Source organism: Mya arenaria, chromosome 4, assembly GCF_026914265.1.
Source record: "Mya arenaria isolate MELC-2E11 chromosome 4, ASM2691426v1".
NCBI classification, from domain to species: domain Eukaryota; kingdom Metazoa; phylum Mollusca; class Bivalvia; order Myida; family Myidae; genus Mya; species Mya arenaria.
This window is the reverse complement of record NC_069125.1, coordinates 556,247-844,604: the sequence shown is the minus strand read 5'-3', so window position 1 is coordinate 844,604 and position 288,358 is coordinate 556,247. Positions and strand designations below refer to the sequence as shown.

The 288,358-nt window shown below is 34.7% G+C and overlaps 9 protein-coding genes, 1 long non-coding RNA gene and 1 pseudogene across 12 annotated transcripts; 8 read left to right on the top strand and 3 right to left on the bottom strand.

The window, feature by feature from the left end:
- Window positions 1-1,450, top strand: part of LOC128232695 (fatty acid-binding protein, brain-like) — a 16,528-nt pseudogene extending 15,078 nt beyond the window's left edge.
- A 2,932-nt stretch (window positions 1,451-4,382) lies between these two features.
- On the top strand, window positions 4,383-11,563 carry LOC128232689 (fatty acid-binding protein, liver-like). Its single transcript, XM_052946390.1, has 4 exons — window positions 4,383-4,412; window positions 9,555-9,782; window positions 10,195-10,296; window positions 11,513-11,563. Exons 1-4 carry the CDS (start codon window positions 4,383-4,385, stop codon window positions 11,561-11,563), a joined length of 411 nt encoding a protein of 136 aa, XP_052802350.1.
- Window positions 11,564-20,966: 9,403 nt separating this feature from the next.
- Window positions 20,967-23,799, top strand: LOC128232687 (fatty acid-binding protein, heart-like). The gene is made up of 4 exons (XM_052946387.1): window positions 20,967-21,045; window positions 21,540-21,711; window positions 22,154-22,256; window positions 23,749-23,799. The coding sequence occupies exons 1-4, from the start codon at window positions 20,967-20,969 to the stop codon at window positions 23,797-23,799; spliced, it is 405 nt and encodes a 134-aa protein (XP_052802347.1).
- A 10,013-nt stretch (window positions 23,800-33,812) lies between these two features.
- LOC128232352 (sodium/calcium exchanger regulatory protein 1-like) lies at window positions 33,813-40,085 on the top strand. Its single transcript, XM_052945861.1, has 4 exons — window positions 33,813-34,059; window positions 37,627-37,814; window positions 38,252-38,353; window positions 39,708-40,085. The coding sequence occupies exons 1-4, from the start codon at window positions 33,990-33,992 to the stop codon at window positions 39,756-39,758; spliced, it is 411 nt and encodes a 136-aa protein (XP_052801821.1). The 5' UTR covers window positions 33,813-33,989; the 3' UTR covers window positions 39,759-40,085.
- A 38,062-nt stretch (window positions 40,086-78,147) lies between these two features.
- LOC128232041 (uncharacterized) lies at window positions 78,148-80,761 on the top strand. Its single transcript, XR_008260475.1, has 4 exons — window positions 78,148-78,268; window positions 78,742-78,902; window positions 79,159-79,302; window positions 79,749-80,761. It is a non-coding gene; the product is annotated as an uncharacterized LOC128232041 (long non-coding RNA).
- A 4,381-nt stretch (window positions 80,762-85,142) lies between these two features.
- LOC128229696 (E3 ubiquitin-protein ligase RFWD3-like) lies at window positions 85,143-106,771 on the top strand. 2 transcript variants are annotated; one of them, XM_052941490.1, is made up of 17 exons: window positions 85,143-85,195; window positions 89,031-89,293; window positions 89,785-89,842; window positions 90,752-90,821; window positions 91,188-91,274; window positions 93,162-93,219; window positions 93,781-94,025; window positions 95,209-95,364; window positions 95,820-95,905; window positions 97,795-97,897; window positions 98,474-98,652; window positions 98,885-98,996; window positions 99,360-99,461; window positions 100,307-100,470; window positions 102,169-102,372; window positions 103,288-103,663; window positions 104,244-106,771. In XM_052941490.1, exons 2-17 carry the CDS (start codon window positions 89,050-89,052, stop codon window positions 104,394-104,396), a joined length of 2,397 nt encoding a protein of 798 aa, XP_052797450.1. In that variant the 5' UTR covers window positions 85,143-85,195; window positions 89,031-89,049; the 3' UTR covers window positions 104,397-106,771. The 2 variants fall into 2 exon arrangements, with proteins under 2 accessions (XP_052797450.1, XP_052797449.1); XM_052941489.1 differs by having other exon boundaries at window positions 93,159-93,219; window positions 104,244-106,770.
- Window positions 106,772-111,431: 4,660 nt separating this feature from the next.
- On the bottom strand, window positions 111,432-125,375 carry LOC128231675 (xylosyl- and glucuronyltransferase LARGE2s-like). Its single transcript, XM_052944734.1, has 18 exons — window positions 125,244-125,375; window positions 124,445-124,628; window positions 124,199-124,310; window positions 123,923-124,052; window positions 123,058-123,229; window positions 121,898-122,028; window positions 121,370-121,450; window positions 121,141-121,218; window positions 120,084-120,215; window positions 119,349-119,474; window positions 118,330-118,491; window positions 117,721-117,873; window positions 116,893-117,048; window positions 116,299-116,454; window positions 114,939-115,045; window positions 113,408-113,605; window positions 112,445-112,543; window positions 111,432-111,833 (listed from the first exon to the last, which is right to left on the bottom strand). The coding sequence occupies exons 2-18, from the start codon at window positions 124,575-124,577 to the stop codon at window positions 111,746-111,748; spliced, it is 2,214 nt and encodes a 737-aa protein (XP_052800694.1). The 5' UTR covers window positions 124,578-124,628; window positions 125,244-125,375; the 3' UTR covers window positions 111,432-111,745.
- Window positions 125,376-125,523: 148 nt separating this feature from the next.
- LOC128229640 (peroxisomal membrane protein PEX16-like) lies at window positions 125,524-142,390 on the top strand. The gene is made up of 10 exons (XM_052941410.1): window positions 125,524-125,673; window positions 130,193-130,305; window positions 131,038-131,171; window positions 131,512-131,620; window positions 134,799-134,898; window positions 136,650-136,817; window positions 137,709-137,781; window positions 138,350-138,469; window positions 139,270-139,334; window positions 140,806-142,390. Exons 1-10 carry the CDS (start codon window positions 125,529-125,531, stop codon window positions 140,865-140,867), a joined length of 1,089 nt encoding a protein of 362 aa, XP_052797370.1. The 5' UTR covers window positions 125,524-125,528; the 3' UTR covers window positions 140,868-142,390.
- A 2,715-nt stretch (window positions 142,391-145,105) lies between these two features.
- Window positions 145,106-203,682, bottom strand: LOC128229639 (uncharacterized). Of its 2 annotated transcripts, XM_052941408.1 has the most exons (7): window positions 202,932-203,682; window positions 166,473-167,169; window positions 165,873-165,940; window positions 160,452-160,595; window positions 158,390-158,594; window positions 156,486-156,554; window positions 145,106-150,088 (listed from the first exon to the last, which is right to left on the bottom strand). In XM_052941408.1, the coding sequence occupies exons 1-7, from the start codon at window positions 202,977-202,979 to the stop codon at window positions 149,832-149,834; spliced, it is 1,488 nt and encodes a 495-aa protein (XP_052797368.1). In that variant the 5' UTR covers window positions 202,980-203,682; the 3' UTR covers window positions 145,106-149,831. The 2 variants fall into 2 exon arrangements, with proteins under 2 accessions (XP_052797368.1, XP_052797369.1); XM_052941409.1 differs by lacking the exon at window positions 156,486-156,554 and having other exon boundaries at window positions 202,932-203,633.
- A 3,821-nt stretch (window positions 203,683-207,503) lies between these two features.
- Window positions 207,504-209,228, bottom strand: LOC128229637 (monocarboxylate transporter 12-like). The gene has a single exon (XM_052941406.1). The coding sequence runs from the start codon at window positions 208,961-208,963 to the stop codon at window positions 207,803-207,805; it is 1,161 nt and encodes a 386-aa protein (XP_052797366.1). The 5' UTR covers window positions 208,964-209,228; the 3' UTR covers window positions 207,504-207,802.
- Window positions 209,229-212,915: 3,687 nt separating this feature from the next.
- Window positions 212,916-214,346, top strand: LOC128232683 (monocarboxylate transporter 4-like). Its single transcript, XM_052946382.1, has one exon. It carries the CDS (start codon window positions 212,916-212,918, stop codon window positions 214,344-214,346), a length of 1,431 nt encoding a protein of 476 aa, XP_052802342.1.
- The last annotated feature ends 74,012 nt before the right edge of the window (window positions 214,347-288,358 follow it).

The following is a 288,358-nucleotide window of genomic DNA, read 5'->3' as shown; positions in this document are numbered from 1 at the left end:
TTGAAACAGAAATGTTATAATTGCAATAAATAATCGATCTAGATTGTTCAGAAGGCTTAGATTCCATAACAACTTTTTTCATGTTTGATACAACAATATAAGCTGCAATATCAATTATAGCACCATCTCCACATGATCAAATTATTTAGATTGAATTACAGTCTGTGATAAGTCATACGTTATCCTCTGATTTCCATCAAAATTTACATTCTATCTGCATGTCAAACGCTCTTAATATACGCGAAAAACATGCACAACCAGTATGTTTTTATGTTATAATGATTTATGCTCAAAGTTATCATTTTCCGGATCGAACGGTTCATTACAATGACAATGGCGTGTGATTACACCTTTTTTACTTTTAGTAAACTGGGTTTATATGCGTTTTTAAATTAAAAGTGACAATACAGCTGTGCAATTTAAACGCAACTCATGCAATATATGATGCTGTAAACAGTCCTTATTGGTATGGCGAACTGCATTACTTTTGAACTTTTGAACGATATTCGTTGCTTGATATTTCAACACAACAAATAGAGTTCAGCATATATTTTCATTAAATGCTATTTTTATCATTTATCATACTTGATCATATGGCTTAATTGTGATCGCATATTTTCCATGTATCTTAATCGCATCAAATTAATTATGATATCCATGTGGCACTTGCTACGAGCTGCGGCAAGTTCAAAAGACGCTTCATATTCTGGGGGAAGTTAAAGATATGTCGCCATGACGTCGTATTTAAAAAATCAAACTGATGTAATTGCCCGCATATAATCAGGAAAGGTTTTCAAGAATGTTCAATTTGCCGTCCTGAAATCATAGGGTACGAATCTCGCAATTCATCATTGCATTGCTGAAAATATTCTTAACACATTATGGCATGTCACTGATACTTTATTCATTTCGCGCCGCTTATTAACAACTGCCTATCGAGTTTTAACGACAAAGAATGACACAATGCTAATAACACACGACTTGTTTTGACACATGTTTTCTTTTCTTAAATAATGCCTAAAAAGGATAACGGATTTCGGAAACGATGTTGATCAAATACTGCCTGAGATTTGTGCATGCTGACGTTTGATTTGTGGACGGCAGAGTGGGTTATATTGTCATTTTTATTTGACGATTTAAGGCATTAAGGAGGCAAAACAAAACAAATTGAAAAAAAATCAGAAAAGGAAGCGTTACGCCATTTCGGAAACGTCGTCGTTCAAATCATGCCGAAGACTTGTGCATGCCGAAGTTTGATTTGGACAGGAGAGTGGGTTATAACGTCACTTTTATCTCACAATTTCAAACATTAACAAGGCCTGGTGGAAATTCGCCCATTTTCGATCGATAAAAACAAATTGTGAAAATGGTTTTCTGACTCTTTCTCTTTCTCTTTCAGATCCTGACTGGAGGCGGCCAGACATGTATACGGACATTTGTGAAATCGTGACCAATTAAAGCCATTCCTTTTCTAAATCATTTTGACGGCCTGCAAATGCTTTAAATACCTTATAAAAACAGTTCTAGGAAAAACAATACCTTCTACAACTTAAGGTGACAATTATATATAACTGCTAAATGCAACGCAATGCTTTTAAACTGAATTTTAACGTGCTGGTTGATCAAACTAAAAAACCTTTACATAAATTCATGTGTTAATTTGTATACAGTGTACAGTGTTTAAATGTACTTGTTAGCATTGCTTTGTTATGCATTATGTATTAATGTGATTTGTAATGTAAGATTAATGAATAAAACTACAAAAATATTTTATATAGTTTACACTATATTTATCATGCAACAATTGTAGATAATTTATATTAACCTATGCTAAGCCACTCTCGTTTGACAGCGAGAGAGTTGTCTTGTTTGGTGTAGGGGAATCGGAAAACCCGGAAAAAACCATTTGCGCGGTTGGTTATCGCACGTGAGGTTCATTTGAATCTAACAATCAGGAACCACGTGATGACCAATGTGTTTGATGTCGTCACACTGTCATGTATGTCTTCCTGTATATTTTTTTTCAATAATAACAACTATTATTTAAACGACAAGTTCGATTGCCAGCCATCGTGCAATTTTGCTTTATAGCTTTTTCCTGGTCTGCTCTTTTTCTTTGGGTATTTTGTTCAATATTTACAGGAGCGGTCCAGGATTTGACGTTAGAGGGGGCATTACTCAGGGGCATTACCTTAAGGCTTAAGGTCCCTCCCTCAGAACCGATATTGCTTTTGTTTAAAGTGTTGACAGTGAGGTTTGGGGTTATTTCCCCAAGGCAATTCTAAAATACTAAAATTCAGAAAATGTGCATTCTGGGCGTATTTTATTACCTTTGTTCACCTGTATTCATATAAAAAGGGAACTTGAACACATTTAGGAGGCAGGGGGGGGGGGGGCGCAGGGTGCGCTTGTGATTTACAATGCTTTTTAACATTGAGTTTGGCTTAATACCTACACCACCGCGGGAAATAGTCAGATGGCACATTTTACTTCGATGGTATGGCTCTAGGATTGTCAGAGTTTGACAAAAGTCACGTTGTTCATTTTTCATGTCCAATCTTTATAAGCCAATATGTTAAAACCGCACTATACTGCCTATGACATGGTCCTTAAAAGTTCATAGTTCGACAGTATGATATTGATCATACCATTTTAAATACCATGGAACTTCTTGCTCTAATAAATGTCAAAATCTGAAACTACTCTACAGATAATTAAGAAATAAAAAATGGTTTTATCGTTTTACAGAGATATAAATTCACGCTGTAATAAAACAACATGACGAATAACAATTTAGGAGAAACGTGACTGCTAATCTTAACAAATTAGTTTATGAAAAAAACAGTACCTAGCCTTCGTTAGAAATATGGGTTGCTGATTGATTTAATTGACAGGCATATACATCATACCTGACTGCATGTAGCTATGTAGCTGTATATTGATGGAATGTGTGTAAGTCTTACATAATCTTCGCGTTTGTCTGTCGTCTTTAATCGTGGCGTTTATCCCTTTTCTTCACTTATTTTTATCTGGTTTAATAATAATACAATGAAAACTACAGGGTTAAACCCAGTCACCAATCATTTAACGGGGATTACTCTGTTAAGAAGAACAACTTATAAGCCTAACAAACACAAAACGAAAGAAACACCGCCACTAATACAGACGACACCTCCATCAAAATATCTTTCTTGGAACGGTCAGAAAAAAGGTCTTTACTATGGCTTTATGTTCTATGTCTTTGGCGTTTACCCAGTGCCATTATACGGAGTTCATATTTAAACTGTTGGCTACTGAGCTTGTTTCTGTAGTTTTCACATAAGTATTTGAAGCAGTATAGGAGTACTCGATCCCAACCAATAAATGTTTTATGCCTTTCACGCCTTCCCTCTGTCGTGTCTTGTTAGTTTGCCCGTCCATTTTCAGTTCCTCTATTTCGCCTTCTCAGTTCACTATTCATAGTCTGGTTAGAAATTTCACAGCGTTGTAATTTTTGCGTGCTGAAAAGACATTCATGGCAAAACGAGAAGTAATAAATGTTCAGATAAGAGGTTTCAGTTTATGTTTCTAAATAGAACTTAATACACCATAAATCGTTTATAATTATGATCCATTTTGTGAAACATTTCTGCTTTATTCTTTGCCTTATTAGTTTATTAGTTAAAATCCGTTTTTATGCCTCTAATAAATACTGTATTTTGTTCTGTAAACCGTTTTGGAGCGCCTTTCAATTAATAAACGTTCAGGACGAATCGTAAATCGCACATGTGAAGAGGCCTTTATTTAGTAGGCACTTAAAAGATGCAGTTAAGAAGAACTGACTGATGTTTTGCATATTTTAAATTGTAGCATTGCATGAAAAAATATATAAGATACCTGTATGAATTGAGAAATTGTTGCAACAATTAACGACAGCGCATAATGTTTTAAGTGGAAAATGATTTGTTCATGCCTATAAACACTATTTTTGTGTTGTAAACAGTTTTAGGGTACTTTGCAATTAATAAATGTTCAGAACGGATCGTAAATCGCACGTGTGAAGAGGTTTTCATTTGTTCAGCCACTTAGAAGAAACAGTCCAAAAGAACTGTCTAATGTTTTGTTTTGTGTTGTTTTGTTGCGTTGAGTGAAAAATATATATGAGATACCAATAGGAATTGAGAAAGTGTTGCAACAATAAACAACAGCAGCTTCTTATCAAAGTCAGCGAAATAAATACGTTTCGAGTATAATGTATTGCCATGGTAGAGGAAATCTCATTGCAGTTTCATATACCTATTATGTGCCAGACGATATTAGATTGAACACCACAAACAATGCAGTGAAACAAGGTGTTTGTTTCGTTTATTGGTAGCCACTCAAGGTGCATTGTACCACGTAAAATGCCAGGTGGCGATAAATACGTTGTCAAAGTATGAGGCTGGTACATATTCATAGTCAAGTTTTGCAAAACTTATCAAAACTGATAATGTTCACAGAACCATACATTCTAACCCCTACCCCTCTATTTCCATATTGATTTGTGACATTTCTGACCAATGATGATCTACATGTGTAGCGGTCAAGGAACATATTTTCACGGTATTATTTCCTTTGCTACCACCTCAAGGTGAGTCTGAAGGTAAGCGAACGGACACTCATACCTATCAGTCCGACGAATCCGTGATGACCCATAAGTTCTAATCTAATGACAGTTTAGCTTTCACTGGCCGATACGTCAAATTTGATGCGTTTAGATATGCAACTGCTCATCCCAAATTTATTTAGTTATTTTGTTAATGTTTATTTTATGTTCTCTGCAAGGACAAATTAACAAGCTCATCAACAATATTCATGCTTGGTACTACAAAGTAAGCTGCACTATTTTAATATAACCATCAACATCATTCAACATGGTAAGGAATATATAGATGATATTACAGTCCATGTTAAGTCGTGCTTGATATTCTGATTTCCATCAAATATTGCATTATGTCAAACGTTCTTTACAAACACGAAGACAATTGAAATGAAACATCAAAGACCTGTAAAACATGAGGAATCAAGCTGTGTTTTCATAAAAAGCGTGGTTGGTAGTGAACATCAGTTTTATTAAAGTCATATTGAACAGATATTCCTTGATTTTCTCTATGTAGATCGTCAAAACCCACATTATTATTTTCATTACCCTACAGACAATTCAATGTAGTTATGTTTTTACGTTATGAATAATCTCTTTACCGAGAATGTCTAGATATAGCGATAAAATGTCGAAGAACCATGTACACTTCGTTAATTAGTTTTTGATCGTTGATCACGTTTTGTCACATCGTCTTTTTATGACCATAGCTTGAAAAAAGTTTTAATCACAAGGCAATAAATTTTGTTTTGACCATGTGATACTGTCATGCATTTTTCTACGAGTTGCAGCAAGTCTTAAACTCGCTTCGAGAAGTCGAAGATATGTCGCCATGACGTCTTATTGATAAAGTCTAACTAATGTCTTCCCTCTCATTTTTTGGAGAAATCCCAACAACTATTTCAAGTCTCTGTGCAGAAACTCGAATCTCGCAAGGTAACAACGCATTGCCGTACATCTTCCGTACAAATTGTCATATAGCAGTGCAACTTTTTGAACTCACATTGCTTATTAAACTAACATTGACTGCTTGCCTGTGTAGCTTATAAAAATATTTCTATGTAAAACAAAACCTTATATACCTTTACGTAACAATTGCTTTTGAAAAGAAATCTATGTTTACCAGTTTTCAACATTATGTCTGATGTATCAAAGGCTTTACATTTATTTTATGAGGTTTTTACCGCTGTGAACTGTATTTAATAGCATTGCCTTATTAAGAATTGTGTTTTAGTGTGACCTATTATGTACGATAAATCAATACAATTACAAAATAAAAATGCACATATATGATTGGTAATTTTATAGAATAACAGACAAAAGTTGATCACGTGACCACCATTGGGTCTTGCAGTGTCGTTCAAGTCGTTATGCTTTCTTGTCCGCTCCAACTAAATAATTGCTTACCAAATAATTACAGTGATTATTGGCAAAATAAGCCAAAGTGCACTTTTAAATCAATCCCTGGAACATTCAAAAGTTGCCCACCTTTACATTATCTGTTCTTTCATACGCATTATTGTTCAATAGTTATCTAACTTGTTAGCACTGGTTGTGGACATAATACCTTGACCATTGCGAGAAACAGCAATATTGCTATTTCGCCATAGTGTTATGGCTCTAGGATTCTATGAGTTTGAACATCTTCACGTCATCAACTTTTTTGTCAATTGCTTTTACAGATTGTTTTTTACCAAAGAAATGATTTCAGCTTTTCTGAAAAAAATACTCTTAAGAAATTTAGATATTAAGTTAACCTGGCTTTCAATACCTCGGCACTTCCTGCATCAACAATATCAATCTGAAACTACTCTATAAAATAAACACGGAATACTAAACACTCTTCATCTATTTAGAAGGGTATACATTTGAACATAATGAATAACAATTAAGAAGAACGTGACTGCTAATATTTAACGTCGCATTCGATATGTGTCATATATGTTCGTTAACCTTACCTCCATCAGACGGATTGATTGCTAGTTAATTTAATTGACAAGCATAAAGACAATGCCTGATTGGGTCTATCAGTATATTTATGAAATGTGTGTAGCCAAAAGATAAGCATGTTTTAACAGATAATTGGTGAAGACAACTTGGAGACAACACTTATCAGCATGGCGGATATGCGGCGTTTCACAAAGGCCAATGAGTTAAATTGATGATCATAATATTTAGGCTAATTGTTGAATATCGTTGCCTGGTTAGAATTTTTGCCTGGATGTTTTAAAATATCATTGTGATGGCGGATTAAGAACATTTAAGATCAGTTTTCTTTTAGAGTTACTTTTCATACATCAAACCAATGCCGTTAGCTAGCTGAATCAGGGTGGCAATTTAAAATTACTTCTGATAATGAAAAATATTTTATTTGTTTCACAAAATAAAACAATTTATTTCTTCTTCTTCAGAATGTTTCATATGACTTATAGTAGGAGTAAAACACTCTTCTTTCTACTCACCTTCTTAGTGAATATTTGTTTAATTTTACTCTCGAGCTTTTGCTTAACTTATATCGAAATTGTTTTAATAAACATATCTTAGATAAGTCTGCATTAATGTTGTTTAAGTCAATATATAATAAACCTAGCCAAACGCATATGTGTAATAAACTGCACAATAAGTGCCAAATTCCAGCCATACCTCAGAGAGAAAATTTGCTACAATTCTAGACATACTGACTGCATGCTATTGCTTGATCATCAAAATGTGAGCGTATCCAGTTTCAATATAAAAGGTCAATAGACTAACATGATATCAAATCAATTATACATGTATGCAACATTGTTTATATATTTCCACTAGGACCCATAATAAATAAAAGAGATATGAATATGTAATGACCAAGTGACTACGGTTCGTGACAGACCATTAAACGCGTGTGGAAAGTACATTAGCACAACCATAAGGGCATTGTTAGCTGAAATAAAAAAAACTATATTCACCAAACAAGGCGTATGTGGAACAAATTCCAATTCTCTGGAGGGTTTAAATGTAGAGATCTTAAGAAATCTGAAGAGCATTGTCATTCGCTAGCTATGTTGTTGTTGATAACATAACAATGCACTATATACTAGGTGGAACCTTCCATTTTAAAGATTCCTTCCTCGCTTCTACCTGCCGTCTTTTATCATATCGTTTGACCTTACTTTCTTCTGTTTAAGAGTCATTTGTTTCGTTATTGTTCTTTTGCACCTCCCCCTTCGTTCCTTATCATTATTTCATTTTGTCGTCACCGTCTGGATAGATTTTTAAAAGATGATGAGGGGGATCTAGTGGTATAGAGGTTGTGTGCTTCATCCCGTTATCATTGCCTCTCCAAAAGGACGTCAGTACTGGTGTCTGCCCTGTAAATGGACATGAAATTGATTTATATTAGCATTCAACGGTCTTAGTTATCGAGCTAAAATAAATCAGTATAAAGCCTTGTTGCGACCTGAATTGGCATTCTTGGGTATAAAAATACAATTTCGTTGAGACATTTCTAAAGTTATCATTTTTTACATCTACTCAATAACCGAACTTAATTGATAGTGGTTACTAAAATCAAGGATGATCTTAATTACTAATCAAGGAAATTAATCCCTTGGCAACTGAGAAGGAGAAGAATTTGATTTTGGAAGCATGTTCCAAACACGCTGAGTTTATAGTTCTCAATTAAACTTAATACACCTTAATTGGTTAGTGTCTAGATCCAATTTGTGAATCATTTCTGTTTTATTATTCGCATATGTTTTTAGCTGAAGCTCATTTATTTAGTTTTCTCTAACAAAAACCTATTTGTATTCAGTAAAAGGTTTGGGAGTGCCTAAGAACTTATGAACGTTCAGGAAAAATAGTAAAGCGCACGTGCGAAGCAGTTTTCCTTTGGAGAAACTTAGAGAGAAGAGAGAATTTGTTTTAGGGGGACAGCCCATAGATCTGTTTCAACATTTAATAATAAACAAATACGTTGCAAATACGACAAATTATTTTTACAAATATCTTAAATAGATTGATTTTTTTTATAAACGCCAACGGAATTAATAGGTTACTAGTATAATGTATTGCCATGGTAGAGGTTATAGTCGTTTAGTTTCATTAAGCTATTAGGTTGTGTTCACTAGCGAAATTCTTTCCGGTGCTGTACATTCTTAGATATGTGTCAGGATATCATAACGCACACAAGCAATATAAAGATAGAGTACATTTTAATTTGCCTTATGTTTCCTGCACGAAACGTTAGCGACCCCATACAAAAATTATTTCCGCTGCGATTCGTTCAGGGTGCATTTAACGGCATGATCGGCATATCGACGCTCAGAACGTGGCATTTAAACGATGAAAACAACATCATACTCAAGTTTTGGAAAACTGATTATCAAATTTCATAATATAATTCTACTCCACCAGCACCCATGTTTCTGATCGGGTGTGAACCCCATTTACCAGTAAAGCAATATATTAAAGATCAAGAAAAAATATTCTTCAGGTATTATTTCCTTTTCTTTCCGCTTAAAGTGCCTTATGATATTTTACAAGATTGTAGCCGTGTATTTAATAGCAGAAAGCGTAAAAATATTAAATGATTGATAAACGCTAAAAAAATTACCTCGATCGACTATAGTCTCATTAGGTAGAAATGCCGTGTTTTATGCCCATATTGTTCAAATGTATTTCGGTATCCTTCATAAAAACCATTGTTTTTGACATTTGTTCATTCTTTTTGGAATATTAAAACAATATTATAAATTGTGGTAATCTTATTTGGTATAAAGAGTGCATTCTTTAGGTGTGTAACCAAGCTTACACCAATTAGTGTAGTTGTTCGAGCCATAGTGGAAAGCAAACAATACAAGCATCATATTAAAATATAATGTTTCAGATGTCCTGTGTTTCCTTCAGGTAAATTAGGTGACAAGGAAAGGTATTGGGATAGCAACTTATTAAATATAAGGCATTAAAGTACAACGGTGTTATTCTCCATGCTTTCTCTTTAGGTGTTGGTGACGATAAACGGGCGGACGCTCACAATTATCTGTCAGACGGTTCCGGAATGACCCAGGAGTTCCTGGCGGACGGTGAAACGTTGATGATGACGTCGTCAACCGTGATGGGCGCCAAGTCGCTGTCCTTCAAACTAGGAGAGGCTATTGACTCCATCACGCTTGAACGAAAAGTGAAAGTATGAACTGACTGTTATTTAGAAGTGGTTTGCATGGCCATAAGGGCAAAATAGCGAGCAGTAATTTGAGAGGATTGGACTGACTAAAAACTCTGTCTAAACTAAAGACAAGTTTCTTTAATAAAACAAAAACAAGATTAATAGCAAGTAATAAATGAATTAAACTTTACCATGTGAAAATGCGTTTATTATATTATTGAGATACTTTAAAATCAAGTTTAGTTCCTTATATAGATATTAGTATATGAAATAGGATGAGCATTTCATATTTGCAAGTCCAAATGTAAGATGCATCACCATATATTGATATCACAGGTTTCCATTGAAAAAATGTCTTAAGTCATTGTATATAATCAACGCCTTTGTTAGTATTTAAGATTTGTATTTTTAACCATTATTTGAAATACTACAGGTGACGTTTTCGGTTGACGGGGAAAAATTGGTAGAGAAGCAGTCCGGAGATGGCTTCGAGTGTCAGCACGTGCGCCAGGGGTCTGGAAACACACTCACAATGGTATAAAGTAAGTACATGTACTTGATTATAATGACAGAGTGATATTAATTGAATGTCCAACAGAAACGTGTATAATTCTAAAAGACTATATTGATATTAAAAGCTGGCTTTCATCAACGAATAGTAGCAGAAACGTTCTAATTGCTTCCCATTTAAATAGTTTCAATCAGTAATCGATTTAGACTGCCCATGAGGCTCTGATTCCTTAACAACTGTTATCATGTTCGATATGACAATATTAGCTGCAATATTATTAATCGCAACCTTAACATGAGAGGATTAAATAGATTAAATTACAGTTTGTGATAAGTCATGCGTAATCGTCTGATTTGAATCAAAAGTTACATTCTCTCTGCATGTCAAACGCGCTTATTATTCGCGAAAAACATGCTCAATCAGTCCGTTCTACTGTTATAATGATTAACGCTCGAAGTGATCATTCTCCAGATTGAACGGTTCATTACAGAGACAATGGTGTGTGATTCAACATCGTTACGGTGTTTGTAAACTGGGTTTATATGGTAGCATAGTGTTTTTTTTAATACGAATGTATAATAAATCTGTGCAATTAAAATGCAACTGAATCACACTATGATGTTGTAAACAGTCTTAATTAGTTTGTCGGGACTGCATGACTTTTGAACGATATTCGGAATTTGATATTTTAACACAATAAGTAGAGGTCAACGTAGATTTTCGTAAACTACTTTGTTAATTCATTACGCTCAGTTATGATCACATACTTTCCATGTATCTTAGTCATAATGAATCAATAATTTTACCCAATTGTCACTCTATAGCACGACGTTTGCTACGAGCTGCGGCAAGTTTAAAACAAGTTTTTTATCTTTTGGGAAGTCAAAGATATGTCGCCATGACGTCGTAATTATAAAGTCAAACTAATGTCATTGCTCGCATGCCAGGGAAGGTTATCAAGAATGTTAAATTCGCTGTCGAGGACCTTTCGTACGAATCTCACAACTCAACATTGCAGTGCTGTAAACATTTCTTACACCTTATAGCATATCAGTGTAACTGTAATTGTTGCATTTCTCGCCGCCTAATAAACACTGCCTATCGAATCGTTACGATAAAGTATGACACAATTCTGATAACACACTACTGGCTTTCAAATTCAAGCATCATCAAGACATTCGGCATTTAAAAAAATAAAATGAAAAAATTGTTTTCTGACTTATTTCCGTTTCTCTTTCAGACACTGACTGGGGGCGGACATACTTGTATACGGACATTTGTGAAATTGTGACCAATTAAAGCCATTCTTTATCTAAATAACTTTGACGGCCTGTCGGTGTTTTAAATACCTTATTAAAACCAGCTCTTAGAGAACCAATACCTGATTCAACATAACGTAACAATTGTACAAAGCTACCACATGCATCGAAATGCTTTTGAACCAATATTGAATGTGACTGGATGATTAAACTACAAAGGCTTTAGATACATTAATGTGTTATTTTTGATACTGTGTTCAGTGTTTTAAATGTATTTATTAGCAATGCTTTGTTATGCACTATGTTATAATGTAATTATTTTTGTGAGCTAAAGCAATAAAATTACAAAAACATAATATTTAATTTAGTTAAGACTATATTTATCTTACATCAACTGTGAATAATTTGTACCAACTGATGCTAAGCCACTCTCGTTTGAAAGAGAGAGTTGTCTTTTTGTTTGTTGGGAATCAGAGAAACCGGAAAAAAACTTGCTCGGCTTGATGACCACAAGCCAGAGTCATTTTAAGACCCGATGGAATAGCTAACAAATTGGACCCACGTGATCAAACATGTGTTTGATGTCATCACACTTTCATATTTGTCTATACATTTGTATTCACTAATTACAATGATTTTCAAGACATAATCGATAACCAGCCTTCGTTTACTTTCAGTTTTTACGTAGCCTGCTCTTTTTCTTTGAGCGTTTTATTTAATAGTTACCTTACTTCTTTGCATTGAGTTTGGCTTTATACCTTGACCATTTACGTAAAATAGCCTGATCGCGCATTTCACTTTGCAGGCATGGCTCTAGAATTGTCCTTGTTTGAAAATATTCATGTTGTTCACTTTTCATTTCCAGTCTTAGCATACTGTTTTACCTATTTTATGGTCCTTAAATTTTTCTAGTTCGACAGAGTGGTATTTACCTTTATAAACTGTATATCAAGCATGATTGCGCCACCTCAAGTCCCTTCTACAATATATTTGTTTACCATTTTTGTATTTGCCAAAGAACAAAAGTAAGATAAACTTAAATGTTTTGTAAACTCGGCTTTAAAATACCATGGAACTTCTTGCGCTAACAATGTTGAAATTTGAAAGTACTCTATAGATAATAAAGGAATAAAACAATGATTAGATCTTTTTACAGAGATATATTTGCACGCTGATATAAAACAACATGACGAATAACAATTTAGGAGAAACATGACTGTTAATTTTAACAAATTAGTTCATTAACAATCCAGTACATAGCCTTCGTAAGAAATATATGTTGCTAATTTATTTAATTGACAGACATACATACAATGCATTACTGCGTGTTCCTGTAGATTTATGGCATGCATGTAAGCCGAACGAAATCCTCGCGCTTGTTTGTCGTTTTTATCGTGTCGTTTAACTCTTTTTTTCATTTCTTTTTATCTGGTTTTACAATAATACAATAACAAGTATAGGGACAATCCCAGTCAACAATCAATTAACCGTGAATATTCTGTTTAGAGGATCAATGTTAAGTCCTAACAGACACAATGCCACAAAAATGCAAAGACAGAAGTCGCCTAGGAACGGTCAGACAAACAGGTGGGACTTTAAACCAGTAAACGAGTACTCGATCCCAGCCAATAAGTCATTTTATGCCTTTTATGCCTTCCCTCTATCGTTTCTTGTTATTTTCCATTCCTTAATTGTGTCTTCTCCGTTCGCTATCTACACGTGTGGTTAAAATATTTCACAGGATTGTTATTGTTGCATGCTGAAAAGGCATTCATGGCAAAACGAGATGTAAGAACAATTCAGATAAGCTTTTCATGTGTTACTTTACATACATCTAATCAATAACCTTAGTTTATTTAAACAGGTTATTAAACCCGTTGATGACACTAATTGCTAATCTATGGAGGATATTCCTTTGGCAACCGAGAAGAAAAAAGACTATAAATTTGAAAACATATTACACCGACGCTGAGTTTGTTTTTCTCAATTAAACTTAATATACTGTAAATAGTTTAGTATTATGATCCATATTGTGAAACATGTCTGCTTTTTTCCTCGCTTTATTAGTTGTTAAATGGGAACCTATTTGTTCATGCCTCTAATAAATACTACTTTCTTGTTTTGTAAACCTTTTTGGAGTGCCATGCAATTAATAAACGTACAGGACGAATCGTAAATCGCACGTGTGAAGAGCCTTTCATTTTTGTAACCACTTAGACAATACAGTCTAGAAGAATTGTCGTATGTTTTGTATTGTGTTGTTTTGCAGCATTGGATGAAAAGCATATATGCGATACCTAGGAATTTAGAAATTGCTGCACCAATAAACAACAGCGGTTTTTTATATAAGGGAACGAAATAACTACTTTTCAAGTATGATGTATTGCAATGTAGAGGAAATCGTCATTACAGTTTCATATACCAATAACGTTGTGTCAAACATAATATTAAACGATATTCTTTCCACTATCCATTTTTTTTCAGATTTGTGCCAAAATAGTTGGTATGAGAACGCACACAAGCAATCCAAAACATTTACCAATTAATGATACAATTCCAGTTTGCTTTTGGGGATTCGAGCGATAAGCGAGCGTTCAGTCACAAGTGATTTGAATGTTGGAGATGTTTGTGTTATTGCTAGCGACCAAAGGTGCACCGTACGACATGATACGCCAGGTGGCGATAAATACGTTTTCGAAGCATGAGGCTGGTACACATTCATAGTCAAGTTTGCAAAACTGATCAAAACTGATAATGTTCACCGAACCATACCTTCTGACCTCTACCCCTCCAAGGGGTTTGTGACATTTCTGATCGAAGAGGATCTACATGTGTACAGGTCAAGCAACAATTAAGTAAACATATTTTCACGGTATCATTTAGTTTTTTAATGCCTCAAGCTGAGTCTGGTGTTTAGCGAGCGGTCGTTAAATATCCGACGTGTCCAGGAGTTCTCGGAGGACGGTGATATTTGGACACTGTCGACGTAAATCGTAATGAGGGCCATGTCGCTGACCTTTAAACTCGGAGAGGCTATTGAATCCGTCACACTTGATGGCCGGAAAGTGAACCTATTAATACCACTTATTCGTGATTATAATGTTATTAACCTTTTTTATGGGAGAATAATCAATGGGGAGTCTAAGAGGCTTGTATTAACTGATACATACTGTCTTAGCTGAAGGCAACTTTTGTACTAGAAGTAGACGTTAAGAACTGAAAGAAAAATTGATATACATTATAAAAAATATAACTGAAATTCAAGTACAACAAACTCAGCTAAATTACTATAAACAATGCGAAAAACAACAAACCTTTGAATAAAATTAACTCATGTAAAATTAAATATTAGTCTATGTAATGAACAATGCTTCGTGAATTATAATAATGGAAATCAAAATACAAGCAAACAAACGTCAAGCGTTATAAATACGTACTGCACCGATGTAGCTGTAATGTTTCCTATGTGTGTACGACAAGCGTTTTTATCGAGTTTTTACTATAAACAATGCGATATATTTTTCTCGTATATTTATGTTTGTTGCGGTTATGCTCTTTTTCTATCATTATTTCAATAACTAAACGAAGAGTATTCGGTTGACGGCGACAAACTGCAGGAGAAGCAGTCCGGAGACGGGTTTAAACCATGGGTCTTAGAGACATTCACACAATGGTATGACGTTACATCTATGTAATAATTCCCTCAATAATGCAGTATGTACAATTCTATTAAGTTTGTTTATGGGATGATCTAAATTCTTGATGAAAGCGAATAAATTTAAAGCGTCTTTTAATTATATAATGACAACTAAACCTTCAATTGCTCGATACTTCAAATTTGATGCGTTTAGATGTTCAACTGCGCATCCTCAATTAATATAGTTGTTTTGTTAATTTGATGTCCACTGCAAAGACTAGTTAACCAGCGCTTCAACAATCTTCATGTTTGTTACGACAATGTAACCTGCACTGTTATTAATACCAACATCAACATCATTCAATATCGTAAGAATCTATAGATTGAATAACAGTACATGTTAAGCCGTGTTTACTGTGCTGTAAATTGGTTGAAGAAATTTCTTGAAAATGAAACGCGAGTGTTAGGTAAAACACTTTTACACAGACATTTGGGATATCGTGACCAGTTAAAGTCATTCCCTTTTTAACTCATATTGACGGCCTGCTTGTTTTTGAATAGCCAATTTAAACCATATTTAAGCAATATGTATGCAAAAAGCTACAGAAACAAGCTCAGTAGCAAAAAGTTTAAACATAAACCCGGTTTAGTGGCACTGGGTAAACGCCAAAGACATAGAACATAAAATCACAAAAAAACATAGAAGAACAGCACAAAACTCCACAAACATCACAGTGCACACATACTATATATATATAAAAAATAGGTATGTTTATCAAGAATTGTTAGGTTAGCAAACCTAAACCTGATTAAACTTACGTCAAAATTTTGCCTTTGAACAACAATCTATATTTACCCGTGTTCATCAAGTCTTTTGCAGCAGATTTCAATGGATACACTAATGTGCATTTTACCACTGTGTTTAGTATTTCAACTGTAGTTAATAAAATTTCTTTGTGATGTTTTGTGTTTTAATGTGACTTATTATGTACGTTAAATAAATAAAATTACAAAGCATATTCACATATTTTGTTTAATGACCGCATAGAATATCAGATTAAAAGGGATCATACGGCCACCATTGTGTCCTGTGGCGTCGTTCAAGTCGTCATACTTTCTTGTCCGCTCATACTAGAAATGCCCGATAATTACAAAGATTATAGGCAAAATAAATCAACTCAAGCCCTGGAATATTCAAAATGTGCCCACCTTTACCCACTCTTCTTTTTTTATAAGCATCTGTTTGTTATTACTGGTAAGCACTGGTTCTTGACGTTTGCGAGAATGAGCCAGATGACAAATTTCGCTCTAGAATTCTAAACATTTGGCCATTTTTACGTTCTCCACTCTTTATATTCAGTCAATTGCTTTCAAAGATTGTTGTATTTGCCAGAGAAACGTGTTCAGCTTCTTTGAAAAAAAAAGACCTGACGAAGCTTTAGTATTTAGTCTTTAAATACCGTGGCACTTATTGCATCAACCATGTCAAATGTTAAACTTCTCCTTCAGATAAACACGGATAACCAGACATTATTTATCTATAAAAAGGGGTATATATGCGAACAAGATGAATAACAATTAAAAAGAAACGTGACTGTTACTTTATAACGTCGAATACGATATATGTCATGTATGTTTGTTAACTTCGCCTACATCAGAATCATTGTTTTCTAATAAGTTTAATTGACAGTCATGATGGCAATGCCTGAATGGGTTTATCAGTACCTTTATAATACGCGTGTTGCCAAGACATTCTAGTAGGTTTTTATCAGACATAATGCTTAGAATATTTTGAGACAGCACGTATAAACACGGCGGATGTGCGGCGTTTCACAAAGGCCAATGAGTTCACTTGATTGTCGTAATAGTTAGGATTATAGAATGTACGCTTTGCATAGATCAAGAAGATAATACTCATGTAGATTTAGTATTATAAAAGGTCTGACCCAGATTAAATAAAGTGTACATGACTTGACTTTACTATAAAGTTATTTCAGTCATAAGTTTGACGTTAACGATCTTTTTGACTCACGACATGACATTAATGATGCGGTTGTTGCTGTGTGTATTGCCTTGTTCACAAACAGTTTCACATTGGCAAGAGCTGAAAGTTGTCACAGTGAATTATCAAGTCAATACCTGACTTTTCCTATGGATTTGGTAGAACAAATGTATCCATAACATGCGAAAGGGTACAGTCAATATTTTCAGAATAATTCAACTAATTTCATTTAATAACTAATGTAATCTTTGTTTTCACGTGTTCTTTTTTTTCAATTTTATTTTCTGAAATATACATGTACATCATACATATATTCATAAAGTATACAAAAGTCGTGTTCCAAATTCAATCATGAAGAAAATATTTGTTGTTTTTTTCTGTTTTTTGGGTGTTAGTTAAGAAAGTAAAAAATGTTAGATAGAAGAAGGCAAGAAAGCAATGTGGATGAAATTTACATTCTTACATTGGTGTAAACTTGCGGTATTCAAGAATTAAGCTTGTTAAGAACTAGGATCCATCTACCAAGAAACGTATGCAATTTATTTTTGGCCATAGCTATTATCTTTTCAGATTGCAGTCTCTTTGAGAAATATGGAACAAAAGCCTCGAAGAAAGGCGTACTTCCTTCTCACTTTGATTTAAAAATAAAGTATTTTGCAAGAAGAATAACGAAGTTAATTGCATATTCATAATTTCCATTTAAAGACTTAAAGTTACAAAAAGTGACCTCACTGTAATTTATTGTCGAAATATCAACCTCAAATATGCTTGTAAGAAAGCTTGTTATTTTGTTCCAGAATATTTAGGTGGAATGGCATTCCCAAAACATATTTTTGTTCGAATCTATATACATTGAGCAAAAATCACATAGACTGCAAGAACTAATATTGTATCGATAAAGTTTACTATTATCAGGCAGTATTATAAGAAGAAATTTGTACTGAAATGCTCTTAATTTGGTATCAATGCAAAGTTTGAATTATTGGGTATGAATATTTTTCCAATTTAGATCATTTACGCTTAGTTCTGCCTCCCATATTCCTTCTTTCCCATTTTGCACTGGTTTTTGGTTTAAAATGAGTTTCGGGTATACCAGCTTGCATATTTTAGTATTTTCAGTCACCTTATTTAAAAGAAAACGTAGGTACATTGTAATTCATTTCCTCTAATTTTACTTTTGATTTCCAATTTTGAGGAATACACTTCAAAAGCGTGTAATATTTCATGTAATCATGTTGGTTAATATCGTATAGTCTGTGTAGATCCTCAAAATTGTAAAACTGTTTTTGTTGAAAGTTATACAGATGCTCAATGTATTGTACACCTTTGCTGTACCAATTCTTATAAAAAAAATGTGTCATCGTTTTGTTGTCTAATGTACCTATTGTTCAAAATAGTTTCTTTCGCTATAAAGTTTACTTCTTTTCTAAATGTTACACTTGCCCATGATTTAATTATATCACGAAGAAATTTCGATTTTATTTCAAGCCTATCAATTTTGTTTGGGACTAGATTACATTTGAAAATAAAATCTTTTCCAAATCTAACCATAATATTTTCATATATTTTTACCCATTTTGAATCTTTTTGAAACAGCATTCGTGTAACCCAACTTGATTTTATTGCACATTCGAATTTTAATATGTCTAGCATTTTTTAACCTCCATTTTCATAAGTTTGTATAATCTGATTTCTTGAAACTTTATCAGGTTTATTGTCCCATAAATATTTAAACAGTTTTTGTTCAATATTATTTAAAAATGTATGTGAGGGTGATTCAAGTACAATGACTTTGGAATTGCAAACGTTTTCAGAACTGTTATTTTTCCTAAGAGCGAAAGATTCCATTTTTTCCATTTTTCTAAACAGGCTTCGAATTCCAGCATTTTATCTTTGAAATTCAATTCATTTAGGATTTTTGAATTGTTACTGAATATAATTCCTAGTGCCTGCGCTGTGTTCATGTTACATTCGAAATTGCTATCGCAGAATCTTGTTTTGTTATCTTTCAGTGATCCTAGCCTTAAAATTGAGGACTTCGATTTGTTAAGAGTTAATCCTGATATTCTTCCGTAATTATCTAAAGTTTTAATAAGAGTGTCGAAGGATTTTTTTGATCCATCTAAAATGAAACTAGCATCGTCCGCAAATAGAGTTTGTTTTAGGCCAATATTGTTTACCTTTATACCTTTAATATTCTCATTTTTACTGATTTTAATAGACAATAATTCGATGCAACAAATGAATAAATACGGGGAAAGAGGGCATCCTTGTCTCACACCTTTACGTATATTTAAGAACTCGGAAAAAAACCGTTATTCGTAACACAACCTTTGGCATCTGAAAGTGTTCTTACATAATGAAAACTTATTGTTATTTCTTAAAATGAAAAATGTGATATCACATTATAAAACAATAAATTTATTCTTTTTCGGCATGTTTCATTTCATTGATATTGGTAGTAAAATACTTGTTTATACTTAGTAAATGTGTGCTAAATTATACTCACTAGCTTTCGCTTTATATTGAAAAAGTTTTAATAAATGTTAAGGATTTATAAGATAATTCTGCATTAATGTTGTTTAAGTGAATATATCATGAACCTAGCTAACACGCCTTTAAGTAATAAATTGCACAGCTAATGCCACATTCCAGCCATACCTCAGAATCATATTTCCTGCAATTCGTGAAATATTTTCTGCATGCTATTACTTGGTCATTAAATTGTAAACGTAACAACATTCGATTCAATAACCCAATAGCTTTACATGATATCAAATCAATTATACATGTATGCAACATCGCTTATATATTTCCATTAGGATCAACACTAAATAAAAGAGATATGAATATGTAATGACCAAGTGACTACGCTTAGTGACAGACCATTGTACGAGTACATTACGAATACATTATCACAACCGCACAGGTATTGACAGCTGAAATAATGGGCATAGAAGCCCGCTTGTCATTACTGTTATAGTGCAAATTAATATAAATGTACATCATGATGAGTTGATTGTGTAGGTAGTTATTGTTAGTGATTCCATTTGAAAGGTGCACAATATAGGTCGAGGCATGTTTTATTTGCATTTTTGTGTTTAACTCATTTGACATTAATGATCAAAACAAACAAAAATGCATATGATTTAGATACAGATTCAAATATTAGCGATATTTTGGGGCTTTTTAACTAGTAAATTTGTGGTCACGTAACAATTAATAAAAATATCTTCTGTTAAAGGCTTGGATTTGATTATCGGTACCTAAATAATATCTTTTATTTTGGTGTTTATGATTAAAGTAAAATGATTTTAACATGATAATGCTTTAAATTAAAAAAGCATCGATCTATAGTGTGCCCCTTTAAAATGTATAAAAATAATGTATAAATGAACAAGGACAGGTGCATGTCAGGATGGAATGCAATTGTAGCCCTCTGTTTTGACGTTGTTTTTAAAGGCATCTCAGCCTTTTCATTGTGGCAAAACGTTGTCGTAATCGGCGCGCCGATGCCCTAGTCGTGTAGACCATAACTCGAGAATCGTTAAACACATTTGCAAGAAAAATATTCCCCCAAAAAATATAAAAGGCATGTATAGTGGAACAATCCGTGTTAAACATTCCTTCCTCGCTTCTGCCTATCGTCTTTATGATTCCGTTCTTCTTATCTTGTTTCAAATTCTTTTGTTTCTCTCTTGTGTTTCTTTGCCCGTTCCATTTGATTCCTTATCAGTATTTAATGTTATCATCAATGTCGGGTTAGATGTTAAACCGTATTGTAATGCGCTTTAAGATGATCAGAAGGTCTAGTGGTATTGAAGTTGTCGGTTTCATGGCCTCTCCAAAAAGACGCCAGTACTGGTGTCTGCCTTGTAAATGGACTCGAAATTGGTTCATATCAGCATTCAGTTATCGAGCTAAAATAAATCAGTATAAACTAACAACAGAATAGGCATTCTGGCAGTACTAGAAAAATTTCGAAAAGGCATTTCTTGAATAATCATTTTTACATCTACTCAATAACCGAAGCTAATTGAAACTAGTTACTAAAACCAAGGGTGATACTAATTGCTAATCAAGGAAACCATTCCCTTGGCAACCGAAAAGAAGAATTTGAGTTTGTAAACATATTCCACAGACGCTGAGTTTATTTATCTCAACTAATATTAATACACTTTCATTGTTTCGTATAATGATCCATTTTGAGAATCATTTCTGCTTTTATTGCTATTATTCGCAAATGTTATTAGTTAGGGGACAACTAGACAAGCATCATATTGAATATAATGTCCTGTGTTTCCCTTAAGGTGTATTAGGCGATAAGTGAGCGCACATCCACACGTTATTCTCCGTTCTTTCTCTTTAGGTGTAGGTGACGATAAACGGGCGGATGCTCACAAGCATCTGTCCGACGGTTCCGGAATGACCCAGGAGTTCTCGGCAGACGAGACTTCGACAACAGTGATGGGCGCAAAGTCTCTGACCTTCAAACTAGGAGAGGCCATTGACTCAATCACGCTTGATGGACGAAAAGTGAAAGTATGAACTGACTGTTACGTGCCTAGTCGTGGTTTGCTTGGTCATGAATGCATAATAACGAATGGTAGTCTAACAAGGTTGGACTAACTGACAACTTCTGTATTAAGTAAAGACAACATTTTTATTTGCTGTTGGAGTTAAAAACAAATAATAACAAGATCAATAGCCTTTAATTAAAGTGATAAATAAATTATACTTCACCATGTGAATCAATGGTCATGTCTTGAGAGACTTATTTGCCAAGTTTAGTTTCTTTGTATATAACATAATAGAAGAAGTTCATATCTACAAGCCAAAATGTCAGATGCAGAACACTTTATCGATAGAACAGCTTTGCATTGCATATATTTCCTATATCATTGTAAATAATCAATGTCTTTGTTAGTTTTTTTTTTTAAATAATAATTGTTTGTCTGTTTAACCATTATTTGAAAAAACTACGGTGGTGTTTTCGGTTGACGGGGAAAAACTGGTTGAGAAGCAGTCCGAAGATGGCTTCGAATGTCAGCATGTGCGACAGGGCTCTGGAGACACGCTCACAATGGTATGACGTTACATCTATTTGATTATCATGTGACAGGAGTTAATATTAATGGAATGCCAAACAGAAAGTAATGTCTATTTTGGTGTTAAAAGCTGGCTTTTATGAACGAATTAAAGCAGAAATGTTATAATTGCAATCAACAATCGATTTAGACTTTTCAGAAGGCTTAGAATCCATAACAACTTTTATCATAATTGATACAACAATATGAGCTGCAATATCATTCATCGCACCATCTCAATGGGCAGATTATTTAGATTGAATAACAGTCTGTGATAAGTCATGCGTAATCCTCTGATTTCCATCAAACGTTACATTCTATCTGCAAGTCAAACGCTTTTAATATACGCGAAAAACATGCACAACCAGTACGTTCTTATGTTATTATGATTTATGCTCAAAGTTATCATTTTCCGGATCGAACGGTTCATAACAATGACAATGGCGTGTGATTACACCTTGTTTACTGTTAGTAAACTGGGTTTATATGCCTACATAGGCTTTTTTTAAATAAAAAGTGACAATACAGCTGTGCCATTTAAACGCAACTCATGCAATATATGATGTTTTAAACAGTCCTAATTAGTATGGCGAACTGCATGACTTTTGAACGATATTCTTTGCTTGATATTTCAACACAAAAAAATAGAGTTCAGCATATATTTTCGTAAAATACTATTTTTATCATGTATCATACTTGATCATATGGCTTAATTGTGATCACATATTTTCCATGTATCGTAATCGCATCAAATTAATTATGATACCCATGTGGCACTTTCTTTCATAACGTCTGTTACGAGCTGTGGCAGGTTCAAAAGACGCTTCATATCTTTGGGGAAGTTAAAGATATGTCGCCATGACGTCGTATTTATAAAGTCAAACTAATGTCATTGCCCACATATAATCAGGATAGGTTTTCAAGAATGTTCAATTTGCCGTCCAAAAATCATAGAGTACGAATCTCGCAATTCATCATTGCATTGCTGAAAATATTCCTTACACATTATGGCATTTCACTGTTACTTTATTCATTTCGCGCCGCTTAATAACAGCTGCCTATCGAGTTTTAACGACAAAGAATGACACAATGCTAATAGCACACTACTTGTTTAGACACATGTTTTCTTTTCTTTTTAAATAATGCCTAAAAAGGATAACGGATTTCGGAAAGGAAGTTGATCAAATACTGCCTGAGATTTGTGCATGCTGACGTTTAATTTGTGGACGGGAGAGTGGGTTATATTGTCATTTTTATTTCACGATTTAAGGCAAAACAAAACAAATTGAAAAGATTTTCAGAAAAGGGAGCGTTACGCCATTTCGGAAACGCCGTCGTTCAAATCATGCCAAAGGCTTGTGCATGCTGAAGTTTGATTTGGACAGGAGAGCGGGTTATAACGTCACTTTTATTTCACAATTTCGAACATTAACAAGTCGATAAAAACAAATTGTGAAAATTGTTTTCTGACTTTTTCTGTTTCTCTTTCAGATCCTGACTGGAGGCGGCCAGACATGTATACGGACATTTGTGAAATCGTGACCAATTAAAGCCATTTCTTTTCTTAATTTTGACGGCCAACAAATGGTTTAAATACCTTATAAAAAACAGTTCTAGGAAAGACAATACCTGCTACAACTTAACGTGACAATTATATATAACTGCCACACGCAACGCAATGCTTTTAAACTGAATTTTAACGTGTCTGGTTGATCAAACTAAAAAGCCTTTACATAAATTTATGTGTTAATTTGTATACTGTGTAATGTGTTTTAACTGTACTTGTTAGCATTGCTTTGTTATGCATTATGTGTTAATGTGATTTGTAATGTACGCTTAATGAATAAAACTACAAAAAAATAATATTTTATATAGTTGACACTATATTTATCATGCAACAATTGTAAATAATTTATATTAACCTATGCTAAGCCACTCTCGTTTGACCGCGAGAGATTTGTCTTGTTTGGTGTAGGGGAATCGGAAAACCCGGAGAAAACCAATTTGCGCGGTTGGTTATCGCACGTGAGGTTCATTTGATTCTAACAATCAGGAACCACGTGATCACCAATGTGTTTGATGTCGTCACACTGTCATGTCTGTCTTCCTGTATATTTTTTTCAATAATAACAACTATTATTTAAACGACAAGTTCGATAGCCAGCCATCGTGCAATTTTGTTCATTTTTCATTTCCAATCTTTATGAGCCAATATGTTAAAACTGCACTATACTGCCTATGACATGGTCCTTAAAAGTTCATAGTTCGACAGTATGATATTGATCTGGATATATTGTAGATAAAACATGTTTGCGCCACCTCGGGGCGCTGCTACAATATAGTTGTTAACCATTTTGCTTGATTTGTCAAAAAAAAACACTTAATTGTTTAGTAAACTGGGCTTTTAAATACCATGGAACTTCTTGCTCAAATAAATGTCAAAATCTGAAACTACTCTACAGATTACTAAGAAATAAAGAATGGTTTTATCGTTTTACAGAGATAAAAATTCACGCTGTAATAAAACAACATGACGAATAACAATTTAGGAGAAACGTGACTGCTAACGTTTTATGAACAAACCAGTACCTAGCCTTCGTTAGAAATATGGATTGCTGTTTGGTTTAATTGACAGGCATACAGATCATGCCTGACTGCATGTAGCTATGTAGCTGTATATTGATGGAATGTGTGTAAGCCAAACAAAATCCTCGCGTTTGTCTGTCGTCTTTAATCGTGGCGTTTATCTCTTTCCTTCATTTATTCTTATCTGGTTTAATAATAATACAATGAAAACTACAAGGACAAACCCAGTCACCAATCGTTTAACGGGGAATACTCTGTTAAGAGAAACAACGTAAAAGCCTAACAAACACAAAACGAAAGAAACAACGCCACAAATACAGACGACACCTCCATCAAAATATCAGTATTAGTATCTGTTAAGGTTATCGTCTTGGAACGGTCACAAAAAAAGGACTTTCTATGGTTTTATGTTCTATGTCTTTGCCGTTTACCCAGTGCCATTATACGGAGCTCATGTTTAAACTTTTGGCTACTGAGCTTGTTTCTGTAGTTTTCACATAAGTATTTGAAGCAGTATAGGAGTACTCGATCCCAACCAATAAATGTTTTATGCCTTTCATGCCTTCCCTCTGTCGTGTCTTGCCTTCCCGTTCACTATTCATAGTCTGGTTAGAAATTTTACAGCGTTGTAATTTTTGCGTGCTGAAAAGACATTCATGGCAACACGAGAAGTAATAAAAGTTCAGATTAGCGGTTTCAGGTGTTCCTTTTTATACATCTAATCAGTACCCTAAACTAATTGAAACAGGTTATTAAACCCGATGATGACACTAATTGCTAATCTATGAAAAATATTCCCTTGGCAACCGATAAGAAAAAAGAATATGAGTTTGAAAACATTACACCGACGATGCGTTTATTTTTTTTCTCAATAAAACTTAATACACCGTAAATCGTTAAGAATTATGATCCATATTGTGAACCATTTCTGCTTTATTCTTCGCATAATGTTTTTAGTGGAAAATGATTTGTTCATGCCTATAAATACTATTTTTGTTTTGTAAACAGTTTTAGGGTACTTTGCAATTAATAAACGTTCAGAACGGATCGTAAATCGCACGTGTGAAGAGGTTTTCATTTGTTCAGCCACTTAGAAGAAGCAGTCCAAAAGAACTGTCTGATGTTTTGTATTGTGTTGTTTTGTTGCATTGATTGAAAAACACATATGAGATACCAATAGGAATTGAGAAGATGTTGCACCAATAAACAACAGCGGCTTCTTATCAAAGTCAACGAAATAAATACGTTTCGAGTATACTGTATTGCCATTGTATAGGAAATCGTCATTACAGTTTCATATACCTATTATGTGCTAGACAATATTAGATTGAACCCCACAAACAATGCAGTGAAACAATACATTAAAGTGCAAAATAAATAGCTAGTATTTAACGCTAACGCATTAAGGTTGTCGGACGATAAAGAGCGTTCAATTACGAGTAAGTTGAATGTTCAAGGTGTTTGTGTCGTTTGTTGGTAGCCACTTAAGGTGCATTGTACCACGTAAATTGCCAGGTGGCGATAAATACGTTTTTGAAGCATGAGGCTGGTACACATTCATAGTCAAGTTTTGCAAAACATATTAAAACTGATAATGTTCACAGAACCAAGCATTCTAACCCCTACCCCTCTATTTCCACATTGATTTGTGACATTTCTGACCAATGATGATCTACATGTGTAGCGGTCAAGCAACAATTTTGTAAACATATTTTCACGGTATTATTTCCTTTGCTACCACCTCAAGGTGATTCTGATGGTAAGCGAACGGACACTCATACCTATCAGTCCGACGAATCCGTGATTTCGGAGGAAGGTGATACGTAGACAGTGTCGACGTCAATCGTAATGAGGGCCAAGTCGTTGACGTTTAAACTAGGAGAAGCTAATCATCCGTCACACTTGATGGCCGGAAAGTGAGCCTGTTATTACCACTTATTCGTGACTATCATGTTATTTACCATTTATGACAGAATAATTAATTGGAAGTCTAAGAGGCTTGAACTAACTGATACATACTGTCTTAGCTGATGGCAACATGTGTACTTGAAGAAGACGATACGAGATGAAACAACATTTTGCACATCATATATGCCTTACATTTCAGTGCATTCAACTCAGAATACTTATAAATTATTATAAGCAATGCGAAACATTTGACCTGCATTCACTTATGTATAATTCAATTTTATCCTATGAAATGAAAACTATATTTCATGAATAATAGAAATCAAAATACCAGGAAATAAACGTCAAGCGTTATAAGATTTAAAAACGCAATGCACCGATGTAGTTGTAATGCTTCATATGTGTGTAGATTTGTGTTTTTATCATGATTTCAATCTTACACGAAGAGTATTCGGCTGACCGACGAGGAGTATTCGGTTGACCGAAACAAACATCTAGATAAGCAGTCCGGAGACGATTTCGAACCAGAGCTTTGGAGACACTCTCACAATAGTATGACGTCACATCTATTTCCGAACAAATGTAATTTGTATAATTCTACATGTCTAGTTTGTCGATGCGATGATCTGAAATCTGATTGAAAGCCAATAAGTTTTAAATGCATCTTTTCATTATCTAATGACAGTTTCGCTTTAACTGGCCGATACGTCAAATTTGATGCGTTTAGATATGCAACTGCTCATCCCAAAATTATATAGTTATTTTGTAAGTGTGTATTTGATGTTCTCTGCAAAGACAAATTAACAAGCTCATCAACAATATTCGTGCTTGGTACTACAAAGTAAGCTGCACTAGTTTTTAATAAAATTATCAACATCATTCAACATTGACAGAATTTATAGATGGAATTACTGTCCATGTTAAGCCGAGCTTGATATTCTGATTTCCATCAAATATTGCATTATGTCAAACGTTCTTCACATACACGAAGACATTTGAAATGAAACATAAAAGACCTGTAAAACATGAGGAATCAAGCTGTGTTTGCAAAATAATGCGTGGTTGGTAGTGTACATCAGTTATATTAAAGTCATAATGAACAAGACATCTATTTTCTCTATGTAGATCGTCAAAACCCACATTATTATTTTCATTACCCTACAGACTATTCAATGTAGTTATGTTGTTACGTTATGAATAATCTCTTTACCGAGAATGTCTAGATATAGCGATACAATGTCAGAAGAACCATGTACACTTCGTTAATTACGTTTTTGATCGTTCATCACGTTTGGTCTTAATCACAAGGCAATTAATTTTGTTCTGACCCTGTGATACTGTTATGCATTTGCTACGAGCTGCAGCAAGTCTTAATAAGATTTACCTTTTGCGTTTTATCTTTATTAAGGATTGTTGGGATAAGAGTGAGGTTTGTGCACATAACCTGGTTTAAACCCCCAGTAAATTTACATTTTACTGACCGTTCCAAGGCGGTACCTAACAATTCTTGATAAACATACCAATTATTTTTATATATGTATGGTATTTATGCACTGTGCTGTTTGTAGAGTTTTGTGCTGTTCTATGTTTCTTGTTTGTGATTTTGTGTTCCATGTCTTTGGCGTTTGCCCATTGCCACTAAACCGGGTTTATGTTTAAACTTTTTGCTACTGAGCATGTTTCTGTAGCTTTTTGCATAAATATCAAACTCGCTTCGAGAAGTCGAAGATATGTCGCCATGACGTCTTATTGATAAAGTCTAACTAATGTCTTCCCTCGCATTTTTTGGAGAAATCCCAACAACTATTTCATGTCTCTGTCCAGAAACTCGAATCTCGCAAGGTAACAACGCATTACCGTACATCTCCCGTACAAGTTGTCACATAGCATTTCAACTTTTTGAACTTACATTGCCTATTAAACTAATATTGACTGCTTGCCTGTGTAGCTTATAAAAATATTTCTATGTAAAAAAACCTTATATACCTTTACGTAACAATTGCTTTTGAAAAGAAATCTATGTATCAAAAACTGTATCAAAGGCTTTACATTTATTTATTGAGGCTTTTACCGCTGTGAACTGTATGTAATAGCATTGCCTTATTATGAAATGTGGTTTAGTATGACCTATTATGTACGATCAATCAATATAATTACAAAAATAAATTTACAGATATGATTGATAATTCCATAAAATAAAAGACAAAATGAGATCACGTGACCATCATTGGGTCTTGCAGAATCGTTCAAGTCGTCAAACTTTCGTCATACTTTCTTGTCCGCTCCAACTAGATAATTGTTTACCAAATAATTACAATGATTATTGGCAAAATAAAAGTGCGCTTTAAAGCTGCACTCTCACTTATTGAACGTTTTGACAAGTTTTTTTTTTATTTTTTGTCTTGGGAAGAGCAATTGTTTGCGTGAATATGTGTAAACCAATGATAAAAGATTGCTGCCAAAGATCAAATCGCAGATGTTCATAATTCCGTTCTAAAATTAATGTTTAATGGTTTAAACCGTTACTAACGGTTTAAGAAAAATGCATAAAACATCAATTTTCGAACTTAAATATTAAAATCTGCGATCTTATTTTTAATCAGCAGTCTTAGAAAACTGTTTTGCATGGATTTTCGCAAAAATGGGCTCGTTCCAGGACAAAAAATAAAAAAGTTGTCAAAACGTTTAATACGTGAGAGTGCAGCTTTAAAATCAATCCCTGGAACATTCAGAAGTTGACCCCTTTGCATTATCTGCTCTTTTATACGCATTATTGTTCAATAGTTATCTATCTTGTCAGCACTGTTTGCGGAAGTTATACCGTGAACATATTCACGTTATCCACTTTATTTTGTCAATTGCTTTCATAGATTGTTTTTTACCAGAGAAATGATTTCAGCTTTTCTGAAAAAAAATACTCGGAGAAACTTTTAGCAAACCGGGTTTTAAATACCTTGGCACTTCTATAAAATAAACACAAAATTCCAAACATTCTTCATCTATTTAAAGGATTATATATGTGAACATTATGAATAAGAATTAAGAAGAAACGTGACTGGTTAGGTTCCTTCCGACAATTCTCAAAATGTATTACATTTTCAAAATTATCGTTTACCTTTTCATATAAAAAAATGTACTGTTCTCTTAAAATTGGTTGTTGTTTTAGTTTATTCATTTGACAATAACATTTTAAATGATGAACCCATGACTTGGAATGACAGTATTTTTTTTTAATATTTGAAATTTCATTTTCAAATTGATTGATCTCTGATTTGACCTTACCTCTATCAATGCTTATTATTTCGCCTGTTCATTTCCATTCTTTGATTTCGTCTTCACTGTTGACTATCTTTGCAATGTAAGAATCTTTGTCTGCTTGGAAATGTTTTTAGATGTCAATGTGTGTTTAAAAGGCATTCATGTCGGCTTAAGGACAATTTAGACCTGATTTCTTTCAGAGTTACTTTTCATACTCTAAGCTAAATCACAGTCCTAAAACCAAGGATGACATTAATTGCTGAACAATGAAAAATAATAAAGACGAGAGGAAAACTATGAGTTTGGATACATTTTCCACAGACGATGCCTTTATATTTTTCAGTAAAACTGAATACAGTTTAAATCGTTTAGTTTCATGATCCATGTTGTGACACGTTAATGCTTTATTCTTCGAATAATTTGTTGATTAGTAAGAAGTTCATTTTTTATGCATCCAATAAATTTTTATTTTATATTCTATAAAACAGAGTACCTTGTAGTTAATAAGCGATCAGGGCTAATCGTAAATAGCGCATGCAAAGTGTTGTTGTTGTTGTTTTTTTTAATTTTGGTGCCTCTTAGAGAACTCATTGAAATATTTTTAAAAGGCAGGCTAGAACACTGTGTATATGTTATTTGTTCGTTCAGTCCAGTGTTCTACAAAATTGTTCAGGCAGCTTTACGCAATGTTTCTAGCCCGGTTGTCAAACGTTCAAATATAATCCAGTTTAGAGGCACAAGGTCGGGGCTCAAACGACTGTGAACTAAAGACACAAACTCACCAACGAAATAACTTACAAAGACCACGAAACAGCACACAAGAATCCAAACATTTTTATCCATAAATGATGGGATTACCGCCATGGGACCCTCAGTTGAACACGAGGTCACTGGACCACGAGTTCACTGGGTTTTTAACTGGTTTATTTGCGTCAAAGCCTTACGCTTGTACGGTTGGACATTCATCCAAACACCACTCTCCGAATACCGGGTGCTAGACAAGGGAGCTAGCCAAATGTTGCAATTTCCTTCAGTATGGCGTGTTCAGGGTTTGAACCCAGATGATGCCATCAACTATGTTGTAACCTTCCTCGATTTCAGTGTCCCCCTCCTGTCCACCGGTGTTTCCGTTTTCGCGTTTGATCTGTTTCCTCCAGGCACGCTCCAGTCTGTCATGCGTCTCGGACGCAGACTGCAAGGTCAACGGGCACGTGTGGGCCAATATATCGGCGGAAGTCCAGTAATCGCAGATCCATGTTGCTTTCAATACTGGATTAGGCTTTCCTATTTTGTGATGCAAATAACCCTGTCTTCTATATTAGACATATGGAACTATTTGCTGTTAATAACTATGACATTAATACTTATACTATAGAATAGTGTCTTATCGTTCCGGGTTATACCAACATCACGGCTTGAACGATAACCGTGTCTTCTATATTAGACATATGGAACTATTTGCTGTTAATAACTATGACATTAATACTTATACTATAGAATAGTGTCTTATCGTTCGGGGTTATACCAACATCACGGCTTGAACGATAACCCTGTCTTCTATATTAGACATATGGAACTATTTGCTGTTAATAACTATGACATTAATACTTATACTATAGAATAGTGTCTTATCGTTCCGGGTTATACCAACATCACGGCTTGAACGATAACCGTGTCTTCTATATTAGACATATGGAACTATTTGCTGTTAATAACTATGAAATTAATACTTATACTATAGAATAGTGTATTATCGTTCCGGGTTATACCAACATCACGGCTTGAACGATAACCGTGTCTTCTATATTAGACATATGGAACTATTTGTTGTTAATAACTATGACATTAATACTTATACTATAGAATAGTGTCTTATCGTTCCGGGTTATACCAACATCACGGCTCGAACGATAACCGTGTCTTCTATATTAGACATATGGAACTATTTGTTGTTAATAACTATGACATTAATACTTATACTATAGAATAGTGTCTTATCGTTCCGGGTTATACCAACATCACGGCTCGAACGATAACCGTGTCTTCTATATTAGACATATGGAACTATTTGCTGTTAATAACTATGACATTAATACTTATACTATAGAATAGTGTATTATCGTTCCGGGTTATACCAACATCACGGCTTGAACGATAACCGTGTTTTCTATATTAGACATATGGAACTATTTGTTTTTAATAACTATGACATAAATACTTATACAATAGCATAGTGTATTATCGTTCCGGGTTATACCAACATCACAGCTTGAATGTATTGGAGCATTCGTTCATGGCATTATCTAATATGAAAGACGATTAATTATTTGATCAAATGTTAAAAAAATAGTACATGGTTTTGAAGCCTAAAATGTTTCCGATTGTGTTTTGTTTCTCTCGGTAAATTTTGAGCGATAATGGGCTCTCTCTGGACTACTTCTCCCCTGGTCGTGGTTTTCTCTGAGTAATGCAGGATCATCGTATCGTGACACATGGCCCGCGCATACTGCGCATTTAAATTTTTCGTGATTTTATAAAAGATTGGCATTTATTTCTCCTTTCATGTAGTATTATCTGTAACATTAAGGAATTAATTTCTAATAAATTAAATGATGTCAGCTAATTTAAGTCTTAAAGTAGTTCTCTGTAGCCATACAGCAACTTCAGAAAAACAATGTGGCATGTTCATGTTTTGCATCTCGTGTGGGATACATCATTGTTGGGTGAGGACAGTATGAGCAATCTTTGCACTCCTAAATCTTCTGGAAAAAATGCCAAGGAATGCATTTTGGTTAGTTTCTGTGTTTTTATCAACGTAAACAAAATTACAGCATGTGTCTAGGCTTGTCGTGTACTTTCCATTGCATTACTTATCCTGGACTTTAATTGCAATGATACTCTCTAGCTTTTGCATTGTTTATATTAATAGAACGTATTAGTTATATTATGAGTTGTTTTTATATTGATGATTCTATATAGGAAGAAATAATTTATTCCAATAACCTAGTCTCAATACAGTTATGTGGTACATACATGTATGTAGATATATATCATTTGAGAGAGAAAAGTTAGTTTTATGACCGATTTCAGTTGTACTTAACGACATTAAAACAAAGTGCAATTAGTATAGGTAGTATATGGTCATTTATTTTACTTATAAGTTATCAGCAACAGTGTTCGGGCACTCAGGTATCCAAAATTAACACTGTTGCTAACACCTTTATATATTGCATACCTTTAAATTTGTTTTACTCTTACATCTTGTTTCTGGAAAAAAGTGCTTTATTTTCTGTGTAAAATAATGATATTGGTACATTAATAATATAAATAATGATGACAACGACGAATATTATTTTTTATATTATTATTATTATTATTATTATTATTATTATTATTATTATTATTATTTACATCATTATTATTATTATTATTATTATTATTATTATTATTATTATTATTATTATTATTATTATTATTATTCCACTATGTCACATGTGAAGACTTAATTTATTGAAGAATTATTTTCTTGCTGTCAGAATCATGTTCTATATTTTACTCAAGTCTAGCTTTTAGTTTAAATAGAAAAAGGGAAGATGTGTATATGACCTCTGAAGAGTGCATTCAAATTGGTGTTCAATATTTTCGAAGACTAATTAAAAAACAAGGGTACATACTCCTGCCTGTCAACGCTGTTGATGGTAATTCTCGAATGATTAAGACATATTCTCCGAGTATTGGTCATGACAGCGCTTAGGTATGCCTCAAATACCAGACGCTTCTTCCAGTATAAATATCTGAACAGTTGGCTTGTGGAAATAGAGAGGATAGCGTTCTAGACTCCGCCTTGCGCGTTTAACGAATTACTGCCTGGTCTTTATTTTGCCGGAACATTGTTCTGAAACAGACGTGATTTAATTACTAAAAGGTGTATGATTTTAAGTTAAAATATTTAGGACTTTTTCTTCATTTATCGTAAAAAAATGGCTAGTGTTGTTGGAAAATGGAAGATAGAAAAATCGGAAAACTTTGAAGAATATATGAAAGCGATTGGTAAGTTTGACGTTAACGAGCTTTTTGACTCGCTACTTGACATTAATGATGCGGTTGCTGTTGTGTTTATTGTCTTTATTGTCTTATTGTTCACAAACAGCTTCACTTATACCATGGGTTTACAGTAGTCTCCGTGAAATCTCGGTCAATACCTGACTTTTACTATGAATCTGGTTGAACAAATATGTGCATTTAATGTGAATAGGTACAATCAATATTTTCAGAATAATTCAAATAATTTCATTTTTATATCTAATATAATCTTTCTGTTCACGTTTTCTTATAATGAAAATTTACAATTAATACTTATAATGAAAAATATTATATTTGTTCACAAAATGAAACAATATATATTCCTTCTTCTTCAGAATGTTTCATATGATTGATACTGGTCGGAAAACACTCCTTTTTCTACTAAACTACTTAGTGCATGTATGCTAAATTTTACTCGCGAGCATTCGCATTACTCATATCGGAATTGCTTAAATAAACATTCAGAATTTCTTAGATTATTCTGCATTAATGTTGTTAAAGTCAATTTATCATGAAACTAGCTAACATGCCTATGTGTAATAAACTGCACAGCTAATGCCAGATTCCAGCCATACCTAAGAAAACATATTTACTGCAATTCTTGAAATACTGACTGCATGCTATTGCTTGGTCATCAAAATGTGAGCGTATCCAGTTTCGATTAAATAACCTAATAACCTAACATGATATCAAATCAATTATACATGTATGCAACATCGTTTATATATTTCCATTAGGACCCATAATAAATAAAAGAGATATGAATATGTAATGACCAAGTGACTACGCTTAGTGACAGACCATTATACGAGTGTGGGAAGTACATTAACACAACCGTACGGGCATTGACAGCTGAAATAATGGTCATAGAAGCTCGCTTGTCATTACTGTAATACTAATTAATATAAATGTACTTTTTGATGAGTTGGAGTATGAGGTTATCGTTGCTGATTTCATTTTAAAGGTGCCCAATAACGGTTGATGCATTGTTCATTAATAAGTTTATATCCAAACAAAATGTTGTCAGCCTCGCCTAAGTCTTTTATTAAAACAAACATAAAATGTTTTAGGTACAGATTCCAATATTAGCGATATTTTGGTGCTTTTTAACTAGAGAATGTGTGGCCACGTAGTAAGTAAAAATCATTTATTATGGCTTAAATTTTATCATCTGTACTTAAATCTTATGTTGTTGTTCTGTTATCAAGATGGTGAGTTAACCGTGATAATTCCTAAAAATAAAAGAAACAATTGCATCAACCTCTCTGTGCCCCTTCAAAGATTTAAAGAAAATGGACGAGCATTGCCATTCGCTAGCAGCGCTGTTGTCGATTCCGCACCGATGCATCATATATTACCCTATTGTTAGTGAGTGTATACCACGTGATAAATTACGACATAAATGCTACGTCGAGAGGTATCATTTTGCTTCGAATGAAGACTAAAAAAACAATAACTTTTTTTTTATTTCTGCACCATTTTAAATGAAACAAAGGGCAGTTTATGCCGTTTAAAAATCCGCCTTTGTTGTTTTATTACCGGAGTTTGATTAGGTTATGAGATTTCCTAAAACTCTTCGACAATCCTGTTTCTAAAATAATGTTTTATAGGTGTGCATCAGGCGGCAGTTCGTGAAAAGGTTTGTCGAAGTGTTTTAAGAAACTAAACTCTCAATCAAACTCTGGTAAACGACCGAAGGCGGGGGTAAGCGGCGAAGACCGCTTTTAAGATGGTGAAGGAATAATAAAGACATCTTTGTTTAAAGTCTTCATACGAAGCAAAGTGTTACATTCCGACGACGCTTGTATGCCGCAATTTATCATGTGGTATACACACACTCTATAGTAGCACATTCCGTGTTTAACATTTCTTCCATGTCCTTATGCTTTCGTTCTTCTTATCTTGTTTCAAATTCATTTGTTTCTCTCTTGTTATTTTGTCCATTCCATTTGATTCCTTATCAGTCTTTCATGTTGCCATCAATGTCGGGTTAGATTTTAAACCGGAATGTAAATACGCTTTAAGATGATAAGAGGGGTCTAGTGGATTGAAGTTGTCTGTTTTATAGCCTCTCCAAAAGGACGCCAGTACTGGTGTCTGCCCTGTAAATGGACTCGGAATTGATTTATATCAGCATTTAACAATCTTCGTTATCGAGCTAAAATAAATCAGTATAAACTAAAAGCCTGGTTGCAAATTGAAAAGGTATTTCTGAATTCCTCATTTTTACTAATGGTTTCAGCCTTCTAAACGGACACCGAATTAGTTCATATTCAGTAATCGAGCTTAAACAATAAATCAGTATAAATTAACAACTTTATAGCCATTCTTGGCAATATTAGAATACTTTTGAAAAGGCATTTCTGGAGTTATCATTTTTACATCTACTCAATAACCGAAGCTAATTGAAACTGGTTACTAAAACCAAGAATGCTACTAATTGCTAATCAAGGAAACCATTCCCTTGGTAACCGAAAAGAAGAAAAATTTGAGTTTGGAAACATATTCCACAGACGCTGAGTTTATTTTTCTCAATTAAACTTAATATACACCTTTATTGTTTCGAATTATGATCCATTTTGAGAAACATTTCTGCTTTTAATTTTCGCAAATGTTTTTATTTGAAGCCCATTTATTCTTTTCCTCTAACAAAAACCTTTATTTTTAACGCCCAGGACAAATCGTAAATCGCACGTGCGAAGCAGTTTATGTTTGGGGTCACTTGAGAAAAGTGAATTTGTTTTAGGGGGACAGTCTAGAGATCTGTTGCAGCATTGAAAAATTAACACCTACAAATAGACAAAATCATTTTTACAAGTAACTTAAATTGATTGATTTTCTATAAACGCCAACAAAATGAATAGGTTGTCTGTATAATGTTTTGCCATTGCAAGGGAAATAGACAATATAATTGCATATACCTTTTTAACTTGTGTCCATTAGTGACATATTTCCGCTGCTGTCAATATTTAGATATGAGTTTCAACATTTGATTACGCGCGCGAGCATTGCAGTATAAAAAATAGGTTCATTTTACGACCCCATACAATTATTTTTGCTGCGTTTCACTTAAGGTGTATTAGACGGCATGATATGCAAGTCGACGCTCAGAACCTGGCATATTAACGCTAAAAATCACCCTCATACTCAAGTTTTGGAAAACTGACTATTAAATAAGCAATATAATGTTCTCCACCAGCTTCTTAATGTTTCTGATCGGGTATTACCTCCATGTACCAGTCAGGCAACATATTAAAGATCAAAAGAAAATACACTTCATTTGCTTTCCGCTAAAGGTGTGTCGGACGATAAGCGAACTGACACCAATAAGTATCTGTTAGGGCGATTGGTGAAAAACAACTAGAAAAGCATCATTTTAGATACATGTTTCGATGTCTTGTGTTTCCCTTAAGGTATAGAGGCGATAAGAGAGCGCACTTCCATACGTATATGTTGGAACGGATTTGGGATAGCAACTAGTTAAATATCAGGCATTAAATTACAACGCTGTTATTATCCGTGGTTTCTCTTTAGGAGTGGGTGACGATAAACGGGTGGACGCTCACAAGTATCTGTCCGACGGTTCCGGAATGACCCAGGAGTTCTCGGCGGACGGTGATACGTGGACGATGACGTCGTCAACCGTGATGGGAGCCAAGTCGCTAACATTTAAACTGGGAGAGGCCATTGATTCAGTCACGCTTGATGGACGAAATGTGAAGGTATGAACTAACTTATATCTAGTCGTGGTTTGCCTGGTCATGAGTGCATACTACCGAATGGTAGTCTTAGAGTATTGAACTAACTGACAACTTCTGTATTAACTAAAGACCGCACTTGTATTTGCTGTTGTTTGGTGTTTAAATTATTAAACAAAATCAAGATTACTAGAATTTTTAACAATAAATAAATTATACTTTCCCATGTGAATACACGGTCATTTTTGAGAGGCTATATAATCAAGTTAAGTTTATGCGTATATTGCATAGAATGAGCAATACATATTCACAAACCAAAATGTCAGATGCAGCACACTATATTGAAACAAACAGGTTTACATTGCATAAGTTTCCTATATCATTGTAAATAATCGACGCCGTCATTAGCTTTTTTAAATTAAAATCGTCTGTCTGTTTAACAATTATTTGAAAAACTACAGATGACGTTTTCGGTTGACGGGGACAAACTCGTAGAGAAGCAGTCCGGAGATGGTTTCGAATGTCAGCACGTGCGGCAGGGGTCTGGAGACAAACTTACAATGGTATGACGTCATTCTTATTTGAATATTACGTTACATAAGTTGATATTTTAATAGAATGCAAAACAGAAAACCTACATTTATATAATTCTACATGTCTTGTTTGATGTTAAAGACTGGCTTTCATTAACGAATTGAAGCAGAAACGTTCTTTAGGATTCCCATTTGATTCGTTTCAATCGTTAATCGATTTAAAATGTCCATGAGGCTCTGATTCCTTAACAACTCTTTCATGTTTTATTCAACAATATTAACTCTAATATTATTCATCGCACCATAAACACGAAAAGATTATCTCGATTTAATTACAGTCCGTGATAGGTAATGCCTAATCCTTTGATTTCCATCAAATGTTACATTATATACGTATGTCAAACGCTCTTAACATACGCGAAAGACATGCTCAACGCGTATGACCAACTGTTACAATGGTTCACGGTCGAATTAATCATTTTCCATATCGTGTTGTTCATTACCATGATAATGGCGTGAGATTTCAATATGTTTACTGTTTTTGTAAACTGGGTTAGTTTTAATGCTTATATAGTTTTTTAATTAAAAGGGACACTACAGCTGTGTAATTTAAACGCAGCTTATTTACAATATGATGTTTGAAACAGTCTTAATTAGTTTGGCATGACTGCAGGGCTTTTGAACGATAGTCTTGACTTCATAGTTTAAAACAACAATTAGAGGTCAAGGTATATTTTCGTAAAATGCTTTGATCATTATTTCCCCTCTACCTTAATCCCATCGAATTCATTATTTTACCAAATTGTCACTATCTAGCACGACGTTTGCTAGAAGCTGTGGCAGGTTTAAAAGACGCTTTACATGTTAGGGGAAGTCCACGATATGTCGCAATGACGTCAGATTCATTAAGTCAAACTTATTTCATTGCTCGCATATTGTCAGGGAAGGTTTTTCAAGAATGTTTAATTCGCCGTTCAGAAACCTTTCGTACGAATCTTGCAACTCCGTATTGCATTGCTGTAAATCTGCCTTACACCGTATAGCATATTAGTGGACTTGTAACTTTATTTATTGCATTTCGCACCGCCGTATTAAATCTGCCTATAGAGTCGTTACGACAAAGTACGAGAGCGGGTTATAATGTCATTTTTATTTTATGATTTTGAGCAATAATAATATCAGTCGAAAATTGGCCCATTTTCAGCCAAGAAATGGAAAAGGTTTTCAGAAAAGAAAACGTAACGTCATTTTGAAAATTGACGTCGTTCGAATTATGCCGAATACTGGTGCATGCTGAAACTTGATCTGGACGGTGAAGCTGGTTATAACGTCAGTTTAATTGCTTTATTTATGTTTTTCCGACTTATTTGTGTTTCTTTTTCAGACTCTGACTGGAGGCGGACAGACATGTATACGGACATTTGTGAAATCGTGACCAATTAAAGCCATTCCTTATCTTAATTATTTTGACGGCCTGCTTGTGTTTTAAATACCTTATTATAAACAGTTCTAGGAAAAACAATACCTGATTCAACTTAACGTAGCAATTATATATATAGCTGCCACATGCAACGCAATGCTTTTTAACTGAAATTCAACGTGTCTGGTTGATCAAACTACAAAGGCCTTACTTCAATTAATATGTTACTTTTTATACTGTGTTCAGTGTCTAAACTGTATTGGTTAGCATTGCTTCGTTAAGCATTATGTTGTAATGTGATTTATAATGTTGTACGCTAAATAAATAAAATTACAAAAATAGTATTTCATTTAGTTTAAACTATATTTATCTTACAACAATTGGGAATAATCTATACTTATGTTCAACCACTATGGCCTAAACAAAGAGATGTCCTGTTTTTTGTTTTGGTAATTAGAAAACCCGGAGATAATTCACTTGCTCGGCTTGGTGACCACTTGCTCGGCTTGGTAACCACAACCCTGATTCATTCGAAAAACGCATGGAATAGCTAACAAATAGGAATCATGTCATCGCCACTGTGTGATCGTCAGACTTTCATGTCTGGTCCAGATATTTTATTCAATTATTACAATGATTTGTAAGACAAGTTCGATAACCAGCGATCGTGCACTTTTCGCTCTAGAGTTTTCACCTTGTCTACTCTTTTTTAGAGCATTTTGTTTAATATTTACAGGAGGGGATCCAGGATTTGACGTTAGAGGTTGCGTACCTTTGGGGCGTTATCTTTAGGTTTTGGCCCCTTCCTCAGGATCAATATTTATTTGTTAAAAAACAGTTTTAACAAATAAATATTGGTGTGGCCAGGGGGAATTGGGTGAACAATTTTGACCAACTATAGTCCGAAATGGTGTCTTTTATGGCGTATTTAATTCTTGTTTCTCCAGTATTCAACTAAGAAAATAAATTGGGAAAAATTTAGGTGGGGTGGTGACGCGGGGGGGGGGGGGGGCGGATGCTAGTGCAAGATCCGCTAGGGATTTAGCATTGAGTTTGGCTTAGTACCGTAACCATTTGTGGAAAATAGCCAGCACATTTCACTTTGAAAATTTGGCTTAAGGATTGTCCAAGTTCGAAAATATCCACGTTGTCCACTTTTCATTTTCAGTATTTCAGCACTATTCTACTTAGTGTTATATGTTCCTTAAATGTCCATAGTTCGACAGAGATATTGACCTTCATATAATGTACTTCAAACATGTTTGTGCCACCTCAGGGCGTTTCTACATTATATTCATTAACCATTTCGTTTGATTTGCCAAAGAAAAGGGTAAAATAAACTTAAATGTTTTGTAAACTGTGCTTTCAAATACCATGTATCTTCTTGTGCTAACAATGTCAAAAATATGAAAGCACTCTATGCTATAGATAGCTAAAAAATAGTACAATGAGTTCATGATTTTACAGATATGGATATGCACGCTATCATAAAACAACATGGCGAATAACAATTTAGGAGAAATATGACTGCTAATTTTAACAAATTAGTTCATTAACAAACCAGCACCTATAGCCTTGGTTAGAAATAAAGGTTGCTAATAAATCTAATAAATCTAATTGACAAGCATGCAGAAAATGCCTGACTGGGTGTACCTGTAAATTAATGACATGTGTTTAAGCAAAATGAAACCCTCGTGTCGTCCATGCTCTTGTGTTCAACACCTTATTTCATTTATCCTTATCTGGTTTATAAATGATAAAATAGAAACTACATGGACAAGCATATTCACCAATCATTTAACGAATACCTTGTTTAGAGGAACAATGTTAAATCCTAACAGACAAAAAACGACAGACAGAACGCCATAAAACAGCAAAGACAGACTACATTTACATCAACGCCTTCGATCGGTCACCAAAAGCTGTTCATTGGGGCGTTAAACGTGTAAACGAGTACTCGATCCCACCCAATGAATAATGTTATGCCTTTAATGCATCTCAGCTATCGTTTCTAGTTATATTGCCCGTTTATTTCAATTCCTTTGTTTCGCCTTCTCTTGTCAATATCCATATTCTTGTTAAAAACCTCACCGGGTTGTAATTGTTTGCGGGTTGAAAAGGCACTCATGGCAAAACATGATGTACGAACAATTCAGATAAGCTTTTTCAGGTGTAACTTTTCATAAATCTCATCAATACTCTTAGTTCATTAAAACAGGTTACTAAAACGATGATTACACTAATTGCTTATCTATGAAAGATATTTCCTTGGCAACCAAGAAGAAGAAGAATATGAGTTTGGAAACATATTCCACCGACGATAAGTTTATAGTTCTCAATAAAACTCAATACACCGTAAATCGTTTAGAATTATGATCCATGTTGTGAAACATTTCTGCTTTATTCCTAGTGGAAACTCATTTTTTTCTAGCCTCTAATAAATACTACATTTTGTTGTTTAGACCGTTTAGAGTACCATGCAATTAATAAACGTTCAAGGCGACTCGTAAATCGCACGTGTGAAGAGGCTGTCATTTTTGTAAACACTCGGAAGAAGCCGTCAAGAAAAACTAACTGATGTTTTGTATTTTTTGGTTGCAGCATTGGATGAAAAATATATACCTATAGGAATGAAGAAAACAATTAACAACAGCGGCTTCTTATCAACTCAAACGAAATTAATACTTTTTGAGTATGATGTATTGCCATTCTAGAGGCAATCGTCATAACACTTACATATACATGTAACGTTGTATCAAACATTATAGTGATATGCACGATATTCTTTCCGCTGTCCATTCTTCCAGAAGTGTATCAAAATAGTTAGTATGAGAGAGCACACAAACAATGCAATACACATGTCAATTTATGGTACAATTCCCTTTGCGTTATGGGTGTCCCCCCCAACCCCCAGCACACACACACACACTTCCGAAGATGAACTTCATTTGTACCTTGTTAAGCAACAATTAAGTAAACTTTTTTTAAGGTATTATATCCTTTGCTGCCATCTTAAGGTGATGGACTGTTAATGGCAGACCCTCATAAGTATCTATGCGATGTGTCCGTCGTGACCAATACGTTTTCTGAGGACGGTGATACGTGGACACTTACGATGTGAACCGTGATGAGGGCCAAGTCGCTGACGTTTAAACAAGTGGAGACTATTGAGTAAGTCCCACTTTATGTCCGGAAACTGAAACTACCTCTTATTTGTGACTGTCATGTTATTTACCTTTTATAGGAAAACAAGCAATGGGGAGTCTAAGAGGCTGGAACTAAATTAATGTATTAGCTGAAGGCAAAGTTTGTACCTGAAGTAGACGTTAAGAGCTGAAAATAATCCAATAACTACCGATGATTAAGTCATAGTGCACTTTCAAATCAAGCTTCTTGAATATTCAAACTTTGGTCACCTTTGCCTTCTCTTGTCTTTCTTTCTTGACCATTGCGAGACACAGACACAGACACATTTCGATATCAAAGTATGGATATAGAATTTAAAAATTCAAAATCAATTTTTGCTTTTATATGGAAAAATAAACCTGACAAAATTGAACGAGAACAGTTATACCTCGACCGTGAAAATGGGGGATTAGGTCTCACGAATTTAAGAATATTTATACAAGCTATGAAATCAAGCTGGATTAAAAGATCAATAGGAAATGGAAAATATTTTTTAATAAAATACTTTACAAAAAGGGTGGAAATATCATATTTGATTGTAATCTGTATTAAAACGATATTAACATTTTATGTAGTCATAACGTTTTTTTGTTTAAAAACATCCTTACATCTTGGAGCATGCTTACAAAGAAGCAAGCGAACACACACAAAAGAAAAGTAATAATTTGGAACAACTCCGAATTAAAATGTAATAATGAAACAATATATTTTACAGAATGGCACGATAAGGGGATACTCTATCTCACACATATCGTCGATTTTAGATTTAAGAAGTTCTATTCATTTGATAACATGCAAGTTCTATACGAAATCCCCAATGGTGACTATTTGAAGTATCTACAACTTATCAATGATATACCGCAATATATATGGGAAAACTCTTTTAACGAAACACTTAATTGGAAGGAAGTATATTCACTGCCATATATAGCAACAATCGACACATGAATACGAGCCTTTCAGTTTAAGATAATCAACAGAATTATACCAACAAATAAATATCTATTTAAATGCAAATTATGCAATTCTAGTCTATGCAACTTGTGTTTCAGCTTTGAGGAAACAATAAACCACATGTTCTGGGAGTGTTATATCATACAAGACCTGTGGAATGAATTGAAACGCTTTCTTCACTCAAAATATATTAGAATTGAACTAAATTTAAAAAAATGTTTTATTAGGAATAAACGTGAAATAGCTATCATGAAAGATAAACTAAATGTCCATTTGCAAAAATGGGCTTTTCCTTTATAATCATCAGATATATAATACATTTTAGAAAGCCAGTTTTTATCTTTTCTTTTTAATCAAATCTTTTTTTGTTTTTTTCTTTATTATTCTATATCAGAAAATCGCAAAACATATTTTTTTTTTTATATGAAAGATATTTTAATATACATGACAGACGTTTTCCATGTATAGCTGTATGAATTGCTTTTTGCATACGCTTGAATTAAAAAAAAGAATTCAAAAAGTTTGACCATATTCACGTTCTCCGCACTTTATATTCAGTATATGATTGTTTTACTTACCAGTGAAACGAGTTCAGCTTTCCTGAAAAAGACTCGGCGAAAATCAATTATTAAGTAAACAGGGCTTTAAAACCCGAGGCGCTTCTTGCATCAACAATGTCAGTTTTTAAACTACTCTATAAGATAAACACGGAAAAAAGACATTCTTTATATATTTAGAGGGGTATTTATTTGAGCATGATGAATAACGTGACTTGATTTTTTTAACAGCGCATACGATATATGTCATGTTCATTAACATAGACTTTATCAGAAGTTTTGATTTTTAATTAGTTAAATTGATAGGCATAAAGATAATGCCTGATTTGGTCTATTAGTACCTATATTACATTTGTGTAGCCAAGAGTTTTTTTCGGCAATACTAAAAATGTGTTATATTTTAAAAATTATCGTTTATTTATAAGATGGAAAATATACTGTTATCTTAAAATAAGGTTTTGTTGTGGTGTTCATTCAATTTGATAAAAAAATTCTTAACATTTTCGTTGAAAAGGTTCACGTGCTATTTAATTATGAATCCATCACTTGCAATGACAGTATTTTTAAAATATATTCGACGTTTCGTTTTCAAACTGATTGATCTCTGATTTGACCTTCTATTTCGCCCCTTAATTTCCATTCTCTAATTTCGTCTTCACCGTTGACCAGCGTTGCCTGGTTAGAATGTTCGCTTGGTTGTAAATGAGTTTAAATATCACTGTGTGTGGAAAAGGCGTATTAAGAAAAAAAGATCAGTTTTCTTTCTTCAGTTATTTTATACATGTTATCAATACCCTAAGCTAGCTTAGTCAGGGTGACAATGAAAAATATTCCATACAAGAAGAATATGAATTTTGATACATATTCCACCGACGATGCGTTTATATTTCTCAATAAAACTTAATTCACTTTCTATCGTTTAGTATGATAATCCGTGTTGTGAAACATTTCAGTTTTGTTCTTCGCGTAACCAGTTAATAAGGGAAAGTTCATTTTCCATGCCTCTAATAAATTGTCATTTTTTATTCCATAAAACAGAGTACTTTGCAATTAATAAACACTCAGGACGAATCGTAAATTGCACATGTGAAGTGGTTTTCATTTTTTGGTGCCACTTTGAGAGCTCAGAGAACTCGTCTTCATAGGATGTCTAGAACACTGTGTTGTGTTGCAGCATCAAAAAAAGAGTCTAAGAGGTACCCATTACATTTACTTCTTGCAATATGAATATGTTTTGAGCATGATGTATTGCCATTATAGAGGAAATCGTCTTTATAGTTTCATAAAACCCCTCAGGTATACAAGCAATGCAGTTAAGCATCATAATGATAATATTGATATGCGTGCCATTTTTAGCTGCTATTTATGACCATGTGTGTTAAAACGAAATAAAATATGAAAAAAAATGTTCACGTTATGTTTCCCATTTCGTTAGATGTGTCAATGTGATAATGTTTATTATAGATATTATTCTCGCTTCTTCTGACTTATTGTACATGTGAAGTGACCGCAGCTCAATACGTCGCAAGTTAATGATAAGAAACACTTTCATTGCCAGGATTTGCAAAACAGATTATTAAATGTCACTGTATAATTCCTTCTGTTTGTGTTTCTGACGTGTCGGGACACGGATTACATCAAGCAACATATTAAAGAAAACATTTACGGTATTATTTACATTGCCTTTCCCTTCAAAATCTATCGTAAGCCCACAAGTATCTGATCGGGGAGAGCCTATATATTAAATATATGGAACTAGACTTGCACTGTAGTATTTCATTCGCATTCAACACACCAAGCAACATATTAAATAAAGGGCAACAAAAAGAATTGTTTGTTTCAGTGTAAGATCGTATAAAACACCAAGTGAGCATTAAAAGCTATGCAACGACTGAAATATTTACTTTTATTTTTTACGAGGTAAAATATATTGTGATCTTACTATAAAGCAAGTGAATTTCAAACAGTGAATTATTATTTTCATTTCACTGCTAAGTATATATTTACTACCGGAAATCATGTAATAAACGCTATTATTCCATGTATTTCATACGATAAGCGAGTGTACGCTCACAAGTATCTGTCCAACGAGTACGGAAAGACCAAGGTGTTCTAGGCGGACGGTGATACGTTGACGAAAACGTCATCAGCCGTGAAGAGCGCCAAGTCTCTGACGTTCGATATCGGAGAGACAGTTGACTCAGTTACGCTTAATGGCCGGAAAGTGAACTGACTTGTACCAAGTCGTGGCCTGCATGTGAATTAGGGAATTCATTACAGCTTAAATTAGTCTCAGGGAACTGCACTTACTGATTTATTTTGTATATTCCGAAGGCAAACTGTACTTGTTATATGTGTTTAAAACAAGAATAAATCATATACAAAAAACGTAAGAAACATTATAAATTGATAAATCAATGATGCTTTACCATGTGAAAAAGGTCAATCTTTGAAAGACTGAATAATCAAGATAATTTTTCCGTATATAGCATGGAATGAGGAGTTCATGTATACCAGCTAAACAATCATCAAATCAACAATGTGAGCTGCAATATTCTTCATCAAACCCTCAACATGAAAATGTAATATAAATTGAATAACAGTCAGTAAGTCGTGCTTTATCCTCTGAAATCCATCAAATATTGTAATATCTCTGCATAACGATGCACTTTATTACGATAAGACAATCGAAAAAGGAACTTCACATAAACGGTTAACATGCTGCATCAACCTGTGTGAAATTCTTTTATATTGATTTAAGGTAGAGTTCATCAATTTCCTGAGTGAACTGTTCATAACAATATTAATCGCTTGAGATGTATAACATTTGTTGATTTTTCTCTCCTGGATTTTTCTATGTGCACCGTACTTGTAATTTGTTTGTAAAGTATCTTCAAAATGAAATGGAAAATTGAGGTGAAACTCTTCTACAATATAATTACCCTATTTAGTTGTATTAGGTCATAATGAAAATATATTTTGAATTGTCTCTCTCATGAGAGTATTCAAAACCCAAGCTATACTATATCAATTCCACTAGATACAGAGAGGCAATGCACCTATGCATTTTAAACGCCACTTATTCAGCATTTGATGCGTAATTATTAAGTTACTTATTATGTCGACCTGTATGACTTCAAACTTTCAACGCCAAAAAATATATACCAACAAATGACGCGTAAATTACGTTTTTGATCATTAACTAATTTATAACATTTCTTTGTTTTCAAACTGCAGCAGGCTTAAAACTCGCTTCATTTCTGCGAAAAGTCGTAGATAATATGTCGTCATGATGTCGTATTTATAAAGTCTACCTTATGTCTTCACACGCATGTTGTTGTGAAATGCCTACACTGATGTTTAAATTTTCTCTGCAGAAACACACGTACAAATCTCACAACTCATCATCGCATGACCGTTCATCCCTCGTACAAGTTGTCGAATACAAATGTAACTATGATCTCACAAATTCTTGCCGTTAAAAAACCACTGACGATCGACGCAACGCAATTCGGGTAACATAGTTCTCGTAATGAAATAGTGTTCAGAGTTATGAAAAATACACACTGATATTTATTCAGATATATTTGTTAACTATGCGACAATGCGCGATTGCTCTTTGAGAAACGTACTACCTTTAACCTTACGCTACGGTTGAAGATGCAATGTAAGAAAATTAAAAAGTACAGCTTTGATTTTGTAAATATTTTTTTTTCTAGGAGGATTGTGCTTTATAAATAATAGCGTTGCCTTGGGCAACTGTATATTGTTATGTTTTAAAATGTTTTAAATATTGGTGTAAACTATAATATATACAGACTTCTAAGAAATTCAAACAAGTTGATTAAAAACCTCGACAATTAAGTTAGGTTTACCTAACCAACTCGTATTAAAGAAATACCTCTTAGATAATTGGAATGCCAAGGATGTTGGAGATAAACATATATTTATGTACCACTTTAAAACGAAAATTACTGATTGTTGTAGACAGTATGGAATGGTGATGTTAATAGCTTCTCAAGCTGTGATACGTATTAATGTTACAAGACCTTATTGATTGTTGAAAGATACCTTTGAATCAGTTTACTATTTTCATCACGCAAGTCATTTGCAGGATTAAGAAATTATAGTCACAAATTGCATATATAAGTGTTTAGTATTGAAAGAAATGATCGTTTTTGCATTTTTTGTCTTTTAATGAACGATATAAAAATTAATGAAGATGAGTTCCATGTATATTTCAAATGTGGTAGATTTGATGGTATTTGTCCAAATAATTTGTTAAGTTTGTATACTGGTAATACAGTTAAGGAAACGATCAGTAATATAATGTCATCCCCAAGTTGAACCCAAATCACGGACCTATAAACCGTTCCGAAATTAAATCAACCACTCTATTTTCACTTACCGTTAATGTTTTCTTTAATATGTACTCGCGAGATACAGCTCACATATGTATGTGTTTTGTATTTTATTTATATTGCAATATGTTATGGGACGAAAGCCTTTTATTTTAAGACATATTTGTCTGTTCGTTCCTCCGTTCGTTATATTTATGAGAAAGAAAACAAAATATAAAACAGCCTCAGAGATACTTAAATATTTAGTAAATTCGGCATTAAATACCGTTGCTTTTCCTGCAACAATGTAATTTCTGAAACTACACTTTAAGATAAATACGGAAAACCACACATTCTTTAACTTTTTCGATGGTTATATATGTAAACATGGTGAATAACAATTCAGAAGAAACGTGACTGCTAATTTTAAACATCGTACAATATACAATTGAAATTAGTTCATTTACAAACCATCTGAAGTATCGGGTGCTAATTGGTTTAATTGACAGGCATGAAGACAATGCCCGATTGGGTTTATCAGTACCTTTATAATAAGTACGGCTATGTGTAGCCAAGACATTAGCAGTTTTTATCAGTCATTATGAGATGACACTAACTAACATGGCAAATATGCGGCATTCAAATGTTTCAGTTTCACAAAGGCCAATGAGTTCAAGTATTGAGGCTAAGAAAGAACGCTTTACACAGCCCAAGGTAGCCTTAGTATTAGAAAATGATAGACTCAGACGTAATAAAGTGTACTCGCCTTCACTTTCTTTACGAATGGGTACGCCAAGACTATGAATGTATTACATTTTAAAAATGATCTCTTTTTAAATTGATTTTATATATTTATTTCTGTAGTTATAGTTTTTTTATACATCTAATCAATACCTTAAGCTAATTGAAACAGGGTATTTACATTTGTATTCAAATGATGCCACAAATTGCTTGTCAATGCAAAATATCACTCTAAATAAGAAGAAAAATATCAGTCTGTATACATATTCCTCAGACAATACGTTTATATTTATCCATAAAACTCAATAACCGTAAATCTTTTAGTATTATGATCCATGTTTTAATCATTCTGTTTTATTTTTCGCATAATCAGTTTATTGTTGGAAGTACACATGACTCTAATAAATTCGATTTTTTTTTATTCTATAAACAGTTTTAGAGTACCTTGCAATTAATAAACGATCAGGACGAATTGTAAATCGCACGTGCATAGTGGTTTTCATTTTGGTGCCACTTACGAGAGCTCAGAGAATTCGTTTTAATGAGGCAGTCTAGGATAGTGTTTTTGTTGCGTTGCAGCACTGAGTGGAAGTATTTATGAGGTACACATAAGAGAAATTGTTTCTACAAGTATACTACATTGACTTCTTATAAATGCCAACAAATTGAATAGATTGTTTCGAGTATAATGTATTGCTATTATAGTGGATATCGGCACTTAAGCCTCATAATACATGTAAGGTATACAAACAATGCAGTAAAACATTATATTAATATGCACGATATTCTTTCCGCTAAAAGAATATGAGAACGCACACAAGCAATGCTATGAAATTATTTGATCATGGTACATATGGCAAATATTCGTTTGGTTTAGGTGTGTCAAACGGTAACAAAAGCGGAACCAGGTGCGGGGTGCACCCGACGCCCCGACACCCCCACCCCCACCTCAATCATCCAAGTTTTTTTACCGTTTATGTCAATGTCGGAGAAAAAAGGATCAAAATACAAGCACGAAAGAGATACAAGGTGTAATTCCTAACGTATACTTTATTTGAAAAACATGGGACAAACAACATCCAACTCCCAGGTGTAATTTAAAGGATACACTAAAACCGATGCCGGTTGATAATTAAATGTTGGCATAAACAGAGACTATACTAATTATTAAATTGAGAACGATCCGTTTCAGTGCCACTTTTAAAATATGAAACAGTATTAAAAAATATATTTTCGTTATTTAAATAAAAATAATTGGATCCTCGCCCCGGGAGAAACGATATAAAAATAATATGAAACGGCTGGAGAATTACCAAAACTACTGAGATATATTACCCCAAAATCATTACTTAGACTTCATCAGGTATATTGGTTGCTAATTGCTTTAATTGACAAACAGTGCATGACTGGGTATGTCGGTACCTTCATTACATATTCGTAGCCAAACGCATAGCAGGGTGTTTATAAGACAATTGGAGACGAGACTAATTAACATGGCTGATATGTGGTGTTCACATGATGAGTTCAAGCTTATTGGCATAACATTTATGTTTACAAAGTAAGCATTGCATATCTTAAAGAACATTTTGATCATATAGCTTCAATATTTGTCAAAAACTGACCTGGACTACATTTAAATAGGCTTTTGACAATGTATTACATTTTCAAAATTACCAGGTCAGTATTGTTTAGTCAGTTCAAAGTTAACGTGGTGTTCAATGCTTACAGCAGCACTTTTATGAATAATGAATTATTCAAAGCGTCAGCGAAGTTATTTAGTACTGAAATGTACATTTTAATACACAATCAAACACGTATAAACAATTTAGGAAGTACAGTTTAATTAATATCTGACAAGTCAAGAATCAATTAATCTTGGTGTAAAGCATTTATCTTAGCTTTTATCTTCAATTTCCTTTCAAAATAATGAGAGCCAGGTATAAAATATGGAAACCAAAACCCTGAAATCTATGAGGGGTATTAAGACGTTTAGAAAGTATGCATGCAGTGAATTAATCGAAATAAAACATATGTTTCGAATTCCTTTTTAATGTTTGGCAGTGAGCATACACAAATATTTTACCTTTTGAGTTTTTATCGGTTCGGAGTTCTCGTTAATTTCGCATTGTTTTTTTACATCTTGATTCGGACTAAGCTTAAGCCCTGGGAAAGTTTAATGCTACAACATTGTAAATATACGCAAAAATCATTGAAACTACAAAGGATGTGAACAAATTGTTGATTTTCGATCCTCGTCGCCACGTGGCGTTGCCCTTTGTCTAACTTGTGCATTTTTATCCAATCTTTACCAAACTTGGTTCTAATGATAATAGGCAAGTTTGATATTCAATCTGATTGTTCAATTTAACTCTGAGCTATGGTCCTTTTATTTCCACAAGTTTGCATTGTTCGATCGCAAACATGAGTCTTTCTTTTACGTTCGAAATTAAGGCAGAAGGCACAATCCATTCCGGAGTTATGACCCTTTCATTGATAAAGCATTATATGAGTTTTAAGAGATGTACTTCTGTCAAAACAATTAATTTATAAGAACATTATTGTCCCAATTTAGTTTAAACTCAATATCTTTTCTTTCAACGATTGTGAGACAATTTATTAGAAAATTATATTAATCACTCTTGTTGGCGCGATTTTACGCGAGAGTTTAATCTTGTGTTGTCGGAGTACCCGGAAAACACCTATTTGTCCGGCATGGTGTCCAAAAACCAAACTCGCACGCTCCCAGGCCGGGGCTCTCGGTAGGAAGTGAACGCGCTAGCCAGTGTGCGAACTACACAGCCTAACTATATTTTTACACAAAATGTGAATATCTGAAATACTTACTCCTAAAAAAATAGGGGGGAACATTTTACAATATTTACCAAAGTTGCAAATGCCTTTTATTCTTGACTGTCGGGTCATTCAAACATTATTCCCACTTATTTAAAAAAAATATTTATAAATGGAAAAAAAACACAAAGCAATACAACTGAAATAGTATTACATTAAGAACAATGAAGCATGCTTTCGAAAATGAATGCGGCGGCGCCTGTAAAACTAACAGAAATGTATTTGGCCTTACCGCGTGAGGAATAGCAATTTGGAACAAACGTGACTGCCTATTTTGAACAACCAACATAACAGTTATCGTAATAGTTAGTTAGGCTTTGTCGGGAAGATTGGTTGTTAACTGCTTTAATTGACAAGCATTGTGGAACGTCTTACTTGGCTCATCCTTTGTGACTTGTGTGTAGCCAACGGAATAGCAGAAAATTATCAGACATTTAGCGAAAGCAAAATGCGGACGACACTAAATGACATGGCGGATATGAGGCATACAAATCGTTCGTTTATGCCAATGCGTTCAAGCTGATTGTCATAACCTTGACTCTTAGAAAGTACGCATTGTCTTTCTCAAGATTATGCTTATCATGGTCGCTGACTTGACTTTACTACAAGTTATTAAAGTCGTCCAGATTTAACATATATTAGCTTACTTATATATTTATTATTTTTCAGATCGAAAATGTTAATATATATATTTATATCTATTAGATAATTATAGCCATTAAAATGATTCAAATGCTATAAAGTGATTAATCAACCCTTTGATGTTTTATGGTTCCACCCATAAGCAAATTTATTTGATATTTAAATGTTCATTTTCATACACTTTTATAAGGGGCAAGTATCAACAATTTAAAACCACATTACAATTTAATTAGTTTGATCAAACAAACCCATAATTTATCAATCTTGGCTTAAGCTTTCTCCTTCAAATTTTTTTAAATAAAGAAAACCTGGTAAACGAAACTCCTGAAATCTCTGAGATGTATTTTCCCCCTGAGAAAGGATGAATGTGGTGAATAAACTGAAATAAAACATATGTTTAGAATTCCATTGTAATATTGGTAGTTGGCATTAACAAGTTTTTTTTACTGTTTTATGTTTTGTCTGATCGGGTGATTTATCGTGTGAGTTTTTACCTCTATCCTTCAATATGCCGGGCGTCGGTGAAGTAATTGTTTTCAGTGCTTCGAGCATATGAACTGAAATTACCTGATAAGTGTTGGTGTGGTTGAGCAATACACTTGTAAATTTTAGCATGTGTAACACTAGCGGGTTTAGAGGCCGGGTGCACCCGACATGTGCCCTCACACTCCCGCCCTCTTAAATTGTACAGATGATTATGTTATCGGGAAAAACTTATCCATAGAGTATACAAACATCTTTGCTGACTTAATTAACGAAGCTAACCTGGCCACATTTCAAACAAATAGCTTTCGGTTTTGGGGGAGGAGGTGCACATTCAAAGTAGCGCCCCGATGTTACGTCATTTGTACAAGAAAAAAATCTGATTCAGCATATTATATTGATAAAACAAAAGGGTTCTTACTGCATTGAAAATAAACGACACAGATTGTAAGAATTGTAAATAATAATTGTTTGTCTATTTAACCTTTATTTGAAAACCTACTAATGGTGTTTTCGGTTGACGAGGACATACTGGTAGTGAAGCCGTCCGAAGATGATTTCGAATGTCGGCACATGGGCCACTGGTCTGAAGACACGCTCACAATAGTATGACGTCACATTTATTTGATAATCACGCCGTACTAGTTGTTATTGATAGATCGCAAAACATGATTTATATCATTGTATTTTCCTCATTTGATGTTGAATTGTGGCTTATATCATTAAGTGTTCGAACACAATATAGTGGGGATCAATCCCACGCCGGTAAAGTTTATAAAAAATAGAAACCCGACGCCTCAACAACAAGGCCGCAGGGACTTTTAAAAAAGTAGTAGATATTTTGAACCTTTATCAATACATTGAACATCACCTGATAATGTCAATAAACCGAACATGCAACAAGAAAGCTGTATTTAAGTAATTATTAGCGTTGTAAACGCTAATGGAAATTGTGGTCTTCATATTTGAGCAAATTTCAACATTTGCTGAAGGGTTCCAGCTTTTAGTATCTAAGTTTTAACACTTCTAATGATTTGTTACTCTTGATTTCGTCATACAAAAAAATGTTCCTTTAGATTAACGTTATTTCATATTTTTTCATGTTTGAAAATCATTATTAATTTACCTTGTGCAGAAGACTCAGATTTTTAATTAAAAATAAGTTGCAATATATTTCATCACAGCCTCAACATAAGAAGAACATATATACTGAACTACAGTCTGTGATTAGAATTAGTGCCTGATCCTTTGATTTCCATCAACTATTGAATTCGCTCTGCTTGTAAAGCGCACTTCGACTACGCGGAGACGATCGAAAGAGAAACAGGAAAGACCTGTAGAACATTCTGAACCAACCTGTGTGAAATCCTATTAAAATGATTTACGGTCGTGTTCATTATTTTAAGGAATTGAAAATGAATTTCTTGTTTAAGGAAAAACATTTTCACGATGAAAGCAGCTTCATTATATGTATTCAAGTCTAAGCTTAAGTTATCGAATTAAATTTCTTGTATTGGTAGCTGAACATTTTCAACCCATCAAACACACAAACGCTTCGTTAAAGACGTTCTTGATACTTCGTATTGCTTAATTATAATCACATATTTTCCAAGTTAAATCATTCTTACAATATTTCTGCTACGATTTGTCGCAAGTTCATAACTCGCCTAATGTCGTTGGGAATTCGAAGAGATGTCGCATTGACATCGTATAAATTCGAACCAGTGTCGTCGTTTGTCGCGTATTTCGGAGAATATCTACTAGACCTTCAAGTGGTTTTAAGGTTTCGAATCTCGTAATTAATCCCTGTACTACCGTTCATGTGTTGAACACATAGTCGCCTATATCCGTGTGTTCAACAAAAAAATCACGATGACCCTATTTAGACACACAATATTTATGCAAAAAGCTACAGAAACAAGCTCAGTAGCAAAAAGTTTAAACATAAACCCGGTTTAATGGCACAGGGTAAACGCCAAAGACATTGAACATAAAATCACAAACAAGAAACATAGAAGAACATTACAAATCTCCATAAGCAGCACAGTTCATTCATGCTATATAAAAAAGTATGTTTATCAAGGATTGTTAGGTACCGCCTTGGAACGGTCAGTAAAATGTAAATTTACTGGGTGTTTAAACCTGGTTTAAACCAGTTTAAGTGCACAAACCTCACTCTTATCCCAATAATCCTAGAAGTAAAATGTCTTACGGATACTTAACTAGAGATACCTGGGACCCAGGAGATCCTACTCCCAAGTGAAATTTAAAATATACACTATAACCCCTGCCGGTTGATAATTAAATGTTTGTATAAACAAAGACTATACTTATTATTAAATTGAGAACGATCCTTTTCAGTGCCACTTTTAAAATATGAAAAAAGTATTTAAAAATTATGTCAACGTTATTTAAATAAAAGTATTGGATTCTCGCCCGGGAGAAACGATAAATAGATAGTATGAAACGGCTGGTGGATTACTAAAACTACTGAGAAATATAACCCCCGAACCAATACTTAGACTCTATTAGGTATATTGGTTGCTAATTGCTTTAATTGACAGACAGTGCATGACTGGGTATATCGGTACCTTCATTACATGTGCATAGCCAAACGAATAGCGGGGTGTGTATAAGACAACTGGGGACGACACTAATTAACATGGCGGATATGCGGTGACGATGAGTTCAAGCTTATTGGCATAACATTTAGGTTTAGAAAGTAAGCATTGCGTATCTTAAGAATATAATTATCATGTAGCTTCAATATTTGTCAAAGACTGACCTAGGCTACATTTAAATAAGCTTTCAACAATGTATTACATTCTCGAAATTACGAGCTCAGTATTGTTTAGTCAGTTCAAAGTTTCAAATATTGTCTAGATTTTTAATTGTTTAATAATAAAGGCCATATTAAAAAAAGTTCGCGTGGTGATCAATGCATACCACAGCACTTTTGTTACTAATAAATGATTCAAAGCGTCAGCGAAGTTATTTAGTATTGAAATGTACATTTTAATATACATTCAAACACGTATAAACAATTAAGAAAGTACAGTTTAATTAATATCTTACAGATTAAGAATCAATTAATCTTGGTGTGAAGTTTTTATCTTCAATTTTCTTTCAAAATAATGAGGGCCAGGTATAAAACATGCAAAGAAAAATCCTGATATCTCGGAGGAGTATGTGTCCGCTTAGAAAGCATGCATGCAGTGTTTATAATAGAACATGAATTTACAATTTCTTTTTAATGTTTAGCCGTCGGCATAAACAAAATATTTTTCCTTTTATGTTTCTTTCGGTTCTGATTTCTAGTAGATATCTCGTTGTTTTCTTTATTATTAGACAATTTAAAATCTAGAAAATATTTGAAAAAAAAATTACAACATTGGCTCGATTGTACACGAGAATGTGATCTTGTGTTGTACCCTAAAGAAACATATTTATCCGACTGGGTGACCACAAACAAAACTCGCACGCGCCCTGGCCGGGAATCGAACCTAGGTAAGAAGAGAACACTTACTCGTCAACGAGAAATACCGAGGAACATTCTTTAGTCTATGGTGTATACTTACACAGGTTGCATTAGGCCAAGTAAAAATATGGTACGTTATTTTTACTCATTTAGAGAAGCATTAAGAGAAGAGAAACGAGTGTAAACAACAACAGATTACATTTACCAACAGTTTTACAAAAGAAATTTCAAAAGTTCACCAAATGTCTTCACTGATTCTGGTATGTGTAGTGTCATCGGAATTTAATCAACATAAAATACTTCACACACTAAATAAGCAGAAATTCAACACAATTTTCTGAATGATTTCCACAAAACGATGAAATTTTAGTTTTGCAGAATATCCGAAGTCCCAAGATTAGAGAAGTTTGCCTTTTTGGGCCAGACTTTTTCAGAAAATACTAAACAATTCCTCAAGAACTTTCTCGCAAATTCTATTAGGATCTTGTTTGTTCTAAAACTTCTATACATTCAATACATAGAAAATTTAAGAACCTTCTCAAAAAGTTAATTTTTAATAAACTTGCATCTTCATAAAATATTACAAGCATTTGAAAAGGTATATAACTAATTATAATCAAAAACGCCTGTCTAATTAATAAATTTAAATATAATATTAAGCTGTAGTAAAATTCCATGAATCTTAAAACATTGATAATATTATTTCAAAAAGGTTTTGAATAACAAACACACATTTATGACAACAAAATGCCCGTAACTAAAACCGTCTAACCCTAACGAATTAGGTATCCGTGTCTGAGGAAATATATGTTCCTCTTGAAACAAAAATGTAAATTACAAACGGGGTATACCGCTGTGTATGGCTGTTACAAAATGGAAGTAAACTCAACGAGTGGGATACATATTTCATGACGCAAAATAGAACTGGGGTTCCTGTGAAACTAAAGAATGTGTTTGGCCTAACCGCATGATGAAAAACAATTTGGAAGAAACATGACTATTAATTTTGAACATCCGGCAATACATTTATTGTAATTGTTCATTAACAAACCATTACTTATATTGATTCTCATTGCTGTAATTGACAAGCATGGTACAATGTCTTACTTGGCTCATCAGTAACTTTATGACTTGTGTGTAGCCAACAGACTAGCAGGTTTTTATCAGACGTTTGGCGAAGGCACATTGCAGACGACGCTAAATAACATGGCGGAAATGTGGCATATAAATATTTCGTTAAGGCCAATGAGTGCTAGCTGATTGTCATAACATTTATGTCTAGAAAGTACGCTTTGCATATCTAAAGAAGATAAGCATCATGTCGCTTTTGCATTTGACAAGCCAGGCTGAACCAGGCTTAATAAAGTGTACTGACTTGACTTTACAAGAAGTTCTTTTCGTCGATATTTAACACATTTTAGCTGACCTTTGTATTTATTCTTTGTCAGATCAAACATATTAGTCTGTATTTCCATTTATTTGTTAATAATAGTAATTATGGTTCACTTGCTATAAAATAATTAATCATCCCTTTCAAGAGTCATGATTCCATCCGTTAGCAATTTTATTTGATATTGAAATGTACATTTAAACAGACATTTATAGGGGGTGAGTATAAACAATTTAGAACCACATTTCTGTTGAATTAGCTTCATCAAACAAAACAAAAATGTATTAATCTTGGCTTAAGCTTTCTTATTAAATTTTCTTTCTAAATAATGAGAGCCTGGTAAACGAAAATCCTGAAATCTCTGAGGATTTTTATCCCACTGAGAAAGCAAGCATGCAGTGAATATATTGAAATAAAACTTATGTTTAGAATCCCATTGTTATGATTGGTAGTGGGCAAAAACAAGGTATTTTATTTTTTATGTTTTGTCTGATCGGATGATTTATCGTATTTTTACCACTCTCCTTCAATATCCCAAGCGAAGGTAAAGTAACAGATTCCAGTGCTTCGAGCATATAAACTGACTTAAAAAAGATTTGTCATGGTTGAGCAATACATTTTTAGCATGTGTAACACTAGCGGATTAAGAGGCCAGGTACATCCGATATGACCCCTCTCACTCCCACCCTCTTAAATTGCACATATGATTATGTTATCGGAAAAGAATCAGATCTATAGAGTACACCAACATCTTTGCTGACTTAATAACCAAGCGTTTCTTGGGGAGGAGCCACACATAAACCTGGCCACATTTCAAAACAAATACTTTTCGGTTTGGGGTGGGGGAGGTGCACCTTAAAACTTGCGCAGCAACAGTACGTCCCAATTCATATGTATGAGCAAAATGTCTGATTATATTGATAAAACAAAAGGGTTTTTACTGCATTGGAAATAAACGACGCCGTTGTGAGTATTGTAAATTAGAATCTTATGTCTTATTACCATTATTTGAAAACCTATTGGTGGAGTTTTCGGTTGAAGGGACAAACTGGTAGATACGTAGTCCGGAGATGGTTTCGAATGTCAGCACATGCGACAGGGGTCTGGAGATACGCCCACAATGGTATGGCGTCACCTTTATTTGATAATCACGTCGTACTTGTTATTATTGATCGAATAATAAACATGATGTATAACATTGTACTTTTCCCTTTTGATGTTGAATAACAAATGTTCGAACACTATATAGTGTGATGCAAATACACGCCGGTAAAGCCATTACAAAAAAAAGAAAAACCGACGCCTCAACCACAACATCGCGAGGACGTTAAAAAGCAGTAGATATTTTGACCCTTTAGCAATACATTAAAAACATCACCTGATTTTGGCAATCAACCAATCACGCAACAAAAAAGCCGTATTATTAGCGTTGAAATTGTGGTCTTCAAACATATTTAAGCAAATTTCAACATTTGCTGAAGGGTTCAAGCTTTTGGTGTGTTAGTTTTAACACTCATTATGATTTCCGTCAAATATTGAATTCCCTTTCCCTGTAAATACTTATGTGAACAACTACAGAAACAAGCTCAGTAGCCAAAAGTTTAAACATAAACCCGGTACAATGGCACTGGGTAAACGCCAAAGACATAGAACACAGAGACAAAAAAATCACAAACAAGAAACATGGAAGAACAGCACAAAACTCTACAAACAGCACAGTGCATACATACAATATATATAAAAACTAGGTATGTTCACATTATCAGTAAAATGTAAATTTACTGGGGGTCTAAACCAGTTTGTGTGCACAACCTCACTCTTATCCCAACAATACCGAATAAAATAATAAAGTAAATGGTTGAACGTTATCAATTTTAAATGTGTTTCTTAAACATGTGCTTTTCTAGTTCACTACGACTACACGAGACAATCCAAATAGAAACCTGAAATACCTTTAGAACATGCTGAATCAAACTGTGTGAAACCCTAATATAATAATTTACGGTTGATTTCATCATTTTCAGGAATGAACTGTTCATTACAGACATTTGATGTTTTTTTCTCTCCTGGAATTTTACTGTGCTTGTAACTTGTTTATATACTGTTTAAAAATGAATTTTGTGTTTTAGACAAACACTTTCAGGATGAAAGCAGCTGCATTATATTAATTCAAGTCTAGCTATACTTTTCGAATTAAATTACTTGTATTCGTAGCTTAACATTTACAACCCATCAAACCCACACACGCTTCGTTGTATACGTTCTTGTTTCTTCATATTGCTTCATTATTATTACATATTTTCCAAATTAAATCTTTCTAAGCATATTTCTGATATTTACGAGTTGTGGCAAGTTCATAACTGAAGAGATGTCGCGATGACGTCGTATAAATTCGAACCAGTGTCATCGTTTTTCAGGTGTCGTCGGAGAGTAAATGGTCAGACATTCAAATGTTATTGTTGGTGTCAAATCTCGCAATTAATCCGTGTACTGCCGTATATGTGTTGAACACATTGTCGCCTATATTTGTGTGGTCAACATACATTTAACTATGAACCTGTTAGGAGGCACAATACAATGGAAACTACAGGGGGAAGCCTAGTAGGAAATCATTTTCGATTACTCCGTTTCAGCGTCACAAAGTGTAATGCCTAATGACGCTTAACTAGAAATACCTGGGACCAACAAAATCCTATTTCCAGGAAATGCACAAAGTTACAACAAACATAGATTGTATAGAAAATGAATAGTTTAATCAACGGAAGGTGGGTTGCCGCCTTGGAACGGCCAGCGAAACAGGAATTTTTGTTTAATGAAAAACAAATAGAAATAAAATATTCTGGGGTGTTATTTAATATTCGACTTAAGTTAATCTTGTGATCATCCATCATTGACTGCATTCACTCTATTAGTCTGTTATTAATAACAAGTAATCCAAATAGCCACATCGTTCTAAGATCCAATTAAGACCAATATTGAATACCAGACCAGGATCAGCACTTTTTAAATACCACTTTAAACACTTTCAGTGTACCATCGATACACTCATGCATTACCACTCGACGATTTAACGTTAAGAAGAATCGTGTTGCTAAATTTGAAGTTCTCGCAATTCATTTGTCATAGTAATTCATGAACAAACCATTACTTAGACTTTAGAAGGTATTTTGGCTGCTAATTTCTTTAATTTACAGACTCATGCACCGTCTTTAAATTAAAGAAATTGGGACTGTCGATACCTTCATTACATGTTCGTAGCCCAACAAATAGCAGGGTCTTCATCAGACAATTGTAGACGACACTAATTAACATGGTGGATATGCGGCAGTCAAATGATGAGTCCAAGCTAATGGTCATAGCATATAGGTTCAATAAGTACGGATTGCATATCTTACAATGATAATAAACACGTAGTTTCATTAAAATAAGTTTTTCACAATGTTTTACATTTTTAAATACTACATTTTCCATGTTTAGTCCGTTCAAAGATACGAATTAGAAGTTAAGTCTAGATTTAAGGGTGTTGGAGTGTTAAATTATTACACCAGCACTTTTATTAATAATGAATGATTCGAAGCATCTGCTATTTTATTTAATATCAAATATACATTGTAATACTCATTCATACAGGACTCAACCATTTAGAAAGTACAGTTTGGTTAAAATTAAATGAATTAATTAAATTTAATCAAACAGATCAAGAATTAAGAATCAATTAATCTTGGTATGAAGCTTTCTTCTTCTAAATAGGAGATCCAGGTATAAAATATGCAAAGAAAAATCCTGAAATCTCTGAGGATTATTTGCCCGCTTAAAAGCATGCTTGCAGTGAATAAATTGAAATGATGAAAACATATGTTTATAATTTCTTTGTAAGGTTTAGCAGTCTTCATAAACAATGCATTTGCGTTAGGTGTGTCGGACGATAAGAGGAAGTGGCACTCGGCATAAACAAAATTTGTATTTTAACTTTTTAGTTTCTGTCGGATCTGATTTCTCGTTGAAATCTTGGTGTTTTACCTCTTTCTTCGAATTAGCCCTGGGAAAGGTTAACACATTATCATTGCTGCGAGCATATCAACTAATTAATTAAAGCGCACCCTGGTTCAACACGTATCAAAAACATAGATACTTTTAGTCTTTAAATTGTATTCGAAAGCACTGCATTTTATAACTCATAAAACATATTAAATAAATGTTTGCTAAATGATTAAAACAACATAAGATCTGAACTTATTGTTGAATTCAGATCATTATTAAGTCGATACCAAAACGGATTATATATGAGCATCATTTTGTCTGGCCTCGTAGTCCTCGTCGCCACATGGCCTTGCCCTCTGTCTTATAGTTTAATCCAATATTTATCAAACTTGGTTTCAATAATTTTCGGAAAGTTTGATATCCAATTAGGCTATTCAATTCAAATTGGAGCTATGGCCCTTTAATTATCACAATTTTGCATTGTTCGCTCACAAACATTAACCTTTTTTCAACATTAACCAAACTTCGAAATCAAGGCAAAACACATTATCCGCGTTGGCTCGATTTTACGGGATAGTTGATCTTTTGTTTTCGGAATACCAGGAAGAAACCTATTTTTCCGGCTTGGTGACCACACTAAACTCACGCACGCCCATGCCAAGAATCTAACTTTGGTAAGAAGAGATTGTGCTAACCATTTTGCAAACCAGACAGCTTAAACATATATCTACCAACAATGTGAAAAACTGAAACACTTACTCGTTAAGGAGAAATACCAGGGAACATTTTTTAGTCTATGGTAAATAGTTACACGAGTTGCATTAGGCCATGAAAAACATATGGTGCGTTTTCTGGCACATCTTATTCATGAATTTAAAATATCATAAGCTGTAGTAAAATTTTATAAAACTAATATTGATTTCCAAATATTCTTTCATAGAATGATTTTTCTAAAAAAACAAAAGGTATACCGATGTCTGTTTCAAACTGAAAGAAAACTCGACAAAAATCATGTCGTCGAGTGAAATACTTATTCTGTGAAGTAAAATAAGTCCAGACAAATAGCAAGCACAATTCATGTTTCAACAGTTATTAAAATAGCAAAATTAGTTTATCATAATGTGTCGGGTAGCAACTAAAGTTTAAACCTTTTTTTTTAATCATGGGCATGCATTTGTATCTCTCTTTAAGCAAAACGCGTTGAAGTAAAGCACTGTTATGGAAATAATAGATATATTTACAAAACACTTATTTGTTTTATAGGTAGACTGGAAAAAAGTCCGTGGTGTTTTTTTTTCCCTTAAATATGACAATTAGCACAATGTTGATTACATTCATATGTCTCACACGTTATCCACATTTCCTGTTGCTTTTTACCTTTCTCTCCTTACGGTCTCTCTTCTTTTGTGTTTTTAAAGAAGTTAGCGCCGAGTATTACTTAAGTTTAATGTGTATATTCTATTTATTTTCTCTGAATTAAGGCAATTATAAAATAAATCAATGTGACAGTCTTTACAATACATTTATCCTTGAGTCACGGGTCATTTGGGTCTTCCTAGCCTTTTTTAAATATTTCTTTATAAATGTAAAAATACATGCCATTAAGAATGATACAATTTAAAAAAAAAAAAATAATGAATCATACTTTCGAAAATGAATGCAGCGGTGCCTGTGAACCTGCAGTAAAGTTGTATTTGGCCTTACCGCAAGATGAATAGCAATTTGGAAGAAACGTGACTATTAATTTTGAACATCCCACAATACAATTGTGTTTGTTCATTAAAAAAACCTTACTTATATCGAATGCTAATTGCTTTAATTGACAGGCATGGCGCAATGTCTTACTTGACTCATCAATATCTTTATGACTTGTGTGTAGCCAACAGAATATCAGGTTTTTATTAGACATTTTGCGGAGACCAATTGCAGACGATACTAAATTACATGGCGGATATACGGCAAACAAATCTTTCGTTTAGGCCAATGCGTGCGAGCTGATTGTCATAACATTTATGTTAAGAATGTACGCCTTGCGTATCTCAAGAAGATAATAATCCCGTCGCTTCTGTATTTGACAAGGATTAACCAACATTTGTTGAAGTGTATTTGACTTGACTTTACTATAGGGTTTTTTCGTCCAGATTTAACATATATTAGCTTACCTTTGTACAGTATTTATTATTTATCTGATCAAAAATGTTAGTCTGTATTTCTAATTATTTGATAACATTTAATCGTCACTTAAATGTTTCACTTATAAAATGAGTAATCAACCCTTTCCTGTGTAATGATTTCATGCATTGGCAAAGTTATTTGATTCTGATATGTACATTTTAATGCACCTTCATTGGCGGCGAGTACAAACAATTTAGAATCACATTACGGTTTGATTAGCTTCATCAAACAAAACAATAATTTATCAATCTTGGCATAAGCTTTGTTCTTTAAAAAAAATTCTAAACAAAGAGAGCCTGGTAAACGAAAATCCTGAAATCTCTGAGGAGTATTTTCCCGTTGAGAAAGCATGAATGCAGTGGGTAAACTGTAATAAAACATATGTTTGGAATTCCATTATAATGTTTGGTAGTGGGCATAAACAAGGTATTTTACTGTTTTATGTTTTGTCTGATCGGGTGATTTATATTGTGAGTTTTTTCCTCTACCCTTCAATATGCCGGGCATCGGTGAAGTAATTGTATTCAGTCCTTCGAGCATATAAACTGAAATTACCTGAAAAACGTTGGCGTGGTTGAGCAATACACATGTAAATTTTAGCATGTGTAACACTAGCAGGTTTAGATGCCGGGTGCTTCCGACATGCCCCCTCTCACTACCAACCTCTTAAATTGTACAAATGATTATGTTATCGAAAAAAATATATATCCATAGAGCATACCAACATCTTTGCTGACTTAATTAGCGAAGCAAACCTGGCCACATTTCAAACAAATAGCTTTCGATTTGGGGGGAGAAGGTGCACATTCAAAGTTGCACCCCGATTTTACGTCATTGTACAAGAAAAAATGTCTGATTTAGCATATTATATTGATAAAACAAAAGGCTTCTTACTGCATTAGAAATAAACGACGCAGATTGTTTGCATTGTAATTTAGAAAAGTTTGTCTATATTACCTTTATTTGAAAACCTTCTGGTGGTGTTTTCGCTTGACGGGGGCAAACTTGTAGTGAAGCCGTCCGAAGATGGTTTCGAATGTCAGCACATGCGACAGGGGTCTGGAGATACGCCCACAATAGTATGGCGTCACATTTATTTGATAATCACGTCGTACTAGTTATTATTGATCAAATACAATACATGATTTAAATCTTTTCCTCTTTTGATGTTGAATTGTGGCTTATATCAACGAATGTACGAACACTATATAGTGTAATGCAATCCGACGCCGGTAAAGTCAATACAAAAAAAATAGAAAACAGAAGCCTCAATCACAAAAACGCAGAAAATTTAAAAAAAGCAGAAGATATTTTGAACCTTTAACAATACATTGAAAATGTCATCTGATTATGGCAATCAACCAATCACGCAACAAGAACGCTGTTATTAAGTTATTATTAGCGTTGTGAACGCTAATGGAAATTGTGGTTTTCAAATATATCTAAGCAAATTTCAACATTTGCTGAAGGGTCCCAGCTTTTAGTATCTTAGTTTAACACTCCTAAAGTTCCTTTAGACTCATAACGACTACGCGAAGACAATCGAAAAGAAAACCTGAAAGACGTGTAGAACATGCTGAATCAACCTGTGTGAAATCCTATTATAATGATTTACGGTCGAGTTCATTATTTTTAGGAATAAACTGTTCATTACGGACATTTTTCTCTCCTGGATTTCACTATGTGCATTGTCCTTGTATCTTGTTTATATACTGTCTTGAAAATGAATTTCGAGTTTAGGAGAAACACTTTCACGATGAAAGCAGCTTGATTGTATTTATTCAAGTCTTAGCTTTACTTATCGAATTAAAATACTTGTATTTGTAGCTTAACATTTCCAACCCATCAAACACACAAACGTGTCTTTAAATGCGTTCTTGATACTTTATATTGCTTAATTATAATCACATATTTTCCAAGTTAAATCTTTCTAAGCATATTTCTGCTACGAGTTGTGGCAAGATCATAACTATCCTAATAAATTCGAACCAGTGTCGTCGTTTATCTCGTATTGTCGGCAAATATCTACTAGACATTCAAATGGTTTTAAGGTTTCGAATCTCATAAAAAAAATCCCTGTACTGCCGTATATGTGGTGAAAACATAGTCGCCTATATCTGTGTGTTCAGCAAACATTTCACGATGACCCTGAGTGTTTAGATACACAAGGTGTAATGCCTTACAGATACTTAACTAGAGATACCTGGGACCCACGAGATTTTACTCCCAGGTGAAATTAAAAAGACACACTATAGCCCCTGCCGGTTAATAATTAAATGTTGGTATAAACAAAGACTATACTAATTATTAAATTGAGAACGATCCTTTTCAGTGCCACTGTTAGAATATGAAATAGTATTTAAACATTATTTTTACGTTATTTAAATAAAAAATAATTGAATTGTCGCCCGGGAAACGATTGAAAGATTATATGAAACTGCTGGTGAATTACTTAAACTACTGAGAAATACAACCCCCAAACCTTTACATGGACTTCATCAGGTATATTGGTTGCTAATTGCTTTAATTGACAGACAGTGCATGACTGGGTATATCTGTACCTTCATTACATGTTCGTAGCCAAACGAATAGCGGGGTATCATCAGACAATCGGAGACGACACTAATTGACATGGCGGATTTAAGGTATATAAATGATGAGTCCAAGCTTATTGTTATAGCATTGAGGTTCAGACTGTACACAGTACATATCTTAAGAAGACCATAATAATATAGCTTAAAACTGACCTACATTAAATACATTTGTAAGCTTTTCACAATATATTACATTTTCAAGACTACCAGATTATCATTGTTTAGTCAGTTCAAAGATAACTATTAACTCTAGATTTTTATTTGTTATTATTATTTTATTTATTATTAATAAAAGCCTTTTTAAAAAGATTCATGTGGTGTTAATTGATTACACCAGCACTTATTTAATCTGAATGATTCGAAGCATCAGCTATTTTATTTAAAATATTTAAATTTACGTTGTTATCATACCTCTTTCTTTGGACTTAGACCTGGGAAATGATAACATTATGGCTGCGAGCATATTAACTGAATAAATGGTGAAGACGTGCCAAAAAATACTATTTTCTTAAATGTTCAGTGTTTTAATTGTATTTGAAAGCACTGCGTTTTCTTACTCGCATAAATCATATTCGATAAATGTACGCTTGATGAATGAAACTACAAAGAATCTGAACTATTTGTTTATTCAGCTCATCATTAACTTGATGATTCGATGACTCGTGATTGCGTAGAACTAAAAGGGATCATCTTTGAGCATCATTTCGTCTGGCCGCGTCTTCCTCGTCGCCACCTGGCCTTGTGCTCTGCCTAACTTGGGCATTTTTATCCAATCTTTACCAAACTTTGTTTCAATAACTTAGGGCAAGTTTGATATCTAATCTGACTGTTCAACTCAATTCGGGGCTATGGTTATTTAATTTTTACAATTTGGCATTCTATTTGTTCGCAAAAATAAACATTTCTTTTTCAACAGTTAAGTTCGAAATCAAGACAGAACGCATTATCCTTTCTGGAGTTACGACCCTTTATTTGACAAACAATTATTAGATTAATACAAATGTACTTTTTTCCAAAACAAACTCAAATGTATAAGAAAGTATTTGTACCAATTGAGTTTAAACTTTTCTATTTTAAAAGGATTGTGAAACAATTTATTACAGCATTATATGTATCACTCTCGGTGGCTCGATTTAAGGAGAGAGTGTAATCTTGTGTTGTTGGAGTACCCGGAAGACACCTATTTGTCCGGTTTGGTGACCACAAACCAAAGTCGCACACGCCCAGTCCGGGAATCGAACCTTAATAAGAAGAGAATGCGCTAACCACTCTGCGAACCAGACAGCCTAAATATGTTTCTACCATTTATGTGAAACACTAAACCGTCATCGGGAAAGACTGGGGGAACATTAGTCTATGGCAAATATTTACACAATTTGCAATAGACCAAGAAAAACAAATGGTACGTTTATCTGGCACATTTTTTTCGAACGACGAGATAGCGCGGGTTTTATCGTGACGAGCATCGACTTCTTAAGAGAAAGTGAAACCAGCGTACACTTAAACAACAACAAATTTTATTTGAACAAATTTACAAGAAAATTTCAAAGTCCAAAAGTTCACAAAATATTCACACGAAATATTACACACATTAAATGAGCACTTAAACAACAACACGTTAAGAATAATTCTCACAAAAAGTTGACTTTTTAATTTTACAGAATAACTTAAATAAATCCAAGATTTTACCACTGTTAAAACATTTACAGAATCCTTAATTTTATCCAAATACCCAAAATCAGAGAAGTTTGCCCTATCGGACCAGTAACATGTTTAAAACATACTACACAATTCCTCAGTAACTTTCGCGCAAAATCCGTACGAATGTTGTTTATTCTAGAACATCTATAAAATGAATAAATAGAAAGATCAAGAACTGTATTTCTTCGCTCCAAGTAGTCAATTTGCAATAAGCTTACATCTTCATAAAATATATAAAAATAATTTAAAAAGGTCTATAACTAATAAAAATGTAATAAGCCTATCTATTTCATGAATTTAAAATATCATAAGCTATAAAACTCATCATATTGATTTCCAAATATTCTTTCAAAAAACGATTTAACTAAAAACAAAAGTACTGACATTATTTATGATAACATAATGCTCTTAACTAATATTAACTAACCCTCAAATGAAACAATTAGGTGCCTGGACCGAAGGAAAATATATGGCAAAAACGAGGTATACGATGGCTGTTTCAAAATGAAAGAAGACTCGACAAATATCATGTCGTCGAGTAAAATACATAGTTTGGAAGTAAAATAATTCCAAAACAATACCAAGCACTATTAATGTTTCAAGAGTTATACTTAATTATTAAAATAGAAAAATTATTAATCATATTGTGTCGGGACGCAAATAAAATTAAACCTTTTTTCTTTACGGACATGTACTTGTATCTTTGTTTGAGCAAAACGCGTGGCAGTAAAGCACTGTTATGGTAATAATAAATATATTTAAACAATACTTATTTGTTTTACATGAAGACTGAAGAAAAACGGAGGAGAGTGGTGTTTTTCCCAAAAATTTGACAATTAGCACAAAGTTGATTACTTTCATAATTATGTCTCATGTTATCCACCTTTCCTGTTGCTTTCTACCTTTCTCTCATTACGCTCGCTCTACTTTTTTGTTTTTAAAGAAGTTACCGCTGAGTATTACTTAAGTTTAATGTGTTTATTCTGTTCATTTTCTCTGAAAGTAAGGGTGTTATAAAATAAATCAAAACGACAGTCTAAACATATATTAATCCTTGAATGTCGGGTCTTCCCAGCCTTTTTAAATATGTCTTTATTAAGGTAAATTAATTTTAAACACAATGAATCATGCCTTCGAAAATGAATGCAGCGGTGCCCGTGAACCTGCATTAAAATTGTATTTGGCCTTACCCCATGATGAACAGCAAATTTGGAAGAAACGTGACTATTAATTTTGAGCAATTACAATACATTTATTGTAATGGTTCATTAAAAGGACATTACTTGTATTGATTGCTCATTGTTGTAATTGACAGGCATGGTGCAATGTCTTACTTGGCTTATCAGTACATTTATGACTTGTGTGTAGCCAACAGAATACCAGGTTTTTATCAGGCATTTGGCGAAGTCAAATTGCAGACGACACTAAATTTCATGGCGGATCTGCGGCATACAAATGTTTCGTTTGGGCCAATGAGTACAAGCTTATTGTCATAACAGTTATGCTTAGAAAGTATGTCTTCCATATACAAGAATATACTTATAACGTCGCTTCTGCATTTAATAAGGACTGACCCACATTCAACAGAGTGTAATTGACTTAATTATTAGGTTCCTTTCATCAAGATGTAACATATATTAGCTTACATTTGTATTTATTATTTGTCAGATCAAAAACATTAGGCTGTATTTCCATTTATTTGATAATAATGGTCATCAAAATGTTTCACATGCTATAAAATGATCAATCAACATTTTAATACAAACTCATAGGCGGCGAGTATAAACAATTTAAAACCATATTACGGTTTAATGAGTTTGATCAAACAAAAACGTTTTTTATAAATCTTGGCTTAAGCTTTCTACTTCAATTTTCAGTTTAAATAAAGAGAGCCTGGCGAATGAAAATCCTGAAATCTCTGAGGAATTTTTGCCCGCTGAGGAAGCATGAATGCAGTAAATAAATTGAATTAAAACATATGTTTAGAATTCCATAGTAATGTTAGGCTTTGGGCATAAACAAGATATTTTATTTTTTTTGTTTTGCCTGATCGGATGATTAATCGTGCGTTTTTTTACCCCTCTCTTTCAATATCACAGATGAAGGTGAAGTAACAGATTTCAGTGCTTCGAGCAAGTAAACTTACTAAAGAGTTCTGTCGTGGTTGAGAAATACACTTGTTAGTTTTAGCATGTGTAACACTGGCGGATTTAGGGGCCGGGTGCACCCGGCATGCCACCCACCCCACCTCCCACCCCTCTTAAATTGTACAAATGAGTATGTTTTGTCAATATAGAAAAGCAACATAGATAACTCTAAAAAGATTTTTTCTGACTTACTTAGACAAACCAAATAAACCTGGTCACTTTAAAAAAAATAGCTTTTGGATTTGGGAGAGAGACGCACATGTAATGATGCGCCTTGATGCTACGTCCAAATTCTGGAGTCGTCCCTATCCACCATTAGGTCACATATAACCGAAGAGTTGCAACAACCGGAAATCTTCCGGACAGTTATCTTATTGATCAGAGCATGCATGAAATTGTTCGAATATAGTACAGTTTCTAGTTTTATCCAATGAGTGCCAATTGTACATAGCATTCGTTGCCTCAATTTTACGAGAGAGTGTTGTGTTGTCGGAGCACTGGAAAAAATCTTTGTCCTGCTTGGTGACCACAAACCAAACTCGCACGCACCCAGAACGGAAATCGAACCTTGGTTAGAAGAGAATGCGCTAACCACTGTACGAACCAGACAACCTAAATATATTTCATCCAGTAATGTGAAAATCTATATCACTAACTCGTCAATGTGAAATACCGGGGAACATTCCTTAGTGTATGGCAAATATTTACGCAAGTGGAATTAGGCCAAGAAAAAATATGTTTCGTTTTTCATGGATATTTTTTCTAAACGACGAAGGAGCGCGTTTTTTTCTCATTTTATATGGTTACAACAATGACCTCTATAGAGAAAGTGAAACCAGCGTAAACTTAACAACAACAAATGTCATTTGTTAACAGTTTTACAAAAGAAATGTCAACATTCAAAATTTCACAAAAGATCTTCATGATCCTGATATTTTTAATGTCAACATATTCAATCGACATGAAAAATTACATACACTAAATGGGCCCTAATTCTATATCACTTTCAGAAGATTCCTAATTTTATTTTATTTTTAGTTTTACAGAGAATAATTTAAATAAATCCAAAAGTATGGCAATGTTCAACAACTGTTGAAATTTCTATAGAATTGTATCCATGTCCCAAGATCAGAGACGTTTGCCCTTTTGGACCAAAAATATTTCAGAACATAGTCTACAAAATTAATCAATCGTATTCTCGCAAATTCTGCTAGAATCTTGTTTTTTTCTATAACTTCTATACATTGAATAAATGGAAACTTCTAAACATTGAATAAATAGAAAATTCTAAAACACTCCTAACATTATTTCTTCGCCTAAAGTAGTCAATTTTAATAAACTTCATAAAATATAAAAAGATATATTAAACTATATGTTGCTTTCTACTTTTCTCTCCTAATTATCTCACTTTTCTCTCCACATAGGATTAGGGTTATCTCATCTTATATTTTCTTATCGTTTATTCTTTTAAAGAAGTTGTCGCCCAGTACCACTTTATTTCAATGTGTACATAAGGTTTATTTTCTCTGAAATTCAGGCAATTATAAAATAAATCAATATGACAGCCTTCACAATACATTTATCCTCGGGTCATTCAAAAAGTATTCCCTGCTTTTTTAAACATGTTTCTCTATATATGTTAAAATACATGGCAATAACACTGATTTCATTCTTTTGAAAATGGATGCGGTGGTGCCTTTGAAACTAAAGAAAACATTTGTCTGCACTTAACTGCATGGTGAATAAGAATTTGGAAGAAACGTGATTGTTAATTCTGAACAACAAACAATTCATTTGTCGTTATAGTTCATAAACAAACCATTTCCTATATTGGTTGCTAATTGCTTTAATTGACAGGCATGGTGTAATGTCTTACTTGGCTCATCACTACCTTCATTACTTGTGTGTAGCCAACAGAATTCTAGGTTTTATCAGGCATTTGGCGAAGGCAAATTGCAGACGACACTAAATAACATGTCGGATATGCGGCATGTAACCAATGAATTAAGAATGCGAGCTGATTGTCACAATATTTATGTATAGAAAGTACGTCTTGCGTATCTCAAGAAGATAATAATCACGTCGCGTCTGTATTTGACAAGGATTGACCACCATTTAATCAAGTGTATTTGAGTTGACTTTACTATTAGTTTTTTTTCGTCAAGATTGAACATATATTAGCTTACCTTTGTATTTATTATTTGTCTGATCAAAACTGTTAGTCTGTATTTCCAAATAGTCATTTAAATGTTTCACTTGCTATAAAATGAGTAGATCTAATCAACCCTTTCCTGGGTAATGATTTCATGCATTAGCAAAGTTATTTGATTCTGATATGTACATTTTGATACACCTTTATAGGCAGCGAGTATAAACAATTTAGAATCAAATTATGGTTTGATTAACTTCATCAAACAACTCAATAATGTATCAATCTTGACTTGAGCGTACTCCTTCAATTTTCTATAAATAAAGTCTGGTAAACGAAAATCCTGAAATCTCTAAGGATTAGTTGCCCGCTGAGAAAGCATGCATGCAGTGAATAAATTGAAATAAAATAATGTTTAGAATGCCATTGTAATGTTAGGCAGTGGGCATAAACAATGTATTTTACTTTTTATGTTTTGTCTGATCGGATGATTTATCGTGTTTTACCTGTCTCCTATAATATCTCCTTTAATATCGCGAGCGGAGGTGAAGTAATAGAGTTCAGTGCTTCAAGCATATCAACTGACTTAAACGTTTTAGCCTGGTTAAGCGATACAAATGTAAATTTGAACATGTGTACAACTAACGGATTTAGGGAGTGGGTCGCTACCGGCTTGTCCCGTCCCCCACCCCACTTAAATTGTACAAATGGTTATTTTTTGGTTAATATCGTAGAAAATAAATCATTGAGTACACCAGAAAGCATCTTTGCCGACTTACTTAGCTAAACGGCCCTCAAATAAACCTGATCACATTTAAAACAAATAGCTTTGGGTTTTAGGGGAGAATACGCATATCAAAAGTTGCGCCCCGAGGTTACGTCCCCTCTGAAGCCACCAAACTGTGGACTCGTCCCTATGTACCCTCAGGTCAATTTCAGATTTGCAACAACAAACATCTTCCGGACACTTATCTAAATAATCATGTTTCATATTTCTCACACAGTATCTATCTTTCCTGTTGCTTTCTACCTTTTTCTCATTCTTTCCTATCTTCTCCCTTCACGTTTCTCGATTGTGTTTTCTTTTTTTTAAAAAGTTAGCGCCGTGTATCACTTTATTTCAGTGCACACATATAATGCTTATTTTCTCTGAAATTCAGGCAATTACTGTAGAAAAGACCAATACGACAGTCTATTTATACATTTATCATTGACTGTCGGGTCATTCAAACAGTCTTTCCAGCCTATTAAAATATTTCTTTATAAATGTAAAAATACATTCCATTAAAGATGATATAATTTTTCTATTTTTAAAGACAATGAATCATGCTTTCGAAAATGAATGCAGCGGTGCCCGTGAAACTGCATAAAAATTGTAGTTGGCCTTAACGCATGATGAATAACAATTTAAAATAAACGTGACTATTAATTTTGAACATCCCACAATTCATTTATTGTAATAGTTCATTACTTGTACTGATTTCTCATTGCTGTAATTGACAGGCATGGTGCAATGTTTTACTTGGCTCAACAGTAACTTTATGACGTATGTGCAGCCAACAGAATACGAGGTTTTTATCAGACATTTGACGCAGGCAAATTACAGACGACAATAAATAACCTGGCGGTTATGCGGCATACGAATATTTTGTTTAGGCCAATGAGTGCAAGCTACGTTTCATAATATTTATGTTTAGAAAGTACGCCTTGTATATGTCAAGAAGCTTAGCATTACGTCGCTTCTGCAGTTGACAAGGACTGACCCACATTTGATAAAGTGTACTTGACTTGACTTTACTAGAAGTTCATTTCGTCCAGATTAAATATATATTACCTTACCCTTTTTTATTATTTCTCAGATCAAAAATGTTAGTCTATGTTTGCATTTATTTGATAACAATAGTCATTAAAATGGTTCATATGCTATAAAATGATTAATCAACCCTTTCATGGGTAATGATTCCATGCATTAGAAAAGTTATTTGATTATGAAATGTACGTTTTAATACATCTTCATAAGGGGCGAGCATAAACAATTTAGAATCACATTACGGTTTGATTAGCTTCATCAAACAAAACAATAATGTATTAATCTTGACTGAATTAAGCATTCTTCTTTAATTTTCCTTCTAAATAATGAGGGTCTGGTAAACGAAAATTCTGATATCTCTTAGGATTGGTTTCCCGCTGAGAAAGAATGAATGCAGTGAATAAATTGAAATAAAACATATGTTTAGAATTCCATCGCAATGTTTGGCAGAGGGCATACAAAGGGTATTTTACTTTTTTATGTTGTGTTTGATCGAATGATTTATATCGTGTGTTTTTTACATCTACCCTTCAATATCCCAGGCGAAGGTGAAGCAATAGTTTTCAGTGCTTCGAGCATATAAATTGACTGAAAAGTTATGGCGTGGATGTTAATTTTAGCATGTGTACAACTAGCAGATGTCCCACATCCCTCTTGAATTGTAAAAATGATTAGGTTTTTGACAATACTGAAAAAACTAGCCATAGAATACACCAGAAATCATATTTGCTGACTTAATTTACCTAACCTTTCTTAGGACAGGACCCCTAAATAAACATGGCTACATTTAAAACAAATAGCTTTCGGTTTTTGTGGAGGAGGTGCACATTCAAAGTTGCGCCCCGATGTTACGTCCAAATTCTTGACCCGTCCCTTTGTACCTTAAAGTCAAATAATTTTTTTTGCAGATTTGCAAAAAACATAAATTTTCCTACCACTTATCTTAATGACCAGAGCGTGCATGAAACTGTTCGAATACAGTACAGTTTCTAGTGGTATCCAATGAGTCTCTATTACTGTACATGTCATTTCTGTTTGCTATATCATGGTAGTTTGTCCGTATTGGGACACTGATCTTTGGACGTCAAAGTTGTCTGATCGAGTTGGGGTTTTTTGAGTGGGTGGATGGCGCGGGTCTTATTGTAAGCATGATTACGGCAAAGGTAACTAATGGTATTCAGAGATCATCTCCAATTCATTGCAATTTTGCTGTGCCTTAATAATGAAACTAGTTACTAACGCGAATACCTTGCACTTTACAGCGGGTAGAAAGACACAACTTCCCATTGCCTCTACAGGACTTCCGAAAGTTGACTAGGCTTTACTATAGTATTTTAGACCGGGTCGTATTGATGCTTAGTACTGTGTAATTGTTGTATTACTGTGCGCTGCTCATAAAAAGCTAATTCTGATATGCATTAATCTAAGATATAAGGGTAGAAAATTAAAATATTCTGTAGATCTGTAGGAGAAAGTGTAGAAAATTGCCACAGGGTTAGTGTCAGGTTGGATGGTCTCTAGTGATGTAATTAAAGTTTTTTTTTTATATTTGATTAATTTAATGAGTTTAATTCAATGAATAAGACGTTATGAGACATATAGAGAAACGTAATTACGACGTCTATGATATAATACAAGTTAATTATAAGTTTATCCTTTATATATAAGGACAAGAGGACCAGGAAGTTCAGGAAAAATATATATTGGCAATTTGTATTATAAAAGATCACTCGGAAAATATTTAAAACTTTAGTTCAAATATAACGTTCAAGTTCGCTCGGAAGAACATGTTTCTGTTCTTAGCCAGTCACTCTAATGTGATGAATTTTTTTACCCTTTTGTGTTACATTTCCCTTTTAACGAATTTTGAGACTATAAAGAAACAGTAACTTTGCCCAAAAGCAACTGAATTTACCTGTAAAGTAACGGGATTAATACACAACTCTCCCATAACCCTACACTTTTGTGTTGGTGATTTTAAAACCAAGGATTAATTTAGAAAAACAAATGTTATAATTGTTAAATAATATTAAAATCTCAAAACCCCAAACTTCACTTCCGTAGAAGATAATAGGGGCAATCATTGAAAGAAGTGAATGTAATTGTTATGGTACTGGGAAACCAAGATTACGAGATTTATGAAACACAGAGAATATGGCTCTCCTAACCTGTTATACAAGCCTGGCTTTGGCTATAAAAAAGTTATTCATATTTATATCATTGTAATTCAAATGCACACCATGTTATGTGAAAATTCAATATCTAACAGACGCCAATTTTTTGTAATTATAAAAATGTCTAATACAGCATTGTTTGATTTTCTTTCCCTTACAGAATGAATGTCTTTTTGTGAACAACTCGCGAACAATTTGTGAATATATTGTGAACACCAGTATTCGCAGGTATCATTCGCAGATTGTTCACAGCTTATGCGAATAATCAGCGCACACCTAGGACTGCTATTCGCAATTAGTTCACAATAAAATAATAGTTCGCAGAATGTTTACGGTTATAACTTTAAAAATGTTAAAGTTAACATAATGTTCACAATTAGAACATATAAAATGACAGTTTATCAAACGAAAGGGTTTCAATTCGCAGAATGTTCACATTTAAGTCGCAGAATGTTCACATAAAGAACTTTGTTACTGACTAGGAATAACATTTGTGGAAAACACTCTGTTAATTTTCCCTGTTTACAATATGTTCACAATTGTGACTTGTAAAATTCCACTAATCAGTCCCACAAAGATTAACAAATTAAGTTAAACAGTATATGGATTCCACTTTAAATGAGTTTTTATACTGATCGAGGGTGTTAATTTATCCTTGGTTAAAAAGTGAACATACATGTACCTATTGATGATGACCTTCAGACAAATCCTTTCAAAGGAATATTAACTACCAGTATGTAGAATTGAAGAATATCAAACGTTTTGTTTACTTTATTTTTTAAGCATGTTAACAATTCAGAATCAAATCAAATATTCAACAATGTGTCAAAAACATTCATATACATTCAGTACAAAGTCGGCAATTTTCGAGAAAAACGTGCTTAAAGTTTTGTTAATTTATTTCACTGACTTAAATTGTTATAAGTCACCATTTCCTCTTGTTAGATTTATTTAATTAACGTAAAACACATGGTTGAATCGCATCCATAAAATATCCATATTCTCCGACAACGATGTTGCCGATAGCGACGAGAAATAATAACAACCTAGTTATTTCCCTTCACCATATACGTAATTTCCGGTTTGTAATTGAAAAACGAGAAATTTTGAAACAATTACGTTTTTTGTCTACATTTACTGCTGTTCGAGGATGCTTCTGTCGAGTTATGACAGGTAAATATCATTGCAGTTGTATAAATTTAATATTAAGCTTTGTAAGGTTTAAATGATATAGAAAAAAGATTAAAATATTCGTTAATATAGTCATAAACCCGGATTAGTAAACAAAGGACTTGAACTGGACTGCTTTTATTTAATTTTCATACACCATTGTCCATAATTATGAGGTAATTTGTATAATGATATAACTTTCTCATCATGATCGAGTCAATTGTTTATGTAGTCAGGGGAGTACTGTGTTCCCGATGGACTTGTCAACGACACTGATATGACATTTTCATCATGATTTGTGTATTATAACTTATGAATGACCTTCATTTACTAGAAACACTCATCCTGACCATAACAACACTGTAGATAATTGTGATCTGTTTATGAGTTTTGATTACAACAATGATGAAATGACAAAAGATCACAGTGCACTACATAACTGTATTTATATGCATCATATTGCTATCTTATTTCAGGACAGTATCCATGCTCCCTGTCGGACACACTCACATGTTGCAGTTAACATTTCTCTGCCAGTCTTCTTCCCCCATCATGCCCAACTGACTGGTCCAATATTGTTCAAAACTATATGGAAATGCCTCGTCATCGTAGTTTGGAGTATGTGCAGAGCACTCCGGTACATTTTAGTTATTTATAACTTAAGTTCACAAATTAATAAACGGCTAATTAAATTATTAACTGACAGTTTTTTTCAAGTAAGGAGAATATTTGTGGATGCACACATGACAATCTTGTGATGCGTAATCAGAAGGCATATTGTGTAATACCGAATAATTAACTGGTTTCCATATTTTATTTTGAAATCATGCAATAGTTTAGATTAACAAAATAGCATGTATAAAATAAAGATGTATGTGTATCAAATGTTGCAGGATAACAAGCAGTTTATTTGCTTGATGAGACTGATTTGCCGGGGAAGGGAGCAGACACTGCTGTGAGCATGATGATCACTACTTCAAGTACCATGGTTTGGAGAAGAAAAGCCGAAATTGGCACTTTGGTCTTTGGAAAAGCAGGTAGATAATAAATTTTGCACATTTATCCCTATAGTAGAGTACTTTAGTTTTGAAAATACTTACCTAACAGAATTGAGCCCTAGATTTTCAAGAGTATTCACTTAAGATGTTAGCCTTTTAATTGTTGTCAGTTACATGTCAAAAAAATAACCTTGACCATAACTCAATAACTGTTGAAATTGATAAAATGCAACTTTGCATACCTATTGCCAGAGGACGAATGTATGTGTGAGCTTTCATAAGTATGTTATTTCTATATTACATTTCAAATTTTCAACAATGATCAACAAAAATAAATGCTGTTTTAACTAGTCAAGAAACTCCTCACTTTGTCAAAACACTAGTATGATATCTAAATCTTTATATAAGCTTGTTTTTTGTGTGCTTTATTGTGATGTCAAAATATGACTGAACTAGACATAATTTCTATCAATTCGTACTTTCAGCAAACAGGCCTGGCTTTGTGCAGTGCAGGTGTGTTGCATCGGATATGGTGTAGTTTACCTTGATGAAAACCAGAGTAGTTGTGTTACCTGAACTCCTTTCCGAAATCTGCATCAAGGGGATGGATCTTGAATGGCAGTGGTATTAACATGTCAGACAAGATCAGATAATACAGCAGATTTGACATGTAAAAAGACAGTGTGCCTTTGACAGTCTCAACCAAAGCATTGAACAAACTGTACAACCTGTTAATTAACTTTTAGAGCTGTTTGTTTGGACTAGTGTTTGTCGTTCAGAAATAAGTATTAACATTATTTCTCAGTATGAGAAAACTCCAGGAATTAGAAACTTACTGATATTTACTATAACTATGTAAACAAACCTCTTAGGGGTTTAGCCAGGTTAAAGAAAGACAGGGAGCCACAGAAAAGACTTTTAAGAGACAGGTTTCCATGTGTCAATAGAACACCCTTCATTTAGCTGTGAAGAATTTTAACATTTTGAATGTTACAGAAAATGTAAGGAACATTGTATAATGTTTAATTGAAGTACTATTAGGTTTCAAGTGCCAAATATGTAAAGCCTGTGTGTATTTATAATCATGTTAATATAAAGTTGTTATCAAAACAAAATCAATATTTGACTGTCTTAAGCTTTTAATTCTATGAAGGCAGGAGGTTGCCAATCTATTTCTTAGTTCTACCTTTTTCATAACTGTGGCCAGGGGTTTGCAGGCCCTTATAACACTTTAAAAAAAACTGATAAAATTTCAATTTTACTCTGTTAACTTTGATATGGTAATCTAATCTTACTGCAGCTCATTTCTGCAATATTATGACTGAAACTGTATGTTATAACAATAAGTATGGTTACCTGTAAGTTACTTAAATGGAATTTTTTGACAAGTATATAAGACAAAATTATTGGAAAAAATAAGAAAAAATGTATAATGCATGTATGTAGACAAAAACAAAATGAATAATTACTTTGTGTTTGAATAAACTGTATAATAATTGTTTTCACTTCTTACATTTGATATATTCTCTAAAATGGCAATTTAGGATTTGACTCCAAAAGTTTTGCACACAGTATCACAATATATATATATATATATATATCACAGGTTATTCACATCTACTGATCTCCAATAGTTCACATTTATTGTTCGCATATTGTTAACATTTATTGGTTCATAGTTCGCGAATGGTTCACATGTACTATTCGCAAATTGTTTACATGTACTGTTCGCAAATTGTTTACATTTAATATTCGCAAGTTGTTACCATTTAATATTCGCGAATTGTTAACATTTAATATTCGCAAGTTGTTACCATTTAATATTCGCGAATTGTTAACATTTAATATTCGCAAGTTGTTAACATTTAATGATCTCCATTTGTACAATTTGTTCACAATTTGTTCGCAATTTGAGTTCGCAGATAATCTAATTTGCATGTGAAAAGTGAACATTCTGTGAACATTGTGCGAATGAATTCTTAGAAGAAGATACATGTTCGCAGATAGTTCGCAAAATATTTACATATTATTCACAATAACTGTTCACATTTAATGCATTTTTTCTGTAAGGGTTAAATAACAACAAAATACGACTGTTTCATAAGTATATAACAGAAGAAAAAATGTTCAATACACATCCAAATCATCGTTACTATGACAATTAAAGGTTACCATAGACAAACAATAGCTAAACCTCCAAATTTTGTTGACATTTAAACTGAGATAAGTCATTCAAAAATATCAGATAGAACAGAATATATAGGTGATATTAGTTTTCACCCTGACCTTTACCGGTATGACTTCTTAAGAAGCTAGACAATGAACTAGTTCTTACACAACTCTGCTTTGATATACGTTCATGAACACGTAATACTACCTTTATACATTTACCATATATAAATATTATTAGACAATAGTTTCTGACAAAGGCGTATATGGTTAACAGAGTCGAATACTTTCTTACAGTCCGCAAATACAATATATTCTTAACATCACCAAGACAAAAGTCAACATGTATCTAAAGTGAATGACAAATTATTTAAGGTACTGTAATTATTCACAAAGCAAGTAATGATATTTTATATGTAGTTAAAAGTCTTGCATTCAGAACTTTAGTATCTAACGTTCATGGCAAACCACTATACATTGGGGTCAAGTTTACCTTCATTGTTTTTATAATTTACTATGACTCCGAACATGAGGGAAAATACCAGAATCCATGCACGGAAAAATCTTCATAATTATTTTGATTAAAACCCCTTGCCGTACGTGTCGGTTTCATGTGCCGGTATGAAATGCATACGGCAGCGAGATATAGTAGCTCATACATAAGGGGGAGAAAGGTTTTCAACTTTGCATACAACATACACAAAGAAGAAACGCATGCAAAAAAGAAACAAAATAAAAAGATTGACATTGAAGTCAATAAATGACTATTTTTTATGAGTTTAATAAAGCGTAAAATACGGTTTGTTTAGAGGGAAATTTATATAAAAAATAACTTTTTATATTGATTTAACACTTAAAATTTTATACTTTTTCGTTTAAATAGGGAATAAATTCTAATTTCAAATATTTTTATTGGTGTTATACATAGAAAGGAAATAAAGTACAATTAAAAACACTTAAAAGATTTTATTTGACGTATATCCACATGGTGCATATGGTTGATTGAATCTGGGAGTAAGATTGGTCCCAAATTGAATCAATATGAATACATCTATTAGTAAATTTATCATGCACATACTACAGATCAGATACATGTTAAAAAATAGATATAAATTAAAATTAAATGTCGTCAGTAAAACACTTTTTTGCAAAATATGAAACAGTTATGTATTTTCAAGAAAGCTCGTTGATACAGTTCCGTTAATTTTAGTCTGGTATAGCTAGATACCGAAAATAGTCTATTTTGCGAAAATAGCATTCGACTACGAAAATAGCAAATGAAAACGTATTGCGTTAGTAAAAACAATTAAATCGACCTTATATTGTAGAAATACGATGAAAAATATGTTTCTTGGTTAGATATTATGACGACAAAATCGACTTTTATACAAATACTAAAAAAAGATGACGAAAAACTCGTTCGAAAACAACAAACCCCATACGAAAATAGCTAATAAAATGCGTTTTACGCTAGTTAAAACAATTAAATCAACACGATATTGTAGATACGTATACATATGATGAAAAAAATTATTTGGGGGTAGATATTAAGACGACAAAATCGACATTTATTCAGGTAATAAAAATGAGGTGACGAAAATCACTAACCCCTTACAAAAATAGCTAATGAAATACGTTTAACGCTAGTCAAAACACTTAAATCGACATAATATTGTAGATATGTATAAATATGATGAAAAAAATGAATTGGGGTTAGATAATATGACTACAAAATCGACATTTATTCAGATAATGAACATGAGATGACGAAAAACTCTTAAGAAAATTACGGTGCTTTCTTTATGCGGTCTCTGTTGAATACGATATAACTTCAATCCGTTTTTGTTGTTCACACATTCAGTTCTGAATTGTGCGTATAGCAAAAGTGTTTAGTAGCCTGATGTCACTAATTGATGATGATTGATACACGTGACCCTTGATTGGATTATCACACCGTCATCGTCGAAAATTTGATAATTGATGATAGGCATGTTTTAATTGGTTGAAAATTGTATTCACAATTAATGATGAACCTGCACTTTCAGTGAAATCCTTACGATTTTTACAATTTCATCCCCAATTTTGATTAGCTATATCATCACTATTTGTTTATATGTATTGATAATATGATTCATTTATAGCTTGGGTTTCATCAAAGCAGAATAGTTAAGTTTTAAGTTGTAAATATTTATTATCAGCGTGTTACTAAACTGTTAGTTACAGGCAATTTGTTGCACCAAGTATAAAATACACAGCTTTTAATTCAAAACGAATAAATAATTGATTATTGATAATTTCCATTGTTTTTAGTATGTTTAAAACCCCTGCTGTGCATCTCCTATTTATTGTACTGGTGTCACAGAGGGGGCCATTTCCTGTATATTTGTTTATTAGATCTGGGCAATTTAGGGTTGATTAGAAACCGATTAGAAAGTAATAATAAACAAACAAGAGAGATCAGGGTTTTTAAAAGTTATGTAAAATATGTATTTAAATGCATTTTAAATGCATGGTAACCATTGCTATATCCAAATTATATATTACATTTATTCAAAGGCATAATAATAATAATAATATTATTATAATAATTTGAAAACTACAACAACTAAAATACTAGTTGTATTGACAGGTGGACACTCAGATCGGAAATCTAATAAGCAGCACAAGACGATTAAGATAAAGATCAATACACAAAAGTTGTTTATAATACACGAACAACGGTACCATTTAGGAAAGGGGTTGTATTGATTTATTTCGCCAAACATACGTACTGTTGCTATCTGCCCATATATTTATTAATGTAATATAGAGACAAGGGAAATAACATCGATGGCGTTCGTAAAGTTTTGGTATAAGCTGACTCGTAACCATTGACTTTATATATAGTTTATTTCCACTTTTCCGTGACATATTGAACAAATACAGACATGCATATTTACAAATATCGAAAATAACAACATATTGGCAAATATAAACGAAATATATACTTAATCGAAAACGAAACTTAAGATACACAATAATCAATAATTAAAAACAGCATTTTACTGTATATAGACAATAGACAGACTTAACACCTACTACAAGTTGAAAGTAGAGATTAATACCTGTATACATATGTCTGCATCATTTGTAATTCGCGAAAACAAGGTAGTGTCGCAGAAATAGGCTTTTTTAAAAAAACATCTATCAAACTCACTAAAAAAGAAAAATAAATCATGATTTTAATTATTTTTCTATAATTTTCCGTTTAAATATAGTTATACATATAAATAAATCTCTGGTTAACTTTAATATAATGATATAGCAGGCTATTTTCGTAGACAAATACTAGTTTCACAAAAATAGGCTAGCGTCGCAGATATAGGCTATTTTTAAAAAAATAATCTTTCAAACTCACTTAAAAAAAAATCATCATAAAATCATTTTCTATAATGTTCCGTTTAAAAATAATAATATATAAAAATAAATCTCTGGTTTATTTCAATATAATGATAAAGCAAAAAGAAATAGAAATAATCATAAAATCATTTTTCTATAATATTCCGTTTAAATATAATTATAAATATATATATAAATCTCTGGTTTATTTCAATATAATGATATAGCAGGCTATTTTCGTAGACAACTGTTATTTTCGCGAAAATAGGCTATTTTCGCTATCTAGCTATACCATTTTAGTCTGTACCGCCGTTTCATTAATTACGCTATAACTTCATTCCATGGTTCCGGTTGCTGTCAACTTGGCGCAAAATTCTACATGCAGGTAATGTATTTAGATTCGTTGTAAAACAAGCATTCCAAACATTATTTCCCATAACTGAATGTTTATAAACATTCGTTGGGATTACTAACCTTGTTCCTTATTGGTGTGTGGAAAAGAATGTAAACGCATTCGTACACAGTGTTATTCGAACCACATCTCGTCATATTGCAAGCGCAGAAAAGTGATATTTTTAATAAATCAGAACAATACTGGCTCAAAATATATCAACTAAGTCAATTCTTAATCTCGACTTATTTGGCTGATCATTTTTGCCTATTATATCATAGCATGATTGAAAATCTTGATCTGATATGACAATTGCATGACTTGAACACCTGTCACACCAGAAAATACAAGAAAGCTGACCTGCACGCAGTACTGCAAGCATACTTGTGCAATCACAGTGGCATTGCCAGTTAATGCTGTGGGATCGCATAGAATGCAGAGCAACAGCATGCACTTTGAGCATGCCCAAAACAAATGGCATCGCTCAGAAATTTGATAAGAGCGCAGTAATATTGTCTTGAGGTAGCACTGCTGTTAAGTCTCTACAATGCCACATGATCGTCACAGGTTGCAGTGAGAATGCAATTGTTATTGGAGGGGCTTGCACGGCAATCGATGTTCTCTGAGATGACACTGCGTTTCTACTGCTCTTATACAGAGCTTACAAGGAGTTTTTTTTCCTACTGGGCTCTTTCATCTATTGTATGGAGCTGCCACGGCTATAGTACACTCCACACGGAACTACCACTTTCCTCAGTCACTCCGAGGATTTTTTAATTTATTGCGGACATCTGCCGAGTACTTAACCGCTTTCCTCGCTAAAATCCGCCGAGTTTCAACGAGTTGCTTGTTTTCCGCTGAGGGTTTTATTGCCAGTATCACTAGTGATCGTGTTGTTTTATTGGCCTCAATGCGGAACTCCGAGTTGTATGCTTTGCTACTACCTTGCTACTAATGAAAATAAAGAATTACATTTGCAGTTATTTCGTTTATAAAAATGAATTTTTCTTGTAAAGAAAGAAAGAATACATATTCAATAAAACAATACATCTTTAACTCGTTCGGTTATTAATTTACCTTTCAACTAATATTAGTTAATTGCCTGTTGATATCCACCCATTTTAGATATAACACCACATGTTGTTTGTTTACCATAATTACGTCATACAGCTTTTGTGCTGTTGAGAACAAAATTGGATTGGAGTAATATGCAGGTGTTGGGTACCATGTAAGTGTGAATATTTTTCCTGTCACTATTTTTGTGATACATATCAGTTGTTTTTCCGCATTCACGATAATATTTAAATTGCATTGTTAATTGTGACGTTAAAAAAGTATGGAGGTAACTTATGTTCTGTGGTTTAAAAATCGCCGATTGAATCTACATCTATATGAAGATATTGTCATAATCTATTTCCTACACTAAATGAATATAAATCAGCTTTCAATTGAACAAATCTATGAAATTTACGGTGTTTGTATAAATATTGTGTTTAAAAACTATTGAAACCATAACTTCTTAGTAAATAATTAGAAATTATTAGTATGAAACCCAATCTAGTATTTTTGACAATGTGGAAGTCACGTGATATGCAAATTTCGTGGTGACGTATTGTGCGCTAATTTAGACTACTTTTGGTTATCTGGCATGTTTGTTATTGCGAAAAGTGCAATTTGACTGCAGGTTTAAATGTAAATTAGTTAAGAGAAATTAATTGAATATTCGTAGCAAACAGAATGTTTACATAACTTTTAAGAAACTGGGACTGTTGGAAGTCAAATGATTATGAGTAAGATATATTTAGAACTGGGTTAAAAATGGACATCGACATGTATTGCATTTTTGCGCCGTCAAAGGATTACCAGTCGTATTATGTGCAAGAATGTCTGAAAAAAATTGAAACAACACAATAAAAGAACAGTATTCAAATAAATTACACAAAATCAGATACATGTACAGTAGGAGATTCTTATCGGTTTCCTCGGTGTTTCACGGTGTTTTCACTCCCGAGTAACGCGGCGATTGTAATTATACGGTCCACTGATCAGCCTCGGAGGGTGAAAGTGTGAAAACGCCGAGGAAAGTGGATTATGATAAATTGGATGTCGTGTCCGCGATGACAAAAATCCGCCGAGGAAAACAGAAAGTGGTAGTTTCGCGTGGAGCGTACTGTATCATTGAGCACCCAATGTGCTTCTACTGTGACAACTTGATTTAACCATGTCATGCAATCATAGTGGTGACAGGGGTTGTACATTGTCCATCTTTGATCTAACTTGACATAAATGTTGTCTTAATGTTCTTTTTTTTTTTTAACTAAATGAAGCGTTTACTTTGAATTAAAACAGTCTTCCACGTGTCCCACTTGACTATTGACCTCGAGTCTAGATGTTTTTTGGTCGGTTGACGGAAAATTTTAAGTCAATAGCCAGACCTGACCAGTGTATTTTTTAGTAGAAAAACAATTGGATCCCAAATATGTACCTATCCTGATCTATATCTGCTGCACAGTCTTGAAGCTTATTAAATTGTGAACAGCGGATGCTTGCACTCTGACTGATTCAACACGGTTTACAGCAGATGGATCAACACTTTTAATATTGAGCTCATTCAGTGTAATTGAGGCGCCTGAAAAAGCACAACAGTCTATTCGTGAACAAAATCATGTACATGTAGCTTCTATGGAGCAGACACGAGTAAAAGGAAGAGGTACATGTAACACTACAAAATTTAAACTGGCTTAAAATACAAAAGTTTAGTTCATCATCAACTTCAATTACGCCATGGTTTAACTACAATTAAAGTAAGGGTATTTTGACTTGCAAAGTTTACCAACAAAGTGTTCATATATATTTGCCATCTGATGTTGATTCATATTTCACTATATTATAACACAGGGTCTCCACGATTATTTACATAACTCTGCGATAATCAGTATTCAAACAGAACAAATTCGAAAAGACTTTATGTGGAATTTTCAAGCTTACAGTAATGATGTTTATGTTCAGAAAGCTTTGAAGGTGATAGAAATACAACTGCAGTGGAGGTAAACTGAAGAAACGGAATTATGTTTAGTAAATTTAAGTGATGTTCCGCTGATCGATTATAATCGAAAATGGATTGGTTAGACCTAAAAATTGAGTTCACTTATGCATTCAGATGTATTAAGTGGTTATCATAAATATTATGGCTGAAAGCAACAACACTAAATAACTTCAAACATACACATACCATAAGCATAGTGAAGGATTACGAGTTATTGTACAAGAATTAAACTTCATGTAAGCTATTGTCAAAAACAGATTGTACTATCAATAGTCGGTTAATTGAGTGGAACTGATTATCGAAAGTCAAACAAACCGATTCTTAACACTAGTAAGTTTACAAAAGAAGAAGAAACAAAACATGTCAAGCCAAGCCATTGTGTGATAATTGGCCCTGAAATGTCCCTTGACTCCGTCTCAGGCCATTATGAGACACTCGGACAAATTCACACGCTACAGCCTGGCTTCGCCATGCATTAACCTTCAAATAATGCCTTTAATTGTTAAAAGCAACAAATACCATTCACTCCTACACACAGGGTACAGAAGGTAGAAAATTCAGCTCTCTATGAGCTTATCAAATAATGCTCACACTGAGCCAATTTCTGACCACTGTGCGCAAGAGTGCATTGTGTTGATTGCATGAAGGCACATTACACTAGTGTAGCATATTAGATCTACTTGCAGGGAAACTGCTGTACATAAACCAGTGCTCCAGAGTAAGGCTGGTGAAGCACTTTTGTAAACTTTGTTTATTGCTGAATAAACAATATATTATTTTCAGATAAAAAAGATGGTAAGTTATGGATGTAGATGACGTGGACTTTGTTCCGCCCTCTCCTATACCAGAGTCCAGCCAGCGTTTAAATCCATTCTCTCAAAGTCAGCACGCCTCTCGGAGCTCAACAGATGTAAGCACTTCTCAGCAAGCAGCTCCTCGGGGGAGAGCTCCCAGCATCAGGCAGCCTCTGTTTACCTCCACACAGCTGCCTGGCAGCAGTGAACGGCTGCCACCACTGCCTCAACTGCCAAATATTGACTTAGACTGTAAGGATCATTTTGTTCTTGTATACCAAAGCAATAAAGCTATGCCACTTTTGAGTTTTAATTTAATTTTTGAAAGAATCTTCAATCATCACTACATGCAGAGGTTCTAAAAGTTTGAACTCTCAATCGGTCTGGGCCCATCAAACCCTGATGTGTGAATTGCAAACAATGTTAGTGTATTATAATTTCTTCATTTTTTACTGACATCAGTTTCGGGACTGAAATTTGAAAAAACAACAGATTTTGGTCCGATTTTTAAACCATTTTCTGTTACTGAAATCGGTCCAGCAAGGATAAAATTGGTCCAGACTGGCAAATTGTAGGTTATTAGAAGCTCTGACTGCATGCATGTTTAAATCCAAGATACTAGCTATCTTCAATAACCATGTTTAAATTTATAATCCAGTTTTCTCTTTGAAATTTTGTTTAACGTATACCTTTTTTTCCCAAATATTGAAATAACATTCAAAATATTTATAATTTCTTTGCAGTAAATGATGAGCCTGTCGGAGCCTCCAATACAAGTGACTCCAGACTAAATCCAGACAGGTACATAAAAGAACATTTTAAGGAACAGGGGCGAATTTCAATATATATCTTCAGTCATTTCTTAACTTAAGTCAATTTCCGAAAAAACTCAAGGTCAAAATAAAGGAAAGGTTTGTGTTTGTTTTTCTTAAATATTAAAAAGTATTTCAGATATTATGAAGCAATTATATCTTTTGATAAGTAAGATAATTGACTTAAAGCTGCACTCTCACAGATTTACCATTTTAACAACTTTTTTTTTATGTCTTGGAAAGGGCAAATTTTTGCGTAAATATCTGCAAACCAATGATATAAGATTGCTGAAAAAAGATCAGATCGCAGATTTTCATATTTTCATTCGAAAATTAATGTTTTATGGCTTAAACCGTTACGGTTTAAGAAAAATGCATAAAACATCAATTTTTGAAGTTAAATATAAAAATCTGCGATCTAATTTTTTGTCAGCAGTCTTATATAACTGGTTTCCATGGATTTTCACAAAAATTGGCTCGTTCCAAGACAACAATAAAAAAGTTGTCAAAACATTCAATCTGTAAGAGTGCAGCTTTAAGAAAACAACTTAAGTTAGGTAATGACTAAATATATTTTTTATGAATATTTCCCCTGATTCTTAGAATATCTTTAATGTAAATGCCAACTTAACAATTAGCTTTTGAAAACTCAACTAAGTCCACATGTAAAGAAAAACAAATTTCGAAAAGCTTGAGAAAGTAGCAAGTGACTATTATTAGGTCGACTATTCCTTATTCTTCGAATAGTCAAGCTAATAATAGTCATTTGCTACTTTCTCAAGCTTTTCGAAATTTGTTTTTCTTAATAATCCTGTTGTCTCTGTGACATCTCTTGTTTTGAGCTTTTGTTAGACATTTGTGTTATCACTTCTTTCTCACAGGTAGCAGTTTATTTCAGACTTGGCAGCTGGTTGGTCAGATCTCCGTCAGTAAGTCGTGTGGAAGATGCTGGAACTTCTACTGCTCAGGTACAAACATCTATGAGATAAATATCCGTACCTTTTTCTTTGATGTAACTTTCGAGGGAATACAAGTCCTTGCTTGTGTTTGGAATAATTCAGGTGTTGGATATTGACATGATTGATATTTTTCTTGCATGTACCTGAAATTATAAATTTGTGACAAAGAAAACACAATTTTATACATTTCAACAAAAAGTGTGTTTGACATTGACTTTAAATCGTGTTTTTAATGATTTTTTTATTTTTAATTAAATGTCTTGTATACTTGTATATTTAATTGCATTTTATTGAAATGCTTGATCCTGTTATAAGTGACTTGAGCATTTGAGAAATCAGGGCATGGAGTCCTTAAAGGAACTTCATTTATTGCAGGCTGAAGGAGCTGACAACAGTAGGGACAGGCCCCCGTCACCAGACGTCATCTCTATAACTGAGGGGGACAGTGATGTTGAACAAGTGGTCAGTTATGGTTCTTTTTAGGGGATTAAACTATATGTGTACAGACAAACCTGTTTAAACGGTCACCTGCCTTATCTGTCCACTCTGAATTCTCCCCGTATGTTTTTACTATATAAAGTATGTGCATTAAGTGGCCAACTGTCTAACGGGGCCACTAATTTTTGACCCCATGAAGCCATATAAACACTAATTAGCGGCCACTAAGCCCTTGTCACTGACACTTCCGCTTGTAAAACTCCAATACACAGCTTTAATTGCATGCTGAAGTTTACAGGAAAGAACAACAGCCTCGGATATTTCCATCATCCAATGAAAATGCATATTACATCACACGATTGCCACGCATGTTTACTCATCGAGAAATCATGTTTATAACACGTTAGCATGTTTTGATCTGAATTGACACAATTAATGAAGATACTTTAGTAATTATGAACTTAATTATCAAATACCTGCGAAGAACACCGGTTATTATGAATTTACAGTTTGCATTATCACTTGAAGGTGTGATACAAGTTACGATGTGTTTTCATTTGCTCATTGGATTGTTCTTGATATTATTATTTTTTTATTTTGATTAAGGCTTTAAATAAGAAAAATTGAAAGTGTTTGACAAAGAATGTCTTGAGTGTATAAAATTATTAGAATACGGCCTTAGTGCAAGAAGTGTTGCGAAGGAATTTAACTGTGGACGGACTCAAGTCAATTTCTTGCTTAAACGAAAGTGTGAAATTGTGAAGGAATATGAGAGCATAAAACATTTATCTAATGCATTTTATTTATAAATTTGAAGTGAATTTAAATCATCTTCATCTGTATTTAATCTTCTTTAATAATAATAGTACTGATGATACTGATTGTAGTATGAGGTTGTTGTTAAGATGCATATTCAACCTCTGTTTGAACAGAGATAAAGTGGCGGAAAAGTCCAACCTGGATTAAGTGGCCACCTGTCTTAAGCAGCCATTTTTAGCTCGACTATTCAAAGAATAAGGAGAGCTATCCTAGTCACCCGAGTGTTGGCGTCGGCGTCACCACTTATGTTAAAGTTTGCATACCACCTCAAATATTTTCAAAGTCCATTGACCTATGGCTTTGAAACTTTGCACACTTGTTCACCATCATGCCCCCAACCTGTACACAGGAGGAGGTCACTTTATCAAGCATTTTGACAGAATTTTGCCCCTTTTTCTACTTAGAATTTACATTAAGGTTTGCGTACCACCTCAAATATTTTCCAATTCAATTGTCATCTGGCTTTGAAACTTTGCACACTTGTTCACCATCATGCCCCCAACCTGTACACAGGAGGATGTAACTCTATCAAGCCTTTTAATTTAGAATTTACGTTAAAGTTTGCGTACCACCTCAGATAATTTCAAAGTCCATAGACATATGGCTTTGAAACTTTGCACACTTGTTCACCATCATGATCTCAACCTGTGTACAGGAGGAGGTCACTGTTTCAAGCTTTTTTACAATATTATGCCCCTTTTTTACTTAGAACTTATTTTATATTGTCAATCACTGAGAATAGTTGAGCGCGCTGTCTACTGACAGCTCATGTGACTTTTCCTAAGGGTGGCCACTTAATATATGTTTGACTGTATTGAATATAATTATGTAGTCTTCTGATAATGAGTATAGCCATGCGAAGCAAAAATGTACTCTTTTATTAAGTTTTCCTCTCATTTTAAATTATAATGATTTAAGTTTAGGTAAAAAGTGGATTTCATACTTTTGAAGGTTTATTTATTAAAAATGGTGGAATAAAACATCATAAACTCAGACTGAAGTTGTGAAATTATTAAGTTACAATTGGTTTGTTTATGTTATACTTAAAACAAATTTAATGTTTTGTCTGTCTGTTTTTCTTTCAAATAGCAGGATTCTGACTCTGATATTGAAGTCGTACAACTGGATGTGGCCGAGGACAGCAACAATGGTAGATATATATCTGAAAAATTCTGACAATGAGTGACGCAAAATGCTTACAATGAAATATTTGTGTATTAACTTTAGGAGCACATACTTTTTAGCTTAGAGTAACCAGACACTGACATTAATCATGGTTTTGTTGTTGTTTTTCTGGGCGATTTTTATAGATAATATTATATTATATATACTTTTTAGCATTAGGAAATATTAAGTTATATTATATAATGTAATATTTCCTAATGCTAAAAAGTATGTTTTATTTCCCAAATATTGAAAATAAAATTCCCCATTAGAAAATCTAAAAAAAAAATCCATTGAAGTTCTGTATGCAAAACTGTGGTTGATTGTTATTGAGGTTATAAAAGCCCACAAATAAATGGTTATAGAGTTCACAAATAGATGGTTATAGGGTTCACAAATAAATGGCTACCGGTATATTATAATTCATAGAAAAAAATCCCAGTTTTGTGAAAAAATGATCCAATTCTGAGTGTATAGGTAGTTTCCCCAGAATACTTCAGAACACTTGCAGTTTCTTTGTGTCTCATTATTTGTATGTTTAAATTAGAGTCAGAGTCTGAGATCATGCAGATTGCCGGGTCCCCAGAGGAGCTACATGTGCTGGGGGGTGAACGGCCTGCCACACCCACTCCTGACCCCACCTCCCCTCCCGCTACCATGGACTCACAGTTGCAGGGTGCCACAGGGGTGACAGAGGGTCTCAGTGGCTCTTATACTAGACCAATTGCTGCAGCTCCAGCTGGACCTTTGATAACTGCCTCAATGCCAGGAGCACTAGCTTCTACAGTACAGGTATCCTTGCAGACATCGCCACTTTTTACCAAATAGAAAACTTAATTTAATAATTTGCGTAGCCTGCAGCATGGCAGACATGTAGAGAATAACATTGTCAACCTTTCATTTCCTTTCAATAACTTTTGAATGACTTAAAGAGTGATGTTGCGATGGCTGATTATAATAAAAAAATGATTGGTTAGGCCTGAAATTGGCGACAATTGATTATATTTGGTCATAATCAATCAAAAATCATCGATTTAACCGACTACGGTAGTTCTTTTCTTATTTCCACTCGTTATTTGCATTTGGTTAATTTCTGCCAATTTTCTCCGAGTTCATTTATTTAAATTTGAAAGTGTTCACAGGGCTTCCATTAAGAATTTGTAACTGATATGAACTTCCTGTCCATCAATTTTGGAAGTTTTTCACTGTAATGTGGAAGTTTAAATCCCCCGAATTCAATATCTATTTCCACTATTTTTCAACTAAAATGTTAAAAATCAAGTATTTTGCAACTTAAACTTGCCAATTTCGAAGACTCATATTATAATAATTCATTTTACTTAAAGACTGATTGAAATTGTGAACATAAAAACCCACAAGATTTTGATATTTTGAACTTTCAAGCTTTCTACTCTCAGTGATTTTTATTGTAATTATTTTTACTTTATATTTTAAGAAATTCATTGCCTTTTCATTCATTTACGTAATCTACATTAATGAAATTGGGGAAAAAATATAATATTTTGGAGAAAATGGATAGTTTTTTGCAAGCCTTTAGAAGGCAATAAATTGCACCAAAAAAGTTTTCTTCAAAATTAAGTTTTTGTACTTCCAAGGAAGTAATTTTGGAAGATTTTACCCATTTCTAGAAAGTAAACTTCCTTAAGTGGAAGCCCTGCTATCGTTAACCATATGGCCAAAAGCAACAGGAACTCTAAATAACTTCAAATATACACATAACATAAGTTAAAGATTATAAGGCGATACATACCAGTACAATTGGTGGAATTCTAATTTTTCTTTGTCCAATCTTATACAAGCTCTTATCAGATTTAATAGGACTTTGATGTTGGCTCCTGCATGAACTGTGGAAATGTCATTTTTGGACAGGAGATTCGGGCTAGATGCTTTTTATGAAAAAATGAGTATGATTCTGTCAATCTGAGAAATCTTCCTTTACTTATTTGTTGTGCAGGCTTCTGGCAGCCACATGTACCCAGTGGTGAGTCTGATCCAGATGACGTCACCAAGGGATTTCCGCAGTCCAAAGAGGAAGAGAGTAGCCTCCCCTGAACCTGCTGCTGCTACAACTAATAAGGGAGATAATTGTGATGAGGAGGAAGAGGGAGATGTGAGTATTAGCCTGGAAATTCGTTTAAGCATTGCTTAATGTGAAGTTTTACTGGAAAAAAACCTATTTACTAGTTCAAGGGGTTTAACTGTAATTTTGTTAAAACTGGGTTATTTTACTTACATGTATAAACACCAAACAGCAATTGGCTGATACTCATTTAAATAGAATTTTGTAAATATAAGCTAAAAATACTTCCATTTCCAAGAGCTTTGCAATTTTTGGTCTTTGCTGGCAATTTTTAGTAAAGTAGAGCATATTTGTCAACTTTTTATAATTGTTGACAATATAGCTCTAATTAAAACTGTTTTTGATGTATTATCATTGTAATAGCATCATGCTCACATTTTACATGAAATTAATTTTTTGATGTCCAACCCCGTAAAACATCAACAAGTCCCTTTAAAAAGCATTCTTACTTCCTTTAAAATTTACCATTCAATTGTTACTTTCAGAGTTGTCCTATATGCTTTGATCAATGGACAACATCAGGAAACCACAGACTGTGTTCACTGAGATGTGGCCACCTGTTTGGCCAGAGGTACGTTGTATTAACAAGTGTAACCATATTACAGTCTGGTATAAACTTTTTAAGTAGGTTTTTAATGAAAACTAGGTTATTAGAATGAGGATATCATTGGATAGGTAGGTGTTCTTGCATCAAGCATTGGTTTCCATACAAGCATTGATGGATAGTGATTGAACTTAGTGTGTAGGCAGCTACATGTACACACACACCAGTGTTCGACACTAACGGGGTCCCGGGATCCCGAGGACACCAATTTTTCAGGAGGGACACCTGAACTTCGAAGTCCGGTATTCCGTCGGGACACTTAAATTTCTGACTGATAAACGCTAAATATCAATAAATAAGTAGCATTTCATAATTTATTACCTAAATTCGGGCTCCCTAAATTTCTTGACAGCACATGTCAAAACAATATTATTAATTATCATTATCGGACTCATCAAAGCGAAAGTATAGCTGACTATTTGACTATAGTTACGTCATGAATCTATAAATAAACAGGTCATTTCACAGGCGCATGCAGGTTAACGCTTCCGTTTTGTTGTTTACATTTTAAACAAGGTCAGAGCTGACAGAGATTTATTATCGGTAAAATACTTATGTGGAATTGTTTTGCTTATGTGTCAGAACCGCCCAAAAAGATGCCAACTCTGATGATACCTTTTATATAATATGATGCGACCTTTGAGTATTTACAGTAACATTTACGACACAAAAGAACTGCATCCTACATTCAGCATTCTTTGTTAATTGGCATTCAGCTTATCAATATTCTTTGTTAATTTTAAAGACATATATTTTATGCTTTGATAAAAAAATAATAGAAATAAAATTTGCAGGGTTTTATTCATTAATTCAATCAATTTATAAAATTTTATGACTTTTTGGCGTGAAAATTAACATGTATACACAATTTTTGGTCGTCTGCTCTTCCAGTATGCACTACGAGTGTTGGGCAGTCTGATTGATTTATCAACAGCTCTACTAAATATTGATTGGAGTTTTCACAAGCGAGATGTAATATTCCTACAGTTTCTTAATGAAAAGCACCGACATTTGACAAGACCCTGAACCATGATGTATTTTATGCGTATTTTCCAAAAATCTAAAAATAGTAACAACATCAAGTTTTTGTTTACATTGTATCCATCTCTGTTTTTGACTGAAAACAAAAGGGACCTAGACATTCTCCTGCTTTTGAACCCAATCTACCAACTTTGAGACCAAAATATACCTCACTGCCATTCAGTGCTACTAACCTGTCATTACATGCTGCTGAAAACATGTATAATAATTATGGTGGTTTATACTTGCATTACAAATTGAAAAGTAAAAGGATGTTGAATTTAATATTAAAACAGGCTCAACAATGAAAAAATGTAAAAAGTGGAAGGGACTCCTAATTTCAGGAAGGGACACCTGAATTCAAATGTTGGTGTCCCTTCGGGATCCCTTGGAAAAATGGTTAGTGTCGACCCCTGCACACATTCACATCAATTTTCTTTATAGCAATAACCCAGAAATAGCAGATTGTTTTGGCAGTCTCGGCTTCATTCAGGCTTGCTGACTGGTGCTCATTTTGACCTTTGCACAAAAACCATGTACTGTTGTACCTTCATACGGAGTCATTTGCAATCTTGGAAATTAAGCTTCTGGATGAACAAGCTGAAAATCTTACACTTCAGTGCTTGGCATAAAGAAATAACAATCATTGTTAAATAAAATCAAGAATTTGAGCAAGCCTGAAAAACATTTCATCAGTGGAGGGCTTGCTGACTTGGGCTATTTTTGACCACTTAAATGTAAATGTAGTTTTACAAACTTGAAGACACAGCTAAATTTTGTCTGTGTGTTGAATATAATTATGTAATCTGAAGAAATTCCTGTTTATGTGTTTTCAGCTGTATAGAGAAGTGGTTGAGGGGGCAGGGGGGAAAATGTCCACACTGTAACGCCAAGGCCAAGAGACAGGACATCAGGGTCCTCTATGCCAAAACTATCAAGGTAAGCAGGGCTTTTGAACAGATTATCATTTTGGGCAACAGTGGGCTTATTGCCTTTTTGACTGCCTCATGCAGAACATTATGATTAAAATTTTAAAAAATAAGTCAAAATATTCATATGAAATTTAATACACATGTTAAAAGACAGTGCACATATGTATATGAAGGTCTGTAACTCAGGCTAAACTTATCATCAGTTTGTTCCATCTATGTTGTTTTTTCATTCGAGTGGAACCAGGCCTGCATACATCTGACAGTTATTCTCGCACCCTAGGCCTTGAAAACATCAGAGAGAAATCAGGCTTGTCAGGATCTTGAGCAGGTGCATGAGGTTCAGGGGAAGGTTGAGATGGAAGCGGCCTAGCTGGGATTTTATAAAAAAAGAAGCATTTTATATCAATATTCAACATGTATTATTTTCACGCCATAGGCCCCGGGCGGTCATGTTGTAGAGAGATTGAGGACTTGGAGAATGTGTGTGAGGTTCAGCAGAGGATTGAAATGGAGTAAGCCCATCTAGGAATTAATAAAACAGATAATTGTAAAGCATTTAACCTGTATTGTTTTCACACCATAGGCCCTGGACACAACGGAGAGAGATCGCGCCCTCCAGGACTTGGAGAAAGAGCGTGAGGTTCGCCGGAGGGTTGAAATGGAAGGGGCCCAGTTAAGGCTTCAATTTCAGACAGCCACAAAGGAGAATAACACGCTGCGGGAAGAGTTAAATAGGCTTAAATACCAGCTTAAACATTCCAGGTAAGGTCTGGTACAACAAGATAATTGTTCACTGGATAAATAATGTGAGGAGAGGGAGGAGTTCAGACAAAGTGGGTGGGAAAAGTTTTTGTCAATAAAAATAACAATAAAGGTATTGAATGATTTCTACAAAAATAAAGGTACAATCAAAGTTTTAAAACTATTAAGTTAAAGATATTGAAAATTATTTTTCACCCTAATCCTATGTGAGGCATTTTCATTCTATTTACAGTGGTGGTTCAGGGTTGAGTCAAGTTATGGCAGGATCATCAGACTCCAAATCTTTTGTACAGTCACACCTGGCGGGCCAGTTTATACTGGATAAGACAATCAAGATATGGGATGTAAGTTCTTTTGGAATCCTTAAACCTTTTTGTAAGAATTGATAATACAGTGTGGTTGGGAATCTTGAAGCATTCTGTGTTCTGACAGTTTAAAGGGAATTTGTAAAGAGAAGAGCATTACACAATATTCTGTGGTGATTAAATTACACGATTTTTATTTCACTTATATTATTGTTTCTTGTCAAAAATTCAAAGATTTGCTGCATAATGTGTGATAAAACCTACTATGGTTGCAAAAGCATATCATCATTTGGTTAACTAAACTTCGCAAAAATGGTCAAAACCTTAAAAGATTTGAGAAAAGAAGACTTTATATATAACACAAGCTACAGTTATAAATGGCATGTTTATGTTCTTTTCCAGGCTGGTCAGTGCCGGGTGATGGCCTACAGTCCCTCTATGGCCACACTTGTGGTCTCCTCACCTTCATCTAGTCCACTGTTTCCAGGGTATGGGGTCAAAAAGGTAGGATGTCAGTTTGGTTTGTGGTCACCAAGCATGACAAGTGGGTTTCCTCAGGGTACTCGGGTGTCCCCCACAGCACAAAACCACTCTCCTGCGCAACATCGTGCCAACCCGAGTGACTAAGTATAAGCTTTCTTAACTTTTTTCGCAATTGTTGTGAAATATATAATGATTGAACTAAAAAGGTAGGAATGTTTTGCTAATTTGTTGGGAAGTTATCTCATCTGTCGGGACGAGTGCATTTTGTGAGACGCTGTCAGTAGTTACAAGGTCGTTTTGCTAGGTCTTGATGTTTTCAAATATTATCTGGATTTCTTAAAAATACATTGAAAATGAATTCAACATAGAGATATAGATAAATCAACTATAAATATATTTAGGTGCATAAATGGGGAGCTATCGGTTGTCAAACGGTTAATATTGCATGTGACATTAATTTATTTAAGCAGGGATATGATTTGTCCGCAAATTTCTTTTTCAACTGATTAAATAAAGTAAAGAGGTTGATACATTTTTTGTTGTTAGTATTGACACTCCAGTTGGGCTTCCAAAGAGCCAGTTTTGCTTCTGTAGCAGAGGGTTTAAGCAGGGTACTTCAGCCTCTTTGACCCCATTTGGGGTTTATGGGACCCAGCACCCATCACTGAAATGGTTTCAGCCCTCCAGCTGCCAGGTCAATCTCATCCATGTTTTAGGCATTTTGTCATATTAAATCAGCAAGCAATTTTTACGTTATCTTGTTGCATTTAAAAATCACAAATAATATGCCATGATGAAGTTAAATCCAGGCAAATGGGTTTTTTTTTATAAGCAAAATTTAAAAAGTTACATATATCTGTACTCAGATAAGTAGTCTAGACTTCAAGACATCACAGTACCTGACGATCCACTCGAAGCCCATCCGTGACCTGGCATTCCATCCTGCGGTGGAGGACGGCATGTTGCTCTCATGTGGCCTTGATAAGAAAGTGAAGATGACCAGTCTGATCAGTAATGCTGTCGTACAGTCGTAAGTTTATTTTTGTACAACTATAAGTATTGTTTCATAGACCTTTGTTAGTGCTTATTATTTTGGTATGGCTTGCTTACCATAATAGAAAAATTATGGCTCTTTTCAAATAAAAAAACAACAACTTTGGTATTAAATGTTTCTCATGCCCATATTGGTTTTGTGTTACCTGCGTATAGTGGTTGTCAGTTTAATTGAACATAATTGAAACAACTGTTATAAATGTTTGATAGTTTAAATTGAAATTATTTTGCCTATCAATCAGTGTGTTTGTGTCACCTTCTAAGCAGGACTGATTTCGTAGGATCAAGTTGTCATCGTCACACTCCTGTTACTGACTTTTAAAAAAGAATTTGTGTAGAATCTTTAAACTTGGTGTGAACATTAGTTGTGGTCAGTAGATGACACATATCGATTTTGGGTCAACAGACCAAAAGGTCAAGGTCATTGTGACCTATACTGCAATAAATTTTGGTCACTCCTAACAGGTAAAACATCCTATTCAGTCAAAGGTCAGGTTATATAACCTTACCAGATTAATTTTTGGCATTTCTGACCAATAACTTTCTAGAAAAATAACAAGTGCTTTCCTCTCCAATTTGTAACTTTTAAAGGATGTCGAGTCTTTAAACTTGGTATATGCACATTGGTCATGGTCAATTGACGACCCCAAACGGATCTCTAGTCAATAGGTCAAAGGTCAAGATCATTGTGAGCTTCAGTAAAAGGCACTCCTGACAGGAGAAACAACTGATATGTAGAATTTTAGTTTAAATGGACATGTACACATCATCAAAAGGCGATCTCTAATCCCTTAAAAAAACACACAAAATAAAAATTAAAAATTTGTTTCAAAAAAAAACCCTGTAAGGTATGTTATTCAAGCTGGTTAAACACTATGACGTTTTGACCGACGTTTATTGATGTTTGGGCAAACGTCCAGCCCCACTAATAAAAGTTCTTAAAAGTTTTCAAGAGTTGATGTTTGCTGGCGAAAGATGTGTTCGTTGAAAAAATTGAACATGCTAAAACTTTGTCGTCATTTGAAATTAAACATTGGTATAAGTTGTGCTCTGTAAACGTTCCTGAAAGCTTGATTAAATTGTTTATGTTATACAGAGTTTGCCTAAGTTCAAGTCTGTTGGCAAACTTTGACTGAGACGCTGGGGTGATGAACTTAGCAGTTGAACGTTGTTGGAAGTTGGCTTGCATCAGGATCTGTTGTCCAAAGTTCAAGTTACGGGTTTGCTGTGGAAATTTGCCTAGCTAGCCCCTTACGTTACCATCAGGTTAATTGTGTCGGGTACCCGTAGGCCTCCACTTGACAATCGCTCAGCTAAGTTCATCACCACCAGCGTCTCAGTCGCCTTTTGTAAACGGAGTTCAACTTAAACAAACTCTGTTAAACTTAATCAACGTGGGTAAACATAGGTCCAATCATCCCAGTTTGAACCAAGCTTTAGTGTACAGTTAAACCTTAAGGTACAGCAAAGCTCTGATTTCAGTTATTGGGTTCACAATTGAATCTGAAAAGTTAGTGTTCATAGGGCAAATTTCGTAAAATGTATGTCTATTTGTCTTTGGTTGATCTGAAAAAATAAAAATGAGTCCCAAAGCAAAAGTGACTGCCAAAAGTGTGTAAATGAGAACCCTGCTGTTCTAACTGACAGCGCTTATTCATTTACCTTTTCACTGCAGCTTTGACACAGACACGCCAGCCTGGAGTTGTGTGTGGAATAGCCAGGACAGTAACTATTTCTACACTGGGCTGTGTAACGGGCTCGTGCTGGAGTTTGATGTGCGTAACACAGATGGCCCTGTCTCCGAGTTGAACACTGAGGGGAGCAGGTCGCCCGTCGCATCTCTGCAGTTCTTGAGGAGTGATCTTGGATCAGACTTCAGGTAATGTACATATATTTGGAAGAAAAATTTTTCTTATTGAGAATTTACAAAATTAAGTAGAACCATGGGAGATCTTTGTTAATGAGCATAGAACAGAAATTATCTCTGAGCAGTTTCAATTAATTCTTGATAGTGATAATTAGTGATATAAAAATGATAACTGTTTTTAACTCTGCTGGTCAAAGGCCAGAATATCTTACATGATGACGTGGTGTCCATTGTGCATGCATCCTTAACAATTACTTATGAAAGATAACTTTATCAGTTTTGATTAAATCTCAATTAGACTTAAACAATGGTTAGATATCTAAGAGAGCTCGCATCATTTGAAAATCAGCCAGATCCACCCTTGCATGACTTGGTCTTAGCCATTGAAATTGTCAAAATTGCTATAATATAGCTTGTGAAACGATCTGAGCTCCTTGGCCATTTTTATCGAAAAACCACCTTGGATGTATGCCATACATCAGTTGAATTAGTTATAATATAATTTACGCTAATAATAATTCTTTGAGAGGGCAATATTACAATGAACAATGACGTCATAACTCCTTGTGTGTTATACAATATAATCGTCAAGTTTTATCTACACTAAGGACTGGGCATATGTAAATATTGAATTTTAATGTAACAAGCGTTAGTAGTAAATCATGTACTATCTTATAAACATGAACGCATGAAGAGAACAACAACGCTTGTCCGTGTTTATATTTTTCCAATCAAACAAGACAAACTAGGCATTATTGAAGCAAGAGGTATAGGCCTTGCTAGACTATTTGAATAAACCTTTTTTGAGTTATGTTTAAGGTTAAGATTTCACAAAACCAAGGCTATAACAATTGAGCAGAGGAGCTAAAAATGTACTTAAAAACCCATTTCCATATGTTATACAAATACTAGTATGTTTTCTTGCAGGCCAGGAGGTTTACTGATTGGACAGATGGACAAGGTGTCATTCTTTGAGTGGTTGCCAAGCAACCAAAGAAGACTCCACCTTCTGCCACTAGAGGGCACCTTAACTAGCCTCCATATTGAAGAGCAGACAAGACATTTGTTAGCTTCCTACAGACCGACAGCAAAACACCCAACTGTGAGACACTGTCTGTGTGAAATGATCAGCCAGAACATTAGTACAGACCCGACTGTTGTGGATAATGTGTGTAGTTGTCAAGTCGTGCACACATTCTACGGGGGTAGGACCCAGAGCGTGTTATCGAGATCTGGGATATTGCGGCACCCCGGGGACGGAAACAGGCTTCTTGTATGCGCTGGGGATGAGACTAACAACAGTGTATGTATATTGGTCTTGAAAACATATTTATTAACCTATTAGATTAACCTTTTTCCAGAATCATGCTGACAAAAGTATTTAAGAAGTGATGCAACTTAGTAAAACCAAAGTTATGTCCCTTGAATCAGCAAAAATTGGCCTTTCTGGACTTGTGTTGCTCAAAACTCCAAAAATGTATTTTTTAGAGTCATGAAACATGGGAGAATGTAAATGGGGTAATGAAGTTGTGGGGTTTTGTTTCCTGCTGCATTTAGTAAAACAATAGTTACGGCCATTGAACTTGCAAAAATTGGCATTGCCGGACATGTGTCACTTAAAACTCTCATTACTATTTTACCAAGAGTCAACAAACCTTGGTGGAATGTTATGTAGGGGATAAAGTTGTGCAAACTGTCGAGCGTACATCAAATAGCAAATATGATACATGTGCAATCAGCCTATAGTAATGTGCAATCAGCCTATAGTAACATGTGCAATCAGCCTATAGTAACATGTGCAATCAGCCTATAGTACCAACTTGTTATCTTATACAAAGTAAACATGTAGTTGGAAAATCTCATTTAATTTTTATTTATGTTAGGCTCACATTTGGGATACAGGCACTGGACAGCTGACCCAGCGACTACTGACCGGTGGTATTGTGGTGGACACATGCGCCTTCCAGGTGAACAATACCACATACCTGGCCGCCCTTACAGACAAGCTGTGTAAAGTGTACAAGTGGTCTGGTTGACAGCGGAACAGGGTTCATCATACTGGTTAAGTATTTTTATAAAGACTCGGAGTGCTGTTAACACAGTCTATCATGAGTGATTATGATGCAGGTTCAGTCAGAAAACATGCCGATTTTGATAGTCCCTAGTGGATTGGATAGGAATGTTTCAACTCGATACAGGACTCAGCGACTGATTGACTTGTTTACAATACTACACACTTAGCAGCAATGACTGGCTAGTTGTTAAAGGTACATTCGTACAAATGTGGTCAGGATCAGGAAAGCCATAGATGACGTTGGTTCAGCTTGGAATGAGAGTGCCATTGCCAACATTCTTCAATGACAGGGTTGGGTTGCATATTACCAGGCAGTGTTCAGAGATCAGATTTGAGAGGCAGGGAATGCACATTATATGAGTTCAAAGAGAGCGAATATTTATGGATCAAATTTTAAACTTCAGGCTGTTGTGATAACCTCGATGTTGTTAAAGTCATGCAAAAAGTTTAACATTGGTCATACTTTTAAAACCTTTGAATATATTCAAATGAAACTTGGTACACATGTTGCCAGAAAAAATAGACACATGTAGAACAAGGCCCAAAACTATTTGTATTGTAATGTGGAGTTATGCCCCTTTTTTGACAAAATATAGCTACAAACGAGTGTTGGCCTTTGCTCCACGACACTCATGTTATATACGTTCATGCACTATGAATTCTCGTGTGTGAACGAGCATGTCCATTTAATTTTCTGTGCTAGAAATAAAATTGCATAATGAAGTTACTGCATCCGATAAATTGCATGTGTATATGCACTTGTTATTTAGTATTCACTGGACAGAAAATAATGGATTTTTATCACGAACTGTGATATATGTATATAAACAACCTAGGTCTTTCTGATTCATGGTTCCATTGTTAATTTGTTGATTAAATCATATATTTTTAAGAGAAAGTTGTGTAAATAGTTTTATAGGATGGAAGTGCAGAGCTACAGATCATAAGTATCTACCATGGCCGCTTTATTAAGCTAGATTCATCCTAACTCAAGCGTATTTTTTTGGGGGGGAAACGAGGTATCCCAAGTTTCCTCAAGACACATGGCGCGAGGGGGGATGAACCAATCTTACATGAGCAGTCATGGTAGATGCTTTTTTCCTACCTTGTTTATTAAATCAAAAAATAGTAAAAATCTAATTTGTGGCTTGAACTTGTTGTGCGTAGTTCAAAAAAGTAGTTCCATACGAGTACTTTTTTATCTTTGAATGTTGGCAAGATATTTCGAGCATGGCCAAATATTTGGATCTACATATCTGGGGTGGGAGGAAACTTGATACTTTAAATGTATTACCATTGTGTAAGTTTGTGAAGTGTAATGGTTACATTCAATAAATAAAGTTCAATGGAGAATGTTACATTCAATGGCAAACATAAGTGTATTTTACATACATGATTCTACATCGGTTTATGGGTCATGTTGAAAACAGTTGTACCTGAAACAGTCCTTCATAGTAACGTAATGCCATTATTGCAATTTTTTATTTGTGACAATACAAACAAACGTTTTATTTCACATCCTAATTAGCACATTTTAAATGACCCTTATCTGAAGCTCTGGAAGTGCGTTCATGCATGAAAAATGAAGTTGACTTGTATTCCAATGCGTCCGAAATTTGGCTATGAATGAGAAAGCTGCAGTACGAGTATGAGTATGCAGTGTTCAATGCCATTAAGCATAATGAAATTGTGTATTTGTTCAATGGCTTACCTTTTGTATTGTTCAAATTTATATTCAGTGAATTTGACTTTGTTTGGTGCTTTTGTGTACTGCATGTTTCAAATATTACACAAAATTCCAGTAATGTTATTATTGTTTCTGTACTTGTGCTCTTTGTGCAATGAAAAAAATAAAATTTAAAAATTCTTGTTCTTGTTACTTTAACTCTTCCAATGAATTTGCATGTTACAATTAAATATTTTTCAACAACCCTGTACTATCAGTTGCCTTGATGGCCTAGTGGTCTTGACTGCTGACAATAATTATAATACTTAATGAAATGGTAAACCCGGTTCAATCCCTGTGATCGCCAGAATATCTTTCTACGGGAAAGCATCAGGTACCATGGGGAACCAATGAAACTGCCTCAATTATTCATGATAATGAGATTTTCATAACCAAATCGACCAGGGATATCTGACAATGCTTGTCTGTATACTAGAACACATTTTTGACATGGGTTGGGTATTATATTTATACATGTACACATGAACCCTGACAAACAGAAAAAAGGTCAAAGTAAATTTGACGTAATTGCGAAACAGGAAGACCGGGCCGATTGTTCAGAACTAGGTTAAAAGTTAACAACGGGATTAATGACATCATTGTTAACTTGAAATATGTAATGATGTGTATATAGATATAAACAGTTGTCGCAAATCTTGTTAGAAATACTATAGATTGATTGTGTATGGATCCAGGACATTTTCAGAGCAGTAAAGATTTGAAAGTTAAAGATGACATTAACAATGTGGTAAACTTGAAAAAGTTGAGGCTGAATAATTGGCCAATTGTTTCCTATGACTAAAAGTAGTATAGTGGAGCCCATGGCACATTGAAGGCGGTTTATGCTTTTGTATGAATAACGAATTCCATTTGATCCCAGAACGCTGACAATAATTATCTTTAACAACAAGACCCATATATCTGCTTGTGGTTTACATGTTTAATTAAATGAATTCACATATATTTATTGGGTCCATTGCTCATTTAAGGCAGTTTACGCATTTTTTGTATGTATTATGCCCCACATTTTTGCTACATAAATTAAATATAAATTTATGTAAAAATGATAATTGTAAATTACACATATTTATTTTATTTGGATAATATGTATATTTTGTTAAATAACTCAGAATTACTTATTTAGATATAGTTTAAGAATAACTATTATGACTAAAACTCCTTTTCGAACTTTGCATGTCTATACATCATGTAAACATATTAATGCCTGCAGCCTGTATAATATTTTTGGCAGTTAATAAATATCTTTTTAGATTCTTAACTTGTTTTTAAGTTTAATAATTTGGCCACCTTAGGCTAAGTGGTTTCCTTTAATTACCTTAATTGATGTCAACCTATCATATATTTTTCTTCAAAACAGTAGCACAATCCCTCAGGATACTCAGCTTCAATTTTAGAATTTTTGTACTGACAAGTTAATGATTTAATGATGCTTATCAAATCTGAGATCTGTATCATATTGTTAAAAACTTAGTATTTAAGATGAAGCCTGTGTCCTGAAAATCATAAAGGACTTGATTTTCAAATAAACTTCATCTTCATTATTCAGGTATGTTGTCATTATTTTTATATGTTACTTTTTTGTGTTTAACTCAATTTATTTTATCAAAGTACTTTTAAATATAATAGTTTTAATATTTTGTGAATTTATTGTTAAAACATTTAGAAGTTATATTCATATAATAACAAGTTTGAATTATGTGGAAATTATGTTATTCAATTATTTGTCTTAAAATATGAACTCACTGAGAAATGTACAGATGTTATTTCTGTTTGCAAGTATTTATAAAGTTCATTTTATTAAAGTTATTAAACAAACAATTATCAAATTAAACTAATTGTAATATGAAATGTTGTCAACCAGTTAACCTTTCACATGCATTTTTAAAAGCGAGTTGTATGCTAATTTCCCCAAATTAGTTTAAGTATTTGTAACATCTATTTGTACTTTGTGTTTATTGATATATATATATATGTGTGTGTTTGCTTTCGTAATAAATAAAGGACTTGATTTTCAAATAAACTTCATCTTCATTATTCAGCTCAGTCAGTGAAGCTCCCATTTTCGGGAACAATCTCCTCAACGAATCGACAACTCCCGCGACCTCCTATTTGACATACTCTCGACAGCCGCACTAAGCTCGTCACGACCGGCATAAAAGATTTGGTGGGGAAACCGGCGACTAATGACAACGCCAGCAAATCGACAGTATTACCTGCGCAGTACAGTCAGTGAGCAACAGCCACCAGACGCTGCGACAGGAACTGCCTACGAGGATTCACTTAACCTAAGTGATATTAGTGACTCGGCCGTCGAAGAGACTCTTGTCTTTGAGGTTATTAGGGAAGAGGAAACCGAAATGGGAGCAATCACATTGCCAAAGTTTTCTGGAAACCCAAGGAACAGGGCAGAAGACTGGCAAGTGTGGTGCACTGAATGGGCTGAAGAGAAGATGAAGTACGAGCATGAATTTCTTCAAATGTATCATAAGAATGGAAAGCTCAGAAGAAAAACAATGGTGCATTAAGATTTCAATATACCGTGATGTTCTGTAAGTTTTCAAATGACTAGGTACCCCTTTATTTTTTATGGCCACTTTTCTGTCTTATCTTTTTCTATCTTAACTCAGTAATGATTCTGATTTGACAAACCTATTGCTATATATAGGTGCTTTTGACAAGCTTGTTGAAATAAATAAGTGCTCTACATCTCTCTTCTTTCTCAGAATCGTTGCTGGTGTTTTCAAACCCTTTCTAACTTTCAGGAATACCAGGTGTTGTATGAATCTTACCAGTTCTCATGTTGACATTATTGTTTTTCTTGTGCTATTGTTATTTCTTCACTTCAGTAATTATATATTAATAGGTATTTAGATTCCAACATATTTCAAAACTGTGTTTAGAAATCAAATGCAGACATCAATATGTCCTCATTGTTGAGGTCACACTACAATATACCGTTTTCTTCAACTTTTATGATGCCTATAACAAATGTATAAAAGAAAGTTGGACATTTTCATGACATGATATAATACCAAAAGGACAACATGCCATAGTCATCGAAATATACATAACTTTGTATTATTTTATTTGTCTACATATATGTCACTGCATACTTGTTTAAGGTAATTTGATTTGTTTTTGCGTTACTATGTTTATGTTTAATATTATAACCTAAATATTCAACCCTTTTCAAACTTTGGGGACCAAAGTCTCCGTAGTAGGGGGGAATATTATGCCCCACATTTTTGCTACATAAATTAAATATAAATTTATGTAAAAATGATAATTGTAAATTACACATATTTATTTTATTTGGATAATATGTATATTTTGTTAAATAACTCAGAATTACTTATTTAGATATAGTTTAAGAATAACTATTATGACTAAAACTCCTTTTCGAACTTTGCATGTCTATACATCATGTAAACATATTAATGCCTGCAGCCTGTATAATATTTTTGGCAGTTAATAAATATTTTTTAGATTCTTAACTTGTTTTAAGTTTAATAATTTGGCCACCTTAGGCTAAGTGGTTTCCTTTAATTACCTTAATTGATGTCAACCTATCATATATTTTTCTTCAAAACAGTAGCACAATCCCTCAGGATACTCAGCTTCAATTTTAGAATTTTTGTACTGACAAGTTAATGATTTAATGATGCTTATCAAATCTGAGATCTGTATCATATTGTTAAAAACTTAGTATTTAAGATGAAGCCTGTGTCCTGAAAATCATAAAGGACTTGATTTTCAAATAAACTTCATCTTCATTATTCAGGTATGTTGTCATTATTTTTATATGTTACTTTTTTGTGTTTAACTCAATTTATTTTATCAAAGTACTTTTAAATATAATAGTTTTAATATTTTGTGAATTTATTGTTAAAACATTTAGAAGTTATATTCATATAATAACAAGTTTGAATTATGTGGAAGTTATGTTATTCAATTATTTGTCTTAAAATATGAACTCACTGAGAAATGTACAGATGTTATTTCTGTTTGCAAGTATTTATAAAGTTCATTTTATTAAAGTTATTAAACAAACAATTATCAAATTAAACTAATTGTAATATGAAATGTTGTCAACCAGTTAACCTTTCACATGCATTTTTAAAAGCGAGTTGTATGCTAATTTCCCCAAATTAGTTTAAGTATTTGTAAAATCTATTTGTACTTTGTGTTTATTGATATATATATATATATATGTGTGTGTTTGCTTTCGTAATAAATAAAGGACTTGATTTTCAAATAAACTTCATCTTCATTATTCAGCTCAGTCAGTGAAGCTCCCATTTTCGGGAACAATCTCCTCAACGAATCGACAACTCCCGCGACCTCCTATTTGACATACTCTCGACAGCCGCACTAAGCTCGTCACGACCGGCATAAAAGATTTATGTATGTGTGTATGTACATTGTATTTCTTTAGACCTTTTTGTCTATGATAACCCGTGAAAGTGCAAGCACTTATTTCCAACAGGGTCCTTTGTTTATGCTGAAGGGACAGCAGGCGGGGAGACAGTGGTGGGACACAAGCAAGTCTGGGTGCGATACCATAGCTCTTTTTCAAGAGGCCCCTTGGTTCTTTTACATGCTCGGTGTAAAGCACCGATACACTGGGTATAACTTTCCTGGGTTAAATCAGTACTGAGTACACAACTTTTCCAAGCATTACCATTTAAAAGCCGAGCGCCAGGCAAAGGAGCTACTTGTACCAACTTTTAACGTCTTTCAGTATGACGCGGCCAGGGATCGTACCCACAACCTCCCGCTCTGTAGGCGGAAGCCTTCACCACTACGTCATGAAGAAGGTGTGATGCCGAAATACTGACTATATTAATTTTTAAAAATAAGACCCTTATTTTTGCTTTCTTTTTGGTGTGTCGACATATATGTTAACAAATCTTGTGACCAGGTGGTTTTACAGTTTTAACCGTACAGACTTTTTAGTTGATGTAAGTGATTGGCATGATAATAAGCTCATAGTGAGACTTTTATAGACTCCACGCGAGCATATATATAGTAGTGAATGTGCGGTTAGTCTCGGCTTAAATTTTTCCCACAATCATATTTCAATCAAACTTCACAAAATTGTAGAGCAGCATGGAACAGAGCATCACACATGGCATTCATATCAAGTCATATTCACACTTGGTGGTCAATGGAGCTTGATAGGAATTGAAGCTTTGCTAGAGGGTCACTTCTGCCATTTCTCAGAGAAATTTTGAAGTTTTCAAACAACAATAAAACTTCAGTAAATTTATTAATAATTGTACTACAAAAGTAACAAAAATACAACAGCTACAATAAGTAACAAATACTGCGAATGTTAGGGTCTTTGTACTCGTGTGCGCATTGTGTTCGGCAACATGTGTACCAAGTTTCATTTAAGATTTAATGAAGTTTTTACTTTCAATTTTTACTATCAATGCCAACAACGACACCAGTGCTATGTTACAACACCAACTAAAACTATTGTAAATATAAAATAACTTGACATTTAATTGGTCAATAATGAATATGAACACAATTAAAGTGGTTGATACATAATATAATGGTCAGTCTACAGACAAGTATTTTAATGCTTTTATTCCGTATTTCTGAGACAGATCCCTCTGGTATTCGGCTTTCAACGTCTTAAGGCACCTAAAAAAGACGAGGAAGAATGTGTATAAAACTAGGAATGTGGTTTTTAAAGAACTGCCTTGGAAAACTGATGCCTCCCACTAAAAGGCAGCTTAGTTGTAGAGAGATACTGTTGAATCTGAGGGGAAAATTGTTTCAAAATTATTTGAAAAGACACATTTATGAAAAAAGGAAAATTTTATCATAATAGTGTTAAGGAGTTGATATTTTTAGGCTTGTAGTTTCTTATGTAGTTTGTATAACCAAGGTAACATTAATATTTTTTATGAAAGTTGTATCATATGAGCAATGTTGCAAATGTATGTGTCCAAGAGTTATAAATCTTGCAAAATTAATAAAAAAAAACACTCAATTTTGAGAAAAGACAAGAGCTCTTCTCATGATTTCAGTCAAATAGGTGCATATCATACTAATGATTATGGGCCTTGCTTGATATGACATATTGTCCCTGATAGCATGCATGCCTCAGTTTCATGTGAATATCTTCGAACATTTTCTGATTAACAGCGAATTTCCAGGTTTTTTCATAATGATGACATTAAAACTACTTACGACAGCAAAATGGCTGTAAAAACTTGTCAAGGGTGACAAATTTGAAAATTTTCACTCACCTTCTATATAAAGAACTGGACCTAAATTTGGCGATATCAAAGCTTGGAGCGTGGGGCATGTGGATCATGAAAGCATTTGGTAGAACTACAAACTCATAACTGAAATATTAGAGAAAAAAGTTTCTACTTTTGTTAAGAAACACAAAAATAAATGGTTACACAAACATAAATGGTTTGATGTGACACAGAGTAAGAACCTACAAACAATCTTTTATAGTGGTCTACATTATATTGTGTAAACTCTTCACAAACTGGGCCAGCCACTGTTCATATCAGCGTCTTCACCTGATAACAATCAGGTGTACTGGAAAACTGAGAAACTGCCTTCTCATTGGACAAAATATAATGTTGACCATTTTCAGAGGTCTACATCATCTAATTACTGTACAAATAACAGCCAAAAACTGCTTAAACAAAGATTTTAAAATATTTGTGTTTACTACTACTGCTGCTGCTGCTGCTGCTGCTACTGCTGCTACTACTACTACTACGTTTGTAGTTATCAATACAAGCATGTCATTTCTGTCGGCTATCAACATAAGGCTCAATGTCTAACAGACACTCAACGTTGACCCTATTGAGAGGCACAAGGCTCACGGCCTAACTTAAATCAATATTTTTTTTAATATAATGTATATCATACATGTACATGGGAATTAATTCCAGTTTTATACATTCAACCTACTATTTGTATGTAATGCAAAATGTAATGAAAAAATAATATTTTCTATATTAAATCTCTCCTGTTTAAAGACCCCCGCCTAAAAAATTTAAAGACCCCCGCCTAAAAAATTTAACAAGACAAAAATTGGCCTCCGAGATGATTAAATGGTGCTGAAAATTCAATGTCCAACATTAATTTTTCAAATCAAATCTGCTTTTTTGCCCCATTTGATTTAAACATCCAGATAAAAATTTATAGAATTATTCTGATTTAATAAAATTAAGTCAAGCAAAACATACTCTTCCACATCCAGCTGCATTATATGTGCGACTTTGTTCCAGCCAAAGCCCACAAACCGCTGGTCAAATTGTGGTATATCTTTGTGTACAGCTATGTACGGCTCGAAATCCAGCTCCCATTTCGCAGTATAGGGGCTGGTGGCATTCCTCCAGCGGTCATAGTTGGTCGCAGCGTGACCCTTGGCCCATACATGGTACCTAGTAAAATATGAAAACCAGAGTTATGGGTCTTCCTACAGATATATAAGTATTGCCACTTGTTTCATGTACTATGTTTGGTGTGCAAATAATGAGCTCTTCGATTTACAGTCGAAACTCGTTATGTCGACTTTGTCAGGACTTATGGAAAAAAGTCGAGATAACGAACATTTGAAATATCCAAATTACAAAAAAGTATCACCAATCCGAACACATATGCGTTTGATATATATCCGACATCCGACTTCTGCAATTGAACAGTCTTGTTATGGTCATGGAAACAGCAAACGCATTATTTAAAAATAAAGTGATAAAAAATAAATTATATGTGCCAAATTTATTTAATTCGCGTTTAAGGATTACACAAATCAGATATAAAACCAGAATCACATACACTTTTATATTGTTACAAAACAGTAAAGCACATCTGTCAACAACTTAAAATATTACATTCGTTACGACTGTTTTGTACATGCAGTGTAGAGAAATTACTTTGTCACGTAACTTTCAATGTCGAATTTACCGATGATGTCATCGTTGACCTAAATTGTTTCAATGTATAGCTTAAGCAATAAAAGACTCTTTAATCAAAAACGTAAACAAACAACTTTAATTATTCACACTTGCCAATTTAACCTCCAATCATGACAGTTTGTTATTTTGACATGCAAGGTAATTTAGCGACTTGCCGCAAACCTTCATGACAATTTTCGCACCTACAACTTGATCTACTGTTCGACATAAGAACCAAGGAAAATGTGTGAAATTCGAACACTGGGACTGAAATAGGAGGTCGACGTAGTGAAAAAAATCGAGATAGAAAAATCGACACAAGCAGATTTAATAATATAAAATAAGGAATAAATTCGGGACCGGAGAAAAAAGTTGACATAACCGGAAAGTCGAGATATCCGACGTCGACATACCGAGTTTCGACTGTACATGTATTGTCAAAGTTAAAGGTTTTGTAGGTTGATGTCATCAACACACAGACTGACAATACACAGACTTTCTTCATGGAAAACTAAAAGTAAAATAAACTAAATAAGTCCGGATTTTTTACTTCATTTTCTTGCTTAAATGTTTCTGATAAACTACATTTCATCAAATATCTTCAGAGGCATAACAAAATTATAGTTCCAGACATTAATTAACACCAGATAAATTGATGGTTAAGTTTCATAAATAATCAATTGATCATATCTTAAATCCAAAATTTCACCAAATTGTATGAAGAAGTTTACATCAAAATCACTTTGTGAAAACTTAACTTCACCGTAATGGTCAAACCAAATCTTCAGTACAGAAAAAATACCCAATAAATGATGCCCACCTGAATGTGTACAATTCCCCGGTAGCAAGCTGTGCAAGAAGTTGCTCTTTGGTCTCTGGAAAGGTAAACCTGTACCTCTGGGTCTCAAATGCCGGGATCACAAGAGCCTGTAATAAAGGGAAATGAGTTCAATAAATTTCTTGCTTAAATGTTTTTTTATTAAACTACATGTTAATGAAATTTATTATATGCTTTCCAGTGGTTTATAGAAATTGATCAGTGAAATAAAATTTATATTTCACTGTTTAAAACAGTGCAAATATCAATTTGATCATTTTTCAAAATTAAAAAAACGGATTGCAAAGAGCTAGGGCACAATATTAATTACGTCATTTCCGAAATAACGTTACTTTCGCATACAATTTAGTGTGCTTTTCTATAAAACTACAGTAAAACATCCTTTTTAGGCATATAATAAAACAAAAAAGTGTTTGTTTCAGTGTATTTCACCTCATGTACAGCAAAAGTTAATATTTCACTTATGCTACACCACTCATGAAATATAACTTCTGGTGCTCACTCAGTATATTGTGATCTTACACTGAAACAAACAATTATCCTCTATACTTTCAGAGGAATAACAGACTAGTTATCTGTCTAGCACCTGTAATGATGTAAAATGAGTTCAATGAATTTTCCTGCTTAAATGTTTCAATTCAACTACCTGTTAATAAATTATCTTTAGAAACATAACAGAATAGACGTCTGTCTAGAGCCTGTAACGAAGGAAAATGTAAATTATTACTGTCATGTTTGTTGAGTAGAATTACTAGTAATCATAGTATGAATTATTTTTATTTCTTAGTTCACCAAGGTTGAAACTACACCAAGGCTATCCTAATACCTCTAAGTTTTATCTTAAAGCAGCACTCTCACAGATCTACAGTTTTGAATTTTTGAATTTTCTTTTAAATTTTGTCTCAGAATCATGATGATTTTGATTTTAAGCATCAATACTTTCAATTTAGACATACTAGATAACTCACAATAGAACAGATAACAATTGTTTGGAAAACAGCTGAAAAACTATTTTTTCTTAAAGCATTACCGGTAGTAACGCCTTCAGCCATAAAACATCAAATTTTAAACACAGCTATGAAAAACAAAAATCTGATGTTATTGTCAGCAGTTCTATATCCCAGGTTTCCAAATACTTATGCAACAATTGGCTGATCCAAGAAAAAAAAAGTTCTGAAAATAGTCAATCTGTGAGAGTGCAGCTTTAAAAAATAATCAAACAAAAAATTATTTAAGATCATTGTTTTCCAAAGAGTATTCAGAACATGAAAAAGGTATGAGATGAAACTTTTTCATCCCCATTTAATTATATTAATATTAATATAAAACACCAAGGCCCTACCTTTCTTTCTTTCCCCATGTTGGCCATACTGACGGCAATCTTCAGGTATTCGTACAGTCCATACATCGGCAGAAAGTCTATATCAGACAGGAACATGAACTCCGTCTGGACCTGCTGCATGGCGACATTACGGAGATAGTTCACTGGGTAGTATTGCTATTAAAGAGAACGAAATATTTTAAATCACTTGAATTCATTCATACAATAAAACACTAAAAAAACTAAGGTAGTTACGGTATACTGTCAAGAAAACCTTGTGCAGCATTGAATATTTAATTTTTGCTGGTCAATAATAGTTTATAGTAATTTATATGATTATTATTATATATATTCATACGTCTATTTTAACAATTCTAATGCAGCTTAATCATAACATTTATGTTATGTGTTATGTTATGTTAATCCATGCATATATGTTTTACGATTAAATATGGCACATAATGATAACCACTAAAAGACTGATAAATATCCAAATTGAATTTTCATACTTCTTTTTTTGAAAGGTTAATAATCTAGGAATGATTTGACAAAAAATGAACTATAGCTGTAGATGTATTCCATCAGATCATAATATTTCAATGAACAAGCCCATACCCCATCCTTGAAGACAACGTGGTATCCGATGTTTTTCCTGTTCATGAGAGTCTCGGAGCCCTGGGCATAGCGCAGGAACTGCTGGGCCTCAGCGTCTGACATGTACAATGCCAGGCTGATGGGACCCTCCCAGTGCTTACATATAGTCTCCAGCATCTGGATAGAACAAAACAATTGTCTCAGTCTTGGCATGTACCTTATTCCAGACCCTTTTTTTGTTGTTTTTTTTTCCTAATTTTATTACTTCTTAAGTTTGGAGGCAACAAGCCTGAAATAATTTCAGTGAACCATATTATTTTCTATTCTCATTATATTGTTTTCTGAAGTAAGAAAAGAATGTTCTGAGATTATGCTTAGCTTATATTAACCTCAGATGTTGCAAAATCAATATTTTTAATATAGCAGAGTGCCTCATTAATTGGATGTTTTTAATGAATATATAAAAAGTCATATCTACCAAACAACAAAATGACATTTATTGTAAACAAACATCTAAAAATGTCTAGCTTGAAAACACATGTCAACAATTTATTAACATACAATTGCTCACCATATATTTACATGTTCGAATGTGACTACTATTGGGTTAAATAACACATAACATTCAAATGTCTTTCCCTAAAAATAAATATATTTTCTAGATTTGTTACGATTTTTTTAGTTTTAATGATGACTTTTGTTTCATATATACTGATACAATTATATGAGTTTTTGTTGTGTAATACTCTTCTATCAGGAGACCACGAATTGAGACACTGTCCATAATTAGGTACTGGCTAAGTAAATAAAACCACAAGAATGCAATGATTTTCAATGAAATGATTCTACCTGAAGCCTATCCATACTGAGTTGAGCAACTAAGGTTACATCCCACTGAGTTGGTGTGTAGGAGTAGTCGATGTAATACAGATGAGTACGGTGGACTATAACCCTCTCACGACGGAAGTCATAACACTCATCATCCTCATTAATGGCACTGATCTGTAAACAAACATGCAACTTAATAATGAAAATTACCATGATGTAAGCATTCTTGATTTGCCTAACATTCAATAATATTGAGGAGAAACAGTAATTAATCGAGAGGTGTTGTAAAAACAAAACTGTATATCTTTTTTTATGGTAAGTGAATACATTCTATAAATTCATTCAGTAGGTTTGCAAAGGCTAAATAAAGTACAATTCCGATGGCACTTAGGCTTAGACAGTGAGATGTTCTTGGTTGTATTTCCAGACGCAAAGTAACACTTGTTACTTTTCATGCGTGTACTGTCACAATGAACAGTTGTACAAGTTTCATGTAAGTATCTTTTAAAACAACAAATTTTTTAACTATGGCCTTCATAAAAAGATTTTTAAGCAAATGATGAAATAATGTCTATTATCTACCATGAATTTTGTGCTTTGATTCAACAATCAAAAGAGATAATAAAATACCTGTTGTTGGACAGTGTTTCCAGAACTGTTTGATCCACAGCCGAGCAGTTCTCGACGTAGCAGATTGCCATCATATTCCAGGAATGTCAGGTACAGGTTCCGGAAAAACTCTATATGCTTATTCTTCACCTTCAACTTCTTTGGGGAATTCCAGTGGATTATCTAGAATGATGATAAAAATGGTAAAAGGGTTTTACATGGCATTTTATATTATTGTATATTATATCATTTAGCACTTCACCTAAACACAGCTTTAAAACTGAAGAATAACCAAAGTAACTTGAGATTGTTAGCAACATTTGAAATTGCTCAATATTACCACTTTTCTTAAATAAACAAACTCCCAGCCTGGGCGCATGTGACTTTGGTTTGTGGTCACCAAGCAGGATAAGTGGGTTTTCTGCAGGTACTCCGGTTTCCACCACAACACAAGACCACACTCTTGTGTAAAATCGTGTCAACAAGAGTGTTTAATATAATGTTGTAATAACTTGTTTCATAATATATGAAGTATATTTAATAGTGGAATCAAAGCCAATGGCTCTTTTTTATTGTCCCTCAAAGAGAACATCAGTATTGGTTTCTACTCAGGAAAAAAGGTTCTACAAATTACAAGCTGTTATCAAAATTAAACTAAAGGAAATAAGTATCAACTAGAAGTGCTCAAATCATGAAAATACTCACGACAATCTAGCTATGGCACTGCTTTAATTGCTGAACACTTTTTTGTCTGAATTCCATTTTAACTTTATTTATTTTACAGCGATTGTGCAGAAATTAATGACGAGTTATGTTAAGTCCCTCTTGTTGGCACGATGTTGCACAGGAGTAGTCTTGTGTTGTGGATGAAACTGGAGTACCCCCCAAAACACAATTGTCTGGATTGGTCACCACAAATCAAGCTTACATTGGCCTTAGACATAAATTGAACCCAGGTCACCTTGGTGAGTGCGCTAACAACTGTGCTAAACAGACAACCTAGTTGAACTGCTAAGTAACAATGATACAATTAGGCTCACCTTAAGGTCCGAGACCTCGGAATAGCAATGTTCACTGCGAGTGTTGTCACTAAGCTGGACGTTCCACTGACAGGGTAACGTCTTCACCAAGTTTGGGTACTGTTTTAGCACCGAGTTGATAATGTCCTGAAAAACGATGCAGTTCAGAATAATTTATAAAAGCATTGTGATTTAGTAAGTCAAAAGTTAGATCAATTTTCTTCAGACATATGTAAATATCTACAAAAAAAGTTCTAAAACTTGGCAAAAATTTTGAATATACATACAATGCACATACAGAAAAAATGAATTGTGCGTTACTGAGTATCAAACCATATCAGAATAATACAATATACAAGTATATGCAGTGTACAATAGGAAACAATACATTTACAAAATCTGATGATTAAAAACATCTTAAGACTTTCATATTCCAATCAAGACATGAGAATAGATGTAGTCATAAACAACTCTATGTCCCTAACAATTATAGAATACACAATGTTTCAGTTTCAGGTCTGACAGAGAGCGCAATATGATACATGACCATGCATTTTTCTCTCGTCCTGCTGTCACCACATCATGTTTAAACATGCAAGATAACCCTTCAATTGCCACATAAGCCTTAAATAAATGACATAACCTGGACAGCAAGCGCAGCATGGTATGTAAACAAGAAGTCCTTTTTAGCAGCCTGGGACCACATCATACATTGACATGTCAGAATACCCTTTTAAACCCTTAATAAAATATTACCTGGTCAGCAAGCGCAGTATGGTACATGACTAGGAGTTCCTTCTCTGCGACCTGCCTCCAAGTAGACATCCAGCCAATGGCACGTAGGATGTCGAGATTCATCAACATTACACCTGTGTTGAAACCACGACCCTGAAACACATTTGTTTATAAATTGTTGAAAAATGTTTACCGAAATAACTGTCAGATATGAAGCTAAAAAGGATAACGACCTCTTCAATATTTATCAACTTTGTTCAACCTAAAAATTATAGAGATATCCATGTGCATATGTTTGTCCAGGGTTATCATGGGACAAAGAAATCTCATTGGGTTAATATTGATGAATATTAATATCAGTGTGGTCCAGTATCATGTCAATTACAGCTCAAGTCCATAATCATACACATTCAGGACAGGAGTGGATTTACCATAATTGTTGGTTAATGTTGTTAAAAATTTTTTTAATGAAATTGAATTGGCTTTGAATATTTTAGGAGTATTGGGAAATCTGCATTTTATTAATTTTAATGAAATTTGTAATTGGGAATAGATCAGATAATCAGATGTATGGGATGCATAGAAAATGCAAGGCTACAACCATTAATTTAGGCTTGTATTGGGACCTTAAAAATGACCTGGCAATGTTGCGATTTTTGTTCTGCAAGTTGACTTGATCAAGGTTCATCAATATTTTTCAAGGGAGTAAATAATATGAGGCTGACAAAAAATTACAGCTCAAACCCTTGACCTTGTACTGTGACCTTGACCCAATTTGTTAACATGAGTTCTGCAGGCGATAATGATGAGAGTAGAACAAGTCTCTAATTTTCATCAAGATCCTTCAAAAGTGTAAGGGATATGAAGCAGACATGAAATTACAGCTCAAACCCTTGACCTTGTACTGTGACCTTGACCTGATAGGTTTCCAACATTTGCTCTGCAAGCCAACATTTTATCAGTATGACAAAAGTTCATTAAAACCTTCAAGGGTGAAGATGATATGAAGAGGACATGATAATGTTATGGATGAAAGAATGGACCACAAAGGAGAGCTAATTTCAGCGTATAAACTCACTAAAGCTGGCCAAGGTTGGTGATTTTTCCAGATTTTTCCAAGATACCAATCACTCTGGTTTTCTACAAGTCCCAGGGCCTGAAAAAAATTAGGAGCAAGTTAACTTATGGACTTGTTTTTTTTTTTAATAATTAAATATAAGCCCAAGCATGTCAATTAAAAAAATAAAATACAAAACATGAATTAAATACACATATAATTCTTTGATAAAGCAAAATCAAATGATCACCTCTCTGGTAAGAGCAGCAAACAGTTTCCAGAGCTCCGCAATGTCGGAAGCAAATGTGATGTCTGTGTCCAGCACTATCACCTAACAAAGATAAGAAACAAAATGGTTAATACATGTATTCTTAAACCAGTCAGCTGGGTTAAGTGGATAGGGGGGTGACCATTTTAATAACCTATTGATTATATCACCCCAGAATCTAATTCAACAAGAGAACCCCAAGTGGAAGCCAACTATCACCAGTTGTTGTTGTTTTTTTATTCATGAAAGGACATAACTCATGAAATAATAAAGCTAGAGTAATGGTCCTTGCTATGCATGCACGTGCTGTCGCTGGAAACATGTTTACTATATTTCATCTGACTATCTTTATCTACCCTAAGTTTTTGCACCCAACCCTAATTTTCTCATTGCCAGCAGACATCAAATTTTTCTTCCTTTGGGATAATTTTCGGAAGCATTTTGCAGTGTTATTCAAACCAAACAATTACATGTTTTAAAGCCTTAAGCACAATATGCTGTATGATTTACCTTTCTCAAAGACTGGGGTAGTATTTTTGGAAGCACAAGTTTCATGAGACCGTAAATCCCCGAGTAGTGTTTATTTGGAATCCAATTTATATCCTTCTGTACACTTGTCGTTGGGTAGAAGCTGTACTCAACTAAAACAATCAAAGATAAATACTACTATATCACGTGAAAACATCAACTAGCCAATCACACATAAGGAATGAATTCTACTAGGTAGACATACCTAGTAATATTTTTAATGAAACATACAAATAACTGAGAAAAATAAATTAATTGTAAACTATGTGGTTCTTCAGTTAATAAGTCCTAATGCATTGTGCATATCGATACCAAGTTTATGTCAGTTTTCGACAATTTTCTTTTTTTTTCGCTGTTTTATCATACGGAGTACAGTCCCTTTAAATTCAATATTTTCTTTCACTTTTGCTAAACACACGTTCTCTCCACTTCAAAGGTTGTCTGTTTGGGCCATCTACGTATAAAAGCTTGTATAATACATCTATTCATTTTTAAGGTAATTTTCACCCTAACAAGAGCTCCAAAAGCAAACAGCTGTTGTTGTTCAGTCAAAAAAAGCATGACTCAATAGTTATGAAAGCCAGGGTAAAGGGCCTTGCCGTACATGCATGTGTGTATTGTCTCATTCAATATTTCTCCATTTGAATATACTGCATGTTTTTTTTCAGAGTTTTTGCATGACAATGTAGCCAACGACAGCAAAACAAAAGTTATGATAACATTTCTTTTTCAAAAACAGATGATCTTAAATTGCACTCTAATTAGACATATCAAAGTAATAATTTGTGTGTGGCAGCAAACTGTATTAACTACCTGGAATTATTCAAGCAAACCTCAAATGGTACAACAGTTTATAATAATCTTGATCATTATCATAATAATAACATTTAGTGGTCTTTTGCAATAAAGGTATATATTAGTCTAGTTCAGTTGTAAATTGAAGTTATCTAAGTGCCCTAGTTTCATTATTGTGCTACATATTTGTGTGCTTTGAATTTTAGCCAACATTTATAATGACCACAAAGTTGAGATAAAAAAATCCAATGTATTGCCATTTGTGATTTTAAGATAATCAAAGTTACGACTAAAATCCATTATTGAAACAGCCCCCAGAGGAATACTTCAATGAATACAAATCCTACCTTCGTTGAGATTCCAAGTCTTGAACAAATTACGAAGAATGGTCTCAGCAATTGTATCCGAGATGAAATGGAAGTGAAGGAGATTTTTCCTGTAGAATAGGATACTCTTGATGAGGGTCACAATGTCCCTTGTAGCATTGTTGCCAGCGCAAACTATGGAAATGTGAATAACCTGCAGAGAAGGGATATTTCGTAATTTTTATACAGTCAAACCATGTTTGCTCGAATTCCTCATTGGCTCAAACTGTATGTAAAGGAGCGATTTCTTTATACTAAAGGTTAGCTCAATTTCACAAGCCTTCTCGCATGATCCCCGGTCCCTCTTGGGTTGTGCCAACGGGGTTTCAACTGTACTTCAGAATGAAAAAAACAATATCAAAAAATGGCAAAGAAAACAAAACTGAACCCATTAAAACAAAAAAGATATTCTACATAGTATAAAATGTTTGCAAAATATTTAGTAAAACTAACACCTCAATATTTCACAAGAATTTAATTTGATCTCACACAGACATTAAATTGAGGTAACTTTCAATTGCCACATATTTCAAACAATTTCCTAGATGAGTTAAAACATTATTACAGTCATTTTTACCAAATACAAAGAATAAATTTGTTACTGTTTTAATTTTGCATGGCCTCATTTTCCAGATTTTCTGGTCTAGATTTATTCTGCGAAATTGCAATCTGCTGACTCCAATGTTAATCAATCATTGATAAATTAATTAATCATCATGTTATAATTGGCAGCCTAGTCAATTAGCGAAAATTCATTAATTTTCAATCATCAAAAATCGTGATTATCTAATAACCACTCAAATAAAACACTGAACTATAATGTTAGGCATAGTAACCTGGCTCTCACCTCGCATTTGGGCAACTGAGGCTGTTGTTGTATACAGCCAAGCCCTGATGTCCGGTTAGCCTGTTCACTATCGGACCCATTGTTCAGACCCACTGCCATCTGCATGTTCAAGTACTGGGTCCGGGTCTTGCTGTAATATATGACATAAGAGGCAGCTGATTAGAGCTGACAACAAAATACAATTCAAGTCAATATCTATCTTTTATCAGGAACAAATCAGGTTTATTTTTTGTCCTTGATCTGTTGTTTGTCTCAGGTTTGAAAGTTTGAAATAACCTGAGTTTTTTCTGGAGGTAGGCATTCTGTTTCTCCAAATCTCTGATCTTGGTAGCTAGCTTCGCCTCCAGTCTGTCAAGGCTGTCTTCAGAGCTAAACTCACTCACACTGCCTGTGTATAAGAAAGACAACTATGTAGAAAAAAATGAAACTTAGAATAAGACACTGATATTTTTTCAATTTACAACTAAAATTGACTAAGATCTTTATGAAAACAGCCCCAAAGAGACAACATGAAATACAAACCATCAGAATAGAGCGCAAAGTAGACAAGTGTAAGAACTGGAAATGCTCCGACTATCACAAGGAACACCAAGATGTTTTTCTTCAACCGAATCATCTTCAGGATGTTATTATAAATGGTTATGCTGTAAGTCATGTCATGTTGTTGTGTGAATCAACCACCTTCTTAACTTCCTCCTCCTTTTACCTGAAATGGAAATAAAAATTCATGATACATATGCCATGAATAATAATACTAGCAGATACTCCTTCCGTCCAAAGTATTGCAAACTCAACTTTAAAAGTGTGTCCCAATTTTAAAGGAAACGCCAATGTGTGGCCTGTCACATCTGTCAATCTGAGGCTCTGTATCATAATAATTATGCCAATCTACATCATTCTTTCACCAAACTTAGCTCTATTTCTCTCAATCTGGGCCATAAACTTCCGCAAATCTTCGACTATTTTCATTCAATCTGGGCTATTTCGTCTTCCCATGAACCAATCTGGTCCCTTGGCCATATAGTCTTTTAATCTAAGCCAAATTGAGCCGTATAGTCTTACAGTCTGGGCCAATTTTGGCAGTAACATTCGCCAATCAATGTCTTATCATTTGCAAATCAGTGGCTGTATCTGGGATCAACTGATATTGTCCATATACCAACATGATAAGTAAATACTGGCTTTCAACAAAGTACCAGTACCTATGATGTAACACTCTTAAAATTTAAATGCATCAACTTGGATTGAAAAGAATAATTTTCATATTTTGGGGGGTCTATCTACTTTTGATCAAACATTGTTTCATGTAGCTTATATTTACCTTTATGTGTTAACTGTCATCTTCGCAGCAGGTGATATAATTTATGCACTACTGTAAAAAAAACTATGACAAAGAAAAGTCAAATGCAAATGTCAAAATACACATAAGACACGGGGTTGACACCAACTAAACATGGAATATGCTTGTTGTTCATAAACCTAGTTGTATTTAGCCAATCAATTAGGGAAGCCTTTTTTTACAAATATTAGACGTCCATTGATTGGTTAGGATATTACTTTTTGGCCAATCAATGGAATTATAACAAACAGTTTGTGGAAAACAAAGATGGCTGCCTCCAGGACGCAGACCTCGAAGATAGATCAGTTTTTACAAGATTTGAAAGGCAAATATGCAAAAGCTGTCAGAAACAACCCACAGACCGTTGCACAAGCTGAATCGGCATTTCGTATTTTGTCATTCCTTGTTGCAGGTAATTGAATAAAGTAAACCTGTTCATTATATTTTAGTTCTAAAATTTGAACTTTCGTTTTCGCCACATCTTTCCCTGTCTGCCTCCACTAGATGCTCTTGATGATAGTCCAAATAATTATACGTCAACAGATCTTTTTTACGATTTTTGATATGACAAATCGGGGAACCTGGTCAAATAGCCCCCAAGTCAAAATGCCCCAATTTGGGCAATAGCCCCAGTCAAAATGCCCCCAATTTGATCAAAACACCCCCATTTTGGTCACCCCCCACTCTTTTTTTTTTATTTGAAATTATATTTGAAGGTAAGTTGTATTTTTATTTAAGATATAAATTGCATTTACATAATTGCTAATCAAACATTTATAACCTGATTTCAAGACAAAACATTAATTGACAATTAAAATATTTACAAATATATTAAAAATAATCTGCATATATTAAAGACTTATGAATTAGAGAAGATAGGGCATCTCAATTATCACATTGTGCATTAATCGTATAAATGTGAAGCGCATATGTTTGAAACATAAATAATATGCTTAAAAGTAATTAATTATACAAAATATGAATAATATTTGCTGAGCCCCAATAAAAATATGTACTTGTACTTTTTTTTTCATAAATTTGTGAAATGAGTTAAAAAATATCAACATGAAATACACTTGCTTAATTGCTTTTATTTATTAGTTTTACTTTCAAGTGTAAAGATGCTGTATAGAATACAAGTACAGATTATAGGCTATCTATTAGAGTATAAAAGTCTACTGGTTGTATGAAGAAAAAAGTTGAATTTGAAAATTATCTAATAAATACACCATATCAATTTTAAATTTGTGATTAAATTTAGAACAAGAAATAATATATTGACATCTGAAATTGGAAGCTGGACTTATGTCAAGTATAATAACAGAAAATGAGAACTTCATCGACTGTTAGTATTGTTAGTATGTAAAGAATTTTATGATATACGAAACACAGTATAGATAGCAGGGGTCGACACTAACCATTTTTCCAAGGGATCCCGAAGGGACACCAACATTTGAAATCAGGTGTCCCTTCCTGAAATTAGGAGTCCCTTCCATTTTTTACATTTTTTTCATTACTTAATCTGTTTTAATAATAAATCTAACATGCACATACAGTGTCTTTTAAACACCATATTATACATGTTTTCAACAGCATGTAATGACAAGTTAATAGTACAGTGTCAGACAAATGAACCTCTTGCGATGGCAAGAGGAAGATATGGGTCTCCTAGTCAGTAGATTGGGTTCAAAAGTGGTAGAATGTCTAAGTCCCTTTTGTTTTCAGTCAAAAACAAAGATGGATACAATGTAAACAAAAACTTGATGGTTGGTACTATTTTTAGATTTTCGTAAAATACGCATTAAATAAGTCATGGTTCAAGGTTTTGTCATATGTCAGTGCTTTTGATTAAGAAACAGTTGGGCTATTACATCTGGCTTGTGAAAACTCAAGTTTATATTAAGTAGAGCTGCTGATCAATCAATCAGACTGCCCAACAGATGTAGTGCATACTGGAAGAGCAGACGACCGAAAAATTGTGTATGTTAATTTTTGCGCCAAAATGTCGTAAAATTTTATACATTGATTGCATTAATAAAACTTTGGGAATTTTATTTCTATGTTGTTTTGATCAAAGCATAAAACAAAAAATGTTGAATAGTATGATTCCGGTATTTGTGCCGTAAATGTTAGGGTAACAACTCGATGGTCGCATCATTAAGTCATCAAGGTTAGTAGTGTTGGCATCTTTTTTGGGCGGTTCTGACACATAAGCAAACTAATTCAACATAATTATTGTACCGATAATAACAGTCTGTCACCTCTGACCTTGTTGATAATGTAAACAACAAAACGGAAGTGTTAACCCGCATGCGCACTGTGAAATGACCTGTTTATTTATAGATTCATGACGTAACTATAGTCAAAAAGTCAGCCACACTTTCGCTTTAGTGTGTGCAACATATCAATAATACTATCATTTTTTGCATGCACTTTTAAGAAATTTAGGGGGACCTTAATTTATGTAATAAATAAAAGAAACGCTATTTATTTATTGATGTTTAGCTTTTATCGTCAAAATTTAAGTGTCCCGACGGAATACCGGACTTTGAAGTTCAGGTGTCCCTCCCGAAAAATTGGTGTCCTCGGGATCCCGGGACCCGTTAGTGTCAAACACTGGATAGTAAATACAGACTTTTAAGTCTCATTCTCAATATTGTGCAATATATATTATGTCAAAACTCTTCTTGTCATGAAGTGTGACATGAGATTAAGCTATTTAATAAAATTGAAACTTGATAATAAATACTATAAATAAACAAATAACCTAATGAAATTTTACCCAAATGAACAGAATTATTCATTGATGTATATATAATGTACATTTTCCTTCTTTGTTAATATATATTGTATTGTACAATGTGAATATTTTTTACCATACAGTATAAATGTGTATTTAAAAGATATGAAATAAATATGTGAAGAATACAATGTGCAAATTATTTCAAAATTTAAAAAAAGTTGAATTATATCTCCTTTATGTGCCTTTAATTTTGAGTTGTAATCAATATTAAAAGAAAGAAAAACAATAAAAACTTACGGCTTAGAACCATTTATAATGTAGATTTGATATATTATTTATAAGTAATATTTAAAAACGTTTGTTATTCTTACTTGGTTAAATTGTCAAATTCATCAATACTGTACAGTAAACAAATAATGTTGGTTGCACTTCATTGTGTAAAATTTGAGGTTTAAAAATGTTTTGGAATAACAAAAGTATGCAAACATACATATAAAAAAAATAAAAAAGTGGTGGCGTTTTTGGGGGGCTATTTGACCAATTTTAAAATGTGATTGGGGGCTATTTGACCAAAATGGGGGCTATTTGACTAGATTTGGTCCAAAGAATTATCGGAATCCCTCTATTAACCGGAATCTACCAAACTCTATCGGAATCCCCTGAGAATTAATAAGGAAACTAGTGGGTAGTTATTCCAATCGGGATTCCGGGTTAAGGCATATTGCGTCTATAAAATATCATAAAAACAAAAAATAATGCTATTTTATATTAGTTTTGTACACAAAAAATAAATATCCAACAAATTATTAAGAGTTTGATGTGTTTTTCTTCATTTCATACTGTCAAAATATAACGATATATTCATAAACCTTTATTATCTATTTCAAACATAAAACACTTTTCTAAATACAATTTGAATATTTTTCAAAACCCTCCTGTTTTTGGACAAACCCGTTTAGACGTTAGGGATTGGAAGAATCCCGTATAACATGTCTATTTTAGACTACTCTTGATGAATGCCTCTTAAACCAAAACTGACAGATTAAAATTAAATACAAAGACTTTTTATAATACTTTCGTAAACAACAGTTATTCATTTCCTTCACATTTTTTTTTACGGTATTCAGTCATGTTCCCAATGGCTACATGTAAATGTCTTTTTTTCCAATTTTCCAAAAAATGACTATTCATCTTTTCACAAAGACATACAATGGTGTCATATCTCGGGTCCTGGTACAGTGGTACTGTAGTAGTGTAATATGCGGGTCCTGATACCTGAGTAAGGCCTAAAAAAATACATAAATAGTCACCAACCCTACCATTTTTACAGTCAGTTGGTAAAAAAATGAAAAACTCAACAACAAAAAAGTCACTTACGGTAAGTGTGTTTCAATGTGTAGGTGAAAACCTTCAATGCTTCATACAGAAAAATAATAACACCATTCTCCAATGATGAAAATAATGTTTATATATATTGCCTAATATAAAAAGCCTGCCTATTTTAAAAAGATGTAACCCTAACCAAACCATTTTTTTTTTGGCATAGCTGATCTTTGGCAGTTGTCTTGTCAAGACCTTATTGTAACATTTTTGTGTCTTTTTGATTTAAATAACAAACAATTTAAGCATTATCTTTACAATTACTACAAATCAATGTTCTCAAAATAAGAAGTTTTCGACCAGCAGAAGGTTTTTTTTTCCAATTAAAAGAGACGGAAGCCTGGAAATAGACTTTACAGAAAGATAGCGTCTATTGAATATGATCACTTCCAGAAAATGTTGCAAAATACTTTATAAAATAAACCTGACAAAATTAATCTGATCGAAATTGTCTTTCAGCATTTGGCAATTTTGATGCATTAATGAGAATTTGTATGCATGATCAAGTGGACCAATCTCTGAGCCAAGAACTTGTTGATCAAACAACTAATTATTTCAAAGAGTTAAAACAATGGGATTAAGTTATGTAAGGTATTAATAGAGTCTGTGCTTATTATGTTGAAAATACAAATGCCATTGAATTCATTGTAGCATTATATACAATATAACCTTTGTATTTTTTTACCAAGAAATTCCCAATTTGGCCAAATTGACGCAAATATTCCCAATCTCATGAGAATAGGTCATGTTCCCAAAATACCAAGAAAGTCATTAAATTCCTTGTTTTGATTTTTTTTCTTCTTTTCAGGACGATTCGAAAATGGGGACTTAATATCAGAATTGATTTACTCAGCTTCAAATCTCCTGGTGTTTTTGAATGACAATGTGTTCAAGGCAGCATCAAAATATGGTTTGAGTGCGGTTAGTATTAATATTTTATTTTATTTTATCATAATAATTATATTATCAATATGAAATTAGAACTTTTTCAATAATTATGACAGACTACACTTTGTCACATTATAAGCATTTTTCATTAGTCTGTCTTTTGATTATAAGTATGCCGTCAATTACTGTTTCGCTTTTAAATAGAAGTCATGTATACTTCACCTTGTAAATTATACAATAAAATAAAACAGTAGTTTTTTCACATACATGTAGATATTTTCAAAAATTTCACTTGTAAATTATACAATAAAATAAAGCAGTGTTTTTTCATATACAGTCATGTAGATATTTTTGCTTTCACCACCAGAACTTATACAAACATGATGTATATTTTTACCTTTAACAATACACTGATAACATCATATGATAATGTCTATCAACCAATTTCGCAAAATAGCAACATTAAATTTTGCTGAAGGGTTCCAGCTTTTGGTATCTTGGTTTAACACTCCTAATGATTTGCCACACTTTATTTCATCATACAAATACAAGTGCATTTTACAAAATCATGAACGAGTACCATTATAAGGAATAATTAGAATTAAAAAAAATATATCATGGGTAATGTCAGCTCAGTCACTAGACCTTCAGGAAGTAATGCAACTCAATGGAACAATCTGTGGAATTCTAAAGAAAAGCTAAAACTAAATAGAAATCTGTGTGTGCTTGTGTGCTTGTTTTTTATCTATTGATAATTATTATCAGAGTGCTCTGGTAGAGAAGCTGCGAAGCTGGCTGACAGTTATAGAATATTCGGAGGTGTTCTTGGAGATGGGGGCTCGCAGGAAATGGGGCGACAAGGGGGCCTGGATTGTCATCACAGCCATACAGATAGCCAAGTAGGTAGTTCTCAGTCATTGAATTGGTCTTTTGAATAACCCAACTTCTAACCCTATTGACTAGTGCTTGACATCAACATTTTACACAAGCCCAGCTATTTAAAATGAAGAATTTGAGCAAACCTGGAAAGCATTTTACGAGTGAATAAGCTGATTGTTTTATTATTCTCATTTCAACCATTGTGATCCGAATAAAATTCTGAACAATAAGTCTAAACTTTGAACCATTAGTTAAAACATAGTTGATACATTCACATTGTCTTCTTCTTTAAATTTCAAACATTATTCTTGCATGGAGAAGTACAAGTAATGACATGTTTTATGCACTGTTGGCTTTCAGAACTGTCATGCGATTATTCCTGTTATGGAAGTGTAATGGCGGCATTGAGACCACACCTCCCATCCAACCAGTAGACAGAGAAATACTGAAGACATCTGATGAGCATGATGTAAGTTATATATTAGTATTTCTAAGGTCGGTTTATACTAATTTCTTTTAGCTTGATTGTGTCGAAAGCTGATAGCTTATAGAAACACTCACGAGTCTGTTTGCTGGGTTGAAACCATTACTGTGTCCTTTTTGAGAGACCACTAGAAAGTACCCCTGGTGGAGATCGAACCCACAACCTCTTGGGTGAAAGGCAGACACCTATACCACTAGACTATCCCTCTAGGGTTTAGCTACAGAGTTTTGTAGGGTTACTGCACCCTGCCCTTCTTTGGTTGCACCCTTCTACCCTCATGGAGACCAACATGGCTTTTGCTGTGATTAAAATTTAAAATATGATTATAAATTCATACAACATAGGCAGTCACATTGTGCCTTGTTCTCCCTCAGCACCCTGTCCCTTTTCTGTAGCACCCTGTCCTTTCCAAAACCTGTCTTATCACGCCGTGCTATCCTTTAGACTTAAGCTCCCAACGAAAATAAAACATAACTTCTGTTTGAAAAACTGTAGTTTATTTTTGTTGAAATCATAAGGTCATTTTCCAAAAATACCGAAAAGTATACACTGATAAAGGGCACATTTTAAACCACTGCCAGTTTATTTGGGAATGGGGGCGGATGTGCACTCTTAGTTTACCAAGTCCCATACATGACTAGCTCATGCTAAGAGACATCAGTGTCAGATGTGGCAAGGTGCCCTTTTAAAAAAGTGTTGACAGTGACGCGTTACAATTGTGACCTTTTTGAAAAATGAATACCAAGCCCTTTGTCTGTCCTTGAAGAAACGCTGAATTTGATTTAATGTTACAATGTATCTCTGAATGTAACAGCATGTCACTAATTCAATATCTGTAATACCAGCGTAATACCGATTCTTCATTTATATTTCATAACAATAGACTATAACCAAAAGGTAGAATCATATAGATGCGCTGTTGTGTATGTTTAAACCATTCTTAAGATTTAACATATATTTTTTTGTCACCTTCTTACATGAAGGATTGAAGGGGACATATGGGGTTTATGTTTTCAGGCATTCACGGTGTCACCCTTTCATTTCTGCTCCATAACTTCAGCATTTGTTACATCCAATCTCAACAAAACTTGGTTAGTCCCTAACAATGCTTATTGGCATAATATTTTGACTGAGTTCGATCAACAGGCAGATCCCGTTGGTAACTCTAGTAATGGCCCTTGAATTGGATACATTGAAACAAATTCAGTTAGTCTGCTCTTGGCCCAGCATTTTTTTATCAAATCCTAACTTGTTCAGTCATCAACCAAACTTAGTTTGACAAACACAATTCACTCTTGAGGTATGGCCCTTGAATTGCCAAAATTTGACCAAATTCACTTTGTCTTCTAATCCTCTACCAGTTGGTGTAGGATCAATGAAGTGACATTGGTATTTGGATTGTGTCTCTTTTTAGCTCGACTATTCGAAGAATAGGTGGGCTATACAACTTGCCCCAACATCGGCGTCGGTGTCCGGTTAAAGTTTTAGGGCAAGTTGGGATTTTCACTTATAAGTCCAATACCTTTCATTCAATTGAGTTATATATAATACTTCACACAGTTGTTCAGGGCCAGATAGATAACTCCATATTATTCTTTACACAGATTATGGCCCCTGATTGACTATGAGACTTAGGTTAAGTTTTAGGGCAGGTTGGGATATTTATAAATAACTTCTATACCCTTTGTTCAATTGACTTAATACTTCACACAGTTGTTCAGGACACAATGAGGTTACATAACTCCATATTATCCTTAATACAAGATATGGCCTCTGATTGACTTAGGTTAAAGTTTAAGGGCAGGTTAAAGTTTTAGGGCAAGTTGTGATTTTCACTTAAAACTCCGATACCACTCATTCAATTGACTTAATACTTCACACAGTTGTTCAGAGCCATCACATAATGAGTTTAGATAACTCCATATTATCTTTTATACAAATTATGGCCCCTGTTTGACTATGGAACTCAGGTTAAAGTTTTAGAGCAGGTTGGGATATTTATTAATAACTTTTATACCCTTCATTCAATTGACTTAATACTTTACACAATTGTTCATGACCATCACCCAATGAGGTTACATAACTCCATATCCTTAATACAAGTTTTGGCCCCTGATTGACTTAGGTTAAAGTTTTAGGAAAGTAAAAGTTAAGGGCAAGTTGGGATTTTAATAAAAAAAACTTCTATACCTTTCATTCAATGCACTTTATAAAATTCAAAATTATTTACGACCATCTTACAACAAGAAACATAACTCCATTTTAACCCTTAATACAAATTATGTCCCTTGAATATTTTTTTTATTTTTATTTTTAATTTCTTTTGACAGGCACATTTTTAACCAATTTTTTACCATGGGAAAACAAGGAGGGCTATACTATATGGCCCTGGATTTTTTTTTTTAATTTTTTTTGAATTTCTTTTGAAAGGCATATTTGTATATTCTTTACCACATTTTCATAATGGGAAATCAAATTATTTGAATGACTTGCGTCATTTTTCGGGTAGTGGGAGGGCAGTATCAAAGTCACCTTATGTATTGAATAATTTTAGTTAGGTTTGACATAAATAGACCAAACTTGGTAATATTACATTGTTATTGTATTCACTCCTAAGTCAAAGCGGCGAAGTCGAGCGCACTGTCTTACGACAGCTCTTGTTTTATAAACAACCAGATCATATTATTTATTGCAGAGTTATGGCCCATGAATTGTCAAAACTTGACCAAGTGCACTTTGTTCACAGTTTCACTTGAGCATCCAGTCCTTATGAAACATGGTCATTTTTTATTTGGTCCTTACCGAACGTGTCAAGAATGTTTATATGTACAATATCTCGGTTGATTTTAATAAACAAGATAATCACATTCTTCTTCACAATCCTTACTTACTCAATAATTTCTTACTTGATCTTATACAAACTAAAAAGCAGTGTTTATGGGCATAATGTGTTGTGCAAGCCTCCATTTTATTTGGACTGTCTACATGTATCTACATGTATTTACAGTTATGATAATTTCAGCACATATGAACACTCACTTGCACCAGAAAAACAAGTACATGTATTCTTAGTCTTGATACAACTATCAGGAATCACTTAGTCGAATTTAATGCTTCGAATAAATCAAAATCTCAGATTTACATGTGTTATGTTTTTATGTAGAATCTGGAAGATGCTTGGGATGAGGAGGAAGCCAACACGGGACAGGAGAAAACCTTCAAATTGAAGAGCTCGGGCAGAGAAATACGTACAATGAAGGCTGGTAAGAGGGCTTGAGCTATTAACCAACATTTTAAGTTACGGTTACGGTGTTAGTAGGTGATCCATTATGGGATATATACCTGGGAAAGGTAGCCATATGGTTTCCTGCGCCCCATATATCCCATATCAGATAACCAACTAACAAATATGTCATGTCTAGAACCTGTTTACTTTAATCAGTTTATGGGAAATGTTTCATTATACCCCCCAAAACAAAGTTTGGGGGGGGTATACTGGAATCGGGTTGTCCGTCTGTCTGTCCGTCTGTCCGTCTGTTTTTTTTTTGTCCGGGATTCATCTTTGTCGTTATTGAACAAATCTTTTTCAAACTTTCAAATATTAATGACCATGATGTAAACCTGTGCCTCCGTGGATTTGGTCAGAGTCGCATGATCCTGAGTGGAGTTGTGGCCCCTTAATGAGTTAAATTGGGCAAAATTAGCTTTGTCCAGGATTCTTCTTTGAAGCTATTGAGCAAATCTTTTTCAAACTTTCAAATATTAATGGCCATGATGTAAACCTTTGCCTCCATGAATTTGGTGGGAGTCACATGATCCTGAGTGGAGTTGTGGCCCCTTAATGAGTTAAATTGGGTAAAATTAGTTTTGTTCGTCCTACTCCTTCGTCATTTTTGAATGAATCTTTTTCAAACTTTTAGCCATGGTGAGAACATTTGCCCCTGTGATTGTGGTTGGAATCACATGATCATGTCTCCAATTATGGCCCCTGAATAAGTTAAAATAGGCAAAAATTATACAGCTTTGTCTAGCCTAATCCTTGGTCATTTTTTCTCATTTTTTCTATAAATCTTTTTCAAACTTTCAGATGTCAATGACCATGATATGAACTGTTGAATATGTGATTTGGTGCACCTGTATTAATCAGAATGTTTGCATGGCCTTAAAAAGACCTTTAATTGATTTTGTCCTTAAAAAGACCATCAAAAGTCCTGAAGTTAGGTGCATACAGGCCTTAAATTTGTTACAATATTCGCTTTGGTGGCCTACTCCTTTGTCATTTTTCAATATATTTTTCTCAAACTTTCAGCTATCCATCACCATGATGTGAACCTTTGTATATGTGATTTTGTGCACCTGTATTATTGCCTTGTGCTTTCTAATGATACCATAACTAATGCCAGGGCAAACAACCTAGACAGGGAAGGGTTGGGGGGTATTCGTTAGCCTTTGGCTTACAGTTCTAGTTTATTATTGGAATCGTAAAATGGAAGCCATTTTTATTGTGTGATATAATTTCGTGAACCAATATTAAAAAATATGGGGTTACTGCTTGACCAGTCCTGAACCAGTGGCATTGAGTCATTCATGTTGGAGGTATGATATATGCATATACATAATAGTATTCAAGTATCAGCATGTATGTATGTATTTATAATTTTCTTGTAATCAATCTTTATTTCAATTGTATGTGACGATAAAGAGCCTTATCAAGCCTGCCAGCTATTTGAAGAAACTTGTTTTTAAGTGATAAAAATTTGTTTGTTGTTAGACATTTGTAGTGGAAAAGTAGAAAATACCTTGAAATGGAACAAAATGGAAATGTAAACTTTAAAACCATTCTAAACATGACCCTGTGCCCATTAACCCTGCCTGCTTTGGACCTGAATCTGTTGTACTCGGATTGTGTTTTTTTCATGCAATGCAATATATAATATGATTATATATAAAATTAAAGCCAAAATTTAGACATTGTTAAAGGCTCAATTAAATATAAATCCTTTTTTATTTTCAGCCGGTAATTCCAATGTTCGCACCTGGGGGGTTCCCCAAAATGGTGTGATTCCTCCGGAGACAAGTGTGCTGTCTACGAAGAGAAAGTTGCTCAACCAGCCATCCACACGGTTGATCGGAGTGAGGCGATGGGCGGAGTGCTTGCATGTCACCCGGCCAATGGCACATTGTATCCTTTCCTGCTTGAATTTCTTGTTTAAAACTCGCAGGGATGTGGTTTGTCTGCATTTTCACAAAATTCTGGGATCTGAAGAATCTAGGGACTAAATGCCAAAAAACTTCTGTTGCAGAGTCCTTCACCCCCTTTGACCCCCATTGGTTTTAGCCCTTCAGCTGCCGGGTCAATCACATCCCTGTCTCCTCTTTGAATTGCCTCATAAGCAGTGGTTGAAATGAGCATGATTAAGCAAGCCCTAGTAAAATGCTTTCAGGGATTGTTAAAATGCTATATTTTATACAGCTGGGTGTAAGAATTCAGTGTAAGAACTCAGGCTTGTTCATCTCGATGGCTGCATTAGTATTAAATATGAATACTCAAATTACAAAAAAAATCTGATATTTATCATTGTTTTCTGGCAATGAGGCATTGCTTTACTTACTTCTCTAACATTATACATAGCTTAAATCAATGCCAGTAATAAGTATGAGTTACTGCACCCAAAACCTGAGTTATTAAAATTATACACAGTGAGTGTGAAGCACAAGTTGTGTATAATTTTAATCATAAGGATGATGTGACTGTTTTGTACCATCTTGTCATGCTTGCCAATATTATGAGTATATCACATTATTGCATGCCTCTTATTGTTCTTATTCAGTCTAACCCCGTTGGCTCAAACTCTGAGGGACCGGTGAAATTACCTCGAGCCTTGTAAAGTTCAAGCAAAGCTGGAATTCTTACCTTTACATCCAGTTTGAGCCAACAAGGAACTCGAGCCAACAGGGTTAGACTGTATGAGAATTAATGAAAACAAAGAAAACCCTCACCAATATGGTACAATTGGTGTTTATGAAAATGAAAATAGGTTATCAATGCTGTGTTTCCTTGACCTTGATACAGTGTTGAGCATGTATATATTCGGGCAAGACTCCTGGAAGCCCTGGTTACTGGCTGTAGGCATGGACATGACAAGGTAGGGAAAATTTCATTGAATTAACAAAAAACAACATAAACTGAATAAGTGGTATACCAATACTGAATAGAAGCAAATATTGAGTTAGTGCCCTTAGGTCATGAAATGTTTTGCAAATAGTGGAGATATTTGTTTAAAATGATGCAGTCATCCCCAGTCAAAGTATTGCTTAGGGTTTTTAGAATATAGTATGGTAGTATTTGCCTGTCCATTGTCCACTCCATGCATCCTGAACTATGGAATGGATAGCTACTGGAATTATATAATACTGTTGAAGTTAATATTCTGTTAGTCTAGACAAAATTAATATTTAATTGAATTACGAAAACAGTTGCATCAAATGGATAATGAAATCACTTGGAACAAATGTTCACGATATTAACACAGTATGCAGTGTGTTTATAGCTAGCTTGATTCATTCTCATGAACACCATTGACTGATAAAACAATGTTATATCAGTAAATACTAAATATAAGATTTGTGACTTTTGTCTACTGTCCAAAACGTTAAACGTTTTAACGTTTTTAACTGTCCAAAATAACCATCTATTTTGGATTGTATTTGCAGTCAGAAGCTGTTTGGTGAGAACAAGGACCTGAATATCCGTGAGAGGGCCGAGGTGAAGAGACGAAACCTCATGCTGCTCTACTATCTGATGAGATCGCCATTCTACGACCAGTACACCAAGTATGTAACAGTATGATGTTATCTTGTGGGGTTGAGAATCTCTATCATACTTGATAGCACAGTATATTCAGCAAATGGGCATAGGCAAGGGCTACTATTAAGATGTTCAGACTGGAAGTATGCTCTTTCTCGTTTAGGGCTATTCCATTTTGACATATAACCCCCTGAGGGAAGGCACTTTTAAATTCTACCACCCCACTACAGAAGCAAATTTACCCTTTTGGGGTCCAATTTAGTGAAAAAAGACACCATCCTATATACTAAGAAAATAATTACCTTCCCCCGGTTGGTTATATGTTTTACTGGAATAGCCCTTACAATCAATATTGGAAGTTTTTCCCTGAAATGTGGAAGGTTAAGTTTCTCAGACAAGTGACAAAGTGTTCCCCTTTTAGTTGCAACTATTACTTGCTCACATAAATAATTATCTGATAAAAATTAATCTTACTTCAAAACTGATAATATTAGAGACCACAAAAGTAACATTTACTCCAGGTTTTGAAATTTCTAGCTTTCAACTTAAACAGTTTTATTTCAAAAATTAAGTTTTTGTACTAGGGAGTAATATACTTCAAAACAACGGAAGCCCTAACTGGCAAACTTTAGAATCAACAATTATCTGTCCTGACTGTACTCCGTGATAGCAATTTCATTTGTATATTATTTAATTTAATGAGATTTTCATTCTTTAAACTTCCACCAACCCCACTCCTGTTGAAGTAATCCCTTGCCCTTATTCCTCATTATTAGTTATTTTAGATATATTCTTGATTATAAATTTAAATTGATTTCCATTTCAGAACCAGGTTGATGACAGTATTCAGATTTATTGCACAGTATGTGCCTTTGACGGGATTGATCATGAGTAAGTCATCAATCTTTGTACAGATATTGCACAGTAGAGTAAGTCATCAATCTCTGAACAGTTATTGCACAGTAGAGTAAGTAATCAATCTCTGAACAGTTATTGCACAGTAGAGTAAGTCATCAATCTCTATACAGTTATTGCACAGTAGAGTAAGTCATCAATCTCTATACAGTTATTGCACAGTAGAGTAAGTCATCAATCTCTATACAGTTATTGCACAGTAGAGTAAGTAATCAATCTCTATACAGTTATTGCACAGTAGAGTAAGTAATCAATCTCTATACAGTTATTGCACAGTAGAGTAAGTAATCAATCTCTATACAGTTATTGCACAGTAGAGTGAGTCATCAATCTCTCTACAGTTATTGCACAGTAGAGTAAGTCACTGATCTCTGTACAGTTATTGCACAGAAGAGTAATTCATCAATCTCTCTACAGTTATTGCACAGTAGAGTAAGTCATCAATCTCTCTACGGTAATTGCACAGTAGAGTAAGTCATCAATATCCGTACAGTTATTGCACAGTAGAGCAAGTCATCAATCTCTGTACAGTTATTACACTGTAGAGTAATTCATCAATATTTGTACAGTTATTGCACAGTAGAGTTAGTCATCAATCTTTGTACATTTATTGCACAGTAAGTCACATGGAAAGGAAATATATGAATTGTCAATATTGACATTTTAATATTTTGACATTTAAGCATACCCAACAGATTAAGAAAAAGCACAAATTTATTGGTTAAGTTCCACAATATTAAGAGATGTAACATACATGTAACACATACGTCGGAAGTTAGCTGGTATTAAACTCGTCCAATTCTATTTCCCTTGGTAGTTGTATTACAGGATCTGTCAAATCCTGTCTGGAACCACTTGCTGCCTAAAGTCTCCAATATGCCAGTTGCAGTAGAATAAACAATTCACATAATATATGTCTCCGCAAATTGCACAACCTTTATTGCTGAATGTACCTTAAATCTAGACTTGGTCTTAAGAAATCCACTGCTACTGGCCAAATGAGTTTGTTTGTTTGTTATCTTTGCTATTGAACAGAACTTAACTGTTTGGGTCTTCACATTATTTTTTTAGGCTCATTAGTTTGATTAATTTACTGACCCAAAATGGCCAGTGCTCCAAAAATAAAATATAATTGTGAACATTTTGTGTAGACTGTAATATAGGTGGACATAACTTAGACTGTATAAAATCAGCCTGAGTCTGTTTCATAAAGGATTATAGTTGCTACTCAATTATCTTAAATCTGTATTAATTTCTGAATGGCAACATGCTGATTGTTTTTATTTTTTCAACTTTATGTTTATATTTAATACTGATGTATGTTCAATTCACACAAAACGGCCCCTTAAACCATAATATTTCATTTACTGTTTCATTTCATTAACAGGGCCTTTGAAACAGCCCCTTGAACCATAATATTTTGTTCACTGTGTCCTTGCCATTACAGGGCCCCTGATGGAGTACCTCCCTGTCTGGCAGAGAATGTATTTCTACGTGTGGACCACATAGCCCCACTCGCTACCCACACCTAAGGTGACCCCTGCTCCCCCCATCATCCACCCTGGGACAGAGCTAACTGCTGTGATAAATATTCATCGTTTGGAGAACCGTAAATTAGATGTCCTCCTGACCAACTGCCATCAAGTTTAAAGTGATACTTGTATTTAAAATCGATGCATAAGCATGTATAAGAAACATAAATTTTGAGTGATAAACCTTTAACTACTAAATAATGCATTTATGGAAAAAAAGTTATAACTGATAACAAGATTGTGTATTGATTAGCTGAAAACATGCAAATATTAACACAGGTATTAAATATATTAAATGACTGGTGGATCCTTATAGATTTACAGTGATCAACTCTTGTCACATAAGGTAGAAATATCATGTTTTCTGCACCTATATGAAAAATTCAACACAATAAATTAACAACCATTAATTCTTTTTCGGTAAATTTAAACAAATGTATTAATTATATTAATGTATTAATTATAGTACTGCTTATTTGGGAGTAAGAGTGCATCTTTATTCACGTATCATACAGAGATACAAAGAGATAATCTAAATCTTGAAAAAAGTAGTTTTTGGTTTTGACAATCACCATGGTAATTTGTTTTTATTCATACATATACATGTAAATGTCTTGACCTGAATGGCAACTGTATACATGTTCATCTATTGCAATTTCTTTAGTGATGTGATTTTTTACATCGTCAATTTTAAAGTTGTGATTATCATCGTTTTTGACATCGCCTTCTTCATCATCATCATCATCGCTATCAACAAATTTTCTTCTGCTTGCATTTCACTAAACTTGTTAAGAGTTGTTGTATTGTTACTGAGCAATTCATTTACATTTCTGAAAATGTAAACTTCTTTATTATGCCCCCCTTCGAAGAAGAGGGGTATATTGCTTAGCACATGTCGGTGGTCGGTCTGTAGGTCGGTCGGTCCGTCAGTAGACCAAAGCTTGTCCGTGTGATAACTCAACAATTCCTGGATGATGGTCATCAAACTTGGCATGAAGGTTGGATGTAGATGACCTGTATTGATTTTAGGGCTCATCGGGTCAAAGGTCAAGGTCACAGTGACCTTTAATGGTAAAAGGATTTTAAAGCTTGTCCGAGTGATAACTCAACAATGCCTAGGCCTTTGGTCATCAAACTTGATACAGAAGTTGGGCCTGACCAGTATATGACCCCTATTGTTTTTGGAGGTAATTGGGCCAAAGTTAAAGGTCACAGTGACCTTGAATGGTAAAAGGTTGTCCGAGTGATGACTCGACAATGCCTACACCCATGGCCCCCAAACTTGACATGGAGGATGGGCCTGACAAGTAGATGACCCCTATTGATTTTAGGGGTCATTGGGCCGAAGGTCAAGATTACACCTATGGATTAGAGGTCAAAAGTCATGGTCATTACATGCTCTATCCTCACACTTTGAATGGTCATAATCTTAAAACTGTCATTTCGGTCCATGCAAATTTCATTCAATTGTCCATATAATCCTGACAACATGGTGCTCAGGGGGGGGGGGGGGGGGGGGGGGCATAATGTTTGACAAATATCTCTTGTTTGGTAGTAATTATTGTGTTTTCTAAGAAACATGATTGTTTAAAGTTTTGTTTTATTGTGTAATTTACATGAGTTGTGATAGTTACTGTTATGTATGAATCACTGTGTCTTGTATTACTCATTTTTTCTATAATAGCACAAAACTGCTTTGTACATTTTGTATATTTGCTTTCATATTTGTCATTAAATGACTTTCACAATCATATTAGTGCCTTTGTTAAATATTTTGACTAAATATTCCTTTACGTTCTGCAACGATTGTGAAAGAAGTTATTGCAAGATCATATTAATCACTATCTTTGGCACAATGTTGCACAAGAGTGTGGTCTTAAGTTGTGGGGGAAACTGGAGTACTTGGAGAAAATTCTCTTGTCCAGCTTGGTGACCACAAACCAAACTCTCATGCGAACATTTCTTTAAAAAAAAAAATTATTTCCGCCTTTTTCCAGTTACAAATATTAAGCACATAGAAATGTTATTCAGTATTTTGCTAACATTTGAGTATGTGTATAAAGCTAAATCTTTATTAAATTTTGGCCAAAAGGCAATTTTCAAAATACTACCTTGATCCACAATTTTTATTTTGCGTTAAAACTGCTTGAAAATTGTCTGGATTTTCAAAAATAGTCATTAAATTTCCATATGGACTGTCTAATTTGAAAAAGGGCTGTCTTTGCAAAAAAAAAGTTCTGAAGATTTGCTAGTCACTCAAATCTATTGGTATGCATGTGACAGTTAGGGAATGGTACCGGTTTAAGACTCAAGTGGTACAATTTACATCAGCATCGCTTTGGTCTAATTCCGTTTAAGGTTTCATTTTTATGTGAATGTCTTGCCGTTCTCAACAAAAAAGAGGTTTGTCTGGTTGACCATGAAAATGAACAAAAAGCGAACGAAATGTGTAAACATTACATTAAAGATATTGAAATCTGCTCAATGGGCGAGACTGCCCTGTAATCCCATGTAAAGTCAGAACAACCTCTAAGGACAACTCCATGTTTGACAGGTTACTTTGTCACAAAAATGTGTTATTTTGATAACTTGCTATGAATGATAGTTTTTGAAAATGTTAGTATTTGTTGTTTAAGAAAGTCCTTGAAAATGGCATAAAAGTCCTTGAAATATCCTTGAAAACTACTTGATTTTTTTTCCAGTTTGGCTGTATGAACACTGTTTAGGAATAATTACAATGTGTGTTTATAGAAGAAAAAAGTCCCAACTACAAATGTACAATGTATTGTCACATATTTAGAGATTGCATTGTACTAAATGTTAACCACCTTCAATGTGAACATCTGGTCAACATAACTCAAAACATTTGCATTTTTAGGCTACATTATACGGGTGACAATGGAAAAGGCCTTACCTTCAGTGTGAATGCCATGTGGTTAAAACCTCATAAGTAAACAGAAACCTGATGCTGAAGCTAGTATGGACTCTTAATTTCTTTTTTCAAAAAAACTGGTTGATGCGACAAGAGTTATTGAAAAATAACTATTTGAGATTTTGTTTACTTTGGCACATGCTTATAAAAATCTTTCTTTCTTTTAAGCGGGAAAGTGTGACAACTATGTTAAAACTTGGTCAATATTTACACATCCCGTTTCTCTCCCTCTATCTACTGAACATTTCTTAATGGGCTTTTGTATACGCATATATTATCCACATGTTGTCACACTGAATAAGTTTTTGTAAGAAGCTCATTTTGGGGGAAATAATGAAAAGTAAACAACACTAATATTCAGCCGAAAACTGTCTAAAATACCCATCAAATTTTCTGTATACAATGACGTATAATCATGTGATATGAATGCTGTGTTAGCTCTGAGACTAGCAAAATATGTAAACCCTTAATCAAATGAGAAAATAAACAAATGATCATCTGCTTAATGTGCTCTAGTTTTAATTAAAACCTGAGACAAATTACCTTGGTCAAATAACTTTGGACAAATCACCTTTGACAAGTTACCTCGTACAAACAACCTTGGACAAAACCCTTAGCCAATAACCTTTGACAAATAACGTAAGACAAATAATCTTGGACAAAAAGCCTTGGACCAGCAACTTTGGACAAATAACCTTAGATAAATAATATTGAACAAATAGCCTTGGACAAAAAACTTAGCCAATAACCTTCGACAAATAATAAGACAACTAATCTTGGACAAACATCTTAGGACAAGTAACCTTGGACAAATAACCTTAGACAAGCAAACTTGGATAAATACCCTTAGACAAATGACCTTGGACAAACAACCTTAGACAAATAACCTTGGACAAACAACCTTAGACAAATTACCTTGGACAAAAAACCTTGGACTAAAAACCTTAGACAAACAACTTTAGACAAATAACCATAGACAAATGATCTAAGACATATAACCTTAGACAAACGCCTCTAGACAACTAACCTTGGACAAATAACCTTAGACATATTATTTTTAACAAATAACCTCAGACAAATAACTTTGGACAAATAACCTTAGACACATAAACTGAGACAAAGTACCATGGACAAAAATAACCTTAAACAAACAACTGTAGACAAAACAACCTTAGACTAACAACCTTTGACAACTCAAAAGGCATAGCTGCGGATTATTTCTTGTATGGTCAGTTGAATCAATTAGTTTAATTTCATGATAAAAGGAAGGCAACAAGAACATGTAATAATATTTGTAATTTATTTACAAAAGAAGCACAGGTCAAGAGCACATTATGGTAATGAGAATGAAAAGTGTTATGGCTGAATGTAAATATACATCCAATGAGCACTTCTTAAAACAAACAATGATTTAAACATTCATTTATACCAATTTATAAGCTGTTTATATGTTTCATTATACAAGAATGTTGCAAAATGTGTGTATTATGTTGAAAACATGCACTTTTACTGAAAATTATGCAATAAAAAGTCGATGAAAAATGTCTGCTTTGAAATATATGCAATAAATATTAACATCAGTCACTCAATATTTACATTGCTTTTTAAGCACGTATTTACGCATTTGTCAAACATACAAAAATGTAAATGTGAAGTTCTTTTGTAATATAAACAAGATGATATAAAGCGAAGAATGATTACTTTAAAAAAATCTGAATGTCATGCTAATGAAATTGATCAAATTGCATTGCCAGTCATCAAAACACATTGAAAACTAATTTAATGTTATTCTCTTCAATGTGGTAAATAAAGAATAAAAACGAGAGTTAACACATCGAAAATAGGGTTTTAAAATATTGTATAACTTAACCTCGGATTTATAATTAAAACATACATTTTGGGGGCACAAATAACAGGATCAGCTGTTTGATTCTTTGGGTGTAATTTGAAATATTTTGAAACAAATAGTTTATCTAATAATGTAATGCTAGTTTTAACTTTTATTTGATTTCTGAAACATAATTTCCTGATTTTTCGATAGTTTTGTCATAATTATAACTATATGTGCCATGCATTTTCAAGAGTTAGTTTCATTATTTGCTATCCAGTGGTTCATATCTAGATTTATCAGTGAAAGAAAAAATAATATTTCATTGTTTCAAACCGTGAAAGTATCAATTTGATATTTCACTGTCATGAACAAGCCAGCTCTCACTCCCTATTAAACAACAGCTCGCGCTGGGCTGGGACTCAATTTCTATGACATCATTTCCGAAATAACTTGACACACGTTTACAATTTGGCGCACCTTTCCGAAAAACTACAGTTAACTATCATTTTTACGGCGTATAACAAAAAGCACAATTGTTGGTGTAAGATCGCATTCAATTTCACCAGGTGAACATCTAAAAGAAGATATATAAGCCAGAGCCTTTTGTGCTCCCGCGGTGAAAGATATTACGATCTTACACTGTAACAAACAGTTATCATCTATATATCTAAATTTCAAGAATATGTATGATATGAACAAAAAACATGACATAACAAACAAAACTACAAATACTGAAACAAAAACACTCTATAAATAGCATTTCAAGGGCTAAGGACAAGACCGTTGTAATACATTCTGTTTCTTTATTAAGATACAACCGTCTTACACTAAACCTGCGATTACACGGCGAGGAATCACGTGTCTTTAATGGGGTTCTCACATGGGTCACCACGGGTCACAACCGATGTAAACAAACAAGTAGGTAATTTTATTTTTAATTTCCAAAATACTTTTTTGGCAGAAAATATTTCTTAGCCTATAAAGGACTATGCTATTTCCTGCTTCTGCACGTGTAAAATATTTTAGATTTAAACCTTAGCCAAAATTTAAGCACGTCTTTTTTCTACAAAATCCCATCAAGTTGAAATTTTTGGCCAAGGATTGCATCATTAAAGCAAAGATATTTCACATTGGTGGTGAACCATGTGAGAACCACTTTGAAGTCATGTTATTCCTCACCCTGGTTTAACAGTGACTAGAAAAATATGATTTTACTGCGGCTTAACGTTCATAACAATACCAAAATTGCAAATAACAATAAAATAAAATAAATTTAAACAACGCCCAGGGCGTTATAACTTGGTCGCAGACTTGAAAGATGTAATTTATTGAAAAGGATTAGAGAACATTTATTTTATCCTTGAAGTCATGTTATAATTAACAGTTAAGATAAAATCATCGCAGTAAATTAAACGTACTTCAAAAACAACATTTGTAATGGTGGAAAAATATAATGAATCTCTAACATTTATAGCTTCTCTTTAATGTTCATTCACAATAACAACACTCTATCATTAAAACGGTGGTTTAAAATGCACAAATTTTGCCGTATATTTTGATAGATCTACTTAAAAGATTATTTTTCAATTCATGTGACAGATTTGCTGTGTAATTTCTTCCTTAATTAAGCAAATGAATTTCATTAAACAACATCGATTTGTAATGGTTTGTTTTCTTTAAGTCGAATGAACATATAACACATCAATCGAAACACCTCGGCCATTATCCAACAGTATTCTCGAAGCCATTCGGCACTCCTCGACCATTTTCATCGAAAACAACCTCGGATGTATATGGACGTTTTACAATGTCAGAAATCTATATAGTAGTTAAACTTTATGTCTTTACTCTTGGAAATCTTAATTATTTATGCAATTAATTTATGCACTGGCAATCAATTTAAACTTAGTAATACAAAATATACGTTTAAACACTCCTATTAATTAAATCTATTATTTCAAATTTTACGAACTACTTCTACCGATGTACCGGCATACATCCGAGATTGTTTTCGATGAAAAATGGCCGAGGAGTTCCGAAACTTCTCGAAGCTTGCAGGAGATGGCCGAGTTGTTACGACTGATAACACATCAAAATTGACTGTATATTATGATCTGTGTACAAATGATAATGAAACAAAATGTACATGATAATGCTCCAAGTTTTCCAGTTTCTTTGGATCCGAATATATGGTTCCTTTTAATACTATGTCCCCAAATACATGTACCAATCAATGCAAGTTAAATATGTATATATTTTACCTGTGTATTTTACAAGTGGCAACTATTTCATGAAAAATGTTTCGGAAGAGCGACCTTAATGATTCGTCAACACGTAGATGCTAGATGACCATTAACTAACCAAAAACTTCCAAACCAGGCCGTATTATTTCTCGTTAGTGCTGTGTTTCCAGCGATTTAAAATGCTTTAACGATTTTCTTGGAATGGAAATGTTTTACGGACCTGTCCTGAAACTCTTGTGATATTTGAAACCAATGTCGCTCCATCTAAGAAGATCTGTCAACCTTTGATAAATGCTACAAAGGCATTTTTTAAACAAAACAATGCTGTGCAGTTTATATATATTGAAAAAGCATGTATTAAATCTATTCATTTCTTTAAAACCACTGAACACAAATGCGTATTCATCCATAATATTTACAGAAGCACTTTTATACAAATATAATTAGAATAATGAACAAATAAATAAAACATGAATGTATGTAAATAAATGAACAGCATTATTGATTTTCTTACGTCTGAGACATTTCCTTTTAGAGACAAAATAACACGTCTGACCTTAACGCACGTAATCAGAAGGTGGTTTCAGAGGCCTATCCAAAATCGATCAAATTGACAAATTTATTGACTTAATAAAATTTACAAAAATATCGACACAATAAAATTAGCATAAATATCGAATCAATTAAGTTGACATAAATATCGACTTAATAAAATTGACAATTAAATCGACTCAATAAAAATGACAAAATTATCGACTCAATAAAATTGACGATAATATCGATTTGATTAAATTGATAATAACATAGACTTAGAGTTTTAATACTATTGATTATTGTCAATTTTATTCATCATGGATATGCCGTTTATTTAGAGTCAATCTCTCATGAACATGTTGTCATAATAAATCTTCATTTTATTCTACTAACTCACTTGTAACGTGTTCATTGAATCATAAATTAGCACGTGCATATATGCACGTGCATTCAAATGTATGCATTTCTAGTTTATGTATGTTGACTGATACTTCTCATTGTAAGTTCATGGATAACTTGACTACCCCACACATTCGTGCAATTCTTCCAGTTCGATATTGAATGTAGAATAAAACAAAACAAATGCCACCCTACTTTTGAAGAACAAAATTATTGAGCACTTAACATGTAAAGGTTTTGAATTGACTGTACAGTCGAACCCCGTTGGCTCGAACTCCCGGTGACCGGCGAAAATACATCGCGGCTCGTTAATTTCGAGCTAAGCGGGAGTTCTTACCTTCAGTATTAAGAAATCGGTCCATTTTATCCAGCTCGAGCCAACGTGGAAATCGAGCCAAGCGAGTTCGAGTCGACGGGGTTCGACTGTATAATATGTACCAACACTTTGATGTAATACTGTTGATATAAGCACCAAGATTTTTATAATGATTACAAAACATACGTTAAGTTATTTTTCATTTCATAATAATCTTCTATATTTATCTGTCTATAGTGCATGCGAACCTTTGACATTTAAATTCGAATAGCTGTAGAATGAATCTCTTGCAAACATTTTGAATATTGGAAAAAGCCTCTTTGTAAAAATATAATGCAAAATGTTCCCTCACGCCAAAGACATCCTAGTGAGGTCGATATTTAGCAAGTGATATTATCTATCATACAGAAAGTTCAAAGCAAAATTATTTATCAAAAAGTTCAATATTTCATGAATTTTAACATTGATTGTATAGACCCATCGCTTGTATTTTTTCACTGCATGTAACTTAAATAAGTCTTAGTTTTCAATGCCATGTTGTTACTAGTATGAAGGAAGTCTAAGGTTAAGACTTTCTGCCCATCACCACCACGCTAAAAATTATGCAGCGGCGCATAAGCAATACTTAAGCCTTAGATATAAATAAACATCATAAATTACGGCTTCAAAAATGTCACAAACATCAGTCAGCTAGTTTTACTGACTCCAGAAGTGCCGCCACCGTCGGCGCCTTCTGCCAACATGGGTGTGGTCTCATCTGATATTCGCGTCACGGCCGACTCGCTCTCCCCGGACGACTGCGATATTCGCTGCGCGCTGACGTCACTTTCTGTCCCAGATCCCGGAAGTAACCGATCCGTTTCCGTCTCTTCGGCTTCTTCGTCTATGTAGCGGATCTCGCTTCCGGCACGTGCCTTGGCGTCGGCTTCCGTCTCTGGGGATTCTGAAAGACAAAGGTCAACTATTGGGCGATTTTCGAGTAAGATTTTATTTAAAAGAAACCGTATATTTACTTCATTCACATATGCTTTTTATGCATTTACTACTCCAGGCAAAATATACAAAATATTCTCACAGAAACGTGCTCTTGTTTTCATTGTTAAGCCTTAAATTGATAAGCATGCCGTTTTGATCAAAGTTTAAAGAGACTCCGCTCATATTGTTGTACCGAAAATTAGTTTCCTGGTAATGCATCTGAAAACACTTATTTTATCATTATTTAACTTTTTAATATCGAAATTGCAGAAACAATCAATTATAGTATAAAAAGTGGGATGCAACCCACCACGGCAAAGTCAAGAGAAAAAACCGACGCTTTAAACACAATGCGACAAGGACTTTGACAAAAGTGATGGATAGTTTTGCCTTTTAACAATGCATTGATAACAGCACGTGATAATGTCATTCAACCAATCACACAACAACAAAACAAAGCCATTATGCTCATGAAATTTGTGGTCTTCAAAGAAGATATTTGAGCAAATATCAACATTTGCTGAAGGGTACCGGCTTTCGGTATTTTAGTGTTACACTTGTATATAATGATTTGCCACTTTATTTCCTCATACAAAAAAGTGCATTTTACAAAAAACAACAACATGAGCTTCACCTTGTGCCTTTAATGTAAGTTGCTACACTTTTATCATGGAGCCAAATATACGAGTCTAGTTTATACAAATATCTATTTGCTATATACATCGTTTTGGCATCGATTTACACTGTATCAACTTAGGCAAAAGTACATGTCGGGAAAAAAATAAAGTATGGAAATAATCGGTTCACAGTTTGGAAGGAAGTATTCAAAACATGGTACCCGCCTGTGTGCCCCAAGGAACGTGGGAGAATGAACGAAAAATATTATGTGTGCTTTCCTTGAATATGACAAGATTAAGGCAAAACAATGGGTTTGGTTAGGGTTCAATCATTTTTTGTGTGTGTTTTTAGGCTTTATATAAGAACGTAATTGTCAATTGTCATCATAGGAGAATGGAGTTATTTTCTGTATAAAGCATTATAAAGTTTTAAACTACATATTAAAACACAAAATTATTTATTATCACTTTTTACCAACTGACTATAACTAACGGCAGGGTCGGTCCGTCTTTTGTAGGAAGGGGTGCGTAACCGGAACAAAATGTATTTTAGGCCTAATATGTCGTGAAACAATTCATAGGTACGTCTTCATGTGTTTTTTTTTTCTAATTATTGATTGGCAATAGGTATATTTTGCACACAAACATTGCATTCCATTGGGCCATTGAGAATTGTAACTGTTGATTTATTAACGACCGGTGACCCGAAACAATGTTGGTAACAGTTGCAATGGAACATTATAAAGTTTATCTTTTGTTCTTTATCACCAATTTGCCATCTTTTAACACCATAAAAACGTGTGTGTGTGTTATAAAAGTTAGAGTGTATATATATATATATATATATATATATATATATATATATATATATATATATATATATATATATATATATATATATATTCTGTATCTATTCATAAAGACCTTTCGAATGATACTTAAACACTATAGGTTTAGAGTAAGGGCCAGGCATCCATAATACACATAATAATAAAGACCAATTGTGCTCAGGAACTTATTTCAAGTTAACAACTTTGTTAACGTCATCGTTGTTAACTTTCGAGTTGTTACTGCACCGGAAATTTAATAGATAAACAAGTGATCTCTGTATTTCTAACAAGATGTGAGACAACATTTTCAGCTGTACGTGTTTATATTTAATTACAATGTATGTAAGCTCATCAAATGTTTCACGTTTAAATGTAATCCGCAACGACATTGTAAATCACAGTGTTAACTTTAGCAAAGTTCTGAACAATCAGTCCAACGTATATCAGATGACAGTGGCATAATTGGAATCAACTCCTGCTATTTTCTTTAGTGGCATATAACCTGTACAGTTTAGTGACATGTGACCTAAAATAAACATTTTTATCGGAACTCCTCGAAATCAAGCACGGATGTATATGGACGGTTTACAGTGTCAGAGTTCTTAACCTTGAACTACGCTGCAAGTATATCGCCTAGGAATGTCAATTTAGCAGTTAAACCTAAGGACTTTTGTTATCAATTATTTAAGCAATAATGACACACTTCACCTGGAATCATTTTGAGCTTACATAACACATGATAAAACGCTTCAATTAATTAATATTATTATGATTAATTTTACGAATTTCTTCTACTTATGTCAGAGGTTGTTTCGATTGAAAATGGCCGAGGATATCTTATTGCGTTTAAGTATGGTCTTGTAAGATCATAAAATAACTGTGAGTTATAGCATTTTAAGAATGTCAGAAAATCTCGTAAAGCCTTATAAGATCTTATTAGGCCGTGTAGGATTTTCTGACATTCGTCAACTGGTATAATAATTATTTCATGGTTTATCGTTGTTAGGAGTGAATTCTTATGCAAGACTGTAGAAAATTGCAAACTGTTTGGTCACATTAGTAAACATAGTAAATTGTGCTAGGAAATAGCAGGAGTTCACTTCCTTCATGTCACAGCGCATCATATGCCTATTGCGCTGTTGGACAAACCGAATATATTTAGGTTTAGTCAGTGCAGACATTCAAATTATGAGATATGTGGTTTCAACTTGAATAGACTATACTGTTTCTGATATATGGGTTTGTTACAAAATGCATCCCTCGCTACTGGGAAAAGGTTTAGACGGATAAGGAAAGCCAGAATACTGACATTTTCGTTTTATGTTGATCTATTTATGTATTTTATGTTTTGTTTGATACCAAAGAGACATTTAAGTAGAATAACAAAAATCTCCCAACCAAGATAAGTAGATCAATATATTTGGCCACAATGGAAATCTTTATCATGCCCACGGCCAAAGATAAAAAAATACCCGTATTTAACTCTTTAATCACTACGCACAACAGAATTCCAGCGAAAAATATGCTTTTGCTTTTTTAAACATATTTTAGGAAATAAGTATATAAAGTGTACATTAACTATGACTACGATCATTTGTAACTTATAATGTGTATGTTATTTGTTAAAATGTCTTTGAATTATATTCTATTCCATTATTTTTTGATACTAATACATTTTAAAGAAACATTAAAGTAGCTTTATCAATAATACTAATAATCATTTAAAATAGTATAACAACCAGTAATTCCTAATAGAAAAGGTAGAGAAACATCCACAATTCATTGAGTTTTGACAGTTTTTTCTGAACTGAAGTTTACTTTTGTGTTGAATTTCGAAAGAAAAATTAAAACACGTTTTGTATCCTTAATTTGAGCTGTCTATATATTGTACCAAATTTCAGATGCAATAAGTAATGAAATTATTTTTTTTACTTTACACATCAAATATATATAAAGGGCGATTCAAGGATTTGGCGAAATATGGTGTGGGTGGGGGGGGGGGGGCACTTTCGGAGCGCAACTAAGAAAATACGCACCCATCCGAAAGAAAACGGACACTACACAATTTGTTTTATTGAGTTGATTAGGGTTTGGGGTCGTTCCCATAGTTTAGTCTGTAAAAGTGCATTTAAATGACATTAAAAATACTTAAACTATTTTAGAGGAGGCGTGTGTCGGGTGCACCCCGTCTAAGCCCGTTTCTGTAAATTGCATTAAATTAATATAATGAACTTGATTAAACTTAAAATTGCTTTTATTGTTACGTGATACCACGTTCCGTGCTAATTATATCTGATTGCCAGGTATAACTTCTGTGCATTCTTATCGTCTGCTACTGTGTACTTATCGGAGATCCTTTACTGTGGGGTCACGTAACACAATATGCGTAGCCTTAGCGCTTTTGGCGTGGTGTTAATTTCGAGACGTTTTCTTCCTTTGCTTACATGTGAACAGGACATTAGACCGTTTTATTTAGAGTTTGACTGGGTCGAGTAATTAAAAGGACTAGACACCAGATGATACCATTGCAAGAAAAAAGCAATGAAAATTGTCAAAAGCTTACATGAAAATAATATCGTTGTGTACACCGCATTGAATCTAATTTACTGATGCTTACATTGCTCACGACACATGTATCCGTCGCTGTGTCTGCGTATTTTTCCAAATCGAAATTTAATGGGATTGTCTCCCACATAATTCTCATTAATTAAAAAAATAGCGCCGGAAAATATATCTGCACTAATCACTTGACTTTCATATTTCTTAATGCATTATAAATTTGGAAACCGCTTTTCGCTTCTTTAAACGGGTAAACTCAGCTGAGATAGCAACAGTACATTCTTTAAATCATATAAAATGATGTCATCGGCCTCCTACTAGCTCGCATTGACAATTCTAGGCTTGTTTTGGGGAAATACTGAATTTGCCGATTCGGGGACCATCTGGTGTCTAGTCCCTTTAATGCTATTCATTGGAAGTTTTAGAAGTCAAAACCAGCCCTCTTAAAATATTTACAAGAAGCTTGGATTCATCTCTTAAATTTCAGTGCATAAATCGATGAAGGAAACCAGATTGTGTAGGTTAACCTCAGACACCTCACAAGTGTAAGCAAACCCAGGACAGAATACAATTATGGGATAATTTAGGCCATTTAGACAGTGCATGTGCGCTTCCAGGATCAAAGGTTAAGAGATCGGCGGTTTGAGATTTCAGATCACCGTTGCTAAGAAAACATCCGTGGCTAAGAAAACATCCGAAACACTGGCCTATAAACCTCATGTTAGCTTCCTAACACCAGATTCTCAGAATTTAATAAACACTGGACGTGGAGCAAGGTATGTTAGTGTTACGTACAACACTGTATAAATTACATTGTAAACAGTTTTATATAGGCGTGTGCTAAACAGAGATATCAAATGTTTCTTGATATTTCTCAGCTGGCATTTCTAAAGAGGTCTTGTATTAGATCCCCATCCGTGTATAAATACAATAACGTCTGTATGGATATAAGTTGATTATCTTAACATAACTGCTTGAAATAGAAACATATTTGATTTTTTTTTTTCTGAGCTCCATTTGACGGACATTTGAATCTAGAGTTATAATACAATTGACAACCACCACCTCCTCGCCACTAATCTGTCTGTTAAGGCTAATCAATGATAATTGGGCGGTACACATGCAAATCTATCATAGATAATATGAAATGAACAATCTAGAATAGCCATTTAAGAAATCATCAGAGATGAGTTTATATGAATACGTAAAAACTAAATCGAAACCAACACCATTTGATAAATAACACTTAAGGTAAGCCATCCATCATTAGAATGCAAATATGTTGTAGTGCGTTCTGGATATTAACATTGAGATTATTTCTATCTTTACTAAATCAACCATTATATTATTGCTGCATGTGTTACAATTTTGAATAACACCATAATGTCGCTACAATTATGATATGTTTTTAAAACAAATCAATTTGTTTCTTTAATATCAGAACGTCTATTTAAAAAGCCTCTTGTTGAAAACTGATGTTTAAACTGGACATATTCCAGTAAATTGTTTGTATGAATGATGGATGTATTACCTTAAAGCTGCACTCTTACAGACTGACCGTTTTAACAACATTTTTTTTTTGTCGATCGTAAATATGAAAAAAAATGCAATCTGATCTTTTGTCAGCCGTCTGAAATCACTGGTTCTCAGACATTTACGCAAAAATTGGCTTATTCCAAGACAAAAAGAAGAAAAAAAAGTTGTCAAAACGGTCCATCTGTGAGAGTGCAGCTTTAAGTGACCAATATCAAACTATGCTAGCCACAGTCAAACGAGAATCACTGTAAAACGGTAAATCTATATACATAATATTAAAATGAAATGAAGCTTCATTCCTTGGCTGATAACGCAATATTGATTTCGTGCACCAGTGTCAGTGAGGTGATAAACTTGAAAGAGACAGAGAACACACAAATACTAATAGGTAATTAGTCTGAAAATCCAAGAGAAACTTTTGTTATTGTTGCCATTTTAAATGGGTATGATAAAAACAATGGCTGCCATTTCCCCTGAAAAATGACCCTGCAGTACTGGAATATATAACACCGTTGATTGAATAATAATGGAATATATTCAGTATAAATAAACTGGTCACTGGGATACAATACGATCCTGAAATCTACATTCCGTATATGAGTGGTTATACATAAGTTCTAGTATATAACAATAGTATAACTCGATTATTTTGCTCGATATATAGCCGATAAAAACAAATGAAATAATATTGTTAGGTGAGTTATGATGAGATGACAGGAAACTGAAATGATGAGGCGAAATGAGGCTGTTCGTCCGTCCGTACGTGCTACTGCCCGTGAGCCATGCGAGCGCGTGCATGGAGACGCCACTGAAAGCTACTTACGTAAAATAAGCGATCCCGAGGAAGACGTGCGCGAGATTCTAAATCCCGCCCACTCTGTACCACGTTCTACTGCAAGCAGACGACATTTTCGATTTGTATCTTTTTGTTTATTAAAATTAAGATCTTCAGAGAAATATTTTTTATGTTATTAAGCATGTCTACAGATGACATTTTCTGATTTCCTTCATAATTCACATTCATTGCACGACCCGACCGAGATAACTTTTGGTGAACAAGATCGTTAGTTATATTTATCATACAGTCGAACCCCGTTGGCTCGAACTCACAGGGGCCGGCAAAAATATCTCGAGCCTCGGACAATTCAAGCCAAGCGGGAATGGTCACCTTCAGTTTATAGGTTACACACCACCATTGTTATTCCCTATATAATTCAATGTAAAATTATAATTTTCAGACAACATTTAAAGGCATTTCGAGCGAATGCAGGCTATGATAACCACATATATTCTTAAAGTACAAGCTTTAAATTATCTTTTAAGCCAATAAAAAAGGGGGGTCCAGTTATTCCTAAGAAAAATCACTCCACTTGAAAAATAAACTCTAAAATTTGCACCGTCCGCCATGACAGATCTTTCAAAATGACCTTTCAACTATAGGGCAGCGGTTTATGCTTTAATCTCTACTCTAAATGATAAATCAAGCAAGAATAGATACTTAAGGTATAAAAGTTTCAGGAATAATGATAGTTTTGATTTACAGTGTATTGAGCATGTGAAAACATGTCTATCAATCATAAGAACAATTTTTTTTTATCGAGAATTTTCCACACAACGAAAGTACATATGACGTAATGGTGACGTCATTCCTATAACTAAACCCGTCCCTGCATTTTTAATAAAAACACTTTCGATAAGTCCTTCATACATAAATACACCCAAAGCTAGCTCAATCTGATAGTCTGTGTCAGGTTTTCCAGTTTCACTGCCTGTCACCCAAGTGCCTGTGCGTCTGTATTTTCTAAGGCGTTTGGACCCAAAATGCCATTCTTTGAGGGTTTTCAACTGAACCTTGACTCAAATGGCATTCTAAGCATCAAATTGGGCAGTTCTACACATCTTTGCACACATTTCATGTTCTCGCAGTCAAATTTTCACCAAATTTGGACATTTTCAGTGCTCGTAAGATTGCAGACGACTCATTTTTTTTAAAAAATAGGCGAAAGTTGTGAAAACCAGGAAATAGCATATTTTGATCAACCGGACAAGATAAATGCATTTAATTGTGAAAATTTGCCAGAAATAGTGAAATGCAATACATTTCTTACCAAAAATAACACTTTTTAAACAAAGCAGTTTGGTCCCTTTTAGGTTACACACCACCATTGTTATTCCCTATATAATTCAATGTAAAATTATAATTTTCAGACAACATTTAAAGGCATTTCGAGCGAATGCAGGCTATGATAACCAAATATATTCTTAAAGTACAAGCTTTAGATTATCTTTTAAGCCAATAAAAAAGGGGGGTCAAGTTATTCCTAAGAAAAATCACTCCACTTGAAAAACAAACTCTAAAATTTGCACCGTCCGCCATGACAGATCTTTCAAAATGACCTTTCAACTATAGGGCAGCGGTTTATGCTTTAATCTCTACTCTAAATGATAAATCAAGCAAGAATAGATACTTAAGGTATAAAAGTTTCAGGAATAATGATAGTTTTGATTTACAGTGTATTGAGCATGTGAAAACATGTCTATCAATCATAAGAACAATTTTTTTTTATCGAGAATTTTCCACACAACGAAAGTACATTTGACGTAATGGTGACGTCATTCCTAAAGAAATTGGTTCTTTACATCTAGTTCGAGCCAACAAGGAACTCGAGCGAAGCGAGTTCGATCCATCGGGGTTCGACTGTATATTTAATTCCCATTGAAACCAACCTGGTTTGTCTCTCTTCTGTGGCGGTGCTGCGTTTGTCGTCAGTGCGGAGGCTGGTTTTATAGGAAGGGATTCATTCGTCCGTCCGTTCGCGCGCCCGGCGGTGGGGATCTCCTCATAGTGGTTAGCTTTATGGGGCTGTCCCTCCGGATCTCTATACTCTATGTTGCTGCACTCTACAGGCGGTTTGCCGTTCCGTCGCTCAGCCTGAAACACATTTTATGAATATCATTATTATGTATTTAATTATTTATAGATGACTGGACGGACGGACGGACGGACGGACGGACGGACGGACGGACGGACGGACGGAGTTTTAGAGGTAAACCGCATGGTATCAGTGTCTTTCTCTTATCAAAGCGATGCAATGTTTGATTTTTATCAATAATTAGGATCGAACTACAATTTTAAGTAAAGGAAGGTTCTTGTTAACTTAATAAGTTACAAGAAAGAATACATATTCATACATTTCACCAAAACATCGATCGTCCATATATCCCACACCATTGGCACTTCACTGACCTTACAATCTGACGTTAAATGTATACACTTGGACGCCAATCTTGCAAGTTTATTATCGACCCAAATAAAGCAAGTGTGTCATGTCTGTTCCGTCTTCAAGTGTTTGTTATGTTTGGCAGCATGACAACTTAGAAAAAAACATGTTCTTATTTTGTAAACTATTATCGTATATACGTTTGATTCGGGGGGTTTCTAGCATAATCACGCGACAGTTGATCGAAATATACCCCCTGCAGTATATTCAAAATAGCAGATATCGATTATTGCAGTATTGTTGAAAAAATACAAGCATATGTATACTATCATTATCACTGATCGATTATTCATCTGATTTCATGTAAAACACAGGTTACGTGGCTTCTTCCAATCCATCTTATCTTAAGTGAAATTTATTACCTTCCAATTGCGAGGACTTGTAACTGATATAATGTAGACTGAATATATGCATATAAAAAATGTGATGGGACACAGCTATAGCTTGTTATTATAAAACAAAATCTGTTCGGAGTGACACCGAGTGCAGAAAAAATGCACGGTATGGATTTCTCTTCACTCAGTTTTTGCTCAACTTAAATCAAATACAGACAGCGCCTATCATGCCCTTCTTTTCAGTAGTTCAACTAGATATGTTTTCCTTTGTCACGACCGAGCTGATTTTTTTTTATAAAAAACGACTGGCTTTCAAAACTTGATCTCAACGATCAATATTCTATAATTACACAATCTTTTTCGGACATGTTTTCGAGTAGATTTGTATTTACGAAACCCTACTGAACTAAAGGCGAACAAAAATGGTTGATGTCAAAGTATTTTTTTTTAAATTTTAATGCATATAATGTTTAACTTATTTGACTTTAATGATAAAAACATGACAATGCATTAAAAAATGCATCAATCTACATTATGCGCATTTAAGTAAAAATGAAAACGAGCTGTCAGGTCAGCAAGTACGCTAAAGCTGTTGAACAATACATCTTAGAACATACAGCCCCCTCCCCTCAAATTTAATAAAACTATGATCTGTTCTAAATAAAAATACTCTCGTGCATTCCTCATAATACTAGTAATCAAGCTTAACGTGCATGTTCTGCAGCCACAAATACATTAATCCGACCATAAACTGATCATCCGACGTAGCCTAATTTCCAAGACAAATATGTCCCAAAGGGCAACTAACCTCAATATGAATTCCATACAAAGTTGGTATATCAAATTTGGAAGGAGCTTAACCAGCGCGGGAATCATTGAACACCACCGCTCTCACATTAAGGACGTTGGATGCCTTTGTTTCAGACCTTTTTTCAAAGCAAATATCTTTCGAATGAACCTCAAAGACGTGAATGCGGCTACGGTGGCTTTCCAGGCAATCTTGCATATATCAAAGTATGTACGAGTGTTCCCAGCGCTGGCACAAAACTTACCTCAAGGACGTTGAATGCAGTCAAGGCGGTTACGCAAGTATGTTCCACGCCGATGTGTTTCAAAGATAACTCAACATATTAAAGCCCGAACGAGCGTTACCATCGCTGGCACAACACTCACCTCGAGGACGTTGAATGTTCGGTCGCGGCGGCTGCTCCAGTACTTGGAGGCGAGGAATCCCAGGATGAAGAACACGAGCGCGGCCACGAGCCCGACTGTCACCACCACCCCGATACTCATGCCGTCCGAGTGGGTGTGGCTCCCCTTGAAAATGAAAGAGAGAAGGGAGATAAGCTTGTAATGCTATAAAATGAATACAATCATGTACAATAAAATCCCGTTGGCTCGAACTCCCATGGATGGGCGAAAATACCTCTAGCCACGGGAAACTCGAACCAAGCGGCAATGCTAACATTTGGTGGAAACAGTCGGTCCCTCACAACCAATTCGAGCCAACGAGGAAATCGAGCCAAGCGATTTTGAGCCAACGGGGTTCGACTGTACGCATCGAATATAAATATCATCATTCAGATCCACCTGCCCCAGCTAAATAAAATAAAATACTGTTTGTTTGAACGTATTTCACGCAGAAACGTTACAAATAACGTTATGAACATGCATGTCACGCGAGCATGTTTTCGGGTGAAATTGATTTTGAAAATGCGCAGAAGATGCAACATTTCTTAACGAAGAACAGGATCAAAGAACGAGAATAATTCGGTAATCAATTGTTCTGAGCATAGCCAAGAGCATTAAATTTCACATGGAAGACATCTGCATGGTTTTATAAAATTGATTTTCTCCAAAAGGCAAAGATGCAGTTAAAGAAGTTTACGAGAGAACGGCACTGTAACAATTATGATATTTGTCTGTGCTAGGCCAGTAAATTCTATATTTTACGGCGTGTTAATATCCTAGTTTGATTGTTGGCTGATTTCTGTCATGTCGTGTTTTAGCCGTTAATGGGCGAAAGCAAAAAACCTGCCATATGGCAGCGAAAATGTTCCAAACGGAGTGGTGGAAAATGTGACATTTTCGACCGGCAATGTGGTAGGTTTCCACTTTTTTTCTTTTCTTTGCGAAATCTCTGGAATCAGCCACAATAAATTTGTCTGCATTGTCAGTCAATTATGACAGATTTCTCATCTTTCTGTTAACACTGGTCACGCAGAGTATATCGAGGGTTAAAAGGTAAAAGGAGCCAACTTCCAATTTCAACATTTTGAGAAAAACAAAAGAAACTAAAAATTTAATAATTTACTTTTTCGAAAGAAATATGTGCTTATTTTGCCTTGTCTACCTTAAATAACCACTCATGCTCATGTTGCAAACGTATGAAGTAATTATCAAAGTAGAGCTGTTTTGTTTTCCTCAGAATTTCATATTAACATCTGAACTTAAACAATGAATTATTATCAAGGAAATGAAAACACTGTTGAGAGCAACGGCGAGATAACATGGACCTATCATGTTACTTGAGTGTGCTTAGAAACAGATAACCTACCAAACAAAAATATACGTTCGTAAAACCCTTTCAAATCGCTTCACCTCGGCCATTTGTCTTCGAAAATAATGCCGGTATACCATGTCAGAATTTTTTACGTTTTAATACGCTGCAAGAAGATCGCTTTAACTTTCCAAATCGAAACCAAGAATTCAATTACAGAATACACCTGCCTTTGTGTTGCTTTGTTTTTTTTACCGACAGAAAAGTCGCCTTCTGACAATAATCATAACAGACAGTCGGCGTCGCCGCCATTTGAATTTTACGAACTAGTTTTACTCCGAGGCTCGTGGAATGGCCGCCGGAGATGGTCGAGAAGTTCCGATTGACAATTTCAAATTAAACCACAATAGCACGGGGTCACCAGACCTTGGAAATTCACACATTTGTGTATCGGATACTTTCAATACTAACATTTATTAAAGGCACTCGTTCACAGATTTTATGCTGGCAACATTTTTTTTAATTTATTGAAATTTAGTTATTTTAATTAGTTTGATGAATATAACCAAACTACAAATGCCAGTTCCTCATTTGGACAGAAATTAGTGAGTCTAACGGTAAAATGAACGTTTTAATAGCGTTACTAGCGCTTTTCGGCAAAATAGGGCATTTTGGTCACTTTTTCCAATAATTATTTAAAATAGAGCTTATTAAACCTCTGTAGATGTGTTATCACCGCTACAAGCATTTTGCTCACTTTTCAAACGAAATAAAACATTTCTTTTATGACTTACATTATAAAACTTGATTGAGTCCCTTTAAAGCTTTACAAGTGAATTTTAATTATATTATTCCATTTTGTTTTTACTTTACATGCAATTTAAACCAGGTGGGTACTTAATTCTAATTTTAATCACGCCCTGATTTTAAAGATACTGTTTCCCCGAACGCCCTAAATAATCATGACAGATTTCGTTACGTTCTGGTAAAATATATGGATAGTTATCACGTTTTGAAATGTTATATTTTCAAAAAGCTATTAATTTCCAATTTCTGTTTTTTTCTTCCAGGAAACACTGAAATATGAAATAAAGTAGGAATAAAAACGTCAAGTGTGAGTTACAGGATCTTTCTACTTCACTGCCTATCCCAAGAGCATAAAGGGGCTTTGATCTTTTTGTATAAAGTTTTATAGAATGACAAGTTTTAATCAGCTCGTTAAATCGTCTAATATACGGGTAGAGTGTGTCTGTACAAGACGCAAGGCCCATTCGGCGAGTGCTACGATAAGATTCATTCGGAGATCCTCGGCCATTTTTATTGAAAACAACCTCGGATGAATATGGACGGTTTACAATGTCAGAAATCGGTACACTTTAACTACGCTGCAAGTAGATCGCGTAGTAATTTCAATTTAGCAGTTAAACTAAATGACTAAAATCTTGGAAATCTTAATTATGTTTGTAATAAAACACTTAACTGTCAGTCAATTTAAACTTAGATCTACAATTACAAGCTAAAACACAATATTTGGTTAATGATATAATTCAATGTTTTACGCCCGTCTTCTACTGATGTACCGGCATACATACGAGGTTGTTTTCGATAAAAATGGCCGAGGAGTTCCGAATGGATAAAATTGTTAGACACAGACATTATGTCACACTGGTTAGAGCTACCTTGGTTCTTTAACGCGCACCAGCGTATATCACTGTCACACGGGGCCCACATTTAACATTCCTCTCGGAAGATGATTAGTATTTATTTAATAGTGCGGCGGGTGATCGAACCTGCGACCCCTGGACTGACAGTTATTGTGTTAACACTCGACCACAGATTCTCCACTGTCAGCATTAACCGAGTTTCTTTGTTGATATAAATACTATCATTATTGTCCTCGTCTGCAGCTATGGCAACGTGTACTGATTTTAAATACCATCTCCGAGTTCTGTAAGATCGTCTGTCGTTAATTTTAACATCGTGATTTAAGGCATTCGACCCATAAATACGTAAATTTAGGATGCCGGTGACCCCGTTTTTATAAATAAAGCTGCACTCTCACAGATTTACCGTTTTACAACATTTTTTATTTGTGTTGTCTTGAAATGAGATTTTTTTGCGTCAGTATCAGTAAACCAGTTATTTAAGACTGCTGACAAAAGATGAGGTCGCAGATGTTCACATTTCCGTTCGAAAATTTAATAAATTATGGCTTAAAGCTGCAATCTCATAGATTGAAAGTTTTGACAACTTTTTAATTAGATCGCAGATTTTTACATTTAAGTTCAAAAATTGATGTTTTATACATTTTTCTTTTACCGTTAGTAACGGTTTTAGCCATAAAACATTAATTTTCGAACGGAAATATGAAAATCTACGATCTGATCCTCTGTCAGCAGTCTTATATCATTGGTTTGCAGATATTTACGTAAACATTTGCTCATTCCAAGACAAAAAAATAAAAAGTTGTCAAAACGGTAAATTCGTGACAGCGCAGCTTTAAGAAAAATGAATAAATGTCAACTTTTAAACTCAAAACTAAAAATCTGCGATCTATTTTTTTTGTTTTTCCATGGATTTTCGCAAAAATTGGCTCGTTCAATACAAAACAATAATTGTCAACGTTTAATCTGTTCGAGTGCAGCTATAAGGCATTCGACCGATACATTTATAAATTTATGATACTCGTGAACAAATATTAATTCAGTACCATTTTTAAAGTTTCAATGTGTAGAAAAATAAACTGCTATCATTTTTGCGAAAATAATGTTTTAATAAGTTTTTTGACATTCAAAAAATGAATGATTATTCATGTAATATCCAATTTCAGTTGCAATAAACAGCAAATATACAAACTGTATACTGTATGTTGGTCATTAATTTTATCTATTAATCAGCCACTATAAGACATTTAAAATGATACTCGAATTATACGAGCACTTGGGCTGGTATTCAATATACAACTTAATTAAACGGTCACATATCATTAGCTTCATTCATACTATTGGTAAGTTATTAAAAATAAGTGATCCGATTAGCTACATCGTTCTCAGATCCGATTAAGACCAATATTGAATACCAACCCAAAAGCCGTATTCAATAATCAACTAAGATTGGATTTTAAGATTAGAAACTAAGTGTTTTGATTAGCCTGTATATTTAGCTGACTAATAGGCTGAATGGAATCACCGAAGCATGTGTAAGGGGATCAGCATTTAACATTAACGTTCACTAGCGGATTCAGGGGGGGGGGGGGCGGCGCCTTTAAGAAGAAAAAGAATAAAGAAATGCGCCAAAAATGCACCTTTTTGGACTAGAAATTGTTAAAATTTTCTTGGGGGATTACCCTCAAACACCCCTGTCAACACTTTAGGTTTTGAGAGAGGGGCGAAAGTCAAAAGGTTACGCCCTGAGTTACGCCTCCCCCCCCACCCCCTCTAACACCAGATCCTGGATCCGCCCATGACGTTAATGGAGATATCAGACACCGCGCTTATTGCTGGTCGGATTCCTTAAGAACCTTAATGAAGGATTTCACTTAAAAGCCGGAAAGAAAACTACGGCGAGGAATCTTTCTCGTCGCCTGCGGAATTAAAAGACATCTTAAAAAAACTTGAGTGTCTCTTTTCAGACGTTGTCATTTAAGATTGGTCTGTAAGTTCTGCTATGTCATTGGCTTAAAGTACAATATGACATCGTTTCCCAGGCACGTGCCTTTAAAAAGTATTATTGTTCTAGTTATATTTTTATACGTCCAAGAGGGCTACATAAGGTAATCACTAGCTAGCGGATTCAAATTTACTTTGTTTGTAAATGTCTGAGAAATAGGGTAATAATATACACTCAAAATGCAGTTTATAATTTACAGTTAAACTTTGAGACTATACTCAAATACTTAACGTACTTAAGGACTAACGTAAGAACTTACTTATTTCGTTTTAATTCTACAATTCACAATGTTTAAGGAAATTGTTCTTTGAACGAATGATTGTCAATATTGTAACGTTCATGACACAACGGTTTTTCAATTCACAACGCTTAAAATAAAGTGAAGTTATGGAAACATGTTGGATTAATTCTGCTCATATTCTTACCTTACTAGCCCCCGTGTGTGGACGATCATTTATCACAACGTCAACATTGTCTTCGCCGTCACCGCCATCTGAAAGTTCATATGAACCGTTTAGTCACGTAAATGACACAAATAAGCCTGTTCAATAATTTATAACACATTTTAAGGTATTAGGTCACTATGGATATGCATAATAATATTTGTTATTTTATAAATAAACCCTTCATGATTGAACAACAACTCGGTCAATAATGATTTTTTGGTCCATCATATTTCACAACTAGATAAGTGAATAATTGTATAATAGTGCATATTATAAAAATGATGTTCACTTTTCCTAAAAAAAGTAGTTGTGCACCATTCGAATGCACGTGTAAAATTTACATCCCTCACTACACTATATAATTATATATATATATAAGCTAATCATGTATATATGATATAGATCATGTGCATATTAGATATACCTAAATTGTGTTCCATTATTTTTACCTTTGAAACGTCCTCACCGAGGTGTTTCAACAGCTGGGTGACTGTTTTTATAAAGAAAATGACAACAAAGTCCAAGCTTTTAAATCTGAATACGTCGAGAAAGACGTTGACATAAGATAGTTTACGTTACCTGTAACGGGTATCACAGATCCATTCTCTCCTTCCAAAATAATGATGGGGATCGTTGTAGTATTCGAACTAGGCACATTTGATATAACTACATTTGGATTCAATTTGTCCGTTGTATTATCCAGAACAATTCCGCCCTCGATAATAACAACACCTGTCTTTTCAGTTGTAGATTCTGTAGACGTCGTAACTTTACCATCTCCATCAATTGGAAGAACGACATAGGTGATGTTTTCAGAAGTGTCTGGATCAGGGGACTCACCACTTCCTTCAAGAGTTTCATACGTAGCCCAGACATGAATATCCTCGACATGTTCTCCGGAACCCTCATATACGTTACCGCTTTTGTCTGCGTTACCGTCTTGTATCTTTATATTATTCTTTTCACGTATGGGTTGATCGTTTTGGTTTTGAAAGCAGTCTTTAGCAGATTTGCTGCCAATCACATCAGTAGCTATTGAACACGATTCACAGACTGTGTCACTATGTCTTGTACACTCATTCAAAACAAATTCTCCAACTTCACAGATAGAACATTTTGAACACGTTTCGAATTTATTATAAACGGGAGAAAAACTTCCTTTTGAGCAAGGCTTACACACTGTGTCGTGGACGCCCGAACATTGTCTCGAGGCATAGTAGCCCGGCTTACATAGTCTGCAGTCGTTCGTCTGTCCGTCTGCCAAAGTAAACACTATCTGAAAATACACAAAGGTGAATACTTTTTACATGTTTTTTTCATGTTTGGGATTTGGGTATTCTCTGCAATCTAAAAAGGTTAAATGAATTACTGTGGCAGAGTAAATAAAGCATTCTGTAAAAACAGTACTCAATGTTTATTTTTGTGGTAATCAGTCTTTTATATTGAAAAAATGACAAAGATCATTATAGTGGCTTTTAAAATCGGTAACGAATATCTGTTTACGGAGATGACAGATTGCACTTATGGTCTAGTATTGGACAATGGGGTTTATGCGCTTCTTTAACGGACGACACACATAGAAGTATTGATATAATGGTTTTTTGAGAAAATTCCCAGCTGTATTACCGTGGATCACAAAAATAGCATTGTTCCGATAACGCGGTGTGACATCCGTTACCAAATGAGTATATTGAGTGGACACAGCTCCGACACAGTTCTATTTATTTGGTCACACGAGAGTGTAACCTGATTCTAACTTCAGAGCTACATTAGTGGGTAAGATGATATTCCGATAACAAAGGTATATTTTTCACAAATGGTGACAACAAATAAAGGATATTTATTTGAGCATACACCATAAACGCCGTGAAACATAATTACTCTCAATCAAAAGATAATGAACATTTTATTAATTCTTTATCAAAATACTTTGTCATCCCAGTTGGTCCCTTTCATACGCATTATGCACAAAATGTCCATAAATGGAAAATCGGTAATGTACAATTGACAATTGACTACTGACAATAGACATGTGTGCGCGATGGATAAGCGTTTCTATCCTAGTCGGTAATGGTCCATACGACCACCGCCTTTGTGTGAATCACGAACATCCTTTTAAAGCATCGGTCTACGGAAATGATTCATTGAGTATCGCACCATGTCATTTTGAAACAGTTTGAATAAAATGATGTGAAAATTGAACCTTAAATGGCAAATGGTTGTTTCGAATCGGTACATTAAAGGTATTTACTTAATATTTCTCATCGAAACAAGAGCACCACAAGCGAATGTCAATTCAGGGGGAGTGGGGGGGGGGCTTAAATAAGTTTAAGTTTGATTTTTATTTCAATAAAGGAGCAAACTGGTAATGAATTACGCACCCTTACCAACAATTTTGACCAAATAGATTTCGCTTCTAAGAGAGGGGTGCATATCAAAAGGTTACGGCCCTAAGTTACGCCCCCTCTAAAGTCAAATCCTGGATCCGCCCCTGTCAATGCCCGTCGGTTGTTTGCTTGTTGTTTCTCTAAAGGGGACATAACTCAACAATTATTAAAGTAAGAGCTATGGCCATTGTTATCATGACATGGGCGTATTTTTTCTGGCAAATTGTGTACCAATAAGCATCAACTGATATTAAATAGTTTTTATTGAATGGTCGAGGTTTAAGTGACTGCACGCCGATAGAGACACCAAGGCTATCAGATTTCCTCCACTTTTGCCTTCACAGACGAGCTAAGAAAAAACAAACAAGAGCGCTGCGGAGCGAACGCCAAACGCTCGTCTGTTCGTGTTCTTAGTCGAAAAAGGCGCATGACTTTACACTTATTAAAACCAGAGCTACTGCCCTATTGCCACTGGTAACATTGGTACCAAGTTTTACTGAATATCTTGAACGTTTTTTATGCATGGCCAACGTAAAAGGTTTCGCACGACGCCGACACAGACCCCGACGACGCCATCGCCAATAACAAGAACGACTAAAGACTGTCTTAATACATCCAGATTTTTCTTGGCTAAAAAGACGAGCTAATAGAAAATACACATAAATTGAATTAAATTACATGCACGTATGCAGAGGAGACTCGTGAGTTATTGATCCGTTGCAGTGTGTTTGTATTTTTCACAGAGGGTTATCTTGTTTTATATAAGAAACTAAAGTTAAAACAAACAAACAAGCTCCTGTGAAAAACAAGCAAAACTGGCTGAGCTTATCAGTCGCAAACAGTGGAACGTGTCATCACGTGCAAAACCTGTTGTAGGTGAAATGTATTCATGGCGCTAGAGAAATTAAAGTTTATTTTTCTCAGAAGTATGCAATTTCCTTTAGTAGCTACTTAAAACTGTATTACGGTTTAGGTGTGTGTCTTTGGCGTTTACCCTGTGCCATTAAACGGTGTTTATGTTTAAACTTTTGGCTACTGAGCTTGTTTCTTTAGTTTTTTCACATTAGTATTAGGTGTATTAACTTATTTTCTACAGCCACTATGTTTGTTTCTTAAAAAGTTCTTAAATTTGGTGTTGGATTTTCCGTTACCTATGCCGGTATTGTGTAAAAACTATCTAGATTAAACGCCAGTTGAAATCAGTAACAACAACAAAAACAACAGCAGCTGCAGTAAAAACAACAACTCCCTCTCACCCTCAGCGGAGCGCAACGGCTTCTTTAAACCTAACAAATTACAAATCAGTGATTCACTTTTTGTGCTGTTCATTTCAAAGTGACGCAATTGGAACGCAATGTGAAGTATTATCCCCAAACGGAATGTCCTATAATATTTTTAGAATGGAAATACTACATAAACTGCACGCATCAGAACCAAAATTGTATATATCTTAACATAAATCAATTCGACCTTAGTCAGAAATTGAAGCTCCCTATTTCTTATCTTTCTTGTAAGGGTGGTATTTTGGCGAGTTCGGATTTGATTTTTTTTTGTAATACTACGTACATTTCCGCTTTTCTTTTGTTTGAACGAGCCTAAATGCATTTTAAGAAATCTAAAAGTACAAATCAATATTCAATTATAGCGGGACTACAGAATGCATGAACGAATGAATGAATGATAGGAGTAAAATTACGGTTTTGCATAGAAACTCAGTATGCTTAGTGCATACATGACTCTGAAATTTCAATTACCGTACCAGAGCTTAGAAGAATGGGGATGATAATGCATTAGCTGGCATGTGAATCACAAGTGGTCATCCGAGGAACTCTTGCTTCGAGATTACAGTCAACCGAAACAATACAGTGGCGTCTCTAGAGGAGGGGGACAACAGAGCTCATGTCCCCAACGTAGGACGACAAAGGAATCCTTAAAGCACCTATTTTTATATACAATATGTTTTTATGTAAAGTTGTTATACGTGTGTCCACCTAATAAGATGCATTAAAGTAAAACGTAATAGACTTGAATGAAGGATTGAAATAAATCAACGATTGTATACGTGTCATTTCCGTACCCCACTGAAATAAAAGTTTTGTCGGAGTTTGTCGGTTGTGCTCCCCCTCCCCCGCCCCAGTTATGAATTCCTGGAGCCGCCACTGCACTTGCATATATCTTTCATGAAGTAGAACTGTACAGTGATTGAACTATCGTCGTCGTATCTTTTACTGTCCATCCGTGTGAAGGAGGTTATCTAGATGAAAGTGTCATCAAATCATCTGGCTTTCTAACACAGGGTGTTGTGAAATTAGGCAAAACGGCCATCTTACAGAGTTGATAAAAACGGAAACCCGCAGAGTTCAGATTAGGGTCAGAACCGGTTTAGCACTCGACCAGATTTCAACAGACACCAATGTTTAGAGAATCAAGTAGCTCTGAAGTGGACTGGCCAAAAGGCAGCATCTTGATCTCATTAAAGGCATGTTCCATTAACTGGTCGGACCTAACAGTAGCCAATAAAGCATTGAGGGTTAGGGTTTATTTATGGAGGAATTTCATTGGGCATCATTAATCTCATTAAGATATCACGAGTGATTCCATGTGGTGGTGGCTGTGGTGGGTGGAATATCATACAGGAGAATAAGCCATAAACTATCATTGTATTTACTAGAAATAACTTCGTCGGATTCAACAAGCAGAAAACATAAAAATCGTAACCTGTATTGGCACAGTTTTAAACGCGGACAATAAGAATAATTGCTTATCATAACATAAATCCTCATAAAATGCACAACGTTGGCAGATGAAGCCGTGATGGAGCATCTTAAGTCAATAAACACGTACTAGGTGCACGTGTCATGGCGCTAAGTAGCCATGGCTTATCAGCCAATTGCTGCCCTTATCGTGCCTGATTTCAACATATCATTGATAGGGCCCGGGCATTGATCGATGCATCACACCCATTTTTCAAGTCTTCATGAAACAGTTTCAGATTTTTGGCATCGGCTGATTCCGATACATCCAGTGATAACTGAATGTTAATCAAGACCAGAACAACTACAAGACGAATGTTCCACCAGACGACTCCATTCTGCTGGTATTCCTGCAATCACAACACCTCGGCCACTCTCCGAAGCTTGCCATAGATGGCCGAGTTGTTACGATTGCTATTTCGGATGTCATATACTCTGCCGCTTCTGCTGCTAATGCTACTGTTACTGCTACGTGTACGGCTTTACTACAAAGTTACAACCATTTCTGTTTGATTGTAGCCGAAATTATCGCTCATGACATTTCCATGACAAAATTAGGACAATTGTACTTTAGTCACTTTCTTTATGACAGCGTGTGTCACAACTACAGGTATACTCGTTTAATAGCTACTATTTTCAATGAATACTGATGCTTTAATGACGTTATATTCTTATTCACTCGTATGTCATTGCTTATTTAATACCAGGCTATACGTACATATGCCGTGAAGACTTTTTACTATTGTGAAGCAAAGAAATCGATTGAATTAAAGAGAAATTGAAGACATTTTTTCCGGAAAGTTCTTTTTTCAATAGTTCCGCAGTTTCTATTGTTCACGTTTTTGACATGGCGCCCTTTGTCGTCTGCGTTGAGTTATTCTCGTCTGCCACGAAAATTGTCACAAAAACCCTTGAAAATTTTCTTAAGAAATAATGCACTATTTTTTTAATGACATCTTGTTTATCAGTACTTAAAGTAATTAGATTTACAAGTCTTTTGTTCATCAGGAAGAGTGAGACTTCCGTCTTGACGCAAATGGTACTAATCAATCACGGCGGTCCCTTTCACGACAACACTGTGATAAAAATGAACATTACTATGCTTACTTATTGTGCGAATTGTTCAGAATTTTGGTAAACGGCACTGTTGTTAACTTTAAAACGTGAACTATTTCAAAATGTGTTCGACAGTGGCTGGCCCAGTTTGTGGCTAGTTTACACAATATAATGGTTGGTGGCACATACTTAAAATCTTTAACCACAAAAATGGGCTCTATTGCAACCGATAGTGTACACTTCAAAGGTTAAAAACGGTGGTGTGATAAGATAATAAGTTGGAACACCTCTTTTTAAGTTTTTTTGGTTGGAAACTAGTTCAGATTGAAACCACCACAACGCTTAAACATGTCTTCCGAGAACAAGTTCGCGTCTGTCATCAGCCCGACCAAAACCCGTTGCAATCTGTTTATCCATTCTTCAAACAATTACTTCTTATATTTATGTAGATTAAACATGTATGAGAGGGTGTATGGACACATGTAAACACGAACTGTTACCAAATTCCCATGATTGACGGAATTCTTTTAAAAATGATGAGTCGGCGCTATTGTTATTTCATGTAATACCCCAGTCACACAAATATTTAAGTGGTCGAACTGTCATTGTGTCTACTGGGATGCAGTTTTTTCAAATATTCTGTACATTTATTCAGTAATTTAGCAGTAAACCGATTTCGATTTAGATCAGGTGAATCTCGATGGCAGATTAAAACAGGGGTTGGGTCAGTTTAATATCTACACTTTCAAAGAATGAGCTGGTATACACTAGCGGTTTAGGGCGGGGCGAACCCAGTGTGCGCCGCCCATCTCCTCTAAAACCGTCCATTTTAACTTTTCATTTCAGTATTGGAGAAAAAATATCATATAAGCACAAAATGCATCATTTCGGATTGATTAAGATGTCTTATTGGAGTACTCCCAAACTCCCGTGCCAACATTTTAAACTATATAAATTTCGGCTCTGTGGGAGGGAGGGGCGCATATCAAAAGTTTGCGCCCCTCAGTTGCGCCCCCTCTTACGTCAATTCCTGGATCCGCCCCAGCTTATAACATTTTTGCCATAACTAAATGCATATTCACAAGTAAGGCTGTACAACATCTTCAAGAATGGATTTCGATTTGTGAGCTATAACATTCCTTTATTTTCTAGAGTACATTGTGGCCTATCTTTCTTACATTTTTAACTTTCATTTCGATATTTCCAGGCGGATTTATTAGATTTGACTGTAAAGTTAAATAAAACATTTCGCTGCCCCTGATTGCAGATGAAGTCCATTCAGTCGAAGGCTTTTATGCAAAGTACTTGCGTTGGCGTTCCTAATTTGTTTTTCATTTTTTTGCAGTAAATTCTCATGAGAAAGGAAAATTAATATTTAGGGCAGTCTCATATTGAGGGAAAGCCAAATCTAAACAATTTATCAACAATGGCCAAGATTGCAGACGGCCAGTCTTTAATTAAAGTTGCACTCTCACAGATTAACCGTTTTTATAACTTGTTTTATTATTTTTGTCTTGGAATGAGCAAATCATGGCGTAAATATTTGCCAACCAATGAAAGACTGCTGACAAAATATCAGATCGCAGATTTTCATATTTCCATTCGAAAATAAATGTGTTATGGCTAAAAGCGTTACTAACGGTTTAAGAAAAATGCATTAAACATCAATTTTTGAACATTAATATAAAACTCTGCGATATAGTTTTTGTCTGCAGTCTTATATGACTGCTTAACATACATTGTCGCATGAATTGTCCCGTTCTAAGAAAAATAAAAAATAAATGTATAAACGTTAAATCTGTGAGAGTGCAGCTTTAAATTATTGCTTTTGTTTGTCAAACGTTCTAAGAAATGTTGTTAAGTATATGCCGATTCCTTTTATATAGATCTACATTTTTGCACATGTTGTAGTGCAGGTCACAGACTACTAAATAATTCCCCTATATATTCTATAGACAATTGACCAATTTGCACGCGAAATAAGACCGATTTAGAGTGCTTCACGACCCCATACATCATATATGGGGAGTAAGCTCCACATGTGTACAAAAGTTTAAACACTGTTTGAAATAAGTTATGTTTCGTATAAGAAAAATAAAATTAGTTGAACGTAACCACTGTGTATTCAACGAAGTAACCAATGTGTGTAAACAAAAAAGTAGATCAAGTATGTTCATCATGTTTTTTTTTAAACCACTCAGCTTCAAATCCTATAAATATGGAAAGAAGCCAATGGTCTGAGATGGTATAACCATGCTTTGACAAAAAAAATCAGCATGTGACATTGAATAGGCACTTCCGAATTGGTGAAATTTGCTCTGAAACTAAGTGCACTAGATGCATTCGCCTGGTCCAATCGGATAACCTCGGCCATCTCCGGCATACGACGAGCTTTGGGTGTATACCGGTTTATTATTAAGGGTAGTTCGTAAAAAGTTAAAAATAAATATATCGATTAATAACAGTGTTATAAAGTGTATTTTTTTTATTATTAAGTTCAATTTGATTTCAATTGAAGTGTTTAACTGCATAAATCATTGAGAATCCTAAGTCCTTACGATTAACTACTAAACTGAAACTACTACGCGTTCTACTTGCAGCGTAGAGAAATGTAAATAGTTCAGCCAGTGTACACCCACCTTCTCATCCGAGTTTGTTTTCAAAGGAAAAGCAGCAAGGTGCTCTAAATGGTTGCACTAATTATTAAAGTGTATTAGATGCAAACACCTTGTCTTATCTAGAAATTGAAAACAAGACCACGTTCAAGGATTACAGCTGTGTCTTTTATGTACCGTCTTCAGTCTGGAAGTATATCTCTGTATTCTGTGGCATGATATTGGAAAACACACACTATTTAAACGGAATGCTGCATCGACCGTTTGAGTCTGGAGAAAAATGGTAAACAGTATGACCTTAATTGGTATGATGAGTGCTCACATACTTAATCTGTCGAGAATGTTTATTTCAAGGGTTATCTTTCCAGAGCGCCGGCAGATAAAAAATAAAATTTACAAAAAAATGATTCCACATCCTGTGCAAACACGTTTATCAATATTAAAACTATCTATTAACGAATCTTTATGGCGTCGACACAGGGTCACTCTTAAAATGGAGTCATGATACACAGCGTAAAGCTGTTGCAGATTGTCATGTTTTGGAAACAGGCATTCACATGAATATTAACATTCAATGTCATTTTTCAATATTGTAGTCAACGGAAATGCAAATTGTGTGCGATTTTTTTTTTCAAAGAACATAGACACGGAAATAAAAACACACAAAGAACATAGACACGGAAATAAAAACACACACAAAATATGTACCATATTTTAAAAAAAGGCATTTAAGATTGTCCAATTGAAAACTTGTTAACATGAATGTAGTGAAGGTTGTTCTTGGGGTGTTTCGTCTTGTTTTTCATGTTAATTAAGTTTTTAACATGGTTTTCACGCGGAATCGACGACACTGGGCTATTTTCGTTAACCTACTCTCGTTTTGACATAAAACAACGTTTAAATGCACGATAATAAATTATACTTTTTTGACATCTTAATATATATCTTGTTTTACTCCCCCGCCAATTTACAACACAATTTGAAGGCAGTTTTAAGGCAATAATTATCACAATAAGCAATTCAATTCGATACAATTCAATTAAAATCAATTCAAATTCACAGAGATGTATATTTCTTTAAGGTAACATGTATAAACGGCTAGTATTTACTTGTATGAACAACCCTTTCTTAAATTCAGGGAGCAAAATGTTTGAGTTAGGTCTTTTAAAAACACGTGACTTTGATACTCTAATAAAATCTAATTACCCGTAGCGTGCATGCAACGAGACGCTGCGTGACATTAAACCGGAAGTCAAGTGCATTGCGCCGCCAGATATTCGGATTTTAATTGGCCATGCGAGAAATCCTAGAAACAGAGTAGCGCAAGTGTCAATTGAACATAAAAAATCGATATAGATACATTTCATTGGGAATAAACACAATAAGCGATCGTAAACAACCAGCCGTCTACACGTTATTCCATTCGGAACTCAAGAAGCAATCGTTAACAACAAACCAACGACCCTATAGCATTAAGTACGTCTACACGTTAGTCCATTCGGAAGTAAAAAAGCAATCGTAAACAACAAACCAACGACCCAATAGCATTAAGTATGTCTACACGTTATTCCATCTGGAACTCAAAAAGCGATCGTAAACAACTAGCCAAGACCCGCATTAGCATTAAGTCCGTCTACATGACCTGTTATTCCATCTGGAACTCATGAAGCGGTCGTAAACAACAAGCTAACGACCCAATACCATGACGATCGTCTACACGTAATTTCGTTCGGAACGCAGGTTGCGACCGTAAACAACAAGCCAATGACCCAATACTTTCAAGAACGTCTAACGTAATGCTGCCTTATCACCACGCTGCGTGGATACCATAGGGACATCAAAGGAATGTCCCTAAGCCACTGACGCAATTTTCAAGCTAGGGACTCCTATTATGAGTGTATCACTTCGACCCCAAAATAAGCATTAATTGAGAACAAAGTATGATATTTAGACCACATATAATTTCCAAAGATACTCAAATGTTCAAGTATGAGGGATACAAGACGTCAGCTGAAAAATCCTATGAAAAAACGTGTAATGTTAATTATTATAAAAATACTTATCATGTTGCATTAAAGGTACTTATATATATATTAAACAAAGACACTTTCAAGACATCTTAACTTATCAAAGGAAATGTATCTGTGTGTAACAATTAGTGCCAAAATTAAAAACAAAAACAACCTTGGTTCAAAACACTCGTAAGTGAGATACGTTTATTGTCTTAATCTTTTTTCCTGCCAAACTGCCAGTGGTTGTACAAGCTAGTTCATACAAGAAAAGCAAGATTTGACAAACATTCAATTTTTAAAGAGATGCACCAAGTCCATGTTATACAGAATCTGTTTAATTACGAATGTGTCTGAAACGGTTTGGCATCCAAAACGTCCCAAAAATGGGGTTTTCTCACGAAAGGTTTTTTGATCTTAGAAAAGGCTTGACTATGACAGACCAAAGACCGGGCCGCGGGGCCGCAAAACGCAGCTAGCACCCCCCCCCCAACCTTGCATTGTCCAAAGAGTTCAGTCAGAGTACATGATGACGAAACTCAGTGCCGTAAAGCAAGCTGCATAATTGAATGGCAGATAAACCAGATCCATTTTTATAATTGCATACTTAAAATAATATTTTCTTGATATTTATTTTATGCAGATCTTCATAACATCAAATAAAACATTTGAGCTAACAAATTGCACAAAAACTCTAATATACTTAAAATTGTTAGATTTATATCAATACATTTTTGCCACACGCGTTCTATATGCAAAACGGACGCCAGAAAGAGCCCTACCCAGCTTTTTTATTTTGATTATCTTGCGATAAAAGAGCTGTGTGGGCAAATGTGCACGTGAGATGTGTATCTTTACAGCGCTGTAAGGATCTCAATGCAAATTGCATGTACAAAATTCTATGACGCGTAAAAAAACACAATTATCTACATTTTTTATCCGTGAAAAAGTGAAATGTTTGCAATTTATATAAAAAATACCACATTGCTTGTATCCCTTAATGATGGAACGAGGCATAAGAGTCGGTGGGGTGGCCCCAGCCTTCCCGAAGCTGGCTCGAAGCTGACTGTACGAAAATACGCAGTTGCGTAATGAAGTTTTGACAAGTTGAGGTTTTTGTCATGCCGAAACCCCCGGATTTGAAATAAAAATCGAAGAGGGTAGGTGTGAAGGGGTCAGCGTTATCCCAAATTGGCACTAGCTACGCGCCTGCGAAGTGGAGGCCTGAATGGTAATGGCCTTCCCTAGCCGGTATAACGCTCCGAATGCCAGACATACTATCTGCAGGCATTGCTTGCCCTCAAGAGTTAGGTTATGTCTGTGGCTTTGTAACCAGACACATTGGTCAGACAGACAATAGACGTGAGCTGCATCTCATACTATTCGAAATTGACACTTGTGGAACACATAAAGTATCTATTTGTCGAACAGTTACCTTTCTGATATTCAAGCTGCAGGCAGAGTTGTCCGTTATATAGCAGGTGAAGGTGAAATGTGGTTTACATTGAGAGTGAAAACAAAATCAACGTATTTAATGTTGTCATGTGAGAAGATCCTCGCATAAATGTGAGAACAGGAATAGGAGAGCTCGTCATTATCACAGTGGGCAACAGACCGCAACCCGATAGTACCTGGCCCGTTTTGACCTTTTGGCCGTTTTGACAAATTAAGTTATCATTGGTTACTATTAAACTGAGAAAATACAAACACGCTAAAATGAAGTTGTTGTTTTTTAAATACATGATTGGCACAATAACACCGTGATCTGTTTATTGTTTTCAAAATAGTCGCTATACATCGTATGTGAGTCAGAGCAATAAATGGATTGTGATTAACTTTAATGTACTATATTCTTCCTTATAGCTTTGACAAGTTATCTCGATTTAATACTTATGACTTGTATAGGCCAGATTCAATCAGTACGAAACCAGTTTTCACTGCATCGGGTTAATCTGACATCTGACATGAGGAAGAATTATAACTGATCGGTTTTAAAGGGACTTGCTCATGTTTTGGAAAATCCACACGAAACTAAGTGCGGTAAATCATTAGGAGTGTTAAAACTAAGATACTGACAGATGGAACTCTTAAACACATGTTGATATATTCTCAAATATTGTCTTTGAAATCCAATATTTTGAATAGAGTATTTTTACGCTTTTCCACAGAAGTATTAAAAGTTAAAATATCCACCAGTTTATGTAAGAGCCCTCGTGGGCGAGCGGTTTTCTTGCCAATGTTCTATTTCTTTCTTTACTGTAGCGGCGTGGGCTCGTTCCCCACTATCATTATTGTGTTTTCTTTCCTGCAATTTTCGTATCAAAGCGAAAAATCATTATAATTTGTGTTTTCAGATGCATTTACCGAGAAAGAAAAAAAAACTTGGTCCCTAAACATGAGCGAGTACCTGAAATTGCACATTCTGTCCCATGGGATCCCTTTCTCACTGACTGAATACCAGATAGGAGACTGTGATAATTCTCGGAGATCTGGGAGTGTGATGTTTATTATTAGTCTCAACTAAGACTTTTCACTCCAATTTAGTCATATCATGAATAAAAATGATTTGTTTCCTCGGTGAAATATATTACCATCTAACACCAAACCAAACAATTATCCTCTGAATAATGGTTATGTTCTAAAATAAAATAAAATAAATCAATAAAACAACTTTAATGCTTATCTATTGTAGCTATATTCTGTACGTAATTTATTTTTGATATACTTGGCCTTTAACTTCATACGCTGTGGCCTAATGTATAAGTCTATGATCAATATAGTTTGACATATTAGTCACCGGGTCATTGTCAGGTTAGTAAGACAGTAAATTACAAATCAGTCAAACGGTAAGTCATATAAACTTCAGATTTGATAACATTACAACCCTTGTAATTATACAGATACACTTAAACTAGTGAATTAGTGCAGTTGGTGGCATATTTGGCCACATAAGCGTTAATTATATACTAATTTGGAGGTATTTATGGAAATTAATAATTCACGAACGATTCATTTTCATTAAGACCTCCAAATGAAAGATAATGTATAATGTGGGTAAAATGATTTTGTTACTGAAAAATGTCCATTGCGAGTATATTTTGAAGTGTCTGGTTGAATGATAGTCATTATAAGACAAAACTATAATGATTCAACTTCAATATGAACGACCAATATGTGACGATTCAACCTGTAAGTACCACAGTGATTTGCTGGGAATGGGTTCCTGCTTCGGTGACATATGACCTGTACAAAATTTAGTGACAGATATTTAGGCATTTAGAAATTGTAAGTAATTCCTAGTTATTTTATGCTAGATATTTGGTATAGGAGTGGCCCCTGTGATAAATCTGAAGAACAAAAATAGTTCGGGTTAAATGTCATTAAGTTTTGTACAGGTCATATGACACCAAGACAGGCGTTCATTGCCATTAAATCACTGTGATATGTACAGCAAATAAAACGTCGATAAGATTTTAACGTCAAATAATTTGCAAAATACCGTTAAAGTTGCACTCTCACAAATTGAACGTTTTGACATCTTTTTCTTATTTTTTTTTTGTTTTTGAACGAGAAAATTCATGCGAAAATGCATGTAAACATAAGACTGCGATTAAATATTTTGTCAGCAGTCTTTTGTCACTGGTTTGCAGATTTTTACGCAATATTTGTTCATTCTAAGACAAAAAAATAATTGTAAAAACGGTAATTCTGTGAGAGTGCAGCTTTAAGAATCAAAATAAACGCAAAACTTAAACAACGACGATATTTTACTGATTAAAAATCGCTCGTCATGTATCTTTTTTATAACTGAAAACGATGAAATTAATCTTTCATACAGGAAATAGTTTCTGGATTCTCATATTTAAAACGCAGTAAAACAGTACTTTTAAAAGAGAAATATGAGCTTATTGGGATTGTTATTACATGATTGATGGAGTCCTTGAATATTTGCTAGGAAGGGCTTCTCAGACATCCAATGACGTGTGTTAATAAACACTTCAGTGTCCACTTTCGAAAGAATACTTAGAATTAAAGAAGCGCCTCTTAAAATGCGGAAAAAAACACACTGAGAAATCATCAGCGATCTCCTTGGACTTTGTACTTCAATAGAAACAAGTCGTATAATTAATTAAATATTAATTATATCATTAATAGATTACTCAACGAGGATGTATTTCTCGAGACTGACACGTGAGGAACGTGATACTCTTTATGGTTTCATGGAAGTGATCCGCGGTCCTTCCGTATACACTTTAGTGTTTGACCTACATACGCAGCCAATCAGGAGCGCTAGATTTTTAAAATATTTAAACTCTTATTTGTGAAGAGTCGTAACTAGATGCGGAAGACGACTCCTAATAATGAAATAAATTACTATAACTGCGCAAGCGTATATAGCGACGCCTACTGCTAGCATAGGCAAAGGTGCAATTTCAGTGTCAACGCTGATCAAAATGACGTCACTATCATGATCTGGTGGAGGGGGGGGGGGGCATGCAATGATTGACAGGTTTTTTTGATAGGCGCACACGAAATAATTACTTAATAAACTCTAACCTATACATGGTTGGTCATAATTTTCGAGGCCCTTCCTTATACTACTGTTGGTCATAAATCTTATTTTTTAAGTTTCAACAATATTTCGGAAGTAAAAGAGAATCATCACGGACAAATATAATCTAAACCAATGTTTATGCATGTAGATGCTTGCTTAGAATACATTATTGTTACAATCATTCACTATTTCAGTTATAACTCTCTTGGTTTTGGAAATGCAGATTTTTTATACTCTATTATTGAGCCAGTCAGTTGTAACCACGCCCCCCCCCACGTCCGAGGAATAGCGGGGACTTTGACTTTCGGTCCAGCCAAGCCCGGGTAAAATCCCCGACGAACTGCTGGTAAATTCCCCGCCAAATGCCCCCGAACCCCAGGTAGCCTAGGTAAGGCCCATTCCCCGCTATTTTTGGTGCGAAGACAAAACCACCGCATTCACCCGGCACTGTGGGGCCACCTGGAAGGTAAAAACACGGCCCATTTCCCCGGCTATCCCCGGTATACTACCCCCGGACCCTGGGGGGGGGGGGGGGGGGGGGTGCGTGGTAACAATTGACTGATGCATAAATCAAATATAAATAATGTCGTATATATCACGAATTACGTATGTATATAAAAAGAGCGCCGCGAGGCGAACGGCGCATATACATAATGATATACGTATATTAAAAGAGCGCCGCAAAGTGAACGCCATACACATAATCATGTATGTACGGTATATATAAAAAGAGCGCCACGGGGCGATCGCTAACGTCATTCTGTTTGAGGTTTTGGTCAATGAAGGGCGTAACTATACCTTTATTTAAGCCATATTCATGGGCTTAGTTATACATATCTTCAGTATTTGTTACTTGTTTTGACTTATGGCCAATGTGTTTCACACAACGCCGACGATGACATGAAGTTTATGATATAACCTCGACTTTATTTCTTCAAATCACAGACGAGTTAAACCGTTAAATAGAGCATATCTCCTTTTTAAAATGTATAAGTTGTCTGTAGTTAATTTCGTTAGTAAAATGAAAAACCTGCTAGAACAAAACTCTTCATGTACTGCGTTCACCAGATGGTATTTTTTCTTCGCTTACAAAACTGCAATTTAATTTATAAAACAAACCGAAATCACTCACGAGGTGTTAATTTAATTTTCCCCTTCAGCATATTGATTCTTTAAATCAATGTAGATTTGTGTTGTTAATTGGGCTAGAACTAATTCTTTATAGAGAAAAACACTTTAAGGATATGGTTAATATTCAATTGAGAACGCATTTGTAGTTCTTTTGTAGACGTAAATACGCGAAAGACGCATACCGAATGCCGCCAACGGCAACCAGTTTGCATTATTTAAAATGCAGGCCTGCTCGTGTGTACCAGAATTATATCAATTCAGTTAATGTCATTGTTTAGGTTATTCAGAAACAAATGAAACTTTTTTCCAAAACCAGTAATCCTTGATTCTATCCAATAAAGGGTGAATGATTTTCAGTCAAGCGTAGCCTTCTTAATGAACCACAGCATAACTGTATAACGGTAATAGCCTCGAACCCAGCAAGACCCCTTTTAAACACTGGCCTTAATTTGGGTTCCTACTGTGACACCAACGTTTTCTTTATAATGGGTGCATTGGGTCGCATTTGAATCGACAATTGAAAAGCCCCCATTTCTTCTGTTGTAGTATGGTAGAATGTTGTCCGATTTCGACTTCGACTTTTGTATTGTTGCGATACTTTATTTATTTCCCTTCGAATAGGTATGATTTTTTATGTTTTGCAAAATGCAGTTGACTGGCTTTAAGTGTCAAGACCAAAAGGGGCCCGGTAAGGATGCACCTTAATGAAACAAAAGGGCGGTAAATAAATCTGATGGTTCCTTCCAAAAAGCATAATTTCAAACCAAAACTAACCAGGCATATCTCAAACCTCCTTTTAATATATACCGCTTTTATAAATTATAAAATACATGCATATATTTCGATTTTGAGGGAGAGGGAGCACGCATGTTGAAAGTTGCGCCCTCTGGCGCCGAATCATGGAATGATTACCTGCATTTGTTGAAATAACCCTAAGTGTATTAGTATTTGATCCGCTAGATATGGATGTTAAACGGCCGGAAAATTACCATGGTGATACCCGGCTAAAACGTTAGTACTGTTTTATGCGTTCTATGTTAATCTACCAGTCAGCGCCCGAATAGCCAGCCATATGCCCATATACTGCTAAATGGGTCCAAAGTGTAAATTTATGGGCTCAAATCAATGTATTAATTAAGTCGCCACCCATGAGCTCTTAATCTATGATTGTGTGCTTGCAGAATTATTTTCATGATCGAAACGGATGTGCAATGGTTTTAGCGTTTGAGTATAATTACTTAAATGAAGCCCATAGCGCCGGTTTATGGACTTTCTATTAATCTACCTGTCAGCATCCGTGAGCTCTTTAGAATAGACATTTCGCGCCCACACTTGTTAATGATGGTTTGATATCCGGGTATCGAACCGTCCACGGCCGTTTGGAATAACAATACAGATGTTGCTGATTAAACTTGATATTTTTTGATTATCTGTCAAAGTCTCAAGTTGAACTAAATTTAATGCTCGTCGCTTGTTTTCAATTGATTGTTCAATAGACTATTTTGTCATAAGCACTAGCGGATCCAGGGTGTGGGGCTGGGGCGCACCCGGCACGCGCGCCCTTAAATCGCCAAAGTTTTCTTTTAGTTTTAAAATTAGAGAAAAAAGGAATAAAATACGCCCAAAGTGCACCATTTCGGACTTATAATTTTTGCATGGGGGGAGGGAGGAGGGGGTGTCCCCAAATACCCCTACCAACACTTTAAACCATATACATTTCTGGTTCATGTAGAGGAAGATTAAGGTTATACCCCTAAGATACGCCCCCTCTCAGGTCAATTCATGGACCGCCCATGTTAAGGCAGGATACACACTCTAAAACATCGTGATATTAAACCTACGCATAAACACGGTATTTGAAAACCCATTGTCACACACGTCATAAAACAGGTATACACATATATCACACAATATACTAAAGTAATTTCTAAAGCTCAACCACAACGCATGTTACAACATAATAGGAGAAACTGAATTAAAGTCGTTTATGTTTTTAGAAGTTTACAAGCGCACTTTCTCATATATTATGTCGATATCAATCTTTGAACATTATGTAAAAGAAAAAAAAACTATTCTAAAGCAAAAACTGTTAAGTTATATAACTCCGGTATACCTTTTTGCTTTTGAGAAACGGCTTAAAGCTACACTCTCACAGATTGAACGTTTTGACATTTTTTTATTTTTTTTACCTTGAAACGAGCAAATCTTTGCGTAAATATCTGCACACCAGTGATAAAAGACTGCTGACAAAAGATCAGACCGCAGATCTTCATGTTTCCATTCCAAATTTAATGTTTTATGGCTTAAACCGTTACTAACGGTTTAAGAAAAATGCATAAAACTGGTTAGCAGATATTTACGCAAAAGTTTTCTAAATCCAAGACAAAAAATTAAAAAGTTGGAAAAACGGTAAACCTGTGAGAGTGCAGCTTTAAGTATTTTCGTGAGAGTGGGGCGGGTCTGCAACATATACTAACACTATGGATATTCTTAAGACAGTCGTTGGAGTGTCGTACGAAATTCGGATATTTTACGACGGAAAATGCCCATGGTACGACTGTGTTACGGTAGACCTACGAATTGTGTACGATTTTAGGGACATTTGAGGCCCTCAGAATCGAAGTAATTTACTATAATAGTCCTTCGATAGTCCTATGATTGTCCTACGTAAAACCCACGGCAGTCCTGCAAATGATCCAAGACTTTAATCCTATCTTACTATTTGACATCAACAGCCTTGGACTAGTTTCCAACGACGATCGTTCAACACATAATGTTTTACGTGATGCTACTACGAAACGTATCAAATCCATCTCTTCAAAACCTACGTCACTCCCGGCTAAAATCATACGAACAAATCGTAGGTTGTATATGAAAGGGTCTTTGGTCATAGGCTTTATAAAAGCAAGCCTTTATTATCTTACCACCATAAACGAATTGTAATACTTCCATGCCTTTCATAACATTTCTCAGCGCCATTCTCCGTAAATCACGATATACGAATATATCAAAGATAAACTTAGCAACACTCCCAGATCTATATCGGTTGTGAAAAAGGTTTGATCAATGAGGTTAACTTTTATATAAACTATATACATTTTATAAAGGTGCTTGCAGAAACGTGTATTGTAGTTGCACTAAAAGCTGCACTCTCACAGATTTACTGTTTTGACAGTTTTTATTTTTTTTGTCTTGGAATGAGCCATTTTTTTGCGTAAATCTCTGGAAACTAATGATATAAGATTGCTTACAAAAGATCAGATTGCAGTTTTCATATTTATGTTCAAAAATAATGTACTATAGCTAAAAGCGTTACAAACATAAAATGAGTATTTTTGGCATAAAAAATCAGTAAATATAGAAACCTGCGATCTGGTCTTTTGTCAGCAGTCTTATATCACGGGTTTCCAGACATTAATGCAAGAATGACTAATTTTAAGACAAAAACTAATAAAAGTCAAAACGATCAATCTGTGAGAGTGCAGCTTTAAAACCGGAGTTGGCCTTTAGTATGCATGCGTTACGTGTGGTCTTTGGATCCTTCAGACAGTCTTTGGACCAAGGAGACATACGCAATCAATGTCTACTTACAAATCACAACCGAAATAGAAATTTCGATTTATCAATGAAATACAATCGTTTGAAGTAATCTAAACCTGCGTTTATATGTCCAACAAATGCCCCTGGGGGAAATATACCGAAGTGGACAAATTCTACCCTGAGGTATTTTTTGGCCATGTTTGTAGTTCAAGTTTGTTCAACTTTCGTTTTTGTTTGTGAGATTTTTCGAACGTAGTTTTAACTTATTTATTTTACAACGATTGTAAAACAATATATTACAACATTATAATAACCACTCTTGTTGGCACGATGCTACGCGAGAGTGTGGTCTTGTGTTGTGGGGGAAACTGAAATACCCGAAGGAAACCCACTTGTAGGGCTTATTGACCACAATCCAAACTCACATGCGTCCAGACCGGGAATCAAACCCGGGTCGCCTATGTGCGCTTACCGGACAACCAAGTCGAATATGTACTGAATAGCCCTGACAAAATACCACTTTTGCCAATATTTTTTTGCGTTTGTTTGATATGACAAATACACCGCCCGTCGATATCAGCAGTTCACTGCACTTATTTGCACCAAAATGCAAATCTCGTCATATAAACGCGACATTAAACACTCCTTTATTCCTAAATAATATATGCGTGCCAGTTTAACTGTCATGCATAGCGCATGATTTTGTTTAAGACTGATTTAGTGTTTGACAAACAATCCTTACATGCACAAAGCAAATCTTCCGATATCATAATTCAAACAATGCTCTACAAAAGTGGATTTTGGGACCGGATGAAACCAACCATTACAAAGTGGACTTCATTCATGAAATATGTATTCATGTTATTTAAGGGAACAGCTCTTGCGCAAGTTCTTTATAGATTTATATCAGTAAATACGCCGATGAAAGATAAATGCACGCGAATGCATATTTATCAATCATTTTGAAAAAAAATGTGAACCTTTTTCTGTAATTTAATAGTTGTTATTTATAAGATAACAAAAGTCTTATCGGTTTTGCACTAATCCACAAATCAATCTTTTTTTCAGCGTTTTGGGAATGAGACCAGTGCCATTCTGATTTGGAAAAAACGGTTCACTCTTACCAAATTTGGAATTCAAATTTTGACAATTCTTTATATTAAAGATATGAATAAGATTGTGATAATGTTCGTTGTTTCATAACACATCAACTATTCCGTACAATAACAATTCGAGTGTCGAATCATTTATTTCAAAAATAATACATTGAGAACTTCATCATCACAAACGGGTAAAAACCTTGAGAATTGGACCGAATTTCGGCCCAAAATTGGTCGGAAAAACATATTCATTTCAAGTACAAATTTATTTTCCATGTATATGTTATATTGGCTTTAGCAAACGTTTAAACAATAAATATTCCTGTACCGAGGCATCAAAATACACAATCGTTACCACTCGGCCATCTTCGGCATCTCCCGGCTCTGGAGATATACTTTTTCTTTCGATAGTAGAATAGAGCGTTTTGATTGTAAAATGCGACGTCTGCGGAATGAGACAATGATAGACAGCATAATCCAGAAACGTTCATTGTTATGGAAACTGCAGGAAAAGACCTGTCAGCTGAAAGCATGTAGCTTGAAATTTAACTAATACTTCACGGACCAAGGCTAAACCAACGTCAAATAAGGCACACATAATACCAAAAGACAACAGACATTACAAAGCTATGACATTATACATAAAACTGTACGCACTAGCGGATTCAGGGGGTGGGGGAGTAACCCCACCCCATTGCCAACATCTTAAACAAACCATATAAATTTCTGTACAGCGGGAGGGCCGCATGTCAAAAGGTTGACCCTTAAGTAACGCCCCCTCGAACGTCACTACCCGCCCCTGGTACGTGTCTAGTCCATATATTCACTTTTGGAAATATTGCAACTTCATGACCGATAACATCAGTTTACATGTGTTACTGTTCTTTTACGAGATAGATAATATGTCCAATACATTTTGGATAAAACCTACAACCATTATGATCATGAAACATTTATGTAGATATTGACTTAGTCTATGACTTGTCCAAACTAATGTAGCGGATTATTTGTTTGCATGGGCGGCTCCAGGATTTGATGTAAGGGGGCATAACTTAGGCGTAACCTTTTGACTTGCATCCCCCGCTGTGTTGGGGATACCCCAAAGAAGATTGTAAAAAATTCTAGTCTAAAATGGCGCATTTTGAGCGTATGTCTTTACTCCTTTTCACTTATATTGAAATAAAAAGTAAACTTGGGCGATTTTAGGGGGGCCGCTAGGTTTGCTTCCAGTACTGAAAACTATGACTGTTGTTTTGTCAATTATCCTATTACATTTGCTGTGCTTAAAATGCTGCGTAGAATATAATATTCAACACTTAGGATTAATTATATATGACATTTGTATGTTATTGAGATTAATGTTTATGCTGTGCTACTTGTTGTACGTTTGTTACTAGTAACAGTGTAATATGCTTGTTATTATTTTTCTTCATATCTGGGTACATTTGATACTAATGTTCATATGTGGCCATACTGTTATATGTTTGTTAATACAGTATTCTTTTGACAAATGGAGGAATAATAATGTCCAAACTTGCTATCAAATAACGTCAACTAAAGATGCACTCTTACTTCCAAATAAGATTAACCACACTTAATATAAATGTTTTAATATACCAAAAGGAATGAATAAAATGAATAAATGTCGAAAACAGTGATCCTTATGAAGGATACCTGATGAGACGATTTTAGATCACAGTAAATCTTTTAGAACCCACCAATCATTTAATAGTTTTGCGTTTTCAGCCATTAAATACACGGTTAAAATATTGTTATCAGTAATTATTATTTTCCATAAATGCATTATTTAGTAGGTAGAGTAAGGTTTATCACTCAAATCTATGTTTGCTATACATGTGCATGTATTGATTTTGAGTGTCACTTTAAACGGCTAGGTTTTTTTCCTGTTTATAGAACGCCCGTTTTTAATAAAATATTTATCAGTGTATAGGATATCAAGTTCTAACCACAGCTAATGTTCTTTATGACATTGTGGGAACATGCATGCAACTGCATATTGCTATTCAGATATCCCACATAGATATTTACTTGGAAATTGCTTGATTTAATATATCTTAAATATGTATTTACGAGCAAGGGGCTCAGTAGATTATGCGTGGAGACAGTGTGATCATTATTGAAGAAACAAATCTCCCACAAAGGACATGGCATTCGGTACACCACGGTCAATTTCCATCGAAAACAACCTCTGATGTATATGGACGGTTTACAATGTCAGAAATCTTTACATTTAAGTACGTTGCATGAAGATCGCGTAGTAATTTCAATTTAGCAGTTAAACTTGATGTCTTTACTTTAGGGAATCTTAATTATTTATGCCTTCATGGCAAATAATTTAAACTAAGTTATACAAAATACTCGTTAAAACGCTACAACTAATTAATAATATCATTTAAAATTTTACGATCTACTTCTACTGATGTACCGGCAAACATCCGAGGTTGTTTTCGATGGAAATTGGCCGACGTGTTTCAAATGATAACGAGGATAATTCATACAGAGTATACATCAGTCACACATCCTGGGCTTCTATAGCAGCAAACAAAAGTTTATAAAGTGATAAATTATAATATTATCATGAAATTGAGTCATTAATTACACTGCTAATAAAAGCTCACGAATATATTAAATACATATTTTAACACCTATGATTCATAACCTAACTTAACCGTTCTACACTTAACAACATTACGTATTACTACAGTGTTCTCTCGAGCGATCAAACTTCACCTTTTACAACCGAGTACACGTAAAAACAACAGAGCTACATTGTGGCAGGCCTCATATCTGACACGACATGTCATGTTCCCTATTTCCTTGTTCTGTTGTCACTCAAAACATGGATTCACCACACACTATTTTACTGGTTGCTTTACAATTGTGAACCTTTTTTGACCTGTTGGGGCTGGAAAGATATACACATTTACTCAGGAGCAGGGGGTAGCTGGTGGACCAAAATTATGAGAATACTTGTACGTTTTAAGGTTTCGGACATTATTCTACATAAAAAAATCAATCTGATAAATGATTGTATGTGGTATGAGTGACAGTCGCCGCCCCTCAGCCCCACTCCCTGCTTAACTGCCAACTGGCTACGCCATAGCTTGTTTCCTGACTAGTACAATGATGTGTGTGCCTTAATCATTTCAACTTAGCCCTAGGCTTAACCTGCAGATACGCCACTGTCTATATCGATCCTTGTGTTTGGCGTACTAACTGTCTACGTATGGTTTTAGTGTAGAAGGACGGGGAATGGGAACGATGAAACTTTTAAAATTTGCCTCACTTTTTACACTGCAGATACGAAACTGCCGATATCACGCATAACAGTACGATCTTGATGCATGACGTACTCTATGTAGTGGTGTAGGGGTAGGAGAAAAGGGGGTTGGAACGGTGAAACATTTCAATTTTACCCCCCTGTTTCCATTGCAGATACGCCACTGCCGATATTACGCATATCAGTACGATTCTTATGTTCTACATGATGGTTCAAGGGTAGAAGGAAAGGGGGTTGGGACGGTGAAACATTTCAAATCACCCCAACTTTTTACCCTGCAGATACGCATCTACCGATATCACGCCTATCAGTACGATCCTGATGTATGGACCTTACATTATGATAAAGAACGCAAGCTTGTTCCCATCACCCGCTCGCTATTACCAGCTAACTGAGTTGTTATGAAAGCCGGACAATTTCCATGTTAGATGCAGATACATGTCATTATCTCACGGTAACTCTGAGCCGTCAAACAAATGTTTTATGCGATTGAAACAAACCGGGAGCTTTGATGCAAAAATACAACATGCTATTACATGAGTTTGATATGCATGACCTTTATTTTGTTTTCAATTGTTTGGGAGTTTTGAACAGAGGGCATTAAAGAAAGTAAAAGTTGCATTTGCCATTTACTTAACAAATAAAATTTATTATAAAGATATACAAAACATTCAAAACTAAAGAACGCCCACGAACGTATGTTTCAACTAAGGATTGATCGAAATTGTTCGTGTCTTCGTGTTAAATAGCACAAGCACGCGAGGAAATTAGATGAAGCATGTTAGTTTTAAATCATTATTCATCACGATTTTTACACGAGTCAGGATAAGTATAGAAATTCAACAAAACTATCAAATGATCATAGAATGATTGGTATTATACTGCTCATGGCTATTGTTCAAAAATGATCTTAATTGGGTCTAAGAACGATGTAGCTAATCGGATAATTAGATGAAGCATGCTAGTTGTAAATAGTTATTCATCACGAATTTCACGAGTCAGTATGAGTACAGGAATTCAACCATACTATCAACTGATCATACAATGATTGGTATTAACCTGCTCAGGGCTAGTATTCAATATTGGTCTTAATTGGGTCTAAGAACAATGTAGTTAATCGGTTTACTTGTTATAAACGACTGACCAATAGAATGAATGAATTCAATGATGTACGACAATAGGGCTAGTATTCAATATTGGTCTTAATTGGGTCTAAGAACAATGTAGCTAATCGGATAACTTGTTATAAATATCTGACCAATATAATAAATGAATTCAACGATGTATACGACAATACTATTAACTTAAGTTGAATACTGAATACCACCCCTGAACTATTCACCTATTCAACTATTCGCTACGCCAACAACATGACATACTCTCCGAACTCTTTATACAACAATAACTTCGACTTAAGGTCTTTGGTTAACCTTTGAACTATGATTTCAAGGTCCACTGAGCATGTCTGTCTACTTGATACGCGGGCCCCCTATCTGGTTTGATAGATCACTGATATGGTCCGCCTAAAACATGTACACCTTGGACTGGAACAGTTTCACGCGCTGTGTATTACATGGGAATGTTGAACTTCTGGGAAGTACTTTTTCAGGCAATGGAAGTATTGTATTACCACTTTCTATCTTTTTCATTGAAATCATTTGAGACGAAATGAGTTGGTCAAACTTAATCCCATCTTTTTCCGAGACGTGGATGAGAAATCCCCTTATATTAAATGAGAGATTTAGAAGCCAATTCTTTGTAGCACATCAACAAACTACAACAACAGACCGCCTGTGTATAACAAAGTTTGCTTCTCAGAATCTGAGGATTTAGCGAGTACAGAGGTTCAGCGGGAGGCACTGTCAATGTCAGTGATAAAGCTTGTTAATTAAAGTTTATAATTCACTTAATTATAATAAATTAAGACGAGCATGGCTTTGTTTCGTACATACCAATTAGTTTATCTGACTCTTTAAAACGGATTTGTCCCATAATGTTTTGAGTATAAACATATGTGTTGGACGATGATGTAAATTTTGCTGTTGCTGCTGCTGCTGACGATGATAATGATAATGATGATGATGGTGATGATGATGGCGATGATGATGGTGATGATGATGGTAGTGGTGGAAGTGGTAGTGGTGGTGGGGATGATGATGATGATGATGATGATGATGATGATGATGATGATGGTGATGATGGTGGTAGTGGTGGAAGTGGTAGTGGTGGTGGGGATGATGATAATGATGATGATGATGATGATGATGGTGATGATGATGACGATGATAATGATAATGATGATGATGGTGATGATGATGGCGATGATGATGGTGATGATGATGGTAGTGGTGGAAGTGGTAGTGGTGGTGGGGATGATGATGATGATGATGATGATGATGATGATGATGATGATGATGATGATGATGATGATGATGATGATGATGATGATGATGATGATGATGATGATGATGATGATGATGATGATGATGATGATGATGATGATGATGATGATGATGACGATGTATAATGAATGAACCGAAAAAAATTGCTGCAGGATATGGTAATGAGGTATGGAAACTAACTGATCACCTCTGACAGGAAGAGTTCACTTCTAGAAGGTCACCTTGACCAAAGTCATTAATGTTTCATTTTAGGAAATACACGCTTCAGCATATTTTGACATCTTTCATTACAAAACTGCTATAATTTACGACCAGTCCGTCACATTGCCATCTTCGTTCTAATGTAATCAATTAGCGCGACTCATCTGCCACTTACGGCAGTTTATGACGATGTATACTTCCGTCTAGATTGGCCACCAAATATAATTATAGCTTTGACGTAAATTAATTGACGGTAACGGCACTACAATGTTAGTGGTAATTGACTTATTGGGTAAGAATGGCCTAGTTGTACAGGCGTCTGTATATCACCTAACTGGCCGTGTGTTTGAGCCCCATCAGGGTAAAAGTGGTCAAGTTGTATAGGTGTCCGCCTTTCACCTAATTGGCCGTGTGTTTGAGCCCCGTCAGGGTGAGAGTGGTAATTTAAAAGTGGTATAGGTGTCCGCCTCACACTTAACTGACCGTGGGTTCGAGCCCCACCAGGGTAAGAGTGGTTTTGTGGTAAAGGTGTCCGCCTCCAGCCTAAGAAGTCGTAAGTTTGAGCACCCATAGGGTAAGAGTGGGCAACAGGTACAGGTGACCACCTCTCACCTTATTTGCCGTGAGTTTGAGCCCCACTAGGGTGAGAGTGGTCTAGGGGTATATGTGTTCTACCCTCACCTAAAGGGTCGTGGGCACGACCCCCACAAGAGGAACAATAATGAACAGTACTGGTTTCTGCCTTAGAAACGTACTCGACCTTGATTCATACCAGCTTACAACCGTTTTCACACACTTGCTTAGCATAAGTACCATTTGACTTGATATGAAAGGAATAAAAACGAATGTAGTACATTATATAACCGTGATTATTTCACATTTAATTTCAATGTTTCTGAAATTCAAATAAGCTATTTATCATTTGATAAGTATATCTTCAAGTGGTTAAGTATTATGTATATATTAATAATACGAGTTCATGCGAAAAACATGTTATTTCCCTTATCAATATGTGTTTTATTGGCTTGTTTTAATTGCATTATGAAATGTCATTAAAGTAGTTTAGGATGCATATACTTATATAATACCTGTTGAATAAAACATTAAAATGATTTAAAGTTAATCCTTCATCACGCGAAAATCTTAAAATGTACTCAGAATTAACCCCCACTCCCTTCCCCAACCCGCCCAAAACCTCAATACAAAATGCAGAACAAAATTCCCCATTACAAAATAGCCACAGCAGTGTTTGCAACGATGTACACGCACCCTCACCCCCTAAAACTTTAATTCAAATATCATTAAGTTAGTTTTTATATATGTTATTTAATTAAAATGAACTTAACAAAATGGTACAAAGCATTTCATTGAATTCTATATCTGGTAAATATTCTCCGAAATGGCAAGAAAAGTTAGACATAAACCCGGTTGTGGGAGGGGGAGATCTTGCCTCCCCTTTGCAAAAAGTGGGTAGGTGGATATCGTCCGGGGGTGGGGGAAGGGGTGTCCGAATGGGGTGGGGTATCCTAGGAATTTTGTCCGGCCTCCCCTCAATATCATAAGGTACAACGTCCTAGACGTTGGAAGTGCACGCGAAATATGAAACCAAATAGATATAACATGTCCTCTTTACCTGGTTGCCAAGCTATTTACCGTCTAGACAACATTAATTTGCAACAGTAGGCAATTTATACATCAGGTAGTAGAGTAGAATACGTTTTAAAGAATAATTAAATACATAAATCAGATACTTCAAATGTTACCATGTTGGAAACTTAATTTAATTGACAATAACGCGGACAATTGAATGTTTATTGATATTTACGCCAGCCAAAACTAACTGACCAGTCGTACAGGTTATATCAATATTATAATTTTAACGACCGTGACTTATACAAAAGAAAAACTTGTATTTTTCAACTAGTCTGCATGCTCTTGTGAAATGATTTATGCAAATATCATAATATTTAAAAGTTATGCCATTTGTTATTTTGAAATGTCACTTGTGTGTTGATATTAAGTATTTTCTTTTCTTAAGTCTCGTGTTCATTTATAATCTTTAAATACCTTACATGGCCTTGAGGCGATGGCGTCCTTGTGGTGACAAAATGCGCATTTAATGCGCAATGTTCGTCGGCAAATTTCTTCGTTGCCATACAAATCTATTACTCATAGTCTTAGTTGCATTTTGGCCCAAATGAAAATACTTGAGTGCGTTATTTTTGTCATTCAAATCAGGGGCGTAGCTATACCAGGGGTGGTATTCAATATTCAATCAAGTTAATCTTATGGTCATACATCATTGCGATCATTCACTCTATTGGTCAGTTATTATTTACAAGTAATCCGATTAGCTACATCATTCTTCGATCCAATTAAAACCAATATTGCATACTAGCCCAAACCGGTTGGCTAGCGGGGTTATCGGGGGAGATGGGGGGGGGGGGGGCGTTGCATTCCCCATGTCTTAATTCAGGAAGTTTCGCTTTTTGCACTTTATTTTGGAATTAAAAAATAAATAATTACACGCCTAAAAGTTTGGATGTATGTATTAACTATATGTATGTATTTCAAAAATGACATTTTGAAAAATGTGAAAGCCCGTGCCTAAAGTGTCTATCTGGAGCTACGCCAGTGTAAACCGTCCAAAATATGTTCCTATAAAACACTTATATTGTCACAGGCTCTTTCAACAAGCCGTATTAGGGATCGGTAAATACTATAAATTCTACCCGAATTGAGACATTGTTTTCATAGGCATTATCCTTCTAATCCGACCAAATATGTGACAAAGGTCAGTCATGAAAGCGTTTAACGTAATAGCCAAAATATACATTTCAAGTCTGTAATCCTTAGATAATAACTCGGTCTTTATGTCAGAAAAGGTCGACTTAAGTTCCAAAAGGGTGAGCGTTTTGGTAAATACGATGTAGGGCACAACTAAGTTACTTAGTAAATTGATCGTATTTACCATAACACAATCAGTACTTGTAGTTAAAAGATCGGTTACTTAAATCAAAATGGCTATTCTTTGCTCATAAATTAGAATTACATAACAAATGTGACAGTAAAGCTATGCAAAACTATCCTTAGCTCCCAAAAACAAAAGCTTGAGTCACCCATACCGCAATACCCTAGACACCACAATACCCGTGCCATCCCGTACCCGGCGACCAAAGACCCCGTGCCTGGGTAACTCGACCACCCAGTTGCCTCACGCTACCCACACACAGACTTCACAGGCTCGCTTTAATCCCATTGATAACTCTAACGTCTCACATGCCTCAGGTGACAGTGGTTTATTTTTGTTGTTCAAGGAATTACCATTGCAGAAATAACCTCGAGTTTGGCTTCATGATTTTGAGTCACTCGACTCTTGAGATATCATTTCCCGGTCTAATATTTTATATTGACAATGCAGACGATTTATTAAACTTATCACGAGATATTGTGCACAATCAATATGAAAGTACGAATTTTCGACCTTAAATGTGCGTCTTATATAGCTCATATATCTCGTAAATCATAATTATGTGTCACTCTGACATGAGTAATGAAACATTAAAAATACATGCATTATAATATTCTGAGTGTTTAAATTGCATTGTATGGAAGCGTATATTGTATACACAAATAATTTTATCATGTATTCGTGTCAACGTTATTGATACGTCGATTTAATGAATTATAACACAACACTTTGTCAAATTTATGACGATCTATTCATTGTTTTATTAACTGAGTAATTAGACACACAGTTCGTCCATAAATCCGATTAAGCACATTATGTTGACGTCACAATAATGAAGTGGAGTAACATTTTAAACTAGGTCGTCGATAAAACATAAGCCGTCATTTCCTCGTTGGCTCGAACTGGATCAAAGAGACCGATTTCATTATACTGAATGTAAGCATTCCCGCTTGGCTCGAACTCTCCGAGGCTCGATATAGTTTTGCCGGTCCCTTGAGTTCGAGCCAACGGGGTTTCGATTGTACTTATTTGTTATGTTATAACTCGTCAAGACGCAATAATCAAGACGACTAATCTATACGATCACATCCCCAGTATATCCACAACCCCTCGGCCACTTTCCATCTAAAACAACCTCGGATGTATTCGGATGGTTTACAATGTCGGAAATCTTTACATTTAACTACGATGCAAGTAGATCGCGTAGTAATTTCAACTTAGCAGGTAAACTTAATGACTTTTTCTGAAGAATCTTGATTATTTATGTAATAATACACTTAACTGGTAATCAATTTACACTATGTAATACAAACTACACGTTAAAACGCTACAACTAATTAATAATATTATTTAAAAGTTTACGATCTACTTCTACTGATGTACCTGCATACATCCGAGGTTGCTTTCGATGGAAATTGGCCGAGGAGTTCCGAATGAATAATAGTATAATCGATATTTGCTTCCATAGCGTTGCACGTAGGGTGTGGCATGATGTACATGACAACGATTGATTTGTTTTATCATTGCTTAATTGTTTGTATGTATTTTGTCGTTAACGTAATTCTTCAAATAAGAAATGCGGTTAAGCTCGTTTTTGTATAACTTTTGTTCAATATTGAATTAAAAAGAATAATTATTTCACTTTTAAAACGTGATTCATCAAACTTGTTTGTCTAAGCTTGAAGTTAATGGTTACATAACATGGTACTCAATCAAAACTTGTTTAAGTTGTGCTGAATATTATATCACCTTTTATTACAGTATATTGATTCCAACCCCCACTGAACACCGCTGCACAAGTGTTTTCACCACATTTTGATCATAAGCACCTTCTTTTTTATTTATGCTCATTTTAAAATTAGGTTATACACATTGTCATATTGTTGATTATACCATAATACTTACAAAGGGATATTACAGTCGAACCTCGTTGGATCGATATCCAAGGGACCGACGAAAATACCTCGAGCCTCGTGGAGTTCGAGCCAAGCGCGAATGTAATCATTCAGTATAAAGAAATCGGTCCTTAAGATCCCGTTCGAGCCAAGGAGGAAATCGAGCAATGCGAGTTCGAGCCATCGGGGCTCGACTGAAATTGGAATTATAATGAGCTTAAAAGCCAAACATCGAACGACCGAATTCTCCTGTCTGTCAAAAGCTTTTTGCAGATCTAGGAAAGACGTTGCACATGAAGTATTTTCCAGCGAACCGATAAGTGCAATGGCTGGAATCGAACCATAACACGTGTCTGGTGGTTGCAGTAGTTCGGATTCGCCCTGTCTGGGACCCTAATTGAAACCTTAATTTCTAATCTCTAAAACGAATGTCTTCAATTACCCCCAAGGTTACAGGTATTTTCATTCTCATTTTTTGAGGGCGCACATCCTTCACATGTGGAAGCACTATGCAAGGGTAAGAACACATTATGTCAAATCTTAAAGATGCACTCTTACTCCCATATTAAATGTACCACACATAATAGATTTTAGTTTACCAAAAAGGGATGAATAAATATCGAAAATAATGGTTCTAATGAATGATATACCGTGTTTCATTAGATAGAAAGGTGCAGGAAACACGGTATTTCTACCTTATGAGACGTTAGTAGATCACAGTAATTTGTTTAACACTCACCAATCATTTAATATTTGTGTGTTGTCAGCTTTTATATACACGGTTACAATCTTGTTATCAGTGTTTAATCTTTTCCACAAATGCAATATTTAGTTAGTAGTTAAAGGTTTATCACTTAAATTTATGTTTGTTATACATGTGTATGTATTGATTTTAAACACGAGTTTCACTTTAATGATTAAGAAGAATGGAGCAGACGACAATCTTAGTCATTATTTTTTAACACTACACAATATGATCTCGATCACATAATAACGTGTTTTCGACAAGAGGGTAACCAAATGAGACGTCATGTCTGTTAAGATGTAAAAATGCCATTACGCGTATAATGTCGTAGTCTGAAGGTATTTGTGTGCATTTTATGTTCAGAGCGTTTCTCGGTTTATTTGTGTTGGGGGATGTCTGAAGTTCATTTTTAGCGAGGATGCACAACTGGCATCCAGCAGGTTACAATGTTTACCAAGACAACATCCAAAATGGCCGCACTTATTCACATTTCAACCTTAAAGTGACATTGACCTTTAATGACCTTCATTGGAAATTTGATAGAAAGCCTGACATCTGTACATAACTTACTACAAACATTACAGTCAATAATGTTTGTGTTAAATAGCTTTAATAAGTATAGTAAGACTAGTCATGGGCTAAGAAAGCGGCGGCCATTTTTGATGTTGTCTTGGTTTGCAGGATGCCAGCCGTACTCCCTCGCTAAAAATGAATTTCAGACATCTCCTAGCACAAATAAACCGAGAAACGCTCTGAACATAAAATGCACTCAAATGCCTCAATGTACTAGTCTAATAGTACTTATTGAGGGTTGTCAGAGGTAGACGGTTAGTTTCCAAACCTCATTACCATATCCTGCAGCAATCTTTTCGGTTCATTCAATATTCATCTTGTCTTAATGTATGTTTAGGTATGTATCATCATCATCGTCGTCATCGTCATCATCGTCATCGTCATCGTCATCGTCGTCGTCGTCATCGTCATCGTCATCGTCATCATCATTATCATCATCATCATCATCATCATCATCATCATCATCATCATCATCATCATCATCATCATCATCATCATCATCATCATCATCACCCTCGTCATCGTCATCGTCATCGTCATCATCGTCATCGTCATCGTCATCGTCAAATGTATCTCGCCTACAGTCTACCCATCCCACTGCCATTTTAATCTAGGATCTCCTGGTACATATCCTTTTTAAAACTATACAAAAGGCAAATTCCAACAGCTATCCATCATCCGTAGTGAGAAATATTACAAAATTGTAACTTGAGCATGCTTTTAATCCTTTACTTTTGTAAATCAAGTTCTAAATGATTACTTTAAGTTATGTATTGTAAAGGATGCATACTAATGGCATGGTTTCAATTTCGTTAATTACATATATTATCTCATAGCTCTGTGACACCAGAGATTGGATTAGTTTTGACTTTCCCATTCAGGTTAAGTTCAATGCAATTAATAATGCAGGAGACATATGCTAGCTGTTTTAAACCAGGAATATGTTAATAGTCAACTATTTTAGTTCGATACTATTATCTTTTGTTTTAGTTAGACATCTAAACGCTGATATATATCTTACACTCCAGTCAGTTTCCTTGGTAGAAAACAGTTTTGGTGTTCGTTTTGAGAGGCCACGATTAATTAACCACTGTTGGGATCGAACCTACTTCCTCTTGGGTGAAAGGTGGACACCATAACGTTAGACAACTCTCGCCGTTATGATCGAACCCACTACCTTTATGATGAAGGGCGGAGAAATCTATTCCACTAAACCACTCTTCACTTGTTAGGGATTGTATCTACAACCGTTTGTGTGAGAGGCGTATACATATACCACTAGATCTCTCTCGCCCTGTTGAGATCGGATCCACTACCTCTTTGGTGAGAGGTGGAGAAATCTATTCCACTAAACCTCTTTCACCCTGGTGGGGTCGAGCCTCTTTGGTGAAAGGCGGCCAACTATAGCACCAGAACACTCTCGCCATGCTGGGATCGAACCCACAACCTCTTGGAATATTGGCGGATACAAATACAACAAGACCACTCTCACCATGTTAGGATCAAACAAATACTGCTTGGGTAAAGGACAAACACCTTTACTTCTAGACCACTCTGGAACCCACAGCCTCGTTTGTGTGAGGCGGAGATCTATACAATAAGACCATTTCCACAATGTTGGGATCACACCCACAACCGCTTGGGTGACATCTTTATAAAGCAGGGACACAGTTCCGTTTCTAAATCTCCCTTTTACAGTCTTTACAACGCTCAAACGATGATATTATCTAAATAGAACTTAAACTACGCCCCGTTAGGTTAGCTCATCTCACAAAACAATGCAGTGAAAACTGCTACGATGTGTACCATACTGTACTTAATGACTGTATATAAGATCTTTAACTACGCCCCGATCGATTGGCTCAACTTACAATACAATGAAGGGAAGAATAATATAGCTGTTTTAATGCTGTTATCAGTGATACTATAAAACAACACCCTTAAACTAAGACAAGTAAGATTACCTCAACTCACAGTTTAATAGAGTGTAGATTACTATAGTTGTTACGATGCTGGTCGCAGTGATACTATCGAATAACTTCAACTACGCCCAATTAAGTTAGCCCCGTCCATAACACAGTGAACAATGTTTCAATGATGTACTCAATAATAATATCAAAACAATTCAACTACGCCCCATTAGGTTAGTTTAGATAATAATACAGTGGACAATGTTTCAATGCTGCACTTAATGATAATATAAAACAACTATGCCCCATTAGGTTAGCTCAGTCTATAATACAGCGAGCAATACTTCAATGTTTTCAATGCTGTTCTCAATGATACTATCAAAGCACTTCAACTACGCCCCGTTAGGTTAGCTCAGTCCATAATACATTAAACAATGTTTTTCAATGATGCACTTAATGATACTATCAAAATATAAAAATCAGCTACGCCCCTTTAGGTTAACACAGTTCAAACTTCAGTGAAACATACTTCAGTATTGTTCTCGATGATACTATCAAAATGGACAACATAATTATCCATGCTAACAGACATCCAAAACGTTTCTATTCTTGTGGCAAAATGTATTACATAATGCAAATGATAATCGATTATCTGCCCAGTAATTATCGTTGCATATTCTTCGAAATCTGTTTTGCGTGATGGCAAAAAATCATCGATTACAAATTGACGTCTTCGTCTTTACAGTTTCTGTTATTATTCTGTTTATCGATATATACGTTCTGACTTAAGTGCATAATTGGCCGATTGTTCAAAACATGTTTTAAGTTAACAACGTTGTTAACATCATCGTTGTTAACTTTGAAATAGTAACTGCTCTGAAGGTCTAATGGATACACTTATGACCTGCTATATTTCTTACAAGATTTGAGACAACTGTTACATTAAATAATTCGCGTTTAAAAGTGAACAACGTTGTCGTTAATCAAGTTGTGAACTTTAAAAAAGTTCTGAATAAATGAGTTGTTTTATTTAAAGTACATTCAACAAGGGACTTATGTGTACATGGATGCTTTTCAAGACAACCCTTTGACTTTAAATTTTATTAAGACAATACCGAAATGCTAACTATGATCTTCTGAGTCTAATTTCGTTAGATTTATACTTGTATTTTGTTATTAAGGACACGACAACTAAAACTGCTTTGGTGAAAATATCTGATACCCGCCTCTGTATTAAAACAGAATAATTGAATCATTTGTGTTATCGGAAAAAAGGGTCGTATTTTCACAGCAAATACAATGACGGCAATTTGTTTTTGGTTAAATTCACTAGTTTTATGAATAAACCTCCTTTAGGCTATCTGATTTAGATTTTTATCCATGGTAACTTTCTGCCCATTATAAATACTTGCGGTCAACATTGAATACTAACCCGGAAAATCGACATTTAAGTTAGAATGACTCAATGATATTTGGTTTATTAAATGAAAATATATTTGCGAGTTTTGTTAACAGCACTTATATATATGCCTTTAAACTTAAACTCAGTTTAATTGTTCTTGTTACGTATATCATGTTCGATTTATAACAATTACAGTATACTAGTTAAACTATTATTTGCTATACAAATTTTCATAATGACGTAACCGAATCAGACGAATTCGATATCTTACCATATGCAATGTACATTTCGTATCATAAATTTGAATACATTTACATTAAATGTCTTATGACCTTACATGAGGTCGGCTCACAGTTTATCTATGATAAATGATAAAAATTGACAATTTTAAACTGCCATGATTCAGCATATAGCTGTTTTCACAAGCTCATAAATACTTTTAAATGCCTATAAATCTTAAAAGTCAAATTAAGTTAAGAAAAGGAAACTCACCAATTGAATGAACAGATATAATCCCGGGGAAATACACCAAAAATCCATTTTAAGCAGTTCTTGGCACCAAATTGCGAAAATGTCTTAAGAATATTTATTCCTTTCACGAGAAAACACAACAAAGTGAAATCAATATCTCAGGAACCCCCCTCTTTCCTTGCCAGATCTTCTCTTATGTAGTCTGATAACGTAACTTTGTCGTCTGCTTCGCAAACGGTGACCCAGCAATGTCACGCGAAATGCTCGCGTTTCCGGAGTCACAATGGTTCAAAATTTCAATGTCTCTTTTTCCATTTACAAAGACTCGTCACTTCATAAAATCCGCCTGTCCATCATACGACTGACTCTGAAGCAGACGATAGTGCAGACGAGAATTTATTTCTCTCTCCCATTCATAAAAAACTCACTGGTCGCCTTTCCCCGTGAATGGATTGAGTGAATTTCAGAAAATATCGTACGATACTCGTCCACCAGTACCTTTTGAGCTTGTCCCGGGAATATTCTTAGCTCTAAATTATCCGCTGGTGAAATTTTAATACTAATGACTGTAAACTACTCAATTAAGTACACTATCAAATCTGTATTACAGAACTTGACTGAAGACCTAGCGCAATACGCTTGGTAGTATATTCAATTGTAAAGTCGCTTTAAATGGTATCTGTGCAATGTTCATTTCCCTGGCAGACGACAAGTGTTAAATAAGGAAGTGTCTGGCATTGAAATCTAATTTATTTTGCATATAATGACAGTTATAGTGGTCAAACAACAGTGAAAGATTAAACGCTACAATGCTTGATTTTACACTCCCATGTGAAATGCATTTCACAAACTATATAGACAGAACATAAAGAACTTTGATAAAGCTTATCAAGTTCGTGTGCAGTCGATAGAACACGCGCCTTTCTAGGTTATAATACTTGGTTGAATTCCATTGTATGAATTATTGAGAAAATAGGATTTAAGTGCACCATTAATCGATACGTACAGGTTATTGTTACAATGTTTTGTTTATAATACAAAAAAATCTCTGCTCATTTAAAGAAGACAACTCGATTTAACCCACTTTAACTGGAAGGGACATAACTCAATGCCATTTGGTTTTCTGAAAACAAAACTTACTCCTCTTATAACAACCGCCTCATGAGTAACATTCATTTTGTGTTTTACATCGGTACACTCATTTATGGAAAAGTCGATAATTGTGGTACATCCTAGTCATTTTCTCCGCTTTAAAGCTTTACTATCAGAGATTAACAGTTCTGACGTGTTTTTTTGTCTCAGAATCTGCTGAATTTGGTATCAATGCCTTCAATTCAGTTCTAAGGCTTAAGATGAAGGGTTACGGAAGGATGATGCATCCTGTCTTTTTTCAGTAGCACCCTTCTGTCCGCATAGAGACTAGCATTGGCACCCTCATAGCATTAAATGTTCAAGACTGTCAAATATTACTTTTGTATTGTTCAAAACTTAAAAATAAGATTATAAATACATACGCACTTTACATATCTGGCTATTGAAACCTCATATTACTCTATTAAACACAACTTCCCACATTTTCTGCCAAATTCATAAAGTTTTTCATAACCCGTTTTAATGCGACCTTTATGCCATTCGCAGCCTGTCCATCTTCTGCAGCACCCTGTACTGTTTTAAATGCTGGCTAAGACTCAAGTCATAGAAGATTACCCACAATATAATAGATCTCAATTGTTAGAAACACGGCCGAGAATTTTAATTTTCTTAAAAGCGCGAGTAACGCTTTTTAGCCATAAAAAATAAATCAATTTTCGACCACTGATATAAAATAAACCGCGATCTAATCTTAAGTCAGCCGTTTTGTATCACCTAGTGTTTTCCAGACATTTACTTTTTTCAAAATATGACAGAAAAGGATAAATTTGCCGAAAAACGTTAGTAACGCTATTAAAAATTAAATTATTTTAGGCTTTGATTTACAAAATTCTGTTCAAACAAGTATTTGCCAATTTAAATGTTAAAACTCGTGTGGTCGAAACTGTAAATTGTTAACTTTTAGACTGCATTTAACCATTAATAACTTTTCACTTAACTTTCACCTATTGAAATTTAATCAGCTATTAATACATTATTGCAAATATTCCGTTTATGCCAAGGGAGGTCACTGCGTAGGAAATTGCTGAAACAATGCCAGCAGTAATTGCCCTGAAGTATCATGATTTTTTTTTGTCAACCTGAGTGCAATTAATTATTTAGGTAACTTTTGGAAAACTTGTGCAACTTTGTTGATTAAGAACATGAGTGAAGTGTAAATTGAATCCCTGTTATGACTTTAAAGAGACTCGCTCATGTTTTGGCATTTTGAAAAAGAAAACACTTGAAGTTAAAACTAATGTTCTGGTATTAATGGGGAGCGAACTTACACCGGTACTGACAACAAAACCACACGCCCACAAAGAATCATACACACACATGAGGATAATTAAACATTAAAGCCTGTTATTTAATCCGATTCTAACGCTATTCAAACCAATGGACTTCAAAGACAATATTTGAGCATATATCAACATTTGTTGAAGAGTCCCAGCCGTCAGGGTCTTTAACAATCCTAATGATTTGCTTCATTTCGTCTTACAAAAAAGTGCATTTTACAAAAAATATAAGCGAGTCCCTTTAATTAGCCGAACATGTGCGAATAATGACCGCTTAGCCAATGATAAGCAGAGATTGTTGACAACAGATAAAGGTGATATCTAGCTGTGAAGGACCAGATTGTAAAAGCTGACCCATAAACGGGACAACGTTTGGGAACTCCATATGTTTTATTTAGTAAGGCAAATATTTCAAACATACTTTAGGACCATCCACATTGTAAAAGTTGGTGGGAAAGGCAATAAATGAAAATGTTTCAAAAGCTCATGTTTTATTTATTTCTCCGGGACAATCTTATTCAGGAGAAAATATACATCCTTTTCGACATGAGGTCATAAGTAGTTGACCATGTTTTACGCTAGCAGATTTCATCAGACTTTGAATCAAAAAGTATTTACACTTTTTTTTTGGAAATGGCTTCATACGTAATCTTTAAAGGGAACTATTCAAACTTTTTGTGCATTGTCGAAGCCTTATTAGCGCACCCACCCTCCCCCTTTTTTTCGAAACAAGAAGAGCCACGATTATTTTGAAATTGTCAAATTCGTATAAATGTTGCTACGTTTTGCAGCGATTTTTTTTCTTATATTAGGTAAGCATGCTTAGCCTTTCCACGGACCTATAAAGCATGGTTTATGGTTTATAGGTCCATGACCTTTCGTAGTTATCAAATAGCTTATCGTTACATTGATTTCATGTTGATTTAGTATGAACGGTCATGACCAGTTTATGATAATAATACATTTTCCCTATCACATCTATCTGAACTGTTATTCGTATTACCGTCATGGTGCACTCGCCAATACTCGTATTCCAACCGTAAGGCAATCGTCAGCATTCATACAGAAGGATACGCGGGAATCGACGCTGAAATCGTGACAATTACAGCCAGGCTTTAGGGGGCTCGCTCATGTTTTGTAAATTGGACTTTTTATGACGGAATTAAGTGTGACAAATCATTAGTAGTCTTAAAACTAAGATACTGACGGATGAAATCCTTCAACAAATGTTGATATATGCTCAAATATTGTCTTTCAACTCAACGATTTTAAACAACGTTAATAACACTTTTCAACAAAAGGTTTTAGCTTGAATCATCCCTCATGATAAGTAAGAGTCATCGTGGGTAGCGGTTGTGTTGTCAGTTTTCTATTTTTTCTTGTATCAGTGTTGGTTCGCTCCCGACTAAAACCAGGGGTTTTATGCTTAACTTAAATGATTGTATTTTTTTATCTCCAATTTCGGTATCAAAGACTATAAAATATTTATAATATTTGTGTTTTCAGATGCCTTTACCGTGAAAAACAAATGTGTCCAATAACACGAGCGAGAACCTTTAAATACGATGATACTCAAGTGAAGAATCTGGTTAATATACGTGGAGTTCAGCGAATTAACTACGTAGAGTTTCATGTAACCCTGTGAAACGTGTACATACATATTGTCACATAATTTATTTAATACCTTTACCATTAACTGAAAGGATGCGTTATCGTTTTACCTAATATACAAAACTTGCTTCGTAGTTTATGCAATCTCAGTTTTTTTGTTGTCCGGATTTTGGCAGAATACAAGAAGAGCGAGTGGATGGAACAAACACGCCATTAACTATTTCTGTTTAGCTATTAAAACAAAAGCGGGTGAAATCCGAGCTATTTTTCCTATATAATTTATCATTCAGCTTTATTCTACCTCGTAAGTGTAATTTTGAGCAACTCCAAATTTTGCTGTTTTCGATGAAACATGACTTCTCAAGAATGTATTTTTCAATATTTTGAAACACACACACACACGATGGAGTGACATTATTTTACATTTCATCCACAAATCAAACCGTTTTACTTTCATTTATGTTAAAGATATAGAATTATGAATACGTTTAGGAAACTTCTATTTTATTCAACATGACATAAACAGTGCAACCAATAAACAAACACCCAACGAAGTATGATTAGTCTAAAAATATTCACTGCACGCATTAATCGACCTAGTATTAACAAACAATCTTCAGCGTTCTTTATATAAAAAAACATGAACAGTCAAACCTCGTTGGCTCGAACTCCCAGGGACCGGCGAAAATACCTCGACCATCGGGAAGTTCGAACGATAACATTCCGTAGAAACAAAATCGGTCCTTAACAGTCAGTCGAGCCAACGAGGAAATCGAGCCAAGCGAATTCGAGCCAACGAGGTTCGACTACAAAATAATTAAAATTTCTCAAACGTTTATAAACCATGCGGTATTACTCCATTAAGGTATATGTTTGGACTCGACGCCATCTATATAAACATATTCCTGCAAAAGAAACTGAGTAGAACACACTGAGAATCGTTGAAGTCTGGAACAGTAAATCGTAGCTGCCAGTTTTATCTTGTATAACGCCACCTAGAGATCCACCCATTAGGTTTCCAACGCCTTTCAAAACGTTCCACATAGCGAATGACGGCGCATAATCTTCCGTCCCGTAGATTTCATACATAGCCACCGCAACATGTGCGTAGATATTTCCAATCCCAATCCCGTTCACGATAGCCGCGCCGATGAGACCGGAATACATGTCCAAGTACACGACCATCACGTGCGAAGCCGCGATAACAAGAATCCAGTATGACATGTGAGCGGCGCTGCTTAGTTTGAACGCTATTTTTGAAACGGCCCCCAGTAATCCACCGACCAGATTCCCGGCTCCAACCATCTGGATTAAGAACGACCCTTCTGTTCGTGTGTAACCTCGTAGTTCAGCAAGATCCACTAGAAATCTGCTCTCAGCCAGGGCCGTAAATGCGAGAATAATCGAATTCAGCATCAACAGCCAAAACATTTTACTATTGAAAAGAGATAATTTGAACAAGCTTCGTTTCGCAGAAGCTGACTGGGCACTGTCCCCTTCGGCACCTCTCGCTCTTTGTACAACGACCATGATCAGCCCGCATGGAACGGCGTTTAAACACAAAGCACCTAATATCATCAGCGCACCCTTCCAGCCGTATTCGAAAATGCATCTTTCCATCGCGTATGGCATGGCGAATTGTCCCAGGCTTGAACCAATGGATACAAATCCAATGACAGCCGCTTTGTATCGCTTAGAAATGTCACCCGCAACAACAAATGGTCCCATATAGACAACGCCGAAAGAAGCCCCGGATAGAAATCCAACAAGGACAATCACAGTCGGTACGCTTTTGGCCAATGAGCAGACAGCAATGCAGACGCTTCCAAGAAAGCCGCCAATCATAATGGAGTAGCCATATCCGAGTTTGGAGACCGGATAACTCCACAATACTCCCCCGACTGCCATCAGGGCCTCATAGATGCTCTGGTTAAGGGCTACCAGGGACCGGTCGGCGTTGAACTCCCGAATCAACTCCGCATATAACACGCTTAGACTGTATCCGAACCCCATTGACAGAATTATCGACAACAAACATGCTACCACCAACGCACATTGAAGTAAAACGGGTATTTCTTTCTCACCCTGCTTCCCTGGAACAATTTTCTGACTTTTTTTATGTAACAAAAATCCATCGTTCACACCAAATCTTAACTCGACTGGAATTCGGTGTTTCTTCTTGTACCTCACTTGATAATAAGAGTCACTCTTTGCGTATACGTGTTCACCAAAGTCGGATCCGTTTTCTCGGAACGGCCGACGCGTATTCAGCGCTGTCCGTTCGTTTGCCATAAGTTTAAACACACCGTACGTACTATGTCACAGTCTCAGGTTAAATACCGTCACTGAATATTGTAAAACATTTGTTGGTCATGATTCTAATGTATAATTGTTTATGGTCATGAATAAATTATATTTGAAATGATTAACATGTTGAACTGTGTCCACTGACATAAAAGTGTGTAAATTAATGCTAATGCACGCCATTCTATGTATTTCAGGTCTTAAACACTTCATGCATAACTTACTTTGCATCGCTATTAAAGCCAAGTTCGTTCTGAAATAGATTGCCATTTTTGGACGAAAATTAAATGTCATCGGCTACTTCAATGAGTATGATGTTTAAGGTACGGTTGTATTTGCTGTGTGGTTCTTGAAAAAATAAGAATGCATCCAAGTAAGTGCAATGACATTTACATTCGTACACTTCAATTCAATAGTATCAAATTGTGGGCATATATTTACACCAGCTCTCTCTCTCTCTCTCTCGTTCTCTCTCTCTCTCTCTCTCTCTCTCTCTCTCTCTCTCTCTCTCACTCTCTCTCCCTCTCTCCCCCCCTCTCTCTCTGTCAGTCTGTTTCTCTGTCAGTCTGTTTCTCTGTCTGTCTCTGTGTGTGTGTGTGTGTGTGTGTGTGTGTGTGTGTGTGTGTGTGTGCGTGCGTGCGTGCGTGCGTGCGTGTGTGTGTGTGTGTCTCTCTCTCTCTCTCTCTCTCTCTCTCTCTCTCTCTGTCATTGCTCTCCGACAGAGCATTTATGACGCGATTTATCACGTGGTATACACACACTGTATAAACTGACAGTAAAAATGGATCTGTCGTAGAAATATTAAATGGCCGTTACCAATTCCTCACGAAACCCGTACACTGTGTGAAAAAGTACGGGTATTTCTCAGCTCTAATCCTACTGCTGTGTGGCATCCGCAGGCTTAGATGCGCTGCTACTTACGCCTATATGTCCCGTTATAAGTCCCTTTAACAAAACTTGGTACCGTGCGGACACCGCCAAATGTTACCTGCTACAAACGGATGCCGCACTGCCCAACAATACCTCCTACTTTCCGAACCCGCATTAGGTTGAAACATTCCATAAGGGCCCGGTAAGTATGATTTGTAGCATTATATCTAAACATCTGTTTTACGCTTTAGTCATCCTGATGTCACATAGAGAGAATAGTTATTAGTGAATCGTAAAATGTTTTATTGGCGTTGTCTAATCGTAATAACTTAATGTTACTTAAAATAAATCATAAACATTTGTCTATGATCGCCTGCAGTTCTGACAAGTTCGTTTCCCTAACGCAAGCGTAGTCAAATCAAGTTGACCGTTTTAAGGGTGTCATTCAGTAGGCCCCCAAATTCACATTTTTAAGTAATGTTCATGTTGATGTTCTTATTCCCGCCCTAGATTCAACACGATTACGATGTCCGCAAGTAGTTGTGCCCCACCATGGCCTTTACCGACATTTCAGACTGTTCAGACTCAGGGTCCCTCGACTTACCTTGCATCCTGCGACATATCTTACACAACTCACAAAGACCGATACTTATTTTTTAGTGTGACCACGTCTTGACTAACAAGCTTTAATCTGTAATACTTAAAACGGAATTTAAGAACTTTTATAACTAGACATTTCTATTTGACGTACTTTGAGACAAGTGATAATACCCATGAACCACCAAACTTTAAACCATAAAACACTGTACTTGATCAGAGTACATTATCATAATATTAATCACAATACTTAAACACAGTATTTGTTGTTAATATGAAGCAGTCACATAACCATTTATTTTGTGTAAATTCATACTACATTTAAGTTTTTTAGTGATCTACATTATAATTTACCGACTGACTGGGTCAGCCCCTATTAATATCATACCGCTTCACCTGATTAAAATTAATAACAGCCGACTGCTGATTTAACGAAATAAATATATAAGAAATATGTATAAATACTGCCAACCCATTGGACAAAATATATTATTGACCACTAAACTTATTTCAATCGAATATCATCAATCTGGCTGAAAAAGTGGTTGATATCGAACTAAGGGCTAAATTGCGTGATCTTTCTGTTTGTTGATAAGCAACCACAGGGAAATAATAGTGGACATATTTGACTGTATGACATAAACGAGTAGTCTGTACTTAAACATCCGCCTCGGTTAAATCTTGAGTGTGAACTAAAAGTTTGTCGATTGAAGGGAGTTTATAGTGGACATTCGGAATACCTCGGCTAATTTACCATCGAAAACAACCTCCGATGTAAATGGACGGTTTACAATGTCAGAAATGTTTACAGTTAAACTACGCTGCAAGTAGATCTCGTAGTAATTTCAAAAGCACAGTTAAACTTAATGACTTTTCTCTTGAGAATATATTTTTTTTATGCATCAATACACTTTACTGGCAATCAATTAAAACTTAATAATAAAAATACACGTTAAAACACTAAAATTAATTATAACCATTATTTAAAATTTTACGAACTTCTTCTAATGAAGTACCGGCAAACATCCGAGGTTGTTTCTGAAGGAAAGGTTTTTCGAATGTTATTGAAATACACGAGTCCACTGAAACACCCACAATCACGAGACCAGAAATGAAAGACAATAAGTCTAAAACAATAGTATTGAACACACAAGAGAAACAGACTTGAAATCGTTAACATTTCCCCCCCCCCCCCGCAGAGCGACCAACTGTCTATGGAGATTAATCTATTTTGGTGCAAATCTAGCCCATAGGAACGATGTCGAACAATCTTTTTCATATATTAACCACATACATATTATTATACGTGACTTTTTCGTTCATCATCCGTGTCTTTGCAAATGATAACAATGATTCCATAAAAAAAATGTTGAAGACCATGTATGTTTCAAGGTAAATAACTCGGTTACTTCACGGACAGTGTAAGCGCTATTATCGCTCTTTCAACGATATTCAAACATGTTATTCACTTTTGTCCATAGGTTGACAAAAACAGACTGATGACATTTTGTTTAATTAAATAAATTAGCACTGTTCATATAAAATCTGCACTAGCGGATCCAGGTGGGGGCGCACCCCTCGTAAAAAATAATAAAAAAATAAATAAAAAAATAAATAAAAATAAAATAAAAATAAATACCACATGTTAACGGTTAGAGTAAGAACATAAACGTCAACGAATTACTGCAAAGTAGTTCATAACCAAAACGTAAATATATGTTTACGCGTTTCGTACGTTAGTTTTTAATAAGGCCAGCCATACAACTAATATGCGGTAATAGTCAGGACCAAGTTTCAATAAAGATCTTTATATATAAAGCGTAAGATCATACATTTCCTGGCGTAAGCTGTTCCTGTAGTTTAAGTGCTGCGTTTCAATGTAACATAGCGTTATGACTTTCTGCTTGTAAGTTTACGGATGTACCTGACTATACTTAAACATTATTGAAAACTCGAGAGGGTTCTTTTTATGTCTTTTACAGAACACTTAAACAACAAATAAACATCACCAGGTTTACTTACGCCTATGCCAATCTTTATAATCATTTTAAATTATTAATGCATAACCATACGCGAATTACAAAATATGTATGCATATCATGACCAAATACGGTGTCATAAGTTCATAATATTCATTGCCAGTATTTAACATGAGATAGTTATATTGCTTCGGTTTGTTTTAAACTAACATGCAATGGCAAACGAACGGACACCACTGTATGCCCATAGACTTTTCCGAGAGAATGTAGACGATTCTGGTGAACAAATATACACAAAGAGTGACTCTTTTTATCAAGTAAAGCCTAAGAGGAAACAACGTTTACCAGTTGAATTAGAATTCAGCTTGAACAATGGAATTATATTACCTCAGACAAAGATTCCCGGGAAGTTTGGTGAAAAAAAGATACCTTTTCTTCTTCAATGTGCGTTGGTGGTGGCTTGTATACTGGCAATAATTCTGTCAATAGGGTTCGGATACAGCTTAAGCGTGTTATACGCGGAGTTGATTCGGGAGTTCAACGCGGACAGGACTCTGGTGGCTTTTAACCAGAGCATCTATGAGGCGCTGTTAGCTGTTGGGGGAGCATTGTGGAGTTACCCGGTCTCCAAACTCGGATATGGCTACTCCATTATGATTGGCGGCTTTCTTGGAAGCTTTAGCATGGCTATCTGCTCGTTGGCAAAAAACGTTCCGACTGTGATTGTTCTCGTCGGATTTATATCCGGGGCTTCTTTCGGCGTTGTCTATATGGGACCATTTATTGTTGCGGGTGACATTTCTAAGCGATACAAAGCGGCTGTCATTGGATTTGTATCCATTGGTTCAAGCTTTGGTCAATTTGCCATGCCATACGCGATGGAAAGGTGCATTTCCGAATACGGCTGGGAAGGTGCGCTGCTGGTACTTGGCGCTTTGTGTTTGAATGCCGTTCCATGCGGACTGATCATGCTCGTTGTACACAGAGCGAGAGGTGCCGAAGGGGACAGTGCCCAGTCAGCTTCTGCGAAACGAAGCTTGTTCAAATCATCTCTTTTCAATAGTAAAATGTTTTGGCTGTTGATGCTAAATTCGATTATACTCGCATTTACGATCCTCGCAGAGAGTAGATTTTTGGTGGATCTTGCAGAACTACGAGGTTACACACGAACGGAAGGGTCGTTCTTAATCCAGATGATCGGAGTCGGAAATCTCGTCGGTGGATTAATGGGGGTTGCATCAAAAATAGTGTGCAGACTAAGCAGCGCCGCTCACATGTCATACTGTATTCTTGTTGTTGCGGCTTCACATGTAATGGTTGTGTACTTTGATACATACTCCGGTTTAATCGGCGCGGCTTTCGTGAACGGAGTCGGTGTTGGCAATATCATCGCACACGTAGCGGTGGTTATGTTTGAAATCTACGGGATAGAAGACTTCGCGCCGTCATTCGCTTCGTGGAACATAATGAAAGGTGTTGGAAACTTAATGGGAGGATCGTTAGGTGGCGTTATACAAGATACAACTGGCAGCTATGATTTGCTCTTTCAGATTTCAGCGATATTAAGCGTGTTCTACTCTTTTTCCTTTGCAGGAATATGTGTTTATAGGTGGCGTCGAAGCCGGACATATAAATTAATAATGTAGTTTCGAATATATGGTTAAAGTCATTTTAAAGAAGTGAATCTAATAAAATTGAAATGGTTTGCAGTTGAAGCGATTTGATTCATATAATTCCAGATTAATGTTTGTTGTAGTGGATTAAAACATAGATATTCCATTGTCAACGTTTACTGGGCGGATCCAGGATTAGACATTAGAGATGGTGCACCTTCGGGGCGAAACTTTGGACGTGCGGAACCTCCACCATATTCTTTCTTATTATTTTGTCAATATTAATGTAAAAAAGTTATATTTGGACATTTTTTTATTTTCCATTTATTTAAAATATTTTAATTATCATATTATAAAATCATCGGCGGTAGCTAGTTTTTTCTGTAATTGCATTTATCTCTTTGAACGCTTTTAATAAACCTTTTCTTCCAATATCGATAAGTGTCCACAAAAATACTTTCGAGGATATATAACCATTATAGTATTGAAGCTGTACAGAAATTAAGACGTTCCGGGAGATGAACTGAGCCAGCAACGAAGAGTCATGTCATTCAACTATGATAATTTTGCAGCTAAGACATCCCAGGAGAAGTTCAATTTTCAAAGAAGACTGATTTGCTAATTCTTCTTAAGTCTTTTAATGTGTCCAACATAATTTCTGCTATGCGTAAACAAGAAATTACGATAGTTAAAAAAGATTGTGAAGAGAAACAGATGCAAGGTGCCCCTAACAGTCGTTACGGGAATCCTATACCGTCTAATAGAGGTGGCCCAAACGCGCGGAAGATATAATGGTGGGGTACAAGGAAGTCCGGGTGCGATACCATAGCTGTTTTCGAAAGGAACTCCTTCATTCTTTACGTGTTCAGTGTAAAGCACCGATACAAGGTGTACCAGTACTGAGTTTACTACGTTTCGAAGCACAGCGTTTAAATGCCAAGCCCCAGGAAAATGAGCTACTTGTACCAATTTATAATGAATTTTGGAAGAACGCGGCCAGGGATCGAACCCACGGCATCCCGCTCCGTAGGCGGACCCTTAACCACTAGGCCACAGAGACGGATAAATATTAAGTATGCTCTGAATGTGTTTACATAAATTTCTCTACAGTAACATTTTATTTATAAGTAAATGTTGGTCGCTTGGAATCAAAAGCATAGAACTCCAAGTAGTTTAATGTGCCATAATTACCGTATATACATTGTTTTGTCCAAGCATTATATAATGGAATACTTGAGGACATACTGTACATCATTAGGCAAGGTTGTTTAGTGGTAATTGTTTAAGTTATGGCAAACACCAGGTACGAACCTAATACATCAAGTCATTTAAAGTACACTATATTCAATCTCACCGGGTACTTTATGCAACAGTATACATATTTAGTACACTACAGTTGAATTTACGTGATATGGCAATGCCACTAAAACCTACATGATAAACTCACAACACGACATGTGAAGGGTAAAAAACAAAAGCAAAGTGAATTCTTCGAAATGTTATAAGTTGATACCCTTTACCTATTTTAATTTGAATATGAAGTGGGTAAACACTTGAAAGATAAACGAGTTTGCAAACCGACGACACAGAAGCCAACATACAAGTTATCACACTTCACAGCAGACAGAGCCTGGAAAAGCTGAAAGCTATTGCCAAAATGATACTCTCTCTGCACGTTTGCAGCATTGAGGTCAGCCGTATCAGGTTTAAGAGTGTACACTGTCCAGACATGATCAATATCTCAAAAGGCAACATAGCAATTTACAGAACAATTCCTGACAGTTTTGATACATTTCGATCGCTGTAAATAACTACAATGTTATCCCGGCTCAGACCCTTTGGGATTTTAAGGTTGCGACAGGAAAATAATTAACCAACGATAGGGACGTCGAGACCAATATGCTTGCTTTTTCAACGATAAATTTAGCTAAAACATATTGTCAAACGCATTACTTTAATAAATTAAAAACAATATGGATAAGCGCAGAAGTCGAGCATTATGAAATAAACATTGTTTAGAGGCACAATTCAAGGGCACAAACGAAAACGAACTAGAGATAGACACGTAACTAACTTCATGTACACAAATACAAAATCTCAAACATTCCTCGTGCTCGTCTTCTAATATGTTAAAGGAAGTCCATCCAAATGACTTGGTAATGATTTTTATGTTCGTTTTGGAAAACAGAAAACAAATTAAATTTTACCTTGCAACAGATTATTTGCAGCCTGAAATAAACAACCAGCTATTTCCTCTAATATATTTACGAGAAGACGCGACATATTCATTGTGGCGATTCAATTTGTTGACTTAATTGCTTCCATTTATTTTTTATCTGATATAGACAGGGTTGAAGAGTTTCTGTTTTCTTCTTTTACCTTTCTAACGACTGCTGTATGTTAGGTGTTATTAAAGAAACCTCTATGAGTACTATCACATTGGGGAATTAAACTTTCCGGGATGTGAATATAACTCTCAGAAACTATACTTTATCAATGCTGTAATATATAAATATTAGGGAGTAACTGTTTGGTTGATTTGAAGCACAAATATGTTTTTGCCTTTTTCTTGTAACTATTCATGATTCATGATATACATCCATAATATACACTATACAAAAAAACCCGGGTCAGACACAAGCAACGTTAGTTTCGTTGTCTGTTGAGGATATGTATACATGAGTCAGACACAAGCAACGTTAGCTTCGTCGTCTGTTGAGCATATGTATACATGGGTCAGACACTAATTCTTAACAACGTTAGTATCGTCTTCACCATGAGCATATGTATACATATGGTGACAAAATGATCTCAAATGAGTCTTTATTTGTGATCAAATTTATCAAACGAGTTCAATTCAAAACGTAAAGAACGAGGCTATGTGGAGTTTTTACCGGTTTGATAAATTTAATAAATAATAAAAGCAATGTCATAACTGCGTGACGTCATTACTTATCACGAACGTGTACATATCCTTTGGCAGTTAAAGTTTGAAAGATCGTTAGTCAGCGGCACAGCAGCTTTCGACATACGATTTTACTTTGTAGCTGGTGGATATTAGCATGGATTTTTGTCATTTTGATGGATGAACACATGAATATTACCTCCGTAAATAAGAGCACCAGGCAAAAGTGAGACTTGATGTGGAATCGTGTGAATTGAGCTTTGCTGGCGATTTGATAGACTGAAAGGCATTTTTCATGGAAGTAGAGACTGGGTATTTTGACTTGAGTACAGGATGTTGGATGTCTTCTTGTGTTGATGTGGATTAATGTTGTTTAAAGATGTTCTTGTGTCCCGATATTTGCTTAATCTGGTTTGCAGGAACATCGTTGTAAATTTTAGGACGAGGTATAATCTTGCGCTGTGATCAGGGAGGCGTTTGTTTGGATTTAGCACAGCCATCTTCACTATTCGTTTCGTCGTGGTGCTGAGTTTGTCGACACCGACAGGTTTTATGTTGAAAATCGTTTCTGATGTTCACCTTTTTAGACAGCGATATGAATACATTGTTCCTGTGATGCGATTGATTAATTTTCACAGTTATTACACAGTTGCATATGAAACACATAGGGTTAAATCACTCCCGCGCCGTAAGTAATGTTATAACTATTAGTATAAATCAGTATAAATATCAGTTATTGATATTTTGTATTAGATACTGGAAGTTACTTTTGTCATACTTTATGGCCGTATGAAATATGTTTGAATTGATTATATCAACCCAAAGCAGCTCTAAACTAATACAAAAAATCAAATACAGTCTAAAGTCGCTATGTCGAACTCTGGTATCTCGATACGCTTTTTGTGTTCCGGTTACATCGAATGTGATCTGGAAGTATTCTTCAGGTCCCAATGCCTTCGACATAGCGAGTTTTGAGTGTATATTGAATGAGGCTCAATAAGCCTCATATGTAAGAAGTAGAAATATTGCTCTTAAGTCATAATGTTTCTTTCATAATTATATCTTTGTGTTTTTAAAATAACTTATTGTCCATTTGTATTTATGTGTACATTTATTTCATGCAATTTCTATAAGTTAACAAAATTGACGGAGTTATAAAACTGTTTATAAATGAACTTTTCATGTAGGAGTAAAAGCACATTTATTCAATTCTATTTTGCCAACGAATTTCGAAACTTTTAAGTATTATCTAGACAAAAAACTAAATACCTTAATGTTAAAATTCATTCATGTAATTTAATATGAATTGCTTACAGTCAAATTGTAATATGCTAAATAATGTACAAAGACAACTTCCAAATTGAAATCATCACGATTTTTCTTTTTCCTAAATAACAAATTAGTTTTTGGTTAGCTCGAATCGTTCCGTTGAAACAGAAACGAAGATTTGTGGAATTGACTGTCATCATAAATAGGTTATATCACAGCCTAATCTTTTATTTTTTATTTTGCTTCTATTTCTTATTCCACGAAAATAGAAATTTGTTTTGTATGAGAACTGTCCTGAGACTAATGTATTTGAGCATGAAGACAGCAAAGGAAGCTCTGCATTGATCTTTGCTTCATATTTTAAATGTCGCCATAAAATAATCATTTTCTTAAAACGTTATATTGATTTTTCCAACTTAGACGTTTCATTCTAAAAATCAACCGTGAATGAAATATGTATTTATTCGACAAGGGAAGGATAACATATACGGTCTATATCCTTGTTGGATTTTGTCATCGTTGCGGTATATTACTTAAGTACATTCACATGACCTTTTATCTTAATAATCTCTGATCTATATGTCGTTTTTAAGTGGTTAATGTATATGTGTTTTTTGATATCAATTTATATGTATAGCTGTAATAATCGCTTCAATATTGAATTGTTACAGAAAAATACAGAAAAATGCGACGGACTTCAGAGCGTTCAAAGTTGACTCGCAAGTTCACAACATCGCAACAAATATTTGAGAATAACTTCTCTAGACGGAATAAAACAGGCATTTTTAGTTTCTTCATTTCATTTTTTCGAAAGAAGGTTATCTCTAAAAGCACTGAATTAGCCCACTGTCTGGCATATATACCTCTTTCTCAAATCTAACTGGAATCTAATTTATTAACCTTACGTATATTAATAAATGCGTTTTCCAGAGCTCTTTTCATTGAATTTGTTATTTGTAATGATAAGTGGGACTGTGTTTTGGTATGTGTAACGTACAGACAGGTGTAAAAGTGTATGCATGCAAAACGGAAGTTTTCGATAGATCATTATTGCAGGAAGGCTATATATCATGCATACGGTCTGCATGAGGGTTTGCTTTTGTCGTCGCATTGGTACACCAGAAATTGAAAGTCACGTGCCTACTCTATTATCTCTGTGCTAGAAGGCTAAGTTCAAACCGTTCGATTTACGTGTTTTGCATATCAATCAAATATATATATATATATTTTATTTATAAATAGAATAGAGAATGCTTTCCCAATCTATGTAACAGGCTCCGGTGGGAACCAAGTATACTCACAAATTGATAGCTTCACAGAGTGTTTGACATGGTCCTATCTCTAATATGTTATTGACATACACATTATTAAAAGATATTTTCTTCACAGACAGTCGCTAGACTCAGTTCCTATGACGATAAAACAGAAACATATGACTATATTTTTGTAAACCCCCTAAATCATGAACGTAAACACATGGCCAGACAAGGAAACAATATTCTTCAGCACGAGCTGCAATCTTTAGAATAACAACTTGTGACGAATAAGAATGCAACAATAATACAAACAATCATGCGTTTTGCCACAGACTAAATGTTTTTGTACAATGCTAATTCGAGACAACTGGTTGAGAACTATTTGCGGCAAATGTAAAAGAGCATGCATACGAAACAGAAGGTATTAATTGATATTCCATTTATGTTTCTTATGGCGCCATAAAATAAATCATTTTTTTAAAACAAAATGTTTTATTATCCAACTTCTGTTGTTTTTTTTTTTTTAAATTGACCTGGAATGATATGTGTAGGTATTGCACGAGGGGGAGGATAAGATGAATATTTATATGAAAAACTACAGAAACAAGCTCAGTAGCTAAAAGTTTAAACATAAACCCTGTTTAATGGCACAGGGTCAACGCCTAAGACAAGGAACACAAAAACAAAAAATCACAAACAAATTTTTTTGGATCAACAACAAAAAACTCCACAAACAACACAGGGCATATATACCATATAAAACCTCTGGTGTGTTTATCAAGGATTGTTAGGTACCGCCTTCGAACGGTCAGTAAAATGTAAATTTACTTCGGGTTTAAACCAGTTTGTGTGCACAACCTCACTCCTATACCAACAATCCCAAATAAAGTAAAAACGTAAAAGGTAAATATTATGAAAGTATGCATTAACTTGAGGAAACTTAATAATAAAATAAATAATAAAAGACTAATAGGTGAACCCCAAATACTTCAATGATTAGGCATCCCGACTCTATCTGCAGACGAATGAATACAATTCATAGTACATAATGCAAAAACTTTTCAAAGATACAATGCAGTTATTGTTCGAAACAAGGAACATCACACACAGTCTGCCTTAGCAAAAAGAGGTTTAAATCTGTGTGATCATATAGTTTCATGTTGAAAAGCATCATTGTACTAATATTGGGAACAAATAAAACAATATTAAAAATAAAAACACGACATATATTTACGATTTATATCCAGATTGGCTTTTATAAACGCATTGGCCAATGAGGAAAGGACATTTACGTGTCTACTCAATAAATTAATATCTGAGTTAGAAGGTCTATTTAACATTATGCATTTTGCATATCAATGGTTACATGCTAAATGTCGTTTGTATTAGGACATACATTTGTAACATACATCGAAGCGAACAAGGTCAACTCGCAAATGGACGGTGTCATACAGGGCTAGACATGGGCATATTTTATCAACTTATACATGTTTGCTAGAAGGCATTAAACCTTAACTTTAGTAAACTCTTAACCTACCGACGTAAACCCATTTTCAAGACAAAAATATCTTCATCAATAGATGTAATCTAATAGTCTTACCCAAGGTGTATCAAGAAATACAAAGCACGCACCTTTTGGATGATACACAAATATTCACATGGGCAAATGAGTGTGTATATGAGTACATTATGCCACAGCACTTGGACATGAACGGATACGTGTGTACCCACGGAATGTGCTCTTCATCAATAGATGTAATCTAATAGTACTACCCTACGTGTATCAAGAAATACTGTTCACAAAGCACGCACCTTTTGGATGAAACAGAAATATTCACATGGGAAAAGGATTGTATATATGAGTACATTATGCCACAGTACCGGAACATAGACGGGTACGTGTGTACCCACGGAATGGGTTCGTTTTGACGAATACCCGGGTACATTTTAAGTACGCGGTACTCGACCAATACAACAATGCGTTTTGTGTTTTAAGTGTTAATTAAACGTTGTCAGCTATAAGAAAGGTATGTCGTTAGCACACGCCGAGTACCTCCCTTTTAAATGAATAATTCAGCGCAAAATATGCTTCTTTCGAGATGAGAATGTAGTTCTACGTAGATATTGTTAAGGAAAGTTGACATCATTCCTCCATGTCTGACGTCAAGGACAACAGAAAAACTGGACTCGTGGTTTCAATTGTTATTTGATAATGAACTCTGTCCACATTACTCGATGATTATATGTTAAGCTCGACTATTCGAAGGAAAGAATGCTATACTACTCACTCCGGCGTCGGCGTCAGGTTAATGTTCAAGTGCAAGTTGTCATTTTCGCTTAAAATTCCAAATCCTTTATTTAATTCATTAAATACTTCACACATTTGTTTATGCACATCACACAACGAGAATACATCACTTCATATTAGCCGAATTACAAATGCATGCCCCTAATTGAGGACTTAATAGCTAAAGGCTAAAGCTTAGGGCAGTTTGTAATTTTGACTAATTACTTCTATTCACTTCATTTAATTGACTTTATACTTCACAGAATTGTTTACGACAATCATACAACGAAGTTACACAACTCCATATTTTCCTAAATAGATATGTTGGCTTTAAATCAATTAAAAAGTTAAGTGAAATTTTTGGGCAAATTTGTGTTTCAATTCAAAAACCGTTCATTCAATGACCTTCATGCTTTACATTGTAGCCATCACACTTAGGTAACATAACGCCATATTAGCCCGTCAAAGTTCTTTTGTCAATCATTGAAAACCTGGTTTCGTCACAATGCGGCGTTCATGTTTCATGGCATTGTGACTCTTTCATTTTGTTCACTTCTTATTTTGCAATTAATTTTCATTGCATTTGACGGGCACGTTATTATTGAGTTTATTTCTTATACAAAGCGGCGTATAGTCGAGCGCGCTGTCTTAACACAGCTCTTGCTTAGATTCGTATTGCAAATTGAAAGAGACAAGTTCCTGTAATATATTTACGAAGAGGCGCCATATTCTTGATAACATTGCGGCACTTTCAATTTGTTGAATTAATTGCTTCCATTTATTTCATCTGATATTGACGCAGCTGATGGTTTTCTATTTCTCCATTTACTTTTTGACGATTGTTGTGGGTTGGGTGTTATAAAATTATTTATTCTATCAGAGAAATTGAAGAGACGTGCACGTAACTGTCTGAACTGGACATAATCAATGCTGGAATATGTAGGTATTAGGAAGTAAACTACATGTTTCTTGCTTGATATGAAATCCAAATACTAAGTTATTTCCCCTTTTATGTAACTGTTCGTAATTTGCAGCAAGAAAACACACTTTTTAACAACTACACAAAGATGTGAGATATTAGAATATAATGTAAGGATATAATCTTATCCAGGAGCATATTTACACATGGACAATTGACTTGTTAGTATAAATCCGTAGGATTATTATTAATTATTATTATTATGATGATTATTATTATTATTATTATTATTATTATTATTATTATTATTATTATTATTTATGTTTATATTATAACACACATTTCCGTATTAAGACTTTGGACATATATCATTTCCTTGTAAAGATATGTTTCAGTTTATTATATTGATTGACAATTAAATAATGTTTCTTTCAAAATTCTGTTTTTGTGTGTTTTTAAAAAAAAATAATTCATGTGTCGTGTTCTTTTGCATTTCTAACATTTATATCAGTGTTTATCTGTCAGCTATGTACTTGTTAAATATATATATATATATATATATATATATATATATATATATAGTTTTAAAACCTCTAAAATATTGGGGCCCTGTTGATATTTACACCCGAATTATTGGGTCCACGGTGTATTTATTGGGGCATACCTCAATATTGGGTCAAAGACCCAACATATAAGGACCCAACATAATTGTTTGTTTTAAATGTATCTGCAGGGTCAAATACGTGATTGCAACCTGTATTCCTAAACACATTTATTGGGTCGCAATTTCACTGTTGGGTCGCCAAATATACACGCACCGTGTTTCGTGTATATTTGTATATTATATTATATATTTTGACCCAATATTGCAATATATTGGGACATCACAATAAAGTGGAAAAGCTATCGTTATTGGTATATGTTATACTTATTTTTTTCCATACACAGTAACAACAAACCTTAACGTAGCAATATAACACCTTAACCGTTTAGTTGATGTACTATTATATAGATGATGACATCATTTTCTATAAATAATTCAATTTTTTTTTTTGCTTGTGAATAGCTTTGAAAATATGATGTAAAATGGAGAATTTGCTCCTTAGGAGCAAAGTTTCCATGTTTCATCGTGTTTTTAAATATCACATTCTACATTCTCTAGATGCGTTAGAATGTGTCTCTATCAGTTATTGGGTAGATGTGAACATTAACATGTAACTCAAAATAATTTAATTCATAGAATAACTCCTATGTCAGCCAGTATAGATCCCAGGAAAAAAAATCAGGCATTCTAGTGCAAGAAAACTTTCTAAATATTACTTTCTATGAAGTTTAATGCTCCTTCCCTAAAAATCTGTTTCTTAAATGCTAAATAATGGTTTATTTTTTTATTTCTTTCCTGTACATCATCGTATCACTTCATAAGCATACAACTTGAATCCAAATGAGACGCCGAGTAATTGGACGTCCCATTCGGATCCAAGCTGGTTGACATTCTGATATGAGTTAACAATCAACATACAATAGGGGAGTGGGTACACTGACGAGCAATGAAAATGCAACAAGTATTTTTGAGTGTAACTACAAAACGTGCATTTTCGTAGACAACAGACCAAGACATATTTCATATTAGTTACCTATGCTACTCCCTGAAATGGGTTTTGTTTTCTGAAATCAACCATGACTGACTACGGCCGGACTTCTGGCGTATTCAACGTCCGCGACGCGCACGCTTTCTTAGCGACGTTTTTAAAATTCGTTTTTACTTTTATTGCACGTGTGCGTTGATTTACTTTATGAAAATCACCTGAAATAGCAAATCTCTAAGAAATAGGCAATGACACGATAAAACAATCGAAAAGTCAGTCTTCAAATTGAACGGTATAACGTCACGGGCTCCGTTTCAGACTGTCCATGACAAGGTACACAGCGTGCAACGCCGTCAAGACAGAATGTCTACCAACGTTAACGTAATCGATTCCTTGCAGCCCAATCGACGACAGAAGACTTGGTCAGGACACGGTGGTAAACCAAAACATTGGAAACTGTGTCAAGAAGACTTAGGGACTACGGTGGAAGTTGTCATCGGCTTTGCAAATTGTCGTGTTGCGCCGTAGCCATCGTATTGAAGTTACAGTCAGCTTGACACAGGCGTGGTAACTGTGTTGCTCTGGGTACCACATCTTGCACACCCGTCTCTCAGGCAATGCCTTGTTTAAATTTTCTTTTTCTGCAGGCATTAAATCTTAACACTTTGCTAGATGAAATGACGACCTTAAGAGATGTGTATATGTTTGCATTCAAAAGATATTGAAGCATATATTCTTTGTTGCGTTTTCATTGCTCGTCAGTGTATAATCCGAAAGCAGACGAAGACAACCAAAAATAACACATAGGCAAAGCAAGTTTGTCGTCACTAAGTATTATCTAACAACTGTCAACAAGTGTGTATGTGTTTAAATTTTCCAAACACTGCTGTCTGGTTGTGAAAGATGTTTGTAAAGCACTGACAAATCCTGACGAGTCCTGACTAGCAATTGTGTATAATTAATCAGAGCTTAAGATAAGGTGTGTATTGCATGTTCTAAAATATCCATTTCTCAATCTATTCCTATGTTTGACCACTTATTAGAATCGCAACCGAATGTTTGGATTCCTATAACAGGGGGAATGTCTAATATATGGGCATATCAGATACGGCCACAGTACCACTTCCGGGTTTAATCAGCGTGTTTCCTGGTAGTATCGTGTCAGTGTTACGAAAGCTTTCCATTTTATTAAATCATATTTTAAAGTATTTCAAAACTGGATAAAAATATCTCGAGAACATTTCAAGGATACACCCACTCTTATCCAGAAGCAGTTTTAGCCACTTGTGCCTATTTTATAACAACATGCTGTCGCATTTATAATTCCACAAAGATGTAACGCCCTCGCATTTTTGAAGGAGTAACATTTTTGTGGACTTAAGGTGACGATGTGACATCATGTGAAAATTTCATTAGCACCTTTCTCAACCATTTACCTGTTTATCACGTGTTTTCACGCCCTTGCAAACAGAGTAGACCCAGATCAGGCAGCTCCTAAAGATCTGGGTCTGCTCTGCTTGTTTCACTCAGGGGTGACAAAATTCCAGAATTCCGGATTTTGGGCAAGTGTCCAAAAAAAATAAAAAAAATGTTTTGGACACTTGCCCACTCATTCTCAATATGTTTCTAAAACACATTAAGAATTAGTGGGCAAGTGTCAAAAACAAATTATGTTTTTTTTCTCAGCTCAAATACAGTTTTCACATAAGCTTGAGTCGGATATTGTTTATGAAATTTGGACCAGGTCTCTTATTCTTGCATGCTCAGACTTCACCCTTCCTCCACACAAGCACAGTGCACCTATTGAAACCTTTGAAACTTAAAGTGGTTGAAAATTTAAATGAAATTAGAGTATGTGCTCCTATAGAGCAAAATGCTCCATTTCCCATGATATTTTTAAAGGTATTCAGACCATCATTTTTTTCAAGTTCATTTTGTGCTCTTTTTTTTAACTTCATTTTCTATAAATTTGTAAACAATACAAATTTATAGAAAATGAAGTGATGATCTAAAATTAATGTATGAAGTAAATAGGACTGCAACGGTTCACCGAAGTTCGGTTATTTTCGATTCTTTTTTCTCGGTTCGATTTTCGGTTTGGCGCCGCAAAATTTCGGTTCGGTGCGTCAATTTACGGCCATGACGGCCCATTAGACTATACCGCTTATTTGGACCAATCAGCTTGCCGATAATATTCTGCCTACCGTTGTTAGGTAAAAATGTCTGAATTGTGCGATCCACTGGCTGCTTTAAAATCGGCACTTTGGAAGCATTTCGGCTTCTTCAAGAAGGCTTGCAGCATAACTTGATAGTTGATACAGTTGACAGATGTATATATTAGTCTTATTAGATGAATATTGGCAAGTAAATGAGTTGTTTTAAAGTGTTTCTATAATTATCTTGTGTTCCCTATTTCCGAACCGAATAATCGATAACCGAGAGGGTAATAATCGAAACTGAACCGAACCGAGAAGTACCTGTATTGTTGCAGGCCTAGGAGTAAAGTGTTAAGACTTTGGAATAGTCTTGTGTGAATGGAGAAAACGTTCGAACAGAAGCTGATAATCATTATCAGCTTCTACCAAAATGGTTATTTCATTCATTTGATTGAAAAGTCCCAACTGTGAACTGAATACATAACACTTGACAGTTCAAAAGGTAGCAGGAGATTGCATTTTGAGTCTTGATTTCCATTTAAACCCAGGAGCTTTCGGGGGCTTTGCCCCCTGGCACCCCTGTTCACTAAACAATGTAGTTTGAACTTCAGACCAAGGCTTGTAAGACAATTAACTCTCAAACCAGGACTGGTGGGACATTTTAATCTTAGATCTGGACTAATGAGGCAGCAGGCAGTGCAGTGCTGACCAGATGGAAACAGTTGACCCAACAATGTTATATATATTACTTGCAAAACCCTTAGAATTGTTGGGTCATAAATTTTCTCGCAAAACCTGGTGAAAGTGATGATATATAGTAGACAAAATTGGCTAGGGGCCCAAAAAGAGTCCCTTTAAGCCAAAACAAAAGTGACAGTTAATATGGTTCCGAATTAACCAACAATGTTGCCTAGATGCCCCTTAAGGTTACCTTTAGAGCTAAGAAAGCTACAAGCTGTAATGGAGATCAGTGATCCAACAACATATTATACATGAATACCTGTTGGGTCATAAATTGTTTTCATACAAGTCCTGTTCCCATAGAGACCATGACCATTGAGACAGTTTACTCACAGGCCAAGACTAGTGAGACAGTTTAATCTCAGACCAAGACTAGTGAAGTATCAGGCAGTGCTAACCAAATGGAATTGACACAACAATGTAATATATACTACTTACAAAACCCTAAGAACTGTTGGGTCATTAATTTTTTTGCAAAACCTGATGAAAATGATCATATATAGTAGACAAAATTGGATAGGAACTCTTTTGAATCCCTTTAAGCCAAAACAAAAGTGACAGTTTTGGTCAGACCTCGGGCCAAAAACTTGCTCAGGATGTTTTTCTTGATGATGTCTTGATCGAGTTCAGTCATGGATGGGGCAAGGTCAAAAAATAGGTCAGTAGGTCAAATCTTCGAAAAATCCTGTTTACCCTGTAGGAGCCCCATTTTTTGCCCAATCTTCCTGAAATTCAGTCAGAATATTTGTTTGATGATATCTCAATCGAGTTTGACCATGGGTTGGGCCAGGTCAAAAAGTAGGTCAGTAGGTCAAATCTTTGAAAAATCCTATTTAGGCTTTAAGGGCCACATTTTTTACCCAATCTTCCTGAAACTAGCTCAGGATTATTTCTTGATAATATCTTGATCAAGTTCAATCAAGGGTGGGGCCAGGTCATAAAGTAGGTCAGTAAGTTAAATCTTAAAAAATCACAAACCTTCACCTTTGACATTAGTGCGTAAATGGGCACTCCCAACCCCTATTGCATGCACAATTGTGAAAAAGTGCCTTCATGCTAGACCCAGTCCTTTTGGGGCATGTGTCATGTGACTGTGACAGCTCTTGTTAATCATTTCTTTTTATATGCCCAAAGAAACTTTGGTTGTATTTTGTTATGGCGCATCTTCCGCTTGTCCATCCCTCTGTCTGTTTGTCTGTCAGCCATTCTTGTCCGCTCAATAACTTTAATACTATTCAGCTTAGGGCAACCATGGATTAAAAATTTATGACCCAACAATTCTTAGGGTTTTGCAAGTTATATATATATTACATTGTTGGGTTAATTTTTTTATGACCCAACAATTATTCAGAGTTCTCATGGAATATATAAAAAAATGTATAATACATTGTCTTTTTGTCTGTTAGCCATTCTTGTCCGCTCAATAACTTTAATACTATTCAGCTTAGGGCAACCATGGATTAAAAAATTATGACCCAACAATTCTTGGAGTTTTGCAAGTTATATATATATTACATTGTTGGGTCAATTGTTTTATGACCCAACAATTATTCAGAGTTCTCATGGAATATATAAAAAAATGTATAATACATTGTTGGGTCACCAATCTCAAATACTACCAGTAGCTATCTTTAATTTGAAGGTTATGTTATCGGGCACCAAGGCAACACTTAATTAAGGAACAAATCAATGTCAATGTCACAGTTATCTGATATATAGAATGCCTGTGCACTCAAACATTTCTGCTCAATACCGTAACTTGAATAACTCGATCAATAGGTCATCGCCACCGTGATCTTTAATCTAGTCAGTACCATTAATTGAAACGCATTCAGCTAAGGACTACCTTATGTGGTGTTATAGATGATCATGGTCTGTAGTTGATGCTTATTTTTATACCCCCAGAAACCAAGTTCGAGAAGGGGTATATAGGAGTTGGCATTGTCGTTGTTGTCGTCATTGTCATGGTTGGTGTAGGCATGAAAAACTTTAACCTTGGCTATAACTTCTTTGTTCTTGAAGCTACTGCAATGAAACTTCACACAGCTGTTTACAATCACAAGGGCTTTAATCTGACCAAGAGCCATAACTCTGTGATGCTTTGTTGTCAGAATTATGTTTATGGTCTTGGGAAATAATAGACGAGAGTTGACCTCCATGCACGGGACTTATAGTTTTGAATTGTCTCTTCAAGACGATTATTGAGTAATAGCCCATAATAACAAAACCTGGTTGTGTCAGGAGCTGGGGCAGAAGTACTGATGGTTCTAGGGTTTTTGTGTCACCTGCTGTAGGCAGAAGGTGACACTAAACGATCACTTCTCTGGCGTCTGTCTTAGTCCGTCTGTCCAGCCGTCTGTCCGTCCATCTGTCTGTCCGTCACACTTTTCATGTCACGCGTTTTAGCTCACCTGAGCAAAGCTCAGGATGAGCTACTGTGATCGCTCGAGGCATCCAATAAATCGACTATTATTCTTTTGATATAATTAGAAATAATATAAATGATAATATAAATATAAGAAATGAACGCCTACTCGCTACATTTCAACGGGTATATGAATACAACAGGTCGCATGCATAGTTAATGTAAACCCCTTCGGGGTTTACGAACTCTGCACGCGACCTGTTGTATTCATATACCCGAGAACAGACGCGAGAAGGCGTTCATTTCTTAATTGAAATTAAGTTTTAAATTTTATTCATAATTACACCTGTAATAGCCTATAGGACTTATTCTTTTTGGCTGAAATCTGTTAAGGTTTTGGGGTTAGTGTTGTAATGCACTGTTGCTCCATGAAATAATATTTGCCCTAGGAAGCTTATATGTGACGTCGTTTGAAAAAATGGGACCAATTGCGGGACAAAAAATGCAAACTTAGATCAGACGCCGCTCATTCTGCGCGACGTCTGATCAAAGTCTGCACTTTTTGTCACCCATAGACGTGTAGAGAAAACATTTTCTCTCTCTGTGTGTGAAGATTAAACTAAAAAATAACGACACATGTGTGAAAACAGCTGATATATAATGTCACCATGTTTTCCGCAATTGGTCCCATTTTCTCAGACGACGTCACATATTTGAAATGGAAGTGCCCTGTATGCTGAACATAGATTCTGCATAGATACTGTTTCAAACAATTGATAATTTTAGTCAAATTTCACAGGATTTGAACTGAGTCATTTTTAGTTTAAATCTGATTGATAGTTGAAATATTTGCTGTAGGGAGCTTATATTTGAAATGGAGATGCAATGGAAGGCTGAATATAGATACTTCATAATTAAAGATGATGAAAATATGTTTTATCCAAATTTTAACCCTTTACCTGTTTAATGTTCATGTAAAAAAAACTCTGCCTACTATGCATATATTATTAGATCATTTTCATAGTTTGTGAATTATACTTGTAATTTGTAGAACAATATCCAGACTACAATATTTTATGTTGCAAACAGAGCAGTGTAGTGGACATGATATTTATTATCATATGTTAATATAATAAACACCATGTCCACTACAGACCATAGTTATCTCCCCTTGATGTGTTAAAGTAGGCAAAATAAGCCCTGTCCGGGATTCTTCTTTGTTATTATTCAACAAATCTTTATCAAACTTTCAGAAATTAATGGCCATGTTGTAAACTTTCGCCTCTGTGAATTTGGTACGGGTCACATGACCCTGACCAGAGTTATCTCCCCTTGATGTGTTAAAGTAGGCAAAATTAGCTTTGTCCGGCCTAACTCCAGGGCAAAAAACCTAGACATGGAGGGGATGTACTTATTTCAAACAGTTAGCTCTAGGCGAGCTTTGCTCTTTGTTACTTTTTGTTGTATAAATGGTACAACATGTATTTTTATGCCCCCTCTCTTAAAAAAAGGGGGGGGGCATATAGATTTGCCTTTGTCCGTCCGTCTGTCTGTCTGTCTGTCTGTCATTCCGTCTGTCTGTACGTTCCGAAAAGTTTGTGTCGCGTGTATCTCAAAAACCGTTAGTAGTTCAGACTTGAAACTTCATGGATGTAATACTCTGGGTGGGAACTTGCGCACCTGGGTATTTTCATCCGGCCAAAATTGATATTTACGGAGTTATGGGCCTTGATTTTGTGAAAAAATGGCATTTTTAGTTTGTGTCATCTGTAACTCTAAAAGCCTTTGTAGTGCAGACTTGAACTTCATGGATGTATTACTCAGGGTGTGAACTTGTGCACCTGGGTATTTTCATCCGGCCAAAATTTATATTTACGGAGTTTTGGGCCTTGATTTAGTGAAAAAACGGCATTTTTAGTTTGTGTCATCCGTAACTCTAAAAGTATTTGTAGTACAGACTTGAAATTTCATGGATGTATTATTCAGGGTATGAACTTGTGCACCTGGGTATTTATCCGGCCAAAATTTATATTTACGGAGTTATGGGCCTTGATTTAGTGAAAAAGCGGCATTTTTAGTTTGTGTCGTCCATAACTCTAAAAGCGTTTGTAGTAGTGACTTAAAACTGCATGGATGTATTATTTAGGGTGTCAATTTGTGCACCTGAGTATTTTTAGCCAGCTAAAATGTATTTTTACGGAGTTATGGGCCTTGATTTAGTGAAAAATCTGCATTTTTGACAAAGCACTAGTGGGGGCATCTGTGTCCTATGGACACGTTTTCTAGTTCATAAAAGAGTTCTTTAAGAATAAAAGTTAAAATGAAATTTTAGCTTTGTCTGATTTATTCCCAAATCATTTGAATTTTATGTATTATTAACTTGGAGGTGTGTTTCTTGAGGCTAGGAAATCCAGTCCCTACCTAGGTTTACAGACCGCTTAAAACTAGCACCTAGGTTTGGAAAGGTTGGGGAATAATCTTTCGTAGGCAAGCAAGGTCATTTTGCTAAAAGCTAGATCGTTTCTTTTTAAGCAAGATTAAAATCTACCTCTGACTTCCTCTTACTTTCAGAGTCTAGCTGAAGGAAACGCACATCTGATGACTTTAAAAAGTAGGACCCATGCAAACATTTTTGGACTGATTTTTCAACGAAAAAAATCGTCTATTAAAATAGTGATGTCCGGGCGGGCGGGCGTCCGCACAGGACCACCTTTTGGTAAAAGTGCTATAATTATTTTATCCTTCAATGGATTGCTTCCATATTTGGACAGTTGCTTCATTGGATAGTCCCTTTCATGTGACATTGACCTTGACCTACTTTTTGCCCCGGAAAATCCGTCCATAATGCGTTTCTCGATTTTATTTTTTTAGCTCACCTGAGCACAGCTCGGGGTGAGCTTTTGTGAACGAGCGTGGTCAACAATTTGCTAATAACCTAATAACCACTTTATAGGCCAGAATTTAGAACCTTGTGTCGCCAAACTTGCTCATAATGTTTTCTATTGATAATATCTCGACCGGAAGCTTTTTTTTCTTCACTATTAGATCTATTTAGACAAATAATTGATATTTTGTTCCATGTTTAGGTCAATTATTTCAGGGTGACATGGCTTACGAGCATGTGCAAATAAACAAACTAGCTATAGCTTAGGTGGCCGAACTTACGTACTTCAAGGGGCTAGCTCACGTAAGAAGACTTTAAAAATTCCAATCATAGTCACACGGCCTGTAAACGTGGGCGCCACCTCTTTTTATGCCCCCAGAATCTGTGATTCGGGGGCATATAGGTTTTGCCCTGTCTGTCTGTTTGTCTGTCTGTGTCACGAAAACTTAACCTTGGCTATAACTTTTCAACCATTGGTCATAGAGCTTTCATACTTGGCATGTGTCTTCCTTGTGACAAGAGCTTTCCAGCTGTGCAAGATTTGTAACTCTGTCTGCAATATTTAAGGAGTTATGCCCCTTTAACCGAAAACTTAACCTTGGCTATAACTTTTCAACCATTGATCATAGAGCTTTAATACTTGGCATGTGTCTTCCTTGTGACGAGCTTTCCAGCTGTGCAAGGTTTGTAACTCTGTTTGCAATTTTGATGGAGTTATGCTCCTTTGAAATTTTGAGTTTTTTTACAAAAGTGCCGCCTGGGGGGCATTCGTGTTTCACAAACACATTTTTCTTGTTTTTAGATGCATTGAAAATGCCCCTATGCAACTTCACAGATACCAAGACATATTTCCACAATTTCCTAGATTGAAGCAGTTTGGATTAAGCAGACGATAATTTTATCGGCGGGTTCAGGGTTAAACTATCGTAAGCAAAATTATGTGTGGCCGCAGCCTCTTAATATAGCGACAAAAACATTTGACGTCATCTGCGAAAAGGACCTTATTGCGGAACAAACCATGACGTACGTCATAAAGCAGCTGCTTTCACACGTTTATGTTGATATTTATAGTTTATACTGCACACAGAGTGATAAAATGTTTTTCTACTAGACTATACAGTCCTATGTGACAAAAAGTGCAGGCTTTGATCAGCCGCCGGGCAGAACGAGGCGTCTGGTCAAATCTTGCACATTGTGTCCCTCCATAAGGTCCTTTTCCCACACAACGTCATTTTTCAGCCGTTTTAGATCTGCAGTCCTGTGCTTTTCAGCTTATTGTAGAGCTAAGCCATTAAAATGTTTAGTGTCCTGAAAAAAAATGAAACTGCGTAGACGGTCAGTGTGACACGTGCTCGCTTAGCCCATTCAGCCCTAGCGACGAGTTTCAGCGTCCTTTGCAAAAACGTGTAAACCAGATCAGAGGGCTCCTGATGGAGCCCTCTGATCAGGGTTTCACTTTTTGTAAAAAAATTAGATTTATTCATATTTTTTTCTCAAAAAAATCCCCCAAAATCTCAGACTGAATTTGTCTTTATAGATCGCATGGAAAAGTCCATTTTAAGGCTAATGCTCAAGGAACTATCTGCACTTTTGTTTTAACGCACTTATGCCTAAAGTCGACAAAAGTAGACATAGGCAAATGGTGTAGACCCAGATAAGCGGACTATGTTTGCTCAACCTGAAATTTCCAAAAAAATCAAAAATCTTAACACTTTGAAAAGTTTGTCCTTATTGTATCAAAATAGACTGTTCCGTGGAATAAATTGGAAAATCCCACTATTAATTCAGGCATGAATAGTAGTGATGTACTGATTAATCAGAAAGTCAACGAATCGTTGACGAGTAGCCCTCTGACTTGACGATGACGGCCGCAAATATTCGTTGACGAAATTTGCCCAAACCCGAAAATGCTTCATTAGTACTGTAGAAGGCATGCGTCTTTGCCTTCGAAAAAATACTGCACTTTTATCACTAGTTTTTAATTGAAAGAAAGTATTTTTCTATAAGTTCTCTATATCCTCCTATATACCCCCAACTTTTGTGTCGGGGGATAACAATACTGTATCAAGCATCAAAGAGTATTATAGTAGTCATTTAACCTTTACAACATTAGTTCTAATGAAGTTTTGCAACTTTTCTCACAAACATTAATACTGTCCCTTTTAGTTGACTTTAGTCGATTAATCGTCAACTTTGACCACTGATTAATCGACGAACTTTTTGGGGGCTGATTACAATCACTAATGAATAGGTTAAGTGATTACCGAATTATTTTTTTAAAATGGTTCTTTCATATTTTACCTCATTCTAACTGCAAGTTCACGATTATACTAGCAAATGTTACTACCGCTGTTATGATATATCACTATACCGGTATATCGAGGGGTTGCTGCCAGAAGCACATAGCTCCTTCTGGCAGTAATCCCTCGATATCATTCGATGTAATTTACACAGGTTCTTAAGACCTCCAAACTGTGTGCAAGAATAGCGGTCCATTCAAGACCTAGGGACTGTTACAGAGGGACTTCGAAATTTCCTTAACATTGAGTTAATGTTTCGTTAATGTTTGCTGGTAAATAATGGTTACAGTAGTGAACTTGATTAAATTGACAACTCTTTCGGTTCCGGTTTGGTATTACTGATTGAATTATGGGATGTGTCAATTCTTATGCAAAATAGTTTGGATGCTGGGACTCTCACAGCTGGCGGTGTCTCACAAAGTTTCCATCTGTAGGTATTTGCAACGCTCAAATACATGTATAATGGCCACAAAATGTTTGAAAACGCTGGATTTTCTTAGTTTGTTAAAGCTTTTAATGGCATCATTGATTAAAAGGTTAAATACTGTGGTACACGTATTAAGGTTAGGTGTTGATAATAATGACAAAAAGTTATGTTTATTGTTTAGCGATTTATTAACACAACGAGCTTCATTAATACTAACCCTATCCAATACAGTAACAATTATTAACGTATAAAACATGATAAAAAGTATGCATAATTCGAATTATCTGCACTGATTAACCCAATCATCCAAATTGGTAGAGCTGTTACGAGTATCCGAGTACTCGGATATCCGTGAATCAGGCCTAAAAATCGTGTACGGATATTCGTCATTGCCGAGATCGGTGGATCGCAATCTTTTGCACATTATATAAGTTATACAAAGTATAACGTTTTTGTTCATTATCTTGCCATTTTAAACTGTTCATTTCTGAACAGAAAGTAAAGAATCAATCTATAGGTAGCAACGAACCTTTGTCATTATATAAGATTCGATGATATTCTTGTATGAATTTTCAAAACACAAAAACATGTTTTGAAATTAAATCTTAAATCAGAATGACAATGAACAAGAAATTAATTATAATTTTATGGATATAAAATAATAAATAAATAAATCGGGCTTATTGGTTGACAGGACTGATACACACACGCTTTGTAAAATAAATAATTTGCCAGCATTAACGTTTGACTTAAATGATTCGTATGTGAGCTATTCACTAGGAGAAAGAAACTACTGAGTAAGAACAGTCATAAGGGTATTGCTAGTATTTGCTATCTTTCCATTGCTGTGTTGTTATTATTATGTCTCCCCTTCTCTGAAAGGGGGAGACATATTGTATTTGTAGTTATTCTTATTCTTATTCTTATTATTCTTAGTCTTCTGGGAATTTTTTTGTCCGAGGCAGAACTCGGAAACTACATGAAGGAATTGATTGAAACTTGGAACATAGCTAGATGGCGATGTGAAGTTGTGCCCCTTGCAAGAGTTATAACTCTAGACCATTTTTTTGCAGAGTTATCTCCCCTTTTTCAATTTTTTAATGGTGTACTTTGTCCAGAGCAGAACTCAGAAGCTACTTGAAGGAATTGATGGAAACTTGGAATATAAATAGATGGCGATCTGCAGTTGTGCATCCTGCAAGAGTTATAACTCTAGGCCACTTTGTTGCAAAGTTATCTCCCCTTGTTCAATAGTTAAATAGTGTAAACTTTGTCCAGAGCATACTATGACAACTACTGGATTGAATTTTATAAAACTTCATACAATTGTAAAGCTCAATGAGAGGAAATGCATTATTCAGGGGCCATAACTCTTAATTACATAATCACAGAGTTATGTCCCTTTGTTACTTTTTCTTATCTAGTTCTTCTTCTTATTCTTCTGGGAATTTTTTGTCCGGAGCAGAACTCGGAAACTACTTGAAGGAATTGATTGAAACTTGGAACATAGATAGATGGCGATGTGAAGTTGTGCACCTTGCAAGAGTTATAACTCTAGGCCATTTTGTTGCAGAGTTATCTCCCCTTTTTCAATATTTTTATAGTGTACTTTGTCCAGAGCATAACTGAGAAACTACTTTAAGGAATTGATTGAAACTTGCAACATAGATGACGATGTAAAGTTGTGCATCCTGCAAGAGTTATAACTCTAAGCCAATTTGTTGCAGAGTTATCTCCCCTTGTTCAATAGTTAAATAGTGTAAACTTTGTCCAGAGCATACTATGACAATTACTGGATGGAATTTTATAAAACTTCATAGAATGGTAAAGCTCAATGAGAGGAAATGCATCATGCAGGGGCCATAACTCTACTTTACCTAATTACACAGTTATTTCCCTTTGCTACTTTTTCTTATTTGGAGCATACCATGAAAAGTATTGGATGTAATTTGATAAAACTTCATAGAATGATAAAGTTCAATGAGAGGGATTGCTTTGTACAGGAACCATTACTCTAATTTACTTCATGACAAAGTTGTCTCCCATTCTTTAGGTCAAACATATGCTAGGGGAGACATCTGTTTTCGACGCTATGCTCGAAAACAACACCCATCTAGTTTTCAAACTGAATTTCGATGAACAGATGATGAAAGCTATAACACAAATATCAAAATAGATATTATTTTACAACACAAATTTAAAGAAAATGATTTTCGTAAGGTGTTTATGTGGTCGTTAATTAATGCTGATGATTCGTGGTTCGATCTGTGAATCGTCATCTCTGACTCGTGGATCGAATCGGATCGCCACTTGACCGGCGATCCACAGCCCTACAAATTGGACAATCATTATGTAATAATTAAAATTGATAATAGAACTATCACTAAAATATTTTGATGCTCTTTTCTGACAATATTGTCAATATTGTCAAACATTCTATTTTATCTAGAAGTCGGAGGCAAAATTACCTATTTATATTTCAAAGTGATATAAACCTTCAAAGCAAATAAATAGGATCCTGATGAAACAACTACAGATGCTGTCTCGACGGGGTCCAAACTATTTACATATCAAATTGGTTACAGGGTTGATTGTTCATACTTCTTTATATCCAGAAGTTCTTTTTACAATATTCAGTTAAAAAAAACTAATGTCTTGCTGTCAGTTTTTGATTGCCTCCAACTGTCCCCACTTTCAGGAAACGACTTAAGCCTCTTGGTGGGCCAATTTGGAAATTGGTTCCTGATCCAATTTTGTTAACAGATCTGATCATCATGTCTACTAGAAGTAAGACATGTTATATCTAAATCCATACATTTTGAAATTTTAAATTCATTCAGCCCTAGTGTCAAAGATAAGCGTGGAATCATACCGATTCGACCCAATAGCTTAATGCATTTTATATATTATATATAACATATTGGGTCTAAAGCCCCAGTAAAATGATGGGTCTGACCCAAGAAGTTGGTGACACTAAAAAGGTACCTATGTCTCAAGATTTTCTGATGTATATTGATATACATAGCATTCCAACAGTCAATCTATACTGTATATAGGACAGTGACGCCTGTATCACTATTATATCTAGTAGGTCCCAATAAATATGGATAGGATTATAGTCCCAATAAGTTGGCGAGTTTAAGTATATATATATATATATATATATATATATATATATATATATATATATCAAATGTTATAAAGGAGTTCTATAACCGATTTCTAATTAAAGAAACTTTTTCGCAGAGGTAATCGCAAAATGAGAGTTGACATTGCCTTTTCGAAGTTTTTCGCGAATAAAAAAATATTCATGCATTTAAGGTAAAGAAAATAGTCAAAATTGAAAGAAATCTAAGGACAACAAAGAAAAGGAAAGGTGGAAAAACATGGATATAAATATTTCTGACTTGTTTCTTGTTACAAGACAATGTTATTGTTGTCATTTATGTTGGCCTGTTTTCTTATGAATTACGATTTTCCAGTTTACTCCATAAGTTAAATAAATCGTATCCAACTTCAGCGAATAAATAAATTTACCACGGAAGTAAGACAAACCAAAAGTGTGTGTGTTGGGTGGGTAGGAGAAAGGAAGTGGTGGAAGAGATTGACAGCCTCCATACTGTTTAAAATGAATATTTCCGAACCGAAATCGTGAATAGACATGCTCCGTTTTTTTCCCTTAAGAACAGAAACCCATTACCTTTTGACGTTTTGTTCAAATATCTCGAATCATCTGGATAAATCAAAAACGAACAATTTTGTAAATGACTGTCAACTTAAATGCGTTATAATCTTTTAGTTATATTTCTTTTTCTGCTTTTATTTTTATTCAGTAAAAATAGAAATGTGTTTTTTTTTATGAGAATTGTTCTGAGACTAATATATTTGAGCATGCAGACAAAACGAAAACTTTAGATTCATCTTCTTTTCATATCTTAATATATTTAGTTCCTTAAAACAGTATATTAAGTTTTCCAACAAAGATATTTTATTTTATAACTCAACCGTGCATAAAATATGCATATACTGCATGAGCGGAGGATGAAATGATTATGGTCTATATCAGCGTTGGATTTTGCCGTCGCTGTGGCAAACCAGAAGAAAACAATTACATAGCTACTTAAATTTAATAAATTTTGTACTATAAAATAATTTTTATATCATATATATCCATGTGATTGTGATATTAATTAATATTTATTCGTGTAAAAAGCGCTTCAATACCGATTTCTTACAGAAATTTTGCAACGGGCTCCGGAGTGTTCAAAGTTATTGAAACATCACAATGAATATTTGAAGTATTTTACTTATGAACTGAGATATTTCTCAGGACGGAATAAAACATGTTATTTATTTTATTTTTATCCTTTTTTCCAAAAGGGACAGGAATTCATTTCTTTAATTTCCGTAATTACTATAAAAAACACTAATATAAGCACAAAGTCTGACAGCCATTCGTCAAACCATGCCAGAAATCTAATAGCAAAAACTTACGTGTATCAATACATAATTTTCACACAGTGCGCCCCTTTTTGATGAAACAGAAACAAGTAGCAGAAGACAATAATAGTCTACCCCAATTCGTCTTGCAAGAGCGCTTTTCTTTTCATTTGCATGGGAATGTCACAATGTGTATCTGGCAGATTGAAATTCTGACTTGCAAAGGAGATGAAATGCAGTCAAATTGATAACAAATTCTTTCCTGTAATACCATTCAAGAGCAGATGACCAATTTTTCATGGCATTGTGACACTTTCAATTTGTTCATTTCTTCCATTAATTTTATTTCATTTATACGAAGTCGATGGGTTTCTGTACAAAAGTGCAATCAAAAGATGGTTAACATTAAACGCTTACTATTTCTGAGATAGTGGCTTACCAAATCGTTTGTACCATTAGGCGAGGGTCTTCCAGTTTGGCCAAGACTTAGGAGGAAAGTTATTCAATTTTTCCAAGATTGTAACGGTACTTTAGAAAACAGCACAGCGTTATATATGTATAAACATTTTAAAACTAGTCTTGAATATGAAAGTTATTTGGACATTCTGCCCAAAAGTTTACGATTTTTCTTTTGTAGACCACGACTGTCTGTGCACCCACTTCGTATCCAAACCGGTAGATACGCCAGAAATAATATTGAACGCAACCAAAGATATTACCTTTGTTGTAATTCCAACGATATTGAAGATGATTTTCATTTTGTCTGTGTGTGTCCGTCTTTTAATGATATGAGAAAGCTATAATTATATTAAGAAATGCTATTATATAAGACCGTCTGTATTTGAATATTTACAATTGCTGCAATCAAATAATAGAACTGAGCTTATTAAACTATGTAGTATGATCCTCTTTAATAAATGTCAGAACTAAATATAGTAAAAATTGTTCATCCTCTGATTTAGATTATAACATTACAATTTTTAACCATTTTTTGTATATATACTCGTGTGCACTACATTGTTTGTTACTATGCATACACGTTGACATTGATAATTATACACATATGTGTTGTTGACGATGTACAAGTCGAAATAAACTGTCTGTTTGTCTGTCTGTTGAACTGTAATAAACACATAAACTTTCTTTCATCATTTTTAGCGGTGAGATTAAACGCCCGGTGGTTGTCATTGTAAACTGGTATTACATGAAACAAAACAGCTTTCTCCTTTACAGTTAGAATGCATATTTCTACAAAATTGTCTTTGATTTCTATCAATATTAATTTCCTGGAAACTAGAGGTTTCCAAATATATGAAATTTTATCAAGTTGGGATGTGTTTATCGTTAAACCCACCACTCTCTGAGAGTTTCGTGTAAGACTGAGCAGGAACCAATTACCTGAATTTTAGTAACATCTTAAAGCCACGAATTTAACAGATTGTCCTGACAATTATAAAACTCTCTGCAACAATTGCTTTAATTTCTGTCAAGAAATGTCGATCCCTCTAGATGTAACAGAAACAATAAACAGTGGAAAAACAATGTTGATATAAATGCATTATGCTATAACATATATATTGTAATGTAATGATATTTCCAGAAAAAGGAAATGTTTTTGCTAGATAACTTCTTAGATTTAAGAGCATGCAGAGAAAACGGTGTCTATTAAATGATAGATCTCCCAGTGTTAATTTCGATCAGTCCTATCAAATAGACTAGTTTCTTAAAACAATATATTGTGTTATATAAAGATGCACCATTACTTCAAAATAAGTTTTTTTAACATGTATAACATTTGATACAATTGTTTAAAAATACCAAAAAGGATTAACAAATGTCGAAAACAATGGTGCTTATGAAGGATGCCGAGTTTAATTTGAAAGAAATGTGCAGAAAACACGGTATGAGATGTTAGTAGATCGCAGTAAATCTTTTAACATTCACCAATCATTTAATATTTCTGCGTTTTCAGCTATTAAATACACGGTTATAATATTGCTATCAGTAATTAATATTTTCCATAAATGCATTATTTAGTAAGTAGTTGAAGTTTTATCACTCAAAACTTATATTTGTTATACATGTTTATGAATTGATTTTGAATAAGAGTGTCACTTTAACTAAGATATTTTGAAAATCAACCATGAATGTTATATGCCATGAATGTTATATGCATTCATTGCACAATGGGAGAACAATTTGAATACGCTGTCTATCCGGATGGATTTTTGTCGTTGATTTTCATATCATAAACAGTCACTTACGCGATTGCTGTAGTTTCCTCATGTGGTGCTAGAAGGCTTTGTTTAAATTTTTCTGTTATATATTAATTAAATGTAAATATATTAGACATTTTTTTATTAAAACTTGCTGACCAAAATCTTGTAACAGGCTCCGGAGCAAACATGGTCGTCCGCAAATGATAGCATCATACAGCTTTGCCATTATCGTCCTACCTTTTTTAGACTATTTGATTATTTTTTTGACAGCTGTCAGACTCAGTTTAAATGAAGAGGAAACAGGAACCAATTGCATGAACTTAAGTTATCTCTAAAAACACTGACATAACACCACTGTCCAGACGAAGATACAATGCTCCTCAAAAATTGCTTTTAGTATTTCTTAACGTCTATCAAGAAATAATTATCACAATGTGCGTCATGTTGGGATGAATCAGAAACATTTCACTTGGGACTGTTCTATGTCTTGTATATTCTGCAGTGTGAAATGTATATATGTATACCCGGGTACCCGCGTGTAATTGACTAACGGTTACGCGGGTTTCTACCCGTCAATGCAGCACAGCACATTGCATTTTAGTTGTGCTGTTTTGATAATACAAAACAATTGAATTGTGTTTTGTCTAATGTAAAAGAGCGTGCACGCAAAACGTTCACTTTTTGATTGAATTCATTTCCTAGTTGTAATCGGCGTCATTTAATAGCTAAGTTTCGTAATGCAAGATATTCTGAAAATAAAGCAGGAATTAAATATGCATTTATTGCACGAGGGTAGAATACAATTATTCCGGTGTTTTATCAGTTGTTTTTTTTAATCCGGGAAGGATGTTTAGATGACTACTCAATCTTTATCATCACTTTGTTATAAGTCGTTTCTAAATTGTTAATATTCATTTGTTGTTCCTATCAATTGAAATAATTATAAGTTATCTTTATACGGAGTGCGTACATAAGGTTGTAACAGGCTTCCACGTGAACCGAGTCTACTCGCAAATCGACAGCTTCATAAAGTGTATCACACTATCCTATATATTTAATTAAGATATTGACAAAGACGGTGTTCAACATGGTTTATTTCCTTTGCAAGTATCAGTCCCATTTAAGACTAAACAGGAAGCTTTAAATTCAATTATAGTCATATGAAAAACTGCAAAAACAATTCTAGCTGTGGAAAGCTTAAACATAATAAGCCTTAATTCCAGGAATGTCTAAAAGCACTGACAAATATATAATCTTCTTCAACAACGGCTGTAATCTAATATTGTTACTTTATGTGTATCGCAAAATAATGTTGCATCTGGCTAATACAGAAACATTATGTCAAAGCTCATTTATTTTAACTTGTGTCTAGAAAACGGAAATGTGTTTTATCCGAGAAGCCTTTAGTATAATGTAAATGACCGTTGAGACAAAAAAAGAAGATTTTGATTGATCTTCGTTTCATTTTCGCTTTACGGTGTCTAACAACAATAAAGGAACGTTGAAATTTTCGGCCAGACCTACTCCAATTGCTCAGAACACCACGTTTGTATTCAGCTATGCCTGTATCGGCCTGTGATGACAACAGAACAAACATTATGTTTATGTAACTTTAGCTTATACAGGGCATGGTTATAAACACTAAACAAATGCGAGTATTGCATGTACGTAAGAAAAAATGGGTATGAGAAAAAACCCGAACAATTTTAAATTATATTATTTACAAACATGTTATACAATATTGGGAAAAATAAAAATGATTTTAACAGTCATGTATGCGAGAATGTCTTTAAAGGTGATTATATACATTAAAGTCTCTTATATTTAAAGCCTTCATACAGAAAAAGCTAATTGTCTTAACAGAGATTTATTGGAAGAGTAAAGTTATTGTACAAATGTTATCAAACTTGGATTTCGAACATAATATGTATACATTAGTCTGTCGTATATCAGGCTCTTGTTTTTAACAATGGTAGTTTCGTCATCCCATTAAGCATATGTATGCATGGGTCAGACCTTGTTCTGAATAACTTCCGTATCGTCCTGTTATTAAGCATATGTGCACATTGGTCAGACAATTGTTCTTAAAACGTTAGTATCTACCTAATGGAAATATGTATACATGGGTCAGACACGTGGGCTTAACAACGTAAGTATCGTCCTCGCATTGACCATAATTATGTTTAAAAGGGACAAACACTTTTTCTTAATGACGTTAGTATAGTCGTCCCATTGAGCATGCTCTAATGGGTCAGATACTTTACAACAACTTAAATATCGCCCTAAAATGAGTCGTTATTTTGAATCAAATATATTAAACGATGTGATCTTAAAACGCTAAAACGAGGCTCTGCCGAGTTTTCATCGTTTTTTAATGACGAGTTAAATAAATTTGAAACAAAAAAATCACGAGTGTTAGATGCAGAGTTTCTTCAATATATCCTCTCATGTCCTAGTGCAAATAGTTTACATTGTGGGTTATAAGGATGCTTCATCTAAAGGAAAGAAAATCGTTCGGCACAAAAACGCATTTACTTTAAAAAGAAACCCCACATAAAACATGTCTTAATTATCATTCGATTTTTCAGATTTCCCTTTAAAACAAAAAAAAAAAGTATATATATTTCAATTCATTTGAAATAAGGACATCAATAATAAAACCAAATTCATAACTGCGTGACGTCATAAGTAATCACAAGAGTGTGTTCATGTCTTTTTGCGGTTGAAGTATGTAAGTGAGCGTCACAGTAGCTTTCGACAAGCGAAATCGCATCGAAGCTGGTGGATTACAGCATGGATTTTTTTTATCATATTGATGCATATCACATGGATGTTATAACCGTGAATTAGATTTAAAAAATCCAACAGAAAAAAATGAGATTTGACTTGGAATCTTGTGAAATAGGGAAATGCTGACGAACAGACTGAATATTTTTGCATGGAAGTAGAGACAGGACTTTTCACTGGAGTGCAGGATGTTGGATATTTCCTAGTGTAGGTTTGGATTAATGTTGCTTAAGTTGTTGATAGATGCAATGTTCTTCTGTCCCAATATTTGCATAACCTAGTTCGCAGGAACATTGTTGTCATTAAATTTTGGACGAGGTATTTTCTGGCGCTGTGATCAGGGAGGCATTTGTTTTGTTCTAGCAAAGCCTTTTTAACCATTCGTTTCGTCGTGGTGCTGAGCTTGACGACACCGACAGGTTTTATTTTGAAAATCTTTTCTGATCATTACGTTTTTTTGACAGCGCTTATGAATAAATACATTTTTCTGTGATGCGATTACTTATTTTACACAGTTTTATATGAAAAATATTGCATGGGGTTAAATCACTCTCGCGCCGTAAGTAATATTTTAATTATGTCGCGTAATACTACTGTTCACTTAACTTTTGTTATAACTCTTTAAGTTAACAACCAACAATTGTTCGAGTGTTAATTCTTTATATTACAACGTTCTTTCTAGGTATAATAATATAGTTCTAAATACAGCATAACATTCAAGCTCATCCCATAACCTAACTCCAGTCCAAAACGGACTCGACCGGGTGAAATACCTGTCGCTCTCTACTTCTACATAGAAAATGATCCAACTTAAATAGCATGAATATGAGAACAACCCAAAGCATACACGTTTACAGTGTATTTGTAAGTCGGCTGTCAACCACTTCCGCATTCATTGACAATCAAATATACCCTACAATAATTACTAAACATTTAGTATGAAGAAAATATCCATTTAATAAAAGCTAATTATACCATAAAACGTAAATAATATCATAATGTTACAATTATCAGTATAAATCAGTATGAATCTCAGTTCTTAATATGTTGTATTAGGTACAAGAATTTACTTTTGACATACTTCATGGCTTAATGAAATATGTTTGAATTAATCATATCAACCCAAAACAGCTCTAAACTAATACAAAAATCTAAAAGTGAAATACAGTCGAAAGTCGCTATGTCGAACTCTGGTATCTCGATGTTCTGGTTATGTCGAACGTTCTTTCGAATGTTTTTTTATACGCTTTTTGTGTTTTGGTTACTTCGAATGTTATCTGGAAGTATTCTCCAGGTCTCAATGCCTTCGACATAGCGAGTTTGAAGTGTATATATGATAAGACTCAATAAGCTTCATAAGTAAGAAGTGTAGAAATATTGCTCTTATGTCATAATGTTTCTTTCACAATTATGTCTTTGTGTTTTCAAATAACTAAGTGTCCATTTGTATTTATGTGTACATTCATTTCATGTAATTTCTATACGTTATAAATTTGACGGAGTTATAGAAATGTTTTAAGTGATATTTTCATGAAGGAGTAAAATCACATAATTTAATTCTAGTTTGCCAACGAATTTCGAAACCTTGAGAATTAACTGGATAAAAAACACCTTTATTTTTTAAATTCATTCATATAATATGATATGGATTGCTAACAGCCAATTTGTAAAGAATGAGCAAAGACAACTTCCAAATTGGCATCATCATGAAAACTGTTTGACGTGCTCACATTTTATTAAATAAGTCATTCCCCAAGACGGTATAAAATTGCTATTTCATTTGCCTATCGGACAGCTACTTGTCCCCGTTTCTTTTTCCTAATAACAAATTAGTTTTTGGATAAAAAAAAGTTCGAATCGTTTGGATAAAACAGAAACGAATAATTGTGGAATTGACTGTCATCATAAATACGTTATACCACAGCCTCATCTTTTTTATTTTGCTTTTATTTTTGATTCCACGAAAATAGAAATGTGTTTTGTATGATAACTGTTCTGAGACTAATGTAATTGAGCATGAAGACAAGATGGAAGCACTGCATTGATCTTCATTTCGTACTTTAAATGGCGCCATAAAATAATCAGTTTCTTAAAACATTATATTGATTTTTCTAAGTCAATTCATTCTAAAAATCAACCGTGAATGAGATTATGCATTTATTTGACAAGGGAATGATAAAATGAACGGTCTATTACCTCGTTGGATTTTTTCATCTTTGCGGCAAATTAGTTAAGGACATTAACATATTTTAATCTTATAAATAATCCCTGTTCTATAAGTCGTTTTAAAATGGTTAATGTTCATGCGTTTTTGATATCAATTAATATGTATACATATTTGAAATTGCTTCAATATCGATTGCCTACAGCTAATTCGCGACGGACTCCAGAGCGTTCAAAGTTGACTCGCAAATGCACAACTTCAAAACAAATATATTATTTTCTAGACGGAATACAACATGCTATTTCAGTTTCTTCATTTCTTATTTTCAAAGAAAGGTTATTTCTAAAAGCACTGAATTAACCCGTACTCTGACATATATACCTCTTGACTGAATGTTTTAAACTAGCCGTAATCTAATTGAATAACCTGATGTGTACCAATATATAATGTTCACAAAGTTTTGATGAAACAGAAACAAATAAAAGTGGAAAATGAAAATCTACATATATGCGTATTTTCAGAGCGCATTTCTTTTAATTTGTTATTTGTAATGTTTATTTGGGACTTTTGAAATGTGCTTTTTATGTGAATTGTACAGACAGGTATAAAAGAGTATGCTGACAAAATTGCAGTTTTTGATTGATCATTATTGCACGAAGGCTATATATAATGCATACGATCTGCATGATGGTTTGCTTTTATCGTGGCATTTATACACCAGAAATTGAAAGTCGCGTTACTACTCTATTATTTCTGTAATAAACGGCTTTGTTCAAATCGTAAAATGTATGTGTTTTGTATTATAAATAAATTCAATTGAGATAGGTTTCTGAATGTATGTAACAGGCCCCCGTGGTAACCAAGTCTACTCGCAAATTGATAGCTTCATAGAGTGTTTGACATGGTCCTTTTAAATATTGCTGACATAAACGCTATTAAACGATATTTTATTCTCACAGACATCCGCTAGATTCGGTTCCTTTGAAGATAAATCATAAAAGTATTACCTTAATATTTGTAAACTCCCTAAAGCATGAACGTTAACTCATGGCCAGACAAGAAAACAACATTCTTAAGCAATAGCTGTAATCTTTAGAAATAATCACTTGTTACAAATAAGAGAGCAAAATTGATACGAATATACATGCGCTATGCCACATACTAAATGTATTTATAAAATGCGAATTCGAGACAACTGGTTGAGAACTATGTGAGACAAATATAAAAGAGCACGAAACAGAAATTATTGATTGATATTCCTTTCTTATTTCTTACGGCACAATAAAATATATTTTTGTAGAAAATATTTTGTTTTCCAACTTAGGTATTTCAAAAATTTACCACGAATAAAATGTGTATTTTTTTGCACGAGGGGAGTATGAGATGAATACGAATTTTATCCAGGCCTTTATAGACTCATTATCACGTGTCTACTCAATCAATTAATGTCTGAGTTAGAATGTCTTTCTACATATTTCAAGTTATACATTTTGCATATCAATGAAAAGGCTTACATGCTAAAAGTTGTTTGTATAAGGAGTGCTGACATACAATATGAAACATGATGCACCGAAGCGAACAAAGTCAATTCGCAAATGGACGGTGTCATATAGGGTTAGACATGGTCATTTCTAAGTAACTTATATATTTTTTCTAGAAGGCATTAAACCTTAACTATAGTAACTTCTAAACTCACTGACGTAAATCAATTTTCCAGACTAATACATCTTCATCAATAAATGCAATCTAATAGTATTACCCTACGTGTATCCAGACATATTGTTCACAAAGCATGCCCCTTTTGGATGATACAAAAATATTCACATGGGAAAATGATTGTGTATATGAGTACATTATGCCACAGCACTGGGACATGAACGGGTACGTGTGTACCCACGGAATGTGCTCGTTTTGACGGATACCGGGTACATTTTAAGTACGCGGTACCCGACCAATATAACAATGCCTTTTGTGTTTTCACATACACAGTCTGTTGGCCGCTGCTATTTTATGTGAATGAAAGGGTTGTTTCTTTTCCATGTAATTTTTCTTAGATAAACTATATATTATAGTATGATTTAGTCGTTTCAAATTCCAATTTGTACGTGTTCATGTGTTTTTGGGGAGGGCTTTAAAAAGGAGCATTTATCATTCTATGACGTGTTTATTGTGCGTCGTGAAATGTTAATACGTATGAGGGAATGAAGAACCGGTATAATAGTCCACATGTCTGCCCATACATGCATCACACAGCACATTACCCTTTGTTTGTATTGTAATTATAATCAATACTATGTAATGTATGTTAACTATTTAGTCTAATTTACAAGAGCGTGTAGACAAAACAATGGTTTTTGAATGATTTTAATTTCGGCATTAAACAGCGCCATACTATAATATATGTTTTAATATATTAATGCGTTTTACAACGTTTTACAAACATTTACAGAGTTTTTTGTTTCATTGGAAACTAAAGCATTTTACTTACTTTCACTAATATCAATTTTCCAATTTATACTATATCTATATATAATATCAATTAAACATTGTCAGCTATAAAATGACGCGGTAATGAAAGGTTTGTCGTTAGCACACGCCGAGTACCTATAATTATATTAAATGAATAATTCAGCACCAAATGTGCTTCTTTCGAGACGTGAAAGTAGTTCGTCTGCGTAGATTTCGTAAAGGAAAGTTGACATTAGTCCCCCATGTTTGACGTCGAGGATTACTCCAAAAACTGGACCCGTGGTTTCAATTGTAATTTGTTACGTTTTTATAGGAACTCCAAATTACTCGATGAAAATATCTTTAGCTCAACTTTTCGAAGAAAAGAAGGCTATACTACTCACCCTGGCGTCGGCGTCTGCTTCGTCGTAGGTGTCTGGTTAATGTTTAAATGCAAGTTGTCATTTTCACTTAAAACTCCAAAACCCTTTATTCAATCCATTTAGTACTTCACGCAGTTGTTTAGGAACATCGCACAATGAGGATACGTCCCTCTTAGGGAATTAAAAGTTGAAGGCTTAAGTTTTAGGGCACTTTGGGATTTTGAATAATTACTTCTATACTCTTCATTTCATTGACTAAATACTTCACACAATTGTTTCAACTGTATCTTAAATACTGTTCATTCAATGTCCTTCATACTTTACATAGTTGCCGTCACACACTTAGGTAACATAACGCCATATTAACCCTTAATACAAATGGTGGACCTTCATTGACTGTTTTAAAACTTGTTATTGCTATTTTTATCAGGTTTGCACGAATGAATTGACATACGTCGATGTTCCGGCAGGTCTCAAGAGGGCGGCGTCAAACTCACCTACGACATCGACTAATTCTATTTAGATTTGATATAAGTGACCAAACTTGGTATAACGGTATAAAGGATGAGTTTAAGGAGAACTTTCATTGGAGTGCGTTTGGGGCCCCTAGGGTTAAGATCAAGTTCACCTTTACTCAAAAAAAACAACAATGCTTAGTACTGAATAACTTCAATGAAGGTTGACATGTTAGCACCAAACTTGATACATATAATGTTGAGAGGACTGACACGGGATTGTATTTGAAACCTTTACGAACAAGGCCACTGCCACAAAAATAAGAATAAAACAAAGTTGAAACCGAATCTAACAAAGAAGGCTGAAGTTCTTCTGTCAATCATTATAAACCTAGTTACGTCACATTGCGACGTTTCCTGTTTACTTTTTAATTTGCCTGTGTTTTTTATTGCCTTTTTACCAGCACATCATTATTGTGGTCATTTCTTATATAAAGCGTCGTAAAGTCGAGCGCCCTGACCTACGTCAACTTTTGTTTAATTTAATATTGCAAATGGAAAACGATCGAAATTCTGCCGTGCAAAACTATTATGTGCATCCCAAAAGAGACAAGTTATTCCCTGTAATATATTTACAAAGAGGCGCCATATTCTTGATTACGTTGCGGCACTTTCAATTTGTTGAATAAATTGCTTCCATTTATTCCATTTGATATTGACGCGGCTGATGGGTTTCTATTTTTTCTCCATTTACATTTTTGACGATTGTTGTTGGTTGGGTGTTATAAAATAATTCATCTTATCGGAGAACTTGACGGGACGCGCACATAACTCTAAACATTAGACATTATCAATGCTGGAATATGTGGGTATTATGAAGTAAACTACCTATTTCTTGTATGACATGAATTCCAAGTAAGTTATTGCCCATTTCTTGTTACTGTTCGTAATATACAGCAAGAATACTCCGTATTTAAAAACAATACAAATAGGTCACACACCAGTTTATAATGTTAGTATTTTCTTGCCCACGAGCCTAATTCGACATGAATAATTGACTCTTAGGTATAAATCTGTTAGAATATTATTTATTATTATTTAATATTATTTCACGCATTTCGGTATGAAAACATTGGAAATATATCATGTGCTATTGCATATTTATTTCAGTTTATTATATTAATTAACAATTAAATAATATTTCTTTTAAAATTATGTTTTGTGTTTTTTCCAAAATAATATGTGTCGTTTTCTTTTGTATTTTTAACATTTGCATCAGTGTATATCTGTCAGCTATGTACTTACTATATCTATCGTATGTTATAAAGAAGTCTAAGATCTTTTATAAAAAATAAAGGTGACTTGGTAATAAAAGGTATGTCGTAAGCATAAACCGAGTAGTTACTTTTAGATAATAGCTAAGCGCAAAATGAGCTACTTGTAAGATGAAAAAGGAGTTCGTCTAAGTAGAATTTAATCAGAAAAGTTTATATCACTATTCCCTGTGTGACGCCGAAGATAATTCCGATTAACCAGACCCTAGGTTTCATTTGCACTTTTGCAACATTGTGGTCACACTTACCATGTTTGGGCTGATTAAAAAGTTTATCCGTCTAGACACACACACTTTCTCAAATTGAAACAACAATTTACAGTAACCATTCGTCACACTGTAATTGATTACAATGTTATCACTGCTTAGACCTTGTGGAACTTATAGGTTTCGACAGGAAAATAATAAATCAACAAAAAGAGATGCCGAGAGGAATAAATTGGGTGAAACATTAAATACTATCTGGACAAGCCCAGTAGTCGGACCATCAAAAGTAAACCCAGGTTAGAGGCACAAGGCAAGGGCCCAAATCGCAACAAACTAGAGTGCTCGTTTCTTAATATTTTATAGGAACTCCGTCAAATGAACAGATATTAATATTTTTAGTATTTTAAAATGAAAACGATTCAAACTCGGCCGTAGATTTTTTTTATTTGAAACGAACAATAGACAACGCGTTATTTCCTGTCATGTACTTACGAGTAGGCGCCATATTCTTGATAAAATTGAGGCATTTTCATTTTGATGAATGAATTGTTTGTAAATGTAAATATTAGGAAGTACATGTTTAGCTAATTTGAAGTACACATATGGCATTACCTTTTTCTTGTCGCTGTTCCTTATATACTGTCATAATACACACTATGCTTAAAGTAATGGGTCAGACACAAGTTTTGAACAACGTTAGGATTGTTCTCTAATTATTCAGATGTATTCATGGGTCAGACACTTATTCGTAACAAATTTAGTATCTTCTTCCCTATGAGCATATGTTCGCACGGGTCAGGAACTTGTTCTTATTGACGTTAGTACTTCTTTCAAATTGAGGATATGTATACATGGGCGAGGCACTTATTCTTTACAATATTAATATCGTCATTCCCCTGGAAGGCATGAATACATGAGTAAGGCTCTTGTTTTTAACAATGATAGTATCGTCATTCCACTAAGCATATGTGCACATTGGTCAGACACTTGTTCTTAAAACGTTAGTACCGACCGTCAATGAGCATATGTATACATGGGTCAGACACTGGTCTTAACAACTTTATTACCGTCCTCCCATTGAGTATATGTATATAAGGAGTATATATGTTTTCTTAATAACGTTAGTATCGTCTTTCTATTGAGCATATGCAACAACTTAAATATCGCCCACACATGAGTCGTTATTTTTTATCAAATTTATTAAACGACGTGATTTCAAAACAGTAAAACTCGAGTTTTCATCTTTTCTTAAATGACGAGTTAAGTTTGAAACAAGATAATGATGAGTTTTAAATTAAGAGTATATTTGTCTTCTTGTTTTCTAGTGCAAAAAGTTTACATTGTGTGTTTAAAGGATGCTTCATCTGCAGGAAAGAAAATCATCCGGCATAAAAACATTTCCATTTCAAAACCCCAACATAAAACATGTCTCATTTATCAACCGAAAATCGTCCGGCATAAAAAACAACAACATTTATTTACAAAAATAACCACACGAAATATATCTCAATTATCAACCAATTTTCAAAGGTTTCACTATTAAACAAATGAAATCAAATTTCAATCCATTTAAATAAAACACATCAATAATAAAAGCAAATTTATAACTGCGTGACGTCATTAGTAATCACGCGTGCGTGTACAAGTCATTTGGCGGTTGAAGTTTGTTAGTCAGCGTCGCCGAAGCTTTCGACATACGAATTCGCTTTGTAGCTGGTGGATTACAGCGTGGATGCTTTTAACATTTTGATGCACATAACATGGTTATTAATAACGTGGATTGGAGCACCAAAGTGTTGTAAAATTCACCAGCAAAAGTGTGATTTGATTTGGAATCGGGTGAACTAGGGAATTGGAGAGGCAAAGACTGAGTTTTTGTATGAAGTAGGGACAGGGTATTTTCACTTAAGAGCAGGATGTTGGATATTTCCTGTTGGATTTATGAGACCAAAGTTGTTTATAGATTCAATGATCTTGTGTCCCAATATTTGCATTTCCTCGCAGGAACATTGTTGTTATTCATTTTTTGGACGAGGTATTTTCAGGCGCTTTGATCAGGGAGGCGTTTGTTTGTATTGACACCACCTTCTTTATCATTTGGAACCTGAGTTTGCTGATAATAACAGGATTTCTTTTGAAACATTGTTTCTGATTATTGTTTACGTTTTTTTGACAGCGCGTATGATACATTTTCTTTGATGCAGCTACCTAATTTGCACAGTTATGTATGAAAACTATTGCATTGGGTTATATAACTCCTGCGTAAGTAGTGTTATAATTATTAGTATAAATCAGTATGAATATTAGTTGAAAATATGTTGCAGGTACAGAAATTTTCGTTTGTCATACTTAATGTTATATGTTTCAATTAATTAGACCAACCAAAAATAGCACTGAACTAAACACAAAAAGTCCAATACATAAAATATGCTTTATAATTAATAAGTAGAAGTATTGCTCTTATGTTATTATGTTTCTGTCATAATGTCTCTGTGTTTTGCGAATGTGCTCCTATTTTATTTGAATTAATAATTTCCGAAACGGCATAAATCATCTTATCTGACAACTACCTGTGTCCGTTTCATTATTCCAAAGAATAGATTAATCTTATGTTCAAAGAGTTGGAATCGTTTGAATTGACCAAAACAAATAAAAGTGGAATTGATTGTCGACATAAAGATGTTATGCCACAGCCTAATCTATTAGGTATTTTTTTTAATTTTGCTTTTATTTTTTATTCCTTAGAAAATAGAAATGTGTTTTATATGAGAACTGTTCTGAGAACAATGCTATTGAGCATGGAGATAAAACGGAACTTTATATTGATATTCTTTTAAACGGCGCCACAACATAATCAGTTTCTATTATTATTATTATATTGCTTTTTCCTACTTAGACGATTCATTTTAAAAATCAACCGTGAATTTATTTCACAAGGGAAGGATAAAATGTACGGTCTATATCCTTGTTGGACTTTGTCATCGTTGCAAAAAAAATCAATTAGACATGAACGTAAACACATGGTCAGACAAGGAAACAATATTATTCAGCAGCTGTAATCTTTAGAAATAATAACTTATGGCAAGTAAGAATGCAAAGTTCATACGAACATCAATACGTTATGCCACAAACTAAATGTATTTTTATAATGCTAATTCGAGACAACTGGTTGAGAACTGTTTGAGACAAATGTAAAAGAGCAGGCATACGAAACAGACGTTATTGATTGATATTCATATTATGTTTCCTACGGCGCCAAAAAAAATTCGTTTTTATTTTAAAACACAATGTTTTTTTCCAACCTAGGTATTTTAACCACGAATTATATGTGTATTTTTGCACGAGGGGAGGATGAGATGAATAGGATTTATACCCAGATTGGCTTTTATCGACGTAATGGCAAATAAGGAAAGAACATTCCCGGGTCACTTATCAATTAATGTCTGAGTTAGAAAGTATTTCTACATATATAAAGGATGCATTTTGCATATCAATGAGAAAGGCTACATGCTATAAGTCGTTTGCATGAAGAGTGCTAACATAAATTTGTAATATATATGCAAGCGAACAAAATCGACTCGCATTTGGACGGTGTCATACGGGGTTAGACATGGTAATATTTTTTCAACTTTTATATTTTTTCTAAAAGGCATTAAACCTTAACTTTAGTAAACTCTTAACTCACTGACGTAAATCCATTTTCCAGACAAATATATCTTCATCAATAGATGTAATCTTATAGCATCAAGAAATGATGTTCATAAAAAATGCCCCTATTGGATGAAAACAGAGACATTCACATGGGGAAATGATTGTATATATGAGTACATTATGCCACAGCACTGGGACATGAACGAGTACGTGTGTACCCACGGAATTGGTCCGTTTAGACGGGTACCAGGGTACAGTTAAAGTACGCGGTTCCCGACCAATGCAACAAAACGTTTTGTGTTTTCACATCCGAAGCCTTTCTTTCGCTGCTATTTTTGTGAATGAAAGGGTTGTTTCTTTTCCAAGAGAATATATGTTTTACTCTAAAAAACGATCGTTCCACAAAACTAAACAAAACATGAACTTTTTAAGTGTTTTAGTTTTTGACCTTCCTAACCCACTTTTTATTGTGGCAGGCCCTTAAAAAGGTGAATTTACTATTCTATGACGTGTTTATTGTGCGTCATGATATGTAAATAGGTATACACGGGTACCTGCGGGTAATTGAAGAACAGGTACCCGGTTAAAAAATTCTGTCCATCCATGCTTTACACAGCACAGTGCCCTTTGTTTGTATTGTAATGATAACTAAGACTATGTCTTGTATGAACACTTTTTAGTCTAATGTACAATAGCGAGTAGACAAAACAGTGGTTTTTGAATGATCTTAATTTCTGCATTAAACAGTGCCATACAATAAAGTATTTTTTCAATATAGTGATGATTTTACCAACGTTTCAACCGAACAGTATACAAACATTTGTAGAGTTTTGCGTTTTACTGAATACTAGATCATTTGACTAATTTTCACATATATCATTTTCCAATTTATATACTAACTATAGGTAATATTAAGTAAACACTGTCATCTATAAGGTGACGTGGTAATTAAAGGTATGTCGTTAGCACACGCCGAATATCTACATTTTAAATGTATAATTTAGCACGAAACGTGATTCTTTCGAGATGTGAAAGTAGTTCGTCTACGTTGAATTTGTTAAGGAAAGTTGACATCTCTCCTCCCTGTCTGACGTCGAAGACTAATCCGAACAGGACTCGTGGTTTCAATTGTTATTTGTTAATGTTTAATGGGAACTCCGTCCAAATAACTCGATGATTATATTTTTAGCAATTCGAAGAAAAGAAGGGTAAACTACTCATGCCGATGTCGGCGTCTGCATCGTCGTCAGCGTCCGGTTAATGTTTAAGTGTTTGCTATTGAGTTCATTTCTTATACAAAACGTCGTATAGTCGAGCGCGCTGTTTTACGACAGCTCTTGCTTAGTCTCGATTTGCAAATTGAAAACGATCGAAATTCTGCCGTGCAAAACGAATATGTGCATCCCGAAAGAGACAAATTATTTCCTGTAATATATTTACGAAGAGATGCCATATTCTTGATAACATGAGGGGCACTTCCAATTTGTTGAATTGATTGCTTACATTTATTTCATATATGATATTGACGCGGCTGCTGGGTTTCTATTTGCTCTATTTACTTTATTGATGATTGGTGTTGGTAAGGTGTTATAAAATAAGGTATTCTATCTGTAGGACTGAGGGAGGGTGGGAGACGATGTTAGCCTCCTTACTACTTATAATGAATGATGATTTCCAAACGCAAATCATGATTAGTATTTGCTTTGCATTTCATATGAAAGGAACAACCATGTTAAGATCCTTTAATAGTGATTGCTTACATTCATGCTTAAGAATGTTCAAAGTCAACTTGCAAATTGACATCATCACGACCACTGTTTGACAAGCTTCCATTTTATTAAATAAGTCATTTCCCAAGGCGGTATGAAACATGCTTTTAAAATTTAATGAGACAGCTGCCTATGTTTCGTGTTCATAAATAACAGAAACCAATTATCTCTAAAAACACTGGCGTAAGTAATTATTTTTAATTATCTAGACTTTTTATTCAAATAGCTTGAATACTTCGGATGAAACAAAAACGAATAACTGTTTTACTGACTGTCAACATAAATTTACAATGCTATGTCATATTGTTTTATGATTTACTTTTCTGTTATGTCGCGAAAATAGAAATGTGTTTTGTATGAGAGTGTTTCGAGACCAATGGTTTTTGAGCATTCAGACAAACCTGAAGCTATGGATATGTTTCCTTTCACATCGTAAACGGCGCCTTTAAATAATACATTTTAGAAATCAACTGTGAACGAAGTATGCATTTATTGCACTAGGGGATGCTTAAATAAACGCTCTATACCCTCGGTAGATTTTTCTTATATAAAATAATATATATACATTTAGAAATCGCTTCAATATAGAGTGCTTACAGAAAAATTTGCTTCGGGCTCCAAAGCGTTCAAAATTGACTCACAAAAATTGACCAGATCACAACAATACTTGCAGTATTTTTTATGAAAAAAATATTTCTTTAGACAGAATTTTACAAGCTGTTTTAGTTCATTCATTTCCGTATATCGAAAAAGGTTATCTCTAAAACCACCGAAAAAGTCAAAATCAGATTTATGTAGTCTAATTGTATAATCTTACGTGTATAAGGATATAATGTTCACAATGTTTCGATGAAACAGAAACAAATAAAAGTGGAAAATGAATATCTACACAAATGCGTTTTACCAGAATGCATTTCTTTTAAATCGTATTTTGTAAATGAAATAAAATACAATTCGGGACTGTGGATATGTGTTGTTATATGTGAAATGTACAACAAATGTAAAAGTGTCTTACCACACCATTATTGCCAGAAGGAAACGCATAATACATACGGTCTACATGAGGATTCACTTTATCGTCGCATTCGTAAACCAGAAATTGAAAGTCACGTAACTACTCAATTTCTATTATCTATGTGCTTGACGCCTTTGTAAAAAAGGTGACATCTATATTATTGGTATTTCAATCAAAATGTATATTTCTTAGAATTAAATTGCATACAGAATATTTGCTATCTATGTCAAAGGCTCAGGTGGGAACCAAGTCTCGTTAGTTGACAGCTTAATAGTGTGTTTGACATGGTCATATTTTCCAAAAATATGATATGGACATAGACGTTATAACACGCTATTTTCAGAGACAGCCGCCAGTCACATTGCCAGACAAGGAAACAATATACTTAAGCAATAGCTGTAATCTTTAAATATCATTACTTTATGGGTATCATGAAATAATGTTAACAAAGCACAAGTCTTTTGAATGAAATAAAAGTGCAATTTAATACGAATATAAATGCGTTGTTTAATGTTTATCCGAGACAATTGGGTGAGAATTGTTTGAGCAAATGTTAAAGAGCATGCATACGAAATAAAAGTTATTGATTGATATTCCTTTCTTGTTTCTTATGGCGCAAGAAAATAATTTAGTTTTCCAAATCAAAATTTTATGTTTTTTAACTAAAGTATTCTTAAAATCAACCAGGAATGAAATACGGCTGTTTTACACAAATGGAGTACATAATGAATACCGAATATACCGGGGTTAGCTTTTGGCGACGTAGTGGCAGATGAGAAAAGTATAGTCATGTGTCTACCCAATCTCCGTATCATGAGCTAGAAGGCATTTTAAAACTCTTAAATTTGCTTTTTTTGAATAGCAATACAAGTATTACGAGAAGTGGCTTACATTTGAACAAAATACAAAATAAAATGGAAAACAAAATAAATAACAATACCTGTTTTGTAGTGTTTTATATAAGATCCATGACAACTGTAACTGAGTGTACAACATTTAGGCCATGACTCAAGAGTTTTATTAACCCTTTTTTATCAAATTTTCTCCACTCGTCCCTGAAGGCCTTTTTAGGGACTATTACTAAACTGACGTTACGTTTGTTTAAATAGGGTTTCAGCATGCCCCATATTCCAAAGTATATTAAAGCAGCATCTTTAGATTTCGGCATCCATTCGTCACGTTTAATGTAGTTCACTTTCTCTTCTTTTAGACATAGACGTGTCTTTGCTGATGTGTGGCTTAAGGTACTGTCCTGACAGAAAATCATTTTGTTTGAAATCGGCTTCAATTCCCTATTGATATAGTACTTGCTGTTTACTTTTTTCCAGTATAGATGATACGAATCTCGGTCTTTCTTCTGTTAGACACACCAACCCAACCCAAGCCATAAAACCCTTGGCAAAAGAAACACGGTTAACACACTTCAGTTTTTCACTAACGTTTTCACCTCTCCTCAAGTAGCAAAAGTTCAGACGTCCATTTGAACTACCTTAATCGAACATAGATTCGTCAGAAGTAACAATGTTTTTCCATCTGCCGAAGCGCAGTTTCGGAGTACAGCTTCCATGATCTAGCCCTCTATTATTTAATTTGGACCATGTTGAGCTGACGAACTTTGCACCTTTTCCGAAGTTAAACCTACAAGATTTTGGTAATCATATTTTGTACAGTTCCTCTATAGATGCCTTATTTCGATGACATCGTACTTTGCGTCGGTGGATTTACCTTTAAGATCATACGAGAGATTTGTCGTAAGATGCCAGGTGTGGCCACATGGCGCCGTTTTCTAAACTTTGGTTCGAGGAGATCCTTTGGCATCGTTGACCAATATTACCACAAATATTATTGATAGAGCCCAAGGAAATCGTATATCGCACCATTTTTCAAATGATCAAAATGTTGTATAAACCTTAAAATTTTGTATGTACACAACAGATAAAAAGCAATTGTTAAGAGAATTATGTTCGGTATTTATTCAGTGTGGTCATTCGTTTTGTTCAAATATAACCTGGCCACCTCTCGTTTATGTTCAAAATTATTCTTATAAGGATTGCTTGCAAAATTGTAATCTGCACAGATGTGAACAAAGTCGTCTCTCAAATGGACAGCATTATAGAAGCTTTGACATGGTCCTATTTTATCAACTACATGTAATTGTTATTTTCTAGAAGGCATCCAACCTATCCTTCTGTTTTGCCTTGAGAGTTGTCATAAGACCGACTAGGAATAACCTTAATTAATTTAGTTATCACTTACATAAACCCATTTTTCCAGATAAAATACAAGTTCGTTCCAAAGCACCAGGACATGAACCTTCGTTTACATGGACTACATTCGTTTTGACGGATACCCGGGTACAATTAAAATACGCTGTACCCGAGAAAAACAGCAATACTTAATACCAATTTTTCTATTTCAAATTCTAACATTGTCAGCTTTAAGGAGACTTGGTATTAAAATTATGTCGTTAGCATAAGCCGAGTACTTACTTTTAGATAATATCTAAGCGCCAAATGAGCTACTTTTGAGATGAGAAAGGAATACGTGAAAGTAGACTTTGTTCAGGAAGTTTACATCACGCTTTCCTGTGTGAGGCCGAGGACAATTCCGATGAACCAGACTCTTGATTTCATTTGCATTTATACAACATTGTGGTCACACTTATTATGTTCAGGCTGATTAAAAAGTTTATTCGTCTAGACACACCCAATTTCTCAAATTGAAACAACAATTTACAGTAACCATTCGTGACAATTTTGATACATTTATTTCGCTGTAATTGACTACAATGTTATCACTGCTTAGACCTTGTGGAACTTAGGTTTCGACATGAAAATAATTAATCAACAAAACGAGACGACGAGACAAATAAATTGAGCTGAAACAATGAAAACTACCTGGACAAGCCCAGTAGTCGGACCTTCAAAAGTAAACCCTGGTTAGAGGCACAAGGCAAGGGCCTAAATAGCAATAAACTAGAGTGCTCGTTTCTTAATATTTTATAGGGACTCCGTCGAAATGAACCGATAATAATATACTAAGTATCGTTTTTTGAAAATGAATACGATTCAAACTCCGCCGTGCACATATTTTATTTGCAGCGAACAATAGACAACACGTTATTGTCTGTAATGTATTTAAGAGTAGGCGCCATATTCTTGATAAAATTGAGGCATTTTCAATTTGTTGAATGAATTGCTCGTAAATGTAAATATTAGGAAGTACATGTTTAGCTGATTTGAAGTATACACATGACATTGCCTTTTTCTTGTAACTGTTTATGATATACAGTCATAATACACACTATGCAAAATATGGGTCGGACACAAGTTTTAGGATCGTTCTCTAATTGTTGAGATGTATTCATGGGTCAGATACCTATTCTTAACAAATTTAGTATATTCTTCCCTGTTCTTAATAACGTTAGTATCGTCATTCCATTCAGCACATGCACTAATGGGTCAGACACTTTACAACAACGTAAGTAACGCCCTAAAATAAGTCGTTATTTTGTATCAAATGTATTAAACGAGGTGGTTTTAAAACAATAAAATGAGACTCTGCTGAGTTTTCATTATTTGTTAATGGCGAGTTAAATCAATTTGAAGTATTTAGCGAGTTTGAGATTCAAAGTTTCTTCAATAAATATTCTCGTGCCCTACTAGAAATAGTTTACATTGTGTGTTATAAGGATGCTTCATCTGCAGGAAATAAAATCGTCCGACATAAAAAAAGATGTATTTACAACAAAACCCACATGAATCATGTCTCAATTATCGACCGATTTTTAAAGGTTTGACTCAAAAACAAAATAAATCACATTTCAATCCATTTAAATCAAGCACATTAATAATAAAAGCAATTTCGTAACTGCGTGACGCCATTAGTAATCACGCGAGTTTGTACATGTCATTTTGCGGTTAAAGTTTGTGAGTCAGCCTCACTGTAGCTTTCGACATGCGAATTCGCTTGGTAGGCGGTGGATTGCGGCATGGAATTTTATTGTTTTGATGCATATCCGAGAATTGGAGCACCAAAAACGTTGTAAAATCCACCAGCATAAAAATGAGATTTGATTCGGAATCGCGTGAACTAGCTAATTGTTGACGGATAGACTGAGCATTTTGCATGGAAGTAGAAGCAGGGTATTTTCACTGGAGTGCAGGATGTTGATTTGGATTAATGTGGCTTTAGTTATTTATAGATTCAATGTACATGTGTCCCAATGTTTACATAACCTAGTGCGCAGGAACATTGTTGTCATTCAGTTTTTGGACGATATATTTTCTGGCGCTGTGATCAGGGAGGCATTTGTATTTATTAGACACAACCTTCTTCACAATTCGTTTATGCACAGTTATTACACTGTTGTAGATGAAAAACTATTGCATTGGGTCATATCACTCCTGTGCCCTTGTAAATCAGTTAATATGTTGTATTAAGCACATGCATAAACGTTAACTTACTTAATGGCCTTAAAAAACAAAAATAGATCTGAACGAAATACAAAACATCAAATGCACAGAATAAGGTGTATAAGTTAGAAGTAGAAATAGAGGATATTTGTTTATTTAAGTGTAAGATCGTATTTTATTTCACGAATGTCATAGAAAAAAATCCACGAGTGGCGAAGCCACAAGTGAAAATACACTTTTTCTATAATCACGAGTGAAATTAAATAAGATCTTACCATGAAATAAACATTGTTTCTTTTTGTTTGTTTTATGCTTATTTTCGGAGTTTTAATAGTATTTGAATTTATTTTCTTATTTTTTATTTTCTTAATTACTTCTATTTCCGGTTTGTTGAGAAAAAGTTATCTCTATTCTTTTTTATATTTTTTGCTCGTTGTTTAGTCCAAATATTTTATGAACAGTAACCAATGAAGTTTTATTAGTGCATCTATGTTCCATAAACATAACGAAAATACTTTCAAGATAAAAAAAAACCCATTTGACAAAAGGGATAACCATTTTTCTAATAAACCGTAAGTTTTTAATTTCCAAATATATCTTAATTTAAATTGATGTAACATTGTTTTATAATTTAAATTTATTTGCCAACATTTTCTGGTTCAAAGTGAAGTGTTCTGTTTTGATCAAGGGGAAGTAACCTCAATGTATGTTAAAAGTAGTTGATATTTTTAATCCTTGTGTTGCAATGAAAATATAATAAAAATGAAATTTTCACTGCTGTTATTTCACTGATAAAACTCTATATTTTATCGGAAAGCATGAGAGAAATATTGCTCTTATGTCACCATGATTCTTTCATTGTTTTGCATTTGTGTCCAAATGGCTTTTGGTTTATTTTGTGTATGTGTACATTCATTTCATGCCAATTATATACATTAAAAATTCTGATAGAGTAATAAAACTGTTTTAGTGAACTTTTTATGTTGGAGTAAATACGCATTTATTTAATGCTATTTTGCCAATGATTTTCAAATCTTTAAAGTATAAACTGGATAAACATAAAATCCATTATGGTTAAAATTTATTCATATGATAAAATATAGATAGCAACCAGCCGATCTGAAACATGCTCAAGAATGTACAAAGACAACTTGCAATTTTACATCATCACGAAAACTGTTTGACGTGCTCCCATTTCTTTAAATAAGTAATTTTTCAAGAGGTTATAAAACATTCTACTTTATTTTTGTTATCTGAAAGGTAACTATCTCCGTTCCTTTATGCTAAATAACGGACTATGTTTATGTTCAAAGAGCTCGAATCGTTTGTAAGGAACATAAATGAAAAAAATGAGTAATTGACTGTCAATTTAAATGCGTTATGTCATAGCATAATCTTCTGGTTTTTATTATCTTTTATTTTACGAAAATAGAAATGTGTTTTGTTTGAGAACTGTTCTGAGACTGATGTAATTGAGCATGAATACAAAACGGACGCTTTACATTGATCTTCATTTCTAATTGCGCCATAAAGCAATCAGGTTCTTAAAGCATAATATTGTTATTCCAACTAAGACATTTCATTTAAAAATCAACCGTGAATGAAATGTGCATTTATTTCACAAGGGAAAGATAAGGGGTACGGTTTATACCCTTGTTGGATTTTGTGATCGTTCCAGTAAATCAGTTAAGAACATTTTTAATGTTAATAATCTCTGTTTTTTAAGTCGTTTTAAAATGGTTAATGTTCATCTGTTTTTGATATATATACATGTTAGAAATCGTTTCCTTATCAATTGCTTAGAGAAAATTCACTACGTACTCCAGCGCTTTCAAAGTTGACACGCAAATGCATAACATCAAAATAATCATAATTTCTCTAGAAGGAATGATAATATTTTAGTTTATCCATTTCCCTTTTTTTCGAAGGAAGGTTATCTCGAAAAGCACTAAATTAGCCCATAGTCTGATATATATACCTCTTGTTTAAAACTAGCTGTAATCTACGTTGACTAGCCTGACGTGTTTCAACTAAATTATGCATAATGTTCACAAAGCTTTGCTGAAACAGAAAAAAATAAAAGTAGAAAATGATTTTCTACATAAAAACGTTTTACTAGAACGCTTTTATATTTGTAATTTGTAATTTTAATTTGGGATCGAAGATATATGATTTTTATGTGAAATGTACAGACTAATGTAAAAGTCCTTGCTGACAAAATGGAATACTTTGATTGATCATTATTGCACGAAGGCGGTCTATAATGCATACGGTCTGCATGAGGGTTGGCTTTTATCGTGGCATTGGTACACCAGGAAATTGAAAGTCTCGTAGCTACTTTATTATCTCTGTGCAAAGGCTTTGTTAAAATCGTTCAATGTACGTGTTTGGCATATCGGATAATATACATTTTTTATTCATTAGTAGAATAGAGAAAGCTTTCTAAATCTATGTAACAGGCTCCGGTGGAAATCAAGTCTAGTCGCAAATTGATAGCTTCATAGATGTTTGACATGGTCCTATCTTTAATATGTTATTGACATACACGTTATTAAAATCTATTGTTTTCTCACAGACAGCCGCTAGACTCAGTTCCTATGAAGATAAAACAGACACGTATTACCTTAGTTTTTCACTAAACTCACTAAAGCATGAACGTAAACACATGGCCAGACAAGAAAACAATATTCTTCAGCAAAAGCTGCAAGCTTAAAAAATAATAAGTTGTGACGAGTAAGAGTGCATAATGAATACGAACATAAATGCGTTATGCCACAGACTGAATGTATAATACTAATTGGAGACAAATGTTGAGAACTATTTGAGACACATGTAAAATATCACGCATACGAAACAGAATTTATTGATTAATACTCCTTTCTTGATTCTTATGGCGCCATAAAATAACTCGTTTTTTAACAAAATGTTTTATTTTTTGGAATCAAACATGTAATTTGTTTTAGCCCAAACAGCTGTCATTCTCAGTTGGATAAACAGGAACCTATTGCTTCATTTTTGTTATCTCCATTAAAGCAGTGCAAAAGCCCATAGTCTGACAGAACGCCTTCGAATCTAGCTGTGATACCTTTCGTGTATCAAGACATAATGTTCACAAAACAAACGTCTGTCTTTTTGATGAAACTGAAACATTCACTTGGGAAAATGATTATATATATGAGAACATCATGTCACAGCACTAAGACATAAACGGGTACGTGTGTACCAACGGAAGGGTTTTGTTTTGACGGGTACCAGGGTTCAAATTAAGTACAACAATATGTTTTGGGTTTTAGGTGTTTTCACATCCGCAGGCTGTCAGCCGCTCCTATTTTATGTGAATGAAAAAGTTGATTCATTTCCATGTGACTTTTTATAGAAATAATATATATTATAGTGCGAAGGCATTTAGTTGTTTCAAATTTCAATTTGTACTTGTTCAATGTTTATTCGCAAGAGCTTTAAAAAGGTGCATTTACTATTCTATGCTGTGTTGTCTGTGTGTCGTAAAATGTAAATGTAACGGGTACCTGGTTACAAATGTCTGCCTATTCTTGCATCACATAGCACATTACTCTTTGTTTGTATTGTAATAATAATCAAGACTATGTCTTGTATGAGCACTATTTAGTCTCATATACAAGAGCGTGTAGACAAAACAATGTTTTTTGAATGGTCTTAATTTCGACATTAAGCAGCGTCATTCAATATTTTTTTCTTTCAATATATTAATGCATTTTCCAACGATTCAACTGAGCCCGTTACCAACATTTATAGAGTTTTTGTGTTTTACTGATTTTATTAAGCATTTGACTTACTTTCATTAATATCAATTGTCCAATTTATACACTATCTATAGATAAAATCAATTAAACATTGCCATTTATAAGATGACGCGGTATTGCCATTGCCACTAAACCGGGTTTATGTTTAAACATTTTGCTTCTGAAAATGTTTCTGTAGCTTTTTGCATAAATATGAAAAGTTTGTCGTTAGTCGTTTGTCGCCGAGTACCTATATTGAATTATCCAGCGCCAAATATGCTTCTTTCGAGATGTGAAAGTAGTCCGTCTACGTAGATTTCGTAAAGGAAAATTGACATCTATCCTCCATGTTTGACGTCGAGGATTACTAAAAAAATCCAACTGGACTCGTGGTTTCAATTTTAATTTGTTAATGTTTTATAGGAGCTCCGTCCAAATTACTTGATAATGATATCTTTAGATAGACTATTCGAAGAAAAAAAGGCTATACTTCTCACTTCGGCGTATGCGTCGTCGTCGGCGTATGGTTAATGTTTAAGTGCAAGTTTTCACCTAAAAACTCCCAAACCCTTTATCCTAATCCATTAAGTTCTTCAAACAGATGTTTAAGCACATTGCACAATGAGGATACATAACTTCATATCTGACTAATTACTTCTATTCTCTTCATTTAATTAACTAAATACTTCGCACAATTGTTAACGACAATTACACATTTACGTAACATAACTCCATATTATCCTTAATACATAGTTTAGCCTTTGATAGACTAGAAATGTTTGGTTTTTAGGCAAAGTTTTTTTTTTATTGAATTCATTCCCGTATATCGAAAAAGATTATCTCTGAAAAAAACGAAAAAAAACCCATCAGACATTTAAATCTATATTGATGTAGTCTAATTGTATAACCTTACGTGTATAAGGAAATGATGTTCATTTAGTTTTGAAGAAAGAGAAACAAATAAAAGTGAAAAATGAATATCTACACAAATGCGTTTTACCAGAGCGCATTTGTTTCTAATCGTATTTTGAAAATAAAATGTTAATTCGGGAATGTGAATTTGTGTTGTTGTATGTGGAATGTACAAACACATGTAAAAGTATCATTTACCATCATTACAAAAAGGAAGCAAATACTACATCAATGTTTACGTCTCCGACAAATGTAAACGTGTCTGATCATTTTCCATTATTACAAGAAGGAAACATACAATGTATACGTCTCCGACAAATGTAAACGTGTCTGATCATTTTCCATTATTACAAGAATGAAACATACAATGTATACGTCTCCGACAAATGTAAACGTGTCTGATCATTTTCCATTATTACAAGAATGAAACATACAATGTATACGTCTCCGACAAATGTAAACGTGTCTGATCATTTTCCATTATTACAAGAATGAAACATACAATGTATACGTCTCCGACAAATGTAAACGTGTCTGATCATTTTCCATTATTGCAAGAATGAAACATACAATGTATACGTCTCCGACAAATGTAAACGTGTCTGATCATTTTCCATTATTACAAGAATGAAACAAATAATGTATACGTCTCCGACAAATGTAAACGTGTCTGATCATTTTCCATTATTACAAGAATGAAACATATAATGTATGCCCTTAGTGACGCTTTGTCGTCGCACTGGTACACAGGAAACTGAAAGTCACGTAACTATTCAATTTCATTTACCTATGTGCTTGACGGCTTTGTTAAAAACGTTTATCTATATTATTTGCATATCAATCAAAATAAAAGAAGTACATAACCCAGTATCAAACAGAATTGAGGCGCTAGTTATTACTATTTATTTGTGTGTAAGTTTTTATTTTGATACTTGAAATTTTTAACCAAAATTTAAATATATGTAAAAAGGGCCCTAATGAGGAAACAAATGAAAATGTGGGTGGGGTAGGTCTGCTTTCATTTGACAGATGCTGAGTAAAATCAATTGTGGAGCTCCAGTGTTCAGTGGCAAATATTAAGAACACACCCTCTTTTACTTAATTTCTTAGAAATACAAAAGACCTGAATCTGACTGTACTAACATTGATGATAGGTCAGATTTCCTTAGCTCAGATATATCTATAAACCTCATTAATCATTATTTATAATTAGATGTCTCTAACCACCTACATATGGTTTATATATCCGTGCTTAAACATACGTCTTCTCAAAATATAATCTTTGTCTTAGTGACATTATGAGTTAAACATATTTATTCATCATCATTTTAGTGTGAGTGTTAATAACATTTGCCACCATAATGCGCGTTAAGGGAACTTTTTAAACATTTGGATATCCCCTTTTGGTTCATTTTTGTTTCCAAGTCGCCCAAACAAAAATCGTCAAAGACTCTGAAGCGGCTACTTATATGGAATAGTAACATTATCAACTCAATGTTGACACACTTGGATATCTCTTTAACCAATAAATCATCATGATTGTGGTCTAGCGAAATGGTTTTGAACACGTAAACAAGCACACATTTCTTTTTATGTTAACTTCTACAATATCAGCTGATGGTAGTGGCGCAGAAACATAGACAATGCTGACATTTTTGCTGTGCCCATGGATGGCAGACATTTAGATTTTAATCATTTTGTCCTTTTCAGAGGGCAGTATGGTACCAATGATGCCGCCGGCCTTGAATTCCTTGCCTGTTGTAATGAAAATTGGTAGATGGGGTAAGGAACAATCGAGTACTGGTTTTAGAAAAAATATACCTGCATATTTGTACAATTGAAAACAAAAGAATGACAGTTTAAAAAAATCAAAATTGTAGTAGAATTTCAACATGATAACACTTTATTTTTAAGTCTGGTCCAGGTGGAGGTTTTAAAATTGGAAAAGAAATGTCATTCAGAACATTAAAAACAAGGCATTAAAGCAGCTCTCTCACAGATCGACTGTTCTTCGATGCCATTTCTCAAAAGCCTTTCAATTGATATCAAAGTAGCAAGGAAGGTGTTTCTTTAAATTTAATCTACACAAATATATGGCCTAAAGCGATCATAGTGAAAAAATATGTTTTCGGCAGGTTTCCAAACAATTAGGATCTGTTCTATTATGCGTTACCTTATATCACTAAATTGAAGGAATTAAACCAAATTCAGCAGATTCTGAGACATACTTTTCTATATGGCAAGACTTGTCTATCTTTAAAGAAAATTTTTCTTAAAAGTTAGTTTTGCTTTAATATTTTTATGAAAAACTATAGAAACAAGCTGAGTAAAAATAAACCCCGTTCAATGTCACAGGGTAAACGCCAAAGACATAGAACACAAAAAACACAAACAAGAAACATTAAACAACTGCACAAAACTTCACACAGTGCATATATAACAGTATGGTAATCCGGGTATAAATACCAACGCAAGTCATGTTCTGAAGACTTGTAATCTGCAAGATATATTATATACATAAACAATGTAATCAAGACACATACATATATAAATAGAAGATGGGATAAAAGACTGCTAGTGGCCTACATGTATCTGATATACAATATAACATATAACACACAATGACATGTACAAACATGGCATACAATGTAATACAAAAGAACATATAACCACAATGACAAACGGTCAAAGCAAATACAAAAAATTGTACAGCGTATACAACATATAACATTCATACACTGTACTTACCAATATGTGGTATTGAAAACTGCTTCAGTACACCTCCCTTCACTCACAGTGATTGTAATGGTTAGTTAGTCTCTAAAAAGTAAGTTAAAAGAATAGTAAGTGTACATAGATTATATGATAAGTGAAAAGATCAATTGTTATGTTATTTTATAGAATAATATACCGCTTTTCGGATAACACCTTATCTCGGCCAATCGCGAATAAAAGCGCTAAACAAAATGACATAAATCATCTCAGCGAGAACACATACAAATATATGGATAAAACTAGGAATGCATACCTTGAAACAAACCTCCAAAAGACTCGCAAGGATTTTAAAGTTACTAAAATAAGCACGAAGCACGTCTTGACTGCAGAAAATCGTGGGAAACAGTGAGCGAAATATCCACGAACCAATCATAAGAAAGGTTACATAAACCTTTGACCAATCAGATTCCTTGAAAGTTAACCATGCTGAACTGATGATTAAAACAGAAGTATTCCAAATGATATCAATAAGTAAAATCGGCAATGCACAGTCCGGTGAGATAATCATCGGTCTGGTCACATACTCCTCCTCCACGTAAAATGACGTCACGTCATTGCGTCACTTTCAATTCAAGTCAAAGGTATAGTCAGACAATATGCACTAACTACTTCACCTACCATATATAACAACGTATACAAAAAGTATGTCTACACAAACTATAAACATTCTTAAGAAAAAACTTCTGCGATATACAATTCTCTAGTATGTGACTAAACTATAGTTACCAGACAACACATTAGTGGCAATGATCATTACAATGATTAACGAGCAAATTTAAGACAGTCATACTTTCCTCCCCTGGTCCCAAAACTATGACCACAGAGTTTACACAAAATGTAAGAGTAAAAAACATATATAAAAACAACGATTTCACAATTCCAATTGCAGTAAAAGACAATAAAACATGTCACTTCTTGTTCATAATGGCACCAATAAGCTGGTATGCCATTTCACTATCTACATCTCTCAGTTCTCCTGACTGCATCAGCGTGTCTAAGGCCTGTAACTTGCGGTCCACCGGCTGGTTACTGTACATCTGGTATTCACCAAATCTAGAAGGTGGCTTCCTTACACGGTCTGAGCGTCTTGGTACTGGTGTGGGTCTCTCTTTAGGTTTTCTGTCTTCCTCTGGTACCAACTCCCTTCCTCCGGTAGCTTCATCAGCTGTCCGTTCATCTCTGTGTTCTTCGACTTCTTGTACAGTAGGTAAGACATCTACGGTTTCTTCTTGTTGTTTATCAGCAATAGAATCCTCCAGGACATCCAGATCATCTTCTGAAATAACAAGGTTGAAATTATTAGCAATATCAGTTTCACTAATGACGCTTATCTCCTCATCACCGAGATCTACAACTTCAACCCTTTCACTAGCTTCGCTATCATCATGATTGTCACAAGTCTCAGGTTCATAGGCGTCCCCATGTTGGAATACAAGTCCTGTATTTCCTGCACCTTCACTTTCTTCGTCAAAATCATATGCACCATCAATCATCTTGTGTGCTTCGTCTAGTATGGATGCATCCCTTCCTTCCAATTCCGTTTCATCAACTTCATCCAACTCACTATCTTCATCCTGATGTTCTACCAAGAGTAAGTTGTTTCGATGCAGTCCTTTCCTTTTCAGAGCATTCCGCTCTCAATTTGAAAACTTGAATATCCATTCGTGGTTGATCTATGACTAAGTATGCTTCTTCTTCAAACCTGTCGGCGATTTTATGTTTGCCGTCAAATGCCAACTTTTTCACAAGCACTTTATCACCTACCTGTATTCTTACAGGTTTGGTCTTTCTGTCTTAATACTTCTTTTGCTTTTCTTTCGACTTCCTAGTATGCTGTTCATCTATTTCATGAGTCTTCACAATTCTTTCTTGAAGATCTTCCAAGTACTCTTCTGCTGTCTTGTTTACTGGCTCTTCTCTTGCCTTTTCAAACATGACGTCAATTGGCAATCTCGGCTTCCTTCCAAAAATCAACTCATATGGTGATACTCGAGTGGCTTCATGAGGGGTGCAATTATATGAGTACACAAGACTACTCACATACCTCTTCCAAACAGTCTTCTGATCTTCCTCCAGGGTACCAAGCATTGCAAGCAAAGTCCGGTTAAACCGCATTGGACCTGCATTACCCTGGGGATGGTATGGTGTGGTGGGACTCTTTTTCATTCTTGTAATGCGACATAGCTCAGATACTAACTGGCTTTCGAAGTTCGCGCCCTGGTCCGAGTGTAATCTTGTAGGCATTCCGAAGTGAACCAAAAACTCGTTGTAGAGTGCCTCTGCTGTCGTTTTGGCGGTTTGTTTTCGTGTCGGTATGGCCTTTGCAAACTTCGTGACGTGGTCTGTGACTTTAAGAATGTTACTCACGTTACCCTTTGATGGTTCTTATGTGAGATAATCAATGCATAAAAGTTCAAGAGGGTAAGAGGTGTTGATATTAACAAGTGGTGCTTTATCTATCCTTCCTTGCCTTCTTATGCATCTATTACACTTACTGATCCAGTTGTTTTACATCTGACGTCATACATGGCCAGTAATACCTCTCTCTCATTAAGCGCATCGTTCTCTCCTGCCCTGGATGTCCTGACAAATCATGAATACCAACTAAGATCTCGTTCTGGAACGACTCTGGTATTACTAACTGTTCAATGTCATCGTTGGTATCATGCACAATCCTAAACTCTCTTAATCTTCAAGTTTTTAAATTGCTTCTTCATAGTAAGGTCATGGCCGTGCATAAAGTCTTTCGGTAACCTTTGGTCAATGCCAGCCTTTCTCCATTTCTCAATGAGAGGGTCTACTCGATGTGCCCTTCTAATTTCTCTCATTTCCTTCTGAGCCAGAGGTTGGCCAATATCTTCAGTCGCTTCCAAGATGTTCATCTTCATAGGTAGAGTATCAACATATGGCACTGCAATCGTATTACAAATGGCCTCTACAGATGGGTCATTGATTCGCACTCTATCTTTGTTGTCCGTGTCGACTATCCTCTCGTATGGATACCTGCTCATGCCATCAGCGTCCTGGTTCTTCAACCCTGCTCTGTAATGGATGTCGAACGAGTATTTACCAAGAGCTGCAGCCCATCGCTGTCCAATAGCATTTAGCTTGGCACTTGTGAGTACGTAAATCAGTGGGTTGTTATCAGTAAGTACAGAGAAGTGAGACAAGATAAGGTAATCGCTGAACCTTTCGGTTACCGCCCATTTTAGAGCTAAAAACTCCAGCTTGAATGCGCTGTAGTTTCGTTCAGACTTATTTAAGGCTCTGCTGGCATATGATATAACCCTCTTCTTTCCATCTTGCAGCTGGTACAACACAGCACCTAATGCTTTACCCGATGCATCTGTGTGTAATTCAAATGGCAAATGAAAGTTGGGGTAGGCCAATATGGGTGGAGAGGACAAAAGCTCCTTCAGATGGTCGAATATAGTTTGCTCTTTCTCTGTCCATTTCCACTTAGGCTTTGGTGTCTAGGTCCCTTTCTTTGTGGTAGTTGGAGGCAGTAGCTCATTCAATGGTCTGGCAATGTCGCTAAAACTCTTAATGAAACGCCGATAGTAACCAGCAAAGGCGAGGAAGGAGCGAAGTTCATCAGAGTTGGATGCAACTGGCCAACCTTTCACTTTTTCGATCTTTGCGGGATCGGTTTCGACTCCATTAGCACTAACCACATGTCCAAGAAAGCTGACGCTTGGTTTAAAGAAATGACATTTCTCCGGTGCTAATTTCAGGTTAGCCGCATGTAGTCTGGTCAGTATGATGTCTAGACGCTCCAGGTGTTGTTCGTAGGAGTCACTGAAGATAATTACATCATCTAGATATATGAGGCAAATACTAATGTTAAGATCACCTAGTATTTCCTGCATATTTCTTTGGTAAACCGCTGGACTATTGGTCAAACCAAATGGCATCTTACAATATTCGTAGAAGCCCATATTACCTACTGTAAACGCAGTTCGCTCTTTGTGCTTCTCTTCAACTTCGACCTGATGGTACCCAGACTTCATGTCCATATTCGTAAAATACTTTGCGCCATGAAGACTATCTCTTCCATTCGAGGCAGTGCGAAGGAATCCTTGATGATGATGCTGTTGAGTTGTCTGTAACAAGTACCACATTCGAGGTATATGGTGACTTCGATGGTCTGATGACACCAGCCGCTAACAATTGTTCAATATGGTTGCGTACTTCTTCGATCATTGATGGTGGTATTCGGCGGTGTCTTTGCTTGGTTATTAAATCAATTCTGTGTTTTATAAGATTGCAAATGCCAATGTCAGTTTCACCGGTTGAAAATATTTCCTGATGTTTCCTAAGTAAATTTATTAATTCTTGTTTCTGTCCATCATCTAGTACATTTGATTCATCAATGTTTAAATCATCCAATAGTTTGGTCCTATCTTTTTCAATCTTCTCAAAAACCTCTTTGGCTACTGTAGCTGGTTGTATTTCACACAATACTGCTCTTGGTTGAATGACTATAGGATCTGTAGTCTTGTAGGACTTCTTCCTTGTTTTCGCCTGTATAATGTATGACAGTAGGTGTAACATCTATGGGTGGATTAGAACAATCATCACACTCTAAGATGATAGCAGTAGTGGGACAATATTCAAGTTCATGGTCAGTGTATCCTATCACCTCAGTGCTCTGAAACGGATTCATAATAATCTTCTCGGTAGCAGCGCACTTAACTACAGCTAGGCGATTCTTGTTCTTCTTAAGTTCTCTTTCTCTTACACTCATTGTGCGGAAGCTTAAGTACCATGACGAATGAAAAGGAGCTTTCTGTAAAAATATTTCGCCAAAATGTGTTGAACAATCCTTCATTAGTTCTTGGAGTATATTCGTTCCTAATATGACAGGAGTTCTAGCTGAATACTTTGTGTCCGGTGTAACTAGAAGTAAGCAAGGTAGTGGTTTGGACTCTGGTAGGCCATCAGTAGAAGTTATTGTTGTTTCAATATATCCTTTGTAAGGTAATTTTTTCCATCGGCGCATTCGATGTTCAATATATCACCAACTGGTTGTAATTCTATAGAAGGAAAATGTTCATGGTAAAATGATTCTGAAATAAGACTAACAACACTACCCGTATCTAACAATGCAATGGTTAGGTGGTTGGCTATTGTTATGTTCACTTCATTAGTATTTCCAATCCATTTGGGATCAGACAAAAGGGTGCAGTGGTTCGATCCCCCAACTCGGGCACTTAAAACTTTGGGCAGTCTTTCTTGAAGTGTCCCTTCTCCTTGCAGTATAAACAAACAAACTGGGCCAGTATGGTAGGATAGTCTCTCTGCATATGCCCTTTCTTATTTAAAATGAAACAACTTCTTCCATCATTAAACATTACATTTTCTTCAACATTGTTGTAGTAGCCTCTCCCTCTTCCAAGTCCTTGTCCTCCACCACGTCCTTGTCCTCCACGTCCTTGTCCTCCTCGCCATCTTCCCCGGTATCCTCTTCTTGGAACATATACTTCCTGTTGTTGCTGCTGTTGTTGATGTGGCTGCTGTTTTTGTCCCTTTTCTATCCTATCAATCCTCTCCGTTAATTGTCTTAAAAGTCTGACTGTTTCGCTATCTTTTTCTTTCGGGGTATTAACTGCTGGTCTACATGGCCTCCTCTCCGGGCTAGAGTTCTTCTGGTCTATTTCTATTTTCTTTCCTAAACCGACCATAGTCATTTATCTTGTCACACTGATATGTTGATATGATTCTAATGTCCTTTTGGAGTAAAGTGTAAAACCTCTTTCAATACTAATGTGTCGCTTGTTTTAAATCCTCCAAGCTCGACAGCCTTGTAGAACAAATCCTCTAGTCTTGTCGCGTATGTTTCAACTGATTCCCCACTCTTGTTCACAGGTGTAAAATCGTTTCATTATGCTCTTCTTGGTTTCAACTATCCCATAAGAATTATCTAGTTTCTCAAGAACTTTATTCAACTTAATTCCTTGACCAAACCTTCTAATCTTATCTGCTGCTGTTCCTTTCGTTGAGCGAATTCCGAACATGATTTGTTCCTCGGAGTAGCTCCTAGAATTTATTATGCACTCAATTTCGTATCTAAAACTATCCCAATTAGCTTCTCCCTTTCCTTCTTCACCGTAAAATATGCTCAACTTTGGGTAAGAGTGATTCGGTGTTGGTTCAGTCTTCACATCTTTGTCTATTGTGGGTTCATGCTTTACTCCACCTAACGCTTCTATGAGTCTGGCAGCTCTTTCAGGATCTGATACGTCTGCATTCAACTTCAAACTCCTAAGTAAACCAATCATTTGGCTTTCTTCTTTGGATAAACCCCCAGAAGCTTCTTTTTCCTCCGGCGCCTCTTCTTTACCTGCCATGACTATCAAGTATTCACAGTTTATATTGATAAACTTGTTCACTTAATTAACACAGTTCATCTCTCTTTCAAAGAAAGTGTTAAACAAATACGAGTCCTTCACTTCACAATTCCACTATTAATTTAAAAAAAAATGTAATCACATCTTACACAGGGTAATCAATATGCAATCCAAAGTAATCAATGTGCTCTAATACAATGGAACGAGCAAATTAAACAAAATAAGATCACTTCCTAAAATTAGCAAACACCAAGTGGGTGTTTTAAGTATCACATGAAACGTAAGTGAATAACAAGACCAGAACTAATTTTCTCAGTCTTAATGTACCACGTTATTGTGCTAAGTCAGAAATCACAAGTCACCAAATCTGCACAAGTACAAATCACTATAATAAAAATATTTCAAAAATTTATTTATTTCATAAATTCAAATAAAATATTAAGAGTTTAATCATCAAAGTTAACCAACTAATTAATTCACAATCAATCTTCTATACCGAATATCAATGTATAAGTCATGTATGAGTCAAACAAATGTTTCAAAGATTTTCCTCAAATAATCATGTCACCAAAAATTATAAAACAATAAATAAGGACAAAATTCCAATCAATGACAAATAAATTCCAATGAAATAAGACTATTTCCAATTTAAATCACAATCAAACAGAATTAATCATTCAAATCAAATAAGCTGAAACTAAAACGAATATTATTCAGAGTGTCAGAAATTCAATCAAACAATAATTAAATGGTAGTGCAATTTCTCATCAAATTCACAAAATCAAACTAAATGTCAAATAAATAACATTTATGGTACATAAAAGTATTTATGTAGCTTACTAGGCCATTTCATTATTGATTTGGCAATTTTACCGTTTCGTGGTACCGACAAGCATTTTTATACATATACATCAAGGGTACAGTTTGAATTTCAATCTTCAAGATTCGTCGCCTATCCGTTACACGGGATACCCAGGTGCTACAGTATCGGATTTGTTTAGCAGACTGCAGGATATTCGTGATTTTAAACCAGACATTGACGTTTTATTGGTAGGAACGAACGATCTCTATCACCCTTCGATCACTCCTGCCGCCGTCGCCACTAACATTATTGCTCTTATGCAGGCTCTGCATTTTGAGTGTCAAGTGAACAACATAATCTATTGTGCGACCCTCCACAGAACTGACTCATTGATTCCAACTCGTTATCCTGTGGATTTAGAGTGGTTCAACCACCGTGTAGACAAGTTCAACATCATCGTTCCCCGGCACTGTTCTAAAGCCAGCCACCTCCGGTTTTGGCGGCCAAAAGGTTTTTGGAGTGACGTGGCCAAGGGGAGCGCTTTCTCCGAGGATGGTGTTCATCTCGCTAATGACGGGCACAGAAAATTATGCAACAATATTCGTGCTGCTATTGTGGCTGAAAAGAATGCACGGTGATGAAAGACGATTCAGTTAAGTTGCTCATGTAGGGGGAACACCCCGCAATCTGCCCATCTGTTGTTTGTTTGATCATACCTTGCCCATTATGGATACCTGTAAAGGTATATTGTAAGATTACAGTTATAAGCTGGTTAGCTGTTATTACACAATCCGGCGGTATCTTTGTGACTGACCTGGTTTTCCGATTCTTAATTGGAAATATTAATGGCCAGATATACAGTTAACATTTTACCTGACATCTTGTTTATTTCCGTGTTCGTGTGGAATACAATATATAGTACATATTATGACTTAAACATCCTCTGCATATTCGCAGATATTTATTGTTCCCCTGTCTCAGGGTGATATGAATATTCGCAGCGTCACTGCAAGTTACTTTTTCACGTGATAGTGGTGATATCATTTCCCGTGTGTCACGGTGATTAAATGTCCACGATAATGGTGGCTATGTATTTCATAACCAAAATTTCCCGTGTTTCACGGAGTTTCCCTCCCTATGTTTTTGGGGCATTATGCCCTTTTTCCCGTGTTGTCACGGTGATTTTCCACGTTTACGTGGCTATCTTTTCCTGTGGTTTCACAGTGATGTTCTTTTTCCCACATTTGTGGTGATGTCAGCCTGTGTTCTTACAGAGCATTTATTTGCCCTGATTGTATTGGCATTCCATGTATCCGGGGTGTTATATATTTCCCGGTATTCAGTGTGAATTGCTTCCACTGATTTTATGTTATACCAAATTTCTTCATTATGATCATTTTCGTTTAATTATTGTCATTTTCACTTCAGGAAATGAAGCGGTCATCAAGGACCCGGCCTCCCGCCAAGAAGAAGGCCCGGTCAGGCCAGCCTTGGACGTTGGCAACCCCCCACACTCTGCCCAACCCGGAAACAGCGGCCGTATCTTTGCCGGAAGAACATGAGCATCCCACTCCTCTGACAACGTGATCACTGGCCCCTCTAACCTAATCTCCGGCACCGGTCACCCGGACAACACCCGCAATCCCCGAATTGGTACAGATGCAACCCAATGGTGTTCAACCACAGTCTTCCACATCTAACGTCATCTCCAGCGATGACGATTCTGACGAGGATCCAATGGATGGAGCAGTGGCAGCCCACCTTAAAAGCCTTCTGCCCCAGAGTAACTTGCAACCCACCAGCACTCCAATCATTTCCCAAATTAAAACATCTATCGTCAACAAAATCTGGCGAAATAAATATATTGACTTCGCCCTCTTACTCCCATCTGCGCAACATTCTAACAAATTTGCAATACAGATGGACAAGAACGCCCAACTATGCATAATTCCCACGAACCAGGCCAAAAAGATTATATTTATTGACCAGTGGACGACTGCATTCGTTCGATTTGCAGCTGTCTATCTTATGCAATACCCTTCCGAAGGCCCAAACCTTATGAAATATGGGGAAATTGTCAGGGATCTAGCTGCCAAACGTCCCGGTTCCTTTCTCCAGTATGATTCCCAGTTTCGGATGCTCCGCGAGCGATGCCCAATTCCCTGGGAACAGATCCGCATGGAATTCTGGTTGATGGCATCCACCTTGCCCCATCCCACTCCTCAGCTCTTTCGTGCAACCCAGGCTTACTATCAATCTAGGCCTAAATTCAACGGCCAATCCCCAAAGTTCCTCCCAAATACATGCTGGACTTACAATCGACGGTCAACCTGCAACAACGGGCAGTGCTCGCGCCCACACATCTGTGGCTACTGTCGAGGCCCTCATCCCGCACCCCAATGCACCTTCACCAGCAAGGATCAAGCAGGTCTTACCACCCCTAAACCAGGTTCAACAAAACACATCCAAAAGTAATGGTCCAGGGGTCACTACTCCGATTCGGGTCCACATTTTAGGTCAATTTCTAGAAGGTTACCAATTGAAAGATTACCTGACTCAGGGTTTTGCACATGATTTTAAATTAGGTTACATAGGTCCTCATGCTGCATCGTCCAGCCCAAACCTAAAGTCCTGTCACGACCTGCATGGCATAGTTGCATCAAAAATCCACAAAGAAGTCCGTGAGAAACGCATTCAGGGCCCATTTGATACACCACCCTTTCCCAATTTACATATCAGTCCCATTGGTGTTATCCCGAAAAAGGCACCAGTCGAATACAGATTCATACAACACCTCTGCTACCCACGCGGGGCATCCATCAACAATGGTATCGATAAAAACTTTTCTAACGTATCTTATGCTAAATTCCAAGATGCTGTTTATCAGCTTCATGCCTTAGGTAGGGGTGCCCTTCTTGCCAAAACTGACATTGCTAATGCTTATCGTGTAGTCCCAATTCATCCTGATGATCACGATCTTCTTGGGTTCACTTTTGATAATATATATTACTACGACACCTGTTTGGCCATGAGGTTTCATCAGCTTGTGCAATCTTTGAGCCTTTCAGTACCGCCCTCCAGTGGATTTCTAAGCGCCATCTCAAGATCGACCACATGGTCCATATCTTAGACGATTTTCTGTTTCTGGGTCCAAAAAAATTAAATGTGTACAATTTAAATAAAAATAAAGCTAAGTATTTTATAAGCGATTCTACAGGGTAACAATATTACATATCGTGGAAATAACAATCAATGAAATTTCAATCAAACCGAAAGTAAGCAAATCTTAAAATGCGTAAAGGTTTTTGTCAATTACATCGCAACTAAATTATTAACTGGCAACTTAACGCAACTTATCAATACAAAATGGTACTAGGTATGCTACAAACTACTATTTTGAACTAAATACTAAGAAACGATGGAATAATAGGCAAAATTGTCAAGATAATTTTCGATTACGTTCGTAATATTGTATGGCAAACAAGTGCGAGGTCAATAAGGTCGGTACTGTCGCTAAGCGACTCGTGACGTCACAGGACACCTGTAAACAGAAAGACCAATATAATTTGAGATAAGATTCAGCGGGCAAATAATGCATTCGTACGTCACAGTGAACAGCCAATGAAAACTCAATATCGACGAGCAAGCGCCCTTCACTTGTCAGAATGAACAGAATTTATCAGTGCGATTCAAAAAGCACGCTGTCAAAGAATTTCAATAAACAATTAAACAAAATCAATGATAAATCATGCTAGTTCACATTCCTTATGATTTTAAACTCCAAAAGATGTTTTTGAACCGATGTTTACGACCTGTTAATTAATTAATAACAGACAATCAGACAAGACAAACCAAGTCAATTGTCAAAACAAGCACATGTATATAATGTAGTCCCAGCTAAGATATTGATCTAGCACAAGAAATTAAATATACATATGCAGATTAAACTGAAATGGAGATAAAGGAATATCCGAAAAGCAGAATATTACAAGAAATAAGTAGAAATTCCTAGACACCAAGTAAGTTATCAGAAATGATAGTTTCAATTACTGAAGTTGTTAAATATTCCTTAGCCAATAATGTTAGAGTTAATTGTGCAGTGAGATCTCTCTCCTTTTGACAATATCTTTCTACATATGTGTTATCCAGAAAATGGCAGTAACAGCTGAATTAAGCTTAGATTACAGCAGCAAATATAAAATTACTGTAATTAATGTAAATTAAGATGCACGAAACTACAATTTTCGAGTAAACAACAAAATATATGACCTCACGCCCTCAGTAGAATGCTTTATACTTTGACTCCACTTGCAAATTGTTAATAACAGCCACTAGCAAAATTGTCAATATAGCAATTAAATAAAAAGTAGTTGAGCACTTGAACAATGTTAAAAGAAATGACAGTTTTCATGGTAACTGAAACCTCTTGATCCACTGGTGAATCCTCCTTGTAATGTCCTCTGAAATACGCCTCGATCCCTCCAGCTTACTGGTTGCAAGCAACAAAGTTTGTGTAATAGCTCACATAAAAAATATATTCTCTGTTTAATGAAAGCACTGTTACTTAATTAAATGCACCTTTCACAACGCACTGTTACGTATATATAAGCACATTTAATCCTCGGTCCTGATATAAACACTGTTGACAGGACTAATTGGCTCGAATAAGCGCACTTATATCACTAGAGTTGTTCTCCCTTGCCACAAAAAAACGTCCTCGTTTTTAGGCTTCTCAGCTAAGCAAAGCCAAGGTCTGTGAGAATCCTCGTCTTCAGTCTCTTCAACAAATCACTCTGTACGGGGTCTGTCAGGATCCTTCTTTCCAGGCTCCTCAGTCACTAAATCTGTACGGGTCTGCCAGGATCCTTCTTTCCAGGCTCCTCAGTAACTCACTCTGTCCGGGGTGTGTACGGGTTTGGTTTGGTTGGGCGCCAGTTATAACAGTATGGTAATCCGGGTATAAATACCAACGCAAGTCATGTTCTGAAGACTTGTAATCAATACGTGGTATTGAAAACTGCTTCAGAACACCTCCCCTCACTCACAGTGATTGAAATGGTTAGTTAGTCTCTTGGAACAAACCTCCAAAAGACTCGCAAGGATTTTAAAGTTACTAAAATAAGACTGCATGAAGCATGAAGCTTTACTGCAGAAAATCGTGGGAAACAGTGAGCGAAATATCCACGAACCAATCATAAGAAAGGTTACATAAACCTTTGACCAATCAGATTCCTTGAAAGTAAACCATGCTGAACTGATGATTAAAACAGAAGTATTCCAAATGATATCAATAAGTAAAATCGGCAATGCACCGTCCGGTGGGATAATCATCGGTCTGGTCACACATATATACTTTAAAAAAACTAGGTATGTTTATCAAGGATTCTTGGATACCGCCTAAGAACGGTCAGTAAAATGTTAATTTACTGGGGGTTTAAACCAGTTTGCGTGCAAAACCTAAATTTTAAGCCATAAAAAACGTTTATTGAACCTGAATATGAAAGACTGTCATCTGATCGTTTATCAGTAGTCTAATATCACTGGTTTCTAAATATTTGCACACTAATTGGCTCATTTACAGACAGAAATTAAACATATGTCAAAACAGTCAATCTGTGAGGATGCAGCTTTTAGTTGGTGTGATATTAAAGATTTTGTAAATACTTTTCAATGCTATCGAACAGGCTTTTGAAATAATTGATGAATTGTGAAAATCTCTTATTCTTTCTGTCACTGTTGTATTCTTTATGTTTTCTATTTCAGGCACTGGCATGTAACCAAAATTCCAATCTACTGAGGAACGAACTGCAATACATGGAATACATGTACCAAAACTGCAATGCCAACCTTGAAGCTACTCAATCCACTTAGAAGGACTTGTCACAAAAACGAACTTAAAAAATTGGAGCAAAACCTACATTTTACTCAATATTACATTGGATTGCATATAGATGGCTTAGTTTTTTGCTTGACTTATAAATAAAGAAAAATAAAGGGACATGTTGATCAAAACTGAAAGTTACTGGAATTATACTTTTTTGCATTTTATGGAGTCGAACATTAAAAAGAGTCATTATGTGGGGAAAGTGATTGAAACATTTAAACCATGATTATTATCAAAAAAGGTTTCTTTTAGAGTAGAATTGAAATATGTGACAAGGTCTGGTATACATTGCCGCAAAGCTTAGTAACTTGACTTTATATTTTAGGCTTTATAAACAAAACATGTTCAATTGGGTATCTATCTGATACTCTTTTGTGTTCGTTCATTAAAAAAGACAATTTACTCAAAGCTATTAAGACTAATTGATTAATACAAATATATTGTGTACGGAAAGTTTTAATGAGTGGGTTTATCTACGGCCTATTTTGAAAAGTGAGCTCTTTGGGAACTTGGGAAGCATGCTCTGCTATGAACAAAATTAATACTAAGTTAACTCGACATTTTAGCCGCACTCCCACGCTCTTTGTATGGTACATTACCAATGGAACTAACTGGGTGGCTGGTCCCAAACTAACCCCAACTCCACAAAACTGGTTAGACAAAAGCAATTGAGTTTCCAATCGTAGTGAAACATTGGCATGAAATGCAATCAACTGATAAGGCTAATGGGTGCCTAGCTCACGCCCACCCCATCCACACAATCTACAAAGTTCTGCACAATGCAAGCAGTTTTTTAAGATCGAATGGCATGTTGTTGTGTTGGCAAAGAAAGGTAAACAATATATACAAACTGTGACTTAAAACTTACTTTTCATAAGGTAATACTACGAGGATTAAGAAAATTCTGTCAATCCATATATACATTTAATCCGAAGTATTATTTCATGCATACCATGAACTATGTTCATTTCGAGTAATGTCACGTACATTTTCTGTGTGATTATGGTTTTTCTAGTGGAAACAGTGTGCTTCAGCTATAAGCAAAACATCCAGGTATTCAAATGCGAACATTCTCTTATGTTACATGTCCAAAAATATCTTCTCTTACGAGGTCTATCTCGAAGCTTGCTGAGATGGCCGAGATGTAACGATTGAGAGGTATATTGAATAGGGATGGTTTACTGAATCTATAGAAAAGGCTCTGGTGGGAAACAAGTCTTCTTGTAAATCGACAGCTTGATAGTGTGTTTGACATGGTCCTAAACCAGAATATATATGCGTTATGTCACAACACAAATATATTTTTATAATGCTAATTCGAGGCAATTTGATAAGATACTGTTTGAGACAAAGATCATGCATACGAAATAGACGGTATGGATTTATATTCCTTTTTTGATTATTACTGCGGAAGAAAATAATTTAGTTTTTTTAATTAATATTTTGAGTTTTTCAAATTAGATATTATAAAGATTAACCATTAATGAAACATGCCTTTATTGCACAAATGGAGTACATAACTACTATACCAGGATTGGCCTTGTCGACGCGCTGACAATTGCAAAAAAAGTCACGTGTTCACTCAATGACTGTTTTATATGTGCAAGGTTCAAATTCTATAAAAAAAGCGTATTAATTTTAATGTATATGTGTTTGAAAATGTTTGCATAAGGATTGCTGACAAAAATATAACATCCACAGAAGCGAACAATGCCGTCGACTCGCAAATAGAGAGCCTAATAGTGGGCTTGACATGGTCATATTTTATCAACTTATATATTTTTCTAGCAGTCACTTAACCTGCCATTTTATTTTCCTTCGATAATTGTCATTAGACTGACCAGGAATATAAAACCTTAATTTATTTAATACTTACTGACATAAACCCAAAGTCCGAAACAATTCAAGACAATTCAAGTTAGTTCCACAGCACAAGGACATGAACGGGACTTCGGCCTTTTCACAGCAGCCTGTCAGCGGCTGCTATTTTATGTGAATGAACACGCTGTTTCTTTTTCACGTGCCTTTTGATAAATATGACATTATAGGTATTCTAGTGCAAAGACAATTAGTCGTTCCATATTTCAATTTGTACATAGTTTCTTCTCTAGAACTTTATAACAGATAATTTACTATTCTTTGACGTGTTTATTGTGAAATGTGAATACGTGTACCCGGGTATGTGCGGGTAATTGACGAACATGTACCCGGTCACAAAATTCTGCCAATCCACGCATTGTTGCATATCACCTTTTGTCTGTATTGTAATGCTAATTAAAGAAAATTGTAATACATATTGTGTGAGAACGTTTTAGTAGAAAAAACAATGGGTTTTGATTTAGCTTAATATTTGCATTCAAACAGCGCAATCAAAACATTAAATTTCTCAATATAAAAAAAATATCGTTTTTAAATGTTTGTGACCGAACATTACACCAACATTTGCCTAGTTCTTTGTTTAACTGAATAATTTTGACTTACTTAAACTAATATCAATTTTATAATTTATACAATATTAATACATAATACTAATTAAACATTGTCAGCTCTAAGGTGACGTCGTAATGAAAGGTATGTCGTTAGCATAAGCCGAGTACCTACTTTAAGATAAGTAATCAAGCGTCAAATGTTCTACTTTTGAGATGAGAAAGGGGTTTGTCTATGTAGAATTTGATCAGGAAAGTTTATATCACTCTTCCCTGTGTGATGCCGAGGATAATTCCGATGAACCAGACCCTAAGTTTCATTTGCACTTATGCAAAATTGTGGTCACACTTATCATGGTAAGATTAAATAGTTTATCCGTCTAGACACACGCAGTTTCTCAAATTGAAACAACAATTTACAGAAACCATTGGTCACAATTTTAATACATTTATTTCGCTGCAATTAACTACAATGTTATCACTGCTTAGACCTTTTTTGGGACTTATAGGTTTTGACACGAAAATAATTAACCAACAAATAGCGACGCCGAGACGAATAATACATTGAATATTACCTGGACAAGCCCGGAGTCGGACGTTCAAAAGTAAGAGTGTAGAGGCAAAAGGCAACGGCCCAAATAGCAATAAACTAGAGCCACAAGCGAATTGACACCATATACAAAAAACACCACGAATATTCCTTGTGCTCGCTTCTTAATAATTTATAGGAATTCTGTCGAAATGAACCGATAATAATATTTCTTAATTTCGTTTTTTTTTTATTTGCAACCAGCAATAGACGACACGTTATTTCCTGTCATTTGTTTAAGAGAAGGCGCCATATTCTTGATAAAATTGAGGCATTTCTAATTTGTTGAATTGATTGCTTCAATTTATTTTGTATGATAGAGACGAGACTGGTGCTTTATTATTTTCTCCTATCGCTTTTCTTGCGACTGTTAAGAAGATGATAAACAGTCAGAACACAAGCTATGAAAAAACAAATGGGTCAGACACAAGTTCTTTACAAAAGATCGTTCTAAAATTATGCAGATGTATACATGGATCAGACACTTGTTCGTAAGAACGTTAGCTTAGTCCTTCTCATGAGCAAATGTATTCATAGTTCAGACATTTATTCTTAACAAATTTAGTATCTTCTTTCCTATGAGCATATGTACGCATGGGTAAGACACTTGTTCTTACTAACGTTAATACGTTCTCCAATTGAACATATGAATACACGAGTCAGGCTCTTGGTTTTAACAATTAGGAATATGTTAACATGGGTCAGACCCTTGTTCTGAATAAATTTCGTATCGTTCTGCCATTTAGCATATGTGCGTATTGGTTAAACAATTCTTCTTAAAACGTTAGTATTGACATTCAATGAAAATATGTATACATGGGCGTATGCACTAATGGGTCAGACACTTTACAGCAACTTACATATCGCCCTAAAATGAGTCGTTATTTTGTATCAAATGTATTAAACGAGGTGATTTCAAACGATAAAACGAGGATGTTTTTTTAAATGACCAGTTAAATAGATTTGAAACAAAAAAATCATGAGTGTGAGATTCAGAGTAACTTCAATATATCTTCTCGTGCCCTTGTGCAAATTGTTTATATTTAAGGAATTAATTGCGGGGTTGATGTCATTTTCGGGGTATGAACGCAATTGGCCTGGTCAAAGTGTGTAGCGTCCGAAGGAAAGTTGATAGCAGTCCTCCATGTTTGACGTCAAGGATTACTAAAAAACTGGACTCGTGGTTTCAATTAATAAATTTGTAAATGTTTTAAAGGAACTCCGTTCAAAATACTCGATGATGATATCTTTAAATCGACTATTCGAGGAACAGAAGGCTACACTACTCATTAATGGCGCCGGCGTCTGCGTCGTCGTCGGCGTCTGGTTAATGTTTAAGTGCAAGTTGTCATTTTTGCTTTCATCTCCCAACCCTTTATTCAATCTATTTAGTACTTCACACAGTTGTTTAGGCACATAACATATAAACTAATAACGAAGTGAAATGACGAACGTCGACGTTCCGGTAGGCCTCGAGAGGGCGGCGTCAACCTCACCTACATCAACTAATTATGTTTAGATTTGAAATTTAGTGACCAAACTTGGTATAACGGTATTAGGATGAGTTTATGGAGACCTTTCATTGGAGTGCGTTTGGGGTCCCTAGGTTTAAGATCAATTTCACCTTTACTTAAAATAGAAATATGTTTAGAACTGAATGTTTTCAATTAAGGTTGACATATTAGCACCAAACCTGTTACATAAAGACAAATGACACATTTTAAGGCCACTGCCATAGAAATAAGAATAAAGTTGAAGCCGAATCTCACAAAGAAGGCTTAAGTTCTTCTGTCAATCATTAAAAACATGGTGTCGTCACATTGCTGCGTTTCTTGTTTACTTTTTAATAAGCCTTTGCTTTTTCACTGCTTTTGACGGCACATTATTGTGTTCATTTCTTATACAAAGCGGAGTATAGTCGAGCGCGCTGTCCTATGACAGTTCTTGTTTAATTTCGTATTGTAAATGAGAAACGATTTAAATTATTCCGTGCAGTTTTGTTTATGTGCATCCTAAATAAGACAACATATTATTTTTCCTGCAATAAATTGACGAGAAGGCGCCAAATTCTTGATAACATTTGGGCAATCTATTGAATTATTTGTTTCCATTTCTTTTATCGGATAAAGCCGAGGTTGATGGGTTTCTATTATCTCCATTGA

Coding starts and splice junctions, on each gene's coding strand:
- LOC128232689 (XM_052946390.1), top strand. CDS start 4,383: ATGCCAGGTGGCGATAAATACGTTGTCAAA. Junction 9,783..10,194: donor CGCTTGAACGAAAAGTGAAA/GTATGAACTGAC, acceptor GAAATACTACAG/GTGACGTTTTCGGTTGACGG. Junction 10,297..11,512: donor CTGGAAACACACTCACAATG/GTATAAAGTAAG, acceptor TTTCTCTTTCAG/ACACTGACTGGGGGCGGACA.
- LOC128232687 (XM_052946387.1), top strand. CDS start 20,967: ATGATCAGAAGGTCTAGTGGTATTGAAGTTGTCGGTTTCATGGCCTCT. Junction 21,046..21,539: donor CCAGTACTGGTGTCTGCCTT/GTAAATGGACTC, acceptor CTTTCTCTTTAG/GTGTAGGTGACGATAAACGG. Junction 21,712..22,153: donor CTTGATGGACGAAAAGTGAA/AGTATGAACTGA, acceptor TGAAAAAACTAC/GGTGGTGTTTTCGGTTGACG.
- LOC128232352 (XM_052945861.1), top strand. CDS start 33,990: ATGGCTAGTGTTGTTGGAAAATGGAAGATAGAAAAATCGGAAAACTTT. Junction 34,060..37,626: donor AGAATATATGAAAGCGATTG/GTAAGTTTGACG, acceptor GTTTCTCTTTAG/GAGTGGGTGACGATAAACGG. Junction 37,815..38,251: donor TTGATGGACGAAATGTGAAG/GTATGAACTAAC, acceptor GAAAAACTACAG/ATGACGTTTTCGGTTGACGG.
- LOC128229696 (XM_052941489.1), top strand. CDS start 89,050: ATGGATGTAGATGACGTGGACTTTGTTCCGCCCTCTCCTATACCAGAG. Junction 89,843..90,751: donor TCCAGACTAAATCCAGACAG/GTACATAAAAGA, acceptor AGTTTATTTCAG/ACTTGGCAGCTGGTTGGTCA. Junction 95,365..95,819: donor ATGAGGAGGAAGAGGGAGAT/GTGAGTATTAGC, acceptor TGTTACTTTCAG/AGTTGTCCTATATGCTTTGA.
- LOC128231675 (XM_052944734.1), bottom strand. CDS start 124,577: ATGACTTACAGCATAACCATTTATAATAACATCCTGAAGATGATTCGG. Junction 118,492..119,348: donor CCGAGGTCTCGGACCTTAAG/GTGAGCCTAATT, acceptor TCATCATTCTAG/ATAATCCACTGGAATTCCCC. Junction 112,544..113,407: donor ATGCAGCTGGATGTGGAAGA/GTATGTTTTGCT, acceptor CTAATATTTCAG/TTATGAGTTTGTAGTTCTAC.
- LOC128229640 (XM_052941410.1), top strand. CDS start 125,529: ATGGCTGCCTCCAGGACGCAGACCTCGAAGATAGATCAGTTTTTACAA. Junction 134,899..136,649: donor AATACGTACAATGAAGGCTG/GTAAGAGGGCTT, acceptor TTTTATTTTCAG/CCGGTAATTCCAATGTTCGC. Junction 139,335..140,805: donor TTTGACGGGATTGATCATGA/GTAAGTCATCAA, acceptor TTGCCATTACAG/GGCCCCTGATGGAGTACCTC.
- LOC128229639 (XM_052941408.1), bottom strand. CDS start 202,979: ATGGATTTTTGGTGTATTTCCCCGGGATTATATCTGTTCATTCAATTG. Junction 167,170..202,931: donor TATATCTGTTCATTCAATTG/GTGAGTTTCCTT, acceptor GTGTATTTTCAG/ATAGTGTTTACTTTGGCAGA. Junction 160,596..165,872: donor CACACACGGGGGCTAGTAAG/GTAAGAATATGA, acceptor TTCATTTTCAAG/GGGAGCCACACCCACTCGGA.
- LOC128229637 (XM_052941406.1), bottom strand. CDS start 208,963: ATGGGGTTCGGATACAGTCTAAGCGTGTTATATGCGGAGTTGATTCGG.
- LOC128232683 (XM_052946382.1), top strand. CDS start 212,916: ATGGCAAACGAACGGACACCACTGTATGCCCATAGACTTTTCCGAGAG.